The sequence below is a fragment of the Aptenodytes patagonicus genome, chromosome 6, assembly GCF_965638725.1.
Source record: "Aptenodytes patagonicus chromosome 6, bAptPat1.pri.cur, whole genome shotgun sequence".
NCBI classification, from domain to species: domain Eukaryota; kingdom Metazoa; phylum Chordata; class Aves; order Sphenisciformes; family Spheniscidae; genus Aptenodytes; species Aptenodytes patagonicus.
In genome coordinates, this window is record NC_134954.1 from 13,368,658 (window position 1) to 13,632,934 (window position 264,277).

At 61.9% G+C, this 264,277-nt stretch overlaps 20 protein-coding genes and 2 non-coding genes across 50 annotated transcripts; 13 read left to right on the forward strand and 9 right to left on the reverse strand.

The window, feature by feature from the left end:
• Nucleotides 1-273: 273 nt before the first annotated feature.
• On the forward strand, nucleotides 274-33,804 carry DVL3 (dishevelled segment polarity protein 3). 8 transcript variants are annotated; one of them, XM_076341223.1, is made up of 17 exons: nucleotides 274-468; nucleotides 20,904-20,973; nucleotides 24,839-24,960; nucleotides 25,368-25,474; nucleotides 26,059-26,194; nucleotides 26,480-26,573; nucleotides 26,983-27,052; nucleotides 27,348-27,487; nucleotides 27,685-27,761; nucleotides 28,192-28,259; nucleotides 28,620-28,670; nucleotides 28,792-28,941; nucleotides 29,751-29,882; nucleotides 30,135-30,302; nucleotides 30,882-31,094; nucleotides 31,383-31,781; nucleotides 32,841-33,804. In XM_076341223.1, the coding sequence occupies exons 1-17, from the start codon at nucleotides 302-304 to the stop codon at nucleotides 32,918-32,920; spliced, it is 2,244 nt and encodes a 747-aa protein (XP_076197338.1). In that variant the 5' UTR covers nucleotides 274-301; the 3' UTR covers nucleotides 32,921-33,804. The 8 variants fall into 8 exon arrangements, with proteins under 8 accessions (XP_076197338.1, XP_076197341.1, XP_076197339.1 ...); XM_076341226.1 differs by having other exon boundaries at nucleotides 28,792-28,869; XM_076341224.1 differs by having other exon boundaries at nucleotides 32,256-32,910.
• A 799-nt stretch (nucleotides 33,805-34,603) lies between these two features.
• Nucleotides 34,604-64,515, forward strand: AP2M1 (adaptor related protein complex 2 subunit mu 1). Of its 2 annotated transcripts, XM_076341232.1 has the most exons (12): nucleotides 34,604-34,663; nucleotides 35,627-35,695; nucleotides 46,825-46,937; nucleotides 52,436-52,701; nucleotides 54,134-54,216; nucleotides 58,405-58,540; nucleotides 58,638-58,779; nucleotides 61,175-61,294; nucleotides 61,816-61,951; nucleotides 62,694-62,791; nucleotides 62,938-63,049; nucleotides 63,392-64,515. In XM_076341232.1, exons 3-12 carry the CDS (start codon nucleotides 46,864-46,866, stop codon nucleotides 63,524-63,526), a joined length of 1,302 nt encoding a protein of 433 aa, XP_076197347.1. In that variant the 5' UTR covers nucleotides 34,604-34,663; nucleotides 35,627-35,695; nucleotides 46,825-46,863; the 3' UTR covers nucleotides 63,527-64,515. The 2 variants fall into 2 exon arrangements, with proteins under 2 accessions (XP_076197347.1, XP_076197346.1); XM_076341231.1 differs by lacking the exon at nucleotides 35,627-35,695.
• A 1,129-nt stretch (nucleotides 64,516-65,644) lies between these two features.
• On the forward strand, nucleotides 65,645-77,015 carry ABCF3 (ATP binding cassette subfamily F member 3). Its single transcript, XM_076341263.1, has 22 exons — nucleotides 65,645-65,740; nucleotides 65,960-66,107; nucleotides 66,187-66,266; nucleotides 66,663-66,718; nucleotides 68,508-68,605; nucleotides 68,722-68,844; nucleotides 69,120-69,386; nucleotides 69,593-69,673; nucleotides 70,227-70,286; nucleotides 70,624-70,680; nucleotides 70,905-70,927; nucleotides 71,591-71,646; nucleotides 71,795-71,995; nucleotides 72,166-72,242; nucleotides 72,473-72,517; nucleotides 72,851-72,983; nucleotides 73,623-73,711; nucleotides 73,915-74,006; nucleotides 74,619-74,751; nucleotides 75,128-75,215; nucleotides 76,054-76,218; nucleotides 76,295-77,015. Exons 1-21 carry the CDS (start codon nucleotides 65,668-65,670, stop codon nucleotides 76,210-76,212), a joined length of 2,139 nt encoding a protein of 712 aa, XP_076197378.1. The 5' UTR covers nucleotides 65,645-65,667; the 3' UTR covers nucleotides 76,213-76,218; nucleotides 76,295-77,015.
• A 733-nt stretch (nucleotides 77,016-77,748) lies between these two features.
• LOC143161853 (PHD finger protein 13-like) lies at nucleotides 77,749-81,298 on the forward strand. Its single transcript, XM_076341233.1, has 5 exons — nucleotides 77,749-77,880; nucleotides 79,501-79,593; nucleotides 79,757-80,372; nucleotides 80,715-80,753; nucleotides 80,863-81,298. Exons 1-5 carry the CDS (start codon nucleotides 77,749-77,751, stop codon nucleotides 81,087-81,089), a joined length of 1,107 nt encoding a protein of 368 aa, XP_076197348.1. The 3' UTR covers nucleotides 81,090-81,298.
• A 1,703-nt stretch (nucleotides 81,299-83,001) lies between these two features.
• On the reverse strand, nucleotides 83,002-86,292 carry LOC143161854 (uncharacterized). Of its 2 annotated transcripts, none has more exons than XM_076341234.1 (2): nucleotides 86,067-86,292; nucleotides 83,002-84,881 (listed from the first exon to the last, which is right to left on the reverse strand). In XM_076341234.1, exon 2 carries the CDS (start codon nucleotides 84,854-84,856, stop codon nucleotides 83,723-83,725), a length of 1,134 nt encoding a protein of 377 aa, XP_076197349.1. In that variant the 5' UTR covers nucleotides 84,857-84,881; nucleotides 86,067-86,292; the 3' UTR covers nucleotides 83,002-83,722. The 2 variants fall into 2 exon arrangements, with proteins under 2 accessions (XP_076197349.1, XP_076197350.1); XM_076341235.1 differs by lacking the exon at nucleotides 86,067-86,292 and adding an exon at nucleotides 85,440-85,508.
• A 2,958-nt stretch (nucleotides 86,293-89,250) lies between these two features.
• Nucleotides 89,251-101,551, forward strand: VWA5B2 (von Willebrand factor A domain containing 5B2). 3 transcript variants are annotated; one of them, XM_076341238.1, is made up of 22 exons: nucleotides 89,251-89,378; nucleotides 92,902-93,057; nucleotides 93,472-93,633; nucleotides 93,903-94,128; nucleotides 94,233-94,387; nucleotides 94,827-94,958; nucleotides 95,082-95,206; nucleotides 95,353-95,529; nucleotides 95,622-95,732; nucleotides 95,855-96,057; nucleotides 96,364-96,478; nucleotides 96,561-96,746; nucleotides 96,849-96,999; nucleotides 97,075-97,364; nucleotides 98,512-98,737; nucleotides 98,827-99,171; nucleotides 99,251-99,388; nucleotides 99,466-99,585; nucleotides 99,846-99,923; nucleotides 100,148-100,217; nucleotides 100,461-100,569; nucleotides 100,906-101,551. In XM_076341238.1, exons 2-22 carry the CDS (start codon nucleotides 92,919-92,921, stop codon nucleotides 101,512-101,514), a joined length of 3,867 nt encoding a protein of 1,288 aa, XP_076197353.1. In that variant the 5' UTR covers nucleotides 89,251-89,378; nucleotides 92,902-92,918; the 3' UTR covers nucleotides 101,515-101,551. The 3 variants fall into 3 exon arrangements, with proteins under 3 accessions (XP_076197353.1, XP_076197351.1, XP_076197352.1); XM_076341236.1 differs by having other exon boundaries at nucleotides 93,903-94,116; nucleotides 95,855-96,014; nucleotides 96,108-96,478; XM_076341237.1 differs by lacking the exon at nucleotides 99,466-99,585 and having other exon boundaries at nucleotides 93,903-94,116; nucleotides 95,855-96,014; nucleotides 96,108-96,478.
• Nucleotides 101,552-101,934: 383 nt separating this feature from the next.
• ALG3 (ALG3 alpha-1,3- mannosyltransferase) lies at nucleotides 101,935-105,170 on the reverse strand. The gene is made up of 9 exons (XM_076340652.1): nucleotides 105,020-105,170; nucleotides 104,484-104,583; nucleotides 104,237-104,384; nucleotides 103,890-104,050; nucleotides 103,619-103,739; nucleotides 103,092-103,297; nucleotides 102,778-102,855; nucleotides 102,429-102,572; nucleotides 101,935-102,322 (listed from the first exon to the last, which is right to left on the reverse strand). The coding sequence occupies exons 1-9, from the start codon at nucleotides 105,168-105,170 to the stop codon at nucleotides 102,133-102,135; spliced, it is 1,299 nt and encodes a 432-aa protein (XP_076196767.1). The 3' UTR covers nucleotides 101,935-102,132.
• Nucleotides 105,171-105,328: 158 nt separating this feature from the next.
• On the forward strand, nucleotides 105,329-109,731 carry EEF1AKMT4 (EEF1A lysine methyltransferase 4). Its single transcript, XM_076341239.1, has 3 exons — nucleotides 105,329-105,500; nucleotides 106,534-106,817; nucleotides 109,345-109,731. The coding sequence occupies exons 1-3, from the start codon at nucleotides 105,329-105,331 to the stop codon at nucleotides 109,645-109,647; spliced, it is 759 nt and encodes a 252-aa protein (XP_076197354.1). The 3' UTR covers nucleotides 109,648-109,731.
• Nucleotides 109,732-110,750: 1,019 nt separating this feature from the next.
• CAMK2N2 (calcium/calmodulin dependent protein kinase II inhibitor 2) lies at nucleotides 110,751-114,370 on the reverse strand. The gene is made up of 2 exons (XM_076341240.1): nucleotides 114,157-114,370; nucleotides 110,751-112,036 (listed from the first exon to the last, which is right to left on the reverse strand). The coding sequence occupies exons 1-2, from the start codon at nucleotides 114,323-114,325 to the stop codon at nucleotides 111,471-111,473; spliced, it is 735 nt and encodes a 244-aa protein (XP_076197355.1). The 5' UTR covers nucleotides 114,326-114,370; the 3' UTR covers nucleotides 110,751-111,470.
• A 5,591-nt stretch (nucleotides 114,371-119,961) lies between these two features.
• Nucleotides 119,962-122,849, reverse strand: LOC143161861 (mitochondrial ubiquitin ligase activator of nfkb 1-A-like). The gene is given in 6 exon segments (XM_076341247.1): nucleotides 119,962-121,197; nucleotides 121,200-121,516; nucleotides 121,703-121,823; nucleotides 121,904-121,991; nucleotides 122,249-122,388; nucleotides 122,823-122,849. Coding segments are annotated over 5 exon segments (1,020 nt in total). The 5' UTR covers nucleotides 122,366-122,388; nucleotides 122,823-122,849; the 3' UTR covers nucleotides 119,962-120,820.
• Nucleotides 122,850-123,702: 853 nt separating this feature from the next.
• ECE2 (endothelin converting enzyme 2) lies at nucleotides 123,703-132,445 on the reverse strand. 4 transcript variants are annotated; one of them, XM_076341243.1, is made up of 19 exons: nucleotides 132,371-132,445; nucleotides 130,501-130,587; nucleotides 129,962-130,106; nucleotides 129,535-129,750; nucleotides 129,313-129,437; nucleotides 129,022-129,168; nucleotides 128,869-128,934; nucleotides 128,468-128,656; nucleotides 127,897-128,039; nucleotides 127,643-127,757; nucleotides 127,280-127,390; nucleotides 126,969-127,067; nucleotides 126,801-126,878; nucleotides 126,492-126,595; nucleotides 126,059-126,169; nucleotides 125,639-125,706; nucleotides 124,782-124,972; nucleotides 124,606-124,701; nucleotides 123,703-124,483 (listed from the first exon to the last, which is right to left on the reverse strand). In XM_076341243.1, exons 1-19 carry the CDS (start codon nucleotides 132,410-132,412, stop codon nucleotides 124,307-124,309), a joined length of 2,310 nt encoding a protein of 769 aa, XP_076197358.1. In that variant the 5' UTR covers nucleotides 132,413-132,445; the 3' UTR covers nucleotides 123,703-124,306. The 4 variants fall into 4 exon arrangements, with proteins under 4 accessions (XP_076197358.1, XP_076197357.1, XP_076197359.1 ...); XM_076341242.1 differs by having other exon boundaries at nucleotides 129,022-129,171; XM_076341244.1 differs by lacking the exon at nucleotides 132,371-132,445 and adding an exon at nucleotides 130,666-130,732 and having other exon boundaries at nucleotides 129,022-129,171.
• Nucleotides 132,446-134,102: 1,657 nt separating this feature from the next.
• PSMD2 (proteasome 26S subunit ubiquitin receptor, non-ATPase 2) lies at nucleotides 134,103-141,656 on the forward strand. Its single transcript, XM_076341241.1, has 21 exons — nucleotides 134,103-134,252; nucleotides 135,103-135,159; nucleotides 135,464-135,628; nucleotides 135,876-135,997; nucleotides 136,378-136,602; nucleotides 136,706-136,864; nucleotides 137,151-137,295; nucleotides 137,499-137,559; nucleotides 137,849-137,995; nucleotides 138,179-138,285; nucleotides 138,693-138,820; nucleotides 138,902-138,989; nucleotides 139,380-139,542; nucleotides 139,638-139,739; nucleotides 139,826-139,971; nucleotides 140,191-140,274; nucleotides 140,407-140,575; nucleotides 140,675-140,769; nucleotides 140,940-141,066; nucleotides 141,159-141,277; nucleotides 141,359-141,656. The coding sequence occupies exons 1-21, from the start codon at nucleotides 134,118-134,120 to the stop codon at nucleotides 141,539-141,541; spliced, it is 2,727 nt and encodes a 908-aa protein (XP_076197356.1). The 5' UTR covers nucleotides 134,103-134,117; the 3' UTR covers nucleotides 141,542-141,656.
• Nucleotides 141,657-142,992: 1,336 nt separating this feature from the next.
• EIF4G1 (eukaryotic translation initiation factor 4 gamma 1) lies at nucleotides 142,993-162,064 on the forward strand. Of its 13 annotated transcripts, none has more exons than XM_076341248.1 (35): nucleotides 142,993-143,051; nucleotides 144,190-144,250; nucleotides 145,586-145,694; nucleotides 145,793-145,879; nucleotides 146,181-146,213; nucleotides 146,836-146,856; nucleotides 147,423-147,596; nucleotides 147,955-148,054; nucleotides 149,855-149,967; nucleotides 151,052-151,144; nucleotides 151,232-151,298; nucleotides 151,664-152,548; nucleotides 153,776-153,864; nucleotides 154,066-154,252; nucleotides 154,619-154,752; nucleotides 155,005-155,142; nucleotides 155,334-155,507; nucleotides 155,583-155,780; nucleotides 156,046-156,192; nucleotides 156,287-156,523; nucleotides 156,605-156,709; nucleotides 157,121-157,274; nucleotides 157,382-157,482; nucleotides 157,583-157,685; nucleotides 157,805-157,907; nucleotides 158,567-158,823; nucleotides 158,918-159,033; nucleotides 159,197-159,369; nucleotides 159,526-159,651; nucleotides 159,742-159,823; nucleotides 160,063-160,161; nucleotides 160,287-160,421; nucleotides 160,515-160,596; nucleotides 160,673-160,813; nucleotides 160,927-162,064. In XM_076341248.1, the coding sequence occupies exons 3-35, from the start codon at nucleotides 145,620-145,622 to the stop codon at nucleotides 161,106-161,108; spliced, it is 4,911 nt and encodes a 1,636-aa protein (XP_076197363.1). In that variant the 5' UTR covers nucleotides 142,993-143,051; nucleotides 144,190-144,250; nucleotides 145,586-145,619; the 3' UTR covers nucleotides 161,109-162,064. The 13 variants fall into 13 exon arrangements, with proteins under 13 accessions (XP_076197363.1, XP_076197368.1, XP_076197369.1 ...); XM_076341253.1 differs by having other exon boundaries at nucleotides 157,817-157,907; XM_076341254.1 differs by having other exon boundaries at nucleotides 155,023-155,142.
• On the forward strand, nucleotides 153,909-153,985 carry LOC143162650 (small nucleolar RNA SNORD66). Its single transcript, XR_012995741.1, has one exon. It is a non-coding gene; the product is annotated as a small nucleolar RNA SNORD66 (small nucleolar RNA).
• LOC143162651 (small nucleolar RNA SNORD66) lies at nucleotides 155,187-155,259 on the forward strand. Its single transcript, XR_012995742.1, has one exon. It is a non-coding gene; the product is annotated as a small nucleolar RNA SNORD66 (small nucleolar RNA).
• Nucleotides 162,065-163,857: 1,793 nt separating the features above from the next.
• On the forward strand, nucleotides 163,858-168,812 carry FAM131A (family with sequence similarity 131 member A). Its single transcript, XM_076340653.1, is given in 7 exon segments — nucleotides 163,858-163,913; nucleotides 163,915-163,958; nucleotides 165,470-165,594; nucleotides 166,657-166,750; nucleotides 167,038-167,220; nucleotides 167,443-167,571; nucleotides 167,992-168,812. Coding segments are annotated over 7 exon segments (1,077 nt in total). The 3' UTR covers nucleotides 168,438-168,812.
• Nucleotides 168,813-170,281: 1,469 nt separating this feature from the next.
• On the forward strand, nucleotides 170,282-172,189 carry HSPB7 (heat shock protein family B (small) member 7). Its single transcript, XM_076340654.1, has 3 exons — nucleotides 170,282-170,423; nucleotides 171,255-171,406; nucleotides 172,001-172,189. Exons 1-3 carry the CDS (start codon nucleotides 170,282-170,284, stop codon nucleotides 172,187-172,189), a joined length of 483 nt encoding a protein of 160 aa, XP_076196769.1.
• A 123-nt stretch (nucleotides 172,190-172,312) lies between these two features.
• Nucleotides 172,313-185,034, reverse strand: CLCN2 (chloride voltage-gated channel 2). The gene is given in 25 exon segments (XM_076341264.1): nucleotides 172,313-173,012; nucleotides 173,096-173,182; nucleotides 173,254-173,358; nucleotides 173,558-173,596; nucleotides 174,199-174,249; nucleotides 174,772-174,845; nucleotides 174,918-175,017; nucleotides 175,099-175,250; nucleotides 175,377-175,510; nucleotides 175,608-175,747; nucleotides 175,750-175,826; nucleotides 176,044-176,154; nucleotides 176,342-176,411; nucleotides 176,834-176,989; nucleotides 177,067-177,151; nucleotides 177,237-177,338; nucleotides 177,458-177,542; nucleotides 177,628-177,753; nucleotides 178,358-178,436; nucleotides 178,553-178,630; nucleotides 178,706-178,839; nucleotides 179,305-179,433; nucleotides 179,541-179,672; nucleotides 180,181-180,337; nucleotides 184,950-185,034. Coding segments are annotated over 25 exon segments (2,655 nt in total). The 5' UTR covers nucleotides 185,001-185,034; the 3' UTR covers nucleotides 172,313-172,811.
• Nucleotides 185,035-187,308: 2,274 nt separating this feature from the next.
• Nucleotides 187,309-195,369, reverse strand: CHRD (chordin). Its single transcript, XM_076340655.1, has 23 exons — nucleotides 195,252-195,369; nucleotides 194,772-194,875; nucleotides 194,122-194,248; nucleotides 193,554-193,700; nucleotides 193,355-193,472; nucleotides 192,351-192,447; nucleotides 192,108-192,249; nucleotides 191,893-192,033; nucleotides 191,262-191,344; nucleotides 191,016-191,163; nucleotides 190,811-190,917; nucleotides 190,610-190,726; nucleotides 190,366-190,522; nucleotides 190,038-190,279; nucleotides 189,838-189,951; nucleotides 189,373-189,573; nucleotides 189,191-189,284; nucleotides 189,009-189,065; nucleotides 188,798-188,901; nucleotides 188,510-188,612; nucleotides 188,218-188,372; nucleotides 187,944-188,037; nucleotides 187,309-187,795 (listed from the first exon to the last, which is right to left on the reverse strand). The coding sequence occupies exons 1-23, from the start codon at nucleotides 195,367-195,369 to the stop codon at nucleotides 187,728-187,730; spliced, it is 2,838 nt and encodes a 945-aa protein (XP_076196770.1). The 3' UTR covers nucleotides 187,309-187,727.
• Nucleotides 195,370-203,014: 7,645 nt separating this feature from the next.
• On the forward strand, nucleotides 203,015-205,239 carry THPO (thrombopoietin). Its single transcript, XM_076340656.1, has 5 exons — nucleotides 203,015-203,148; nucleotides 204,040-204,167; nucleotides 204,248-204,334; nucleotides 204,551-204,715; nucleotides 204,816-205,239. Exons 1-5 carry the CDS (start codon nucleotides 203,109-203,111, stop codon nucleotides 204,996-204,998), a joined length of 603 nt encoding a protein of 200 aa, XP_076196771.1. The 5' UTR covers nucleotides 203,015-203,108; the 3' UTR covers nucleotides 204,999-205,239.
• Nucleotides 205,240-205,639: 400 nt separating this feature from the next.
• Nucleotides 205,640-208,152, reverse strand: POLR2H (RNA polymerase II, I and III subunit H). Of its 2 annotated transcripts, XM_076340657.1 has the most exons (5): nucleotides 208,020-208,152; nucleotides 207,386-207,469; nucleotides 206,538-206,631; nucleotides 206,313-206,396; nucleotides 205,640-206,185 (listed from the first exon to the last, which is right to left on the reverse strand). In XM_076340657.1, the coding sequence occupies exons 1-5, from the start codon at nucleotides 208,090-208,092 to the stop codon at nucleotides 206,068-206,070; spliced, it is 453 nt and encodes a 150-aa protein (XP_076196772.1). In that variant the 5' UTR covers nucleotides 208,093-208,152; the 3' UTR covers nucleotides 205,640-206,067. The 2 variants fall into 2 exon arrangements, with proteins under 2 accessions (XP_076196772.1, XP_076196773.1); XM_076340658.1 differs by lacking the exons at nucleotides 206,313-206,396; nucleotides 206,538-206,631.
• A 23,076-nt stretch (nucleotides 208,153-231,228) lies between these two features.
• EPHB3 (EPH receptor B3) lies at nucleotides 231,229-259,605 on the reverse strand. 2 transcript variants are annotated; one of them, XM_076341266.1, is made up of 16 exons: nucleotides 259,539-259,605; nucleotides 245,854-245,918; nucleotides 244,808-245,480; nucleotides 237,211-237,366; nucleotides 236,722-237,057; nucleotides 235,792-235,916; nucleotides 235,460-235,628; nucleotides 235,257-235,362; nucleotides 234,787-234,884; nucleotides 234,479-234,601; nucleotides 234,132-234,379; nucleotides 233,671-233,886; nucleotides 233,429-233,578; nucleotides 233,148-233,341; nucleotides 232,827-232,982; nucleotides 231,229-232,513 (listed from the first exon to the last, which is right to left on the reverse strand). In XM_076341266.1, exons 2-16 carry the CDS (start codon nucleotides 245,908-245,910, stop codon nucleotides 232,405-232,407), a joined length of 2,916 nt encoding a protein of 971 aa, XP_076197381.1. In that variant the 5' UTR covers nucleotides 245,911-245,918; nucleotides 259,539-259,605; the 3' UTR covers nucleotides 231,229-232,404. The 2 variants fall into 2 exon arrangements, with proteins under 2 accessions (XP_076197381.1, XP_076197380.1); XM_076341265.1 differs by having other exon boundaries at nucleotides 234,787-234,839; nucleotides 259,539-259,597.
• Nucleotides 259,606-264,277: the final 4,672 nt, after the last annotated feature.

A 264,277-nucleotide genomic window follows, 5' to 3' on the forward strand; every position in this document is an offset into this window, starting at 1 on the left:
CGGCCCCCGCGGGGCGCCGGTTCCGGTTCCGGCGGAGCCGGGGCGGCGGGCGGGCGGGCGGGGGAGGAGCCGCCGGAGCCCGAGCTTGCGCTCTGGAGCCGGGCGGCGGTGGGACCCGGAGAACAAGGGGCGCGGGGGGACCGGGCGCGCGGAGGCCGCAGCCGGGCCGGGGCGCGGGCGGGGGCCGGGCGGGGGCCGAGGCCGAGGCGGCGGCCGGGGGTCGCGGGCCGCGCCGGGCCGGGGGCGGAGGAGGAGAGGAGAGGAGGAGGAGGCGGAGGCCTGGCGGCCGGGCAGGGGCGCCATGGCGGCGGCCGAGACGAAGATCATTTACCACCTGGACGAGCAGGAGACGCCGTACCTGGTGAAGCTGCCGATCCCGGCCGAGCGCGTCACCCTCGGCGACTTCAAGGGCCTCCTCAACCGCCCCAACTACAAGTTCTACTTCAAGTCCATGGACGACGACTTCGGGTGAGCGCGGGCCCGGCCCGCCGACCGCCGTGGGGGGGGGGGTGGGGAGGGAGCGAGGCCCCCGTGTCCCCGCATGGGGGGCGGGCTCCCGTGGGCCTCCCAGGGGAGCTGTGGGGGGCGGGCTGCGTGGGCCTGGCTGGGGACATCCGCCCCGCACGCTGCTGGGGGCTGGGGCTGGCTCCCCCCTCCGCCCGGCGAGGGTCCCCCCGGAGCAGCGGGGCTGGGACCGCCGGGGGTGGGCTGGTGACCTTCGGGACTGGTGGCCCCTCTCGTGCCCGATCTGGGGAGGGGGACCCACGTCCATCCTGCAGCCCCATTGCCTTGCCTTGGAGGGGGGCGGGGACGATGCCCCCCTTGTGCCCTGTCTGGGGGGGGTACCCTCGCGTGCACCCTGTCCAGGGAGGCGTGCACCCCCAGTTACCTCACCTGGGGGGGGCTGGTGGCGATACCACCCATGCACCTTCTCTGGGGCTGGTGGCCCCTGTGTGCTGCCACTGGGGACAGCCCCCCATCCTCCCCTTCCCCCATTAGGTGGGGGAAGGTGTCCCCTGCTCACTCCTCTGTGGGGGAGCTGGCGGTGTCCTCCGTGCACCTTCTCTAGAGTGGCACCCCTATGTCTGCCAGAGGCACCTTGGAGGAGATCACCGTCCCATCTGACGATCACCCCCTCCCCGTGCTCACGATGTTTGGGCAGCACCGTGCCTGAGAGGGTATCTGCCAGTGCAGCCCACCTTGGGGGTGTACAGGGGTGGCATCCCCCCCATGTATCCTACTCGGGATTGTCATTCCCCATCTAAAGGGCCTGGGCATTTCCCACTCTGCCTGCCTGGGGAGGGTGCCCCTTGTTCCCTCCGCCAAGAGGGTGTGAGGGTAGTGCCCCTTCCATCAGCCCTTCCCAGGGAATGGATTTGGGGATAGTTTCGTTCTCCTACCATCCATTTTGGGGAGGGCCATCCATTTTGGCAGCTTTGTCCTCCGCATCTCATCTTTGGGAAGAATGGGTAAAGGGGACCAGCCTTCTCCTCCCCTGCCTCCATGGCGAAGGAGTGAGAGCTCTCCACGTGCTGCCCATCTCTGAGCAAGGGGTGTGTACAAGACCTACTCTACCCACGTACATGTCCCATCCTCAGTGTAAGATGTCCCGTGCTTGATCTCTGGGATGGGTCTGTATAGAAGAGGGGTGCAGTCCTGCCTCGCATCCCATCTCCTGCGGGGCAGCTCTCTTCCAATACCGGTATTTTCATCACTTCTTTTGTGATACCCTTTGGTTCCTTCCATCATGCGTGGCTGTTTGGAGGCGAGGAGATATATTGTGTCCCTTGTTTGGATGGTTGTACTGACTAACCTTCTGGGGAGCCCCTGCTGTCTCCTACCTTCGTAAAGTTGGTGACTCTTCTGGGGAGCAAGTACCACATGAAGCCAACTCTCTATAAGACCCTTTGTCGCCACTGTTTTGTCCAGAGTCTTCCTATATTTGACTCTCCTCTAGCCTTTTTGATGACCTCCGTTTCCATCCTGGGAACGTAGCTTCTCTTGGCTTCCACAACGTGTGACCCTTTACCATTCCTAGCACTTTGGTATTTGAAAGAGTTGTATGATCCTCCTTCCTCTGGATTTTTTCCCCCCTCTGAAGATTTAGTATTTACAGTAGGTCTTGTGTACGGAGGCTGAGGCTGCAAAAAGCTTTCAGTTTTATAGTCTTCCTAGTGTCTTCTTATTGCGCCAAATACCTCCCTAGGCTGTGATCTTGGCTCGTACCCTACGTTGAACAGGGCTGGGCCTGTTCAGGGCTTGGATGGAGATCAGTGTGGCTGCCTCGGCAGGGGGTGCTCTCCCCTCTGCAGCCAAATTATCCCAGTGCCCAGGTTCCCGTTAGCCTGGGAGGTGCCAGCTTTCAGATGAGGCTTGAAATTTGGAGTCACTCCTTTGACCACAGTCTGGGACGCTTTGCCTCCCTAAATTCCTCCTGACCCAGTGGAGAGCTTGAGTGCTCAGAAGCTTCCCCATTCTCTCCAGGCAAATAGAAGTCTCCAGCCCTCATTTTCCATAAATTTCCTCAGCAATATCAGTTGTCTGCAGATCGTTTCCTGTCCCTCAGCTGTTGAGTAGTGTTGGGTGCTATGAAACAGCTGCCTCTCCCCGTCTCGGAGGGGACTGTGTTCATTGGTGGGGGAAGCGAATTCTCTGTGCGTGCTGTTTGTAAACAAATGCTTTGGGTTCCTTTGAAATGTTGTTCTTGAAGTGAATTCAAACTTGTCTTGAATGAAACATTGCCATGTGGGTGGGAGAGTGTCTGCGTAACTATAAACAAAGTTTAGTAATAAATAGCAGCGTCTTGTGTTGGGAAGAGGGGTCTGGTGGCAGCAAAGTTCTGTGCTGTGCCTTTTCATCCTCTTCTGTTTCTTTAAGGCTCCACAAGAGGAGGCAGATGGTAGATTAATGAAACTCAACGATAAAGCAGCATAGGGAGTTGTGGATGCTAGCAGAGAGAGGGGAAAATCACTCAGGAAGATGCAGTGAGTTTAGTTGCGTCAGAAATGCATGGGATGAGATTTTTGTTGGGACCAATTCAGCTAATTCTTCTGGGAAGAGTGAACCTCTCTGGAAGGGAAGGTGCAGCTGAGAGGGGTCGGAGGCTGCGTGTGGGCAGCCTGTTCCTTGGTGAAGTCCTGCATGATGAGTTGCGCAGTTGGAGCAGCACGTGGCAAGGCCTTGTGTGGAACAGAGGGGAGAAAGCCTCTCGTGGTGCCACCATGGATGCTCCATCAGGAAAGCTGTCTTTGCTCCTTTCCAGAGAGCTGAAGAACGTGCTGGTAGTTGGCTGGAGCACAGTGGGGAACAGCCAGAGCAGTCCAGCTGTAGCCTTGTCTCTGAGAAGCCCTGGAGCCCCAGGCACCGCTCAAAATAGAATCATAGAATTGTAGAATCATTTAGGTTGGAAAAGACCTTTAAGATCATTGAGTCCAACCAAAATATTTTGTGATCCCTGGTGATTGGTGTCCAGGAGAGAGCAAGCCATTGGTCTGCAGGGAGAGACAGGGACGGAAGGGCAGGAGGCACCTCAGCTGCTTGACTGTAAATGCATGGGCAATTAGTGAAAACCAGGAGGAGATTAACGATGGCTGTATTCAGAAGCTGTGTGCCAAGGAAGGGCGTTGCACTCTCACACGTGTATCCCTCTCGGCCCCTTCCCTCAAGACGCCCTCTGCCCAGCATGGGGATGGCCTGGCTTGTGCTGACAGTTTCTGAGCTAGGCTGGTTTTTGTCAGTTGGGCAGTGTCCAGAAGTAGTACCCAGGGTAAAGCCCCTTTGTGAACGAGATGAGCTATTAACAGTGGATGGCCTTATGGCAGCTGATCAATGAGGAGGAGACCTGCAGATCTGATGGCTCGTGCTTTTTGTCAGCGATTGGACCTTTTGCAGGATCCCTGTGGCATAAGACTAAGTTCTCCTCTCATCTCTTGTTGGGAATGGAGGCATCTCACCTTCTAGGGTCAGCTGGAGCAAGACGTGGTCCAACGTTTCCTCTCACCTCTGTTGCCCAGACTGAATCTGTTTCTCCCTCTTCCTCCTCTTTCCAAGCTGTGGATCTCCAGCCTGGCATTCCCTTCAGCTCGCCCCATCCCCAAGGCAGTATTACAGCCGCAGTCTTGGTGTGTGGGATTTTTCATTCTTTTGTTTATCTTGTTAATATTTGTTTGCTCTGAGAATCAGGGCGGCGATGGAGCAGCTTCAGTGTTTACATCTGCTTGGAAATGTGAACTGAGGCTCCCCAGGGCGGCTGTGGAGTTGTCGGGCTATGCCAGGAGCTTATCCTAGTCAAAGCGCTCGTCCCCAAATTAAGAAGACCCCAGAATGGTGTCACCTCTAGGTGGGAAGGAGGAGAAATGAGAAGATTTCATGCACCCGATCCTGGGGAGAGGAGCTGTGAGCAGCAGGAAGGCTGCAGGGTTTCATTGCGTGGTCTACCAAGCATGTAGTGGGCTACAGCCACAAATAGAGAATCCAGCCTGAGCCCAGTGGCGCGGAGCAGTGACGCAGGGTGCAGATATTTGTGCCCTTGTTGGCTTTGTGTATTGCTAATCCCAGAACTGGAGACATGTGGAGGAGCTAAGCAGACTGGTGGTGGAAGTATGGCAGTACATAGATGTGGTACCCTCTTCTTGGACCTGAGATACTTTGTGTGGATGTGCCTCTCTGTGAAGTGTGGAACTACCCTTAGCCTGCCAACCTTGCCCTCGTTAGAGAAGGAAGGGTTTTTTTCTTCTACAGCTTGAGTCTTTTTATTCAACATTTTACAGGTGAGATCTGTGTGCTGGTCAGCAGGAGAGAGCCTTAGATCAGTGCAGTGCTATGACTGCTTGTGAGATCCATGTTCTCCATTAAGCCACCCGCAGGCTTTTCATGGGGTTTTGAACAGACTTTTTAATTTCTTTCTTTTTTTGTTCCTAATCTGTAAAATGGAAATTCTAACAGTGCTCCTGTGCTTTGTCTTGTCCACTTGACACTGTGAGCTTCTTGGGCGAACATTCGTGTGGATCTTAGCATGACAGAGCTCTCAATTCCATAGAGGTGCTGCAAGAACAGTACTGTAAATTCTCCTGGGGACCTGTGCAGTTGGGAAGGGAACATCTATGCTGATGGTCTGTGGTAGTTTGTAGTTTGCTGGGATGTGGGCTTCAGTGATGTGTAAAGTGTTGCCTCCTGCCCAAGTCCATTGTGAGAAACTTATATGTCTTCTCACCAGCCGGGTTGTGTGCATGTTTGCCCCAGCTGAACTACAGGTTTGACTTTTCATCTGGCCAGGTGACTGGTACAACTCTGAGGATATTCTTATATCAATTGAAATGTGGTTTCTTTTGACTCATTTTTTGCTTGTAGTTGATGCTGCTCATTTTCTGTCAATCGAAAGGTGTTCCACAGGGGCATGCTAAAGTTTAATTTAAACTTTTCAAAGCAGTTTCAGTTAAATGAGTGCAATTTGTGCATCCAGGTAAGTCCTCAGCACCTGGCCTGAAGTTCTATCTCGTTTTCCCATAAATTCTGGAGTGCCTGAAAATTTTAGTTTCTTCTGTGTGTGGAGAAAGCACTTGGGTGATCATTTTGCTTATCTCCACTTCACTCAGCCACCTCTCCTATTCCAGGCTGGAGAGCAGAAGGGCCTGCTTCTCCTGCAAGGGGACCATCCCTCCCTCCCTCCCTCCCCATCTCACCTACTTGCTCTGCATTGCCGGGAGGACACCAGTGATTAGAGGTACAGTGGTGGGATGGTGCTGCTCCTCCCACCACTGCTGGTTTCTCCCTCTTGCAGGTCTTGATTCCAATTTTAACTTCAGAGCTGTGGTGAGTGATTCCTAGGTCTTAACCGTCAAGTGAAAATTGGTATCCAACTAATCACTAGCCCGGTATCTAATCCAGACCTGCTTAATTATCACCTGCTCTCCGAAGCCGGGTACGACACAGTGATTAGGGCAACGCTCTGGATGCAGAACAAAGCGGGTGCTGCTGGAATTCCCAGGGCAGGGGTCAGATGCCATTGGTATTTGGCGACCTCATCTCCTGCACATGTGCATGGGGAAACGTGTTGACGCTCACTGAAAGGCTGAGTGATTTATTTTTATTGCAGGGTCTTTTTGAAATTGATGCCAGCAGTGACTGTCCTTCTGGCTGGAAGTGTTTGGAGCTGGGGAAGGGATCCTAAACTTAATAAGCAGTGTCAGTCCCTAAGCAGTGGTGAGCCGCTGGCATGGTGCCCCTGCCTTTCCTGCCAGCTCTTTGTAGCATTAGTTGGGGGAGTTGTTTTATTTTGATTTTTGGAACTTTATTTTTTAAATTTTGAATTGGAAACCACTGTGTGCAGAAGACCTTTGCCTGTCCCATGCCCCTGGTGGAGAGTGCTTCCATGTTAGCGTGGATTTCATGCAGGGAGAGGTTGGCAAGAGGTCTGTGAGCAAAAGGGCCTCCAAAACTGCATGCGACTCCCTTGCATCCTTACGTCCTTTGTGGTGCTTCTGTCTGAGTGACAGCATTGGCCTGGCTGTGAGGTGGCCGTCACTTTTCTTCATCTTCTGGTCGGTCCCTGTCCTTTCTGTGTGGAGGGTAGCACTTAGCTATGTGAGAGGCCACAGCACCCCATCCCTTGCGCTCCCCGTTCCGGAGGATGCGTGGTTCCCTGCCTGCTCACGTGAGATGTGCTGCCCCGGTTAGCTAGGGTCCACCGGAGATTATTTTTTGGACATTTTTGCATGTATGTTACTGCAGCCTGTGCCTCTGTCTCCCGGGCTGCTGAGGATTTGGCAGAGAGCTGCTAACCACTGTCTGCACTTGTGGTGGGAAGTTCCTGTAATGCTGCCTGTGCTGGGGGGTGGCCCATCGATATTGGAGCTGATCCTGGCTGTAGCTGCTGCTGGAGGCTGTTTCCACGTGTCGTGGCGGTGGTGGTGGTGGGCCACAGCAGTGCCAGGGCTGGGGTGCAGATGGAGAGGGTTAGTTAATGGTATTCGCTCCTTCCCTGGGTTGTATTGTCTGCGCCTGGCAGTGTGTGTCCTGCTGTTCAGACCCAGCTATTACTGACTCCGTAGGTGTCCAGCTTTGTCTGTTGTGGTTGGAGCTGTGCTCTGAAGGCCACATTGGATGGCAGTCGTAGCCTGGTTTCTTTGCCCAGGGGTGGCGTTCGGAAAGCCAAGTTAGCCAAATTGGGCTGCAGACCAATTTCCCTAAGGCCTTGTCTGTACTATGCAAACAATGAAGCTTTACAACAGCTATTGAACTTGTTTGCAGCTAGAGCTGGTCAGAATTTTTTTTTTTTTGACTGAATGTATTTTCTCCCAAAATATGGTGTTATGTTGAAGCCAGCATTTTTCTTGGAGAGGTATTGTTTTCAATTATGTTTTTGATGGGAATGTTTCTTAATTTTGAGCCTCTCTTGTCATCTCTGAAAAAAAGAGAAAGGTCAAGAAACCTTTGCCTATCCATGAGAACGCAGCTGTTTTGATGCAGTTCTGTGTTTTGAAATCATCTGGAGGACTTTGCTCCTCCAAATTCCTGCACAGAGCAAAAACCTACCTTGACGTCTCAGAAATTGCCATGAAGTAAATCTGTGTGCCCTGACTGTCTGTGGTGCAGCTCTGCTCCAACATGGTTAGGTCTCTGAGGTCAAGGCCAAATACCATTAAAAATGGCTCATCAACCACCATAATCTGGGTCGTGACCTGAGCATTGTTCGTTGCTATGGGATGATAGTGGTGGCTCCACTGCTCAGTCTTCTGGTTCCTGCTGCAATACAGCTTTTGAGAGTTTCGTCGAGAACTTGGCCATTCCCAAATCCCAGACCGTGGCTCACCTGCAGAGTGGGTACTGGATCTTCTGGGTGGTGGCGCAAGGAGTGATGTTCCTTCCTGTGCGGCTACGGTGGGAGCAGGAGAGGCAGCGTTTCGTAATGGACTCTGAGAAGGAAGTGCTGGCTTGCAGGGATGGAGGCAGACGGCCTGTGTGCTCGGAGCACTGAGCCTTCAGTAAGTCCCCCTTCTCCAGCATGCTTCTGGCCTCCTTCACCTGTGATTTTCCCACCTGGTCTCCCAGCAGGCAGAGACATCTGGGTCCGCAGCCTTGGGGCCTGAACTCTTGAAGGTGGAGGTAGTTACCCACCACCACGTGTTTGGGAATGCTCAGGGAAGAAGGGCGCTGTGAGTATAAGCAAAGAAAATCTGGTTTCTCCTGCAGCTTTTGTGCTGCACAGATGTGTTTGGCTTCAGTCCTCTCTCAGGGTGGGCATCAGGCCCTCCCTCTAGACTTGAAGGCTGTATATGTAGAGGTGTAGGGAGCATAGTTGAAATTCCTCAAGTCCTTTTTGAGCTCATGGTACTTAAAGTGGTGGGAAGCCTCTTGCATGTCTGCACGGCAGTTGCTGAACTGTTCTGAGCTGAGGGTATCTGGTGTAATGAAGTGCTACTCCTCCTTGACTGCATCCAAATAGATATAACAATGTTGTGGTTTAGGATATTTGATCTGTGTAAAAGCCCATGAAGGAGAGCTGGGTTTGCAGAACACAGTGGAGACTGCGCCTGCAGGAAATTGCCTTCATGTTGTCACACCAGCTTTGCATCGTGCTGCACATCTGATGAGACAGCAGTCAGGGCTGTGTGTTTTTGGTGTTTCCTATTGATTTCCTCCTCTCTCCATCCCTTGTTTGTTATTCGGAGCCTGCCCTTCTGACCTGTGCTGGATGGATGGTGGTTTTGCAGAAGGGGGATGTGGCACCACATGGCTGTGTTACTGTTTGTCCCGGCAGTGCTCGCTTGTTAGGCAGTAGCTAGCAAGTTAAGTAAAACTTAATCCTGCCAGTGGCTGCTGTTGGAAATTTTTGGACCAAATCCTTTTGTGAAGGCTTTTTGGAAGGCGTTGAAGTAAGGTACAAATCTGGGAATTAGTCTAATCTCTGTGACTTTGTTTTGTCCATGTGCTTATCTGTGTAATGCCATGGTGGCCTTAGGAGAGTATGTGAGCTCTTGGGCCGTGAATATCACTGTCTCCAAGGACTGCGTTAGCTTGCAGAGCTGTAGTATCTCCCTGAGCCCCTGATCTGAAGCTCTTGGTTTCACTTATTTCCTTCGCTGTGTTGTTATTGCTGTGGCACTAATATTGAGCCCGTCCAGGAATGGGCTGAAATTCTCTGGAGGCTTTGGCAGGCAGAGATGCCTGGTGCTGACCTTCCTGTGCTGTATCGCAGTGGAAGGTTGGGACTGTTGTGGTTGTTGTATCAGTTATTTATTAAAGGAGACGTGCCAGAGGCATTATTTTTCCAGTCACAGCTAGCTATTGAAGGCAGCAGAAGCAGCATTTGGGTACCGTGCTCCACTAAGTCCTCTGTGTTGGTTATCCCCTCACTGGGGCATCTGTCCATGTGTCTTGTTGGCTAAAATTTGCTATTTTGTGAGAACTGGAGGAAAAGAGATACAGTGAGTGGTGACTGAATCGCTGCAGTGGGAGTCCGTCCTTCTGGTCCTGGCTGAAAACATGAGCTGAAGGGGGAAAGGCTTTCTCGCATGACTGGGAGCAGAGATCCGTTTCTGGGAGAGCTGGCACTGGCTGCTGTGTGGGAAGGTCTTTCCTCTGCTGTTTTTTGACCTGCCCCTAGGGTTTGGAGAGGAATTTATTTGCTACGTGGCCCCTCTGATAGCTGGCAGCTGTCTCTGTGATAGGCTGGGAATTCAGGGTCTGGGTAACAGAGGCTGTGGGCTTTTCCTTGTTTTCTGATAGCTGGCAGCTCCTGCCATGATGGACTGGTTCTGAGGACACTGAGGGTCTGCCGGAGGGGTCTGTGTTTTGGGAGCTCTGGCTCTGTATGGATTATCATAGCGGGGAAGCTGATGTGAGTGCGTTAGCCTGCCCACTTGCTGGGCTTCAGCATTTTCCCTCAGCATTGCTCTGACCTACTCTGACCTGCTTGAGATTCATGGTCCTTTTGTGTCTCACCATCTGTGAGCAAATAGGTTGTCCCCTGCACACTGCACTGTGCCACGCTGCCGTTGTTGACAACCAGAGCAGTGTCAGAAGTGCGGTTGACAAACCTGGCTTTGTGGCCTGATGTGATCAGCAGGGCAGGGGCAAGGAGAAGGCTGCTGCTGTGCTGATGGCTGTTAGCTGGGTTGGCCCCAGGGCGCAGCAGCTTCTCACATTGAAGCTTTTTTCAGAAGCTGTGATGGATATGCAAACTCCATACTTCTGTTTGCATACGGCTAACGAGCTGTCCCAGTTCATTCAGCTCTGCCTAGCTCAACCAGTATTTTAGTGCCATTCACAAGAGAGATTTGTCTGTGGGCCCAGCTGAGGCTGTGCTATACTGCAAGCCCATATAGGGGCTTAATGCAGGAATTCTTGCCATTGCACTGTGTTCATTTGAATTTTTTCTTACTGGCTTTTGTAGCTCTGAGAGGGATGGATTTTCATGGATCTAGCTGCACAGTTGAGTCCCTTATGGCAGACCTCTCAGTTGTCTTACACCCGGAGCTGGTAAATGCACACCTTTAGGCCCTGAAGGGGCTCCTGTGAGATGGATTTTCCTTTCAGATTTCAGCTGGGGCCAAAAGGTGGGTTAGTTAAAGGTGGGTTAGTTTGGGAAAACTCTTAAGATTATGCCCTGCCAGGCATCCTGGAAGCAGCAGAACAGTTTTGGGGTGGCAACATCTGCTTCAGCTTAGGGTACACTCTGTCTGGGTTTCCTTGGTGCAGCTCTGACTTACCGCAGAGGTATGTAACATCTATACAGGATGTGCACGTTGAGTCTGATGTGTCTGAGCTGGGTCAGACTTGCGCAGCATGTGTCTGTGCTTCTGAATCCCCCACACAGAAACACGGGAGCCTGCTACAGCAGTCTTTTTTTTTTTTTTTTTTTTTTTTTTTTTTAATATATTGCCAGTGTGGGACACTTTAAAAATCTTTTGGTGCCTTCATACAGTGTTACCTTTGGTGCAGTTGGTACCTGTGCTCTGGTAATAGGAAGCTGCATGGCACACATGCTCTCCCGTGTAGTGAGATGTGTAGACTGGAGGTGGAGACTGTCTGGCCATGTTATCTGCAGGGATCAGGTGAGCTCCTGGTCGGTCAACACATGGTGCTGGCACAAAGTATTTGTGATGACTTTACATGTGACTAAGGGAGAGATGCTTCATGGGAAATTGATGTCAGTATCACAGATAATCAGGAAGCTCAGAATCAGGGTCTTGTAACTCGACTGTCATCAGCAGATCCACAGACATGGGAAATGGCGCTATTGCAGTAATAACGTGTGATGAGTCTTTCTGGGCTGCTGTTGGGAGTAGTTAATGTGTAGAGCAACCAGTTCAACACAGTTTACCAAGCTCAGTGGGATGCATTACAGACTGCAGACAGGTTGTGCTGCCTTCCACTGCACTTCTCCATCCTTGAAGGACCTGGGAGTTGGCAGCTGTGGTTTTGAGATCCTCCGCAAGAGGAACATTTCATGTCACATGTGATGGTGTCTTCTGGAGGTCACTGACTGTTATCCAGCCTTTGGTGCAGTTGTTAGAGGTGGCAGGTGGGAAGGTTTTGAATGGTATGTGGCAGGGTCAGGCCCGGGAGTTCACAGTGTCAAAGAAAAGCAGCAGCTCTGAGTTGGACTTGGTCCTGCAGAGGTGGGGTATGTTGCTGTAGTAATCCAAAGCACCGTCCTCTTCTAAATTGTGAGGAAACTTACCCTCTTGGTGAAAAGGCTGCTGATCCCTGGTGTAGAGGTGAGTCCTGGCAGGATCTGGATTGAGTTCTGTACATGGCATCTCACACAGACTACGGACTAATGCCAGTCATCGCTTATAGCTGGGCTGATGAGACAGAGAAGTCTGGCTGCTTGCAGAAAATACCTTCCTTCCAGATCGAGACTGAGACAGATGGCCTGCAGCCTGTTTCAATAAATCTCTGACACTTCTTTGGAGGAGTCCTAGGCAGGTGATGGTCTCCTGACTACCTAGATACTGCTTTGTCCAATGGAACATCCATCAGGTGTCAGGAGGAGTCCTGTGGGCCAGGGCTTTCAGAAAGGAAGGAAAAAGAAGCGAGTATTTTTGTTGCTGAGAGTAAACCAGCAGCACAGTGGAGACAGCTCACATTTTCCCTGCTTCTTGGCTAATCAGGTTCCTTTTAATTTACGGTAATTGATTGGCTCCTGCTTTATGGCTCTCATCCGCTTTCTGGACCTCTAGTTGAGTGAGTTGTGTACCAGCACATGCTTGGTTTGGTCAGGACTGGAGCATCTTTCTTGTCTCTTTCTTCCAGCAGTTGAACAGTATTTGCTTGTTTGCTGGATGATGGCTGGAGGGCAAGCTTGACTGGCCTGGTAAAGGGTGCTTGGTAGGAGATTGCTCGTTGTATTGTTCAAGGCCTTGGCCCTGTGTCTTGAAAGGAGTTTGGTGAAGATGACTGGTATTAGCTGAAATAAATGAAGTATATAAAAGGCTACTAAAATACGCTCTATTTGCTGTCTCTCTGTACAGGGAATTTCTTGTACCATCCCCTGCACTGACACCATCAAAGGCAGGAGACCAGGTGAAACAGCTAGCCTTCCTCTACCTTTGATTGGTTTTGTCTACTAGTAGACCTATGTAGGAGCTGATCGTTTAAACCGTTGGTTTTCTTCAAGTTCTTCCTGGCTTGCTGACAATTTCCTGAGAGTGAAGTGAATAGTTCAGGTTGTGCTAAAAATTATCCAGGGCCCAAAGGTGAGGAAGAAAAAGAACACATGTCCCTGTCCTAGTGATGGTCAGAAATGGTTCTTATGAGCGTTTAGACCCCTCATGCTGTCTGCTGCCTCCTGCATTTTAGGACCAGAGGGACGTAGTATCACTGTTTGCCCTTTTTTCAGAGTGCTGCAACAGCCTGGGATCGGGGACAAAGTTCTTCCTTTGCCACCACGCAGCTGTTGTGGCTCTGAAAGGCTCTTCTTTGCGTGAGTCCTTCTCATTGTCTTCGGCAAATGTTTTGTGGTGGAACTTAGTTTTGAGCTTTATTAACTCCCTGTTGGTTTTATAGTGGTTCTCTGTATGCCTTATAGACCCAGTTAGCAGAGATGTTGCTGATGGTAGACCAGCTGGATGTGAAGAGTAGGTGCAGTCATCTAGAGCCTGTTATCCTTCAAGGCCCCTTCACACGAGGTAGGAGGTTGGGCTGGTTTCCTTGGGAGACTCTTGCAAAGTTGTTTGTGCCAGGGGAGAGTAATGTGAGCTGGTCAGTGTCTTGAGGGCAGGACATGTGCGAAGGCTGTTTTGTCATCTCCTACTGGAGATCTGTCATTGAATACAAATTAATTGTTAATGTGATGGGGAAAGCAAACCTCACTCCTCCTCTCCACAGACATCTGCCTTGGTCTGTGCCTTCCCAGACCTGCTCTGGAGGTGGCTGGCTAGCAGAAAGGTGCTCTAAGAGCAGAGGGCTGGTGCTGGGTAGGGCTGCTGTGCTGGCAGCCCTGGACAAGGGGGTGCTGGCAAGCAGACTGCTCTGTGGCAGCTCCCTGCTTCCCCAGGTGTGGAAGTCCAAGCTTTCAGACTGTTTCCCACCCTCCCCCTCTTCCCATTTTCCCCTTCTCCTCTCCTTGCTCTCCCGCTGAGTTGATGCTTTTCCAGGAATGAGCTGTACTGCTGGCCCAGCACATTCCACAGCAGTAGCGCTTTCTTGGCAGGAGCCTTGCCTGCTGTTAAGAAAAAGCAGGACTGACTTGGCGTCCCTCAGCTGAGGGCCAGGAAAGGAAGGCCTGGTCCTACCTTCCTCACGGTGCGTGCAGAGCCTTCCCGGACATCGTGCCCCTCTCCCTTGCCTATTGCGTATGTGCTAATGTTTTCCCAGCAGTCCTTGGAGCCCTTCACAGCTCCTCACTGTTGTCTTAACTGGCGTGAAGTCCCTGGGCATTGCAAGGGAGCCTGTTGCTTTTCTAGCCAGCCTAGAGAGGGGTGGGTGACTTCTGTGAATTGCAAGGAATTCCCTGTGGGGCCCAGACACCTCTTCCATGAACTTCTTGATAAGATGTTGTTGCACCCTTTGTGTTTTGCTACCTGCAGTAGCTGGGTAAACCCTTGTTCCACCTCTCTGCACAGTCCCTTTCTCTTTGTTGGCAGGAGCTGCTGTGTTGCAGCTCTGCGTTATGGGCTCTTCCCATCATCTGTACCCAGACAGAGCTAAGTGTCACAGCAGACCAAGCCTCCTCCGGTTTGCTTGCCATCTCACAACATGTATATGAACCATAGCAACTGCATCAGGATTTTACCCTGTCTCATACACGTCTCCATTCAGCTGAGGCCTCTTTGGGCCTGTTTCCTATCCCGCCTTGAATACACGGCCAGCTTTTGGTCACTGCTGTGTCTGTGGATGTCTTGGTTCCATGAAGGTCATTTCTGCAGACATTTAACCTCAAATCTTTCTTTCTCACGATGGTATCCTTGTGTTGGGCCATCCAAGCTCTTAGAGTTGTTGAGGAGCTGAAACTGAGCTATCAGGGTGAAGATCCTGTCTGGGCTTCTGCTGGGAGTTCCCGTTTGTCCTGATTTCCAATTCAAAGAGACTGAAAGTGTCACTGAACCTTCTGGGGCTTGGAGAATGTTTCCTTTGATGATGTCTCTAAATGTCCTTCTGGGGGTTGGAAGCATCGCTTGGGCAGGGCGGGATTAATTAGTGTGGAGGTGCCTCCTGCAGTCCCCATGCAGCTTCCTCCTCCCGGTCCGAGGACAGGCCTGTTGGGCTTGTTTGTAGAGCAGTGCTGCAGCCAGATGGTCCCTCCGGAGATCAAGGCGGGAGGGGCCGCCAGGGCTCTTGGGCTCACTTCGAAATCAAAGTCTGTAGCTTTGCTTTGATAAGTGCTGCTCCTGGGCAGGCCTGTGAGATCGGGTGGCTCGTTCCTAAATGCCATTCCTTTTCCAGTCTTTGCACTAGATGAACAGGAGGTCTGTCCTCTGTCATCTCCCGCCCAGTGATGCCTGTAGGACTGAGCACAGGTCCAGCTGGAGCCAAGCATCTCCTGGACAGGGGGGCTGTGGTTGTCCTGGTGTATGTCCAGTAGAGTGATTGCAAATGTCTTGATGAGGGGTTCTTGGGGAAAACAGTTGCCATCTTAGATGTGTGTTCAGCCCCTGCCTGAGTGACTGTGGGGGGAAAGCACAGCAAGCTGTGGGGTGCATGGGGAGGCTGTGGGGCAGCAGTGGTGAGCGCGGTTGAGGGATGCTGTAGAGATTACAGCCTGAAAACAAAAGAGGCTATTCCTGTGCTTTCGCTCATGGGCACGATGTCCCTGCTCCTGAGGAGAGCGGGCAGTAGCTTGAAATGGGGTGACCAGCTCCCCGAGGAATCCTTGTAAAGCTCCCTTGATTTGTTAGGAGAGCAGAGGTGGTCTCTCCTGCTTGAATGCAGAGCTGTGTTATTGTTGTGTTAGCAGGACAGCTGGTTTGTGCTTCATGATTCTTAAAAAAGACCCCAGGTAAAGACAGTGCTGCAAGGGAGCTCACATTCACACAGGGTGCCGGGACAGACGGGAGGACAGCAGCTCCTCTGGGGAGGAGGGTCTGACAGAGCTAAACCACCCATGAATCTGTGTTTCCCTTTTTATCCTGTGCTACAGCATAGAGGAGCAGTGGAGAATACCCTGTCTGGGGGCTCGGAAGGGAAATTAAATGGGAGAGCGATCGTCTCTGTTTACACTCGGAGAGCCCTTCTCACCCCAGTGCACTGTGCAATTTGTACCCTGTGTACTCCTCCTCCTTGCACAGGAGGTAAAAATACAGTGAGGAAGACCTGAAGAATGCCCTGGCTTATGGAGACAGACAACTCAAATCCTCTAATCCTGTTTGATGTGTGCTGTTTGCCTGCGAAGCCCAAGGTCTCGCCGACACACGTGTGTACTCTTTGGTTGGGCCTGTAGCCCTTGGGGGGATTGTATCCCCATGGGAGGCACACGTGTCGTGTCTGGGCTTAGTCTAGCAGGCAAGTATTTCCCATCCAGAATCCCAGCTCTGTCGGAGAATTGCCCTGCCCAATTTTCCTTTCTGGTGAAATGGCTGCAGAGCTTGTCCCTGTGGCCCCAGCATTTGATCTTGCAGAAGGGAGGAGGATTTTGCTCTAGAGCTAGGAGATGCTCACATTTGGGTAGTAGCACATGAAGGTGCTTCCTTTTGCTGTGCAGCATTATTAATCTATACAATCATTTGGAGATAAGACATCCCTGCCCTAAGGGGGGTGTGTGTACTAAAGGTCTTGAAAATGAGATCACATTTCTGGTGTGTAAATCCCTGAAGCTTGTGCTGTTGGGTAGAAACGTCTCCTGATGGGTTTTGTGGTGTGTGTTTTGTTGTGGGTTTTTTCCTGTGGTTCTGTGGGCTGTAGGAGGTAGGGGCTGTTAAGGTCAGAGGAGTGACCTACCTGATCTGTGCACTTTTGGGGGTTGTAATAGGCGATTAAGTTTAACGTTGACTTTCTGGGCTTTGCAATGTTGGAAAAAATGTTGCTGTTCTGTGAAGGTCTTTCCTCTCAATAATTTAACTAAATGAAGGAAAATATCTTACTTTTTTTCATCTGCTCTACTAGCTTTTCATCTTTTTAGTGTGAAATTGTCACTGCTCAATTGTCTTCTCAATCTTTGCACCTCCCCTAATAAGACTCCTTTTCATCCTGGCCATCAAGATGTCTAATATGCTTGAGGGGTCCCCTTCCCTCACCTCCCTGCTTGGTACTGATCCCCCCCAACTCCAGATTCAGCTTTTCTGATCACCGCCGTGTCCTGTGATTGCTTCTCTCTGAGTATCCTCCCCATTGCGAGCCCTTAGATAGACAAGTTGGGGGATGGGACCGCTGCTGAGCTCCAGCCTGCATCCACATCTGAGGTTCAAATCCTCCTGCCGGAGCCTTTGTTAGTGCCTCTTGGATTTCTTCTTTCCCTGGGCTCGCGTTACTCCATCCGAGTTCTTCGCTGGGACCCCACTGTGGTTAGCGGGTCCCGCTCAGGAGAGACCAGAGCTGGCTGAAGCTAGAAACTCCCTTGTATCCGCAGCCTCGCCCGGGCTGGAGGCCACCGAGGGGAAACGGGGAGGCTGGGAGCGCAGCAGCTGCGCTGGTAACGGCTGCGCAGCCTGGGGTCTCTGACACGGCGCAGCCGTCTCCGAGGCTTGGGTTTTACGGCCTCCTTTCTCTTCTGTGCACGCTCTCTTGTTCCCCACCTTCCCTTCATTCCTAGGACATGACTCTGTGATATAAAATACCCTCTAATTTCCTGAGCCGGGCTGGGGCTCCCTGGAGAAGGCAGCGTCTGCTGGCCTGTCCCTCGCCCGCCTCTGTATCCTTGTTCCAGGCTGCCAGCTGTTCCCGCCGGCAGGGACTGGGAGGGAGGCTGGGAGCGCGGCATCTTCCCAGGCCGTGGGGAGAGGGTCTGCCGGCTCTTCCGGAGAAGCCGGTGGGAGGGTAGGGATGGAGCCAGGGTTGGAGCTGGGTTTCCTCCACTTCCCTCCCTGCTGCTGGGGGCTGCCCCTTCCCCTCCCCCAGCTGCATGGGAGCAGATGTGCTGCTTGTGTCAGCCCTGGCAGCCCCCTCTGCACACCCCAGCTGGGCTCCTGCGGCAGCCAGAGCCTCGTCCCCTCCTCCTCCCCCCCTGGCTTGGCCCCGTGTCGCTGGGGATGGCAGTTGAATCATCCGCCCACTCGGCCTGCCTCCCCTGTAACCCTCCCTCCCTCCTTCTTCCCTCCTTCCTCCCTCCTGCAGGTCTCTTTGTTGGAAAATTCAAGGCAGATGAGTGCCGGGGAGTGCTGGGCCTGCGGGCCAGGCGCTGAGCCTGCAGCTTGGCTGCAGCACGTCGGCCAGCCCCGGGGACAGGACGGGGGCTGGCGAGCGCCCGTTCTGCTGGGTGATTCTCCGTGCAGAGCAGCAGCACCGAGGGGGCTGGACCCACGCTCACCTGGGCAGGCTCGGGCTGCCTCTCCATAGAAGGGGTTTTTCCTGGCCACTGTTCTCAGCCATGTTGTGCCCAGCCCCCAGCAGGACCTTAAACATGGGAAAACCTGAAACCAGGCTGCCCTGATGGACGGTAAACTAAAAGCAGTCCCTTTGAAATCAGCCTTGGGCAGATGTTTTCCCTGGGCTGTGGTGGCTCCTGCCAAAAGGAAAGTCTTTTAGAGAAGCAAGAGAGCCTGAGCTCCTTCTGGGTCTGCTCTTTTGGGATTCCCAGGTTCAGCCCCCATCAGCTGGGGGCTCTTCCCATCACATTCACAGGATGGTTTTCCCTCCTAGCACATCCACGGGACAGTTTCATCTCATGGCTGCCTTCCCATGCAACCGCAGAGGAGAAACGTGGCACCGCACACAGCTCCCCCAGAGGCTGCTCGGTTGGTGGCTTCTGATGTGAACCTGTGGTCTTGTTCGTGTGAGAAGTGTGACTTGAAGAGAGTGGTGAGAGGTGGGGGGAGGAAGGCTGGAGGAAGGCCCCTCCAGCTCAGGGCCGAGGCTGGAGAGGAATGCAGGGCACGAATAGCCGGGACGGTGCAAGGGGTGACAGACATTAGCAAGGCTGCGGAGATATTCCTGCTCAGCATGTGCCTGACTCCAGCACTATCAGTTTTTGCTCTGTAGAGTCTAAATATATAATCCACTGTGCTCTGGCATCTGGGTGATAAATAGTGATAAATAATGTAGTGGCTGGGGAAGAAGGGAGAAAACTGCTCTAGGGTGGAGCTGACCCCTGGGATGTCTGGGGCAGCAGCGGGGTAATAGGAGTGACGAGGAACCAGCTCTCGGGACAGAAGGAGCTTGTTTTCCATCGGGCATTGCAGTTGAGGGTGGGCGGGGGGTCTTGGGGGTTGGTTTCCTCTGTCCCCACTGAAAGTGGAATAGTTCATTTGTGCTTAGCGGTTGGTCACCTTGACCCTGCAAATATATCACCCTGTCCCTTCACCCACAGGCAGGGCTCTGTGTCCCTGAGCAGGCAGCATGGAGCACTGAAAATTGGCTCTGCCTGAAGTTCTCTCTAGGAATTGGATGAAGTCCAGGCTGCTGGCGACAGTATGAATGGATGCTAGTGCAGCCAGGCCAGGGTGCGTGTGTGTGTGCGCGTGCTTGGAAGTGAGGAGACAACAACTTGCCTGCATTGGAAACGGCTGGCGTGGGCACAGAAGAGGACGGGTCCTGGGAAAGACTGCCCGTGTTTGATACTCATCCTGGGCTGTAGGGGCTTTGGGCAGAGGCTGGCACAGGGCATGCTGAAGAAGCACTAAGCCAGCAGTGTTTTAATCCATCCTCACTGCTCCTTTCCTGCTTTTTCCTGCTTCTCCATCTGTGCAAGAGGAATTAACGCACATCCTGGTAGTGGCTTAGGCTGCTCAAACCATGACCTCCTCATCTGTGCCTTCTGGGGATGGGTAGCATTTGTCCAGTCCCTTTGCCTGGCTCTCCATTTTGGGCAAGGATCGGGAGTGCCAGCTGCCAGCAAAGACGTGGCAACGTGCTGCCTTTCACCCCGTGGGACAGCCCTTTGCTGAGCGTGCATGACACTGGAGCAACCAGCGTGGCTGGCAGGGTGGAGCAAGCTTGCTCCCCGGGTTTTGATCTTCCAGCACTGTTCATTTGCCTTTTGCTGATGCCTTGCGAGTGTTGGCGAGCCTTGTCGTCCTGTTTTCAGTGACGGCTTGGGCAGCTGTCGGCACACCAGCAAGTGCAGCCAGGACCCTAGAGTACCTGTTTCTCTGGGCCCCAGCATGCTGCCTCTTAATGGCAGTGCCTGGACTGCATGACAGTCTGGGGCAATGGGTCACAGCTCTGCACCCCATGCTTGCATCCTCTTCGACCCTCCGTGAGCTGGGGACTGGCTTGGGGACCCTTCAGAGCTGTTGGTGGGATCCCACCTCTCTGTACTCTGTTAGTTATTTATAAGCTACTTCTTTTTAATACATAATTTCCCTTGGTTTCACATTTGTTCTTTTTCTGTTGGATTCTTTTTCCCCCAACATAATTTATTCACTGTTTAGTTACTGCATTATTTTTTTTTAGCACAATGTGTCAAGCTGCCTTAGATACAGCTTGGAAGGGGAAATTAGTATCACGTACTACTTGTAAGATGTCTTTGTATTAATGAGTGCTTAAAATGTTGTCATTGAGTAGAAAAGAAAATGAGCTTATTAAAGCCTATTTTGCCATTAAATTTGATTTATCAAAGATGGTATTAATTGAATCTGGTGAATTTACAAGTTGTTTTGATTGCAGACTCACTGTGGAAAAAGTATTTAGGTGCCCGGTGATATTTAAAATAGAAAGAATAAATTTTCTTCCCAAAGAAAACTGATGTTTTTACTGTTGGGGAAAAAAATTTATCAGTGCTCCCTCTACTATGAAGACTGATAATAATGTAGCTGTTTGTGTAATGTGGGAACATGACATTGTGGCACAACTATAAAGCTTGAAGTGATGTTGAAATATTATGTACGTAATTAAAAATCAACAGTAACATTTGGGAGGCAGCATGTTTAATGTATTTCACTTTCATCTATTAGAAATCTCTGGCATAGGTTGTGATTCTTTCAGATTATTATAAAGAGGTTTAAATTATGTATTTCTTTAGAAATAAGTGAACTGGTGGATTTCTTTAGAAATAAGCAAACTGGTGGAAATACGAATCTGATTTTTGTTTGTTTGTTTGTTTGACTGATTAAAATGTGAATCTGGGGGCAAAACAGCACACAGGAGAGCCTGTTCTGCCCTTGTCTTCTCCCCTCCAGCCTGCCGGTCATGGCTGTGGGCATAGGAAGCTGTAGCCTGGCAGCAGGAGGGAGCTGCCAGTCCTCTCCCTGCCCCATCCTCAAGCCTGGGCTGCCTGTTGCATAGGGTGTGCAAACACCTGCTGGGGAAAGTCTCCTGCCTCGGAAATCTTGGACCCAGCTCTGACTGCCTCCTTCTCCCCTCTGCAGGGTGGTGAAAGAAGAGATCTCGGATGACAATGCCAAGCTTCCCTGCTTCAATGGCCGGGTGGTGTCATGGGTAAGCAAGCCCCTTGCTTCGGTATCTCGCTGGCTGTTTCTGCTCTCCCTGAAAACCACTGTTTGGTTGCATAGTGCCAAGTAAGGCCACAGGAACTGCTCCGTACTGTCAAAGTGCTGACTGCTAATGAAGCTGCTGAGCTGGATTACCACGCTCCAGTCCTTCAGCTGGAGAAGGGGCTGCATGGTGCTGGGTCCCCCATGCTGGGGAAGATGTGGGATGCTTCTGTGGAGAGCTCGCGGTAACTGATGCCTGGCAGAGGTGATGGTCCTGGCCTGTCTGCAGCGTAACCCGTGTGCCCCTATGGCAGGGCCAGCTTTCCAAGGAAAGTCCTGCTCCGGTGACTGGCGCAAAGGGCTTAAGTGACTTTAGTGCTGGTGAAGCGGACTGGATTTGACTGCCCTGAAGACTAAAGGTACTGCCTGGGCAGCTGCAGGACAAGCTTCTCCCTCCGTGCCGTGCCATGCATATGCTCTGTCCCCTGCCCGCATGCCTCCCTCTGCCCCCAAGGGGACCCTCTGTTTGCGGGGGGAGAGGATATTCAGTCTCCATAGCCCGTCATCCCTTTTTCCCCTCTGCTGAGCTGCAGTTTGTGCTGATGGGGGTGCGTGGATCTACACCAGGAGCAAAACCAAGACCCAAGTGCCTTTTTCAGAGGCCACCAAATAGCCCCTAAACAGTGAAAATCCTTAGCAAATCAGGCTAGGTTGGACCTAATGCTGCTGCTATCCCTGCACCAGACAGCTAGGCCATGGCTGGGGGGCCATGAAGCGACTGCATTTTGGGAGGGAGGGCGGGGGTGACAGGACCGGGTGGGCGGGCACCCTGCTGTGCCAGACTGGCATCCCGCTGGGATGCTGGCCAGGGGAGCAGCACACAGGGTGGGGTCCTGCCCGCACCGGGAGGAGAGGGTGCGCTGGGCTCCCACACAAAGAGCCGGCAGGCCCAGCGGCCGGATGCCTGCCGTCCTCCCTCTAGCGGTTAGCTGGGCCCTTTGGAAAACAGCCTGTCCGGCTCTTGGCCACCGTCCCCGCTGCTGCTGCATCTGCCCTGAGACATCTCCCCGCACCACCCTTTCCAGCTGCCTTTTGTTTTCATCTGCTGCATGGGGAGTCCCAGAGTCTCTGAACCCTTTCCATTGCTCTTTTTTTACCTGGCGTGCTTTTCCTTGTGGTCCACGCATCCATGCAGCCGCTGGCTTTCCTTGTAGGGGCTCTCTGGTTGCTCAGTGTGAGTGGCATGGATCCGGTGCAGCTCCATCTGATCCGATCAGCGCATCGTGCTTCTGCTCTGGTGTGCTGGCTCCTTGCAGGGCAGCTGTGCCTGGAGTTAGCACCGCTACCAGCTCTTGTGCATGAAGGGTGATGGCAGTCTCAGAGACCTTTATGCACAGCTGATGATCCCTTTTTCTATCTCTGCTGAGAGTCTCCTTGTCCATGGGTGGTTTGGGGGCTGAGGGGGAGCACTTGCTTTGCTGCTTCTGCCAGACAGGCTGGGATGAGGCTATTTTAGGAACTTGGTACTAATTTTAGCTAGAGGGAAAGACGGGGGCTTGGATCCAAGTGAATATTTCCTAACAGTGCAAGAGGCAGGAAAAGTGCAGGGTGGTTATCAAAACCTTCCCTGGGGGAAATCTAAGCCCCGGGAGTGTTAGAGGAAGTCAGCATCAGTCCCCCTGCTCGGGAACACCCACTCTCCTCTTCTCCTCACTGCTGTTTGACAGCTGCCTGTGGCTAGTTCCCTCTGTCCAGATCTATTTGCCTGGTCTTGCCTTGAGATCTTCAAGCTTAGAGTGTTATATGACTTCTCCCTAGGCAATGCTGGCCACTTCCAGCATTTCTTCTCCCCTGTGCTCCCAGGCAGTGGCTGCCAGAGCGGGGATGTGGCCCTCAGGGAGTGGGATGTGTCCTGGGAAGACAAGTCACCAGGAAGGTGCGGGGAGCAAGGCCGGGCATGTGCCTGGGGCTTGCTGGAGGGAGGGAAGCTGAGCCGAGTGCGAGACAAGAGCTGGTGAGGCAGTTGCGAGAGCAGGAGCCATTGGGCTTGTCCTGGGGCTTGTGGGACGGGCTCTGCAGCTTTTGGCACCCCAGGGTGCTCTCTGCCCTGTCTGCTGCCTTGGCTGCGGCTTTTTCAGGGCTGCTCTGTCTTCCTTGCCCTGGCTGCATCCCTGTCTCTGTTCCCAGTGCCTCCCTGGCAACAGACCTCTCCCCCTGCCCTAATGATGATCTGTGGGGTCCATCCCCCCCTTTATCATGGTTTCCCCAGTTCTCGAAGGTGGGCAGGGCACAGCTCTGTGTTTCATCAGTGATGCTGGGAAGTGCTCAAGACCTGTGATAAACGGCCTGTGCCTCCAGCACCTGGGTTGGCATCTGCTCCTGCCTCCACGCAGATGTGGTCCCCTCACCAGCAAGCGGCAGAGCTGCCTCTGCATTTGCACTGGGCATTATGGTTTGGGCAGCGGCTATCAGCTCCTTTCCAGCCCATGTTTCATGATCCTTCTGTCCAGACCCACAGTGGGTCATCCCTCACCTCTGTTAGATCAGACCTCTCCTGTGATGGCTGATGGCTTGGCAGTTGATTCAATTACACAGGCTGAGGCCTGACCCCTGCCCTGGTCTCCTCACCTCCCTGGATTGGCTCCAGGCTGACCCACAGCCTGTTTTGTCTGGGGCAGATCAAGGAGCTGGGCGCTGCGGTCCCTCCCTGACACTGGGAGAGAGCCAGCCCCGCTGCTTGCCCATGCCATGCAGGGGACAGATGTGGTGCAGACGTGAAAAGCAAATTTGAAAGTCCTTAGAGATGGAAATTGATCTTCCCTTGCTCGAGAGCTCTAGCCTTTCCTGGGGGACTCGCTCCCTAGCCAAGGGGGTGGCTCTTTTCTGGGCCCTGTCACCTCTGCTTTGGGGGTCCCTGAATGTCTCTTGCAAGGAAGAGGCTTTCTCTTGCTTTCCTGCGTGGCGCTATTGGAATTAGCCCTGCTCAATGCAGCTTGAAAGTGGGGAGAGCGCAAAGCTGGACAGGGCGTGATGTTGGGGAAACCACTTTCCATTCAGTTCATTTGAGCTATCCTCTGTTTCATCCCACTGGTGAGCCCGTTCCCCCGGGAGAGGCTCCACCTCATTCCCTGAGCCTGAAATTGGTGGTTTATCTTAGAGCCAGAGGCACAGATGTAGGTGTGCCTGGGCTGCCCCAAAGCATGGCTAGTATAAATAGTTCTCAGGGTTTGACCCTTATTGAATTTATGCTCTGGGGAAACTGCTGAGCTATGTCCAGGTCACTTAGCTGGGCACAAGCTGAAAGTTTGCAAAGTACTTGTGGAAACTAGGAAAAAAAAAATGTTTTGGAGTCTATTTCAAAGCCAGCCTCAGCCCTGAGCTCTGTTACCCCCAGCTCCCATCATGGGCTGGGAAGGTAAAAGTCCTGCTGGGTCCCACAGTTGAAAGGCAGAGGTGTAGAGGCTAGTAAAATCAAGAAAAGGAATGACTGTTGTCATTGTGATGTAAGAAGAACTAGGGGAATCCACTCCTTGCCACAGGACATGTGCTAAAGGTTACCTGAGTGTAAAAATTGTGAGTGTGGTTGTGCAGATGATGTCAGAGTCTCCGAGCAGGGCTGTCAGCCACCCAGACTTCGCTGCTGGGTCAGGAATTCCTGAGCCACAAATAGCCAGCGTCTGGGAAGGCATTGAGAGGGAATGTTGCTACATGCTTGGCCTGTTCCATGCCCGCTCCTGGGCATCTGCTGTCGTCCACTGTCAGAGATGAGATCCTGGGCCAGGCAGGCTTTTGGCCAGCTTATTTGGCCAATCTTTTAAATGTTTTCCTAGTGCCTTGGCCATTTCATTCTCTGTCTCTTGTCCCTCCAGCTGGTGTCTGCAGAGGGTTCCCATTCAGATGCTGGCTCGGTCTGTGCCGATAACCAAACAGAGCTGCCACCCTCCATGGAGCGCACGGGAGGAATTGGAGACTCCAGGCCCCCCTCTTTCCAGTAAGTTACCTGGACACCTATCCTGGTTTTTGAGGGACCCACAATGATTTTGCTGTAAATCCAGACCAGGGGCTGGGGCACTCCTACCCAAATTGGCAGGGATCACAGCCAGTCAGGGGGGAGGAGGATGGGGCTGGGAACAGATTCGAAGTGGAGCTGCATTATTCAACAAGCAAGGGCATGCTGAAAGTAGTGCAGGGAAGTTGGCAAAGAGCTGGCACAGCTTCCCCCAGTCCCTTGCGCTGCCCTCATAGATGTGCTGTGGTTGTTCCCCACCACCTCTGCTCCTGTCCCTCAAGAAGGAGACAGCTGATGGCTGGAGGCTCGTGCTGGCCAGCACAGAGGTAGAGGGAGCCTGCTTAAGTTGTTCCCTGTTGGACATATTTGTTCCTTTTATCTCATCGCAGCCCTAACACTGGGGGCAGTCGCGAAAACTTGGACAATGAGACAGAGACAGACTCGGTGGTGTCGTCGCAAAGGGAACGACCTCGTCGGAAAGATGGGCCTGAGCATGGTGAGTGTTGGTAACATGGCAAGAGCTCTGCAGGGCATGGCTGTGGCACGGTGGGGGCACCAGCTCCAGACATGGAGCAGCGCGCTCTGTTCTGCAGAACCTTCCCAGCTTCAAAGGGCTGTTCAGTGATCTGAGGCCATAGCCTCACACTGGAGGCAGGAGCTAACACCTGTGTTGCATCAGAGCTTGATGTTGAAATCTTTGGGGGCAAAGGAGATGTCTCCTGTAGAAGCCTCAAGAGCAGGAGACAGCAGTGCCTCAGTCCTTCTTAGTTGAAAAGCAGAGTGTGCTGTAGCCTTGCCACTCCGGGCCATTCCTTGCTCTGCGAAGGAACCAGCTGCAAGTCTTCCACAACTTCAGTCGTGGAAGTGGCCCATCAGCCTCTTCTCCATTCTGTAGTGATAGAAGAGGTATCGCACAGAAGATAGATCTGATCCCAGGGTGGACTCAGAGCTGGCTGGAACTAGATGGGATTGTCTGATGGCCAGTTTCATTCTGGGAAGGTTGCTGTGAGCCCTGCGGGAAGGAGAGGGGTTGTTTCCCTGTGGCCTGTCTCAAGCACACTGAGTCTTGTCTTTTCATAGCACCCAGGGTGAATGGGACAGTGAAGGGAGAGCGGCGCCGAGACCTGGGCGGGTACGAGAGCTCCTCCACGCTCATGAGCAGTGAGCTGGAGACCACCAGCTTCTTCGATTCAGATGAAGATGACTCCACCAGCAGGTAGGAGAGCTTAGGTCCTGGAGGAACACTAGCTTCCCCCTGCCTCCGAGCACAGAGAGATGCCTTTGCAAGGCAGAGTTATCCTGGGCTCCAGAGTCCTTGCTCAGACCTGCCTCTGTCTCAAGTCTCACCCAGCAGCCCTCTCTGCTATTGTCTGTCCCCCACATACATGTTCTGCCTCTCTGCCCCTGCAATCCTCTATTCCCTGTGCCATTTCTGTGGCTCTCTTGCTGCCAGAGCCACCACCCTCGCAGCAGAAGAGCCGACTCTCGCTTTTGCCTCTAGGTTTAGCAGTTCGACAGAGCAAAGCAGTGCTTCCCGTCTAATGAGGAGGCATAAGCGACGCCGGCGGAAACAGAAGGCTCCACGCATTGAGCGGGTACTCAGGGGCTGGGTATTCTGGGGAGGGCAGTGCAGGGCAAGGTGGGCTGCCTGGTGGATCTCTCCACTCAGCGCTCCAGGGCTGATCAGGGATTCGGCTGTGTTTGCTGTGGGCATAGCTGGGGACAGGTGGTGTCCAAGTGCTGAGACTTCATAAAGTGCTGTAAACCTTTCCCAAGCCAATGTAGCCTCAAGAGCTGGGACCACAGACCTTGTCCTGGCTGTGGAGAGGTCATAAGGACTGTGGCTGATGCCCTCTGGCCCTGCAAAGCTCCCAGCATAAGGCTGGAGTTGTGGGTGGTGGCTGTGGTGCCACAGGGAGTGGCAGGGAGCACAAGTGGAGGGAGCTGGGGCTGGGAATGTTGCTGAGGCACGGGAGGACATCTCATGTTTCACTTACGTTGCAGTCATCGTCCTTCAGCAGCATCACAGACTCCACCATGTCCCTGAACATCATCACGGTCACGCTGAACATGGGTGAGTGGGAGGTGTGCATGGAGCCTGCAGTCCTTCCAGAGTGAGATTGGGTGGCGGAGAGGGAACTGGGGAGGGGGCAAAGAGAACACATGCGGGGAGGAGTGAGGAGATGGATTCTGTAGGAAAGTGGCTTGTCTTGAAGCACTGGTCTCTCAAGAGTTTCTCTGCGTCCCAGGACATCTCTCTGGGACAGGGGTGCAAGCAACCATCATTAGCACATGGTTTGTCTGAGGTTAGGGCTGCTTGTGCCTGCTGCTTTATGGTGTCTTACTTCTCTCTCTTTCCACCCCTGCAGAGAAATACAACTTCCTAGGCATTTCTATTGTTGGACAGAGCAATGAGCGTGGGGATGGAGGCATTTACATTGGCTCTATCATGAAGGGTGGCGCTGTGGCAGCTGATGGCAGGATTGAGCCAGGAGACATGCTCTTGCAGGTACTACACGCCCACATACCTCCATGTTTGGGCCTGGGAAGGCAGTAAGAAAAGACCCAGAAGCCTCCCTGCACACTTTGGCAGGCTAAACCCAGGAAGCTGCACTTGGAAGAGGGAAGCTGAGTCACTGCTGTGCTGAGTGGGGAGCTCAGCCTCTGGTCGCATCTCTGGGACTCACCTCTTTGTGTTGTTTGCAGGTAAATGACATCAACTTTGAGAACATGAGCAACGATGATGCTGTGCGGGTGCTGAGGGAGATTGTGCACAAGCCAGGGTAAGTACTCAGGTTGTTCCTTACCTCCGTGGGCAGCTGTACAGTGTGTGCTTGGGGTGTGTAAGTCGTGTCTTCCAGCCACCTCTGCCAGTGGTTGTGCCAGTGGCTCTGCAGAAGCTCAGAACTTAGGTTTTTGGTGTTGCTTTGATTCATGGGTTTTCATGCCCAAAGCAAGAATTGCAACCAACAGAATGGTGGCTGTGTGCCTTTTTTGTGGGGATGCCGTGTCATTAGGGTCATCAGCAACACTCAACGGGGTCACATCATTTTGTCCATGCCACTAAGGAAATCCATAGCTGGAGGGGGACAAGGGCATTTTACTGGCAGCTTCTCCCTGTCTCACAGGAGAGAGCCAGCATACAGTATCCGCCCACCACGCAGGGGTTTGTGCCACTGGGCTCTTGTTCTAACTCTTGCCTTTTTGTTGCAGGCCCATTACCCTGACGGTGGCCAAGTGCTGGGACCCCAGCCCCCGGGGCTGCTTCTCGTTACCCAGGAGTAAGTGGATAGCTGACCCACCCTTAACGCTGGTGCCCAGCTCATGTGAGAGCCCTGCCTTAAGCACTTACTTGGTTGTTGTCTTGTTCCTCCCCTGTGTGTGTGACTCCATGTGGCACTGAATTGGGGTTTGATGGGGTTTCAGCTCTCCTGTTAGGAGGCTGCTATGTCCTATTCCCAGGCCAAAATGCCCATAAGCCCAGCCCTCCTTCCCACATCACGCTGGGGACGCGTTTCACTGGGGCAGGGGGGTCACTTGCTCGGGGCGCCAGAGGAAAGAGAAACCCCCCCTTGAGCCATAGGGGGATCTCTCCCTCTGCACCTCTCCTGCTGACCCTTCCTCTCTTCTTTCTCTCCCAGTTGCTCCCCAGCGGATCTGGGCTGGGCCAGACTCTCCATGCTCCGATCCGGGTGAGTCCCGGCAGATGCTTGGGATGGAATGGGCTGCTTTGAGTCCCTGTCCCTCCCCAGAGGTTGATTTGATGAGGGGATAATTTCTTATAGCTACTGACTGACTCTTTCTTCACTGCAGGTGAGCCCATCCGGCCCATCGACCCGGCAGCCTGGGTGTCTCACACGGCAGCGATGACTGGCACCTACCCAGCGTACGGTATGAGTCCATCCATGAGCACAATCACTTCCACCAGCTCCTCCATCACCAGCTCCATCCCAGAGACCGAACGTAAGTCCTTGTGCCTCCGTGCTCCACCCGCTGCACGGCTTCCTCACCTTCACTGTGCTGCAGAGGGAGCAATACATCTGCTTGGGGACAGCTGGGATGGGCAAGGTCTGCCCTGCCAGGGGACTAAGAGGGAGGCAGCTCTCACCAGGCAGGTGCTTGGATCAGTGGGAGTTATGGCTGGGTGAATTAATACGTAAGCAGAGTAGAAGAGCCTGGGTGCAATCCAGGAGCTGTGGCAGGCGCAGAGGAAAGGCTCAGAGCAGTCAGGGGTTACTGGCTGAGAGTGCCAGACCAGAGGGAGTCAGCTTGTCCCCGGAGCAATTGCCCTGCCAGACAGCAGATAGGGTGGGGTGGAGGCAGCTGGGAGCAAAGAGCCTTGCAGTGGGGCAGGGTCCTGCTTGAGCACAGGGCTCTTTTGGTTGCCTTCTGAAGGTTTTGGGTGATTCTAGTATACAGAGCCCTGAAGCGAGGGTCTAGAGAGTTGGGGCAAAAAGCCAGGAGTTTGTTGTAGGTTTGTGAGGAGCAGAGAATTCCCTTGCTGGGCTGTGTGGGCTCAGTTGGCAGCTTTTGGATCTCAGCTGCTTGGGACTGGTTGGAAGGAAGGACGCTCTAGCCTAGGTTTTGCACAAGGTGAAATGGCTGACATGGAAAGGAAGGCTGGAAGGGGGGTTACGCAGCATGCGCCCCAAGACTGTCTGCGATGTATTGTTCCCTGGCCCATTCCTCCTGTGTGTGATGCTTCCATGTAGCCCTGTTGTCTTTTCTGTCCCCTCTCATCTCTGTCTCCCTTCCCTTCGTCCACACCACAGGCCTCGATGACTTTCACCTGTCCATCCACAGTGACATGGCCACCATTGTCAAAGCCATGGCCTCACCAGAGTCAGGCCTGGAGGTGCGTGACCGCATGTGGCTGAAGATCACCATCCCCAATGCCTTCATTGGTAAGAGACTGTGCTGCCTGCAGCAGAGGCAGGGAGTGGGGAGTGGGTGGCCTGTTTTACAAGCAGACGTCCAAGGGAGCATCTCTGTCACCGTAAGCTGTTGACCAGGCCAAGTTCACAAATTGAACCTTTGGCTGTGCAGTCCCTTTTCACCTTTTGGCCCACTTTGTCTTGGCTCCAGTGTGGCCCACTGCCTCAAGGGCCACTGTCTTCCCCTCTGTTGCTGTATTTAACTCTGATGTTTGGTGGCAGGTTCGGATGTGGTGGATTGGCTCTATCACCATGTGGAGGGCTTTACAGACCGTCGTGAATCCCGCAAATATGCCAGCAATCTGCTGAAGGCTGGCTACATCCGACACACTGTGAACAAGATCACCTTCTCGGAGCAATGCTATTACATCTTTGGGGACCTCTGTGGAAGTATGGCGCTTGGCGTGGGTGGGAGGGAGAGGATGGAGGGGGGTTGAGGTCCCGCAGAGCCCTGCTAACACCATAGGGACATAGCTACCGCCATTGCCATCAGGCTGGGCCCCTTGTTCTAAAGACGCTGTTAGAGAGTGAGGAAGAATATCCCAGCTCCCTTGTCATGCTGCTGGGGTGGTGAAGTTGGAAGATGACGCTGTCACCTACTATGTGATCTTTTCTCCTGGGCAGCCATAGCAGAGTCTTAGTCTTTACTGACTTTGTCTCCAGGCTCTGAACTGGGTTCTATTCAAATAAGAGGGATGGGGGAAGTAATTGGCAGGGTGAGCTGTAGCTCTGATGTGGTCCTTTCCCACCAAGCCGGTCTCTGTATTAGAGTGACAGCTTGGATTTGCACAGCCTGGCTGTTGTCCAGCTAGGAAGCACAAATGGTTGCATTGACTAGCAGGGAGAGTGCCAACTTCTTGCATCTCCTGTGTACCCCATCCTTGTCCATCAGCAAGAGTGGACAGGGATCTTCATCACACGTGGTTGTCTTTCCACTTGGATTAACCCCTCTTCTCTGCTTTCTTGCAGACATGGCTAATCTTTCTCTTCATGATCACGATGGCTCCAGTGGTGCCTCCGATCAGGACACTTTGGCTCCGCTCCCCCACCCAGGAGCCGCACCCTGGCCTATGGCTTTTCCGTATCAGTATCCACCACCTCATCCATACAACCCCCACCCCGGCTTCCCTGACCCAGGCTACAGCTACGGAGGGGGCAGTGCAGGCAGCCAGCACAGTGAAGGTGAGTGAAAAGGACTAAAATATGCCTGCAGGTGGGCAGATGCCCTGTTCAGTACAGGGAAGCAGCAGGAAAAGGCTGCTTAGGCAAGGCCCTATGTGTGGGGGGAGCCAGGGCAAAAGCCATCTCAGAAGTGTTGTGGGACTCAGAGTCGAAAGGAGACTGAGAGCACGGACTGTGCTGGCGGATGGCTGTGCTGCAGCGTGCTGTAGTCCTCTCTTGGCTAGAGGAGCGTCCTTTCTTCCTGGCTTGTCTGAGCTGTCACCTAACCTTGCCTCGTGCGCTTCGCAGGGAGCCGGAGCAGCGGTTCCAATCGCAGCGGCAGCGAGAGGAGGAAGGAGAGAGAGAAAACCGGGGAGTCCAAGTCGGGTGGCAGCGGGAGCGAGTCGGACCACACCACAAGGAGCAGCATGCGGCGTGAGCGCGCGGCCAGTGAGCGCTCGGTGCCGGCCAGCCAGCACAGCCAGCGTAGCCAGCACTCTCTGGCTCACAGCATCCGCAGCCACCACAGCCAGCAGTCGTATGGGCCGCCCGGCCTCCCCCCTCTCTTCAGCCCCCCCATGTTGCTGATGCCTCCACCGCCTTCAGCCATGGGGCCCCCCGGGGCGCCGCCGGGCCGTGACCTGGCCTCTGTGCCCCCTGAACTGACAGCCAGTAGACAGTCCTTCCGAATGGCCATGGGCAACCCCAGTGAGTTCTTTGTGGATGTAATGTGAAGCGCCCGTCCCCTGTCTGTCTGCTGCCCCTCCTTTCCCCCCTCCATCCCCGTCGTTTGTCTCCTAGGACCAGCCCTGGCTTCACCCCTTGTTTTTTGGGTTTTGTTTTTTGGGGTTTTTTTTGTTTGTTTTGGTTGGTTTTTTTTTGTCTTGATAACGAAAAGAAAAAAGGGAAAAAAAATAATAAATGGAACTAAACCTTGATTCTAATCCCTCCTCGAGCGGGGTGGACGGGCCTGGCAGGCCTGCTGGGTGCTGCCAGCCCATCCCGCCACCAGACTTGTGTATTGCCGATGGTAATTCCCTCCTGCCATCCTCTCTAACCCCATTAATCCGCATCCGTCCCAGCACCCTGTGCTGCTTGCCCGTGTGTCGCTGCTGCCTCGGTCCTTCCACCCTAAACATCTCTTCTTTCTTTTCACCCTTTTGTGTTTCTTCTGTCAAGCAGCAAAGAATTACGGGGTGTTTGACTTTCTCTGAGCCTGCCGCCCATGGGGGGGAGAGCTGGAGCATGGCGTGGCCCGACAGGAGGACACGGAGCTCCAAGGGCGCTGGGCACACGTGGCGCTGAAGATGGCTTCTTTCCTCCCCCTTGCGGAAGACGCCCTGCCCTTCCTGCAGCCCTGAGAGGGGAGCAGGGACCAGCCTTATATATGCGTTTTAAATCCCGTTGTAGTTGCCTTTTGGCTAATGCATGAATGTTCCAGGGCTTCAGTGCCTCCGGGGAGTGGAGAAATGCTGCCACTTCCCTCTTGCCTCCCTCCTCTTGCCCACATACTGGGCCAGGTCTGAGCCTGGCACTGCCCCATGGTAGGACCCTCCTTCACCTTGCCTGGGCTGCGAGTCTTGGGGCTGGGGCTGTACCTCTGCATTCAGCCCGAAGCAGCGGTGGGTCCTGCGCAGAGTCTTGGGCGACTCAGGGCCCTGCACTGCCTTTGGGTACTTGGGGGGGATTTAAGGGCAAAGTTCTGTTCCCTCTGTCCTGCTTTTTGCCCTCCTGCCTGCGACACACTGCTGCCTGTCCCATTTGTAGGGGATGTCCCATGCCTGGGGCTGGCGGTGGCAGCTGTGGCCTTCTCCCTCCTGCTGTTGTGCTGCTGCTCAGCAACGTGACATCTTCAAGGGCCTGGACGGAGTTAGAAGGCGAGGGAGGGGCACAACTGGTTCGCTTTCACGCTTTAGGGAAACATGGAGGTCCCCTGTGTTTGCCCTATGAAGGGCCCAAGTCTGCCTTCCCCTCTGCCCAGCGCCACAAGTGCTACTGGCCTGGCTGCCGGGAGGGATGAGGCTCTGGGACGGAGCTGGGACGGCCCCGCTCCCTCTGGGCTGTGAACGGTGCCTGGCGGCAACACGAACTCTCCGGGAAGGGAGGCTGCAACCTGAACCGTGGCCTCTGGGCTCAGTGCTGCAGATGTGTCAGGACAGTTGAGTGTTTGCTCCGGCGCTCCCTGCCCTTTTTCCTTCCTCTTCTGGGTACTGAGAGATGTGCCTCGGGCTGGGGGCGGCCCCCTTCCCCATGCCCAGGGCCAAGCACGGTACAGTACAGACACGCTCGACCCTGCTCCTGTTGGTGCTGGTGCCCGGCACCCTTTCCTACTGCCGCGCCGTGGCTTTCTCTGCAAGCGTTGCCTCCTTTTGTCTTTCTTGTTTGCAGTGTTTATACCCTGGAGATGAAATGTATTTTGCTCCCCGGGGGTCTGCGTTGCCCCTGCAACCCCTCTGCCAGCTCTCATGTGCCATCAGTTCATCTCCCCGTGACTCCCTAAAGCCTCCCCTTTCCCTCTGCCTGCCGGAGTCAGCCTGCCCGGTGCCCGCTCTGCCATCCTCCGGTCCCCCGATCTCGGCACCAGCAAGCTGCCGCCTGTTCCCCCCCCTCTCCTGATGCCACCCAGCAGCCTCCCTGGCCACTGCTCACGCCCTTGCCCTACCCTGCCCGCTGGGTTTTATAAAAACAAAACCAATCTTCTGTTTTTATTTATAAACATAGTTTTATTGGACTCCTGCCTTGTGTTGGGTTTTTTTTTCCAGCCTCCTTTTCTGTCCTCCTGCCTTTTGCTCTGCAGAGAGATCCCAGCGGGACGAGGGCACCCCCTGCCTGAGCCTGTTTTCCAGCTGAGTCCTCCCGGGGTGCCGAGGGCTGCTGCGGCCTGAACCTGCGCTGGGCCCGGCCTCCCGCTGCCGCTGCTCTCCCGTGCGGAGCCTGGCCGCGGGCACTCGGTGCTCCCTGGGTCTCCCGTTTTCAGCGGGTGCACTGGGGGGAGAGTCGGGGGCAGGTCTGACAGCGGGCACTTAGTGCAGCCCCCCTCGGCAGCGGTGCGAGGAGGGGGAGCGGGCGAGCCCCGTGGGTGCCTGTGCGTGGGGCCGGCGCCCTGGGCGGTGCTGGGGCAGTGGGAGCCGGCAGCCCCGTGGAAGGGCACGGCGGCTTCAGGCCTCTGCGGGGGGAAGAGCAGCCTCCCTGCCCGGGCGCACCTCTGTGCCCCACAGGCGCTCCCCACGCGGACCGGGGAGGAGGGGGAGGCCCCCACGCCCGGAGCCCCGGCGCTGCCGCCCGCCCCTCGCGTGGGCACGGCGGCCACGCCGTCTCCCCACCGCGGACCACAGTTCCCAGCGCGCACCGCGCCGCAGGACTACAGCTCCCGGCAGGCTCCGCGCGGGACCGTCCTTCCCGCCCCCTCCGAGCGGCGCCTCCGGACGCCGAGCCCCGCCTCCCCGCGGTGGCGCATGCGCGGCGGCGGCGGGACGCGGGCGGGGCATGCGCGGCGGCGGCTCTGCAGTGATAGGGGGGGCGCGGAGGGAAGGGGGGGCGGCAGCCGCCATCTTGGGCGCTGGGCAGCGAGCGGCGGCGGGCAGCAGCAGGTGAGGTACCCAGGGCTGTCTTCCCGCTCTCCGGTAGGGCGTGCGGCCCGCTTCCCTTCTCTGGGCGGCTTCCTGCGGCGGTGCTCGCTCCGCGACCGCGCCCGGGCGGTGGCCGAGCCGCCGCGGGTGGCGGCTCCCTCTGCGCTCGCCGGGGGTGGGGGTCCGTGGGCCTACCCCGCGGGGCGCGGCGCGGCCCTGACAGGCTCGGGGGGGCCCTCCTGCAGGGCGAGGTCTCCCGCTGGCTGCCCTTGAGGAGCGGCGTGGGAGTGCCCCCCGGAGCTGGGCTGCCTCTTGCGGAGCCGTGTGGGAGGGAAACGGGGCTCCCCCGGGAGGGCTTTTCCTCGGCCCCCTGTGAGGGGGTGCTGGGCGACCCCGGCCCCACCGAGGCTGGCTCATCCGCTCGCACGTTGCTGAGGGTTGAGGGGGTTTATTAATTGTTTCTGTTAATTAGGTATCTGTTTGGAATACCTGGGGTGGCAGCCCTGCGGTGGTGAACTGGGTGAGGGTGGGGACAGAGTCAAGCTCTGTGCGGCACAGGACGTCTGGGGAAGGCCTGCACCGATGTGCTAGGTCAGCCCGAGCAAAGGTCTTGGAGTCGGATCGGGCAGGAACTTCCCCTAAAATTATTTGCCTGTACTAACGTGAATTAGCTAGGTCATGGCTTGCACCCTCTAGCTTCCTCCCTGGAAAACCTGCTGAGGCAGAACATAGTGCTGCTGATGCTAAACTGTGCTTGTTCTGAGGCTTAAAATGGGCTTTTATCCAACAGCTCTTCTAGATGCATTTCCACTTCCATTCTTCCCTGGGTTAGGTTTTTGGATTCAGTAAAGCTGCAGGAAATGCAGCCTCTGCTTATCGTCCAGTGTAGTTGACTTCTCTCCCCACTAGGAAATGACTCGCTTTTGATCTAGTCTTCTCCCCATAAGCTGTATGATTCCATGATCTGTTTTCTGCTTGCTTTAGTATGACAAAGCTGCTATCAAGTTTTAGCCTCAGGCTGCCAAAATCCGAGCCTGGAACTTTCCCAGATAGGTGAGTCTAGATAACTTCTGCGGCTCGGAAGTCTAGGTATTACAGGTTTCTAACTGCATACGGGCTCACGTGTCTTGTTGGGCAACGTTTGCTTGAATGCTATCAGAGCTGTAGCTACTGTTTTTTCCTATAGTAAAAGCTGTGCTTGTCTCTGAGTTTTGCTTGGAGGGACAATCTCTAATCTAAAGAGATGTTGCCATACTGCCTACTTCCATATTTTCCCTGTCAGAAGGGAGGCATCACTTCTCTTCTGTAGGAAGTGCCATGTTACTGACATCTAGTGACAAAGATACCTGGTGTTCTTTGGGCTGCAAACTGGCAGTGTTCCAGGGAGAGCATTTGAGATATCTTTGAAGGGGGTATTATGGCCGGCTGCATCCTCCTCCTGAGAGAACACAATTCTGGCCTTTGAAGAATTGAGTCTTGAGGCTGTGAAGGGTTACATCTTCAGTTCTTTGAAGCACAGATGACTGGAAATGCACTCTGGTTTGACAGTACCTCATTTTTTTTTTGATGGAATGGGAACAATCACTAAACAAAATGGGCTTTGTAAAGAAACTTCCTGTGACCCTAGTTAAACTTTTCTTGCCTCATCCCTGCATCAAGAAATGATAAAACCAAGACTGTCTTTTGCAGCACAACATCTTGCACTGGTTTTCTAAGCTTATACTACTAAAGACCATTAGAGTATTTAAAGTCAGTTCTTAGGGTTAACTGGAGGATGGACAGAAGTACAGCCTGGGGTGCCAAATTGTAATTGGTCGGTATGGCAGAGTCAGCTTCGATCCTTTAGTGAATGACCTACAGAGTCAAAAGTTACTAGCAAGCCATATATTATTTTGATCTCAGCAGGAGGTTGGCAGCTCAGCTAAAAGCTTGCAGGCTGAGGCACAGAATGTGAAATGCAGTTACCTGCTCTACAGTAATAGTAGAGAAACACTGGCAAGTCAGCGCACCTAGACCATTACTGATCTGCAGAATATAAGCCCTTACTCAAACTGCAGTCCATGTCTCTAACCTCTTCTGTTAGAAGATGAAAAGAACGCAAGTCACTGTTCAGGTTTCTAGCTCAAGAGTGAAAAGTGAGTAGAAGTTGCTTCAGACTGTCTTTAAAACTCTTGCCTTGCAAGAACTGGTAGAAATGGAAGAAGGCATTGGGGCTGTTCAGATAAGGTTGGACTCAAAATAAGGTGGAGAGGTGTGTTAAACGCTGTTCTGTGATGTTTTACCCCAGTAAGGGAGCTTCTTGTGTTTCCCTGTGTCAGTATTTATCTCTCGTTACTCTTTAGACTGGCTGTGTGCAGCATGGCATGCAGAAGTAGACTGTAGGAGGAGAGCCTGGTAAGAGTTGAATGTGTGCCTCCTCCTGCCCACTGGTTATGGGGATTTATGGGATTGGGCTTAAAATAGGAATGGTTTCTCTGAAACTGATGGGTTTATCTCAGTAGCTCTTTAGCTCACGGTATGCCTCTTAATTAAATTATGCAGCCTGTCTTCCCCAGGATGAAGTGATTGCAGCTACTCTTGTTTAAAACCAAGTGCAGCCCATGGCCTCCTGGAAAGTGACTAATGTAGCCCTCTAAGCAAAGCTTAGATGCTCAGATTAGCTGGTGGGGTGATGACATTACCTGTCTTGGCAGGTCAGGTCTGAGCCTTTTTGTTTGATAATGGCTAGCGCTAGCCTGAAAGGACTGGTTTTCTGAATAACTCCAGTTTGCCAGAGCAGCCTGACTAATCCCCCTCCTGCTTCAACTGTTGTCACTTGTCCAAGATCATACCGATTTCTGGAATGCAGAAATTGTTGCAGTTGGTGATTTACCCTTAGCCCTCTGGGTGAGACCTGCAATACCTCTCCTGGCTTCTTCCTGGATGAGAACTCTAGCAGCTAATGTACCTTGAACTGCTTAGTTAGATAAGCTCATTAATGCACAGAAGTCTTACTGTTAAGTCAGAACCCAAACTTTCTTTTAATAGACTACTAAATGGGTTGGTTGCTTTACACCAGCTTATTAACTAACTTGTGATTGCCGTTTCCTAAACGTGCTGTGTAGATTAGGGAAATAAGCATTCCTGTTTTCATTCAAACTAAGTGATGTCTGTGCTGTGGGAAACTTCTAGCCCCTTAATGGGAGTGATAAAGCCGAGAGTAGTTGGGTCTTGGGCTCACTACTGATCATCTTGTGTTTATTCGTACCCTGTACTTGATGGCACAGGAAACTCGATGAAGCTAACAGCTTATCTCACAGTGGAGCTGTGGCCAAAATGGCTTTGCAGATGAACAGGAGTCCCCTCAGCTCTGCTGATCAAGCCTCAGTGGCTTGCTCTGTCAGTGGCTGAGTTGAAGGTAACTGTCAGACCATGTGGCATGCTTATTTTCACCACCTGTAGTGCTAGACTCTTTTCTGGAGAGGTATCTGTAGTGAGAATAGCACCCGCACAGCTGGCTTAGTAAAATACAGCTGATCCCAAAGGTGCATTCTAAAATGAACGGACAAATGCACTCAGCGCTATCACGATGCTACCAGTGCTCACCAAATCCTGAGGCTGTTGGTGCTTGGGTGGTAATGTGAAACTGTAGGTTATATTGTTAGGGGCAGCATAAGAACTTCTGTCCCTGCTGTCAGGCTGCTCCTGAGTATTTATTCTTGAGCTGCCGTGTTACTACTGCACCTCTGAAGAGAGAACATAGAGGATTTGCTGAGCAGACCTGCCATGATAGCAGTCAGGCCTGGCTCAAGAGTTCAGCAGCTTCTGCCTGCACTGAACTTGGAGAAACTGGCGTGGGAGGATACAGACAACTGCATTTGCTCTTTCCTGAGGCAAAAATGCCAATATACGTCCAAAGTTTACAGTGGCTCCAGTACCGTTAGGCTGTAGGCACATTGCTAAGGGCATGTTTCCTCCAGACAGTACCTCATTCTTTAGAGCCAGAACAAGCATCTCTTGCCTGGGTGTGAAGGTGCAGTTACTGCAGTCATGTTGCCTCGTACCACTGCAGAAAACTGACTAACAATTCACTATTTTTCCTAAGCAATAAATTTGAGCAGATCAGCTTTTTCTATTTTTTTGTTTTCATTTGTGCAAATACAGTTACAAAAGGCAGACAACTGTGTTCCGAAGTTTGTGGTGTAGGTTCCTGCTGGTGCGGGGAAGGATTAATGGTCTATGTGGTGTCACCTGAAAGACTTCAGGTTATGGGACAAATGTACTGGAGAAAATCACTTGTTTGAATGTCTGCGTATCTGGGATTTAGGCTAGAATTCAGCTTTGTCTTTTATACCCTAATGAACAGATGACTGTGGTGCTACAGTGGTGTCTTGTTACTGGTGTGATGCAATGGCTTCTCAAGTAGAGAGACCATGGGAGGCTAATGCAGTGGACAAAGACTGGAGAATTGGTGCTGTTTGCTATGGTGTTTCTGGAAGAGTTGCTGCAGATACAAACAAACGGTCGCAGAGGGAACAAACTATGCTTGTTAGTCCATTCCTTACATCTGCCTTGTTTAGTCTAAGAAAGCTCTGTGCTGTATGTTGTTCATTTTTTCTACAGCTATTCTAGGTCAGAATCCACAAAGAGGCAATGGAAGTGGAAGGCTGGGCTCCTGCAACAGCTCCCTCCTGCAGCATGTATCTCCACTTGGTAAATGCAGATTTAGTGCACCATCTCACTAGGTAGCTCCCGGTTCAGCCACTTGTTGCATCCCAGAGTATCTGAAGCTACTGACAGCCCAGCAACAGAATCCTGCTGCCCGAGCCTGTGCTCCTGACTGCACCTATGCATTCCAAGTGTGTGGCACAGCGTAGGTCTGAAAGGGCAAAGTCTGATGGCTTTTGGAGAACCACCCGTCTTTAGGTCAGACCTAATAAATAGAGCATTTTCCATCTATGATAGAATCAGTGGACAAAAGCAGGTTTTGAGATACTATGCTTTACTGCATCTTTATCTTTCTCTGGACTCCCTTGGTTATGGTCTGCAGCTAACCTGCTGCAGACTGGCTTCTGGGGCTTCGTCTAATGTGTCATGATGATTTGAGAGGGATACTCCCTAATGCACATCCCCTGCGCAGCATGAGCAGTGACATGATTTGAAATGAGTATGCTTGATTCTTTTAAGAAGGTGTGTGTTACCATGTCAGCCACTGTAGGTCTGGCTAATCCTGCTGCTTTTCGGTTATGTAACTACTGAAATGCATTCCAATCTGTACCCCAGCATTTTGTTTTTGTACATGTTCCTTTTTTGTAGCTGTCTGTCTTAATGTAACTTTGCCACAGTTGCTGCAAAGGTGTGTCTTAATGCTCTCATTTTCACTTGAGTGAAAAGGCATTTTGGAAAGGCATTTCCATGTAGCCTTAACTCCTGGTGGGTTTATAAGCGTGTATAAATATGTGGTCTGTCTATGATACGCTACATGATCCTTTTTCTATTTATGGGTTGAAATAGAAGTATATGGGAATGTGAGTACTTGGCAGCAGAGTAGGAAGCGTACTGGCCTTAGGTATTTGTAGGAGCAGTATTCAGATGTTAGATCTCACTCCTACCCCAGCAGCTAGCTGCTTGAAGAATGCCGAGAGGCCTGTTGTTCCTAAATTAAGGTGATTAGTCACCAACTGGTGTGAATTCAACATACATGTGGATCTTCTCTGTACCTTAACTAGAATAAATCCATCCATACTATAACTAGAAAACAGGGCTGTAGCTAGCAGTGTGGAGCGGGTCGCCATATGTTCAAGCTAGTGAAACAGAAGGAGCGGAGCTGCAAAGCTCTGAAAATGCAGTTGATGGACCATTGACCCAAAGGCTTTGGCTAGAGTCATCTTGGTTTCCAGGCACTTAATGATAAACAGTTGAAGAAGTGATGGGCTTTGCTCTTAAACTGAGTCTTGCAATGAGCTATTAGCCTGAGGAAACTCAAAAACGGTGTAGGGCAAGCTCCCTAGAAAAGGCTGACTGTGGAGAGGAGCAGAATGAGTCATTGCAAGCTGATTGAGCAATGCTGTTCCTGGGAAGCTTTCTGAGTCATGTCGCTTATGCACAGTGAGCAGATGAACCCATCTCCTGTGGTGGATTTCTTATTCTAGGGCCTTCTGATTCCAACAGCCATGAGTCACTGAATGTCAGTCTCAAATTAATTTAAGCCCTGTTCCCTGCAGTTCTTAACCATTGCAAGCACTAGGCTCTTTCGTTTTCAAAGCTGATCTGAAAAGAAAACTATTCATTACTTAAAAATGTGTGGAAGATCATACCAAGTCTGAACTGCACCACTAAAAACCTCATTCTAGTTGCAGTGTAACGTTGAAGTAGTTGAAACGAGTATCTGTGAAACTTGTACCGAAACACAAACGAGGATCAAAACAAAGTAGGCTTATTTTTACTGCAGCTACTTCAAGGAAAGCCATTGTCATCTTAAAGAGCCATTCTTCTTGCTAAGCTTTAAGCAACTTTCTCTTGCATGCTGCCCTTTGTATAGCTTTCCTCTCAATCTGTTCATATATCTTTGGGCTAGTCATTCCACCTCTTGAGTTTCCAGCTGTGTGGACATGCTCCCATTAGCTGATGGAAGTAACTCTGTAGTGGGGAGGGAGTGTGGTCACTCCAATCTTGTGTCTGGGAGGGATGTAATGCAAGGCTCAAGCAGAAGGCTGGAATGTTGTCAGTGTTCCCTGAACTTCCATCGTGGGCAAACTTGGTGAAGGCTGGCTGAGAGAATGGCGCTGCACCAAACCAAACTTGCTGTAACTTGTGTTGATGCCGTTGTGCTGTCTATGCTTGTGATGCTTGGAATGCTTCAAGATGCTGGACTGCAGAGGTCGAGCAGAGCAAGGAAGATTTGCTTATAATTGTGTTGAATACCTTGTGCACTTGAGACCTCTTTGGTCCCTGATGTCATTAGATGGGAGCGCAGCGAGAGGTTTATACTGTGTGTGTCCTTCAACTACTGCAGAGACCTGACGGATAGCTGGTACAGTTGGGTTAGTCATCTAAAACTGTCCCCTTGTATTCACTGTCCTTAGCCCATGTGACTTTGCTTCGTACCTGGAAACACTTTGCCAGTTGTCTGACACAAATCAAGTTAGGTAAATTGCACTTAAATGTAAATTCAGGTTTAATCCATAGAGCTGTCAAATTGTGGGTTTTTTTCAGGCTTGAGGCTAGTTCTTAATTGCTTCTTCCTGCACTTGAACTGGAGGCCATTAGACAAAACTGGGGGAAGGAAGAAAAAGCGGGCTTAAAACAAAAAGGAGGGTGCTTTATACAGTGGTTATAAGACTGCAGACTTTTTTTTTGCCATGGGATGCTGCTGATGCAAAGATTCGAGAGGAAACTGGGCAAATCCTTCAGAGATCCATTGAGAGTTCTAAAATAAACAGCCTTTGCAGGGGGATCTCCTGGGGAGTGTTTTCTTGACCTGTCCCTACTGTTATCTGACTGCCCTTCATTGCCGACATCGGGGACAAGACACTGAGCTAACAGATCCGCAGCATGAACCAGTATGGCTGTTAAATGTGCAAATGAAACTGGTTAGGTTAGGAGCTAACTGTGTGTGGAAAGTTTGAAGCCTGAACTCAGCTCCCAGTATATTTGTATAGGGAAGAAGCCTAGCATTTCTTTGCATTGACAAAGAATTTTTTAGAGATTAAAAGCACTTGAATTGTGCTGTATCTACTCTCCATCTAACATGTTTTTACTAACATATAAGATGAGCAAGCAGTTGACTCTGCCTAGTACCGTGATGCAATTAAAAATGCTGATATTTTTGCCTGTAACTTAAGTGAAGCTATTACAGAATTTGTTCTAACCTAACATATGAGAAAGCATAGCCTCATTATCTCAATCAACATTTAAAGTTTGTAGATCTTCCTAAGAGAATACTTTTAATTTCCAACACGAAGCTTGATCAGCAGTCTTCTACATGTTTTATAGTAATGTAGTAAATATTCAAATCAAGGCTTTTTCAGAAAGCAATTGGCTTGTCGTGCTAGCAAGAGGCTTTGTCTTGTGTATGCTGTGTGTCTGATCCTGTTGCTCGTCAAAGCAGAAGTTTCCTTTACGCTAAAAATAGAGAAATAACTTAAGTGGCATTAAAACCCAAGAGGGAGATTTTTTTTTAAGATTAGGATGTGCTTTCTAGGAATCTTCTGGAAAGGGTTTGTAGGATTCATATGATCCAGCTTTGACCAGTTGCATAAGCTTCCAGGAAACTATTCTATACAATGTAAGTCTTAAAGAGGATGCAGGAACTCTTTTTCATCTTTGGTAGTAATAGTCCCTATCCGAATGTGGAAGCCGGCACTGTAGCAGTCTGAAAAGACATCCTTGTCTCTTATCTGGAATGAAAAAATACTAAATTAGGAAAGAATTTCCTAGAGTGGGCAACAAGTTGCTTTCATGGTTGTAATGGTCCCCCCCCTCCCCCCATCATTTGGCCTGTGTGAATGACCTTTCAAACGTTTGCTGAATTACAGCTTCAGCATCTGCCAGGCTTGTTGGGCAACTGTATTCAAACAGATGTTCTCCATGTTTTGGGTTCTAGCCCTGCATGTGACCTTTTAGTGGCCTCCTGCATGCCTGTTAGGGCCGTATGTGTTTCGTGTAAGTAGTCATGAGTCTGTGGTATAGCCACTTCCTTAAATTTGAGAACCTGGTTTTGTTCTGTTGACCGACGGCATTGTCTCTGTCTTCTCGTGTGGGGATGCTGGCCTTGCTGCCAGCTACGCTGTGTAGCCTTTGTCCCCTTAAGTGGGACAGTGAGCAGCTACGGAAGGCTTTTCCCACTCTGTAACTACATGGGGAATGTCAGACTGCGTGCTGCCTCTGTCTTAATAGGTTGGTTACAGAGACTTATCCTGGAAGTAAATTAAATACTTGTATCCTGAAGTTATAAAGTGTCACTAATGGGAATGGAAGAAAAACATATTTGAAAACCTTTTCTGTGCTGGATGGAGTCTCAGACATCAAAAAATGTTGATGACAGTGCCACATGAAGCCATTGACAAGTGGCAGGAGGCAGCCTGTTAATAGCCAGAGACACTCAACCAGCAGAATGTGGGAGTAAAAGTCGGGCAGCTCATTGTTGAGCTTTGGGAAAACTGCTCATCTGTCTGTTTCTCGCCATTTTGGCTTAACAACTGAATTTTTGATTCTTTTTTCTTTTTAATGAGCAGAAGCAGCCATCTGGTAGCTGAAGACCCATAGCAGAGAAGTGTGTTATTCTCTGAGGACTCATTAGGTGTAGCTAAAAATGTTGGTGTAAAGGCTTATGAAATTTAAAGTTTCTTTCTTGTCTTTCTGAAGTTAAAAGTAGTGGCAGCACTATAAATCTTGTTTGAGCACAGAACTCACATCTGCAGTAGTTCCTTCAAATAGGCAGCTGCTTTAGTTTCTTGAACATAACTTTTTAGAGGATACATTACTCTTAATACTCCAGGCTTTTAGCCTGGAAGTCCTTTTGTCCCTCTGATGTGTGTATTGCTTTTGTATTCTTTTTTTCCTGACCTTTGAGATGATCTGAGGCCAGGTCATTTTAACTTAATTTTTGCTGTGTTCCTGAACAAACAACATAATCGGTTCACTGTCAGCGCCTGTCTCTAGGCTAGCCTCTCCCTATCCTTTCCACCCACCCCAGACAAGTGAGTGTAGGCTAACACACCCTAACAGCAGTGTGGAGATGGTTGGTTATCTAATGCTCTGCAGTGCCAGAGCTGAGAAATACCTATGCGATCATCCCAAGACCTTCATGACCACATGAGGCTTGCCCTATCGTATTTGTAGTGCTCTTCTCTGGGCTAAGCCAACCAAGCAGTTGCTAGAGTGGGTATTATGACTTAAACCTAAGTGAATAGGAATGCATATGACTACAGGAATGGGATCTGGTAAAGTAGCCATGTATTTAAAAAAATAAAATTGAACTGTCTTCTGCCTCAGTAATGTCTACCAGCTTTGTAGTTCTCTTCAAAACAATTTTCCTTTGAAGAAAGAGAAGATTAGCTGTTTAAGAGGGTAACTTCTGAGGCACTAGCCGCCAATCAAAGTGGCTCCTGGTTGAGATCTCCACTCCAATGGCACCTCGTGGCCAGGCTGCTCTCAGTTCAGACTCTGAAGTGTTAATACTGCTGCTAGGGATCAGCAAAGGCTGTAACGTTGCTGTATAAAAATTATTTTTGAACAAGCACTCCAGATGCCTAAGATCAAGTAGCTTAGCTTAAGTAACTAGGATGACCCCATTCCTTTGATCATCTTTTATGCTGTATCCATACATCTTGAATGCAAGATGCTAGAAATTAGGTCTGAGGACTCTTGCTGAAGACATTAATTCCAAGCTGTGAAAGCAGTTTAAACATAACAATATATAGACTCCACATGTACTGTAGCAGTTCCCCATCCCACTTTGCTTTATTAAACCAGTGAGCTGCTTTTGGTCTCACAGCTGGCACTGTTGCTGGTATGTGGATAAGAAATACTCTGAATAAGCTGTTGTCTAAAGAGCTTACCTGACTAATGGCAACTGCTAGCTCTCTGTATCTAGTTATTAATGCAGCCTGTACTATTAGGCAGCTATGATCCCAAGCAGATCTGCGTTGAATTTTATCAAGATGCTGCTTAAATAATCCTTATCTGCAAACATAACGGTTAGAAAGGCTGAATTTCTGGACCAACTAGATGAATGGTTGCTACTGTGTAATCATTGTCTAAGTTCAGCAGTCTTCCTAGGCTTTTGTAAAAGTGGTAATAAACCAGGGTGTACTTGCTGCTAAGAACCCCCTGCTGTACAGTGATAGGCTTGGTGACATCTCAAACACTTGTGTGAACTGTGTGCAAAAAGCCTAAGAATTTAATCTGATTTGCATCTTGGTCATTGGGGAGATAGACACTTTATAGTAGAAATAAAGGGTCTTTGATTTGCTTGTAGTTCCAGGCCTGTGTTTTTTCTCACATTCAGGGGATAGGCCAGATACTACTAATACTTGAGGCTTGATCCATCCATGCTGATGAATGGAATGAGAAGTAAGCCTGCATCTATTTCAGTGCTAATTTTAATCTTCAGTCCTGGCTACAAATTGTAGTCACATTCAGAACCTCATGTGTTATAGGATGCATGGTAGCTGTATGTACTGACCTAGACCTAAGCTCTTGAGTTGCTTCAGACTTGAGGCTTGATCCATCCATGCTGATGAATGGAATGAGAAGTAAGCCTGCATCTATTTCAGTGCTAATTTTAATCTTCAGTCCTGGCTACAAATTGTAGTCACATTCAGAACCTCATGTGTTATAGGATGCATGGTAGCTGTATGTACTGACCTAGACCTAAGCTCTTGAGTTGCTTCAGACAAGCTCAGGCAGTCACTCAGCTAGGCCTCTGTCAGGATTCCTGTGGTGGCTCCTTAGGTCTGGAACAAGGCTGTTTGGTTCCCGGTGGGCTTCCTCGTTGAGTCTTTGTTATCATGTGCCCCAGAGGGGCAGTTCTGCAGCAAACACAAGGGAATGCTGATCTGGAGAGACTGGCATGTAGTTAGGGGGTGTAGGTCTGTCATGGTACATACAGTCTGTACTGTGCATTGGGAACACACACTTTTCCATATAAAATCCCAGCAGATCAAAAAGTATAATCTGTAACTGCAGCAGTAAGGCTACTTCCCTCCCCTCCAGAGTAGAACACTGTTTCTAATAGTCTTTTAGAAGTAAGGAGCTCTGTACTCTCCTCTCCAGGATGTAAGCATGAGGCAGGCAGTCACTTCCAGCATCCAAGCTGCTCCCGAGTCACTAGCTGCCCTACTGGGCCTCAGCCATGTGCTAGCCTGGCCAGATGTAATGATAAATTAGGTGAAGTAGCCCACACCATTAGACTTTCAGGAATATCTCTGAGCATGCCTTCCACTTGTCCCTCCCTGCAGTCTGCTGGAGTTCATTACTCCAGTAATGAACTCTGCTGCCAGTTCATTACATTATGGCATCAAGATGTGTGCTATTAGGTCCTCACCACCACAGGTATTGTAATAATTGTCTTCTGGTTGAGGATGTATGTGACAAAAGGTGTCTGTGCCCTGGCTAGTAGCCAGCAGGTGTCAAAGTCTGTGCCTGCTGTACTGCTTGTTGCCACGCAGCCTACTGATATATGCCCTCTCTTGCTTCAGGTCTTAAGCAACATGGGAAGAGAAGACTGAAGTTCCATCATGATCGGAGGCTTATTCATCTATAATCACAAAGGAGAGGTTTTAATCTCTCGAGTCTACCGGGATGACATTGGGTAAGTGCTTCTGTTGCATCCCTGGTCTTTGCATTTCTGTCTCATTTTGGTGCGGACAACAACCCAGAGCTGCTTTGTTCTGCATTAGCTGTGCATGCATGTAAGACTGCAACTTAACTTGCTGCTCTAGGCTTAGTTCAGAAAAAGAGTTTGTTAAGCCCTGGTCACCTACAGATGGTAGTAAAGGATGGCCTGCAGGCAAACCTGGGACTTTCTTTTGAATGGTAGAGATCTGGCTGCTACTCTAAATGCTTCAGCAACATGGACTGCCACTGTGGGAGTCTACCAGCCTCACTGTAATCGTTAAAACTTTACAGGAGCAGTACTGTGGGAACTGTCTGCCATGCACTATAACCAGGGCTCTGAATTAGTTTCAAACACAGATGTCTAGCATCAAATGCAGGCATGCAGAAGACTGTCTATGGTCTTGGAAAGTTATGTCTGCAAGCAGTCTCATAGTAACCATGGCTGTACACTTAAAGTTGGCATTCTGTTCCCCAACTTTGTATGGCAGCCTTGTATGTGAAAAGCTTACATTATTGGGTAATTAAAGTTGTGGGAAGCACTGAAAGCCTTCAGTAGATTGTAGGTGTCTTGTTGCACTTCAAACAAGTGTTATGATGCTGACTTAGACTGCATCTGTACAATCCTTAGGCTGCTAGTTCCCAGAAGGGACCTTACTAAAAATTTGGTGTCTTATAGGCAATAGATAGTGTTACAAGGAACCCGATGTCAAGTGATGATGCTGCTTGGACTGAAAACCTTAAGTGGCTTTCTTGCACAACTATTCTTTCTAGTGTGTCTTCATTAGTGTTAGGCATTAGGTGGAAGTTAGTAATTGAAGTTAACAGTGTCAAAACATAGCTAATGGAAGTAGGGCTGTGGTAGGTGTTAATTCAAAGTCCAGTGAGAGAGATTCTTCTGGCCAGTTTAGGAAAAAATAGTTTGTACCAGGTCTCCACAATCAATAGTGGTAGGATATGCTGTGAAATAACTTGTTGCCGTGAATTACGAAAAAACTGTCAAGCCAGTCTGCCTTCAGACTGCTGTAGCCTGAAGAGCATGTCCTTTCTGGTTATGGATTGCCTAGTGGAGGTTAAAAGTTGAGGTAGAACTAGTAGCTAGTCAAGGCTTGCACTGTTTCATTGATGGAGTAGCAGTCAACAGTGTCTGTAATAAGGCCTCACCTAATGAGCTTTAAATCTCTTGGCTTGTTCTAAATCAACTAAGGCAGAGTAAAGTAGCTGTCCTAAGGTTGACTAAGTTATTCCAGGACTTCCACACAGAGCTGAGCCAAGGAAGCATTGTATTTCTGAAGCAGAAAACTGCTGGCTACAAAGTTTTGCCTCTCCTCTGCTGTACTAACTCGTTTCAGTTTTGAATACTTGTTAGCTGAAGCTCTTCAGAGCAATTCATATGCCAGATCTGACTTCGTAAAGTTTCCCTTATGAATGGGTATCACAGTGACTGAGCCAAGCCAGTCTGGATTACAGATAAATTTTGAGAATATGTTGGGGGGGGGGGGGGGGGCGGGCTAAGGACACTGTTACTGCAGTTTCTGGCAATTCTTTTTTTTTTTGTGGCTTGCAAACTTAAAGCACTTAAAGTGCTTTAAGCATAAAGGATTATGCTTGAACTGATGTTTATTCAAGAAGGCCTTTTAATTTAAATGGCATTCTGGCTGTGGAGATGTAAACTGGGGAGTGAAGTAGTTATTTTTAATGTAGTGATCTTATACAGCTTTTTGTCTTGGCTCAATCCTCTTGTGAAGTGAGTGACTTGTCTTCAGTACATGCTAAAGTACTTCCTGCCGGCTGGCCAGGCAAAACTAGAAAATGGGATTTCCTGCCTGATCCTATCTTAACTTTTTCATTTGGCAAAAGGTGCCAGAAAGATTCAAGTGTTTTCTCTAGGACTTCAGGAGTCAGTGCTCCCTTGAGTGAAATCCTCCATTCAGTTCTTGTGAAAGTGTCAGTCTTGTGACTTAGGTGGAGCTGGTGCTGGCTCTTAACCAAGCTTGTTCCCCAAGGTGTTGGATTCCTTCTGAAACAGGCCTTCAACTGGTTTGGAATTTTTTAGATGTGTAACCTTATAAGTTGTCTTAAAATGGTTATGTCTCATCTTGTGGTGTAATCAAGTAACTGAGAATCTTCAGCTCTATAGCAGGCAAGTGGAGTTGTATATCTGCCATTTCCTATTCTGAACACTAGCATCAATACTAGGTCTGCTTAAAAGCTTTTAGTATCCTAACCTTCAGAGGGAGGTAGAGAAAGGAATAGCCATGATACTGTAGCTTGTACTCAACTCTGTAGGAGTTATGTCTCCAACCAACCAGGTGATAGATTTCTAGAACACAGTACAGGTTTTAATTCCTAAATGATACATCTGAAGTGCTGAGGGCTGAGCCCATCCAGCTTGTTGGGAGGTAGGCTGATTGGGAAATCAGCATAGCTGCTGCCTGTCTTCATGTGGGCTCTGGGCAATGATGCTTAAGACTCCTTGGTCTTGGCACTTGCCTTTGGCATTCTGAAGCCTCAACCTATGTGTTGGGAGAGATTAAAGGTTATCTGTGGTTATGAGAACCCCTCCCCTTGCACAATTTAAGGGTCTAAATAAGCACATACTAGCTCAAATGTTAATGAGCAAAATGATGGTCAATGAAGAAACCCTTCCCTTGAGTTCGTTAAAGGCAGAAGTACCACAAAACTTGGACTTTGTTTGCTTGCAACTTAGAATGGCTTTAGTGCATGTAGTGCATCTGTCCATACAGCAGCTAGCTGCATGCATAAGCAGCCTCTTAAAAAAAAAAAAAGCAAACCACTCTGCATCTAATTCAGGATACCATGGAGGGCTCCACTCTGATCTTGAAGTGCCTTGTTCCTCAGTGACATAGTCATTGGGAGAACCTACCTGCATTTAAGAATGTAGCTATTTAATAAAAATAAGCTATTTGAAACTGAGCAGCTTACGTGACAAACTGCATGCACTTTAAGTGTAATAGGCATTTGGTTTCTGAGCTTCTAATACATCACTTTGGCTTCATGGCTCTTGATCCTTAAGGAAAAAGTGCAAGCTGGATAGAGCAGTGTCTGAATCTGCAGGATGTGCCATATCTCTCCAGATGAACTCCAGCTCTATCGAACTTGCTGTATTTCCTGTTGGCTGGACCAAACCAGAAAGCATCAACCCTAACAGCTTCAAATGAGAGTACTGTCACAGAAATACCCGCTCCGACTTGCAGCACTCTTCTGAGGCAGACTGGGAAGAAGATACCTGATACTCTGTGGTCCTCAGGCAATGCCTCAGATTGAGGCTTTGGGGCTTTTCCCCTCCAAGGCCTGCTACATGTATTAGCAGAGCAGACTGGGTATCACTGATGTGATACGGATGCAGCTCATCTGGACTAAATGCCCAGTTAGCCCTAAAATTCAGTCAAACACAAGTCTGTCCACGCTGGCAGCCTGACCACGGCATGTCAGCATTGTGCCTTGCGAGGGCTTCATTGCTGCCATAGCTTGTTACTGTCCATCCAATACCACCTTGACCTTTTGTGCCCAGGAGCAGGGGGAGGGGGTGCTGTTTGGTCTCTCCTTATCTCTTTGGATTCATTGTGCCTTGTGTGTGTGTTTCTAACCCTTTCTCTTGTTGCTGTCACTCCTCCTTTCTCCGCTGGCGCCATTTCTGTCCATCCCATCTCATTGGCTGCTGTAGCAATAGGTAAGAGACGCGTGGTAGGCCATGACTGGCACTGCACAGTGGGCAATAGGTGGGCTAGAAAAGCTTCACTGACCTGAGGCTTCTCCTCTAGCATGCACCAGTCTGGTTGCTGGTTCTGGTACTAGTTCTAGCGGGTTAGAACTTGAGGCTGGGAGGGCTAACGCTCCAGAACAAGCTGAACTTTCCTTGCAAGGCTTACTGGAGGGGAGGAATGGGGCTTTTAGATATTGTTATTTTATAGTAGATTAAATTACTTTCTTATGGAAAAACTAAGGTAGAAATGAAATATTAATTTAACTCAAACTTGCAAACCTTCTGGGGCAATAAAACCTGAGAAGTATTTGAAGGCCAGAATTTTGCTTATGGGGGAGCGTGTTTACTGATGAAGCTTCTACATATGTACCCAGACCTTCAAGGAGCAAACACCTGCTGGGGTAGCATATGTTCCTCTGAATATCCTTTGTTTTCAAACTTGGAAGTGTCTGCTGGGTTGTTGACAACCCTCAATGCTTACGAGCATTTGTATTCCTGTATCCTTGCTTGTGAGGATATTATTACTGTCTGCTCTCAAACATGGTTCTGCATAATCAGTACCATGGCCTTGATGCTGCAGTCAGAAGACCCCCTGTTCTACATAGTATCTAAGAATATGAGTAATAAAGCACAACTAGATGAGTCTTGGCTTGGTGTGTAGACTATTAAGTCTTGGTCTTGTCATATAAAGCACTCAGGCTTCCTTCCTGTGTTCTTAGGATTGGTGGATTTTAACTTAATTTGGGGAGTTTATCCTGACTTGTAGCTATGGGATAAGGAAACTCTAGTGTGGAAGAGCTGGCATCCAGAAAGCCACTTGGACATCCCTGTTCACCCAGGAGGGATTTGTTCCCTGTCGCTAGTGTACAGACAGTTTGGATTAAAGATGGCAGCAGCTAGGGGAAGCTTGCACAGCACCTTTTTGGCACTGTGCAGAACATCTTTGCCATAAATGGTACTGGATCATCCAGTGCATGTAATGCAGTGCTAGTAGCACGTTGCACTGTGGGGACCCTAGGTCCATGTGCAGGAGACTTGGTCTGAAGCCTAGCAGGCTTGAGAGGATGTGTGTAACTGGAAAGCCAAAAATGTTCCTAATCCTGCTTGCTGTTTTGAGCCTGCCCTCCATGGTGCCTGGGGTATGGAGGTAAGGTGGATTTGAGAACTAAAGCTCCTTTTCGTGGTATACCTGGGCACTGACTTCTGTCAGATGACCTGAGTAGGTTTTGCTGGTGTTTCCTCAGTGGTATGTCTGGGAGGAACTGCAGTCGACAAATATCTTGGGAGACTACAGCTTGATTTGGGGCAACAGTATGAAGGCCTGGGCATGCAGAGTAGACAGTAACTAGGTGTTTGGTCAAAACTGGGCTCTTCTTTGAGCCATAAGCTGCTAGTGTGTTCCCAGCTATGGCAATCAATCGGGAGTGCTAGCAAAATTAATTGAAGGGAAAGTTCCTTTGCCGTCTGACTCCAGATGGAGGTTAGCTTCTCCTTCTGACTACAGTTGCACTGTAGTCCAAAGCTCCTTAGAGACCAGTAGCACTCTGTCTCTCCTTTCGTTTGTGCAGAATTCAACGTCTAACTCTGCTCAGAGCCTTCACTTCTCCCTCTTGGAGACATCCCCAGGCACCCTTCCTAAGTGAGCTTGGTGTACGTAGTTCAGTGTCTGTAATTGCATAAGCAAAACTGTGCAGCCAGCTTGTTTTCTCGTATGCTGTGCTAACTTATCTCTGGTGATGATCTCACAGGCGGAATGCCGTCGACGCCTTCCGTGTCAATGTCATCCACGCACGGCAGCAGGTACGCTCGCCTGTCACCAACATCGCCCGCACGAGTTTCTTCCATGTCAAACGTTCCAACATCTGGCTGGCTGCTGTCACCAAGCAGAATGTCAACGCTGCCATGGTATTCGAGTTTCTTTACAAGATGTGTGACGTGATGACTGCCTACTTTGGGAAGATCAGTGAGGAGAACATAAAGAACAACTTTGTGCTGATCTATGAGCTACTGGATGGTGAGATGTTTCCCTTATCTGTTATGTGATACTGCACTTGGTCATTCTAAAACCCTTAGCTTAGTTTGATGTAGTATAATCCTTGAAGTATTTTTAATATGTGTGACTGAGTTCAAAATTACTTGTTCTGCTTTCTAATGCCACCTGTGCTGTAAGTGTAGATAACATCTCAAGCCCATAGCCTTGTGTGGAACGTGGCTCACTTTGCTGAAGTGCTGGGAGCTGTGTACTTGTATAAATGAGGCAGCTGGTACTGGACCCCAGCTTCTGAGTGGATCCTGTGTAGATGTAGGACTATCATTATACTGAGGTATATAAAGAGGGCTGTCATTAGCACCCCTAAGGCCAGCCATCCCAGCTAGCGTCCAGGTGGCTCTAACACTGTATGGTAGCAGTCACCCCCGGCTGCAGTTGGTTGCCACTCTTGGGTTGCCTCCTGGGGGCAGTTCTGAGACAGAAGGAAATCGATAAAACCCAACCTGCTCTGTTCCAGCCCTACCTCCTCCAGTGATACAGTGCCAAATTTCGCTATAGAATAATAATACAGAGTCCCTTCAGCTGCTCGTGATATCAGCCTGCCTGTGGAGATTGCCCTTGAGCTGTCCCTGTTTCACATAACATGAGCACTTTGTATTAGTTATGCTTCAGTTTGTTTCCAGACAAGGCACCATGTGTGTGTGTCCTGGGATTCTTAGCCAAGGGTTGTAGTGACTGATGGGTTCTCTGTTCCCTCTGGGCAGATCAAGAGACTGCTGTTTCTCTGCTTTGGTCAGTCGCTGCTGTCTTCTAGTATGCACAGTGCGATCAAAACCTGCCAGTGTGGTGTTACTCAGCATTCATGTTAGTGGTCTTCTCTCCCTTCTAGATCTCTTGTGGGTTGTTCCCCTCCTCTTTGAGGGGAGTGGGTGTTAAGTACAGTAGCTGTCTGTAGTTAACATCTGTTTCTCCCCCACACTGATTATCCTGCAGTGCCACTACTCTGCTGTTACTTTTTTAGGTTTTGACTTTTATTACATCTTCATACGAAAATCAAAACCTAAAGAAAATGCTGCAAAGATAGATTGTTCTGCTGTTGAATAAACCCTCTTTATTGTCCCTTGGATGTTTTTGGAAAAACTCCTCGGTGTGCCCTGTGCACATGGCTAGTCTAGTTGATACTTAGTCCTGAAGTGCAATTATATTTAAAAACCAGCAGATTCATCAGTTGGACAGCTTTCCATCACCCCTCCTCTCCAAAATATTGCACAGGGAAGTCAATTTAGCAAAGCTGTTTCTTTTTTCTTGGTAAGGAACACTCCAGCAACTTATCCAGAAATTTAACATGTAAGCAGTGTCTGTGTACTAATTGTCTCTCTCCTTATAGGAATGGTTAGCATGGTTGGCATGTTTATACCTTGTAGCTCTGAACTAACCTTCTTTTACCCTTCTGTAGAAATCCTGGACTTTGGCTATCCTCAGAACTCTGAAACAGGGGCCCTGAAGACCTTCATCACTCAGCAAGGCATCAAGAGTCAGGTAACCAGAGGAATTTGGGGTTCAGCACTGATCTGCTGATCAATTTTCTGTAAGCCTGTTCAAGAAAGTACAGTCTTAATTACTGACTAACCATTTGACCTGTGCTGAGTGGAGGTGCCTGAGTAGACTGAGAACACCTGGCAGGGATGTAGCTCAGTGGCATCTTGTTCTTGGTGTCTCTGCACTCGTGTGACCTCATGTTCCCTGGCGCATGGTAAGATGCAAGAGGAAGGGCCCTGAGCTAGGATAATGCCAGTCCCTTGCATGTAAATAATTGCTGGCTTCAGGCTCTGCTCTGTGTCAGCTTCTGACAGAGGATAAACAAATCTACCTGCTGAACCAGAAATTCTGTGTGTGTATCTCGCTGAGCAGGTCTGTTCTCCACCAGCCTTTAGAGCTTTGAGCTGTCAGGATTTCATGCCTGCCTTGTAATGAAGTATTCTTCAGCCTTGTGGATCTTGCTGTCAGGAAGCTGATGTTATTCTGTCACTGCCTGTCACGTCTTTTCAGACTATCATCAGTACAGTCTGAGCTTTCTCATGTTAGAGATGAGAATCTCTACTGTACATTTGGCGCAGTATTAGCCCTTGCAACAAAACTTACATGGAGGTAGAAGATAAAGGGCACCTGGGGAAAAAGCCACTTAATTGGACTGCTCTTGGGAATGTGTGTTAAACTAGCTCTAATCCTACTCCAGGCTACAGTCTTCAAAACTAGGCTTCCCATCTTGGACAGCTCATGCTCAACCTCTGAAACCAAAGGGCTGTTATAGTCACTGTTTCTCATGTCCCCAAGGAATATTGCTCACCTTGTCCATCTGACACAGCTATGCAGCTCATAATGAGGATTTAGCCTAAAACTCAGTCCTCTCCCCTGTGTAGCAGGTGAGTCAGGAGAAAAGCTGGGAGTCAGTTTGTACTGAAGCTGTCTGCAGCAGAGATCTGGGTGAAACTTCAGCCCCAAGGTACAAACAGAAGCAAAGTGCTAAACAAGAGCCTGCCTGGTGACTTTTTGTTAAGGATAAGCAGAGGTCAAAGTCTCTGGAGGCTCCGTTTCAACTCTTCATCAGCACTGACTTCCTAAGAACTCCTTTTTAAACTTTTAATCTAGTAGCAAGACTAGCTGCATCTCTCAAGAAGGAGGTGAGAGAGAAGCTGCCCTGAGCAACCTATTTCCTGCTAGAACAGCAAACAGCGTTTTGCAAGAGGGCACGCATATATCAGAGGCCAGATGTGAGTGCATCCGGTCTCAGTCCCCCACCCCAAGCCCTAGTGTAAATCACTCCGGCCTTCTGCAATCTGACATTTTGGGCAGTCAGCACTCAAGATAGCTGAGTCAGCTCTTGTTCCTAGGAAAACTCAAAACTAACCACCACCCTCACTTCCTTCCCTAGCTCTTTTTTTTTGCTTTTGTCTGTTAAAACAAACTTTTATGCTGTTTGTGTGCAAACCACTGTCACAGCATCTTGCTTCATTCAACAGCAGGTTTAGTCTTTCCCTTACAAAGAGGAGTTGGACTTCAGCTTTACATAAGTAAGCAGTTATTCTGCTCTGTGTTGGAAGTTTGTGCAGCCCAGTTCAAAAAGCAGAAATATCCTTTCCAGGCACAGCGTGGCAGGGGCAACAATTGAAACAGTACTTGCCATATTTCCTTGTCTGCTCTCTACTCTGGTACATCTAGCCTTCTCCTTTGCTTACAGCCAGTACATTGGGCCAAAATCTGGGACGGGGTGGTCTGTCATCCATGTTCCCTTATCCCTGCTTAGTTTGTGATGGTGCTTTCCTTGGGCTTGTGTCCTCCTGAATTTAAGGAGCAAAATCCACAGTTATGGCAGACTTTCCAAGCTCAACTTTTTGACTTTGTTCTCAATGAAAGACTTGAGGCATACTGAGCTGCTGCCCTCTGAATGCCCACCCTGTATGGCTACAGTGGTCTTTCCAGGGCTGGTGATCTTGGAATACAAGATCTGCTTTATTTTTTTGAAAGTGGGTCCGATATTGCTGCATTGCTTGCCAAGGGAAGTGCCCCTGTGCTCTGGGAATGGGGTGGTGTAGCACACAGGTTTTAGAAGGTGCTGGTGTGAAGCATGGTTTCACTTCTAGTCCCTACCCATGAAGTAGCCCACTACTCAAATAGCCGGACTGCAGGGCATGCTGATGTCCTGTATCAGAACTGATGCAGGCATTGGCTCAGATATCTTCCTCCAGCAGAGGCTAAACCTGCTCTTACACCTCGAGGTGGAGCTGTGCTCCATGTGCTCAGTTCTCGCTCTTCAGATCCTGTCTGCATCTGTACAGACTTCATTAACTAGCTGAATCTTGTAATTTTCTTCCCCTCCAAGTGCTTTCTGGGAGTATGAGTTGGTCAACTCTTAGTTACAGCGTTGCCCCAAACCTTAGGCGTACTATAGTGCTAAAATTCTAGTAGTACTTTTTAAAAGTGAGGAGAGGACTGCCACCAGCTGCCAGAGCCCAGGAAGCCTGCTGGTAGCTGTGCCTTTAACCTAGTCAACATGCTGGCAACTGAGTACAACAAGTTGGATATTCTTGTCCCATTGTAGCTGACTTGTCCAGCTCAGGGAAGCTCCCAGTCCTGAGAAATTTTAGACCCAGGTGTCTTCAGTCCCTCCCTTAGGGAACGCTCATGCTGCTGGGTGATCTCAGCTTCAGCACTCCCCAGGCAGCTGCTTCCAGATCCATCCAGTCATTTTCTGTAGCGACCAGTAGAGGTTCATGGCACTGATGCTGTTGCAGGAGATGGGAACATCAGCACATGATCAGTGTCCCTTTGAAAGCCTGAGAACTGGGTATTTTATCTACTTGTGCCTCTCCTTCCTCTTAAGCCTGAAGAAGGCAGATAAGGAGGCTTTTTTGTGGGACAGACAAGGGAGGTACTTTGTACTGCATTGAGCACTTACCTAGGCAGTTCCCAGGGGAGTGTAAAACTCTGCCTCTTAGATGTTACAATAATGGCTCTGCTTGCTCAAGGAGTGACCATGTCTGTGGCAAGAGCATGTGTGAAACCAAGCCACTGCTGATTCAAAGCTGAGATCATGTACTGCCACCCTGTGGGCCCAATGCGAGGCTGCTGGGGCAGGACCCACTTCTGTGTTCTGCAGTTGTTCTGGTGGAAGAGGCAGAATTAACAAGGATATAATTTTATATGGGACCCAGACTTAAGATGCCGGCAGTCCTGGGTGCCTCACACTTCTCATGGTCTGGGCGTGTGTGCCATGGTAAACATCCAGGGCTGCTTTAGGAATGGCAACATGAGGAGTCTGCTCTGCGTAGGAACGTTACTGGGAGTGGTATTTGGCCTGTCACTCCCTCTGCTCTACCTTGTATTTGGGTGGTGCATAATGGGCCAAGTCTGAAAAGCCATTTCATTGCTAGGAGTGCTGGGTTTCCTGAGGGGAGCTAAAGGTCAAAGACCCTCATCTTGTTTGTGCTAATTAACTACCTAATTAATGATGAGCTGGCCTGCTTTGTTCCTGTCCTGAGGTAGCCTTAAGACTAACCTGCCTCTTTCTCCCTTCCTCCCTTTTCTTGCTATTGATGTGCTTGCCTGTTAACCCTGTGTGCACCACACTTGCTGCTATACATCTACTTCTTGACTTTCTGCGTGTGACTGGACCCCGCCTGTAGCATCAGGTAGGAAATCTCCCTGCGCCTCTCAACACAATCCTTAGTGCTCTTAGGAGGCTTAGAGCCTGGGCGCTGTTAGATGCATGTTAGGTTAGTGTTGGTGTGTAACTCTAATGACTGCAGTCATTAAGAAGCAGTCCTTGGGGACCAGCTGTCTCATGGCCCTAGGGTTTCATGTTGGATAAGAGTGTGAACTGGCCTGTAAGCTGCTTCTCTGCTTAACATGGATTGATGTGGCAGTCTGAGACATGATTTGAACATCCTTGGTGGACCCCATGCCTCCCTGTGCCTAGATGTAGCCTAATGGACTAGCTAACAAAATGGAAGAACCTTTCCTGCTGTGTTGTTATGACCAATTTTTAGTTAGGCATAGGATTTGCTGTATTGAGGAGAGAATGACCAAATCATGGGGTGTGTGACGGCACCCATATCTTAAGTGTCAAAAGCAGTTGTGTGTAATAAATGGCAAGCACTTGCTCTTAAATTTAGAGGAAGCTTTCTTAGTCTTTATCTAGAGGTCTAAGATGTCATTTCTTCCCTTCAGACTAAGGAAGAGCAGTCCCAGATCACCAGCCAGGTGACTGGACAGATTGGATGGAGACGTGAAGGGATCAAATATCGTCGCAACGAACTCTTTCTTGATGTGCTGGAGAGTGTGAATCTCTTGATGTCCCCGCAGGGTAAGTAGGAGGTGTAGAGTTGGCATCCTTCTCCCCTTCAAGGTTTGTGAGTGGGGACTTGTGTAAGTGTTCTGAACTGCGCTCTTCTCTACATCAGGTCAGGTTTTGAGTGCCCACGTCTCTGGCAGAGTGGTGATGAAGAGTTATCTGAGTGGAATGCCAGAGTGCAAGTTTGGCATGAATGACAAGATTGTCATTGAAAAACAGGGCAAAGGGACTGCGGATGAAACGGGGAAAAGGTAAGAGGCATTGGGGTAAAAGCCACTTGCCATCAGGGAGTCTTATAAAAGGGTAGCACTTAGTAGCTTTTCTGATCTAATAGACAAAGCTCATCTCTTCCCTTCAGCTATTACTGCTAATTTTTCCCTGGGTAGGTCAGTTGTCATGCAGGCTACCAGCCTGAGGGCATCAATACAGAGGGCTTCTCTGCAGCAGGGCTAATGTGAGCAGGGGGAATGTCATCTTTGGTGTCTGACTTCACAGCTATACATGGGCAAGCGCCAGGAGCTCTTCAAGTATTAAGATTCAAACATAGTGTTAAGTGTGGAGTTCGTGCAGCTGGAAACACTTCCCCCAGATGAATCCTCCCAGAGCTTGTGTCTTTAGCAGCTCTAGTCGGTGCAGAGACTTAATCGTAGGATGCAGTAGTAGTGGTCCCAAGGAACAGTAAAGGAACTCCTCTGACCGTAGCCTGCTCTACCCAGACTGTTCCCACAAACTAGAACAGCTGACAGACTAATATGGGGAAAGCCCCTCCTGCTGACATACAGGTGGTCAGTGGCCATGTGGATTGGAGGCTTATCCCTTCCAGGAGCCCAGCTACCTTCCTTCCCAGCTGCACCTCAGTCAGTACCCACATTGAAGCTGAAAACAGGTCTTATGCATTTTCCAGCCTTCCTGCTTGGGGTGAAGAGATAAAAGCAATGGGACTGCCACTTTTCTCTCACTAACTGTTTGTGACTCAACTGTGTTTCTCTTGGTTGTTTTGTTGGTTTTTTTTTTTTTGCTGACCCCCAGTGAATTGGGAAGGTAGATAATATGCTTCAGCTGTGTGTGCACTCTGCTCTCCCCATGTCTCTTGCTTTGTGTGACTTGTGCATGTAACTTGGATCTCAGACACTTTCCATGATGGTTCCTGTAAATGGAGCTGAGCTGCTATTTGCCTTTTCTCTCAGAGCCAAGCCAAGAGTTATCACTTCACTGTCACCTTTAAGCCATCTTTCCTGTACCTGAATCTAGCTAGTAAAATGGATGAGCCTCAGGTGGCTGCCCAGTGGGGATATACTTTAGTGAAAATGTCATCTGTGTAGGCCTCTGAAGAGTCAGTAACACTGTCCAAAAGCTTCTGTGCCATGAGTGCCTTTGCCTGTAAACGTACTATTTTCTTGAGTTACAGAAGCAAGATGGACAGGGTTTCTTGCTGGGTGGTTCTCTGGTGGGCAAGAGCTTGGAGGTGTCACTATCCAGAAGCACTTAGTTATGAGGTGACCAAATGGGACAGCTGCTGCCATTGCTTTTCAGCATCTAGCATGTGACAACACCAAACCCTGAGTAATGCGGCCTGAGACCTGGAGCAGTGCTAGGCAGCAGGGCTTTCCCAGCAGTGTTCCAAAGGAACAGGAACTAGTCAGCTAATGTTGGCTGTCTTCTGGGCAACAGATTAGGAAAGACTAACTCCCACTTATGAAGCACAAACTACACCACTGGGTTGTGTAACTAAACAGCCAGTCAGCCTGGGGGCAGTCTGCTTCCCATTTGTGCAGGTAATGGTGGTTCCTAGGACAGCTGAACCTGCCTGTAGCGCTTATACTATCTCAGCACACTTGCATGGTTGTCCTGTTGTTCCTGGAGGTTGAGGCAGTCTAGATACCACAATGCTGCGTTGCTGCCTCTTCTGTTGCTACCGCCTTCTCATTTTCTGGTCCCTCTCGGTAGCTGGGAGTTCTTGGCTGACCTCAGGACCTGTAGCAAGGAAGGTATGCTCAGAGACTAGAACCCAGCACAAGTTCAGTGCTGGCAGGTTAGGCTAGTGCACCTAGATGGACAGATGGTAGCTATGTAGATCTTTTAGAAGTGAGATGCACTTTTATGGCATAATATTGTGGTCTTTGGCAAATCGGTTCAGAATCAAACCACCTGCTAGTAGTGTGAAGATCAACAGCTGTGAAGAAACTTCTGAACAGGAAGACCCCGAACCTGGCATCTCCTGGCTGTGTGGCAGTGGGATAGCTTTGCGGACAGGAAAGTGTTTTCTCTCCTTTGAACTGTGCTGCGAGAAGACTTGGGCTAGCGGAGTTGCCTTTGCAGTACTGAGGTGCTGCTGGCAGGCAGACCCAAGCATTGTGTTGCTGGCTATGACAGAAGGGTGCTCCTCTAATCTCTCTCCTCTTTGGGGAGACGAGGGAGAGAATTCTTTCAAACAAGCTTCCTGAAATGTGATTTTTGTGGTGGTGAAACAAGGAAAGTCTGAGCCAAGAGGCTGCTGTCCCCTAAATCTCTCCCTGCCTCCCCATTTCCTGGACACCTGCGATGGCAACATGCTCTGTAGAGTAGTTTCTGCCTGCGCAGACTTTGATTGCACCAAGATACCAGGGCTGCAGCTTGCATTTGTTTAACTGTGTCTTGTGTTTTTAGCGGCAAACAGTCAATCGCCATCGATGACTGCACTTTCCACCAGTGCGTGAGGCTCAGCAAGTTTGATTCTGAGAGGAGCATCAGCTTCATTCCGCCAGATGGAGAGTTTGAGCTCATGAGGTACGGTGGTGAGGGATGAACAGGCTGGTGTTGACATCTGCTTGCTGCTACAGTAGTGTTGCTGCTCTCAGGCAGACTTGCAGCCCTTGAGCACCTAACAAATATGCACTTGCCTTCTTTCTTTTCAGAGTGGAATCTGTAGGGTGTCCCACAAATCCTTCTGTTACAAATGTGGTAGAAGCTTAGCTGCATGGTTTTCTTTGCCACAACCGTGGTGTTGGATATGGGTTTCCTTACCCTTTAGCTTGCTGTATCTGGGTTTTTTTAGTGCTTAAAACTGGTGTCCTCGAACAGGGTCATTGGCAGGAACCAGGTATGAAACTTGGGACTCAATAAACCATCACTGCCCTAGGGCAGCACAGATCTTACTGCTGCTTCCTTCTGGGATGGCTCCGTTTCTGGCTGATGTTTCTAAGCTGTTCCCTGTATGCAGAGGCTGTCTCTTTAGGAAGGTGGTACAATCTGAGACCCTAAGGGAGTTAACGCCTTCTCGGAGTTCACTGTTGCTTCCATCCCTGCAGATACCGAACCACTAAGGACATCATCCTTCCCTTCCGTGTGATTCCCCTGGTGCGGGAGGTGGGTCGGACTAAGCTGGAAGTGAAGGTGGTCATCAAATCAAATTTCAAACCTTCCTTGCTGGCCCAGAAGATAGAGGTAAGAGAATAAAAACCTGTGGTCTCTTGTGCCTGGGAATTGTGCCTCTACTTTATGTCCCCTGCTATGGAGTCCTCACAGATGAGTCCTCAGGCTTGTACAGGACTAAAAGAGTGAACTGAATGCCCCACAGATGCGTGGTGCTGCTGTGCTGTGGAAGGGAACTGCCATACAGTAGGGAGATGGAAGTTGTTTTCACTTGCACAGCCACCTTGGTAGAGGCCTCATTCCCTGCAGCAACTGTTCACTTAATGTCTTGGCCACTGTGAAAAGTTCATGTTCTTCTGTCTGCATGATCTGATGGTATGTCAGACAGGCAGCAGGCTATGGGCTGTGTAAGACAGGCTAAGGGTGGCTTTGCAGCTTAGGTCACCTTCTGGGAAAGACTTACTGCTGCAAAGCTAGGCTGTCCAGAGCCTGGTGCAACTAGACCTCCCCGGCCAGCCTGGCGTCCTTCCTGAGCTCATCTGCCTGACACTAGCCAGGTTTCCTGCAGCCTGAACTGAAGAGCTCTGCCCTGTTCCTCGCTGACTGTGGATTCTGAAAGTGTGTTCGAACCTTGACTTCAAAGCAAGAAACCAGAGAGCTAGCCTAGGATGCCTTGTGGTAGCTGATGTTCTCTGGGCCCTGAGATGGGAGGGAGAAGGCCAAGGGGTCCAGGACAGGCGGTCTTCCCCTGAGACTGCACAGAGTGCCCGGGCTACAGTCTCCTTGCTCCTGCTCACCAGATTCTGCTTTCTAGGTCCGGATCCCAACGCCTCTGAATACCAGTGGAGTGCAAGTTATCTGTATGAAAGGGAAGGCAAAGTACAAGGCCAGTGAGAATGCCATTGTCTGGAAGTAAGTGTGTGTGTTGGGTCTGGGGTGCTGCAGGGGCAGGGCTTGGGGAAGCAGAGTCTGTTTAGTGCTCCTGTCTGCCCTGAGCACATGGAGTGAAGGGGAGAATAAACTCAGGCACCTCCTCACTTCTGGGCTTTCTCTGGTAGGATAAAACGTATGGCTGGCATGAAGGAATCCCAGATCAGTGCGGAGATTGAACTGCTGCCCACCAATGACAAGAAGAAGTGGGCTCGGCCCCCAATCTCCATGAACTTTGAGGTGAGTCCTGTCTGCCTTCCAGGATGCAGCTAACCTTAGAGAAGCCTCGTCAGTCCAGTCCCTTCTACCCTTGCAGGAATTACACAGGTTTGAGTGCTCCCTGTCCCAAGCTGCCATGTGACCCTCTGTAACACGAGGCCAGCCGGGTGGCAAAGCTAATGGAAGAAAACTGCCCTTAAAGCCACTGGAGTCTGTCACTGCATGCAGGGAGTAGGGAAGAGAACAGTGGCTCTTGGTGTCCATTTATAGATGCATAGCCAAGGGCTCCTCTGGCTTTTGTGTATGGAGAGCATCTTACCCCTCTGTTCCAATGCTCTCCGTTGCCTTTCCCTTTCTCAATAGGTCCCGTTTGCGCCCTCTGGGCTGAAGGTGCGTTACCTGAAAGTCTTTGAGCCAAAGCTGAACTACAGTGACCATGATGTGATAAAATGGGTGAGGTACATCGGCAGGAGCGGGATCTACGAGACCAGATGCTAGCCCCAGCAGGCTGGCGGGCTCCCTCTTCTCCAAGCCATCCTCCGCCTCTCCTCGGTCTTCAAGTACATTCGGAAAAAACATCTGCCTGGCCCCTCTACGCAGATTGAAAGCCCCCGTGGCTCACCTTGGGAGTGGACTCGCCTGCCTGTGCTCGGTTACCACCCACGCTGCAGATGAAGTTCAGAACCCAGTCGCACGCAGGGGTGCAGTCAGCCTCCTGCTCCCTGTCCCAGGGTGGGGAAGGGCTAGTCTAACTCCCATCCTCTCGTGATCTTTCTAGGGAACGTCCACCATTAAACTCCTCTTCTGTTGGTGTCTCACTACTTGCATCATATCCTAGTATTTTTGAAGTTCTTGTGCATATGTACTCGTAGAATAGACCTAAACATAGACTGGACAAATCTGAGTTGAAGTTACCCTGGCTTCTGTACTAGCTATTGCTGTTGTGGTAGATGTTGCTGGCCAGTCTGAGATGCCTGGGGTGGCGAGTTTGTCGGGCTTCCACCAGGGGAGATGGTGGGCTCACCGGATCTCACCACCACCTTATATTTCTTGCAAAGTCGTCAGTATAGAGTCCTGCCGTGGGAAGGTTCGTGACCAAAAAGGATGAGGGTTTAGACTCTTGCTGGTGTGTATGTGGGTGGCACAGCATTTCGGGTCCTTAGAGCACTTACCCCCACCCACTGCTGGCTCGAGCCAGTCTGTCCTTTCCAAATAAATTGGAAACGTGGCCCCTCTGTCCCAGGGAGTGCGGGTCAGCTGAGCTCTGTCAGGATGTGAACAGGGTCTGTCCTCGGGAATCTAAAATGCAGTTGGCAGAAAGCCCCCTGCCCTAGCCTGCCCTCTCCACACTTCTACCAAACGCTTCTGGGCCATAGGAATGCTGCTGCTACCCACAATCCTGCTTCTGGTAGTGTGGTCTCCATTTTGTACACTTTGTGATTTGTCCAGCTCTGAATCTAATAAAGTATGTAGAATGGAGAAGGCTACCTGCGCTGCTGTTTAGGGCTTGTGGTGCAAGAGCCTGGGCCGGTGCCAGTGTGTCTCGGAGCTTGCTTTTGTCGCTTCCCCAGCCCTGGGCTGCCTGGGGGTTAGTAGGTGAAAAGAACGAGTGATGCTTTTGCTTCCAGCACTGCCAGTGCTCAATTCCAGCTGCTGCCACCACTGCTGCAGCTCCCTGGGGAAAGGAGGGTGCTCTGGGCTTCCCTGCAGTGCTGGCTTACTAAACCCTGCAGCTGGGCTGCTGTCTTGGGTGAGGCATGTCCAGCCCGCTGCAGGCCTGGCTTCTCTGCCTGAGCCTGGCCTAAGTGAACCCTGGTGGCTTTTCCTTGTGAGCAGCTGAAAAAAATCAAAGGAGTTCTTTCCCTTTTGACTGGGCTTTTGGAGGCTGGGGCCAAGGAGGGCGCCGTGCCTGGTAGGTGAAGGTGCGAGCGGCTGCTGCAGCAGCTCATGACCCCCTGCCTTTAACCCGTGTCTGGGTGGGCCTGGGCACGGGCGCAGCCCCAGCCCCGGGGCCCTGCCCCCGTCTGCTTATTCTGAGTGCCTTAAAAAAACCCAAACCACAGCGCAGTGGCCGCGTGTGTTGAGGAACAAGTTTGGGAGCCGAAGCTCTTATTTTGCTTTTCCAAAAGAGGGGGCAAAAACCCCAAAACGCTGGTAAAACCTCCTTCACCGTCGCACGGGGCCAGCGGGGTGCGAGCAGCGCTCTGCCCGCCCCGCCGCCGGCCGTTCTGAGCGCAAACCCGCGCCGCCCACGCTGCAGGCAAGGCCGCGCTGGGGCTGTGCTTGGCCGCCGCCGCCCCCGGGGGCTCTCCGCGCCCGCTGGGTGCCCGGGGGCTGCTCGCCCCGCCCGCGGAGGCACCGGCACCGGCACCGGCACCGGCCCTCCGCGGGGCGGCCGCACGTGGCAGTGAGCCCTCGCCACCCCCGCTCCGACCCGCACTGCGCACGCGCGCCCCGCCCCGGACTCCACTTCCCAGCGGCCCCCGCGCGCATGGCGGCCGCCCGCCTCCTTCCCGGCGGCCCCCGCGCCCGCGCCGTCCCTTCCGCCTCTGCCGCGGTGCCGGGCTCCGCGCGGCGGCGGCGGCGGCACCGGCACCGGGCCGCACCGCACCGCGGCGGGGCTCCGCTCCGGCTCCGCCATGGCGTCGTGCGCCGACATCCTCCGCAGCGAGTTCCCCGACCTGGACGGCGAGGTCTTCGCTTACGTGACGGGTGAGCGGTGCCCGCCTCCCCGCGGCTCGGCCTCCCGCCCCGCCGCATGTCGCGACACCTCCCCGCCGTCGCGACAGGCGGCCGGGGAGGGGAGGGGAGGGGGCGCGGGAGCGGGCGGGTGCCACCTGCCGGCCGCATCGCGACACGCGGCCGTCCGTCGCGACAGCACGCGCGCGCGCGAGCGGAGGGGTGTGCAGCGCCGGCGCCGTGTGCCCGCAGGGATCCTGCACGGCAGCGGGGCGGACTTCGAGTCGGTGGACGAGCTGGTGGAGGCGGTGGGGGAGCTGCTGCGGGAGGTGTCGCAGGACGCCAAGGACGACGGCGCCATCCGGGAGATCTGCCAGCGCCTCTTCAACACCCTGCAGCTGTAAGGGTCGCCCCCGCCCCGGCCCCCGCCCGCCCTCACACCCTCCTCACCTCCTCCTCCTCCTCTTCCTCTCTCGCAGGGACGAGGGCCGGGCCCAGCGCTGCAGCCAGGTGCTGCTGGACGCCCCCATCCAGCTCTCCCAGATCACCGATGGATATGGTGAGTGGCACCCACCGGAGTGGCACCATGCATCGTGTCACCCCCCCCCCCCCCCCCGACAGCTCCCATCCCGCTGTCGGGCTGCCGGCAGCGAGGACGGGCTCAGGGCGTTGAGCGTGCGCTCGCCTGACCTTGGGGGAGCGGTTCCCCCCGCCCTGCGCGTCTTGGGCTCCCCCTTGCAGGTGCACCCCTCTTTCTCTTCCTGCTGCTGCGCTGTTGTCAGCAGCACCTGGCTGCCCGCAGGGCAAGCTGGGGTGGAAGGAGAGGAGCCACCCTTTGGTCCCCTCGTCCCGTTGGAGAGGGGGCAGTCCTGCCTGGTTGCAGGCAGCCGCTAAGGCAGTGCTTGGTGGAGCCTCCCTGGAGCACGTGCTCACCAACCCAACTGTCTTGTTGCAGCGGATGCCAGCGTGGACCTGCTGCCGGGGCTGTTGCTGAAGAGAGGCCAGACCTCGGTAAGTGGGGGGCTGTGTCCTCGTTCGTAAGCCAGCAGACCCCGTGGGAGCAACTGACACGCGGGGCTGCAGGTGCCCTGCCCTGCTCCAGTCACCTCGCCCTCGGAGAGCAGCCGGGACAGGCAGTCGTCCCGGTTAGGGGCACAGCTGTGGGGGGTATGGCTCCTCGTCAGGTTTACTGTCATTTGTGAAACTCTTGATCTTAGTCTGGTAAAAAGGCTCAACAGAAGTTAACAGCTTGTTAATTTGACAAGATCTATTTTGCCAAAACTTCCTAATGAGCTTCAAAGCGTGGGTGATGCAGTGGTGGTGCTCAGAGTGCAGCTTCTCTGACTTTCATGAGGGCCTTTGGCTTCTGCAGCAAGGCCTTTGATTGAGAAAATAGGATGTACCGGGATGACATCTTGCTATACTCAATGAGAGATAAAATCCTGGGTAGTGGTTAGATGTTGGACGTTACAGATGAGGAGCTGGCAGGGAGCAGCTGTTTTCCAGAGAGCTGCTGCAGGGAGGTTGTAAGCCCAGCTTTAGAAATGGCTGTGGGTTGTCACGGTTTGAGAAATAAGATCAGGAGTTATCAGTTACGCTCCCTGACTTGGAGGAAATCGGAACATCTTTGCCGATGAAATGTGTGGCTGCTCAGGAGTGACCCGGCTTGCCCTCTTTGTTGGATGAGCCGAAGTTTGAGTACAGGTGAGTTGTGATTGTGCATCTGCAAAGCAAAGACGGCGGTAGCTGTACAGGGTGGGCAGTCTCTCTACCAGGCTGGTCTCTTGTGGAGCTGTCCCTTCCTGGGGTAACGTGGTGAGGACGAGAACCCCTCGCTTGGAGGCTGAGAGCTAACGTGATCCCTGCGTGTCTGAATGGGAGTCTTAAGTGAAAGCTGGCAGCTGTTGCTGGTTTTGGCACTGGAGTTGTTGCTGCTGGGTTCGCTCTCTGGCTCTCACGTCCGCAACTCAAAAAAGATCTTCAGAAAAATTTGAGACAATTCAGAGAAGGTCTCAGGAGGCCTCTCAAGTTCTGGAGGACACGTCTTACTGGGAGATTCAGGGAGCTCGGTACAGCTTACAGAGTGACTCAGTCTGTCTGTAGGTACGGGGTCACAGCTCCAGTAACAAGATGCTCTTCAGTCTAGCATGCAGGTCTGTAACATGCTCCGGTGGCTGCAGAGTTGCCTAGAAATATCTAGGAGTGTTCTTGGTCAGCCACAAATATTTGACTTGATGCAGGAATAAGCTGGAGTGGGCTGAGAGCCTGGCCAAGGCCAGAGGCCAGGTTAAAATGCTTGGCTCCTTCTTGCCTTCAGTTTTAATTAAATGCTTTTTGTCTCTGCCTTGATTGATCCACCATGTAAGCTGAGTTTGTTCCAAACTGGCTAAAGTTTAACGTGCCTTGTGGTCTAGGACAAGGGTGGGTGTAGTGAGTAGCGGAGGAGGGACTGGGATAGCAGGTTGCTGCTGTTGAAGTGACTTGGCTGACCCAGGTCCCCGGAACTAGAGAAACTGGCCGTACGTTAGGGTCAGCCAAACCCTTTGCCTTGCTGAGGCAGAACTGTTGTGTATGAGCAGTTGATTTAGGACTTCATTCCTGAAGTGACTTCCTGGTCTGATTAGCTTCCTCAAAATGCGCTTGAATCTGTCCCAGTTCCCCTGTCCTACCTCCCTCCTGCCCTCCTTTCCTTCCTTCCAGGCGTGAGGGGTTGATTGATCTCTTTTGTCATGGAGTTGGGCTTTTGGGGCTTTTGCTGAAGATGCTCCCTCTTCTTCAAACTCTCTGCTTTGTGCCCCAGATGGTGAATGCGAAGAAACTGGAGAAGGCGGAAGCCAGGCTGAAAGCCAAGCAGGACAAGAGGATGGAGCGGGATTCCCTGAAGTCATCTGGTCCTCTGTGAGTATGGAGGGCGCCTCGAACATCATCATCCTGCTCTGCTGAGTGTGGCTGGGATCTGGCTGTACCAGAGCTTTCCCGTTGAGCCCCCTTCTCTGCCTTCTGCCTGCCCGCAGGGTCCTTGAGGAGGCGTCTGCCAGCCAAGCTGCCAGCAAGAAGGAGACTCGCATGGAGTCATCAGGCAAGAACAAGTCGTATGATGTGCGCATTGAGAACTTCGACGTGTCCTTCGGTGAGCGGTGAGTGCAGATGGGGAGGTGGGACAGATCCTGGCTGGGGTTTTGGACCATGCGTCATTGAGACCGGATTGGAGAGTGGTTGGGAAACGACAGAGGGTATGGGAAGGATCAGAAGGCAAGGTGGGCACCTGGCCCTGTTGGCTTTGGGCAGGAGAAGTCTGCGATGGTTGCTTGGCCCCAGCACAGCCTGAAATATGCTGGGGGCAGGTGGCTGCCAGTTATCTCCCTCTCCGTGGGGCAGTCTGACCAGGTGCCTGCCTGTTCTCTTGCTTTAGTGTCCTACTGGCGGGAGCAGACCTGAACCTGGCATTTGGACGGCGCTACGGGCTGGTGGGCCGGAACGGGCTGGGGAAGACCACGCTGCTGAAGATGATCGCTAGCCGGAGCCTGCGCATCCCCTCGCACATCAGCATCCTCCATGTGGAGCAGGAGGTGGCGGGGGATGAGACGCCGGCGCTGCAGAGTGTGCTGGAGTGTGACACCACTCGTGAGAGTCTACTACGGGAGGAGAGGGATCTGACGGCTAAGATTAATGCTGGCAGGTGAGATGTTGCCGCTGGGTTTCCAGCCCTTCCATGGCTTCTTGACCGCTAGGTCTCGTTCTGAGGTCTCTCACTTCAGACGGAGGGCTCCAGCAGGGCTGGGCTGCGTCTTGCCCACCTTATTCCTGCTTGGGAAGATCAGCCTCCCCCAGCACTCAAACCCTGACCCCCATCAGTCCCACACACTCCTCTTTGTCCTGTCCCAGGGGAGAAGGGACAGAAGGTGCCAGGCTATCGGAGATCTACGCGAAGCTGGAGGAGATTGAGGCAGACAAGGCCCCAGCGAGGTGAGACAGCCCTGTGGACACTGCTGTCTGTTGGCATGGGCAGTGATTTGGGGAATGGGGTATGGAAGGGTGATGCTGTGGCCCTGGGATTCAGCATGTGGGGACAGGGGGCTCTCCCTACTGCTCTTCTTGTCTCTTCTTCTGTCACAGCTCTGCTGGATTAGGAGTAGTCGAGCTTCCCCCCCCTGAAGCTAGAGGGATTCCCCCCCCCAAAAAAAATGGCTTGCATTGTTGCTGCTGCTCCTCTCAGACCTCCCCAAGTTCCTGGTGTCTGGGGAGCGTTTCTGGGATGTTGGTGGTAGTGACTCTCTTCCTGGCCAAAGAGCTGAAAGCTTCTTGTGAATCTCCTGGGACTTCATGTGGATGCTGTGCCCTGCTGGGCTGCATTTCCCAGCCAAGCACTGCTCTTGGGCATGCAATGAAGTTTTCCTGTGCCAGAATGGCCTTAAACCATGCAGCAGAGTCCCCACAGCGACTGTGGGTCTGAGACATCAGACTCTGCTCTGCTGTTGGATGCTGTAGCTGGGTTCCAGTTCTCTCCCCTTTTCCCCAGGGCATCCGTCATTCTCGCTGGGCTGGGCTTTAATGCAAAGATGCAACAACAGACAACCAAGTAAGTCTCCAGGTTCTGGGCATCGAGACAGAAATGGGTCTGGGGAGACGCTGCTGCTAGCGAGCCCGCAGGCACTGCTGCGGCTGTAAGGGAGGGGAGCCCTGTGGGAGAGTGAGGGTCTATTCCTGCCCGTCCAATGTGGTCTCCTGCCCTGGGGGTGCCAAGCCACCTGCCTGCTGGACCATGGATCTTGTGCTGCGCCCGAGATCTCTGCAGGGACATGCTGTCTCTGGGTGACAGCAGAGCCAAAAGGGCCACGGGAGCCTGGCAGGCAGGCAAACACAGAGTTGTTCTGCGTTAAACAGTAACCCCTCTCTGAAACCTCTTCTTTCCTCAGAGAGTTTTCTGGAGGCTGGAGAATGAGACTGGCCTTAGCCAGAGCCCTGTTTGCCAGGTTGGTGTCCGAGCCTTCATGCTATGGGGTTAACCCTCCTTGCTGTCCATGCTGTGAGGTGCAGGGGTGCTGCCTGGGGGTCCTCTCGACTCAGGCTCTCAGGGTGGGGAGCGTTGGAGGCATTGCAGCTCTGTGTGTGTGGTGAAACGCGCTCTGCACTGATCCTGTGCTCTTTTTGCTTCTGATATGTCTTGTATGAAAAACCCATGTCTTGTTTTTCCTAGGCCAGATCTCCTTCTGCTGGATGGTAAGTCGATACTGTGAGTTCCCTCCGACACTGCCGCTGGGCCCGCCTGTGCCCTTGCTGGGTTTGGGAGCACACCGTGGCCTTTAGCTGCCTGCTCAAAATAGCCCTGCGTGACAGGGCCGGTGCTGGCAGGGCTGTCGGTGCTCCCCTGGCATGGCGGGCAGAGCTGGCAGTGGTGCGGGGAAGTCTGTTTCGGCAGCCACTTTCACTGCACTCAGCAGAGCTCTGCCCCGTGTCCCAGCCGGGTGGTCTGCATGTCATCATGCCCCAAGCAGTCCCTTTCCCTCACCTGTCCCTGTGATGGGTCCTGGCTGCCAGCCCGCTCTGGGGGGAGTCCCTTCACCGCAGGGGTGACCCCGGCATTGGGCTGGCTCCCTGGGGAGGTGCCCACCTTGGGTGGGGTGTCTGGGTGAGACGCTGCTGCCAGGCACCAGGGTCCAGGTACCGATATGGAGTGGGGGGAGCATCCCTGGCTGAGCCTTGGCCCCTGTGTGCACCCCTCTCAGCACACCCCACACGTGTGAGTCCCCTGAGCTGTGGGAGCAGGTCCCCACGCAGGGTCTCTTCCTCCGCTATGCTGATCGCTAGCCTTTCCTGTGTAAAAAAGCATAATCCAGCCATCCTCATCCCTCCTGACCTCAGTGCCTCTTTCCCTTTCCTCAGAGCCAACGAACATGCTGGACGTGAGGGCCATTTTGTGGCTTGAGACCTACTTGCAGGTAGGGGGTGGTGGGAAGCCCCGGGACAGAGCAAGGGTGAGGGATAGAGATGTCCTTCAGGCTGGTGTCTCGCCTCGCTGGGTGGTGGGACCGAGCCCTGCACTCTGGCTTGATGATGCTTGGGCCTCCCTCTTGCTGTCTCCTCCAGACCTGGCAGTCGACCATCCTCGTGGTGTCCCACGACAGGAACTTCCTGAATGCAGTGGCCACGGACATCATCCACCTGCACTCGCAGCGGCTGGACACGTACCGCGGGGACTTTGAGAACTTCATGAAGATCAAGGAGGAGCGGCTGAAGAACCAGCAGAGAGAGTACGAAGCCCAGCAGCAGTACCGTGAGCACATCCAGGTACGGAGAGAAGCCAGTAGTGCTGGGACACTCTTCTCCCAGCTTTATCTCTTTCTCCATGCTTCTAGACCCGTGGATGTGGCTCTGTTGTTGCAGGAGGTTTGGCAGCAGAGTGGGGTGGCTAGGGCTGAAGGGGACCTGGGGCTCTCTGATGTTTTTCTCTCTTGTAGGTTTTCATTGACCGCTTTCGCTACAACGCCAACAGGGCATCACAAGTGCAGAGCAAGCTCAAGCTGTTGGAGAAGCTGTGAGTGCCTGTCCTGCTCCTCTCTGGAGGTGGGGAGGGGGCAGTGCTCATGGGAAGAAACAGAGGTTCCCAGGGCGCCTGGGAGATACGGGGATGGTTTGGGGTTTGGGTGCTCTGTCTCTGGTCCACAGGCTTTGGCTAGGATGAGGCGTCACAGAGCTGATGCCTTCTGGAGTGAGAACAGACCCCCAGTGCAAGGCACCTTGGTTACGCATCTCTTCTTCTTGCAGGCCAGAGCTGAAACCTGTGGACAAGGAGTCTGAGGTGATCATGAAGTAAGTGTCCCCTGAGCCCTTGCTCGGAGGGCACCTGGCTCTGTTTCTGACGTGAGCTACTCCTGGGTCCTGTCCCAGCTGGAGCAACCACCCCTTCCTGCGGGCCAGCCTTAGTCTGACAGGGAGCCCAGACAGGCCCCTGCGTTCAGGCTGGGTTCCCTCCTGGGGCCAAGGCTGCAGATCCGTGTCCCCTTCTTGTGACCGTCCTTCCCAGAGACCCTACATGGTAGGGAGCCCCTCTGCCACCTGGGGGGTTGCAGCAGTTGTCCCGGGAGGCTGGGAGCAGGGTCTCTGAAGTTCCTGGCCATGTCTCACCTCTTCCTGCCTTCCCAGGTTCCCCGATGGCTTTGAGAAGTTCTCCCCCCCAGTCCTGCAGCTAGATGAAGTAGACTTCTATTACGACCCAAGTCACTACATCTTTTGTTCCCTGTCCGTCTCTGCTGACCTGGAGTCCCGCATCTGTGTGGTATGTGGGATTGCAGAATAACAGTGGCCACGAGGAACTTTGGGAGGTCCCTGCTCAAAGCAGGGCCAGCTTTGATGTTAGGTCAGGTTGCTCAGGTCCTTGTCCAGTTGAATTCTGGCTATCTCCAGGGAGGACTATTTCTCCCATTCCTCTAGGTCCCATTGCAGCATTTGATCATCCTCATTTTGAGGAACATTAGAATATTTTTCCTAATACCAGTTAGAATTTGTGACTTGCGCCTGTTGCCCTTCATCCTTTCACTGGGTGCCTCTGAGAAGAGACTGGGTCCATCTTCTCTGTAACTCCCTGTTAGCTGACAACAGCAGCATGTGGTGGGGGCTCCTGCTACATTGGATGGGGCAGCAGAGAGATGCTATGTGCTTGCAAATGAGGCTGGGACCAGGTAATCCTTAGGCTCGAGGGTTGGGGAGGGAACATCTTCTAGCACTGCTGCCTGTGCTGCTCCTCAGTGATAGAAATGCAGCTTCTAGGTAGCTGGAGTCATTGGTTAGACTCTCGTCCTGCCCCCCTCTGCTGCGTGATCATCCAAGAGACCTGAAATTCCCTGATAACTGTGGCCCCCCCCCCAGAGTACCTTCATGGGTTTCACGTTCTCCAATGCTGCTGCTGCTTCTCTAGGTTGGGGAAAACGGAGCTGGCAAGTCGACCATGCTAAAGATCTTAATGGGGGAGCTGGCACCAGTCAGAGGGATCAGACATGCTCACAGGTACCTGGTAGGAAGGGCTGGGGGACTGGGAGGAATGGTGCAGTTGGAGGGCTTCTGGGCTGTGCCTTGGAGTGATGGGTGCCCAAGTGACGGGGATGGGTCCTGCACACCCACGCATATGCCCCCCTTCCTGTAGCTGCAGCTGCGAGCGCTGTGGTTGCAGGGCCTGGTACCAGCTCGCAATCTCTCTTCCCATTCTGCAGAAACCTGAAGATCGGTTATTTCAGCCAGCACCATGTGGATCAACTGGACTTGAACATCAGTGCTGTAGAGTTGCTGGCAAGAAAGTTCCCAGGTGAGTTTTGGAGATTCCAGAAGATCTGGGCCATTGAGGTCTCCTTTGCCACGCATGGAGCAGCATTGACTTGTTCTGTGGCCCTGGGCAGAAGACTTTGTCACATCAGTGTTTGAGGGATACTGCCTGCTCTGGGTTAACTCCCCACATCCAGCACAGGTTCAGGACGCCAGCCTTGAGAAGCTGAGCTGGTTGTGCAGGAGTAGCTGGCAGTCTGCAGACCTCAGGCTGGTGCCGTGGCTGGGTTTTGGGGGCAGATGACCCGCTTTCCTGCTGGGCGCAGAACGAGCACCGGCTCCCCCATTCCCAGCTGCCAAAACCTCCCGCTCTCTTCTCCACTTAACATTACGTAACGTGGTGACAGGGAATTGGGGGCGGCGTCACTTGGAGTCAGTCACCAGCCCTGCAGCCCCTGTCCTGATTGTGTCAGTCAGGTTTTCCCCACAAACCCCCTGCTTGGGAGGGAATTGCCTGGAAGCGGCTGCTGAATTCCTCCCCCGCCATGCTGGTCTGGCATAGGCTGCCCGGCCATGGCACCCACCGAGCTCACGGCGCCGAGGGCCCTGTGTCACTCTGGGTGTGCCATAGCTGTGTTGTGACATGCTCCTGCAGGGAAGACGGAGGAGGAGTACCGGCATCAGCTGGGGAGCTACGGTGTCTCGGGGGAGCTGGCCGTGCGTCCCGTGGCCAGCCTGTCTGGAGGTCAGAAGAGTCGCGTGGCCTTTGCCCAGATGACTATGTCCTGGTAATTTTCTCCCAGATGCTGTTAATTTTTGCATGGCTCCATCCCTGGAGTCTGCTTCACCGGGAGGAAAGCAGGCATCCAGGGACTTTCCGCTGCCCCGCAGAAGCCTCGTCCTTGGGACTTTTGTGGGGAGGGAGGTTGTCACCCTGGGGGGACTGTGTGGAAGGAGACAGGTGGCTTTCTGCCGCTTTGGGCTCACAGGGATAAGAGGTGTCCCTGGAGCTGGGCAACGCCGATCTTGGGGCCATGCAAATGCTGGTGGCTGTGGCTTTTCATGGCTAACGCAGCAGCCTGGTGGAGGTCCCTGCAGCGCAAACGGGTGCAGACCCAGCCCAGGCCTGTTCCAGTGCATCCTCAGAGCCGTCTTCTCTTCCAGTCCAAACTTCTACATCCTGGATGAGCCGACAAATCACCTGGACATGGAGACCATTGAGGCGCTGGCAAAGGCACTGAATAAGTTCCGGGTAAGGCTCCCTCAGTGAGATCCTGTTTTTCTAACGCTCTCTGCAGCCTCCAGCTTGGGTTACTTGGTATCTCAGCCAGAGGTGGACAGTCAAATACCAGTGATGGCTTCAAGTCCAGGACAGAAGTTGGGATGGGTCAGTCACATTTCTGCCTTAGCCGTCCATCCTGGTGGTTTGTTTGACTTGCTGGCTTTGGCTAGGGGTGGCTGAGAGAGGCAACAGCAGACCAGAGAGAACCTTGTCCCCCATCTTGGCCGGTCACCTACACTCTGTGACTTCTGGTGTGCCGCTGTGTGCTGCATGCAGCCCTCGGCCCTGCTTTGGGGCCTCTCAGCTCTTCCTTAGGCACAATTTATGGCTGATCTCCAAAGCCTCAGCCTCCAGATACCACTGTGATCAACCTGGTTCTCACTGTTTTATAGTTGCTCAGGTTGGGGCAGTTTTCCTGTGAAAGAAAAGCTTAACTGAGGTTGCTCAGGGCCTGGCCCAGCCGCCTTTTGACTGTCATTGACTCCACCTGGAACCTCTGTCCTTGCAGTTGTCAGAGACTTGGAGAGCCGGTAACAAACCCTGCACTTGCCTTCCAAGAGCGGGGGTTAAATACGTTACTGCTGCACATGCCTCCTCCATACGTCATCTGTCTGTCCCCCTGAATGAAGGAAAGGCTGGGATTAGGTCCCTGCCAGTGAAGTACCCTTGAGTTTTCCCTGCAGCGGATGGAAACCTGAAGTCCTGGGCACAGGCTGGACAGGGGCGCAGGATCTCTGTGCCGCCAGCGCTGGGCCCTGGGTTGTGCTCCACTGAATTCCCTTTTTTATCCCCCCTTGTGTGTTGGCAGGGTGGTGTAATTCTGGTGTCCCACGACGAGCGCTTCATCCGCCTGGTGTGCCAGGAGCTGTGGGTGTGCGAGAATGCCACCGTGACCCGCATCGAGGGCGGCTTCGACCAGTACAGAGACATCTTGAAGGAGCAGTTCCGGAAGGAGGGTTTCCTATAAGGGGAGGTAGGAGCCGGATTGCGCCGGGGGCTGGAGTGCAAAGCCTGGCCACCTCGGCATCCATCCCAACTGTGCCTGGCAGAGCGCCGAGGACGCTGCTGCCCGCATGGACCGTCAGCCGTGCCATCAAACTGCCACCTGAACTGCTCTCCCCTCCTGGGGCCGGGCGGAAGGACAGCGAGGGAGCAGGAGCCCGGTGCTGCGCGTGGCCTGGGGCACGCCGGGGGCTCTGCCGTCGGCCGGGGCTACGCCTGGCACTGGGTGCACTGGAAAGGCTGTGCCTGGAGCTGCTGTTCTGCCAAGAGGAGGGAAGGAGGTGTCGCGTCCCACCCCCCCCGGTTTAACTCCGTGCTCTGGAGGGCAGGAGAGGAGCTGTTCTCCATGTTTCTTCACTTCCCCCTCTGCCTTTTTCTTTCTCTTTTTTTTTTTTTTTTTTTGTGTTTAACTGGCCAGACACTGGTCAGGCTCTATTATATGCCACCATCCCCTCAGCCACCCTGGAGGGAAACGAGGCCTTTGCTGCTAAAAGTGACCCTTGCCTCTTCCCCCAGCCCCTGGAAGCCAGGCCTCGGTCTGTCCTCCCCAGGGGCTTGTGTTTGTAGTGCTGAGGGAGCCAGAGCCCGGTTTGGCCGGGCCCTGCTCCCTGCTCCTTTCCCTGTGCTGCCGGTACCACCTCGCCTCGCTGCCTGCCTTTCCTTTCAAACCGGCCCTGGGGTGGGCTGCCTGGGGGTGGGCTGCTCGGCAGCCCTCCCTGCCCGCCTGCACAGAGGTTGCAGTGTAAATAAACCCAGGATGCAGTGGGTGCAGTGCTCTCCTTTCCTTGGGGGGCTGTGGGGCTTGAATGGGGGGGGGGGGGGGGGGGGGTCCTTCTGCTTCCCTGAGCAGAAGGCTGCTCAGGGGAGATGCTTTCCGGATGGGTCTCACCTAATCAAACGGCTCCTCTGCGGTGCTGGGAAGGCTGGCGCCCCGGGTGGGTTGTGTGGGGCTGTGCCTGTGTCCCACTGGGCTCCTGAGGGCCGTGGGCCACCTCGGGGGGACACGGAGCAGGGGCGAGGCCGGGGTTGGGTGTCAGCTCCGGCAGGAGCCCGGATCCGGTTGTGGTTTGGGGGCTGCGAGAAACCGGGGCTGAGGGTGGGTGGGAGGAGGGGGCAGAGCAGGGGGGGCCCTGGTAACCCGGGGGGGGGGCGTGGGGACCCTGCAAGACCCGGGTGGGGTGCTGGGGCACTGGTGCCCGGCGGCGGGGGGGTGTCCCGGTGCCAGCCGGTGCCCCAGGGCCGTGCGGGGCAGGACGCGGGCCGGTGCCGCCGGTGGACAGGCCGGCCCTGTCCGCGCCCCCCTTCACCCCCCGCCGGTAGAGGCGGACCCCCCTACCCCTCCCACCGGGGCGGCCGGCGCGAGGCCCCGCCCCCGCCTTCCCCGCCACCAGGTGGTCCCGCCCCTGCGGCCGGGGCGGCGCTTGAGCCTCGCTCCGACCGGCGGCGGGCACCCACCGCACCGGGCAGGGCAGGGCAGGGCAGGGCGGGCCCGGCGGGCGGCATGAGCGCCGGCGGGGAGGCGGCAGGTGAGGGGCGCGGGGCCGCCGCCCCCGGAGGACCGTTCCCCCGCGGCGGGCCGCGCTCGGCGGGGAGTAGCCCCGTGCCCAGTCCCGGATCCCCCGTGCCCGAAGAGGTGAGCGGGGCGGTGGGAGAGGAGGGGGGGGCTCCCCGGGTGGCGGCGTGCGGGTGCCCGGAGCCACCGCGGGATGCGGGGGTGCCCGCGGGGGAGCGGTGGGGGGTCGTGTGTGTGTGTCTCTGTGTGTGTGTGTGCGCGCGCGCGGGGGGGGGGGGGGGGGGGGGCTCGGGCTCCTCTGTGTGTGTCTCTGTGCGCGCGGCGGGGGGGGTCGCGTGTTTGTGTGTGTGTGTGTGTGTGCGCGCGTGTGTGAATGCACGGGGGGGGGGGTCGCATGATTTTACGCCGGGGAAGTCGTGTGTGTGTGTGCGCTGGGGGGGGGGGTGTCGTGCGTGTGTGTGTGTGTGGGCGGGGGGGGTCGTGTGTCGAGGAGGGCTTTGCGGGAGGGCGCTCTGCGCGTGGGGGGGGGGTTGTGCCTGAGGGAGGCTTGGGAGGGCTGGGGGGGAGGGGGGGGGGCGCTGTGTGCGGTGTGTGTGTGCGCGGGGGGGGCTGTGTCTGTGTGTGTGCGAGCAGCCCCCGGGGGGCGGCTGTGGGCGCGGGCGGGGGATGGTGCCCCGGGCGCGGGTGGGGGTGCGGCGGCACGGCCGGGGACCTGCGTGGCCGGGTTGTGCCGCGCCGTGCTGCCCGCGGCGTGTGCGTGCCGGGGCGGGCCCGGGGCTGGGGGCTGCGGGGGTGCTGGGGTGCATGTGTGTGTGTGCGAACGGGGGGGCTGTTGTGTGCCGGTTCCGGGGGTGGGGGGTCCCGTGGTGGTGCCGGGGCGGGTGCTGCTTGTGCAGGGGGTGTCCGTGCCCATGTGCGGGGGTGGGGTCGCCCCCCCCCGGCGGCCGGTCGGGGCAGGACCGGGAGCGCGGCGCCATCTTGGGAGCCATCAGGTGCCCGGCGCGGGGACGGGCGGCGGCGGGGGGGCCGCCCCCTCCCCTGCTCTCCCCTCCCCGGCGGGCCGCGGCCGCCTTCCCGCGGGGACAGCTGTGCAGCCCGGCCCCGGGGTCTTTCTTCGATCCCCGGAGCCGGCGGGAGGTTGGGGGTGGGGGGGGGTGTCTGCTCCTCCGCTCCTGGCTCGGGGGGCGCCGGCGCGGGGCTGGCTCTGGCGCGGGCTCCCGGCCCTTCCCGGCGCTCCCGCACCACCGGGCCGTGGGTCCCCGGCGCTCCGTCCTCGGGACCTCGTCCCGAGCGGCGCCGGGCTCTTCCGGCTGACCCGGGAGCAGCCGGGGAAGCCCAAATCGCCGGGTGCCCTCCCAGCCCCGGCGCCTTCTCCCTCTGGCCTTGAGTTAGCTGGCAGGCGGGGGGGTGGACGGATGGACAGACGGACGTCCCCGGCACCGGAGCTCCCGAGCCTCTGACTCACGCTCTGCCGGGCAGCTGCTGTGCTTTCTGGGTGTCCCATCGTGTCATCATTGTGTGTCCCCCCCACCTGTAATCAGGGTTTTAAAGGGAAGGGCTGCATCTGTCGAGCCAGATGATGCAGATGGGTTGCAGGAAGGATGGATGTTCGGGTGACCTGAATATTATGTGCCTGTATAATTGCCTGGTGGTCCAGGGCTGGCTGCCAGGGTCGGCTGTGATACTTGGCTCAGGTGGGGGTATCCGGGGAGTTTAATCGAGACGTGGCGTTTGTTGCAGCCGTTGCAGAAACGACAGAGAACTGTGGAGGACTTCAACCAGTTCTGCACCTTCGTTTTGGCCTATGCAGGCTACATCCCCTACCCTGAAGAGGTAAGCAGGCTTGCGGGGTTTTCCTCTGCAAAAAGACTGGTTGCAGACCTAGCTCCTAATTCTTCTCCTGGAGGGTCGTTCTCCATCCCCAGCCCCTTCCTCCTTACCCTGAATGTCTGCGCTGCGGTCTCCCGTGCTAGTCCTGCATCTTCCCCTCTTGCAGAATGAGCCCTGGACCCACGGAGGCAGCATGAGTCCCCAGAACAGCACGGGCAGCACTCAGGACAGCGATAGCTGGGCCTCGTCCCACTCCGCCGACTGCCACGTCCTGACGGATGACGGGAGGAGCAGGAACGCTGTGGCCCGGGGGGCTGTGGACAACAGCCTGCTCGTGAGCTGCCCTGCCTTCCCCACCAGCTTCTACGATGTCCGGCCCCAGCAAACCAAACGGAAGAAACCACCAGCAAAGAAACTCATTTTGGAGCAGGAGGTGGAGAAGAAGGTGCCACTGAGCACTGGGAAGGGCTTTGGGGCAGAGCAGGACGGGGTGAAGGAGCTGGCTGCACTGGAGGGACAGGTGCCTCCCGTGAAAGAGCAGCTCTTGGAGCCTTCTCTCAACCCGGCTGGGGACCCCCAGCCCAACTCCCTCCTGGAGGAGCTGATGAAGGAGGAGAAGGACTGGATGCACGGAGCGCAGGGGACCGAGAAGCCAGCAGCAGATGATCCTCAGCTAAAGGAGCACGACCCCTGCTCTGGAGGGAGGAAAAGCCCCAGTTCTTGTAGTACCTTGGACCAAAGCGAAGGGGAAGATGCGAGCAGAGGGAGCTCCCAGCTTAGTGGTGAGTGTCCGAGGGAGCACAGAGGGCCCTGTTGTGTTCCAGCCAGTACCAAATATTTGCCCTCCCTCAGCTGCAGCCAGCCGTGCTGGCTGCAGGGAGGGCTTGTCCATGGCCCGAGCCTCCCCTAGCAAGAGGAGTGCCTTCGGGACTTGGGAGGACTGAAGAGCAGAGGGCAGGGAGCTGGGAGCTGGCCTGCCCTTTGGCAGCTCTGTTCTGCAGAGTGAGCAGTACAGACCTGAAACACGTCTGAAGTGGGGTGTAGAGGCGCCTTGCTCATCTCGTCTTTCCCCCCCCCCCCTCTTTTTTCCCCCCCTCTTTTTTCCCCCCCTTTTGCAACTTTAGCAGTCGAATTTGCAGCAGCTCCCAACACCAAAGCAGAAGGTGAGTGGGGGGCTGTCCCATTTAACACCGGTGGAACTGGCTAGTGTGGCCACAGCTGGACCTGCAGCTGGTAAGGTGGTTTCTGACCGGTGTCTCTCTCCCTGACCAGATGACGATGCCTGGGATCTGATCACCTGCTTCTGCCTGAAGCCCTTTGCAGGGAGGCCCATGATCGAATGTAACGAATGTGCTACCTGGATCCACCTCTCTTGTGCCAAGATCCGTAAATCCAACGTGCCTGAGGTTTTCATCTGCCAGCGATGCCGTGATGCCAAGCAGGAGATTCGCCGCTCGAACCGAGCTCGGACGGTGCCCCGCAAGCGCTTCTGTGACTGAAGCTCCTCTAGAGCAGGGAGGCTGGGGGTCCCCTTTTTAAACTGAAGACTGTAGCCCGGTTTGGCTAGACAATCAATGCACAGTAATGGCAGGGGAGGGGCTGGGCCGTGGGGCTGGACTGTCCCCCTTGCACTTCTGACTCCTGGAAGCTGCCACACACGTCCTCCCTGGGGATCGTGTTGACCACGGAGCTCGGTTACCCCAGAGGTGGGGGGGGGGGGAGGGGAGAGGAGGGTGGTCCAGCCACGCACTAGGTCACTCGGAAACATCTCTGTTCTCGCACAAAGCTGGCTCAGTGCCTTTCCCCAGGGCAGCCGAGGAGAACCTAGTCCAAGTAGTTTTTCTGTGGTGTGGTGGAAGCTTACACTTATCCCAAGATGTGATTCCCCTTCCTCCTTTTTCCTCACTGTTTTCCTTTCCTTGCCTTGGACCTTCAGGTGGGCTGCGATGGCAAAGCCCCGGGGAACCAAGTTCTCCTCCAGCAAGTAGCTGCAGCGCAGGCGAGCTCCTCCACGTTAGTGTACTGCCCTCAGGGCGGGAGGGGAAGGGACATCGGTCCTGCTGACGCCTGAAGCAGACTGGGGCTCTGCGTCTTTGGGGGTATTGGTGGAACCGTCCATCTTTGGTTCATCAGCCTTGTAGGCTGCACAGGGGAGGTCCTTCCCCTGGCCCGTGGTGCTCCTGGTTTCGTTTGCTGTGCCCGCGGCCCCAGGATAGTCCTGTTGGGTCAGGAACAGCAAAGGCATCCTCTGGTAGATGATTACAAAGGCTGTTCTTGCTGAGCAGCCCTCCTTGGTTCACCTTCTCCAGTTGCACTGAAGTCTCCTGTGTGAAAGGGGGGTGGGATTCCTGGTAGGAGACTGAGCAGTTGTCCTTGGAGCTGGCCGTGGCAGGGCTGGGAGCCCTCTGGAAGGGGAGCAGGAGGGTGCTCTGGTTAGCTTTCTATGTTTTCCACTTCCAGTTTAAAACAACTGAAGCTTGTACCCTGTGGCCATCTCCTGCCTGCAGGGCTGTCTGGTGGAGCATCTGCTTCAACACCAGCTGGATGCTGAGACCTGAGCTCCGATGGAGCCTGGAGCTGGGAGGGCCTTCCTTCCCAGCGCTCCTTCCATCGCAGGAGTTGTTGTTTTTTCCTGGATGTATAGAGTGAAACCTAATGACTTGTCAAGAGTGGGCCTTGAGCCCCTTCTGCTATGCAACTGCTGCTCCGGAGACATGCCCTCTCCAGGCCCCTGGTTAAGTTTAGTGGAAGGCTTTCCCCTGCTCCATGTCCCCTGTGCGCGGTGTGTGTGTGTGATCTCCCGGGGCGCCACATGCACTAACCGTTGGATCCCACCTCCTCCTCACAGCCCCTCCAAAGAGCCTGGCCCATGTGCCTTCTGCACTTTCCCTGGGGGATGCAGACCCCACTCCTGTCCTGGTGACACTCGGCTTGACCCCCAGTGTGCCGTGGGACAGCCCCCACTTGCTAGTCCCCATGACTATACTTCTTAACTGGGTTCTTTCCTACTTGCACATCTGGTTACTGTGGGACCACAGCTGGGGGAGGGTGTGGGGCAGCCCCCTGTCACTCAGCAGCCCCCAGGCTCATCCCTGTGCCTCTCTCCTCCTGTGGAAAGCCTGGGCCCCAAAAGTGCTTTATGTTTTTATAGTTACTTTGTATTGATATGTAAAATAGCAAATTCTGGTCCTTGCCCTGTGGAGTGTGGCTGGAGTCTTATGTATATAATAAAGTACTTTTGCCATAACGGTGGTGGCTTTGGCATAGTTTGGTGGCCTTGGGTCTTGCATCCCTCTGGGACCTGAGTGCTCCCCTTCTGCTGTGGCTGGGAGGGGACTTGGTGTGGGGATCCCACCCAGCCCTGCCCCCCCCCCCCAGGTAAACAACGAGCTGCACAAACAACAGGGAACGAGCGGGCCAGTGCATGTTGTATTTAATAGAGTGATGCCCACCTCCCCGCCCTGCTGCGGCGCATGGGGCTGCTCCACAGGAACATCCTCTGGAGCTGTGTGGGCTGGAGACCTCTTCAATGGGCACCGTCTTCCTGAGGCTGCCGCTAATTCATGATGAGCATCATGGGTTACTCCAAAGAAACAGCAGGTCTGACAGCTCGGGGTGTCCACATGCCCTTGCTGCAACTCTTAAGGCACATCACTACCTCAAAAGCTGTGTTTTGCTCTTGGGCTCTGACAAACCTTCCCTGGCTCTGTCCCCACTCCAGAATGGAGTTACGATTTAGTCCTGACAGCAGCTGAGGTGCCAAAGGATCTAGTTTTCTCCACAAAATAAGTGTTATTCCAGTAAAGAGGCATCACTGGCTTCCCCTGCAGATCCAAAGGTGTGCCAGCTCCCATCGGGCAGTGCTGTCGGGTCAAATGGGGGATGCAGTGAGAGGGACAGGACAAGAAGGCACTGGGGGCTGAGCGCTGGCCTGGCTGGGGCAGGAAGAAGTCACTGTTTGAGGGGACCCTTACCTGCTGGTGCATCATTTCAGTCCCAAGGCAGTTGCGTTGGGGCAGAGGCAGCGAACAGTCCAAGAACAACAGCAAAACCAGGCATAATTTCTATGCTAGGGGCCAAAGCTGGGTTTGCGCAGCCAAGCGAGCATCCTGGTGAGCGAGGCTGGGGGGGTCTACTCCTCCTTGGCCCAGACGGAGCCGTCTGCCTTCCCCTCCAGGTGGGGAATCACCGCCTCGGTGTAAAACTTCTCCAGCTTGGGCACCGTTTGCCGCCAGAACTCGGCATCGAACTTCACGGGGACCACGGCTGTCTCCTTGGTGGTGTGCACCACAAAGTCAGCCTGCTGGACGCCGGCGGCTGCCAGCTGGCACTGGACCTGGGTGAAATAGGCATGATCCTTCTTCAGGGCATAGGAGTCCCCATCCACCTCCAGGCAGAAGTCCTTGTCCTTGCAGGCCTCACGCACCGTCCTGTTCCTGTGCTTGTAGGGACACTTCACCTCCAGCAGCCCCAGGGCCTTCCCCGTGGCCGCCTCCTTGACAATGCCGTCCGGGCTCGCAGCGATCCAGCTCTTCTCTGGGTGAATGAAGAGGCCGCAGTCTTCCACCTGCACCGGCTTGCCCACGGCCTGCGACTTCAGCTGCTCGTAGGCCCGCACAGCCACCTTCTCATTGCGGACCCCCCAGGACATGGCCGGCGTCTGCACACTGGGGCTGGAGCTCACCACCGCTTTCAAGTAGGACTGGGGCACCTTAGCCGTCTTGCCGTTGGCAAACTTGCTGTTGGCGATCTTGGGGGCCACGGAGGCGGTGATGCGGTTCTCCCGCCACTCGTACCACTTGGGGTTGCTCCACTGGCCCCGCGTCTCCTTCTCCACCCACGGGATGTCTTGGTTCTCCAGGGGGGGCAGGAACTGGCTCCAGGCCCTGTTCAGGTCAGCCCCAGGCTTGTTCTTCTGCAGACGTGGGTCAGGTCTGGCCGGACCAGCAGCTCCTTTGGCATCAGGCGGCTTCTTCTGGGTTGCAGAGTAACTCCTGGCAGATGCCCTGTGCTGGTCCCTGGCATCTCCTAGGGCTCCACGGGATGCTGCAGGTCTCGGCTGAGAGGTGTCTGGCTTTGCCCCCCGCCCCTGGCTGGGGCCTGTGGCCCCAGCAGCCGGAGCACTCCTGGATCGGCTGCCTGCAGCCGTGGCCTTGGCCCGGGTGGCTGAGGCGGAAGGTGGCGGCGCGGCGGGGGCGGTTTTGGAGGCGGCTGTGGCCGGACGAGGGGATGACGTGCCGGTGGGCTCCTTCCTGGGTCTCCCCATCACTGCGTGTCAAGAGGGTCTCACACTGTGGGAATGGAATAAAATTGAACGCACTTCCCCAAAACAAATTTCCCTTTCTTTGGTCCTCCCTGCGCAGGCTGCCAGGGCGGCTCTGTCCCCACGCCTTTTCTCCGGTGACACCAGTTGGTGCACCATGGTGGCACGCCGGCTCGTTCAACGGTGCTGGGGTGCGCAACCTGCGTCCCCCCTGCCATTAAACCAGCCCTGTGTGGGGCCGGGTCTGCCCGCAGCAGCCTGTGCTCCTGCCCCGTGGCGGCCCAGCCGGCCCAGAGAAGGACGGGGGGGGAGGAGACACGGGACGGGACAGCGGGGTCACCCCGGGGCCACCTCGGCAGGGACAAGGGAGCAGTGCCCGTGGGTGCCGCGGCTGCACGGGGACCAGGCGGGCTCCCCCAGGGCCCGTCACCCGGCCAGCGTGGGACACCGCGTGGGGGTCAGACACGCGAGTAGGGGGACGCCGCCGCCCAGCACCGCTCCGCGGGAACCCCACGCGTGCTGTGGAGCCGGGGCGCGGGGCCCTGAGCCCCCCCAGGGGCCGCTCCCCGGTGCCGCCCGCTCTCACCGCTCCGCCGCCGCCGCTCCGGAAGCGCGTCCCGCCCGCACCACGTGTCCGCGGGGGCGGCGGCGGCCCCGGGACGCGGGGGGGCGGCGGGGAGCGGGGCAGGGGCCGTGGCCGTGGCCGGGGTGTGGGGCTGGGAGCAGCCGGCCCGGCCGAGCCCCCCGGCCTGCCCGCCGCTCCCCGCTAGAGGGAAGCAGCCGCTCGGCCATCCCCGCCCGCGGGGGATCTGCCCGGACCTGCCCGCTCCCTTCCGCTTTTCCTTCTGTTTTCTTCCCAGGTCTTCCTCCACCCGCGCCCCCCCCCCCCCCCCCCCGCTGCCCCCAGCCCCGCGGTGCAGCGAACATTTTGCTCTGGGCTGGGGACAAGCCCCTGCAGCTCTCTCCGTGCCCTGCCCGCCCCCCCGCCCCCGGCCTTTCGGGGTGGTTTCTCTTCCACATCCTCTTCTCCCGGCCCCATCTCTCCTGCCTGACTCCTCAGCCGCCGCTCCTGGGAGGGGTCCCCAGCCCCGTGTACCCCATCCCTGCCTGCGGGCAGGGGTCCGAGCCTGGCAGAGAAGCAGGCCAGCACGGCCCTGCCCGGCACCCAGCACCCCAGCTTTGCCCTCGGGCTCCCGTGCGAAGGGACAGGCACCTGACGGGACCCCGCTGCGCCGCTGAGCCCCGATCGCTGCTGGCACCGCGCTGGCCCAAGCCGATCCGAAACGCCACTGTCCGCCAACAGATCTTGCGCAGCAAGGCAGGCGTCAGGGGCGTGGGAGTTTCGGGTTCCCGAAACCCACAGAGTTTCGTTTCCAGCAGCGAGCCTGGCCCCGCCGTGAGCCAGCTGCCGAGCAAGCCCGGCAGCCCCAGGGTGGTGGCTGCGAGGTCCCCACGGCTGCAAGCCCCCGCTATTTTCGGCTGCGGAAAGGAAACCCAGCAGCCCCCAGCGCGTGGCCTGGGCCTGCCCGCACCAGCATCCTGGGAGGGTTTACAGCTAAGTTTGGGCAGGACAAGGGCTGGCAGCTTTCCCAGCTTGCTTCCCTAGGGGTCCCTGATGCCTCCATGAGCCATCTCTATCTCTGCTGATGTTTCATTTCCCGCTGCTTGCTCCCTCCAGCCCCTCTGTAACTCCCTGCAGCTGGGCAGGCCAGTATTGCACAGGTGTGTAACTGAGGTGTGCCTAATTTTGACCAGGCGTTCCCCTCCTCCTCCTCCTCCTCCTCCTCCTCCTCCTCCATGGCTACCCATCCTCAGGATCTCCTCTAATTTGGGCTGATTAATGAGCAGCAGACAGCTGAACAGGACACCCCTGCCCCTCTGCCCGCAGGCAGAGCCTTTGCCTGTGCAGCTCTCAGCTGGGTCCGAGGAGCCGCAGCTGCATCGAGCGCAGTCACTCCCAGCCTGACACCGGCTGGCATCTCCTCGGGCTTTGGGTTATTTCCTCCCACAGCACTCAATTTGCAGGGCTTATCAGTGACTTAGGAACTGAGAGCATCTGTGAGAGCTTTGTGCTCCGTGCTCTCTCCAGCCAGCTCTATCTCTGCGTAACAATTCAGCTCAATAAACCCAGGACAAGGTACAGATGATTTGGGGATAAATACCCAGATCGTGACCGGTCCCTTGGGTATTATGGCAGCCTCTGTTGAGGGCTGCATGGGGTTGTTGGGGTGCAAGGGCACTTAATGGAGCCGTTGGGCTGAGCCGGGCCTGTGTTTGCAAGGGTTTAATGCATGCCTTAGCTCGGCGCTCTGCCGAAGAGCAATGCCGAGCTCTCTGTGGGTTTATTTGTGGCTGCAACGAGCTGCTGTAGTGCAGCTGTGACAGTGCAGAGCAGGGACACGCATGCCTGTTGTCTGATGCTGGTGTGAGCGCTGTACGGAGCGGGACGGAGCCCATCTGTGTCTCACCAGGGCTGCTGCGCATCGAGGCTCAGCTGCATCCCTGGCGCTGCGCACGCTGTGGTTATTCGCCTGCTGTAACACCGGGGCTGCAGACAGCGTCTGACGCCGTGGGCTGGCCGAGCCCCATCGCCCTGGCTCGTGGCACCGACCCAGCGATTGCATTTGGACGCTTTTCTTTGCCTCAGCTTGGCCTAGAAACAATATCTCAGAGAAAAATCAAAGCTTGCAGGTTTTTTTCCTGGGGCTGGAGCAGCCGCGGCGCTTGCCATGATGATGGGAGCAGGAGCCCCGTGTGCGCTGCAGGCTGGGTGGATGTGCTGAGGTGCATGCTGTGCCTCCAGCAGCTCGCAGAGCTGGCATCTGTCATGTAGGGGGGGTAATATATGGATTAGCATCCTTCTCCTGTGGTCATAAATGACAAGGAAGGAGAGCAGCTGCATGCTTTAGCTCTCCTCTCTCCCCGTGCAGCGCAAGGAGGACAAGCGGCATGCCATGGGGCATCTTGCACGGGGAGAGGGAATGGCTCAGCATGCTCTTGCAAGCAGCCCGGGGACATGCAGAGTGCCTCTCTGCCAGATAATTTGTGTTGGCTGAAGCTCAGGGTAAAGGGTCTGGAGGAGGGAGCGTGCCTGGTGCTACCGCGTGCGGCAAAGGGCATCTTCTGCTGAGATTTTCCTCCTTTGCTCCTGCTGTCACCTGTGAAACCCGTGCCAAGGAGCCAAAGCTGTAGTGGTGTGTGGGTCAGCTTAGAGGTGAGATCCGGTGGGGAGATGCTGCTCTGCCAGGCCTCCTCGCTCTGCTGCTGCTCCGAAATCACCTGCTGAGGACCGGGGACCGCTCTCCCTACTGGCACCGCCTGCTTTTTCTGCCCCAGTTTGTGCCTGTGTGGCTGGGCTGGCTCCAGGTTCGGTGTGGCTGTGATGGTGGGTTTTGCGGTGCATGGGAGGGTGGGGGCTCCTCTCTGCGTGCTCTATAAAAAGAGCCGTGGCAGCACAGCCCTATCTATAGCTCAGCGAGGGAGCTGCCTGCACAAGGTAGGGCAGGGATTAGCCCCAAATCTGACTGTTTTCTCCGGTCCTGCTCGGGAATGTGAGACTGGCAGTGGCGGCTGAGGGATTCCCAGTGCACCCTGAGCTGGGCTCACCAGTGAGATCTCCCTGCCAGCAGACGTGTCCTGGCTTTGCCGGGGTTTCCTGACTGTCTGCACCCTCCCCATGGGGGCTTGTTGTCATGCTCATCACCCAAAGGCTGGGCTTTCCCCAGATTCCCCCTCTTTCCTGCTCTTTGGGGCTGAGATTTCCCTGCAGCACATGGAGGCTGACAGGGATGGTCCTGGTGGGACCCCAGCGTGTCTGGGTTTGGGGTGGATGCTCGGCATCCACCTGTGCCCAGTTCCCTTGTGGCAGTCTCAGGGCGGTTGACACTTCTCCTAGCAAAGCTGGTTGTGACAATTGTGGCCCACGGTATTTGCACTGGAGAGTTCAGCCGGCTGATGGGGGATTGCGTTTTGCCCTATGCTTTGTTGGGGGGGGGGGGGGGCACAGGGGGCAGCTGCTTGTCCTGGGCAGCCAAACCCCATGTTTGTGGGTGCCGCAGCATCACCCTGAGGTCTTACCAGCACCAGAGTTTGGCTGGACATCTCCATGCTGTGCGTGCAGAGCAGCCCATGGCAGTGGGCCCTGCTCTTGGCCGGTGCCTGTCACCCTCTGGGGGTGCTGGCCGTCCCCTGAGACCCCCAGCACCACCCATGAGAGCATCCCCCATCCCTCCCCGGGGCGGCGGTACCAGGGCGTGTGTCTCTTTAATGAGGCTGGGCTTGGAGCAGCTCTGCTGCTGGCACAGGGAGCGAGGGATGGAGCGAGGGCGGTGAAGGAGCCAGTGCCAGAGAGGGAGCCTGCAGCAGGGAGAGGCGGGGAAGGACCGCTCATCCCCCCTGGGTACTGCAGCCCCCAGAGCCGGAGGGGCAGGGAAACCCACCTCCAGGGCAGAGGGCTCTGTGGAGGGCAGGGAGCCAGTGGGTGCTGAGCCGAGCCTGCAGCCCCTGTGTCATCCTCCTCCTCCAGGTAAGGGCCAGGGTGGGGGGGAGTCTGGGACCACGGTCGCCTGGGACCCTGTGGGTATCCTGCGATTCTTGGGTGCCCCAGGGTCGCACACCTGCTTTTGGGGCAGCCCTGGATCGCAGGAGGCACGAGAGGTTCAAGATGAGGCAGCAGGGCCACAAAAGTGCTGAAATCACCGTCCGGCACAGACCCAACAGGACTGGCTTTAATAACTGCTGGGAACATGCCCGAGGGTATCAGCAACTGGTCCCTGGCCCATGCCACAAATGTCCCGTGGCTGGAGGAGCAGCAGGACCCTTTTGCAGGGCTGCCCTGCCAGGACGTGCCTGTGTTGGGGGGGATCCGGGGAGGGGGGCTGGACATTTTTTGGGGGTGTGCCTATGTTACAGTGCATTGAGGGCAAGTAACTCCTGTTCCCTGGCATGGGGCTAGGGTTTTCCAGGGGTTTTTGTGGCTCTAGGGAGGCGAGAGCAGCAGCACAGGTCCTGGATGTGGTGGTTCTGGATGCGGTGCATGTGCCGGGGCATGTGTGCATGTATGCACGTGCGTGTGTGTGTGTGTGTGTGTGTTCAGCGGGCTCTGCTCTCTGTTTCGACTTCCCAGCAGACCAAGCAGCAGTGCCAGCCAGGGGACATCACCGCAGGCTGGAGGCTCGGGCTGGGGACAGCCCACCCGAGTGTGGTGCCAGGCAGCCCTTCGCCCCGTCCCCTTCACCTGCAGCCACCAGGGAAATCCCTTTCCCCTCCACTCCTCTTTGGGCTCTCTGCAAAGTGGTGTGCCCTGCGAGCCCTGGGCAGCAGGGCCATAACCTCCTGCCTCTGTGGCCTCCTCCCTGCTCCAGGAGTCGGGACAGATCCTGCTCTCCTGCCCTTGTGCCCCATCCCAGTGGAGCAATGCAGGAACATTCCGCAGGGAGGGGAGGCGAGGGAAGCAGCGGGCAACACGGGCGAGCAGGAGGGGCAGCGATGCCTTGCCTCGGGTGCTGCCACAGAAGCTTGGGCTCCTCTCCTTCCATCCCTCTCATACCGGCCTGTGCCTCTGTCACTAGTGGAAATTTCCACTGGGTTTGCCTGTGCCAGGGCTGGCCTCAGCCTTCCCCGGGACCACGCTGCACCCCGGCGCGGGCGGCTGTCGCTGCAGCAGGTGAAACTCTGACAACTTCGCAGGCAGCTAAGGAGGGTCTGCTGGGCTCAGGCGCCTGGCTTGTGGCAGCTGCCTCGCTGGAAAAACTCAACCTGCCCACAGGCGAGAAGAGAAATGTTAAGTTTTGCTGACCTAGAGAAGAGTTGGCTCCTTCTTGCCTTCGCCGAGGGTTTTCTGCTGCCGGCACGGCGAGCCGCCCCCAGCCTCGCTCCTGCTGCAGCCCCCTCCGTATCAGGGATGCTGCTGGTTAAACCAGCTTCTGTGGGCAGCAGGTGGAGGGGGGAAAGCAGGGGGCTGCGAAGGCACTGGCAACCATGCTGGGGATGGGGGGGGGGGGGGCAGGGACCTGTTGGTGATACCGCGCTGGTACGCAGGGACAGTTTGCTGTCCCAGGGGAAGAGGACGAAGAGGCCGGGGCGAAGACCGTCCAGTCTGGTTTTATTCATTAGCACGGGGCTTAGAGCAGCCAGCACAAAGCGTGGCAGGGCCAGATGGGCCCTGTTTACTCTCTGAGAGTAAATGTAAAGAGAAGTGATAAAAAGCAGCCAGGACAGCTTCTCTGGTAAGTCCCTGGTAAACAAGCCGGCGGTGCCCTGGCCAATGGGTGGCACGGCAAATAGCAGGCGCGTTGCTGAGCATTAAGCTGGGTGCCTTGGGAACAAATGGAAGGGCTTTGGGGTGAAATCTGTCTTTAATGGTTTGATGCGGCTGGGCTGGGGGAGTCCCAGTCCCTGGAGCCCAGCTGGGCGCTGCGGTCAGGGCAGGACCCGGCTGATGATGTTCCCGATGGTGGCACGGCCAGCGTGGAAGAAAACCGGGCTGTGCATTGCCCCTGTGCTGCCTTGTGTGCTGGGATAGCAATTTGGGGGGGCTCAGCAGGGCATGCAGCATCCTGCATGTGGGGTGAAGGACTGGAGATGGTGGGGGGTGGTGGGGTGGCCAGGACCTGCCAGCATAACACTGCGATGCCAATTGAGCAGATAAACAGCTCCCCTCCAGTGTAATGGACTTATTTTCCTGGGATGCAGCCACGTTGCTAATGCACTTCTCTGCTTCTCAGGGGCTCCCTGCCTTGTGCCAGCCATGGGCTCAGCCCTGGTGCTGCCTCCGAGGATGTAGCCCTGCTCCGCTTTCAAGGATGCTCTGAGAGGCACCCTGTGACCGTGTGCTGAGGGCACCCCGAGCCTCCTGTTACTGATGCTCATATGAGCCGTTCCTGGGACGAAGGCCACCGGAGTGGAGGGACCAGATGGTTCACTTCTACCTGGCCTTGTCCTCGCCCCGGGCACGTTGCACGGTGAAGCGCCAGCACACAGCGTGACGCGGGGACCTCACTGCCGTTGGGTAGCAGGCGCTTGGGGCAGGCAGGAGATACAGTGTGAAGGTGCAGACCCATGCCTGGAGCGGGACCCATGCACAGTATCCGCGGAGAGGCGGGGCTAAGGCTGACCCAAATATTTTATGTGAATATGCGATGGCATGGGGTAAGGCAATGTTAGAGAGATGCCTTGGCTCCGGGCAATCATTTGGGATGCTGCTCCCAGGTGGTTTTCCCAAGGGGAAGAGAGGTGTGGAGCGGGTTGGTGCCCTGGCTGGAAGGCATCCTCAGCCACCTCTCCTCCCACGACCGCTGCTGAAGGGTGGGATGCTGCACGTGTCCATCTCTGGGCAGAGCATCACTCGCCCAGAGGCAGAGAGCTTTGTCCCCCGAGCTGGGCTCCCCTCTGCAGTGCCTTCCCCTCTGTGCTGCTCTTCAGTGCAGCGCTGACCTTGTTGTTAATTATTAAACCCCCAGCAAACACTGCTCGCTGTTTTGTCCTAGTTACGCTGTGGGCTTCTCGCCTTTTTTTCTTTTTTTTTTTTAAACAAATTACCCTGGTAACCTCTGTGGGTGGATGGAGATGGGAGCAGCAGATGCTCCTCTCCCAGCCAGTGCGGGAGATGGTCTGGGGAGGCTCTGGAGCCACCGAGCTGCTGTGGGGTGGCCGAGAGATAGGCTGCGTGTGGCTGGCTGTTATCCATCGTGTCTAGGAGTCCCTGCTTGTCTGCTGGGACTCAGGGCTTGCGTGTAACTGCTGCTGCCCACAGGAAGTCGTTTTCCTGCCCAGCAGCTGGGTTTATTTACCCATGGGGTGGAAGAGCTCTCTGTGGGCTTCTGTGGCTCCAGGCCTGGTTTGCAGGTGGGCTGGGGTCCAAGCAGAGACCTGGGTCCAGGTCCATGTGTTTTGTGGATGCTGCAGAGCAGCATCCCCGGGCTGGGGAGGGCTGGGGACCTGCTCCACCCTTGCAGGCTGGGCACATGGAAGCAGCTTGCGTGCACAAACCCCTTTCCGGCAGACCCTGTCCCCCGAGCACCCAGCACCTGCCTCCCTTCTGCCCACAGCTGCCTGCCAAGGGACCATGCCGGGCCTGTACGCCCTCTCCTCCTGGGAGGCTCTGCCCCTGAAGAGCTCCAGGGTGAAGGCTTGTGCCAACGGGTACTCCCTGAGCATCACCGCTCACCTCGTGTACACCAACCCCCGTGAGGAGCCTGTGGAAGGTAAGGGGGAGCTATCAGGGCTGGCAGTGACCCGGGCTGCCTGCGTGGCCCCCTAAAAACACCCATGCTGGAGAGCATCCCATCTCCAGCCCACCTGTGTCCTGGCCCCCAAACCTTGCTTGGTTTGGGGAGCGAAGGCGAGGTCAGCAGTGGTGGGGGCACCGCCGACACCCAGCATCGCCCTGCGGGCAAGAGAAGAGTGGGGCCAGGCAAAAATATTCCCAATGCTGAGGAAGAGGGGGATTTCATCCTCCCTGCCCTCCTCCGGGCTAGTGAGGCTCTGGGTCCTTCCTGTGTGTTGCCCAGCTCCCGTGCATTTAAATTACCCTGCTCTTAGTGGTGCTGCCATGGGCCGGCCAGCACCGCGGCGGTGTCCGTGCCGAGATCTGCCTCGGGGCTCTCTCCTGCCCGCAGGTGTCTTTATCTACCCGCTGGAGGAGTCGGAGGTGGTGGCTGGCTTCGAGGCGGTAGTGGGCAGCCGGCGGGTGACATTCCAGGTCCAGAACCGGCACCGGGCGCAGGACTGCTGCCTCCAGTGTGGCCCCAGCCCCGGCCGGCTGCGCCGCTGTGCCGGCGGTAAGTACCGTGGCACGGGCGATCCTGTTGGGTCCTCCTGGCCAGGAGGCTCAGAGCCCAGGGAGGGCTCCTCATCCTCACTACTGCTTTTCCATGAGGACTGCTGCTGCTCCCTGTGCCAGGGCAGCCCCGTCCCCTTTCCCCTCCGTCTGCCTCTCCTGGGTCTTTACCCTTTGCATGGCCTCTGTTGTCCCCTTTGAGAGTATTAGTGCAATTAACACCCGCCTTCCCCAACCTCGCTGACCCTCCTGTGTCCCTCCCCTGCCCAGGCCACCTTGTCCTGGACGAAGACACAGAGCGCTCCACCTTCGTCATCGTCACGGGCACGCTGTGCCCGGCGGAGAGCCTGGCCGTCACCCTGAGCACGGCGCAGGAGCTGGCCACGCTGCCGGACGGGGCCCTGCGCCTCCTCCTCCCCCCCATCCTCACGCCCCACGTCCCCACCGTCCCCGAGAGCGAGCCGGCAAGCTTGTGTGACGACAGGTTGGCCCTATGGTGATTTTCATGGCTTCCTCAGTCTCCGCCATCCCAGGGGGGGGATGCCAACACTGGGCGAGCAGGGAGGGGGGTGGGAGCCATCACTGCCTCTCCCCTTGCAGCCCCACCAGCTGTTTCGGGGGGCCTGGTGCCCGGGGCCAGCCATCCCCCACAGCGCCTGCGGAGAGCGTGGATGTCTTTCGGGGACGACCCTGCAACCCCTTTCCTTACGAGTTTGCCTTTGAGCTGCTGGTGAAGGGCCCCTGCTTGCTGGCAGGTAGGGGGGTGGCTCAAGCGGTGTCGGTTGGTTGGGTAAAACCTCCCGAAATATGGGTGACAATCCCTGGGATGGCGTCCCCTGGTCCCTCCGTGCTTCTAGGGGGACAAAAGCCCCCTTCCCGGGCAGCCTGTTGCACTCCCTACCCACAAAGAAGCCATCCCACTCCTGGGGCTGGAACGCCCCAAAGTCACCCCGTGCATGGCTTTGGGCAGCCCTGGGTCAGCAGCTTCCTTCCCCGGGGAGACGCGATGGACAGGGGACAGGACGGGTGAGGAGGGGATGCAGGGCGGTGGGGACACGCTCCTGGCCGCCGGCCCAGTTAATCCTGTTAGAGCCGGCAGGGAGCAGCCACTGCCGCGGCGTCAGGTCCGGCACAGGCATGGGGGCCGAGGCAGGGGGCACGAGGGGCTGCCCCACCACCTCCTTCCCCTTGTAGGGCTGGAGAGCCCGTCCCACACCCTGCGAGCTGACGCCTACCCCTGGGCCAGCTCTGCTGCCACCACCTGCGTCACGCTGGCTGAGCCCCATCGCTACGACAGGGACCTGGAGATCATCCTCTACCCCTGCGGTGAGGGGGGATGGTGCCCTTGGCGCGTTTGGGGGAGATGGGGCACCACCCCAAAAGCATCCGGAGCATCCCCCACCCCCCCTGTGGTGCAGGGTGGCTCTGAACCCCCCCTGTGGCCCCCAGAGCCCCACCACCCCCACCTGGTGATGGAGGACGGCACCATGACGTACCCCGAGTACGAGGCCCACGTCCGGAGCCGCCGGGATTACGTGCGGATTGCCAGGAAGGATGGCAGTGGCGAGAGACAGGTGACAGGGCATGGCTGCCACCAGCCCAGCAGGGCCTGGCAGGGAGGAGGAGGAGGAGGAAGGAGGGAGGCTGTGGGAGGGGGGCAAGGAAGACCTCTGTGTGGGCCGGGGGGTGTGAGAAAGCCCTCGGCCCGCCTGGCTCGCAGGTGGTTTTCGTGCAGAAGCGTTTCCACAAGGACATCTTCCCCAACCCTGTGCTGATGCTGAACTTCTGCCCGGTGGCGGAGGGTGTCCCTGGGGACCTGCAGAGCGTCACCCGTGAGGTCCTCTTCCTCGTCGACTGCAGCGGCACCATGAGCGGCCCCGACCTCAACAAGGTCAAGGTGAAGCACAGCCACGGGGTGCCGCGGGGCTGGGGATGCTCTGCAAGTGGCCAGTCCTTAGCAGCCCTCCCCGGTCCCTGCTGTCACCCCAGGAGGCTTTGCTGGTGGCCCTGAAGAGCCTCCCGTCGGGGACGCTGCTCAACATTGCCAGCTTCGGCGCCGAAGTCAAGCCACTCTTCCTGTCCAGCCGCCTCTGCAGCAACGTGAGTGTCACCGGGCAAAGCCCCACACCAGCCCCTCTCAGTCCCCCCTCCCGGCTCCCTGTCACGGGGTTGGGGCTGGCGAGCTGGGGGACTGCTGCGAGGCTGGCTCTCCGTGCGGGCAGGAGACGCTGCGGCGCGCCTACGAGCATCTCGGTGGGCTGCGGGCAGACATGGGCAGCACCAACCTGCTGGCAGCCCTGGGCTGGGCGCTGGCACAGCCCCTCCACCACGGCTACCCCCGCCAGCTCTTCCTCTTCACCAACGCGGCGGTGGGCAACATAGGTAGGATCCTCCGGCTGGTGCGCAGGCAGGCCAGCACCGTCAGGTACGGCACCGGCACCGTGGCGAGGTCACGGTGCTTTCCATGTCCCCTAGGCTGTTCCCACCGATTTCTCCTTCTGCAGCCCCAAATCTCACCTCCGCCAGCCCCGAGGGTGTCCTTCGCCCATCACATCCCCCAACCCCACCGGCTCGGCTTCCCCTGGGATGTCCCAACCTGGCATGCAGCCGGGGCGGCATCTCTGGCTATCAAACACCCCTTCCCATCCCTGCTGCAGGGCTTGCCGCCGGGCTGCCCAGCCCCTGGCACTGGCCCGGCCATGGCTCTTCATCACCTAGCTCTCTCCTGCAGGTGCTTCAGCTTCGGCATGGGCCCACGGGCGTGCCGGCAGCTGCTGAAGGGCATGGCCAAGGTGAGCCGGGGCTGTGCTGAGTTCCTGAGCCCGGCCGAGAGGCTGCAGCCCAAGGTAACGCCCGGGCAGGGATGGGGGGTGCTGGGGGCGCGGGGGCTACCGCAGTGCCTGACACTGGCTCCTCTCCCCACCCCAGCTGATCAAGTCCCTGAAGAAGGCAATCGAGCCAGCCGTCAGCGACATCACCATCGACTGGTATGTCCCCGACAGCATGGAGGCTCTGCTCTCGCCCACCGAGCTCCCGGCCCTCTACCCCGGTGACTGCCTTGTCAGCTACTGCGTCCTCTACAGCATCGCCCGCTTCCGCAACAGGCGCCCGCCAGTACGACCGGCACCGCCCTGGCATGGGGAGGATGGCACGCTCCCCGTGCCGCTGGCTTCTCCCGGTGCCGGGGGGGTGACGGCGGTGCCCTCTCTCTGCCAGGACCGGGAAAGGGCTCGCCGGGGCTCAGCCTTCCCCTCCCAGGAGGAGGTGCCCAGTCCTAGAGAGAGCCGCCAGCCGCCCCAGAGCACCCCGGGATCCGGGGATGCCTCCCTGGAGCTCTCCGCTGGGGGCACAGAGGTGTCAGAGCAGAGTGAGTGGGGCCGGGGCCGGGGCAGGGGGCAGGTGTGGGAGCCGTGGTCTGACGGGGTGTGCGCTTGCTGGGCAGGTGCGGATCCCGTTTCGGGGGGAGACATCTGGAAGCGGATTTACCAGCCCTCCTACATCCAGGAGCAGTACGTCCTGACGCACTGCTCCATCAGCACCGACCGCAGCCGGGGGCTGCTCTCCCGCAGCTCCACCAGCAGCGAGTCCACTGGCTCCCGCGACGTGGCCCCCGAGGGCGGCTCCTCGGCCCCCGGTGCCGATGCCGCCTCCCAGCAGGGCCAGAAGAGCCTGTCCCTCTGTGAGTCCTCCACCAAATCCGCCCCGCTGCCCTCTGCCCCGGCTGGCACCAAGGTAAGGATGCCAAAGGGGTACAAGGGCTCACGCATGGGGGGGTTGCTCCTGGCTCAGCTGGGGTCTGGCTGTCCCATTGTGCCCGGACATGTGGCCGCCGGGCTGGAAACCAGAGCGTTGTAGCCTGGATTTTAAGGAAGGATCAGCTGTGGGTGCCACGAGGAGGCTCCTCGGGTGGTTTTGTCCTACTGGAATGGGATAGCTGGGGACCAGGAAGCTGGTCTCCCAGCTCCCCGGGCCAGTAGTCAACTGGGTGGCTAGCAAACCACCCTAGCCAGCTCAGATCCTTGTTGATGCTACAGAAATTAAGTGAAACTAGCTGGGCTGGCATCAGGTAATGAATCTGCCAAGCTGGAGAGGAGGGGGTGGGATGGCTGACCTCCTGCCCGGCTCCTTCAGCCCTCAGCCAACACTGCCCGACATTTCATTAGCGGTGGGCAACATCCCTGCTGCTTCATACCTGGGTTTAAAACCCAGCCAGGTCGCTGGGATGGGGAGAAGCAGCTCCCCCGGTGACGATGGCCCCAAGGCCGGGTGAGGCCAGCTGTCACCCAGCTCCGGGACATGCTCCTTCCCCGTGGCACGGGTTAGATAACCGGCTCCCGCCGCACAACAGCACAGCTGGTGGCCTTTGCTGCCGAAATGTCAAGCGTAAGTGATTTCCCTGCAGTGTAAACGATCCTCCCCAGGCTCCCTGCTGCCGGGGGGAGAGGTGGCATGGGCGCCGCTGCCCTGCCGTAGCTTTTAGGTGAAGCATCTCAGTGCGGGGACATCACTCTGTGCCAGGGACTGCATTCCACTGTAGCATCATCCAGCCTGAGCAACTGAGCTAAGCGCCCCACACACATGAAAATCCCCGCCAAATCCTCCTGCCTCGGCGTCAGCCTGAGTCAGCCCCCAGGGATGTTTGCAAACTCCTGTCTCGGTGCTGTCAGTCCTTCCCATGTGTACGAGGAGCCTGGCGAGCATCACCCGCTGCCCTGCGAGGCTGCCGGGTGCCAGCCTGCAGAGCAGCGGGGCTGGGCGTCAGCCAGCAGCTCCGGCCAACAGCCGGCCGGGGACGCAGGTGCCCCATCATGGCTTGGCTTAGTCTGGGTTCTGTGCCGGTGCCTTTGCCAGGCTCGCCGTCAGCCTCCCCCCTCCGCAGGTGACGGTGGCCCTGAGCACGGAGGAGCTGGTGCGGCAGAAGAAGGCGCTGGCACGTGCCGCCCTGGCCAGCCGCAGCTTTTCCTCGCCGCATGGGGAGCTGGACGCCCACCGGCTGTGCCAGGCACTGGAGAAGGTGTCACAGAAGAGGAACCAGTCCCTGGAGGGGCGGCTGGACAAGCTGGGACCCCAGTCACGGTGCCTGCAGCCCAGCACAGTGGAGTCAAGTGCGTGCTGGCTCCCAGGGGACGAGGGCGGCGGGGACAGCGCCAGGTGCCCCCCCGCCTCGCTGAGGCCACATCTTGCCGTTGCCCAGATAACCTCCTCTCGCCCACCCACCTGGACTGGGACATGCTGGTGGAGCCCTCCTACCTCTTCAGCGCCTCGCCAGTGCCCGAGCCGGGGAAGCCCAGCCTGGGCGATGCCGGCCTGCCCCTGCGCTGCCAGGTGGTGATCCACGCGCTGCGGGCTGGCAAGCCGGTGTCCTGGGAAGTGACGGCCTCGCTGGAGTCGCTGCTGCAGCCCCGGGAGGGGCCGGGCAGGGAGGACCCCCTGCGGCGGGCGGGCAAGGCCTGGGACAAGCCGCTGCACCACTTGGCAGCACGCTCCGTCATCCGGGACAATGAGAACGCAGCGCAGCGGGAAGCCGAGCTGGAGCAGGGTGGGTGCCAGTGCGTGTCCCCCCCCACCCCAGCACAGCCCCGGCATCCCCCCACCTCTAACCGCCTCGCTCCGGGCAGGTTTCGCCCGCCGGTTTCGCCTGAAAGCTGCGCAAACCAGCAAAGCCTGCAACGTGCCTTCTCTCTACACCCGCCTGGTGCCTGTGGACAGTGCCACACAGGCAGCCCTGCCCATAGTCCCCGAGGTGTGGGGCACAGGTATGGCTGGGGGGCCCGGCGTGCTGGGGAGGGAGCAGTGAGGTGACGGAGGGCTGAGGTGGCACCGTCCCTTGCAGCTGGCTCGGCCAGCCGGCCACGAGCTGCTGCGGCAGGGAACTGGCACCACAGGAGCTCCTCAGCAGGACTGGGCCAGCAGTGGGATGCGGAGGAGCAGGATGAGGCCCCCATCGCTGCAGGTACCGATCCGAGCCCTTACATTGGCTTATGCTGACCTGCATAAGGACCTGCCTGAGCGCCGGGGTCCCTGGGGACCCTCAGCTTGCGGCTGTGTGGGGCTGGTCCCAGCTGCAGCGCTGTGGATGCCTGGGAAGAGGCATTGGTCTCTGCCCCACACTGCGGGGGGACACGGGGGGACAGCGTAGCAGCCCCTGGCAGCAGCTCCGGGCCGTGAGAGTCCCGGGAGCCCAGGGGCCCTCAGGTCTTCGCTCTCTTGCAGAGCGAGATGAGACCCCCGGGTCTCCAGCCAGCGTCTCCTCCCCTACCTATGGCTGGGAAAAGCAGAACTGCTCGAACGGTGCGTCCAGGGTGGAGGGGGCCAAGGGCTGGATGGTGGGGGACGGGGGGTGGCCCCAGCACGCTGTTGCTGGCAGCTGAGAGCTGGAGCATCTGCTGTGCCCACGCTTGCCCTTGCTGTCCAGGGCACGTGGGCTGAACTGCCCTCACAGGTGCTGGGGGGGGAGCGGGACACACCTCTGGGTGCATCATGGCCCCCCCATGCTCAGCCGTCCCCCCTTGCAGGGCCTCCAACCAGCCCTTCCACCACCTCCATGGGCTCCCAGAAATCCACGGAGAGCATCGCTGGCTCCAGGTGAGCCTGGGGGGGGTGGGGGGATGCGAGGGCCCAAAAAATGGCACATTGCAGGGAGAGGAGGACAGTGCCACTTCTTGGGTGCTGCAGGTCCAACATCCCCTGCCAGCTCCTGCGGCGTAAGGCGGGGGGGGGAGGGGGGTTGGTGCTCCAGCCCCTTCCCTGCAGCAGGCTGTGGTCCAGCTGCCCTTCAGGAATTGCCCCCCCCCCTCCCCCCTGTTAACTCACCCGTTTGCCCCACAGGTTTAGCCTGAGTAGGCGCAGGGGGCCCAGCCTGGTGCTGCGCCCGCAGTGCCTCAGCCCGGAAAGCGAGCGCTCCAGCAACCATGCCAGCCACGACTACCTCCCGCTGGTAAGGACCCTGTCTCCATCACACCCGGGGCGGGGGGGCCGAGCAGGCACCTTCCCTGCTGGGTCGCAGCCGAGCCGCCCAGGTGATGCCTGGCAGCACCAGCAGCGGCACCCAGCTGAGGATGCAAACCTGGTGGGTGCCTGCTCAGCTCCGCTGCATCCTTGAACAGCCCTGGGGGCCTTTGCTGGCTTTTTTGGGGGGAAGGGGGGGGGAGGAGGCATTGGACAGTCCCTGTGCCCCAGGGACACTCCTGCAGCCCCCACCACTGAGTGCTGGGGGCCGTGGTGGGTCTGCGTCCCTCCCTGGCCCCCCCGGTTGCCTGCCCCTCCATTGCAGGTGCAGCTGCAGCAAGCTCGGGGGCCGTTCCAGCTCACAGAGAGTTTCTCCGAAGTGGTACAGATCCCCCTGGACCGCCTGCGCCGGGCCTCCCCCTACGCCTCCCACCGAGCCAGCCTCAGCCCTGCGTCCCCGGGGGCCAGGAGCAGCCCCGAGGCAGGGCCCGGCGGCGAGGAGGGTGAGGAGCCCGCCGCAGCCCCACAGCCCGGCTCGCCCCCATCCCAGAGCACTTGCTCTGAGGTGCCCAGTGTAGCCGTGTGGGCGCAGGCGGACAGCGGGCACGGCTCAGAGTCCGACACCGGCCCCCACTCAGCCGCCCCCTCCGAGGCCGGCGTGAGCTGGCAGGACACGGGGTCAGAGGACCTGGAGAATGCCAGCTGGGCCACGGCAGTGGCCTTGGCATGGCTGGAGCATCGCTGCGCCGGCTTCTTCGAGGAGTGGGAGCTGGTGGCGGCCAAGGCGGACGCGTGGCTGCAGGCGCAGCGGCTGCCCGAGGGGGTGGACGTGGGCTGCCTCAAAGGGGCAGCCAGGCACTTGTTCCTGCTGCTGCGTCACTGGGACGAGAACATCAAGCTGAATATGCTGTGCTACAACCCCAACAACGTCTGACGGCCACCGGAGGGGCCAATAAAGACGCCTGGCTCTGTGCTGCCTGCACAGGCATCTCTGTTACGGGCAGGGAGACGTCGGCCCTGTTCAGGCCACGCTGGGGTTCACCAGAGTCCTGGGCGGGTGGGCGTCAGCCCCTTCCCAACCATCTCCCGTGGGAGGAAGCAGACAGGGGATTAGGAAAAGCTGTGCTGGAGGGATCCCTGGCCTGCATCAAGGCGATTCAAACCTTGAGGCAAAGCGGTTTTGCAGATCCTCTGTCTTAACCTCACCCCAAGAGGCTGCTCCCCTGCCCCGGGCAGCATTCTCCCAGGGCTGGGAAGGGAGCTCCCACAGCCCCGGCGGCTGCTCTGCCTCCCCGCAGATGGGGCAGGCCAAGGCACGGCCGTACCAACACCGTCACGGCACGAGGACGCTGCGGCCGGGGAAGGGCACACAAAGCCCCCTTTATTGGGGAAGTCCTGCCTGTCGGGGGTCCCCATGCTGCCCCTTTTGCACAGTTCCAGGGCTTGCGGCCCTCCTGGGATGGCTGGGGGCAGCCTGGGAGCCAGGTGGGGAAAGAGCGGGCAGAAGGGGCAGTCCCAGAGGCCGGTTCCCATCGTCTGGCCAGCCACGCTCTCACTGGGCCTTCTTGGAGATGGCTGCGGGCCTCCTGCTCGGCAAGGGGGTGTGCGGCGCTGGCGGGGGGGCCGTGCCATACCAGAGCTGGAGCAGGACGAGTCCATGGCAGATGTGGAGGGAGAGGGAGCTGCAGACCGTGGAGGGGTAGGTGTTCCAGCAGAGCTCAATCACACCCAGCAGCAGCACCCTGCAGGGGGGGAAAGCTGGGGGTCAGCATGGGGGGGACACACCAGCCCCCCCTCGCTCCCAGACCTCCCAGCAGACGGGTGGTCCCCCCCCCCGGCAGCACGTACTTGGGCATGTGGGCGAGCTTGGTGGTAGGGGTGCACCAGAGTAAGTAGGGCAGCGTGTGGAAATACCAGACGTAGAACTGGTAGTGCAGGGAGCGGCTGCAGCAGACGCCCAGGAAGTTGGAGGAGAAGAGGACGAAGACGATCTGTGGGCTGCCGTTAAGGGGACAAACGCAGGAGTCTGGAGGTGCGATCCCGCAACAGCTCCCCCAGCCGTGCAGCACAGCTCCTTCCCCCAGGACAGGCTGGTTCTGACAGCACCGCAGGACCGGGAGCCTGCGACTGCTGAGCCCAAGGTCTGCCCTGCCCTGCCTTCTCCCCACCTCCTTGCTGCCCACCCTGCCAAAGGATATTGTTGACGGTCAAGGGAGGGGATGCGTGTTTCCTTTCGGCAGGATCCTTCAGCAGAGCCAGGATGCTCTCTTTGGACCTGAGGGGGAAGCACAAACATTGATCTCAGCTGCTGAAAGTCTTTCCCACCCCGACTTTCCCCTGTGAGCCACAATCCCTGGGCAGCGTGCTCCCCGAAACAGAACAGTAACTCTCCCCTACTCCTGCCTGCAACCTCAGAACTGCAGCATTGTGGGGGCAGGGGAGCCGCAGACCCGTATCCTGCACCATGGGGGCTGACGGGGACCAGCACCCGTGGGGAACCCCAGGTCTCACCTGTGCCACCGGTGCAGTGCAAAGAGCCCCAGGCCAGCCAGGTGAGCCAGGAGCAGAATGGCGTGGAAAGCCCGATTCTGGAAAACCTCTTCTGGGAGGAAGCGCCAGTTCACCGTCCATTTGAACTGGAACTGGCGGCCCAGGTCGAAGGAGCGAGTCAGGTACCCCACGGGGTTCACCAGCAGGAAGGGCAGCCCCAGAACCACCTGTCGGAGACACACCAGCACCCTCGCAGCAGCTGTAAGCCAGGTCTCCGTCACCCTTGCCACCTCCCGAGAACCCCAGCACCGCATGGGGTGACAGGGACAGTCAGCCAAAGATGGGAGCCCCGTGAATTAGATCATTTATCAACCTCCAGCTTTCTGTGTGGGGCCAACTCAGATGCCGGTGCCACTGTATGTCCATCCAGAGGTCTCCAGCCCCCAGGACAGCCAGGCAGGATGCTGCGATGCAGGCAGGGCAGCCCACTACCCCCTGCTGATGGGGCTGCCAGCCTGCCCCCGTGGCTGATGCGAGCAGGGACCCACCTGGAGCAGGGCACAGATGCAGAGCTTGGGGATACAGCCCAGGAGACCGAACCGTTGGAGGAGGAGGAAGAGAAGTCCAGGCCCAAAGAGCAGGATGTTCATCTTCACGGACACAGCCAGGCTGAGTGGGAAGCTGCGTTACCGCTGCGGCCCCCCACACGGGTGCCCAGGCAGCCCCCGGGCCGAGTGCAGCCCCCTCCCTGGGGCCGAGTTCACTCACGCATGCAGCACGCCATGGAGAGCTGCCCCCACCCTGCCCCCAGACCCTCACCTGAAGAGGAGGCAGCCCCAGGACCAGTGCTCCTCCAGGAAGAGGTTGATGGCGAGGAAGAGGATGGCCATGGCGACGGGGTCATTAAAGAGCCGCAGGACAAAGATGGAGTGGATGCGGTAGGAGGCGCAGCACATGAAGAAAAAAACATACGGGGGGACCTTGCAGGGAACAGAGAGACACGAGGGCAATCAGCAGCCTGTCCTGGACCCCCCGCTGCCACTGAGCCCCTCCAAACCTCAGACCCCAACCCTGACCTCCTGCCCAGCCCGTTTTGCCCGGGTGAGGACTCAGCAGAGCAGGAGAGGCCCCGAGGCGGCCAGCGAGGCCCCCTGGCTCCAGGCTACCTTGTTGGTTCGGCAGTAGATGCGGAAGACGAGGAGGAGGTTGAGGAGGTAGAGGCCGGCAAAGAGGTACTGCGCCAGGCGGATGTCAGTGCCGCGGTCCGTGGCGTAGTACAGGCCCAGGAAGATGTAGACGAAGCCGGCGGGGTAGCTGTGGAGAGACAGGAGTGAGGGACCAGGCCCTGCCTGGTCCTCTAGGACCCCTGGGGAGCCCCCAGCTGCGGGGAGCTTGGCCGCCCCCGTCACTCACACCAGCGGCCCGGTGTCGCCCTTCAGCTGGGTGTAGTCGAGGGTCCCATTGGCAAACCCCTCCACCTCCTCCATGTAGGCCTTCCAGTCGATCTCAGTGTCTGTGGGGACGGCCGGGGATCAGGCGGGGCGAGGGGGGCTGGGGGGCACCGCGGGGAGGGCTCCCCCATCTCCAGACCCCACGGCCCTGCCCTGCGCCCCCCCTGCCTCCCTGTCAGCCGAGGCTCCGGCCCCCCGCGGCCCCATCCAGGGCCCCCAGCCCACCCCTGTCCCCCCCGCGCCGCCCTGGCCGGGGGATGCTGTCACCCACACGGGCCGGGGGCAGCCCTGTCACCCTGCCAGCGGGATCACACACACACACACCCCCCCCGCCGCTGCAGGGGGAGCACCCCAGAGCTGCCCAGCCCGGGGACGAGCTGTCACTGCCCGGAGGACACACACCACCACCCCACCCCCCCCCGCGCTGTCCCGGGCCGGCTCCGCCACCCCCGGGCAGGGCCCCCCCCACGCCGGGCCAGGCCGGGCCCCGGCACTCACAGGGGACCCTGCGGATGACCCAGAGGTTGACGCCGCCCTCGGCCAGGCAGAGGCAGGCGGCCACCAGCGGGGTGTAGCTGGGCTCCAGCAGCGCCGCCCGCCGCTCCCGCCAGGCCCGCCGCAGCGCCGCCGCCCCCCGCCCCGCCGCCATGGCCGTCCCGCCGTGCCGCTCCGTTCCGCCCCGTTCCTCCCCGTTCCGCGTTTCCGGCCGGAACGCTTAGGGCGGTGCAACCGCCGAGGCCGGAAGCCGCACGTGGGGGTGCGGGCGGCACGTGGCGCCCGGTGCTCCCCCGCCCCGCCCCGCCCGGCATGGAGCGGCGGCGCGCGCCCGCCGCCAACCGCCGCTACCGGCAGCGCCGCTTCTGGGACGCGCTGTACCGGCAGGAGGGCGCCGAGCCCCGGGAGTGGCTGGGGGGGCTGTCCCGGTTCCTCCCTCAGCTGGAGGCCGAGCTGCGCCCCGGTGACCGGATCCTCGTCCTCGGTACGTGCCCGGTGCCCGGCGGAGGGCGGGCGGGGCTCGGGTCCCGCCGGTGGATGCGCTGGCTCCGGCCGCGAGGGGGCGGTGCGGCACCGGGCCGGTACCGGGGGCAGCGCCCGGCCCGGCGGGGCGGCCCCGCTCCCGGGGGTGCGGGCCGGCGGGGGCCGGTGTAACCGCCCCGTAGTCCCACCTGCCGGCTGGTCCGCCGCCGGCCCGGCAGGTTCGCCCGCGCCGCCCCCCGCCCGCGCCGCCCCCCGCCCGCGCCGGGCAGGCGGGATTAGGCGGGTGTAATCACCGATCCTATTAGCGGATCAGCCGCCGCCAGCTGCGCTTGATAGCCCCCAAATCCACCCCCCACCCCCCCCCCCGGGATCCCCCCGGTTCCCCCAGGGAGCGGCTGAGCGGCTCCCCCGGTGAGGGGAGGGAGGGGGCCTCTCCCCGTGCCCGCCGCAGCGGGGGGCCCGTGTCCTGCTGGGGCCGGCCTGGCACCGGCCGGGCAGGGTGCCGGTCCCCTGAGACAGCTGTCCCTCTGTCTGTCCATCTGTCCATCCCTCTGTCCGTCCACCCCGGTTAAGCCCCCCCAGATGCTGCACGCTGCTCTAATTTACCGCGGGCCCCTGCCCCGCAGCAGGCTCTTGGGGGGCACGGCCGGCTCCCTCCCCACGGCACTGCCGGGGGGAGGACTGGGGGGCCCCCTTCTGCCCCCCTGCCCCTTCCCTGCCTCCGGCATCCCCACGGCTGCTCCTGCATCCCGCCCCGGGGCGGGGGGATCCGGTGTGCGGGGGCTGCCCCGGGGCAGGGGCTGCTCTCACCCCACAGTCCTGCAGGGCCGGGAGCCCAAAGCACCCACCTTGCAGGAAGGGGGTAATTAAGAACTAGCCCAGCACTCACTAATTAGCGGCAAGGCGATGACCTGCTCCCTCTCTAGCTGCCCCAGCCCATCCGCACCCTTCCCTGGGTCGGAGGGAGCGGGGTTGGGGTGCAGGCGGCCCCCCCATGGGCAGCCCGAGCCCCGGCTGAGCCGTGCCCCGCGCAGGCTGTGGCAACAGCGCCCTGAGCCACGACCTGCACGAGCTGGGCTACACCGACGTCACCAGCATCGACTTCTCCCCCGCCTGCATCGCGGCCATGCGCGCCCGCTACGCCCGCTGCCCCGGCCTGCGCTGGGCCGTCATGGACATCCGCGCCCTCGCCTTCCCCGACGCCACCTTCGACGTGGTGCTGGAGAAGGGCACCCTCGACGTGCTGATGGTGGAGGAGACCGACCCGTGGGATGTCTCGCCCCAGGCGGCCGCCGCGATGCACCGGGTGCTGGCGGAGGTACAGGGTGGGGGGAGCTGGGCGGGGCAGAGGGTGGACCCCATCCCCATTTGGGGTGGGTGAAAGTGCAGAATGTCCCCCCGCCGCCCTGCTTCCCTGGGAATGCCCCGGCCGGTGCCTCTGCCCCCCCCCCCCCCCCCCCCCCCCCCCCCCCGGCTGGTGCCTCTGCCCCCTCTGCTACCCTGCAAAGGGACACCCGGGGGGGGGCCCGGCACCCTTGGGGGTGGGAGATTCCCCCCCTTTCCCCCCCCATCGCCTTCTCCCCAGGGAGGTGGACGGAGCAGGGTGTGTCCCTTGGGACCCTGGGTCCTGCTGGGGGGCTGGGTGACTCCACTCTTTATTTGCACCCTACATACGAGGGTGGCAGTAGAAATGGGCCCCATCCTGGCATGGGTGGCTGCAGGGGCACCCGAGGGTGCCTGGAGGGGGGACACACCAAGGTGGCCGTGCCCGCCCAGGGCAAGGTGACGACCACGGGGCTGTGATAGGCTCTTGCCCCCCCTCCCCAGTTTTGATCTCATTAGCTGGGGTCCCCGTCGGCCGGTCCGGGGTTGCCATGGCAACCCCCGTCAGCATCGACAGGGCCCTGGCGTTGCCACGGGGACGGGCGATGCCTCCGGGCCCTGATTAATTGGTGGCGGAGGCAGGGACCGGATTGAACCTGCCCCGGCGCAGGGGTGCGGGGTCCTGGCAGCCTCCCCCGCCCCGGGGGAATAACTGCAAGGGTAATTAATTGCTGCACCTGTCCCGCACCCTTGGGTGCGGGCATGGGGTGCTGGGAGGGTGCTCGTGGCTACTGCCCCCCCATCCTTTCTTGCCCCCCTGAGCCCAGGAGGGAGTGGGACCCCAGGCGCTGTGGGCAGCAGGGCTCTCCTCGCCCTCCAGGCCCTGCCCTGCCCTGCCAGCACTGCTGCCTGTCCTTGTCATTTGGCCAAACAGCAAGGATTTAGCTCTTTTTTATTTTTTTCCCCTTTTTTTTCCTGCTTTTTAATCCCCCGCTCAATCCCTGCCCTCCCCCAGCATTGCTGGGCGCCGGCCTCCGCCTGTGGCCGGTCCCCGCTGTCCTCGTCCCCGGGGGGATTCGTGAGGCGTTCCCACCCACTTGCTGCTTTGCCAGTCCCTCCGTGCGGGTCCGGCCGTGGCTGGCACCCCCCCTTTTCACCCCTACCCTCCTTCTCACAGGGGGGCTGGGGTTTTCACAGCCTCTGTCCTGCTCTCCCTGGGGGGGACGTAAGGACCCGAAAATCCGCCCTGCCTGTGGGGATGCCCCGGGGACAGCCCTGTCCCGGTGATCCGGGGGCGACGGGTCAGCGCCAGAGCAGGGAGCAGCCGCCCTCGCCCCCCCCCCGCGCCAGCCGGCGGATGGGAAGGTTTCCTGTGGCCGTCTCTAAGCAACGGCCGTTAGTGCTCTGTTAACGAGGGATGGGATGCGGGATGCCTCTTGCTCGGCTCTAGCCGGAGATCCCTGCCTGCCCCCAGCCCCGGGGACCCCCCCCATGCCCGTCGATTGGGAAGCCGTGGGGTCTTTCCAGGACGGATGCATCCAGCGCTTTGTGGGAGGGGTGCTGAGCTGGGTGCCTGGGGAGGGGGGGGATGCAGGGACCTGCCTCCCCCTTTTTCTGGCCAAAAATGCTAAGGTTTGGTTCAAAAGCCCACACCGCAGCGGGGGGACGACACACAGGCTGCCTGCTCCCCTCTCCATCCCTGGCCCCAGCCAGCACTGAGCCGTGGAGCTTCCCAGCAGGATTAAACCAGAGCTTGGGAAACCCCCGCCTTGGCCCCCAGCCCTCTCCCCTGCTGCGGTGGCTCTCTGCCCTTGCCGGGGGGCGGGGGGTGTCTGGGGGTGTCCCCGCCTGGAGCAGGGGGCCGGCGGGGGGGGGGGGGCTGGCTGCCTGCCCGCCTGCCCGCCCCGGGCGCTGCCTTTGCATGCCGAGCACGCGAGTGCTGGCCATAAAAGCCTTTTGACATTGGATAAAGCCAGGCAAGAAAATTGATGTTCTTTTCCATCCTGTTAGCGGGGGCTTAGTTCCAGTGGGGAGAAAATGGTGATTAAAAGGGTCGAGTCCTTTCCCATCCAACCCCCACCCCCCTCCCCTCGGACGCTGGGTGTTGGCGGCGGGGGTGGTGCTGCGTGCCCCGAGGAGGGGTGGGTGGGATGGGGGTCCCACGCCGCTCTGGGGGGGCCCTGTACCCGGGAGGGGGAAGCTTTTCCCTGCGCCAGGGTTGGGTCTCTGTGACGTCTGCTGTGGATGGGGACGAAGAGTTTTGGGGTGCAGGGAGAAGTTGCGCGTGGGGACCCCCGTTCCCCATTGCCACCGGGCTGCGCGTGGTCTGGTGACATGTCAGAACCGGGAGGGGCGGGGGCAGGGTTAGGACAGGAGATTTGGGGATGCAATGGGAGAGGCTGGGGGGAATCTTTGGCAGATGGTGATGGGGGTCCCTGGGGATGGGGGCCATCCCTGCCGGAGGGGCTGAACCTCACTGTGTGTCCCCCCCCCTCCTTGTCCTGGGGGTTCTCCTGCCGCAGGTGAGCCGGGTGCTGCGCCCAGGGGGCTGCTTCATCTCCATCACCTTTGCCCAGCCCCACTTCCGCAAGCCCCACTACGCCCAGGAGGCCTTCGGCTGGTCCCTGCGCCACGCCGCCTGCGGGGACGGGGACGCCGGCGCCTTCCACTACTTCCTCTACGTCATGCGCAAGGGGCAGCCCCTGGACGCCCCCGACCTGGCCCTGGGGCGCCGGCTGCACCAGCCCCCCCCACCCCCTGCCCCCCCACCGCCACCCGCCCCCCCGGACAACGACGAGGACTATCTCCTTGCCATCCAGCTGTGACCCGGGGCGGGGGCTTCCCTGGCCTCCCCCCCCTGCCCAATAAAGCCTTAAGCTGCTCCACCCTCACGGGTGGGGGACGGGGAACCAGTGCGTCCCTCCCCAAGCTGCCCGGTGATGTGAGTAATAGGAGAAAAGGGGGGGGGCTTGGCCTTCTCCCTGGGGACAGGGGGACGCTCCGGGGAGCAGGAGATGCTGTGCAACCCCCCCCACCCTGCCCCGGCCCTTCCTTCACCCGGCTGGAGAGCAGCCAGGGCTCGGGGCTTTGTGGCCGGTAATGAAACCAAATCGGGTTTAATTCCACCCATCCATCTTGCGGGGAACGGCTCCCTGCCTCGCCCCCCCGGCACAGGCAGCGGGCAGCTGGGCTGGGGGCAGGATGGGGGGGTGCTGGCACTGGGTGCAGGGGGTAGGATGGGGGGTGCCCACTGCCCCTGCCCCCGTCCTGCCATGGGACACCCAGACCAGCCTCCTCGGCCATGGGGGTGCGCAAGGGCACCGTGTCCTTGTCACCCCTCAGCCCCAGCTAGGCAGCAGGGGGGGGTCCAGGCTGGGACGTGCCGACACGGGGCTGGGGGGGACCACAGGGCACATCTGCCCCTGTCCCCCTCCATCCCCACTCCTGGCCACGGTGACGACCCCGGTGTGCCGCACACGCCTGGCCCGTGTCTGCCCGTGCCTGGGGCCGGCAGCGTGGTGACAGGCGTGTGTCGGGGCTGGTGACAGGCCTGCCACCGTGTGCCGGCAGGGCTGGCTGCGCGTGGGTGCCGGTGCGTGGGTGCTGGCATGGTGGCTGCAGTGGCTGCACAGGTGCTACCGGGGGTGTCCCCAGGGGCTGTTTGGGCATCAAACCCCCCCGGGGTGGGTGACGCCGGGGGAGGGGGCACGGAGAGGACCCGGTAACGCACCGAAGAGGCGCGAGCTGCTGGGCTGCTATTTCTGGTGAAAGGCGTGAGTGGGTCAGCCGGTGGCTCCCCCCACGCTGGGAGCCGGCAAAGGACTCCAGGGTCAGCCCCCCCTGCCCCGCCATGCCACCCCATCCCGCAGGCACCCCGAAAACCAGCCGGCGCCTGGGAGGGACAGAAAGGAGCAGGCAGCTGCCGGCCTCGCCTCGGTACATGAATGTATTTTATTCATTGCATTTTGTTCACCAGTACAGTGAAAAATGGCATTTAAATTTACAATGGATCATTCGTAGAACATCATGACACAAGTATCTTTTTTTTTCTTCTTTTTTTTTTGTGTTTTTTTTCTCGGTTTTGTTTTTTGTTTGGTTTTTTTTGTTGTGTTTTTTTTGCGTCGTCGTCTCCATAAATGCCACTCGTAGGTTACTGAAAAAGATGATGAGTTTCTCATGCACATCAGACCCCCCCGAGAAGCTTCTTAAAAAATAAAATTAAATTAAAGTACAAAATTAAAAACAACAACTCAGGCCGGTCCCTGCCCTCCCCACTCCCCCCCCCGGCCCCACTACCCTCAAGCGAGGGGCAGCGCCGGGACCGCCCGGCACCCACAGCTGGCCCGAAGGGCTCTGGCCCCGGCGCTGCCGGGAGGGGACTGCGGCGGCCGATGGTGCTGCCAAACCCTCTGGCCGGTCCCGCTGCCGGTGGTGGGGGTCAGGCCGGGGTTCCCCGCTCCCCTCCCCACATCTTCGGCTTTCCTCGCCCTCCCTCCATCTTTCTCGCCCCCCCTTTATTTTTCCCCCTCGGTTTTTTCTTCTTTTTTTGTCTTTTTTTTTCTTATGGAAAAAAATATGAACCATTTGTTTGTTTGTTTTTGTTTTTCCGATGCGGTTACTTCAACATCTCAACGTCAGCAGATCGTTTTTAACAAAGATTCGGATATAAAAATACAAATATGAGGAGTTTCTGTTTAAAAAGAAGCGTGCCGGAGTGGTGGGGCTGACCCTCGGCCCCAGGACCGGGCGCCCGGGCCACCAAGCTCATGCAAAAAACGATGGAGCAAAAAATGTCTCTGGACAGCAGCGCTCCCCCCACTCGTGGGGCCGGATACGCCCCGGGATTCGGGGACCCCCCACCAAGGAGGATGAGGGGGATGCGCCGCGGAGCGGGGGGCTGGACCCCCCCCCGGGGAGGGGGGGTCTTTGCCCAGGGTGGGGGGCTCGGCAGGCGTCCTCCCCCCCCGGGGAAGGCGGAGGGGTAAAGTGCATGGCTCGGGGGGGGTGGTGGCTGCAGAGCCCCCCCCCCGGGCCGGGGGGGGAGGGCACAGGCATGGCCTCCCCCTCCTCGTCGGTGGTCCAGCCAGCATGCAGGGCCGGGAGCAGGGCACGGCCTGCGGGGTCCTGGCGGCGGGTCCCGGCTTACACCCCCCGGCGGCGACTTCTCCGTCATGCCCTTGAGCACCTCGTCTATCCGGTCATCCTCGATCACCACTGCGGGGACAGGCGGGGGGTGCGTGGGCGAGGGGACGCGCACCCAGCCTCTGCCCCCCCACCCCGGCTCTCGCCCCACTCACCACCCCAGGAGGGCTCCAGATGTGCCCCCCCGGATGCTGGGGAGCAGGGCGAAGGGGCGCAGATGTGTGCAACGGGGATGGGGGGGGGATCGCCCCCCCACCCCCCTAACCAGCTTGGGTAGGGGCAGCATTCCCCTCTGCAGCCAGCCGGCCGCTTCTGGATGGGTGGTTTGGGAAGGGGGGGCAGGAAAGACCAGGAAGGACCCCCCCTCCTCTCTGCGGCAGGCGCTGATGAGAGCAACAGGACTGGAATGGGTAATGACCTAGCGGGGGGGGGGGGGGGGGGTATCGCCAGCTCGGTGGGGGTGGCAGCCAGACCCCCGTCAGCATCACCCGCTGCGCAGGACACCTCCCCCCCCATCGGCATCACCGTCCGGGGAGCCGGACAGCCCCCCCCCGTCACCATAGCAGACTGCACGGACCCCCACCATCAGCATCACCATGGGGGGGCCGGACAGCCCCCCGTCAGCATCACCCGCTGGGCAGCCCCCCCATCAGCATCACCACTGGGGGGCTACACAGACACCCCCCCCACATCAACATCACCGGCTGGGCAGATATTCCCCCCCCGCCATCACCACCACCCTCAGGGGTGGTGGACAGACACCCCCCCTCCCGCAACATCACTGCTGGGGTGCTCAGCAACCCCCCCATCACCACCCCGGGGGCGAATTGGCCAGACCCTCCCCCCATCAGCAGCATCACCGGGGAGCAGCCAGACCCCCCCCCCATCACCACCGAGGGGGAGCTGGCCCCCCCATCACCCCCGGGGGGGTCTGCTAGACCCAGCCACCACCACTGCAAAGGGGGGCGGGTGGAGCAGGCAGCAGCTCATCCCCCCTCGGGGCTGGGGTGTATTTGTGCTGGGGGGGGGCTCTGTTCCCCCCCTTTTACCCCTGCAGCTCAGGGAGGGGTGTTTGTCTATGGGGGTCCCCCAAGCAGGCGGGGTGGAGGCTGCAGAGAAGACAGGGGCTATTCTCGGGGGTCCCCAAGGCATCGGGAGGATCGATGGTGGCAGATCGGGGGGTGGGGGGGATTTATTTGGGTCCTGATGGAAGCAGGGGAGCTGCTGATGGGGGTCTCTGCGGCAGGCAGTAAAGCAGGGAGGGGGGAGCACACAGGTTCATGGAGTCCTGGAGGGACAGTAACCCAGGGTGGGAGGGGGGGGTGACTGTTGATCAGCATCGCCGGTGGCTGCTGATGGGGGTCTCTGCGGCAGGCAGAAATGTGGAGGGAGAGAGGTTTATGGGGCTGGGGGGGCTGTTCCTGGTGATGCTGGGGGTTGTTTATAGGGATGAAGGTAGGCAGTCCAAGGGGATGTGGGGGCAATCCCAGGGGTGCTGAGGAGCAGTTCCGGGGGGGTCCCGGGGGCATTCGCGGATGTGCCAGGGGGCAGCCCCGGGGATGCTTGAGGATAGTCCCGGGGGCAGCCCCAGGGATGCTGCAGGGTAGTCCCGGGGGCAGCCACAGGCTGCGGGGCGTGTGGGGCAGCGCCGGGGGGAGAGTGCTGGTGTCTGGAGCCGGGGGGGGGGGGGCCTGGGGTTCTAGGGCAGTGCCGGGTGCCAGTCGCAGAGCTGGGGGTCACAGGGATGCCGGAGACAGTGCGGGGGATGCTGAGGATACTGGGGGGCAGAGCCGGGGGTGCCAGGGGACAGTGCTGGGGATGCAAGGCAGAGCCGGGAGTCCCAGGGGTGCTGTGGGGCGATGCCGATGGTGCCGGGGGGCAGTGCCAGGGGTGCACTGGCCAGTGCCGGGGATGCCGGGGATGCAAGGGCAGAATCGAGGGTCCCGAGGATGCTGTGGGGCAGCGCTGGGGATGCAAGGGCCAGCGCCGGGGATGCTGCAGGGCAGATCCGGGGGTCTCGGGGCAGAGCCGGGGATGGAAGGGCAGATCCGGGGGTCCCGGGGATGCCGTGGGGCAGCGCTGGGGATGCAAGAGCCAGTGCCGGGGATGCCGCAGGGCAGATGCGGGGGTCCCGGGGATGCCGTGGGGCTGAGGCGGGGGTCGGGGGGCAGAGGCGGGGGGTCGGGCGGTACCTCTCTTGGCGCGGCCGATCTGTCCCAGCTTGGGGGGCCGCTTGCCCTGGTTGCCCCCGAAGAAGGCGTTGGTGTCCTGCAGGCGGCAGCTGAAGGGCAGCTCCCCCGCCTCGGGCTCGGCGCCGTAGCGGCCCACCTTGTCCTCGCCGTAGGGCAGCACCTGCGACATGGCGGGGCCGAGCGGGCCGAGCCGCGCCGCGCCGAGCCGGGAGCCGGTCTGCGGCGGCGGCGGCGGCGGCGGGGAGGAAACCCGGGCGGAAGGATGAAGTCATGCATCCGGGGGGAGCGGGGACCCCCCCGGCGGGGGGCGGCTCCGGAGCGCCGCGGCCCGGCCCGGCACGGCCGGGACGGGGACAGGGACCCCCGCGGCCGGTGCCCGGTGCCCGCTCGGTTGGGATGGGGGGACCCCCGCCCCAGCCCCCGCTCCGTCCCCAGCGCAGGCTGGTGTTGCCGGTACAGCCTTGCCGGGGTGGTCGCCCCAACTCGGGGGTGCCCCTAAACACGGGGTGCCCCTGTGGAGCGGGGAGCCCTTGGCACAGCCGGGTACCCCCGTGTCAGACAGCCGAGGACCACCAGGCACAGCCGGGCCCTCCCCAAGTGCACCGAGGTGATGCCAAACAGACCCCCCCAACACCCCGCTCCGGTCCCCTGGACCACCCCGAGCACCCCCAGCCCAGCTCCCAGCCTCTTGCAGCCCGGCAGGCTCAAGCCCCCCAGACCTTGTGCCTCCTGCCCAGCACCCACCCAGGCACCCCTTCCCACAGCCCCCCCCAGTGTTGGGGTCCCCCCCTTGGAACCACACTGGTCCTGCCCAGCCCCTGCCAGTCCCCTTGGCCCCCCATGTGTGGGTCCCTGCACATGTGCGTGCATGTGTATGTACACATGTGCCCATTGAGTGTATTTGTGGGGCTGTGGGGGGCATGCAGGTGTGATTCTGCAGGTGCCCATGAGCATGGCCAGGTGGGGGCTGTGCCCTGGGATACCCCTTGCCCCATGGTTTGGCACTTCCCTGGGGGCTGTCTGCAGACAAGGGGAAGGGGAGCCACCCCCTGTGGGGACCTGCCATGGGTCAGCAAGGGAAGACCTACATGAGTGGCCCCAGTGCCCCCCCAGAGCCCCGTTTGTGTCCCCTCTGCACACCCCTGCCCCAGACCCACCCTGGCCCTTTCCTCCTGCATTTTCCACCGCCAGAGCAGCGATTGCACTAATTGGCATCGGTGGCCCTGAGCAGCCTCACCTGGGACCACCCATCCCAGTCACCAGGGGCTGGGGGGGCTATTTAAGCTCAGGCTGGGGCTGCTGCTCCTTGCTTGAGCTGTGGGTACAGCCTTGGCCCCTGGACCTGGCTGGGCCCTGGACAGCATCATCATGATACAGGTTGGTTGGAGAGGGACACCCTGTCATGGGGCAGCCCTGTTCCTGCTGCTCCCTTGCATCCAGGCCCTGCTGCTCCTGTGGGCGTGCTGGGTTGCAGCAAAGCCAGAGCCCTGCACGGCAGCAGCACTTGCCAGCCCCATACCAGCCCCATGAGAATCTCCCTCTGGGTGTCTCGAGGGAGCAAGAGTGGGGTTTTACAGACAGCCCTGTGGTCCATCTCTCCATGCTAGCATCTCCACGGCCTGAGATCCTGTTGAAAGGTGCTGCAGAAGAGCATCAGCCCGGCTGGCCTATGTGAGAGGGCAGGTACGTCTATTTTGGGAAGGCTCAGCCATGCCTTTCCCTTTGTGCCAGGCTCTGCAGAGCACCGGTCCCTGCTGTCCCCTCTCAGAGCAGAGATGGGGAGGGATGGGGCAGCAGTGCCCGCTCTCCGCTGGCAAGGCAGTGCCGTTATTCCTGCCTTTGCCAGGGAACCACCTTGAACTTTTTCATGTGACGGCTTCTGCTCCTGCAAAAAGCGCCTGGGAAAATAGGCGAGAGGCCCACGCTGAGATGTGGCCTGCTTTTCCCATCACTGAGCCCACGTGCCGCTGCCCGTGGGCAGACACAGGCAGGCCGTGGCACGCGTGGGGCCGGGGGTGAGCGAGAAGATGAGCAGATGGGCTGTGTGGGATGTGAGCAGGGCCGGTGCTGTGCTCCAGGAGGGTTTCCAGACTGGTGGGCTCCTGGGGAGAGGCTTGAGAGGGGTCAGCCTGGGAATGGCCGCATTTATCCTGCACCTGTATCTATACAGTGCCTTGCACCCAGGGGAGCTGCTTGGCTTGGCTATGGGGTGCGGGGGGAGCTCTGTGGGGCTGGCTGGGGTTTGGGGGTGTGGGAGGGACCCTCCATCCAGCCCAGGCAGGAGGAGGGCCAGATCCAGGCTGGCACAGCTGGGCTGTAGGCGGGACAGGGCAGCGCTGTGGCTCTGGGCGCCGCATCTCCTTGGGACATCTCTAGTCTCTGGCTCCCCAAGGGTGCTGCTGGTCATCTATCCTTGGGGTGGGGGGGAGGTACCAGGGATGTGGGTGGGTGGGCAGGGGGGGTGCAGGAGGGACCCCATCCCCTGCCAGTGCAGGTTGCATCCCCCCATGGTGAGCCAGACCGCGTGCCATCCTTCCCCTGGCTCTCATCCCACCTTCGTTATCCGCCTTTTAGCAGCCACGTAATCTCCTTTCTCGCTTCCTTTGCAGCCTTTTGTCCGACACAAAGCCGGCTCCAGCGGGAAGAAGGGGCCGTGGGAGTGGGAAGCAGGTGGCTCTTCCTGCCCTGGCTCCTTAAACCTGGGCCACAGCCTCCAAGCTGGGACACCTTGCAGGTGATGCAAGGGCTGGGGGCAAACCATGACACACACACACCCCCCACCCACCCCCCTGGGATGGATATAGGGCTGGGCACACAGCCGGGCTCCCGGCCACAGTGGGGCTGGCAATGGAGTTCACGCTGCATTGCCTGGCCTCGGGCGATGCTCCGGGAGCCCACCAGCACCTGCCTTGACCCATCCCCACAGCTGGATGCTGCCCCTGAGCCCTGCACCCTTGGTGGGGATTTGGGTGACAGCTCCGGGTGCTTTGATGGAGGTGAGGGGCTTCCCTGCAGTCACTGGTGCTTCAAGTAGTTTTACGGTGGAGAAACGCCCCGTGCATGCACAAGTGGCTCGTGGTGGGGCATGTCCTGCTCAGGCTCTGCAGGCACCCCCGGGCAGCGGGAGTTGGACTGGATGGGAGCACCTGGTGGTCCCCAAGGCCTGGCAGGGATGGGGCGGGTGGCCTGGCAGGCACCGGCTGGATGACAGGGGGCTCAGAGGAGGCAGGAGACATCAGCCACCAGACCCGGGGCTTTCTCTGGTGCGGGTCTGGGAGCCTGTCGGTGCTGTCACCCAGTGCTGGGAGTGCCAGGGCTGGCCCCACAGGGCTGGGGGCTGCAGAGGCGTGCCTGGAGGCCGGCTCTGGTGCCTCCATCTGTGCTGCTTCCAGCCCTGCCAAGAAATGTGAAATGGCACTTCTGCTCCGCAGCGGTGGCAGCCGCAGCCCGGGGGGCCTCACCGAGCGCCAGCTCCCTGCTGCCGGCACCGCTGCTTTCTCTGAACAACTGGCCCTGGCCCTGCATGGGGGACCAGCGAAGGTCACCAACAAGGTTGGGGATGTCCCTCCCCTCTGCTATTGCTGCCAGCTCTCGGTAGCCAAGCAGCTCCTGGGAGGCAGAGCCCAGGTGGGGATGCCGCTGTGCGCGCTGCCTGTGCTGTGGTCGGGCAGCTCCTTTGCACGGGTGTTTGGGGGGAGCGGAGACACGCACCCAGGCTGGGTGCAGGCGGTAGGGATGGCCATGCATGCTGATGGCTGTGGTGGCCCTTGTCACCATAGTGAGGAGATGCTGGGGGACAGGGGACGGGCGTCCTGCTCGGCAGCTGTGCTGTGGGTGAGCCCAGAGCAAGCATGGGACAGCGGCGTGCTCCTTGCCCTGTGCTGTCCCTGCAGCCAGTGATGTGGGAAGCACCTTTCCCAGGGAGGAAGGGCTCAAGCCTTCGCAGGAGAGCTGGGGCCGGCCAGCAGGTTGTCACTAGTGAGACGTGTTTGTCTGTCTCAGCGCACGGCCTGGCTTCAGGAAGAGGGTGCTCCCGAGGGGGCTCTGATTGCGAGTCGGGGCAGGTGGAAGGGAGATGGCACTGTCCCCATCCCTCACACGAGCTGCCTGGGGCATGGCCGCGGTCCCAGCGATGCCATGGCTGCATCCGAGCAGATGGGGCACCCCCAGCACGCTGCCTGGGGCAGGGGCTTCACGGAGGGTCCCCTGCCCAGACCCGGGGGCGGGGGAGGCTGACCCCAGGGGGGGTGGGGTGAACAGCCCTGCTGGGGTGTGAGGCTCCATACTCGTCCATCACCACATCTCTGGTTACCATGACAACAGACGGGGAGGCAGGCAGGAGCAGGCTGGCAGCCCTGGGGGTGCGGGTGGGGGCCACGGGCACAGGCTGGCACCCACAGAGACCCTGGGGTGGGGGGGGGTGGCAGCTGGCAGGACGCCTGGGTCCCTCTTGAGCCCTGTGTGGCAGCGGAAAGGGGCTGGGCACAGCTCAGCCTGGGCACTGTGAGCTCCCCGCTGTCCTGCTCTGGACCAAAAATCTCAGGGAGGGACGGCGGGTTCGGCCGGGGGCGCAGGCGCTGCGGCACGGCCAGGCAGCCCTTGTGCCGGGTGGTTTGGCACAGCGAGGCTTTGGCTGGCGCTGAGCTGAGCAGTTGAGTCACACTGCTGCCCGGAGCGGTGCCAGGCAGGGCTGCTCAGCGGGGTCTGTGTGTCCAGGCCACCGTGGGGCTGGTGGCCTCCCAGGGGTGGCAGAGACCCAAGGTGGGGGATATAGGGTAGGTCTGTGCCCCAGCACGGGGTGGCACCCCCCCTATGTTCCTCCAGCATGTGTCCCCTGTGGGGACAGAGGGGAGCGGGCGGCTGCGGGTCCCTATCTAGCTGTCCCTGTCCCCAGCTGGCTGCCGGGCCCCGGGGGAACGAGGCGAGCAGTCTTTGGGAGCACAGGCACCCCCCCGCCCTCCCCGGCCCACGCACCCACTCGCGCCAGCAGCTCTTGGCATGCAGGGAGTGTGTTCCTGGCAGCCCGGCCCTCTCCCATCTGGTATTTATCTCCTTCCCGAAATCCCTCCTGCTGCGGGGGGGATGCCCGGCTCCGGGGGGGACCCAGGCCCCACTGCTCACTCTGCAGCATGGCAGCCACCGTGCTGATGCGGGGAAGAGGCTGGGCTGAAAGATGGAGGGGGGGAAGAGGAGGGGAAACCCCACCCCCACCCCAAAAACGCACATGGGTCCCAGGAGGTTTCGCTGGGTGCTCTGGGGCATCATGGTTGGTTGTGGGCCCTGGGGGCAACACCACAGGGACACCTTTGCCCCAAGCAAGCTCCCAGCCCCAAACTGGTAGCAAGGGGGACTGCTGCCCTGGGGAGGGGCAGATCATCCCCCCCACCCCCCAAACGCTGTTGTCTGGCTGCCAGAGGCCTGCCAGCGCTGCCCCCGTCCCAAATCCTGGGTCCCCCAAAGCCGCAGGAGCCAGGAGAGCCTGTGGGTTGCCTGGGCAACTGCAGCCAGGCACTGATGGGGAGCGGTCCAGGGGAGCAGTTGCCATGGAGACCAGAGGAGCACAATCGCCTTGGCAACAGTCCTGTTCCCCCCTTTTCGGGGGCTGTATCCTGAGGAGGTGCACCCCAGCCGGGGGTCCCCTGCCCACCACCGGTGAGTGTGCACCTGGGCTGGGTTGCTGGGTGGGGAGGGAGTCGGTGGCACCTGCCCCCCCCACCCCCCCCACCCCCCCGGGGGAGAGCCTTGGCTCTCAGTGCACCCCCCCAGCGCCCCCCCCCCCAGCTCAACGGCACAAGAAGAGACGCCTTCCAAGAGAGGTGAGGCCGAGCTCGGCTCCTTGGCTTTATCACTCCACACACCACCGCAAGCCGCTCCCGCACCCGCTCCTGGCCGGGAGGTGGGCAGGAAAGCTGGGTGCGGCGGGGGCCGGTGGCACGGGCACCGGGACGCCCCAGGGCTGTCCTCTCGCTCCAGGAGGAGAGCGGGGACCCTGCAGAGAGGGACGGAGGGACGCTGTCCCCCTCCCCGGGTGGCAGAGCAGCTAGCGAAGGGGCATACTTCATCCCCACCAGCCCCCAGGGGCCCCCGCACGGTCTGGGCAGTGGCTGTAGGCACACAGATTTGGTGGGGGGGGGGGAGGAGGACAATGATGGCACCAAGGTGTGCCACTGCAGTGGCTCAGGGGTCTCTGTCACCCCACTGTGCCCTCTGTGTCCCACCAGCCCTGGTCTTGCCCCTGCCGTCCTCCCCACGGACAAAGCCACGTGCTGGAAAAGCCAAACAAGGGAAAAGTCCCACGTGGCTTTGGGGGGGTCAGGGCTGGGAAAGGGGCACGGGTCAAACAGCCAGCAGCCAGAGGAACGCCCCGGCGTGGGGCACGGGACTCGGCCCCTCGCCTCAGGCACTGAGTACGGTTCCCCCAAGCCTTCATGTTCGGGGGGGGTGTGTGTGTGTCCCTCTGGCAGACAAAGGGAGGATGAGGAGTCTATAACTCCACCCTGCCCCCCCCCCCCAAAAAAAAAACAGATGAGGGGGCACACCAGGGCCCTTCCCTCCCAACAGGAATCGCTCAGCTGCACACGAGGGGACAGCTGAGATTTCTGCAGGCTCCAGGCTTGGCTTGGTTCACGCTGCCTCTCCCTGGGACCCCCCCTGCCAGGTGCTCTCAGGCCTGGTAGAGGGGCACCACACGGTCAATGGGCCCCCGGCAGATGGGGCAGAGGCGGGAAGGCAAGGCCTGGAAGCAGCGGAAGCAGCAGCAGATGTGGCCGCAGCCCAAGAGGACGCACTCGCGGGGCCGCGTCAGGCAAATCACGCAGGAGTCCTCGAGCCCCCCGTCCCCGGCTTCCTCGTCGTCCGGCTCCTTGTCCTCACGCTGCCGCTTGAGGCGGGCGCGGCGGTAGGCACGGCACAGGGCGTGCAGGAGGACGGCTAGGCCTGCCGCGGCGCACAGCACGGCCGCCCCCTTCCAGAGCCCGCTGGCCGACTCCAGCTCCGCCAGCACCGTCTGCCAGTCCCCCAGGCACAGGAAATACTCGCCCCCCGGGCCGGCGGCTGGAGGTGCAGGGAGCCGTCGGGGTGCAGGGCCAGCTCCCCGATGCCTGTCAGCCCGGCCCCCACCCGCAGCATCTCCTCCGTCTCCAGGATGCCCTTGGGCTTCTCCCCGCTCAAGTACTGGCCCAGCAGGTCACGGAAGCCATGGGCTGGTTGCTGGAACCGCTCGTACACCGTCTCCAGTGGCAAGCAGATGGCTTGGAGCGGGCTCTCCACGCTCACTTGTGTCACCGCCTCGGTGTCCGGCGAGGCCAGCAAGAAGGGGACAGTGTAGACCTGCTCCGAGAGCACCTGCTCGCTCTCGCTCCTGCAAGTGGAGAGTGCAGCGCTGGGATGTGGCCAGCACGGAGGAACTCTGAGCTCCTGGGCTGAGCTGAGAGTAGGGACTAGAACCTTTAACCGAACCACTTTCTGCCTCTCAAGTGGCCCTGGAGGATGGGGGTCCGGACTCACCGGTGCAAGCCCACCCCTGCTGTCCCCTCCCATCGCTCACCAGCTCCGGGCCAAGCTGTTCCAGATCAGCCGATGCTCTTTCAGAAGCAGTTTCTGGATCACGCCCTGCAGCCCCTCATGGTAATGGCTGGTCAGCGCAGCCTTGGCTGGCAGCACTATGCCTAAGGACCAAGGGATGCATCATGGCTGAAGGAGAAGAGCCCGGCCCTGTCCCTGGTGTGGGGCCACAGGGTCTCCTTACCTTCTAGTGCAACGTAAGGCAGGCACCTCCCATCAGCCGCAGACACCAGTGCTGGTAAATTGTCGTCAACCTGGAGCTTTGGGGCCTCCTGGAAGAGCAGGGAGTGAGCGTGAACACGGGCAGGGGCAGATGGGCTGGCAGGCAGAGGGGGGGTCATGCATGGCTTTGTGGGGAGCTTTGGCAGGATGTGACGTGCTTGGTCCTGCGCATCATGACATTGGTAGAGGATGCAGCAGGCTGCAGTCATCAGTGAGGTGCACCCAAATCAAAGGCTCTGGGCCGGGCAGTGCAGGGCAGCGGGGAAGGCACAGTGGGCAGGAGAGAGCATCTGAGGGACAGGGCTACCTGTATGCGTGCCACGACTCTGGCTTTCTTCCTGTACAGGTAGTAGAAGAGGCCGGAGAAGGCGAGGCTGGAGCCCAGACACAGCAGCTCCCCAGGTGTGATGGGCGGTGCGTCCATGGTGCCAGGCTCAGGCGGCACGCCTGCAAGGTGAGCGAGTTGGCTGGGGGACAGGACCGTGTCGGCCCAGGGGCAGGGATGTCCCAGCGCCCCTGTCCCCAGGGCAGGGACGTCCCACTGCCCCCATCCCCAGGGTGCTGCTGCCCTAGGGCCAAGCCTGCCCGTGGCCCCGGCTGGGGGCAGTTCAGCTCCAGCACCCACAGGTGCCCGGCAGCCCTGGCCTGACCCAGCACCCCTTGCCCAGCCTGGGTCCAGAGGCGCCCGTCTTGCCCTGCACCCAGGATCGGGCCGAGGCCCAGCACCCGTGACCCAGCCCGGGCCCTGCACCCAGGGTTCCACCTAGGCCCCGCACCCCCAGTCCGCGCCCGGCACCCCCAGTTCGGGCCCAGCACCCCCGATCTGGCCCGAACCCAGCCCCCCAGGCCCGGCCCGGCCCGGCCCCGCCGCTGCCGCTCACGCCGGCCCGGCCCCGCTGCCCCCCGTGCCCCCCGAGGCCGGAGGCTCCCAGGCCCGGACCCTGGCCCCGCCGCGCTGCCTGCTGGGAAATGGAGTGCGGCTCCCGCGGCGCGGCGGCGGAGCGAGCCGTGCCCGGAACTACAGCCCCCGGCGTCCCTCGCGCCGAACTACAGCTCCCGTCGGGCCTTGCGCCTGCCACCGACACAACTACAACTCCCGGCGGCCTTTGCGAGCCCCCCCCCCGTGGCCTCCGGCCCCCGCGGGCTGGCGGGGTCCCACTGCAGAGGCGGGGGTGTAAGGGGGGACCCCAGTATGGGGCTGGGGGCGCGGTGCGGGGCAAGGTGCCGGCCAGGGCAGGCCCCAGGCGCTCTGCCGAGGCGGCTCGGCCACGGCCTGGTTCCAGGGCAGGATGGGGTCACCCGTGGTGTCACCCCCACCTGGGAGGCAACGGGACCCCTCGGCTGGCCTTTCCAGCGGGGGGACCGCACCCCGCTGGGGCTGGGACGGGGCCGTGGGGCTGTCCCAGCCCGGCTTCTGCCTTCCCCTCGCCCCAGCCTCGCCCAGAGCCGCCCTCAGTGTCCCCCAGCCACCCCGCTTGGTGCCAGCCGGCAGCGCGGCCCCCCCATGCCTGTGGCTGAGGGGTGACCCGTCCCCTCTGGCCCTGCCTGGGGTGCCAGGGCTGAGGGTCAGCCCTGCGGCCGCCGTTCTCCTTCCCTGCACGTCTGCTCCCCTCCCTCCGCCCCTCAAGACTTCTCATCTCCGGCTCCCGTCCCTCGGGATGTCTCATCTCCCACACGTACCCCGGCTTTTGAGTCACCCCCCACTCCAGATCCCACCTCTCCCCCTGCCCCGACACCGCGAAGGACCCGGAGGCGCCGGAGTAAGTGGAAACTGCTTTTAATCATTAAATAAATTCAGCGACAGCCACCCACAGCTGAAGGCACCAGAGTCCCCGCTGCCGCCCGCTGGTCCCAGCAGAGGTGGATGGGGAAGCCAAGCCGGATCGGGAGGGGGCAAGGGAAGAGCGGACCCGGGTGGCCCCCAGCCTCCATCTCCGGCAGGTTGGGGGGCAGGAGCAGGGGGGGCTCTGCTCTTGTGCTCTCCCTGGGACCCCTCTGACCTGCCCGCCCGGGGGGGACACGGCGCTGGGAGCGCTGAGCTGTGTCCTTCTCTAGCATGTCAGGGTTGGGGGGCAGAGCTGTGTTTCTGGGGGTGCTACGGCTTCTCTGCTGGCTGTGTCCGGCCCCAGGCTGTGGATGGGGGCTGCGGCAGGTGCCCAGTGTGGGGCTGTGTGTGCTGGGGAGGGGGGCAGAGGTGGGGCGAGGCGGCGTGTGGTGTGTGCACAGGGGGGGGGGGACTGCAACGGAGGGTGACCCGGGGGGTGGCCCCGCTCTCTGCCCATGGGCCAGCTCCGGCAGCCGGTGAGGGCTGGGGGGAGGGCACAGCAGAGCATCGTCCCCTCTGTCCCCAGCACCCTCCCCGTCCCTACCACACCTCACAGTGCTTGCCGGGGTTCATGGGGGAGCCCAGGGGGCAGCGGAAATGTTCGACAAAGTCCCGGGAGTTGCTGAGCGTGCCGATGACGCGGTACTTGTCAGGGCTGTGGGGGTCGGTCACCAGCCCTTCGTGGGAGCTCTCGGGCGTCCGGACGGAGCACCACACCTGCCAGAGTGGGAGCAGCCTCAGGGACAGGGGACAGAGCCCCCCAGGCAGGGTCGGGGGCTGTGGAGTGGCTCCGAGGGGCTGGGGAGGGATGGGGGACCCACCATCCCGCTCTACCCTACCTGTGCGAAGCCCACGAAGAAGAGCTGGTGGTTGGTGAGCCCCAGGGCTGGCAGGTGCTTCTCCTCCCCGTTCTTCTGCAGCCAGGACTTGTACGCCTGTGGGAGAGGCACCCTGAAGCCCCAGGGATGGACAGACAGCCATGGGGTCCGCGTCCCCTCGGGATGGCGGCACTCACGTTGTAGGCTGCCTTGAGCCCGCCGTTATCGGCGATGTTCTCGCCCAGCGTCTGCCGGCCATTGACCTTCTCGCGGTGGACGGTGTAGCGGCCGTACTGCTCCATCATGCACGCTGTCCGGTTCTTGAAAGCCTCCAGGGAGGAGTTCTGCCACCATGGCCGCAGGTTGCCCTCCTTGTCATACTCCCGCCCTGCGAGACGAAGCCGTGGGGTGGGGTGGGACCGGGGGATGCCGGCCCCCTGCAGAGCCCCCGCTGCAGGGGGTCCCGAAACAGGGCAGGGTGAGGTGCAGTGGGGACAGCCCCAGGGGACACCGGGGGACCTGGTGCCTTGGGTCCATGCCCAGGGGAGATGGTGCCCCCCAGCCCCTGCTCCAGGCAGGCTCCGGCTGGGGCTCAGCCGTGCGCTTGGGTCCCCAGCCATCCCCCAGTGCATCCCTGCTGTCCCAAGCCGGATTTGTCACACCAAATTCCCCCATTGACCCCATCTCAGCTCCAGGGCTGCGGTGAAGGCGCAAAGCAGAGTGGATGTGAGAGGGACCCATCCCGCGCCCCGCGGGGAGGAGGATGAGGAGGGGGCCAGGGCTGCAGACACCGTGTCCTCACCAAGCGGATGGAGCGAAAGCTGCACAGAGAAGCCGGGGGGAGGTATCGGCGGGTGCCACCTGGGGAGACAGGATGATAGAAGGGGGGGCGGCCGGGGGGCACGAGCACGCATGATGCAATGGATGGCAAAGCGGGACCCCCGCGCACCCACGGCACCACCTTCCCACGCCGAGGGCAGGGGGCGGGAGGGGGGCCGGGGGGGGCGCAGGAAGGTGATGGGGGTCGAGGCCGGCACTGCTTGTGGGCGCTCACCTTGGTCGTCAAATGCGTGGGTCAGCTCGTGCCCCATCACCACGCCGATGCCACCGAAATTGAGGGCTCTGCGGGGCCGCGGGAGACAGACAGGTAAGTGCCGGGGGGACGATGCCGTCACAGCCTGCCCCCAGCCTGGGCACCCCCTCCACAGCCCAGGCACCCTGTCTGTGTCCGGGGCACCCAGCGAGACTCTGCTCCGGTTGGCACCCAGCTGGGAATGAGTCCTGTTCGGGACACCGGTGGCCCCACGGGGACTTTGCAGGCTGTCTTGGCTGCGGGATGTAAAGCCTTGAGGGACCTTCACCCCCCAGGGCTTTGCTTTGTGGCTGCTGGGGCCTCTGTGGGGTGCTGGCCCTGATCCAGCCTGTGCCTCCCCCCCAACCCAGGAGATGCCCCCCATCCCCGTGCCAGGCTCACTTGGGGTGGTTGCGGGCGTAGAAGGGAGCCTGCAGGATGCCGGCGGGGAAGACGATCCCGTTCTTGGTGGGCAGGTAGTAGGCGTTGACGGTCTGCGGGGTCATGCTCCACCTGGGGCAGGGAGGTGGCACAGGGGACAGGCAGGGATGTGTCCCCTCTCCCCCCTGCCCCGGCACCCTCCTGTGCCATCTCCCACCGTGGGTCCCCTGTGCTGCCCTGCTCGGGGCTGGCACCGCCGCCCCCCGCCCCGTGACCAAGGGACCCTGTCCCAGGGACAAGCCAGAGCCACCATGGGTGACCTACAATGCTGTGCCACCCCATGGGGGGAACCTTCCCCCCAGTGAACCAGTGCCACCCAGGCTGTGCCGGCGACAGTGCTGTGACACCGTGCTGGTGTCACATCCTCCACCCCCCCACAGGCCCTCCCCCTTACTGGTCACGGTTGGGGGGTTTCCGGAGCTGGTCAGCCATCACTTTGGCGGAGAAGTTGTAGAAGTTGAGCATGTTCTGGAAGAAGGAGTCCTCCGAGACCTCGTACTGGTGAGGAAGAGGAGAGATGAGGAGGGGTCCACCGGGGGCTGTTCCCCCCACCCTGTCTGGGATGCACTCGGTACCGGGGTGGCTCCGCGTAATGCCCCATCCTAAATGGGTCCCCCAAATAGGGACATCGCCCCACCATGGGGCCAGGGCTTGGCGTGAGCAGGGACCAGACCCCCTCCCCGCAAGCTGGGTGCCCCCCTACCCCATCATAGACGTCGTCCAGCTCCTTGTTGTCCAGGATGAAGTCAGGGAAGCCGATCATGTCATAGATGGCGTCCGCCTGCGTGGGGAGAGGCCCCAGCGGTAAGATGGGGTGGGGGGGCTTCCCGGGAGGGAGATGTCTCCCACCCACTGCCCTCCCCGAGGTCACCTTCTCCTTTGCAGCCTGCCTGGTCTTCTCGTCCATCCAGTCCAGCTGGTCCAGGGACACCTCGAAGGCCGCCCGGATCTCACTGATCATCTCCTCAGCCTGGGGAGGGGAGGGAATGAAGCCCCCCTGCCCCCGCAGCCCCCCTGCCCCCTGCAGCCCTTCGGGCAGGGACAGGATGGGCAGGATGCGACCTCCCTGGGGCTGGGGGTCCCGTTTCCCTCCTCCCTGCCTTCCAGCCCTGGGGTTTGGTGGGGAAATGGGGGGGTCCCGCAGACGGTGATGGGGAGGGGCGGGGGCAGAAGCATCCTCACGATGGCCTTGCTGTCCCGGTCGAAGGTGGCTTTGACGAAGAGGGAGCCCAGGGCGAAGCCCAGCGTGTCGTCCGTGTTGGAGATGCAGGTTTGCCAGCGGGGCGTGCAGGACTGTGGGAGCAAGACAGGGGCCCGTGAGACCCCAGCCCCCTCCCCTGCTCCCCTCCCTGCCCCTAGCCCGGCTCTGCCCCCTCCCCAGGGGGGAGATGCTCAGCAGCTAAACCCCCATCCCAAAAGATGGTCCCTGGCTTCCCTCTGCAGCATCCGGGGCTCAGCATTCCAAGGGCATCCCAAGGGCAGGGGTTGTCCTGGCTACTTCCAGGCTGGGGGCAGAGGGGGCTGGTCCCGGGTCCCCCCTGTTACCTTCCTGGTGCCGTAGAGTGTCTCCAGCAGCCTCTCCTGGGCTGTCTCAAACCGCTGGTCCAGGCTGGAGGCCGTCTTCTGCACCAGGTTCCAGATCAGGTAGTTGTTCAGGATGCTGCAGGGGCAGAGAGATGCCATGGCTCGGCACGGGCACGGTCCACAGGGGATGCCCCAGCCACCGGCGAGCCCAAAATGTTACCCCACCATGGGGGAAACCCCAAATGGGGCATGGCGGCGGTTCACGGGTGCCTCACCTCCTGTCGGTGCTGTTGATGAGGTCGGAGACCTGCTGGAGGTAGGTGTCCCCATACACCACCACGGGCTCCGTGTCGGCCAGCTCCAGCGGGGCCAGGGCGTAGGACAGGTAATCCAGCCAGTCGATGGCGGGGGCCAGGGCCTGGGGGGGAACATGGGGACGGGGCACCTGGGTGCTTGGCACGGCTCTGCCCCATCCTGCCCGTCATGGGAGGATCCCCTGGGGCAGGGGCTGTGCTCCCTGGGAAGGTCAAGTCCCAATGTCCCTCAACACCCCAAATCCCTTCTCTGCCCCAAACCCTTCCCGTGGCTCCCTGCTGCTCTCAATGCTGCAGGACAAGGAGGGGACACCAGGACTGCCCATGCGGGATGGCAGCTTGCCCCAAATCCTAATGACCGGGGGGATGAGCACCTCACTCCAGCACCCAGTGCATGTCCCGCAACGGATGGGGCTGCCCAGGGTGTCCTGGGAGGGGGGCAGCAGCGGGCATGGACCCCTTGGTGCCCCATTGGACAACCCCGCCTTGCATGCCCAGAGGGTTTCCCCAGGCTGTGCCATGCCGTGCCCACCTGCAGCTCGGCAATGCTCATCTTGTGGTAGATCTTCTCGTCGTCCCGCCGCTCAGCCTGGGGCACTGTGATGTTGGCCAGCTGGGTTTCGAAGTCCAGCACTTGCTGCATCTGGAGGCGGGTGGGCTCTGGGCCCCCCCCCAGCAGCGTGCCCAGCTCCACCATGTAGTCCAGGTACGCTGCCAGGACCTGGTGGGACCCCGAGCCCCAGCTCAGCCCCGGCTGCAGCTCGTCCCACCTCCCCGGGGGGTTCAGACCCACTGCCTGGGCACCGTGCCTGGGCACTGTGCCACCTCGATGGGCAGGGTGCGGGTGCCTGGTGCGCCCCAGCAGTGCTCGCACCCCATTGCTGCGGGTTTCCCCTGATTGCTGCCGTCAGGGTGCCCGGCGCCCAGCCTCACCCTCTCGTTGGCGGTCTTGTTCAGGTAGTAATCCCGGGATGGGAGGAAAAGCCCCGACTGGTCTACCTGGGAGGAGAGAGGGGCAGCATGCGCAACCCGGTGCCTGCCGGTGCCCCCCCGGTGCCCGCCACCCCTCGGTGCCAAGGTGCCAACCTGGATGATGTTGCTGTTGGAGCTCTTCGAGTCTGCACCCACGTACACCGTGAAGAAGGGGGTAGCCCGGTACGTGCCTGACACCATCTTGAGGACCTCCATGAAGCTTGTCTGGTTCCAGGAGCCGGTGACGTTCCATCCCCCGATCTGCTGGCAGACGGACCCAGCGCCTCAAGGAGGGATAGGGTCTGTCCCTGAGGGCTGCCCCCTCCTTGGTTACACAAAGAGCTGAGCGGGAGATGCGCTGGGCTGAGCCTCGACAGCTCAGTTCACGTGTGGATGGCCGCCCACCTTGTCAATGAGCTCCATGAGGGGCTGGGAGCCCAGCTCCTCTATCCTCTGCTCCTTGAGGCAGGACAGGTAGTACCGCTGCGTCTTCCGCTCCGCCTCGCTGCTGGAGTTGAAGGTGGCATTCTCTGCGGGAGGCTGCGGGTCAGCCCCAGGGACGCTGGGGCTCTGCCTGCCTGTGCCCAGAGGTCACCCCCCGGTGGCTGTGACTCCCCCGGTGCCCACCTAGGAGATGCTTCATGATGGCCTGGTTCTGGTCCCAGATGCTGTTGAAGGTGCTCCACTTGGAGCGCCCGTTGGGCAGCGGGTTCCTCTTGATCCAGCCCCCGCACGAGTACTGGTAGAAGTCCTGGCACGGGTCCGTCTCCACATCCAGGGCCTCCAGGATCTTGCTGGCCACCCGGACGCAGGCGTCCGTCAGGCACATGCTGTGAGAGGGATCTGGCAGGGAAGGCATGCCCGGAGCTGTGCGCATGTGCCGGGGGAAACTGAAGCACGGAGCGGGGCCAAGCCCTGCCTGCACCCCGGGGCGGGCAGAGCACCCGGAGCAGGAGCCCCAGGCTGACCCGTCCCTCCCCGTCCTGCTGTGTCCCCTCCCCTGGGTGGGGGGATGCCACTGCCACCCCGGCGGGGCCGTGGGGACCCTCCCTACCTCTGCGGTACTGGATGGCCAGGGCGACGACAGCAACGCCGAGCAGCAGGGCCAGGGAGACGGCGACGGCACAGAGCACCAGCTCCAGCTGGCTGCGCGAGGCCAGGCGGCTCAGCAGCGGCCCCGGCCCCTTCTGGAACCCCACCTGGGCAGGAGCAGGACCTGCCATTGCACCGCGGGGGGACCGAACCTCGTTGGTCCCCTTTCCCTCCCCTACCGCTCCCTGGTGCCTGGCTCAGCTGCATGACAAGGTGGGGATCGGGGCATCCCTCCAGGGGTGCCCAGGGCACCAGCCCCAGCAAGCCAGCAGTGGGTGCTGGTTTGCCCTCCCGAGCCGCAAGGAAGGACGATGGCCTGGGCACACTCTCTGCCGCATTTTGGCTGCCTCCCAGCACATCCCTGGGCACAGCCAGGGCTGGCTTGGCTGCCGGCCCTCCTCCTGCTGCCCACCCGGCTGCGGGCAGGCTCCAGCGGAGGGCGAGGAGGGGGGCCAGGGAGGATGGAGAGGGGAAGGATGGAGGGGCCGGGGCAGACCTCACCTCCACGCTGTCAGGAGAGGCGCTGCCGTCCCCTGCTGGCTCCGGCCCCTCGTCGTCCTGCAGCGTGGCACGCTTGTAGTCAGGCATCTGCCGAGGGAGGGAGCGGGCTGGGATGGGGGCGTGGGGGTGGCTGCCCCCCGCCCCGCCATCCCCTCCGGCTCTTACGGCGAGGGCCGGTGCCTGCTCAGTGGGTGCACGGGGGGGACGGGGCAGCCCCTGACGCCCCTCGGTGCGCCTGGACCTCCCCCAGAGGCTGTCCCCAGCCCCAGGTAGCCCCAGGGAGCACGGGGAGAGCTGCTGATGGGGGGCTCGGGGGCTCGTGCTGGAGCATCCCTCCGCGTCGCCATGGCAGCCGTGGCATCAGCCCTGCCGACAGGTGCCACATCGCTACGGAGACATGGTCCCCATTGCCAGGCAACCGTTGCTTAGTGCTGCTGCCTCGCCCCTCCTCCCCCGCCTGGAACTTTCCATGCAGATGTGCACCAGTCCGAAACATCTGGAAGCACCTCTCGCCCCATCCTGGCCCTGGGGGTGCCCGGGGTGCAGGGCCAAGCCCGTGCAGGCAGAGCATGCGGGGGGAGAGCGGGCACTACGGGAGGTGTCAGCCGGCAGGGCAGGACCCCCTCACTCCCGGCCATGTGGGAGCCCGGCAAGGGGCTGCTTGCACCAACCCAGCCCTGAGGGCTGCCGAGGACTCAGCCAACAGGGAGGTGGTGGAGCAGAGCCAGCAGCTTTGGAGGGGAGGATGAGCTGGAAGAAAAAGCTGGAGGCTTTGGTGGAAGAGAATCAGCAATGCTGCTGGTCGTGAGCCATCCTTAGGCTTCAGAGTTAACGCCCGGGTGGGTTGCGGTTCGCCCTCCCATCTGTGCTGCAGACTAAGGTGGATGCCCTGGGGCTGCCTGCAGGGCTGGTGTCGGGGGCCAGGAAGGAGCCGGGGCGGGAAGGATGATGGGCAGGGGGTGAAGCAGAGCAAGTGCCCCGTGCCCAGCTGTGCCCACTGCCACACTGCCGGGACAGGGAGGGGGCTTCGCCAAGAGCTGCCGCAGCGGGAGGGCGCGAGGCTGGGATTGACAGTTGGCAGGAGCCCCCCGCCGGGGCGGGTTCCTGGGAGCTGCTGGTGTTAGGAGGGACGGCTCAGCATCTTGTGGGAGCTCGGCCAGCTGGGCACCCCCACCATCCCAGCTCCCCCAACATGCTCCTCTCCCCTCCCGGGTGGTCCTCATCCTCCTGGGCACCAGCCGGCAGCACCCCCTCCCCGGCACCTCCTGGCACCCTCGAGGCAGGAGCAGGACCTGGTTCTGGGGCTCCTCCTGCCCCCTCCGTGGGACCGAGACCTGTGGGGACAAGGCCCCCTGCTCCCTCCAGGGGTGCTGTCTTGGGGGGCACCCTACCAGCAGCATCACTGTACCCCAGGTGGGCTTCATGCCTTGGCGGAGCAGGGTCTGTGGGGCCATCTTCAAACAGCCCCAGTTCCTTCTGTCCGACCCCAGGCAGGGGTTTGGGGGGGGCCTTTCCTCCCCTTTTCCCCCCTGCCATGGGGGACGGGGACCCTTCAGCCACACAGTTCCCCCAGCCCCGGCCCCACGCAGCCCCCTGCATCCCCCAGGCTCTCGCCCCCGGGCTCCCCCAGCCCCTCCATCCCTTCCTCCAGCAGGGTCCCGCAGCCCCCCCAGCCCTTCCAGCTCTTTGAGCCCTCCAGCCCCCGGGCTCTCCTCTGCCCCGGCCCCCTCCTGTCCCCCTCGCCGTCCCCTCTGCCCCCCTCGCCGGTGCCCCCTGTCCTCCCTCCTCCTGCCCCACTCCCCGCCCTTTGCCCCCGCCCTGCCCCGCCGCCATCCCCGGCCCGGCCCGCGCCGCTGCCCCGGGCACTCACGGCGTGTCCGAGCTCCTGGAGGGCCACGTTCATCCTGGCCATCCCGGGCCGCCTCCCGCCTAGCTCCGCTCCCCGCCCGGGCCGCGCCGGGCCCCCGCCGCCGCCGCAGCGCCGCCTGCCTCCGCCGCCATGGCCCGCACCGGGCGCCGCGCCGCCGCCGGGACCGGGACCGGGGCTGGGCAGGGATGTGGCCGCGCCGGAGGGATGGAGCCGCGGGGGCTGGTACCGGCTGGGCGCGGCCCGCAGGCACGGGGCGGGGGCGGCTGGGGCCGGCGCCTCGGGGGGTGGCTGGAGCGGGGGCACCGGTGCCCAGCCCGGTCGCACCGCTTCGCTCCGCTCCGCTCCACCCGGCCCGGCCCCGCCGCCAAGGTGACCCCCGTGCGCGCGGGAGGAGCCCCGCACCGGCACCCGCACGGGAGCTGCACCCGCACCTGCACCGGCACCGGCACCCGCACGGCCACCGGCACCCACAAGGGGAGCCGCACCGGCACCTGCACCCTCGCCAGTGAGGGAGGCGCACCGGCACCGGCACCGGCACCGGCACGGGGAGCAGCACCCGGGCTCGCACCCGGGCACACTGACACACGTACCGGCACTGGGCTTCAGCACCCGGGGAGGCACACTGGCACCACACAGCACCGGGTACCGGCACCGGCAGCGGGGTGGTAACAGTGCACAGCCGCAGCAGCACACCCTGCTCCGGTACCCGGGCACACACCCCAACGCACCAGCGCACGCCCAGGTGGATGCACACACACGCTGACCGACGCTCCCACCCCGGTACCCCGAGGCACCCCAAGGTCACCCACAGGCCCATGCTGCCGCGCGCGGCATGGCACAGTCGCACGCACACAGGCGTGCACAGCCGCGGTCACCGCCGCGGTGGGGAGCGAGGGGGAGGCCCTGGCTGCGCGCACAGCCTCACACCCCACCCCGACACCTCCCAACCCTGTGCGACCACCTGTCCGGGACAGGGTGTCACTGCAGGTCACCTGCCCGGTGCCCGGGGTGCTGCCAGGGGGGCAGCGGTGTGCGGGGGTGTACGGGTGCAGGTACCCGGGTAGGGTCCCCCCTACCCTCTGGGGTGCAGGGCACACAGCAGCCGTGTGGGTGCCCGGGTGTGCGTGGCAGTGGCGCCTCGAAAAACGTCGGTGGGGAGACGCTTGGCACCGCACCCGCTGCCCGGGGGTTCCCCAGCGAGCGCAGCCCGGGGGGCTGCCCCGGAGCGGGGGAAGGTGCCCCCCGGTGTGCTCGGTGTGGCTGGGCGAGGCAGTGCCACCTGCCTGAACTGCGGGGCCGGGGGCACAGAGTGGCACGTGTGCGCAGGAGGCGTGTGCCAGCACGGGTGGAGGGGCACAGGGGTGCCCACGGCTCTCCGTGGCGTCTCGGGGCCCCGTCGAGCCTGCCAGCCCCGGACAACGACGCCTCACTTGCCCGGCTCGGATGGCACCGGTGCCCCGTGCCCGGGCGGCGTTGCTCCGGGTCCCCAACCCCGTCCCCGGCTGCCAGCGCTCCCCGGCAGTGCCGGGGCCCCGGGACGGGCCGTTCCCCCCCGTCCCCCCCCCCCGCTCCCGTCGCTGCCGGTGCCGGTGCTCGGCGCTGCGTAGCGCCGCGACACGTGGGGCCGCCCCGCCCCTCGCCCCGCCCCCGGCGCGCGGCGGCGTCGTCACGGCGCCGCCGGGCGGCGATTGGCAGCGGGCACGTGCGGCGCGCAGGCGCAGAGCGGCGGGAGCGCGGCGGAGCGGCGATGGATGCGGGCGGCGGCGGCGGGCAGAGCCGGGTGCAGGGCGGCCCCGGGTCGGGCGGCGACGAGAAGCCCACGCCGCTCTGGGGCCGGGACCGCCGGGAGCCGCCCGTGGGGCCCGAGAAGGAGCAGGAGCTGGTGAGCGCCGCCGCGCCGCGGGCCGCAGCTGAGTCACGGCCAGGCAGGGCCCGCGTCACCGGCGGGGCGGGACGTCATCTCACGTCACGCGGGCGGCCGGCATCCCTGCGGGGGCGCCTGTGGCGTCGCCGGGGCTCCCTCCGGCGGGGGCGCGTGACGTCACTGGCGCGAGGGGGTTGCCTCCGAGGGGGGCCGTGACGTCACTGAGGCGAGAGCTCCCTCCGGAGGGGGACCGTGACGTCACTGAGGCGAGAGCTCCCTCCGGAGGGGGACCGTGACGTCTTGGGGGTGCCCGCGTGACGCAGCTGAAGGCTCCCTGCCCTGGGGGGTGTGTGTGCGCGGTGGGGCAGGGGGCTCTGGGGTCTGATGGCGCTGGAGTGGGGTGAGGGGAGCCGTGATGTAATCGGGCACGTGTGACAGCGGGGACTGTGGAGGGGTCCCCTCTTTGCCCGGCACGGGGGTGGCCTTGGCTCTGGGGGTCCCCACGGGCTGTGGGGGGCTGCCTCTGGGTAGAGGGGCTGCTCTCACTGGGGGTGCCCCCCCGTGGGGCCGTGCCCTGCCGTGCCCCTCTCCATGGGGGTGTTTCCATACAGCACAGGGTAACGGGGGAGGCGCTCCTCACCCCCTGGGAAGGGGTGGTCTCTTCGGGGGAGTATCCACAGTTATGGGAGCATTGACACCCCCCCACCCCCCACCCCCCCAGCAGCACTGGGGCAGGATGGTGCCCTGGAGGGGGGTGTCACTGCGTCCTCATCCCCTTGCGGCTTGGGGTGACACCCCCACCCCTGTCACACCGGGGGTGTCTGTGCTGGGCACCCTTAACTCTGCTTTCTCCTGTGCATTTCGGCAGTCTGAGGAGGACAAGCAGCTGCAGGATGAGCTGGAGATGCTGGTGGAGCGCCTGGGGGTAAGTCTGTGCCATCCCCCTCAGCAAGGAGCTGCGGAGCCAGGAGCCCTGGCCAGGACTTGAGTCCCTCTGTCCCTCGCTTCCGGTTGTTCCTTGTGCAGTGGAGGTGGGGGGGTTTCACCTTGAGCAGGCCCCCTTCTTGTCCGCTGCGGTCTGTCCCCCAGCCTTGCCGCCTGTCTGACCTGTGCCCAAGGGACCTCTGCCTCCCTCTGCTCAGAGCCACGGCTGTGTTTGGGGAGGGCTGGCGGGGTGGTGGTGCAGGAACCAGCCCCCCTGCTCCCTGACAGGCAGCTTCCCTCTGCAGGAAAAAGATACGTCCCTCTACCGCCCGGCCCTGGAGGAGCTGCGGAGGCAGATCCGCTCTTCCACCACCTCCATGACCTCTGTTCCCAAACCCCTCAAGTTCCTACGGCCGCATTACGGCAAGCTGAAGGAGATCTATGAGAACATGGCTCCAGGAGAGAACAAGGTAAAGGCTCTTGGCCTCACTGTCCCACGTGGCTGGGGGGATGGTGCTGGGGTGAGTGATCGCAGAGCCCTCTGGACCCCGTGGTCTAACGTCAGCCTCTGTGACTTGCTTTGGTGGATTATAACTTGCCAGGGCCGCGCCTTTGCCGCCTGTGATGGCTTGTGGGCGCAGGGAGGGTGTTGTGTCCCTGGCTGCCGCCGCTTCCCTGTGCCCGGCATGCATCTGGACCTCCGCGCTCTTTCCCCAGCGTTTTGCGGCAGACATCATTTCTGTGCTGGCCATGACCATGAGCGGGGAGCGCGAGTGTCTGAAGTACCGGCTGGTGGGCTCCCAGGAGGAGCTGGCGTCTTGGGGGCATGAATACGTCAGGTAAGCCTGGGTGGGAGCAGGGCTTGGGGAAGGACAAGGGCTCAGGGGGATTTCCCTGAGCCCTTCGACTCTTGCCTGCCTGGGAGGTATCCCGACTTTTGCTGAGCTTGTGCTCAGCTGCCCCTGTCATGTCTGCACATGTGTCACCTCGTCCTCTCTCCACAGTGATTTGCTAGCTGCAGAGATCTTGCTGCTGTGGCCTCTATAATCTCTGCTCTTAACCCTATTTCTCCTCTGGGCTTGTCCCCCAAAAGCTCTCGCAGGAATGTGGAGCCCCTGTAAACAATACACAGCCCCGGCTAACTGGTAGCAGCTGCTCCCTGTCCTTGGGGCTGGGTGAAGCTGGTTTCTGTGGCAGTAATGTCCCTTTGTCCCGGCAGGCACCTGGCAGGGGAGGTGGCCAAGGAGTGGCAGGAGATCGATGAGGCTGACAAGGCTCAGAGGGACACGCTCCTCACCCTGGTCAAGGAGATCGTCCCCTACAACATGGCCCACAACGCAGAGCACGAGGCCTGTGACCTGCTCATGGAGATCGAGCAGATGGACATGCTGGAGAAGTACATCGATGACAACGCCTACTCCAAAGTGTGCCTCTACCTGACCAGGTGAGGGACCTCAGCAGTCTCAGGCACTGGAGGGGGCCTGGTCCCTGGTGGGCTGAGGTTGCCCGACGTGGTTGTTACCCTCATGCCTGTCTCCTCCTCAAAGCTGCGTAAGCTACGTCCCAGAGCCCGAGAACTCAGCTCTTCTGCGCTGCGCCCTGGGCATCTTCCGCAAGTTCAGCCGCTACCCTGAAGCCCTGCGCCTGGCTCTGATGCTCAATGACGTGGAGCTGGTGGAGGACATCTTCACTTCCTGCAAAGATGTGTAAGCAGAGACTCGTTCCCCACCCTCTGGGGCCTTCGCCCATCGTGGTGGGGCATGGCTCCCCATCTGGGCAGAGTTGGGTTGGATCCTGCCACCACCGGACGTGTCGGGGGGTTTGGACTGAGACACCTGTCCCTGAAATCAAGGTGGGCAAGAGCGGACCATCTCTGGGCTGCTCTTTTGTGCTTCTATAGCAGGGCGGGCTGGCTCACCGTTTGGTGAGCGTGTGTTTGTTCTGGGGCTGGCTGGGGTCTGGGCACTTGTGAAACCTCTTCCCTCTGCACAGGGTTGTCCAGAAGCAGATGGCCTTTATGCTGGGCCGCCACGGGGTCTTCCTGGAGCTGAACGAGGATGTGGAAGAGTATGAGGACCTGACTGAGATCATGTCCAACGTCCAGCTCAACAGCAACTTTCTGGCCTTGGCCAGAGAGGTGAGTGTCCCGGCTGGGAAAAGAGCCCTGGGCTGCCTCCAGCTGTGGCTGCCCTGGCTGCCGGGCTCTGTGGCAAGACCTGGGAAGAGATCCTTCATCCCTGTGAGCTTGGCCAGGGACCTCCTGGAGAGGTTGCCCTTGTAGGGCAGCTGCCCTGGGGTGTGCTGCCTGGGAGGTAACCCCCTTCTCCCTTGTCTCTGCAGCTGGACATCATGGAGCCCAAAGTGCCGGACGATATTTACAAAACCCACCTGGAAAATAACCGTAAGGGCTCTTGTTGTGGCCTCTGTCGTTTCTCCTTTGGGGAGCTCCTGGGGCTGCAAGGCATCTCTGGGCTGGTGCAGTCGGCTGTGTATCCCGAGGTAGGCAGACGGCCTGCCTGCGGTCTCTGACATGGCGTGGAGCAGACCCAGCTGCCTGCCATGGATTTGGGCTCCTCCTTCCTGCTGGTGGTGGGACAGGTCCTCGTCCCCCCGTGGCGTGGGACAGCTGTGCGGTGGAGGGCTGGCAGGGCTTCTCTTGCTGCCCGGCTGACCCCAACGTCATTTCCCAGGGTTCGGGGGTAGTGGTTCCCAAGTGGACTCAGCCCGGATGAATTTGGCCTCCTCCTTCGTGAACGGCTTTGTGAATGCTGCGTTCGGACAGGACAAGCTGCTGACGGACGATGGCAATAAATGGTTGTACAAGAACAAGGACCACGGTGAGGGAGCCAGCTGGGCAGGGGCTGGAGGTGCCCCTAGGCTTGGGGTCACTACCCTGTCCCTTTTGGGGGCCTGCAGGGCACAGCTGCCGCTGGGCTGCCCCATGTCCCTGGCCACCACCTGCCCCAGGCCGGGCACATCAATTCAGGGCTGACGTGGGCTCTTTTCCCCTGGAACTGCAGGGATGCTGAGTGCTGCAGCCTCACTGGGCACGATACTGCTGTGGGATGTGGACGGGGGGCTCACGCAGATTGACAAGTACCTGTACTCCTCGGAGGATTATATCAAGGTCCGTGGCACCGATCCCAGCACGGGCTCTACGGCTGCATGGGGCAGCCCTGCTGCGGGCTGGGTGTGCGGCCGGCTCGGGGAATGGTTAACCTTGCCTTGATCCACTGTGCAGCTCAGCTCCTGCCCAGAGAGGGATCAGACACCCTGTGTCCCAGGTTTTTGACCTGTGCTGGCTCACAGCAAGGTGGGGAGCTCCTGGGGAGTGCCTGAGGCACCTTTGGGGTCCCCTTGTCACAGAGCTATGAGCTTTGGACTGCTCATCTGGATCCAGAGTGGCGTTGCTCACTTGATACCAACTTGCCCATCCCGGGGAGTGGGTGTAATGTGTGGGGTGACATTAGTCACTGGCTGGCAAGGAGCTTTGTGTGTTGGTGGCTGGTGCGTGATGGTGCTTCTACCTTGCAGTCGGGAGCCCTCCTGGCCTGTGGCATCGTCAACTCAGGGGTGAGGAACGAGTGTGACCCTGCCCTGGCCCTCCTGTCCGACTACGTCCTCCACAACAGCAACACCATGAGGATTGGAGCCATTTTTGGGTAAGGACCTAGCCCCAGCCTCCCCATGCTGCGCAGGGTGGTTGCAGCTCCCCCCTCACGCTCCCCTGGACTCTTCCCCAGGCTGGGATTGGCATATGCGGGCTCCAACCGCGAGGACGTCCTGACTTTGCTGCTACCTGTGATGGGAGACTCCAAGTCCAGCATGGAGGTAGGGAGCGAGGCAGGGTTTGCCTGGGGTTCCTGCTTCCCCACCTGGGTCCCCAGCAGCTCCTGGGAATACAGGGGCTGTCCTGCAGCCGGTTTGGGCTCCAAGAGCAAGGCTACATGTCCCTGCTTGGTGCTGTGCTGTGCCAGAAGAGCACAACCCTATTTTCCCCATCTGAGCTGCTCCCACGGTGGGATTGCAGCAGATGTGGGAGAGTAGGAAGCCATCAGGTCTCCCAATAGCCCAAATTTTCACACAAAGTGGGGACCAAGGGTACCCAGTGCTTTTTCAGGCTGGGCAGCCGTCAGACTGTGCAGACCTGGCCCCGAGCTGTGGGCCAGCTCACTCTGCGCTGTCCCCATGTACAACATGTCTCCTTCCCTCCTTCACCAGGTGGCTGGCGTGACCGCCCTGGCCTGCGGGATGATATCGGTGGGCTCCTGCAACGGGGATGTCACCTCAACCATCCTCCAGACCATCATGGAGAAATCGGAGACGGAGCTGAAGGACACATATGCCCGGTGGCTGCCGCTCGGCCTGGGCTTGAACCACTTGGGTAAGCCTGGGCAGTGCCAGTGGCTCCTGGGTTGGGGGACGGGGTGGGAACATCTCTCCACCGCTGTCCTCTAACCACTGCGCCTTCCTCGGCAGGGAAGGGAGAGGCGATCGAGGCCATCTTGGCAGCGCTGGAGGTGGTGTCGGAGCCGTTCCGCAGCTTCGCCAACACACTGGTGGACATCTGCGCCTATGCGGGTGAGTTGGGCTGATCAAGGTGGGAGAGGCAGGAGCGGGTCCTGGGCCCTCTGCCTGCTGATCCTGGCCCTCTGCTCTCCCCCCAGGCTCGGGGAATGTCCTGAAGGTGCAACAGCTCCTGCACATCTGCAGTGAGCACTTCGACTCCAAGGAGAAAGAGGATGACAAGGACAAAAAGGACAAGAAAGAGAAGGAGAAGAAAGAGAGCTCAGCTGACATGGGGGCTCACCAGGTGGGGAAATGTGGGTTGGGACCTGTGTCCCTGGGGCAGGAGCCGGCTTTGGGAGGGTCCCTAAGGCCCTTGTGGGAACAGAGCTGGAGCAAAACAGCCCCCAGCAGCATCCCCTGCTCTCACTGTCCCCCTGGGCTCAGGGTGGGCGCAGGGGCTGTGAGAACTTGGGTTTTGGGCTGGGTGCTCCCCGCCTGACGCTCAGTGCCTGTGTCCCTGCAGGGCGTAGCGGTGTTGGGGATCGCGCTCATTGCCATGGGCGAGGAGATTGGCGCTGAGATGGCCCTGCGCACGTTTGGCCACCTGGTGAGTGACACCAGGGGGACAGCACAGAGCCGGGAAGGAACCTGGGAATAGAGACTGGGTCTTGCCTCACATCTCTGTAGACCTCGCTGCCCTTGGTAAGCTGGGTCTAACACCCACCTCCCCTCCGTGCAGCTGCGGTACGGGGAGCCCACCCTCCGCCGTGCTGTGCCCCTGGCCCTGGCCCTTATCTCGGTCTCCAACCCCCGGCTCAACATCCTCGACACCCTCAGCAAGTTCTCCCATGACGCTGACCCCGAGGTCTCCTACAACTCCATCTTTGCCATGGGCATGGTGGGCAGTGGTAAGCCTGGGGGACAGCCCGGTTTGGGACTCGTGCAGGGGGAAGGTGGGAGACCCGAGCCGTGTACCCTACTCTCTGCCTGCACCCCCTCTTCCCCAGGTACCAACAACGCCCGGCTGGCAGCAATGCTGCGGCAGCTCGCCCAGTACCACGCCAAGGACCCCAACAACCTCTTCATGGTGCGGTTAGCCCAGGTGATGATCCTGCGCTTGCCGCTCGTGGTGGGGAGGGGGCAGGTTGGGGTCCCTGCCCTGGGTGTGGGAAGGGGAGTGGTGTCCCGGGGGTGTCACCCTCCTGCCAGCCAGGGCTGGGGGTCCCAGATATTACCCCACCGTTCTCTCACATGCTTTCTCTGCCACACCAGGGCCTGACCCACCTGGGCAAGGGGACGCTCACCCTGTGCCCATACCACAGCGATCGCCAGCTCATGAGCCAGGTGGCCGTGGCCGGGCTGCTGACGGTCCTCGTGTCCTTCCTGGATGTGCGCAACAGTGAGTACTGTGGGCTCGCCCCCCACCCCCAGCACTCCTCTGCCCCACGGGGTGGGCGTTGCTCAGCCCCTTTACTTCTATCTCCCCTCCAGTTATCCTGGGCAAGTCCCACTACGTTCTCTACGGCCTCGTTGCTGCCATGCAGCCCCGCATGCTGGTCACCTTCGACGAGGAGCTGCGACCTCTGCCCGTGTCGGTTCGGGTAGGACAGGTAAGGGGCAGCCAGAGCCGGGGATGGGGTGCTCCGGCATCCCTGCGTGTCCCCAGCATTTACCTCGCTCTTCTCTCGCAGGCTGTGGATGTGGTGGGCCAGGCGGGCAAACCCAAAACCATCACCGGCTTCCAGACTCACACGACGCCGGTGCTGCTGGCGCATGGAGAGCGGGCAGAGCTGGCCACGGAGGAGCACGTGCCTGTGACACCCATCCTGGAGGGTTTTGTTATCCTACGCAAGAACCCCAACTACGACGTTTGAGCCGAGGCGGGGCTGGGGGGGTGGGTAGGTGGTTTGGGAGGGGAGGAAAAAAACCTTGTTTGTTTGTTTGTTTTTGTTACTGAGAGTCGAGGAAATAAACTATGCAGAGACTCCAGTGCTGCTGTACCCTCCTTGTGCTGGGGCTGTGGGCTGGGCTCCGATCCCCTCGAGGGCACCTGCTGTCCGTGGGGGCCGGGCACAGTGCAGACCCCGAGAAGCAGGGGGTGAACACAGAGCCGTGGGGTGCCACGTGTGCTCCTGCTCCCCCACGGGTCTGGCTCCCGCTCCTCCCCACCCTGCACCTGGCCGTGCTCCTGTGGCACCCCGGGGGTGTGTGCCTGGCACGGCGGGGTGTGCCGGCAGTGTGCAGCTCCCCTCCCCGCCTCGGCGCAGCACTGCCTATCCCCGGCTGGGACTGCTCTCCTGGGGGGGGGGGGGGGGGGTGGTCTTGGGTGGTGACTCCCTGGCTTCAGCTGCCCCCCGGGGTGTGGTGGGCTCTGCCGGCATTCCGTGCTGCGCCGGAGCCGGGATCAGAGTTAAAATCGGTCTTGGGACAGGGTGGAGGCCACGGGGGAAGTATTTTTAGGAAAGAGGAGAACCCTGTCCTGTTTCCAAAACCGGTGGAGTCTGTGCCCTGCCCTGCCCCAGCTGGGTGGCCGTGGGAGGCTGTGTCTGGATGGGTGCGGGGTGCCATGGCTGGGTGGGTGCAGGCGCTGTGCCCAGGCGCAGGGTGCTGGGTGGAGGCTGGTTCCTGGGGGGGTTGGGATGGGCGTGGGGTACTGGGTCCCAAGGGGAGCGGGATGGGTGCTGGATAGGGGCAAGGTGCCGTGTCCCGTGGGGTGCAGGGTGGGGGCCACGTCCCCCGCGGGTGCGAGGTGCTGAGTGGGTCCCGCGTAGGTGCAGCTGCTGGGCGCTGGAGGGGTGCGGGTCCCGGGTGAATGCAGATACCAACGGGTGCAGGTCCCGGGGGGGTGCTGGTCTCGGGACGTGCCGGTGCAGGCGGGTGCGGGTCCCGGGCGGCGCTGCGTGGGTGCCGACGCCGGATGGATCCTGGGCGGGTGCAGGTCGGAGCGGTGCCGGCCCCGGATGGTCGCCGGTCCCGGGCGGGTGGCGGTGCCGAGGGGTGCCGGTGCGGGTGCCGGGGGGTGCCGGGCGCGGCGGCGCGCCGCGTGCTCCCGCACGGGGTGTGCGGGGGGAGGGCCGGAGCGGTGGGCGTGGCCAGCCGGGAGGCGTGGCGTGGGAGGGGCGTTCCCCGCCCCACCCCTCCGCCGGGGCGAGCGGAGACCCCTCCCCGCCACGTGACAGCGGCGGCAGGGGCGCGGGGCCGGCATCACGTGCCGCGGGCGGCGCCCGGAGCGGCTTCGGGCGCGGCGGCCGGCGCCCCGCCCCCGCGCGCCCCTCCCCCGCGGCGGCGCCCGGCCCCGCCCCTGCGCGCGGCGCGGCTCCGGAAATGGTCGTGCTGCGCTGCGCTGCGGCTGCGTCGGGCCGCGCGCGCTGAAGGAGACTGAAGGTAACGGGCGGGGGCGGGGCGGGCGCGCGCCGCGGGGGGGGGGAGGGGGGTACCGGTACCGGGCCGCGCGCCGCTGCCCCGGGTCTCGCGCCGCCGGGCCCCGCCGCGCCGCCGCCGCCACCACCACCACCACGTGGGCGCCGCCCCGCCGCCGCCGGCCCCCTCCCCTCCCCTGCCCTGCCCCGTCCCGCTCCGCTCCCCGCCGGCCCCGGCCCGGCCCGGCCCCGCCGGCCCGGCGGTCCCGCGCGGCGCCGCTCCGCGCCCACGTGCCGGCCGGTGCGCCCCGCCGCCGCGCACGTGCTCCCGCCGCCGCGCCCGCCTAGGCCCGCCGCCGCACGTGGCGCGTGCCCCGCCGCCCCCGCCCCGCCGCGCCGGTGCCGGTGCCGGTGGGGCCGCGGGCCATGGCGGCGGCCGGCAGTGACACGTGTCCTTGGCAGAGGCCGCCGCCGCCGCGGGGGGGAGCGGGGCCGCCGGATGCCGCACCGGGCCCCGCGCCGCGCCCCGCCGCCCCGGCCCCCCCGCGGCCTCCGCCCGCGTATCCCTCCCGCCGCCAAGACGGTGCCGGCGCCTCGGGCCTACCCGCCGTCCCGGGACGGAGCCGGCAGCGCCAGCCGGCCGGGCCGCCGCCTCGGCCTGGGGGCGAGGCCGGGCTCGGGCCCGGCGGGGCCGGCTGCTCCCGGGCCGGCGCCGCGGCCTGGCCCGGCCCCGCCGCCGGGGACCCCCGCCTTGTTTTCCCCCCCGGGCGCCCGGCGACTCAGCCCCCGCCGCTGCGGAGCCCTGTCTTCCTCCCCCCCGGTCCCCCTCTCGGCCGTGGCCTGGCTGCCCCGGCGCCCCCCCCCCCCCCCCCCCCCCCCAGCCAGGGCCCGGCCTCGGGCAGGGACCCCCCGTCCCGGCTGCGGGCCCAGCGCAGGCCGCGGGCCCCGGCCTCTCCCGCCGCGGGGGAGGCGGTGGCCGCGGCGGCTCCTCCTGTTGCAAAACCCCCCGGCGGTTCCCCTTCCCCCCCCCCCCGGGATGGGACCTGCCTCTCCCCGGGCACCGCCGGGCCGGCCGGGGAGGGGGCAGTGCGGGACCCGGGCTGGGCTCCCCCCCGGCGGGGCCCGGGCTGATCTCTCTCTTCCCCCTCCCTCCTCTCTCCAAGTCAGTCGGATGAACGGTCTCTGCAGGCCCGCTCAGCCGGCCCAGGTTTTTCCCGCGGGGGGGTGAGTATCCCGCTCGCTCCCGGTTGTGCCGGTGGTTGGGGGCCGGGGAGGCCGGGTCTGCCCGCGCTGGGGCTGTCCCCAGGCGTCCCCTCCCCTGTGTGACACCCCCTCCCCCCCCCTCTGTTTTTGGAGTGACTGGTGCCAAGGCCGAGCTAAGACGGCGCAGGCCGCCGCATCCCAGGGCTGGGCAGGGCAGGCGTGCCGGGTGGTCGGTGCCCTGGTGAGTAGGGGGCCGGGGGGTTCAGCCCAGCCCCTGCCGCCTCCTGAAACCCTGGCAGGACCCATCTCCCCTGCGATTGTGACTGGGGGAGGGACCCCCGTGATGGGGTGGCACCCCCCCCCCCCCCCACGCCAGGGTACAGCCCTGGGGGAGTCAGGGCACCCTGTGGCCCGGGGGTGCCGGCGTGGCCTGGCGTCGATGGGACGTGCCTGGCAGTGCCCCGCAGCAGGGCTGGGGGCCGGCGGTGCTGACGCGGCCGGGCGTCAGGTTACAGGAGGCACCGCGGCTGCTCCCTTGGGTGCCCCGGCCGGCAGCGGGCTCGCCGGGTGCCACGGGGTGTGGGGGACCCCCGGCAGGGTGCGGGGTGGGGGCACCACCTCTCCTTCCTGCCCCGGCGGCCTTTGCACTGGGGCGGGGAGAGCGGCACCGGCTGCCAAGTCTCTCCTGGGACAGCCGGGAGGGTGCCCGGGCCGCCTGGATGGCGGGGGTTGCGGGCTCCCCCAGGCAGGGCAGCGGGCAGGAGCGTCGGTGGCGTGGGGGGACGCGGGAGCTGCTCCCTGCCCTCCCCGGTAGGCGTTTGCGGTGTACGCCAGGGACCCGGCGCCACCGGCAGGAACAGGTTTGGCCGGCCGGGGGAAGCGCTTAGTAGGTCAGCTGGGGTGGAGCCGGGCACGGCTGACGCCGGGGTGCCGCCGGCCCACCCAGCCCCCCGGAGTTGGCGGTGGCCTGGGTGCTGGTGGCAGGTCACGGGCATCGGTGTCTGCTTGTGTGGGGAGCCTGGCTGGGCTCTGCGGGGTCACCTCGGGGGGTGTCAGTCCTGATGGTGGGCATGGCTGAGTTTAGGGCAGGATGCGGGGCTTTGCTCCGCAGGGCATGGGGACCTGCCTGGGCTGGGCGGCCTGGCAGTGCTCGCCCTCTCCGTGTGCCCCAGTGGGGCAGGAGGGGGTGGCTGGTGGTCTGTGCCCTGGCGTGATGCTGTCCGTGGGGCACGGCTGGTGTCTGGCTTTACGCTGAGGGGCTGGAGATGCCTCGTTTTCGGGGCTGATGTGGACAGGAGACGGATGGCCGGGGTGCTGCCCGCCTCCGGCTTACGCCTGCTGTCCCTGTCCCCGCAGATAGCGAGGGGATCCTTATGCACAACCCCATGAAATGAACAAAGCTCCACAGCCCACAGGAGGAGCCCCGACAGCCCCGCACCCTGCCCCTTCTCCCGGACTGCCGCAGGTAACCAGCCCCTTCGGGGTGGGGGGGACCCAGCTTTGCCTCCCCGGTTTGTGCCGGGGGCGGCGGTACCATCTCCTTCCCTCCCTGCCTCCCTCCAGCCGACGTTCCCACCTGGTCAGACGGCACCTGTGGTTTTTAACCCGGCACCGACCTCACAAATGAATACGCCTTCTCAGCCGCGCCAGGTAAGGGCTTTGCCCCAGGTTGGAGGGAGCGATGTGGGGGGGATCCAGCAGCTTTCTGCCTCCTGGCTGGGTAGCCCCCACTGCCACAGTGCTCGGGGGTGCGAGGAGCCCTGTGGTTCCCCCCGGGGCCGGCGTGCGCCTGCGAGGGGAAGCGTGCCCGCGATCCGGACCACGACTGCTGCCTGGGGACCTCCCATCCCTGGGGTGGGGGGGCAGACTCCTCTGGCCAGGGGTGCCCACCGAGTGACTGCTCTTCTCTCCTTCCTCCCCTGCCCCAAACCTCCCTCTCCTCCTCTCTCAGTTTCCAGCAGGGCCTCGGGCTATTCACCAGCAGGTACTAACCCGCTTCCCCCACCCCGCATGCCGAGCACCCTGCCCTGACACTGCACAGAAACACCCACCCTGGGCATGAAGGGGCCGGGGAGCACCTGGGGACCCCAGAGTTGGGGGACGGGCTGGTCTGGGGAAAGTGGGGGACACCCGCTTGACTTCGGGGGGCTTTCCCTGCAGTGTCTCCCCAGTTTCCTCCTTGCATGAAGCCTGCAGCATGTGGCTGTGCCTGTGCTAACCCTGGCCCAGGCTGCTGCTTCTGCCTGCACCCTTCCTCATCCTCCTTTTCCTCTTCCTCCCCACTTTGTGGGGGTCTCCCAAGGCCCTGCGGTGCCGTGCAAGGCTCTGGGCCTCCATCAGCCCTCTTGTGTGGAGGAGCTGCTGGGGACAGATCTGGTGATGTCCTTGGCTGTGCCAGCTGGGAGCTCCACAAACCCTTCCCTGCCCCTTGGGGGGTCTCTACAGGGGACCCCAGTGGATTTGGGATGTAGGCACTAGGCAAAGGGCTCCCCAGCCTCCTCTCCCCTCCTCTGCCAGCCACCCTGCATCCAAGCCCTGTCCCAGTGCGGGTAACTCCGGTCTCTCTCTTTCTCCTTTTCCCTCTGTACGCGTGCGCTTGCTAACAGGGAGGATTCAGGTCTCTTCAGGTAATGCTTTCTCCTTGCCCCGGGGTGCGTACGCGGACCCTTCCTTGCCCACTTGCTGCTGGGCTTGAGCTGCTGCTCCTGGGGATGCTCTTGCCCAGCAAAGAAGCTGGGTCAGGATGAACAGCATGGGCCTGGCGGGGGAATAGCTGGCTCCACACGCCCTGGCTGTCCGGCTCTGGCGTGGCTTGGCACGGTGGGACTACAGGTCCCAGCATTCAATGCGAGCGCCGGGAACCGGTGCGAAGCACGCCGGGACCTGCCGCCGCTGAGCTGCGTGCGGCCGTGGCCGGCTCCGGGCGCTGGAGCTGCCGGCCCCCGTCGGGCTGGGAGGGGGCCGCACCGGGCATGAGCTGGGTTGGGTGGACCCAGGCGGCCGCCCCGCAGGTGTGTGGGGACAGGACGGTGCTGGGGTGGGGGGCAGCTCCGGGGAGCGCGGCGGGGGGCTGCATCCTGGTGGGGGGGGTGTGTGTGTGTGTGTGTGTGGGGTGTGTCTCCCCCCTGTGTCCGTCGGTGCCAGGTGGGGGTGCTGGTGCTCCACCTGATGCCGTGCCCCGTCTCTCCCCAAGCATTTCTACCAGAACAGGGCGCAGCCTCCCGCCAGCGCGTCCCGCGTGCAGAGTAACACGACGGCCCGGCCCGGCCCCCCTGCCCATGTGTATTCGGCCGCTTCCCAGGTGATGATGATACCCTCCCAGATATCCTACACACCTTCCCAAGGAGCCTATTACATTCCCGGACAGGTGAGGGCTGTGCCCTGGGCTCTGTGGGAGGGGGCTGGGGTGGGCACCGGTGGGGGTTGTTGCCCGGGGTTGGAGCCCAGGTCTGTTTTGGGAGGGTGGAAGAGGTCCCCCAGGCTCTCTGAGCACCCACTGATTTGAGCGGGGTGTTGCCTGGCTCTGTAGAGAGGCAGCAGGCAGCACTGGTCCCCCTCCCTGGCAGCCCCCCGAGGCGTCTGGTGCCCACTTTGCCTGCGCCCTGCTCCCTGCCCTGGCGCCCAGCTGGTTCACAGGCAGGTTTTGGGGGTATGTCAGTGGTTTGGGGGTACATCCGTGCCCTGCAGAGGAGGTAATTGACCTTTCTTCTTCTCCCCCACTGCAGGGTCGCTCCACGTACGTCGTCCCAACCCAACAGTACCCGGTCCAGCCTGGCGCCCCTAGTTTTTACCCTGGAGCCAGCCCCACAGAGTTCGGGACTTACGGTACAGATGGGGAGAGGGGTTGCTCTGCTCCCTGGTGCTCTTCCAGCCCCAGCACTCCCCCCTTTTTTTGCTCCCCTGCCTCTGGCCTCCCTGCAGCCCCCTGTGCTCAGGAGCTGAGACAGACCCCTCTGCCTTTGCCAGCTCGCTGGAGCCATCTCTGTGACTCCATTACAGGCTGTTTTCGGGGGCAGGAGGTGTTGCCCGTCTCCCAGCAGCACTGAGGGCTGCGCATCGTGTCCCACCGGTCCATCCACCCCCCGCCCTTTTCCAAATCGGGGCCGTTTAATGTTTAACTCTTCTGGCGGAGGGCCGGGGCAGACTTTATCCCCTGCTCCCCCTCGCTCACCATCAAGGTGGTGAGCAGTTTTGTGCTTGCTGACCCCCCCTCAGCTCCCCGTTCCCCAAGGAGCCGAGCCTGGGGTGCTAGGGCCGCTCCGTGTCTGCCCTCTCCCGGCGCTGGGGAGTGGTGGTGTCAGCAGCCCCCCCCTTCTTCCCCCCGCTCGCATGTGGCCACCCGGGCTGTGACTATATTTAGGCTTGGTTGGTCCCGGGAGGCCCGGCAGACACAGAAATGTGAGCCGAGGCCTCCGGCCCGGCACAACAGCAAAGCATAACCGGGGCAGAGATGGGCTTCTCCTGAGCCAGGTACGTGCCCGTCCTCCTTCCCTCTTGTCCCGGGGCCCAGCTGGCCCCTCGGAGGAGGGAGGTGGCCCCCGGCAGCGGCCGGCTCCCGCACTCAGGCCAGGGCATGCTGCTCCTTTGTGCCTGGTGCTGGGTCATCCCCTGGGTGTCTCTGCGGGGTCCCGGGATGGGTTTGCCCCCTGCCTCCCCTTTGGGGCTGTGGCTGTTCCCAGGGGAGCTGGCAGCAGCATGCCCCTTGCCCACAAGACTGGGTGGGTGGCCTGGCATGGCGTGCCCCTCGACAGGCAAGACGGGCTGGCCTTCCTGGTCCCCAGGCCTGGGCAGCTCAGGGTCTCCCTCCCTCCCCTCGCGCCTGGCCCATCCCGGGGTGTGAGGCCCCTCCGGTGCTGCTGTGTCCCCCCTGGGCAGAGGGAGGGGTCCCTGGCTCAGGGACGGGGCAGTCACCAGAGCACCTTGGGTGAGTTCCAGGCTCAGCACAGCCAGGAAGGTGCTGGAGCCAGAGGGGGCTGGGGCCCAGCTGTGCCTGTCCCTGTCCCCCCCCGCAGCCCACATCCCTGTGGCACCGCTCTGGGGGTGATGCCTGCGGATGCCCTGGGAGGAGCGGAGCACCTCTCAGGGGCTGTGCCAGCCCTGGATGGGGTCCAGCTCTGCCTCCGGCCCCCGGCACGGCTCCCTCCTCTGGGCTGGGCTTGCCGGGGCTCGGGCTGCGCAGGGAGCCTGAGCCCCTCAGCCTGCGTGTGAATGGAGGGTGCGGACCGGGCTGCCTGGTGCCGCCCTCGGGCTGGTGCTGGCCCCGGGGAGATAAGAGCGCTGGCAGGAAGGCGGCCGCCTGTGAAGCCAGGACACCTGTACCCGGCATGGCCGAGCGTCCCGGCAGGGCCGTCGGTGGCATGGAGCCGGTGGGCACGGCGGGCGCCCGCGGGGCCCGGCTGGGCGTGGGGGCGGTGCGGGGACGCTCTGCTTCACGGGGAAGGAATTTGGTCAGGCCTGTCAGGCGGGTTGGGACGATCCGGCCCGGATGCGATGGGGGTTCGCTGCAGAGTGGCACGGGCTCCCCAGGCTCCTGACAGACCCCTGTTGTTGGGGGATTGGGGGGGTCCCCAGGACGGGCTTGGAGGATCTGGGTTGGCCGGTCTGACGCTCTCTCCTCTCCTCCAGCGGGTGCTTATTACCCGGCACAGGGGGTGCAGCAGTTCCCGGCGGGGGTCCCCACCGCCCAGGTCATTGTGAGCCAGCAGCCGCCGATCCCCCCAAAACGAGAGCGCAAGACGGTAAGGAGCAATCCGCCTCCAGGCACGGAGGGGCTTGCATGCAGGAGGGGATGGTGCCAGCCCCACGTGCCTGCCGTGTGCAAGATGGGATGTGGTGCAGGACGCCGGGGAAGGGGGGTGGTGCACGGCCGTACCCCCCCAGGCTGGGGGGCTCAGTGAGGGGACCGGGGTGCGTGGCGGGTGCTGGCGACCTTGGCCGTCCCGGCGGGCAGTGTTGTGCTGAGTCACGGCTCCCGGGGGGGGGCGGGGGTGCCGCGGCTGCCAACTGCTGTCTGCTCCCGGAGATGCCGGCGCTCGGAGGCCTCACGCGGGGCCTATTTATAGCGGGGAGCCGGGCGGCTGCCGGCATGGCCCTGCGCTGGGGGGCAGGGGGTGCCGCTGGGCTGGGGAGGGGGGATGCTGGCGTTTCCTCAGCAGAGGGGCCTCATTGCCCCTTGCGCTCTGCTCTTGCTGCCCTGGGAGCACATCATGTTTGGGGGTGGGGAGAACAAGACACCTGGCTGCATTATGCCCCTCACCGGAGTCCCGGACCCACACGTCCCCGCCACTCAGCCCCCAGCAGGGTGCCTTGTGGCTCCTGCTGCACCCACAGCAGGCACGGGGCCAATGAGACTGCGGGCATATGGGCTGTGCCTGGGGTGGCACGGAGCCCGCTGTGACTTTTGCGTGCCGAAGCCGGTCCCCTGTACTGTCCCCAAGGCGGGGTGTGTGTGTGTGTGGGGGTGTGTCCCCGCAGCTCCTGTGCCAGCGTGGTGATGCCTTGGTATCCCCTGACCCCTGGAGATGGGCACTGGCCTGGGGACATGGTGCTGGCTCTGGCTGCCCCATGCTGTCCCTGCCTGCTGGGCATTGGGACAGGCTGGTGTCTGTGGGGCGCTGTGCCCCGTGGGGAGGGGAGGTGGCACCCACCAGTCCCCAAGCTGCACGTGACCAGGGCAGGCACGGCGCTGAATGGGCCTCTTGCCTCTCCCCTTGGACAAGGGGGTGTCCTAGGGGTGTTGGGCCCAGGGAAAGGGGGTGGCCTGTGTGCTGTGTCCCCCACCCCACTGACAGCTTCCCCCTCTCTACCCTGACCCGCGGACAGATCCGGATACGAGACCCCAACCAAGGCGGCAAAGACATCACTGAAGAGATCATGTCTGGAGCAAGGACCTCATCCACCCCCACCCCTCCACAGGTAAGGGGACTCCCTGACTCCCCCGCTGGGGCAGCGGGATGTGCATGGGGCCCTGCTGAACTCCCTCTTTGCCCCCCCCCCCCCCAGGCTGGAAGCAGTTTGGAGCCCCAGGCCAACGGAGAGACTCCCCATGTAGCAGTTATTGTCCGGCCAGGTAAGTGCCCGCGCCAGGGGGTGGGTGTGCCAGCCAGCATGGCTGTTGCCAGCCTCCCTGTTGTTGGCACTGAGGGGTGCGAGATGCCAGCCCTGCCGTTCCTCGGTTCACCTGGGGCTTGTGGGGTCAAACACGTTCCCTAGATACCTGGGGACTAGTGTCCCCATGTTGGGTCCAGGAGAGTTTATGGGGGCTGTCTGCTCACCCCAGCTGTCCCCTGGACGACCCCCGTTGTCCCTGTCACCCATTTGTGATGTGGGTTGGCACATCTGTCCCTACTGCTCTTGCAGATGGAGGGATTTGGGGGGGGATGCAGGGTCAGCTGGGGATTGGAGAGCCCCCCGTTAATGCCACCCATCTTGCAGATGACCGCCCAAAGCCCGCACTGGTGGTGAGCAAGCCCGTCTCCCTGGAGCCTAGCAAGTCGGCGTCCCCGTCGCCTCCCCCTCCCCTCATCCCCGAGGTGGAGCCCGTGGTGCTCTCGGCCGTGACGCTGGTGCCAATGGAGCCCCCCGTGGACGCGGACACTAAAGCGGAGCTGGGCGAGGCGCCGCCCGACCCGCACAAGACGTTTAGCGCCATCACTACAGTGCCAGGGACTGTGGAGCTGCCCCTCGTGCCCGCACCCGACATGGACACGGTGGCTGCGGAGGAGGAGGAGGAGGAGGAGGAGGTCGCCATTCCCCTCCCGGAGCCCGCCCCGCAGGCGCCTGTGCCCCCCGAGGTGCCGCCGGTGCCCGTTGTCCCCCCGATGCCAGCCGTGCCGCCGGTGTCGGCCACGCCGTCGCCGCCACCCGTCGTACCGCAGGCCCCCGAAGCGCCCGCCAAACCTGCCTCCCCCAGCCCCCCACCGCCCCGGGAAGAGCCCTGCCCCGAGCCTGCTGCTGAGGCCAACGGGGTCTTAGAGGAGGCGCCCGAGCTGGTCCCCGAGGCGCCTGTGTGCCAGCCGGTGCTGGTGCCCGCGCCAGTGCCCGTGCCCACCCTGGACTCCCCCATCACCCAGCCTGAAGAGCTGCCCCTGCCCAACGGGGTGGAGGGCACCAGCAAAGCGGAGCCAAGCGAGGAGCAGGCAGAGTCGGATGTCAGCCCCATCTCGGAGCCTGAGGAGCCGGCCCAGCCTGGCACCCCTGCCTCCCCCCCGGCAGAGGAGGAGGAGGAGGAGAGCGAAGGCCCCGGTGAGGCCCAGGAACGGAGCTCGAGCTCGAGCCCGGCCCCTGCCCCTTCGCAGACCTTGGAGGCGACCGCGCAAGGTTGGGAATGCTCGGCTGGGGCATACGGGGCCGTGGGGTGCCCCAGGGTGGGCGTTGGGTGACATGGAGGGGTCACCCGGGTGCAGTGCTAGGCATGGGGTACGGGGAGGGTATCGGAGAGGGGGATAGGGTTAGGTGACCCAGGACGCCTGGGTGTGTGGGGGGGGAACAAGGTGCCTGTGGATGGTGAGATGGGGGGAGATGTCTGGGGAGTGCATCCGTACGCAGGAGTATGGGGTGGGTATAGAGGGGTGTATGTGTAGGGTGCCCTGAGTCGTGGGGAATGGGGTGCCATGAAGGAGGTGTGTTTTATGTGATGCCTTATGCAGAGGTGTAGGGTTGGGTGTATTGGGGTTGTATCTGAGGGCTGTCCCCAGCCGTCCGGGGGCACAGGGAGGTGCAGTGGGTGGAGGGGTGGCAGGGGAGATGCGGGGCTGTAGCTGTGTGGGGCACCCAGTGTAGGGGTATGCAAGTACATAGGGGTGCTTGGGGAAAGTGGGGTGCCCTGGGGATGTGCTGGGGCAAAGATGTGTCATTTTGTTTTGGTTTGTTTTTTTAAGCACCTTGCACAGGAGTGTGGGGGTTACATAGGGGTACTGGGGGAGGATGGGGGAGATGGGTACACGGGACATGTTCATACGGAGCGCCCTGTGCAGGGATACAGGGGGGGCTGTAGGAGGGTGACCGGGGCCAGATGTGCTTCTGGGGAGCACCTCTGTATGGGGTGGTGTATAGGGGTGCCAGGGAGGGGAGCGTATATGGGGGCAGAGGTGTGTATGGGTGTATCCCCGTAAGGGCTGCCCTGCAGAGGGGTGTGGGTGTCTGCAGGGATCCCGAGGAGGATGGGGAGCGCTGCACTAGGAGAGAGATGTGGATGGGGTGCTTCGGAGAGGCACAGGGTAAATCGGGGTGCAGTGGCTGGATGGGGAGGGGTGTGAGGTGCGTCTGTACAGGGTGTATTCTGGGGTGCATGCTTAGGGAGCGGGGTGCCTTGGTGGGGGTTTGTGTAGGATCCACAGGGCTGCAGATGCCCAGGTGGGTACATGACGTGTTTGGGGACGGGTACTGTGCTGGGGTGGCAGGACCATGTCCCCGTGGCTCCCTGTGGCCCCATCGTGAAGCTTGCCTGGTGTTACTGGGGCCTCGCTGGTGACCCCGGAGCTGGTGTCAGGGTACGCGGGGGAATGGGAGGGTTCCTGTCCTTCACCTCCCTGCCTCTGCTCCCAGTCGCCGTGTCGGTGCCAAAGAAGAAGCGAAGGATGAAGGAGCTGAACAAGAAGGAGGCAGTAGGCGATTTGCTGGATGCCTTTAAAGAGGTGAGTGTCCCAGGGGTGTCTGGGGTCACCCTGTGTCCTGTCTCCTCCTGTGATGAACTCTGCTTTGTGCCATCGTGTCTGGGCCACTGATGCTCCGTGATGGTAATGAGGATCTGAGGGGGGGCGGATGCCTGGGTGTGTGGTGGAGGGGGCAGGACCAGGCTTGCGGGGTGACTGCTGTCCTTGTCCCTCCCGATGCAGTCTCAGATCAGTGACAGTGCCTCGGAGGCGGAGAACAAGCCCCCCGCATCTGCCCCTGCCCGCGAAGTGGAGGACGCAGCCCCCGCCCGTCCACAGGAAGAGTCGGAGGAGACGTGGGAGGAGAAGGAGGACAAGCTGGCCCCGGAGAAGGGCAAGGCTGCCGACCAGAAGTACCGCTACAAGGAAGGTGAGCTGTGCCTTGGCTCTGCTGGGAGCCACCACCTCTGGACCCAGCGGTGGGGAGGGTGGGGGTGACATGGTCCAGCTGTCCTAAACCTCATGCTTTCCTCCCATCTTGTCCCCGAGCCTGGCATGGGGTGGGGGACAGAGGCCCCAGCGCGAGGGTCCTGGCAGGAGGCAGGGAGCTGGTGGCATCAGGCTTTCTGTCTAAGCAAGCAGCGTCGTGCTCATGGCGTACCAGGCTGGGGCAGCTCTGTGGTTGTCTACATCCTACCTCGCTGGTCCCTGGGTGGGCCCAGACCTGCCGCAGCTTGGGATGGAGGATATGGGACAGGTCACATCAGGGTCTCCCTCTTGCCCCCCCCCACTGCAGAGCAATGGAAGCCTCTGAACCCTGAGGAGAAGAAGCGATATGACCGGGAGTTCCTGCTGGGCTTCCAGTTCATCTTTGCCAGCATGCAGAAACCCGAAGGGCTGCCCCAGATCACGGACGTGGTGCTGGACAAGGTCGGTGCGGCCCTGGAAATCGGTGGAGTGTGGGTGGTGCCCAGGTGGGGGTCTGGCTCCTCTTTGTGCCTCGTCAAGGCAGGGCAGGGACTTACCTGCTGTGCTCAGGGTCCTGTTGCAGCATCTGCAACGAGCCTTGAGCCTGGGGCCAGTGTGTGGGGGCACCTCTGGGGCTTTCTTTCCAGTTCCTTGTCCCGGCACTGAGGCTGGGGGATGGATCCGTCCCGCTCCTCTGCCCCCGGGCATCCTCAGCCCTGTGTACCTTCGCAGGCCAACAAGACCCCACTGCGGGCGCTCGACCCCATCCGCCTCAGCGGCATGAACTGCAGCCCTGACTTCACCCCCTCCTTTGCCAACCTTGGCCGGCCCGTCATGGGCAACCGGGGCCTGGTGAGTATCTCCTCACTTCACCCACGCCGTCCCCCTCTGCCTCTCTGTGATGATCAAGCCTTCGAGCCGCTGTGTCTGGGCCACTGATGTCCATGATGGAGCTGAGGATCTGAGCAGGCGGATGGGGACACCCTGGGAGCTGGCCCGGCTGGTCCCAGAGCAAAGAGCTGAGTTTCTTCTTCCTGTGTCAGCCCTCGGGGTTGGGTCCCCGCCGCTCCCAGCAGAGCCAGAGGAAGGAGCCCCGCAAAATCATTGCCACTGTGTCCCTCAACGAGGATGTCAAGCTGAACAAGGCCGAGAAGGCCTGGAAACCTAGCAGCAAGCGTGCCTCCGAGGAGGAGGATCCTGAGAACATCAAGACGCAGGTGGGAGCTGGGGCGGGCGGTGGGAGGGCAGGGAGGGGACGTGCCAGGCTCTCGCTGACCTTTCTGTCCTCGCAGGAACTGCTCCGCCGCGTCCGCAGCATCCTCAACAAGCTGACGCCCCAGATGTTCCAGCAGCTGATGAAGCAGGTGATGGAGTTGTCCATCGACACGGAGGAGCGGCTCAAGGGTGTCATCGACCTCGTCTTCGAGAAGGCCATCTCGGAGCCAAACTTCTCTGTTGCCTATGCTAACATGTGCCGTTGCCTTATGGGGGTGAGCAGGAGCTGGGGGATCTCCTGCCGAGCTGGCAGGGGTTTGTTCGGGGGCCTCGGCTGAGCTCAGCAGGGTGCAGGTCCTTCCGTGTGGGTTGGGGAAACTGGGGCGTGTGGATGGAGGAACAAGTCCAGATTTTTAGCAGGGCATCATGAGGGCGTAGGGTAGCTTTTCCCTGGTTTGAGCAGTGCCTGGGCCTTAGCTGGCCAGCTTTTGGGGGAGACGTGACTCATGCTCCTTGCCTGGGTTGTACTTTTCCCTGCAGCTCAAAGTGCCCACAACAGACAAGCCCACGGTGACTGTGAACTTCCGCAAGCTGCTGCTCAACCGCTGCCAGAAGGAGTTTGAGAAGGACAAGGATGACGATGAGATCTTTGAGAAGCGGCAGAAGGAGATGGACGATGCCAGTGCTGTGAGTTGGGGTGGGAGGCTGTGGCTGAGGGCTGGTGTGGGCATCCTCGGGGTGCCTCTGGGCTCTGAGCTGCTCTGCTGTGCCCTCCCTGCAGCCTGAGGAGAAGGCGCGCATGAAGGACGAGCTGGAGGAGGCGCGGGACAAGGCCCGCCGGCGATCCCTGGGCAACATCAAGTTCATCGGAGAGCTCTTCAAACTGAAGATGTTGACGGAGGCCATCATGCATGACTGTGTGGTGAAGCTGCTCAAAAACCACGATGAGGAGTCTCTTGAGTGCCTTTGCCGCCTGCTTACCACCATTGGCAAGGACTTGGACTTTGAGAAGGCCAAGGTACCCCTTGCCCTGCCCTGTCCTGCCCTGCCCTGCCCTTGCCTTTGGGAGGGATGTGACCGTGACTCTGTCCTTCTATAGCCCAGGATGGACCAGTACTTCAATCAGATGGAGAAGATCATCAAAGAGAAGAAGACATCATCCCGAATCCGTTTCATGCTGCAGGATGTGATTGACCTTAGACAGGTAAGGTGCATGGCCTGCTATTGCCCGGGGACTGTCCTCTGTCCCCTGTTTGGTCCCATGGGGCTGCTGGCCTGTGTCCTCTGAGTGCCAGCAGTCCCTGCATCCCCGGGAGGGGAGAGGTGGGTATGTAAGCTGTTGCCAGCCCCAGAGACACTATGCTAGCCCCCAGCCCTTGGTTAGCATGGTAGTGGTAGTGGGCACACAGTAACTGGCGGCTGTTTAATGCAGGGGGGCTCCGGAAACTGAGCCCTTTTGTGCCAAAAGCTGCCACAGCACACGGGGAGCTGTGATGGCCGAGGCAGGAGACCGGTCTGAGGCTTTGAGGGTGGCATGGCTGGGAAGGGGGAATGTCTCTGCCTCCGTCCTTCAGCCAGCTCAGTGCCCTCTTCCCTCCTTCCCTGCCCTCTGCAGAATAGCTGGGTGCCGCGGCGAGGAGACCAGGGCCCCAAAACCATCGACCAGATCCACAAGGAAGCAGAGATGGAGGAGCATCGGGAACACATCAAAGTGCAGCAGCTCATGTCAAAGGACAAGAGGAGAGGACCCCCCGGGCCATCCTCCAGCGGTGAGTGCCTGGGCTCGGAGGCACCTGAGGCTGCCAGGGGTGGGTTGCTCCTGCTGGGCACCGCTCAAGGCCGGGCTGCGCCTTATGTCTGTCCCCCTTGTGCCCAGGTGGGCGCGGGAGCCTGGTTGCAGATGATGGCTGGAACACGGTGCCCATTAGCAAGGGCAACCGGCCCATTGACACCAGCCGGCTAACGAAGATCACCAAGGTGAGGCTGGGGGTGCAGTGTGGGCAGCTTGAGTCTGCTGCCTGGCCCGGATCCTTCCTCGGTGTGGGGTTCAGAGCTGACTCTGTCTCTCCACCTGCAGCCTGGATCCATCGACTCCAACAACCAACTCTTTGCGCCGGGCGGGCGGCTGAGCTGGGGCAAAGGCAGCAGCGGAGGGTCTGGCGCGAAGCCTGCAGATTCAGGTAGGCAGCATGGGGCTGGCTGGGTGCCGTTGGACGGGATGGGAGAGGGGATCCTTCCCCCGGCGGTTCCTGTACCGGGGAGGTGCCGAACTCTGAGACTCCCCTCTTTTCACACCCAGCATCTGATTCAGGGCGACCAGCCACGAGCACCTTGAACCGCTTCTCAGCGCTCCAGCAGTCGACCCCTGCCGAGAGCCTGGAGTCCCGCCGTGTGGTGCAGAGGTGAGGGGCCAGCCCTGCCTTGGCGTGTGCGTGTGTTGGTCTGCAGCCCAGGGAGGAACCCCCCCGAATCGGGCAGTGGTCGGTCAATACGTAGGCAAACGTATGGCATCTGGGCTGGAATAATCCCCTGTGGCAGGATAGGGCCTTGGGAGGGCTCGGAGTCGGTGGTGAGTCCTTGCGGCAAAGAAGGCTGACCCCACCCTGGGCATCCTCCCCACTGTTCGGCACTTGGGGGACCACACCTGGGTGCTGGGTCCTGTCTAGGGGTCCTGGTACCAGATGGACATTGATGGGCTGGAGGGAGTCCTGTGGAGGCTGGAGCACGAGGTCCCCAAGGAGAGGGAGTTGGGTTTGTTCAGGAGAAGAGGAAAACAAAGGGGGATCTTGCCACAGTCTGCGGCAGGGGAAAGGTGTGGGCAGGATGGGGCCAGGCTCTGCGGAGCCATGCCAAGGGACAGAGCAGAAGGCAAAGGGCATGAGTTGGAACAGGGGAGAAACAAGGAAAAGTATTTTCCCCTGAGGGCGGTCAAGTGCTAGAAGAGGCCCTGGAAAGGGCTGGGATTGGAGTGGGTCAGCCTTGCCTCACAGAGCTCTGCAGTCTGGGGTCAGGGAGGGTGGCGATGGGCTCTTCATGCTGTGTTCATCCTTCTCCCACCCAGGAGCAGCTCCAGCCGCGACAGGTCAGAGAAGGCTGGGGACAGAGGGGACCGGGAGTCACGTTCGGAGAAGGGCAGCGACCGCCTGGAGCGTCCCGACCGGGGGGAGCGGTCAGACAGGAACAGGTCTGCACTCACCAAGAGGAGCTTCAGCAAAGAGACAGAGGACAGGAGCCGAGAACGGGAGAAGCAGGGCGGCCCCGAGGCCGTGCGCAAGGCTGCTAGCATGACGGAGGAACGGGACAGGAGCCGAGAGACCAGTGAGCTGGGGAGGAGCGGTGTCCTGGGGGTCTGGCTGCAGCCTGGGGCTCTACCTGTCCCAGGCGGTGCCTGATCCTTGCTCTCTCCTCGCAGTTAAGCAAGAACCAGCACCTCCCGCAGCATCCCCCAAGCCCGCGCTGTCGGAAGAAGAGCTGGAGAAGAAATCCAAGGCGATCATAGAGGAATACCTGCACATCAATGACATGAAGGTGAGAGGAGGGGGTGGCCAGGCACAGCACCATATGGCCCCCGTAACATGCCATCTGCTTCCCTGGGCGGTAGCACTTGAGCAGGGTGCCGGTGGTGCCTGGATGAGGAAGTGGGGAGCCAGGGCTGGCCGTGGGGCAGTACTGACCCCCCTTTTCCCCGCAGGAGGCCCTGCAGTGCGTGCAGGAGCTGGGCAGCCCCTCCTCGCTCTACATCTTCGTGCAGAATGGCATCGAGTCCACGCTGGAGAGGAGCACCATCTCCCGCGAGCACATGGGGGTCCTGTTGTGCCAGCTGGTGAAGGCAGGCACGCTCTCCAAGGAGCAGTACTACAAAGGGTGAGGGGCTGGGGCAGCCTGGCCCTGAGCTGGTATTTGCCCGGCTTTGAATTCGGCCCTGCCTTGAGCGTGGCTCATCACTGAGACCTCCCGAGGTCTCTCCCAGGCGAGGGCATGGGGGCTGCTGGGTCCCAATGGCCCCCCTCTGCCCTGCAGGCTACGGGAGATCCTGGAGATCGCAGAAGACATGGAGATCGACATCCCACACATCTGGCTGTACCTGGCTGAGCTCATCACCCCCATCCTGCAGGAGGAAGGCATTCCCATGGACGAGCTGTTCAGGTGAGGGCTGTGCCCCTCTGCAGGGCTGCCATGGGGTCCCGGGGGCCTCCTGGGGACAGGTACCTCAACTGGGTCTCTTGTGCCCTGCAGGGAGATAACAAAGCCCCTGGTGCCCATTGGGAAGGCCACCACGCTGCTGGTCGAGGTGCTGGGCTTGTTGTGCAAGGGCATGGTGAGTGCATGGGGCTCACGTAGCTGCCGGCTGCTGCCTCAGGGACTGGCAGCCTGCTCGGGGGGTGGGGGGGGCAGGCTGGCATGCGGGGATTGAACCCCTTTGCCACCAGAGGGGATGGCAGGGGGCATTCCTTGCTGTGTCTCGGTCATGGGGGTGGCATGGCCAAGCCGCAGTATCCCCCTCCCTGGAGATGGAGGGCATGGGGTGCTGATGCTGACTGTCTGTCTGTCCTGCAGAGCCAGAAGACTGCAGGCAAGTTGTGGCGGGACGGGGGCCTGAGCTGGAAGGAATTCCTGCCTGAGGACCAGGATGTCAACAAATTTGTCACAGAGCAGGTGGGAGCTCAGCGGTGGCGAGGGGCAGAGATGGGCCGTGGGGGGACCCTGGAGGGGTCTTGCTGCCACGAGCGTGGTGTTCCCCTGTGCTGCCTTCAGCAGCTCATCTCTGCCTGCTCCCCCAGAAATTGGAGTACACGATGGGGGACAGCTCGGACACGCCGAGCCGCAAAGAGCTGACCTCAGAGGAGCTGTGCAAGCAAATGGACAAACTGCTGAAGGAGAACCCGAACAACCAAAGAATATATGACTGGATTGAGGTGAGGGTGTGAGCGCAGCGCCCACGGGTCCAGGGGCTCCCTCCTGGCTCGCTCCCTCCCCATCTCACAGCCCCTCTACCCTCCCTCCTCCAGGCCAACCTGAGTGAGCAGCAGGTCTCGTCTAACACGTTTATCAGGGCCCTGATGACGTCTGTGTGCCACTCGGCCATTGTCTGTGAGTACCAGGGTGAAGCGGGGGCGGGGGGGTCTCCCTGCCCACGCCGCCCCCTCTCACACCCCATCTCCTGCAGTTGAGAATCCCTACCGCGTGGATGCCGTGGTCATCCGCAACCAAGCCAAGCTGCTGCAGAAGTACCTGCGGGATGAGCAGAAAGAGCTCCAGGCGCTCTATGCCCTGCAAGCCTTGGTGGTGAAGTTGGACCAGCCTCCTAGTGAGTGTCGCGGGACGGGTGGGCTGAGGAGCGGGATGGTAGGCACGTCCCCACCCCAGCAGGGTGGCTGGTGGCTGGGGAATGGCAGGGGCCCCCCTTTGTCCTCCCCCCAGACCTTCTGCGGATGTTCTTTGACGCCCTCTACGACGAGGATGTCATCAAGGAGGAGGCTTTCTACAAGTGGGAGTCCAGCAAGGACCCGGCTGAGCAGCAGGGCAAAGGGGTGGCTCTCAAATCGGTGACGGCCTTTTTCACCTGGCTCCGGGAAGCCGAGGACGAGTCGGACAACAACTGAGCAGCCGTGAGGAGGAGGAGGAGGAAGGGGGGAGAGAGAGCGGGGGACCCTGGGGAGCAACTCCATCCCCTCCCACCCCCGGCCCCCCTGGACTTGCTGATGCTGGGGCCGAGGGACCTGCTGTGCCCCCCGCAGCCCCCCTCTCTCTTTTCAGTTCTCCTCCTCTCCCTCCTTCCCCTGTCCCGGTTCTGTTTGTGAGGCTTGTACTAGTTTGTCACGATGATAATAAATGGATGCTGATGGAGGCAGCTGTCGCGGTGGGTCCCCTCGGGGCCCCTCCTCTCCACCCTCCCAGCGCAGGCACACCGGGTCTCCGAGAACGGGGCAGAGCACCCCCGGACTCGTGTCATGGGGAGGGGGGACGGGATGGGGACATATCTCTCCCCTCCTCTCCCCCCTTCTCTTCCTCCTCCCCACTTCTTGCTGAAATATAGAGAGATTATATATATATAAACTTATTAAATTTGGTTTGGGGACAGGAACGTGATTTCTCCCCCTCCCCTGTCCTCTCTCTATTCTTCCATCACTGCCTGGACACACCACCCCCCCACCCCCCCATGGTTTTTTATTTTAAATATAAATCATTCCCCCCCAGCTCCTGCTCTGACACCTGGGGAGGGTGCTGGGGAGGAGGGGGGGTGACCCCTTCTCTCTGGGCCAGGCTGAGTCCCCTCCTCCCCCCTCCCCTCCCCCCCCCAAGTTCCCATCCTCCTCCCAAACGTTTAAGGCCACAATTGGGCAAGCGACGGGGCGGCCCCCCATCCGCGTCCCCTGTATTTATAGAGCGCCGGATGTGACGAGCCGCACGTGTAATTATTAAAACAAGGATTCAATTACTGGTCACGTGAATTTGTAAATAATTTTTTTTGCTTTTTTTTCTTTATGGAGTATTTAATTGAAGATTTAAAGGCATCTTTTCACCTTAAAACTGGAAATAAAAGAACATTGCTAAATAATGCCCCGTGTGCCGCTGTTGCCGCCCCCCCCCCCATGTCCCTTGCGCCTGGGCTGGCACAGGGGTGCCAGCCTAAGAGCCCAGGCAGGGGCCAGCTTCCCCCGGCACCCCAAGGCAGAGACGGTAGGTACCCCCCACCCCGGGGCTGGGAGGGTGGCAAGGGGGTCAGATGTGCCTAGAGCCAGGCCCCCTGGGACCCCCCTCGCCAGCTCTGCCTGGCACAGGGTGTCCTGTGGTGGAGTGGGCAGCCCTGCCAGCACCCTGGCTGCGGAGCAGAGACCCAACATCCCCAAGCGTTCCTTTTCCTGCGGGCACGGAGGTGGCAGGGCCTGTGTCGTCTGCTTGGGCTCTGCCTCGGGGCAGGAGATGGGAGAGATGAGCTGGGCTCCCCTCACAACCTCTTTTGAGGGGAGCCGCCTTGTCTTGCAGGTGGGGTGTCCCTGCTGGGGATGGAGGTGAGGGTGGGCTGGCCCCCCTCGGGGCCGGGCTGGTCTTCGGTGTGTTGGGCTGCCTCTTGCTGAGTCACCCTGGCCATGGCCCAGAGGGTACAAAATAATTAACGGGAGGCTGTTCCCCAGATTAGAGGCTGGTCTGTCTGAGCTGCAACCCTGGCAGCACTAATGCTGGGAAGCAGTTGGCAGGGAAAGGCCAGCAGGGCCTGTGGGGGGGTACTGGCCAGGAGCTTCCCCCTGCCTGGGATGTAATGAGTAAAGAGGGAGGCCCTTAGGCTGCTCCTGTACGCTGCTTGCCCTGGCCCTGTGCCCCTCTGTGCCAGGGAAAAGGTACCGCAGCGTTAATTGCTATCAGTAGGTTTCAGAATGAACAGATATCTTTGGCTGCAGGTTAACCCCTCAGCCTGGCGTCAGCCCTGGCCTGGATCTCCTGCAGGGGAGGTCGCTGTGGTGCCGTCAGATGTGATGCCCTGAAGCCTGCACCCACCTGCCCTAAACGCAGCTCCAGGGAGGTGGGACCCCCAGCCCCCTGTCAGGGGCTGTGTGCTCCCTCCGGCACCACCAGCACCTCGGGGGGGGTGTGTGTGGGGGCAGGGCCAGAGCCCCCCTTTCGTGCGCAGGCCTGGGGCTGAGGGGTGCCGTGTTGCTGGAGGGTCCTTGTCCCCCCCCGGGGCTTGCGGGGGGCCGGGGGCTCTGGGGGCTCTGGGGGCGGTGGTGCCCCGGGGCCGGGCGGGGCGGCGCTGTCCGCGGTGCTGGCACGGCGCTCTCCGCGGTGCCCGGCCTTCCTCTCCTCCTCCTCCTCCTCAGCCCCCTTCTCTTCCTTCGTCCATCCTCCTCCTCCACCTCCCCCCCCAGCGTCCCCCCCCCTCTTCCTCCACCCCCCTCTTCCTCTTCCTTCAGCCCCCCTCTTCCTTCATCCTCCCTGGCTGCCTTCATCCCCCTTCTCCTCTCTCTCCTCATCTCCCCTTCCTCCTCCTCTTCCTCCCAGCCTCCCTCTCCCCCCATCCTCCCCTTCCTTCCTCTCCCTCATCCTTCATCCCCCTCTGCCTCCTCTTCCCCAGCCTTCCTCCCGCCCTTCCTCCTCCTCCTCCTCCTCTCCCTCCTCCCTCCGTCTCCCCATCCTCCTCCTCTTCCTCCCCATCTCCCTCCCCCCTCCCGCCTCCCCCTCTCCCTCCTCTTCCTCCCCCAGCAGTGACGTCTCTGGACGTGCTGCTCCCCGGCCCGGCGCAGGCACCGCTCGGGGCTCCGGCACCGCTCGGGGCTCCCGCACCGCGGCCCGGCCCGGCTCGGCCCGGCCCGGCAGCACCCTCCGGCGGGGCGCGGGCGCTGCCCGGGGCCGCCCATGCGGCCGGGGGGCGATGCGGGCGGCGCGGAGCCGGCGGTAGTGCCCGCACCGGGGCCCCCCCGGGAGCATGGGCTGCATCGGCTCCAAAACCACCATCGGTGGGTGAGCGGCACCGGGCTGGGACCGGGGGAGGTGTGTTTAGGGCCCATGGAGGGTCTTAGGGTATGGAGGGTATAGGGGTGCTTGGGGATGTGGAGTGCTGGGGGGTGCGGCGGCTGTGGGGAGGCTGCTGAGGGGCGGCTGGGGGGCGGGGGGTGATGCGGTGAGGGTGTTGGGGGCTACGGGGCTGGGGGGATATAGGAAGGTGGGAGGCGGGGGGGGGGCTGCTATGGGGGACCTGAGGGTCTAGGGGACGGGGTGGCGGTGTATGGGGTGGTTTATGGGGATTGGGAGGCTATGGGGGCTGGGGGATATAGGGAGGTATGGAAGCAGGGAGGGGGACACAGAGGATTGGGGTGCCCAAGGATGAGGGGGGGATACAGGGAGCTTGAGGGCTCTGGAGGACTCGGGTACATATAGGGGGGTGGGGGTTATGGAAAGACGGGGGGTTTGGGGCCTGGAGATGCTGCTCTGGGGCAGCTGGGTGGCCCAGGGGTTGTGGGGAGATATGGGGGGTGAGGATGTCTAGGTATTGGGGGGATTGGAGAGGCTGGAGTGCAGCTTTGGGGGGCTGGTGGGTGGTGTGGGGGGTGCAGGGTGCTGGGAAAGGGGTGTGGGACTGGGGTGCTGGTCAGAGGCCTGGGAGGGTATGGGGGTGCTATTGGGGGGGGGATAGGGGTGTTTGAGGGGCTATGGGGGCTGGCAGGGGTGTGCTGCAGGGTGTGGGGTGCCGCAGGGTGCTGTGGGGGTGCCGCAGATGTCCTGGGGGTGCTGCAGGAGGGATGGGGGCGATGGGCGCTGTGGCCGTGATCTGAGGGTGTTCTGGGGGCTGGGGCTGGGACTGTGCTGGGGGTGTTGCAGACATGCCGGGGGGCCCCTGGGGGTGCTGTTGCTAGGGGGGCAGGGGTATTGATGCTGGGGCACCACCACAGGGGCCGCAGTGACTGGGGACCCTCCCTGGCCCTGGTGCTTGGGAGTCAGTGCCTGAGGGGGTGGGGACCCATCCATTTGGGATACCGGTGCCAGGAGGTCGGGCTGTCGGAGTGGAGGACGCGTGCGGGTGTTTTTATCCCCCTCCACCCCTTTTTGCTCCTTTTCCTCCTGCCCCAGAGATGGGGAACTGGGGAGGGGTGTGTTGGAGATGGCGGAGGAGCGCCAGACCCCCGCAGCATGGCCCAGCGCCACCTCCCTCCATGCACCCACCACCTGGCCCAGTCCATCCCCCCCCCAGCCTAGTCCAGCTGCCCCCACCCCTCCTGAAACAGCTGCCAAGCCAGGATGGGCGCCTGGTCCCCAGTGCCAGGCTGGGGCCACGCGTTACCGCTGACACAGGCGGAAGAGTTGCCCGGGCGTGAGTCACCCGTGCCGCAGCACCCGGCTGCTCCAAAGTGGCCCTGAAATGAGTTGTGTCTGGTCTCAGACCAGGCGAGAAGCCTCTACCCTGGCGTGGGCGGCTAAGGGGGCTGCCAGGGGGATGGAGGTGCTGATACCTCCCCGGCTTTTCCCACAGTGGCTGTGGACACGACGCTGTGTGTGGAGTGGAAGGAGGTGAAAGCGCTGTCGCCGCTGAGCGCTGCCCGCCCGCTGCCCCGCCTGGCACGCCAGGCCTCCTTCGACAGCCAGGACTTCCTCCAGGTACCACTGAGCCCAGCCGTGCCCGGCCAGGGTGCCTGTGTGCCAGTACCCCACAGCAGGGCACCCGTCCTGGCCATGGCCGGGGGCAGGATGGGCTCTGCTGCCCGCCGCCCTGCTGCCCGCCTCTCTGTGCCAGCTCGCAACCGGCTCTGGGGCTGCTCTGACGTCAGCCGAGAGCCGGGCTGTATCCTGGGAGAAATCAGTCCACGGTGCCTCGTTGCCATGGCAATGCAATTTGTTGCGCGCCTCCAAATCCCGCATCGCTTCCCCCGTGGCCACGGGCTCGGGGCCTGGCGTGGCCGGGACGGGCAACGGGGACACGCGGCGGGGTACCCTGGCATGGCAGGTGCTGCCAGGGAGCCGGCGCTGGGGAGCCTGGCCATGGTGGCCTTGCACACGCGCGCGCGCACATGTGCAGGTGCATCTGTGTGTACAGGGAGTGCACGTCCGTGTGCAGTACATGCACACATGGAGTGTGCACAGTGAGCACGTGTGTGTGCGCGCGCAGTGAGTTCACGTGTGTGCATGGTAAGGAGGGCCCTATCTGCAGTGAGTGGATGTGTGTGTGTGCACGCGCGCATGTGCGTGCAGCGAGTGCACGTGTGTGTTTGCGGTCAGTGCATGTGCTGTATGAGTGTCTGTGTGCCTGTGTACACTTGGTTACGTGAGCGGGCACATGCAGGCGTGTGTGCACCGAGCATGTCCCTGTGTGCACATATGTGCATGCATGTATAAGAGTGCAGGTGTGAGTGTGCACAATGCGTGTGCATGCAGTAGCAGCGTACAGGTGTACTAACAGCCTGGGAGCGTGCACACAGGCACGGGTTTGCATGTACCCACCGCCCTGCGTGTAGTGACTGTGACCATCCCTCTGCAAACATGTGCGCCTGCGCCTGTAACACACGTGTGTGCACAGACACCCCAGGCCCCGCGGGGTGGGCGCTGAGTGGGACTGAGCCTTCTCCTGGGGCACAGGGCTCCCAGAGGGGGAGTGGTGGCAGGCAGCGGGCAGGGGGCGGGCAGGGTGGCCGGGGGCCGTGACACCCCTGCCTGCTCCGGCAGGTCAATGTTGAGGACACTGTCGAGATGCTGCCCAAGTCGCGGCGCGCGCTGACCATCCAGGAGATTGCCGCCCTGGCCCGCTCCTCGCTGCATGGTAACTGCTCGTCTGGCCCGGGGCACGGGGGTGCCCAGGGGGACAACCGAGGAAGGGGGGGGGGTGTCTCCTGTGGGAAAGGGGGCTGGGCCACTTGGGGAGGGCATTGGGGTCACCCCTCTGGGGTTTGGGGGGCTCAATGGGTCCCTGGTGGCACCTAAGAGGAGGGCATGGGGGTGCCAGGTCCGAAGGGCTGGAGGCGGGGGGTGCTGGGTCTCAGGGTCATGGGGTCCGTAGAGGGGACTCAGGGTGCCCAGGGGGTGCTGACGCAGGGGCACATCTCGCAGGCATCTCGCAGGTGGTGAAGGAGCACGTGACGAAGCCGACGGCCATGGCGCAGGGCCGCGTCGCCCACCTCATCGAGTGGAAGGGCTGGTGCAAGCCAGTAGAGCCGCCCGCTGCCCTGGAGAGCGCCTTTAGCTCCTACTGCCACCTGAGCGAGGGCGAGCAGGAGGCGCGCTTCGCTGCTGGTGGGCACTGCGTGGGGCACGGCCGGCAGGCACGCTCCCCCACCGTGGCCAAGGGCAGGGGTGTTGGGGCGGATTGTCCCCATCCATCCATCCATCCATCCATCCATCCATCCATCCATTCATCCATCGGTCCCACAGCACCATGGGCACAGAGGTGCCGGGGCAGGGGGATTTTGGGGGCACCTCCCGGTGCGCGCGTGACCCGTGCCTGTCCCATGCCAGGCGTGGCGGAGCAGTTTGCCATCGCTGAGGCCAAGCTGCGAGCCTGGTCCTCGGTGGACGGGGACGACTCCAACGACGAGTCCTACGAAGAGGACTTCGTGCCCTCCACAGAAAGCTCCCAGCCCACTGGTAAGCGCCATGGGGAGCGGGCACCTGCTGGATGGGCAAGGTGTCCTGGTGTCGGTGTCCCACTGCCAGTGCCAAAGGTTGAAGGAGTGGGGTGCCCGATGCCGAGCCACATTCCCCAGCCTGGCCAACCCCTTACAGGGCAGTGCCCCTGCCTGGCACCATGGCAAGCAGTGCCTCTGCTGGGGATGGGGAAGCCCTGCAACGCAACACCCTCCCCAGTGCCAGGGCGTATTTTGCTTTTCCTTTGGTGGTCACCAGTGCCACGTACACAGCGATTTGTGGGCAAAGCGGGCACGGTGCCTGGCACGGGGCTGCTCCCATCCCACTGCTCCCATCCTGCGGGGCACAGGGCAGGGGGCAGCTGGCAGCCCCTGGTACCATCCGCCCCAGACTGACCCTGGGCATCCTGGTTTTCCACAGAGCTGCCCGGCACAGTGCCCACCGGTGCGCTGCTGCGAGACCTGCTGCAGGGCCACCTGTGCCAGCTGGGCATGCGGCACGGCTCCTGTGAGCCCGAGAGTGACTCCTCGCACACCCTCTCCCCCGAGACCCTCTGCTCCAGCCTCTGCAGCCTGGAGATGGTGTCCCCCTCTGAACTCACTGCCAAACTGCTGGGCTCCCTGGGGGGTGAGGACCTGCTGCTGCCCAAGCTGCCCCCCCCAGCCAGCCAAAGTGCCTTGCGGGGCCTGGCACGGCTCCGGTGCCAGGACTCCCTCTACTCGGTGTCCTACGCCGAAGCCTGCCTCTCGCCTGCCGAGGATGAGGTCGTGTTGAGCAAGGACTTCCCGCTCCGCCGGAAAGTCTCCGACGTCGCCTCCTCTGGGGTGGCATCGCTGGAGGAGGAGGAGGAGGCCGAAGAGCCCTGATGCCCCCCTGGGGTGCCCTGCCTCTCCTGGCGGGGGTCCAGCCCCCCAGCCGCCGCCCCCCGGCCGGACCCTGCGCTGGGCGAGGGACAGGCCCTGCCGCCGCTCCCCCTCGCTAGCCGGGCACAGGGGGGGTTCAGGGGGCCGCCGCAGCCCCCCCCCGGCCAGCGTGCCCCCACCGTGCCCTGGCCCGGCTTGGCCACATCGTTGCCCTCCTGGATTTTTGCATGGGAGTGGGGAAGGGGTGCAAGGAAGGGCTTGGGGAGGTCCAACCCCTGCCCCGATGCCCACAGGTACCCCCCAAAACTGACGGGACTGAATCAGTGGGGCTAGTTGTTCGCATGTTCCCCCCCCTAAACCACCCTGGGGTCCCCTTTCGGGCACGCCCCCCCCCCCCCCCCCCCCCCCTTGGCATGGCTAAACCTCTCTGAGTATTCCGTGGTGCCCCCACCCCGTGCCTGGCACCCTCGGCTTGGGGTAGCGGGGGGGATTTGGGGAGTGGGGGGCTTTTCTCCTCTCTCCCCGGCCAGCTTTTATCGGACCGAGTTTTATACTGTGAACTGCTGCCTCGGGGCACAGGGCCTGTGGGGGGTGCCAGGGGGGCCACGGATGTGCCGTGGTGCCGGGACTTTCTATACTTTTGTATGTGCGTGGGGCTGGCACAGAGAGACTGCGGGGCCGGGTGGGGGCCGGGTGGGCATGGGCCCCCAGGCTGGGGGCTTTGGGCCACCAGCGACAGCATCCCCAAGCCAATCCCACAGTGGGGGATTCAGCCCAGCCAGGGCCCCCCAAGTCTGCCGTGGGGCAACGCGGGGTGGAGAGAGGGGGGAGGCGGCAGGTCCTGGGACCGACATCCCCGTCCCCGAGTCACTCACCCCTAGCAGGGAACCAAGTGCCTACACGAAGGGCGACCAGCCCCCCCGTCCTGGCCAGGGGTAGCACCCTGGCTCGGGGTCCCCCCAGGGCCACGCCAGGGGTCCGGGCACACTGTTTGGGGGAGGAATGCCAGTTTTTGCCAATGCTTGCGCCCCCCTTCCCGCATGGCACATGTTCTCGTGGGGCTGCTCGCCCGCTGCATGCTGCTCCTTGCCCAGCCCGGCCACAGCTCTCCCTGGCCCAGCACCCCGGGGTGCCCTGAGCACCTGCTGCGCCCCTGTTCCCACGCCCCCCCCAGCACCCCCCCATCAACCTCTGCCCAGCACAGCACCCGTTCCCCCTCCCCGCCATGGGGTGCCTGGCACAGGGCTGGGTCCCCTCTCCCTGCATGGCCAAGCTGTGAGAGGGTGCAGGGACCAGCAGGCCCGACGCCATGCCAATGGGCTCCCTGCCACCTACCACCATCCCTTTCCAGGGACAGTGGATGCTCCCCACGGCGCTGGGACATGCTGGGGGTACGGGGTGCCTGCAGTTGGGTGGGGGGCTTTGCTCTGCGTGTGTGCGTGTGCACACCTGGGAGTGTCTGTGCATGTGCACGCGTGTGCATACCCGCAGGAGCTGCCTGAGCCCCCCGCCCCGCTGTGGCGGTACCCGTGGGGTGCCCACAGCCCGGCACCCCCTCCTCCATCCCGCCAGGTCTCGAATAAAGTACATCGTGCGAGTGCTGCGCAGGGCGCCTCTTCTTGTGGGTGGGGGGCACCTCCTCCCCGGTGGTCCGGGGCGGGTGGCAGGTCGGCGGTGGCAGCGGCACTCCCCCCCCGCCAGGTCCCTGCAGGGTGACGGTGAGGCCTCGGCCCTTATCTCGCATTCCTGGGGCCGGGGTGCCTAATTATGGGCATCTGGCGGTGGTGGCAGGCGGCTGGCCCCCTCCCTGCGGCCGGGGCCTTGGGGGGGCGCGGATGGTAGGCGCCATGGCCTCGCTCGGCTCAGCCTCTGCGTACCGCGCCGAACGCATCGGCGCCTATGGCCAGGGGCATGGCGAGCCCCGCTTCCAGGGCGATCGGCGGCACGGCCCCTTTGGGGCACGGGCACATGAGGCCTTCGGGTACCCAGGTACCGGGGATGGGGGGGTGGGGGTGCCTGCTACCCCAGGGAGGGCTCCCCCAAGGGTTATCCAGCTGCCCTGTGCCTGGGCACAGTGTGGGACCTGCCCAGCGCAGACCAGGGGGGCTGGGGGGAGCCCCAACTGCCCCCCAAGTGCCCCATGGCTCTCTGGACTGTCCTCCAACCCTCTCCCCCCAGTCCCTTTGTGCCCCCCTCCAAGTCCCTGGTATCCCCAGTGTCCCTGCTATCCCCAGGCCCACCGTGCCCCCAGCTCCCTCCTCCCCAGACCCTTCTGAGCCTCCCAGTGCCCCCAGACCCCTCCATGTCCCTTCCCACCCCTCCCAGACCTTCCTGGCTGTCCTTATGTCCTCAGCCCCCCCTGTACCCCTGACCCCTCGGTGTCCCCTGTTACCCCCCCCCACTTTCCTGTACACCCCCAGAGCCCCCCAGTAACCCCAGCCCTCCCCCAACCCACTCCCCCCCAGACTTTCCTGGCTGTCCCCTATGTCCCCAGCCTCCTGCGCCGCTCCCCTGCTGTCCCCAGGTCGTCCAGTGCCCCCAGACACTCCTAGTGCCCACGGGTGCTCCCAGACCGCCCAGTGCCTCCTGCTACCCCCAGAACTCACCCCAGACCACCCAGTAACCCCCCATACCCCTGGGGCCCCCAGTTCCCCCTACAATCCCTCAGCACCCCCAATGTCCCCAAACCCCCAGTGCCACCTACTACCCCCAGCCCCCCCTGGGCACAGTGTCCCCAGCCTCTCCCGCACCCCCCAGTGCCCCAGCCCCAGGCACCGTGCCCCTATGCCCCCATGCCCAGCAGCCCCCCAATGCCCGCAGGGTCCCCAGGCGCCATGTGCCCCTGCAGCCTGGGCACCTGGGTGCGTGCCCAGGGTGACACCTACCAGGTGGTGGCTGACGTCAGCCAGTTCGAGCCCCCCGACATCGTGGTGACCACCTCCAACTGCCACGTCGCCATCCAGGCCGAGAAGGTGAGGCACCCTGGGGGGCACCATACCGCTTCGCCCCCTCCCCGCCATGGAGCAGTGGGGGTTCTGCCCCACGGCACCCCCTCCTACAGGGGGGGGGTAACTGGGAACGGCCCTTGCTGGCACTGGGGTAACTGGGAGCTGTCCTCACTGAGAATGGGGCAACTGGGAACTCCTGCCCCATTGCATTCTCTGCTGGTGGGGGGCAATTGGGAACAGTCCCTGCTGGCACTGGGGTAACTGGGAGCTGTCCTCACTGAGAATGGGGCAACTGGGAACTCCTGCCCCATTGCATTCTCTGCTGGTGGGGGGGCAATTGGGAACAGTCCCTGCTGGCACTGGGGTAACTGGAAATTACCCCACCCCCAGGTCTGAGACAACTAGGAGCTGCTCTCTGCTGGCAATGGGGTAACTGGGAATTGACCCTGAGGCGCTGGGTAACTGGGAACTGCCCTGTTGAGCTCCCTGCTGGAGCTGGGGCGACTGGGAGCTGCCCCATTACTAGCACTGGGGTAACTGGGACTGTGCCATGTGCTGCTGCGCCGTGCCGTGCTGTGCCATGCCGTGCCCCACCGTGCCGGCGCTGCCTCCCCGCAGGTGGCCGAGGATGGCACCGTCTGCGACACCTTCACCCACAAGTGTCGGCTGCCCGAGGACACGGACCCACTGTCAGTGAGCTGCACCCTCACCGAGGCTGGCACGCTGGTCATCACCGCCCGACGCCGTGCCGGCACCCGCCCTGGAGAGCCTCCGCAGCCGCTGTACCGCAGCGAGGCCACGCTGTGAACCGGCACTGGGTAAAGAAAGGCTTCTCGCCCCAAGCGATGATAGCCCTGGTGCTGTGATGAGGCTTGGCCAGTGCCCGCTGGCTGTGCCCCCTCCCCACCTCTGGCCCCTCCGCACTCTGGCTCTGTTTATAAAGTCCTTTTATTAAATTAATATAAAAATCTCTGTATTTACACAGGGGTGGGGCGCACAGTGGAGAGGCGGCAGGATCCCCCTTCCCAGTCATGATGCGCTGGGGACGGGGGCAGTGCCCACCCGTGTCCCCGTGGGTACCCTGACCTGACGCCCCTCTGCCCCACGTGCCACCCCGAGCAGGGACACTGGGTTGCCCGTGGGTGGGGGGGTGAGGGTGGTGGCTATGCCAGGGGGGCACCGGGGCTGTAGGGGACAGAGGTAGCAAAGTGGGAAGCCCCAAGAGCTGGCAGGGAGGTGGGGGGCACGGGCTGGCTGGGGTGCACCTGGCCAGCCCCTGGCACAGGGCGGGGGGGCAGCAGCACTGGATTGAGGGTGCCCACCCCTATGCCAAGCCCGGCCCAGGTGGGCACAGGGCGGGCATCCCCCAGCACCCGCCGGGGGCCCCTGCATCACCTGGGGACACAGGGGGGGAGGGGGGAGGCCCATCTCACTGGTCCTTGGGGGTGTCATCGTCGCCCCCGGGACCGGCCTCGCGGGGCATGGGGTGGTGCTGGTGGCGGTCCCAGAGCTGGTGCAGGGCGGTGGTGTCGGGCTCGCCGGCGCTGGTGGTGCTGTCACGGAAGCTGGCGAGTGGCGGGCGCACCTTCACCCCCTTGGCTGTCAGCGAGCCCTCGATGGCCTTACGCAGCTGCGGGCACCCCAAACATGTGGGCAGGCAGCTCTGGGTGCCCCCCACCCTGTGCCCCCCACCCCACCGTCCCCCCTGCTCACCTCCTTGAGGGACACCATGCCCACCAGGCGCCCGATGCTGGTGACATACGCGTGGTCCAGCCCCAGCAGAGAGAAGACGGTGTGGGTCTGCAGGGAGAGGGGGCTGAGTTGGGGGTCCGGGGGGGTCTGGGGTGGGGTCCAGGGGGGCGCGGGCACACCTTGTGCAGCGAGGTGTGCTCCACCAGCTGGAAGGGTGCGGGGTCGATCTTGGTGCTGCTGAAGTCCACCAGCTGGTCCAGCTGCTGCTCCTCCCACTCCAGGATCTTGGGGGGGAACACGCCGTGGGGCAGGGCGAGGGGGTACAGCCCCCCCCAGGGTGCCAGCGAAGGCCCCCCACCCTCCCTGCACCCAGAACTGTGGGGGCATTGCCCCACCCCACCCCGCCATGCCTTGGCACCCCGTTGGGATCTCCCGGGTCCCTGTGGGCAGGAGGGTCCTGCCTGCCCCTGCCCACCCCCTCACCTCTGCCGGGCTCATCTTGTCACCCAGATCCATCTCCTCCTGCAAAAGAGGCGAGCGTGAGCGGCCTGGCAGGGCAGCAGGCAGCACGCCAGCACGCTGGCTGCAGGCAGGGCGCGGGCAAGGCACGGGCAGGGAGTGAGCAGGGTACAGGCAGGGCGCAGTGAGGCTGCAGGCAGCACGGCGGCAGCGATTGGGTAGGGGGCAGGCAGCACACGCAGGCAGGGTGCAGGCAGCACATGGGCAGGGCGCGGGCAGGGCGTGGGCCAGGTAACGTGATCGGTTGAGAGGCCATCGGTCACACCGTGATTGGCCAAGGCGGACAAGCCAGGCGTGTGATTGGTGGAGAGAACGCAGGCTGTGCCATGATTGGCTGAGCAAAGTGGGGGAAATCCCATGGCCATGACTGGCCGAGAGGCTCCGGGTCACGCTACGATTCGCCAGGAAGGTTTGGGACGGGGAGGACGCACACCGTGATTGGCTGAGCAGAATCAGGACAATCGGAGATTGGCTGCACAGACACAGGCCAAACATGATTGGCCAAGCAGAATCTTGCCAGATCCCTGATTGGTTCAGAGAATCCATGCTGGGCTCCGATTGGCTGAGAGGAGCCGTGCCCAGCCTGCGATTGGGCTGCAGCTTACCGTGATGGAAATGCGGACGTGTTTGGCCTTGCGATAGGCCGTGCCCTGGGCCTGGCACCAGGCGGGGAGAGACAGCGGCGTTAGGGCACGGCGTGGTGGTGCCATGGGCAGGGACGGGCAGGGACGGGCAGGGAAGGGAAGGTACAGGCAGGGACGGGAAGGGATGGGCAGGGACGGGAAGGGATGGGAAAGGATGGGAAGGGATGGGAAGGGACAGGCAGGGATGGGCAGGGAAGGGAAAGGAAGGGAAGGTACAGGCAGGGATGTGTATGGATGAGCAGGGAAGGGACAGGCAGGGATGAGAAGGGATGGGCAGGGATGAGAAGGGATGGGAAAGGATGGAAAGGGGTGGGGAGGGACAGGCAGGGTTGAGCAGGAGTGGAAAGGGATGGGACAAGAATGGGCAGGGGTGGGCAGGACGGGGGAGGGATGGAAAGCGATGGGCAGAAATGGGCAGGACTGGGAAGGAGTGGGAAGGGATGGAAAGGGACGGCGGGAGTGATGGGAAAGGATGGCAGTGGGTAGAAAGAGCCAGGCAGGGCCAGGCAGGGATGGGCAGGGCCGGGCGCTCACCTCGGTGGGCTCTGCGGCAGTGTTGGCACAGAAGAGGCTCTTGAGGGCGATGCCGGTGTGGTCGGCAGTGCTGGCTGCGGGCGGGGAGGAGGCGTCAGCGGGGGACTGCAGGCAGGGGCTGGGGGGGGGGCCGGGCGCAGACTCACCTTGGGGGGTCTCGGCCAGGCCGCTGGGCACCCGCTTCAGTGCCGGCTTCAGGGGCTTGCGGGGGGCAGCGTGGGCGCCTGAGGAGGCCTCCGTGCTGATCTGCAGGGGAACAGCGTGGTGGGGGCACGTCGGCGGGGGGCACCCTGGCCGGGCATCCCCCGAGGCGGCCGCCCCCCTCACCTGGAAGCAGATGCTGGCGTCGGAGAGCCGGTGCCCATCCTCGGCCAGTGCCTTCTGCCGCAGGGCCTGGAGCCGGCGCTGGGGGCTGAGCTGGTGGCAGAGCAGGGCCCCCACCTGTGCCCGCTCAATGGAGCCCAGCAGGATCATGGACTCTGCCGGCAGCAGTGAGGGGCCACGTTGGCTCTCGATGCCCCCTTCGCCATCGTGCCCCCCTCCACCACCCCGGCACACCCCATGGCCGGGGCGGGTGCCAGCACAGCCCCCTGCCCGCGTCTCACCGGCCGACTCCACCAGCGGCAGGCTCTTCATCTTGGTGCTGTGCAGGACGTGCTGCAGGTCCCGGTACTTGCAGTTGAGGGTGACGTAGTGGATGTCCCGCACCATGATGTCCTCCACCCGCACGTCGTATTTCCTGCCCAGGGTGGGTAACGGTGGCCTCAGGGTGATGCCACGCCCTTCCCTTGTGCCTGGTGAAGGGCTTGGGGACAGGGCAGGGGACACACACTCACTCGTGGTGGCCCCAGCCCAGCTCGGGGAGGTAGGGCAGCTTCTTGATGCGGATGATGCTGTCGTAGAGGGAGGGCTGGAGGCTCTGGGCCACGGCGTTGGCCAGGATGACGGCGATCATGACGGGCAGGATGTGCGAGATGAGTGCTGCCCCGTCAGCTCGAAGACGATGACGGCCGTGGACACCGTGTGTGTGACGGCGCCCGACAGCGCGGCTGCCCCTGCACCCATCCCCGGGAGACACCGGGGTGGCCGTCAGGTGCTGCCCGCTGGGCTGGGTGCCCACCCCGGGATATCCACCACACCCTGAGCCCTCGGGACCTCTGGGTGACCCCCGGTCCCTGGGGACACCACCTTAGCCCTGGGGAACCCACTGGCTCTTCAGAGCATCTCCAAGCGGTGCCCACCGTGGTGCCCCCGTGCTGGCCCAGTGCTTACCCACCACGGCGTAGCCCCCCGGCACGATGCGGTAGGTGTTGCTGTCGGTGTGGATGCCGTCGGGGAACCAGGCTGCCATGCTCTCCCCCACCAGGCGCCCGAAGGCTGCCCCTGCCCGCAGAGAGGGGCTGGGAGCGGGCACAGGGGCTCTCCTGGCACCCGACCCAGCCTCATGCCCTCTTCTCTGCCCCAGCACTGCCAGGGAAGAGGACACCCGGGGACACCCACGGGTGCGCCAGCGTAGGCTGGCAGGCGGCTCCCTCCTCCCGCCATGCCCGCATGGGGTACAGACTCTCACCGATGACAAAGACTGGCATGAAGGCTCCACAGGGCACTGGGATGGTAGTGGCCAGGGCTGACATCCAGAACTGCACAGGGGACACAGGCACTCATTAGTTTCCCCCCCCCGAGCCCAGCCCTGCCTCCTGCCTCTGCTGTGCCCCACAGCCAGCTGCCGTGGAGCAGCACGTGGGCACAGCACCGTGCCATGGGGCAGCCCCACTCCTCCCAGGCGGCACCACGCCAGCACCTCCCCGGTGGCACCTGGGGGCACCTGGCCAGCACCTGCCTGGGGGCACCCTGCCAGCACCTCCTGCTGGCACCTTGGTGGCTCCTAGCCAAGTTCTCTTTGATGGCTTGTTGGCGGCACCCAACTCTGGGAGCAGCCATCCAGCGCCTCCCGGTGCCATCTTGCTGGCAACAATCTGGCACCTCTCTAGTGGCACCCAGGAGCCCCTCCCCAGAGCCTCTTGGTGGCACCCCAGGGCTGGCAGGGGCAGGAGGCACCCACCTTCATGAGGATGAAGACGACGAGGGTGACGAAGACGTTGGAGCGGGGGTGGCGCCAGGCCTCCAGGATGCCCAAGTACTCGAACTCATCGCTGAGCCCCTGCTTGGCCCACGTCTGGTTGTCGAAGAGTGTCACCAGGGTGTCCTTCTGGGTGAGCTGGCGAGGGGCAGGGGTCAGCCGGGACTGGCGGTGGCCCCGGGGTGGGGACCGGTGTGCCACCCCACGGCAGGTACCTGGCCGGCCATGAACTGTCCGAAGCCGGGTGGGAAGGTCAGCGTGGAGATGAGCAGTGTCACCAGGGCAGGGAAGAGCAGGCGCCTGGTGGGGTGGCACGGGGCGGGGGGTGACGTCCGTGCAGTCCCGGGCTCCACCACCCCGGTGCCGGGGACTGCTGGGCACCTACTTCTTCATGAGGAAGCGGTTGATGGTCTTCTGGCGGCGCATGAACTGCACAATCTTGCGGTTGAGGTAGACGAAGAGTGCGCCCCCGAAGCCGCTGGCGATCCTGGGCAGAGGCAAGGGGTAAGCACCCACATGTCCTGCTGGCACCACCGCCACTGCCACCACCATCACCGCCACTGCCACCCGGAGCCATGGGACGGGTGCCATGGCAGCCACACTCACCCAATGACGGCGAAGGCGGGCAGCTCCTGCAGGTCGAAGGGGAAGTCGAGGCGGAAGCGGGTCTTGAACAGCGCTGTGATCGTCTCTGGGGGTGCGGGGGGGTGGGGTGGGGGGAGTGTCAGCAGGGCCGGGTGGGGGGAGCCCCGTGCCCCCCACCCTGCCGGAGGTACCTTCGTCCTTGTTCCAGACGGCGAGGACGCGAAAGATGAAGGCGCTGAAGGTGGCAGCAAAGAAGCCGCGCCAGTAGTTGCGGACGGCGAAGAAGGTGGAGGTGACCTCGATGCTGAAGAGGACGCCTGGCACCGGGGGGAAGCGCACGAGGGAGGCGGCGAAACCCAGGCGGGCCCCCGGCGCCTGGCATGCTTCCCACCCCAAGCCCACGCTCGTGTACGGCCCGCAGGGGTCCAGCTGGCCCCATGGACACGCTATGGGGCGGTTCAAGGGCTTCCCTGGCAAAGCGGGCAGCCGGTCCCTGGCTGGTGGCAGCGGGCACGGCAGAGCAGTAGTTGGTGCGAGCAAGAAGGTAGCGCAGGGACGTGAGCAGAGACATGGTGGGCGGTGCTGGGGTGGGGGGGGCACACGCAGACGGACAGACAGACGGATGGGGCAGCGCAGCAGGCAGAGGGCAAGGAAAGAGTTAGACACATCACCAACCTACGGGCAGGGCTCAGCGGGGCCGGAGCGAGGAGCTCCCTGGAGCGCAGGGCGGCAGGGGAGAGGACAAGAGCAGACGTTACACTTCCAGGAGGACGGTGCCCACTCCTCCCTTCCTCCTCCCCGCTGAGCAGCACTGCCCTCTCCCATGCCAGCCATCCTGGGAGTTCTGCTCGCCTCGCCGGGTGGACCCTGGTGCCCGGGTGGGATGTGCGTGGGGGTTCAGGGGGCCCAGGGTGACCCTACCTCCGATGGGGGCGGCGAAGCAGCAGCCGACACCGACGGCGCAGGCGGCCGCCAGCATTTCGATGTTCCTTGCCTCATTCTGCGGGTGAACTGGGTGTGAGCGGGCACTGTCCCCCCCCAGCCCCGTGCTGGGTGTTGACAACCCTGCTGGGGGGCACAGGCAGAGCCTCCCTGGGGCCAGCCCGCCCCACTCACCTTGTAGATGCCCCCGAAGAGGGAGAGAAAGCGGCTGAGCAGGGCCGCGCACATGCTGGCAATGTGGACAAAAGGACCCTACGGGGACAGCGGCAGGGCTGAGGATGGTGCCCCCCGGCCCCCTGCCCGCCCTGCCCCGGGCACTGCCCTCACCTCCTTCCCCAAGGGCATGCCGCTGCCCAGGGCACACGTCAGCCCGATCACCTTGGCCACGAAGGTCTTGAGGGTGAGGTACTCCTTCAGCACGACACCCCGCAGGATGGTCTTCATCTCGGGGATCCCCGAGCCTGGCACCGTGGGGACAGCCCTGACCCATGGCCATGTGGGGGGACAACACTGGGGACCCCCTGCCCCATAGTTCTGGAGGGATCCCTGACGCTCTGCCGTCCCCCACTGCCATAGGGAGATCCCAGAGACACGTCTCCCCACAGTACAGTCTGCAGAACAGCCCCATGGCCATGCAGGGACACCCTAACCCATAGCCCTGTAGGGACCCCAGTGCCATAGCCCACAGGAGACCCTCTGAAGACCAGCCCATAGCCTTAGGAAGACCTCCAGAAACCTCAACCCCATAGCCCAGGAGGACATCCACCCCATAGCCCTCAGGAGACCCTCTGAAGACCATTCCATAGCTCTTGGAAGACCCTCAGGACCACCAACCGCATAGCCCAGGACACCCATGCAGCTCCCAACCCACAGCCCCAAGGAGGGGACACCCCGTTAGGGTGCAGGCAGCCACCCTGGCGCCCTACCCACGGCCTGGGGGGCGAGGATCTGGGTGAAGCCAGCTGAGAAGGTGATGAGCACGGTGGGGTAGGTGACCCAGGCCAGGTACTGCAGCAGCACGTTGGTGTCCAGGCCCCCGTACATCCACTTCTGGGCTGCGGGCACAGTCAGCGAGGCAAGTCATGGGTGGCAAGGGGCATGGCACGGCCCTGTGGTACGGCCACCCCCTGCCACCCTGGGGAGCCCACCAGTACCAGCTCACCTTGGAGGCAGGTGGCGATGGCGAAGTCCATGGCCCAGCTGACCAGTGCCATGACCAGCCCCAGGAGGATGAGGAAGACCCAGTCCTCGCCCACCTTGGAGATGAGGAACCTCTGGCACTGCAAGGCGCAGACTGCGGGCACAAGGGCAGGCTCAGGGCCGGGCGCCCCGGGGATGGGCACATCGGGGCGGCAGGGCCAGGCTGGCAGGGACACGAGCGCTCACAACCGGTGGCACTGACTCAGCACCGCCAGCACTGTCCAGTGCAGGAGCACCACCGTGCCCAGCCATCACAGATGTGCTACAACCACCGGCAGGCAGGAACGGTGGGCTCTGGCTGTGCACAGCCACACACGGTGCTGCCGGGTATGCACCTCCCATCAGCACGGCCCCGCTGGCACGGCCCCAGGCAGAGGGGCTGGGGGCCTCCAGTCCCTGTGGCGTGCCCGGTTATTTTGGGCCATTGTGTCCCCGCTGCCCGGCAGGCAGGTGGCATTGTCCTCGGCGCCGTCCCATGACAGCTGGAGAAACCCTACCAGCTGCTGCCGTGGCGGGGTGGGCAGCCGTGCCCAGACCACACACTGCCGTGGGGCTGTGCGCACTGGTGTCCCCCCCGTGTACCCATCCCTGGTGGCCCTTACCGCGGCAGGGGGCACAGCGGCCCTGGGTGTACTCCAGCAGCTCGGAGGGGCGGCGTGGCTGGGAGGTGCCCCCCTCCCCATTTCCCTGCTGCAGCCGCAGCCGGGCCGCCTCGTCCTTGGCAAAGGTGCCCAGGTCCTGTGTGTAGCGCCCGTACATCTGGGGGAGAAGGAGTGGGCGGGGGCGTCAGGGGTGGCTGGCACCCCGGCTCCCGTTCCCAAGTGGGGAAACTGAGGCAGGGGAGGGGCAGGCACGCTGGCATGGCCTCCCAGCACTGGGGGATGCCAGGCAAGCGGGCAGGCAGCTGTGGCACCCCCAGAGGAAGAGACAGCAGTGCCTCTGGGGGTCCCTAGCTGCCCGCTGGGGCGTGGGAAGGGGCTGGGCAGATAAGGCATGCGGGGATCAATGGCGAACGTTTCGCCCACGCGCCCAGCGCAGGCAGCTGGCACCGCCAGTACCAGTCCCCGGCCCTGCCCAGGTACCCCAGGCACTGGGCTGGGCTGGCAGAGGGTGGGGAAGGGCCTCCAGCAATGGGAGCACGGCCAGCCTGGCCAGGAGACTCCCTGAGGGCTGGTATTGGGGTTGTGCTGGCGCTCTGAGGGGAACCTCCCCTTGGCATCACTAAAAGCAGGGCTGGGTTCCCCCCTGTGAGGCAGGCAAGGCAGGCCACATGTGACACAAGCTGGCCGGTCTCAGCCAGCAGCAGGGAGGCAGGAGGGCGGGGGGGGGGGGGGGGGGCAGGGCATACACCCAGTCCCAGGGGAGAGGGGGGCGCAGCATCGGGCATGAGGTGGTCCCTGGGCCATGAGGAGGGGATTTTGGGAGCAAGGGGTTGCAAGGAGCTCCATGCCCATGTGGGGGACACCCCCTCTTCCTCAGGTGCCTCCTGCCTGGCCATGGCACGTGGCCTGGCCCTGGTGAGGGGGTGGCCCTGGCAGTGCCCCCTGTGCCGGTCAGGAGCTCTTTGTGCCCGTCCTCCCCGCCGAGCCGGGGGCATTTGTCCCGTGCTGGCGGGCACTGCCAAGGACTCGGTTGCTTGGTTTCCACCTCGCTCCCCCCCGGCATGACCTGAATGCCAAGCGCCAGAGGTTGGCCCGGCACAAAGGGAGGCTTCAAGGCCACGGGGGCCCCTGCCAGGCTCCCACGTCGGGGCGACGTGAGCCCCATGCCAATGGTGCACCCACCCACCGTGCCGTGCCGGTGCAGCGCGTGGCCGCCCAGCCGGGGTGCAGCCGCCCTCCTCCCCGGCATGGCACAGCCCGTGCCGACGCCTGGCAGAGGGGCAACGCCATGGGTGGGCACTGCGCTTGGCACGTGGGCAACCCAGTCCTGGCTGCCGGCGGCGGTGCCTGCCCTGGATGCCTGGATCCCGTTCACACCCCCCCCGGCTTGCTGGCACATGCCAGCTCCCCGTGGGGATGGCGCGAAGGTGCATTTCTCACGGGGCATCGCTCCTGCCCAGGTCCCTTTGGCAGAGAGCAGAAAGCAGCCAGAGCGGCGCCAGCTGGATTCTCCGCTGTCTAATACCTGGGTTGTGCTCAGCAGCGGGAGGGAGGGTGGGGAGGCAGGCGGGGAGGGGGGGGGCACATTCATTTCCATTGCTGACCCCCTCCTGGCACGGATTTCCCCCCAAACTCCTGCTCAGCACGGGCTCAGTGGCTCCTCGCCCTATGGAAATGTGCTGGGGGGGGAAGGCACGAGCCAGGCGGAGATGCTGGCACAGCCACTTCGGGGGCCGGATTCAGCATCAGCTGCCAGAGGAGGACCCTGGCCCCGCATGGGGCCCGGCGTTCAAAGGCTCTCTTTGCGTGAAGCTTGTTTCCTCTGGAAGATGAAACGGGCCAGCACCCTGAGGAGTGCTGTCCCCCTGCCAAGCCCCCGCCTCCTCCAGCCCCGCTGCTGCCCCAAGGCAAGCCCTGGCTGGGACCGGGGCACCCCCAGGCTGAGTGGCCCCCGAATCGGCTCTGTGCCCACCTCCTGGGGCTGTGCCAGAGGCTGGCACACTGCCCCCCGGGTATTGGGGTACCTGGAGGCATGCCCAGTCCCAGGGGGTCCAGCTTGGTTTGGGGGGGGGAATTTTGCTCCCCCTCTGCCCCCTGTTTGCAGCCAACCCCCTTGCAACAATGGGGATGCAAGTGAAGGGGCCGTGCCACCCCACTGCCCCTGTGCCACAGCCCCGCAGGCAGGGCATGGGACCCCCGGGTTACCCCGTGCCGGGCAGCCCCAGCCGCCGTGCCCGCAGCCCTGGCATGGCCGCAGGGCTGTGGTGAAGGCCAGTGGTGGGCTCTCTCCTTCCTTCTCCTCCTCCTCCTCCTCCTGCTCGGGTTATTTTTCCACAAAGGCCTTTTGAAACACAAACAGCCCCGGGACTCCGGCCTCCGCCGTGAAGCAGCTGAACAATCACAGTGCCGGGCGGGCAGGGAGCGGGCACGGGGGCGGGCCTGGTGGGGGGCACCCGGGGACACGGGCGCGGGCCAAGGCTGCTATGTCGGTCCCGGGCTCCTGCGCTGCGGGCACCAGCCGTGCCGCAGCCCCCCGGGCCGTGCCAGCCCATGGCGCCCGCTGCGCCCGGGTGATGCTGTGCCTGGGGCGGGCGCTGGCATCTGGTGCTGCTGTGTCCCCGTGCCACCCTGTCCCATAGCACTGAGCTTGCCTGGCAGCGGTGCCCACCTCCGCACGGCCGATGCCAGCCAACCTTCCCCCCAAAAACGTGATCCTGGGGGGTATATTTAAAGGTGGGGGGGTGGGGGGTCCCCCGGGCTGGCAGCGGGCAGGCGGAGGCCCGGGGGGTGTGTGTCACGCTGCCCGTCTTAGCTGGGCTCTAATCGCCCTGAGCGGCTCCGCAGTGAACAAGGGCAGTTTGTCAAGCTTAATCCGCGTCCCCCCCCACCGGGGGCTCTTTGCTCCCCACCACGGCAGCCTGGCATGCGGGGCACACCGGGGCTGGCGTGCACCCTGGCACCCTTGGCACGGCCAGGGGTTCTCACAGGCACCCGCCTAGCATGGGGTCTCCAGGGAGGGACGCCGTGGCCTGGGGAGACCTTTAGGGCTGGGGCTGTACCAGCCCCCAGTGGCACCATGGCCATGGCACCCCAGGGCTGGCGAAATCTGGCGAGGGTAAGGACGTGGGGTGGGGACAGGGCTCTTTGGGCACAGCTGGGCACAGCCCTGCAGCCAGGCTGTGATGCCCCTTTTACAGGCACGGGCAGCAAGAGCTGTCCCCAGGGCTGTCCCCAGGGCGGTCCGGCTCGGACCAGCCCGTGCCAGGCTCCAGCTGGATCCTGACCCTCCTGGCAGGTGCCAGAAGGAGCTGGTGGTGGCTCAGATGCACTGGGGAGGGCTGGGCACCCCTCCTGCCCAGCATGCACCCAGGGGGCTCCCAAAAGCCAGGCGTGAGGCTGTGGGACAGGAGCCGGCACCCAGCCTCACCCACGAGCCCCAGGCAGTTTCACGAGCCTCACCGCAACCCGGAGGCCATGGGAATGGGAACGCTGGGGCACCCAGGGCACGGGTGCTACCCCGCCCGGAGGAAAGGAGGGCAAAGTCTGCCGGCACTGTGCAAGGCTGCTCCGATGGCAGCCCAGCGTGCCTCTCCCCTCCCGTGCTGCCCGCAGGCTCCTCCGCCGTGCAGTGCCCGGCGGGGCTGGCCTCTCTGCCCACCCACCGCGGACACAGCACCGAGGGGGGCAGTCCAGTGCCATGGGGTGTGCCTCTTCCCCCCCCCCCTCCCCCCACTCGCATCGAACGGTGCCGCGCACCCCTGCTCGTGCCCCTGGCTGCTCCCTGGCTCAGCCCTGCTGGGGAGGCACCATGGGGCCGATAAGATCATGGAGATGCCGGCACAGCCAGGGTTCCCATGGCTGGCCGGTGCGCCGCAGCTACCCGACAGCGACAGGGAAGGGATGGCCTGGGGTGGGCACTGAGGGGGACCCCCAGACAAGGGCTTTGGGTGCTTGGAAAGACGATGTGGAGGGTGCCCAGCACAGCAGTGCCCTGACACTGCCCCATGCCCCCGTGCCGGGTGGGCCAGCCTCAGCAGGGCCAGCCCTGCTCGCAGCAACTGGCTCAGGCTCTCGGCAAATTCGGGCAGCCGTTGGCATGGATACCCTGCAGTGACTCAGCCCCCCCCTTCCCTGTCCACCTCCCCAGCCCTGCCTGTCTGAATGCCTTTGCCAGGGCAAAGTACCCATTTACTGAGCCGCCCCGGGCACCGTCCCAAGCAGAGGCCAGGGAGAAGCACCTTTGCCCGGGATGTCCGAGGCCCGTGGGCAGCAGAGGGACTGTGGGCACAGTGGGGAGGGAGGACACCCCCCCGGGACAGCTGGGCACCCAGGTGCCAGCTGGGAGGCCTTGGAGGGGAAGGAGTCGTAAACATGGGGCTAAGGTTGCAGGCGGGGGAGATACGCTATCTTGGGGGCAGAGGGCTGGGGACATGCAGCACAGGGGGTGAAGGGTGCCTGGGCGGTGCCTCTGGGAGCCCCCACAGGGCGGGCATCACCCCCCCCAGTGACGAGGGGTTTTTTGGGGGGATGAGGTGTGTGCAAAAGTCCTGCCCTGGGGGTGGGGGCTCAGTTGGGCTCCTCCACCGCCGGGGGGGCACCCCTGCCCCGGTGCCCTGCCCAGCCACAGCCCGGAGATGGCAACCCAAACCGGACACCGCGGAGCTCATCGGCACCCCCAAACCGCCCATCTCCCCCCAGGCGTGCCGCCGCGCCCCACCGCGCCCAATGCCCCCCCGGTGCCCCCGGTGCCCGGTGCCGGCCGCGCTCACCAGGGTCTGCTCATACTGCAGCGCCCGCTGCGCCTCGCTCTCGGAGGCCATGGTGCCGCCGCTGCCGCCGCTCCTGGCCGTGCCGGTGCCGGTGCCGGTGCCCGCGGCGGCGGCGGCTCCTCCCGGGCCGTGCGGGGCGGGCCCGGGGCACTGCCCGGGGGAGGGACCGGCCGCGCTCCGCCTCCGCCGGCAGCGCCCGGCACCGGCAGCCAGCGCCGAGCACCCAGAGCCGGGCAGGGGCAGGGAGCGCCCGGCCGGGGGGCTCTGCCCTGCAGCGGGGTCCCTTCCACCCGTGGTCTTTTCCCACAGGTTTCCCAGCTGAGGATGGCACCCGTGGGCAGCCGGTGGGTGCAGGTGGGGGGTGAGAGCTGGCGTGGGGTGACCGCGGGTACAGCTCCCTGTGGGACACATTGCTCCCTCTTCCCACGGGCACAAGGGGCTGGCGTGGGGCTGGCACTGCCACTGGTCCCTGCTTCCCCGTGGTTTTTCCCCCGTGGGATGTAGGTAGCAGGGCAGGAGCAGGGAGGACCGTGCTGGGGGCACCGTGGGCAGCCAGCCCCCAGGCTCACGGCCATGCCTGGCTGGGGGTCAGATTTGGGGGGGCAGAGTGCCTTAGGTCTTGGCATTGAGGGCACAAGGGGACCCGTGGATGGCCATAGGTGGCAGGGCACCTTGGCACTGTGGGGGCTCACCAGAGGTATCCCAAAGCTGGCGGGGAGCTCGTCCTTACCGTGCTGCCGCTCAGCGTCCTGAGACTGCCAGCCCCAGGGAAGGAAGGAGGGCTCCGCTCTTCGCTGCCGAACCCGCTGGGCAGCAGTGGCTCAGCTCTCTCCAGAGGAGCACACGGGCAGAGCTTAGCACCGGCAATCCTCGGGCAAGGCGCTCTGGCATGGCAGGCTGGCTGCCGGGACCTCCGTCTCACTGCCGCCACGGGCTCAGGGGCAGCTGGCAGGGCCAAGCTCGCTCTCCAGGGCACTGTATGGCACCTTTGTGGCAAGAACTGGGTGCAGGGAAAGATGGAGACATGGCACTGACGGGCTGGTGCTGCAGGACCAGGAACAGGCTAGTTCTCGCCGCCCAGGTGCCACCCTCCGGTTTGACGTTGGCACTCCCAAGGGTGGGTGATGATGGCTGGGCTGGGGGCTGGGATATGCCCTGTGCCAGCCTGGGAGGGTTCATCACCGGACACGAACCGGTTTGCGGCAGGGAGGCGATAAAATGGGCTGCCCACTCATTGTGTCCCCAGGCACGAAGCTCCCTCCTCACTCGTCAGCTCCTGGCACTGCCCTGTGGCAGCCAGGACGCTCATCCGGAGGGGCAGCCCTGTGCCAGGACACATGCTCTGCCCGCTGCCACCAGCGTGCCCGGCTGCACACTGCAAGGCCACCACGGGTGCTGCCACCCTGCTGGCACAGGCACCTGTGTGGCTGCGGGCATGCACGGGGCAGGACACCGGGCTCAGCACCCAGGGCCTGTGCCAGTCCGGTATGCCCCAGTGCCATCCTCCTATTGCCCTACCGCTACCCCATTCTAGCCCAGTGTTGCCTCTGGTGCAGTCCCAGTATAGGCTAACACTGTCCCACTATGGTGGTGGTGTTGTGCCAGTATGCCTCAGTGCTGTCCCAGTAGAGCCCAGTGTTACCTTCCCTACAGCTCTGGCACTGTTCCAGTATAGCCCAGTATAGCTCTGGTGCTGTCCCAGTGTATCTCAGCACAGCACAGTGATGTCCCCAGAGGTGCCCCAGTCCCCCACATTGGGGACCGAAGGGCAGGTGGCAGCACTGGGGCTCCCATGGGCCCCATGAGCCACATGAGGCCTTAGTCCAGTGCAGCTGTACTGGGGTGACTCGGGGAGTGCTGCCCCAGAGCATGTGCCGTGGTCTGCCCTGGCACCGGTATGGGTGGCTGTGTGGCACACCCAGCCCCAGGCACTCATCTTGCTGTGGGTGCTGCGGGCAGGTGCCTCCATGGGCATCAGCTGGCTTGGGGCCCCGGGCTGGGCTCTTTGTGCCACCGAGGAGGTGCGAGGGACAGAGCCCTGCTGTCCCTGTGCCAGAGGGCACCGTTGCCAGGTGCTGCGTCCACAGTCCCTGCCACGGGCACAGGCAGGGCTGGCAACGTGGCCCCGGCTGTGGGCACTGGACCCTGCTCTGGTCCTGTCCAGTGCCACCCTACAAGCACCACCAGCCTGGCACTGGCTCCCAGGCCCCATGCCCCCCAAATACCCGCCTCCCAGCATATGCACCCTGTAACGCAGCAAGGCCAGGGCTTGCAAATCCTACTGGAGCCCAGCGTGGGATGCAGGGGCACAGCCCTGCACCTGCTGCTGCTAGGAAGAGGCGGGGAGCCAGGTGGGCAATATCTCTGGTTTTAATAAATACATCAGGACCCCCGTCCACAGGCACCATAAATTATGTGATGAGCCTGGCCGAGCCAGGGCGGGCGCAGTGAGACGGGGGGCCAGAGGGATTTTACACTATGTACAAGGCGGGTGGGATGCCCGCTGCACCTGCCAGCCAGGGGGGCTCAGAGGGGGAGGGCAGCAGGTGCCCCGGCCTCCACCAGCCCAGCCGCTGCCCGCTGGCACGAGTGGGCAGGGCAGCCCCAGCATTGCAGCCGTGCTGAGACGGGGTACCCAGGCTGGGCGCCTGGCCGCGTCCGCCCAGCCATGCTCCTCTATGTCCCCCTGCCCTGCGTGGGGGGGATGGGCGGCGGGGACCCCCCCACGGCCGCCTGGCCTCACTGCACACTCGCCCCGCTCTGGGCAGCGGTCACTGCTCAGTGGCTCCACGCCTCCGCCCTGGCATCATGGACCTTCTCCTGCGCATCCGGGGGGGCATCTGGGGCTGCGGGGGGGGGAGAAACGGGGCTGAAAGATGGGCATGGTGGGTGCCAGGAGGGTGCTTGGGTTGGTCCCAGCCCTGGCTCAGCACCCAAGGGGGCCGGGGAGGTCCACGGGCCAGTGCGGGGTGCTTGGGGGAGCAGTGCACTCACTGCGGCACTTGGCGCAGCAGGGGTTGTCCCTCCTGGCAGGGCTGGCGCAGGTGGCCGGCGGGCACTCCTGGCGCTGGCAGTGCGTCTCCCCCGACTGTGGGATAGAAAGAGGGGCTGAGCGCGGGGGCCGGGGGGCTGGTGGCTCCCTGGGGCATGGTGGGTCCCCAGGGTGCCACCCCAGGCTGCTCTCCCCCCCCCCATCCCCGAAGCACTGAGGACCATCACGGGGGCACCTCTCCTTCCCCCGGTGCCGCCTGAGGCCTGGCACACTCACCACACACCAGCACAGGATACACTTCATTTCTCCGAAGGGCGGCACGGAGGGGTGCCAGCTCTCGTTGTTGAGGTACCAACGACGTCCAAAGCGGCACGCCCGTGGCCCATCCGCCTGCATGGTGTCGGCCAGCTCGGGGACGCTCTTCTCTGGGGCTGCAGGAAAGGGCACTGGGAGGGGGCATGCATGCGGCAGGGGCACCCCACGGCATCGCCAGCAGTGGCATGGGGAGGTGCAGGGGCCAGTGCCGGGGGTGCCAGGAGAGCTGAGGGCAGGAGGGGGGTGCAGGTACCTGGGCACTGCTTGCAGCAGTCGGAGGGGCTGGCGCGCACGGGGTTGGCACAGGTGAGCCGTGGGCACTGCACCTTCTCGCAGTGCACTTCACCCGTGGTGCCCTGTGGGGAGCGCAGGGGGCTCACGGGGGGCACGGGACAGCCGGTACAAGGCACACACCCCCCTCCTTGGTTTGAGCCCCTGCTACAGTGCCCGGCAGCTCAGGGCAGCCACCAAGGGTGCCAGGGTAGCTCTGCTGCCAAACCAGGGTGGGGGTCTGAGGCGGACGACTAGGACCCACACTCACCTTGCAGGTGCAAATGGCACATTTGATGAGGCCAAAGGGGGGCACAACGGGGTGCCAGCGCGTGCCAGAGCCTCGCCACGTCTTGTCCCCGTCAAAGTAGCAGCCTGGGAGAGGAGGAGGAGGTAGGCACAGCCCCCACGTGGGGAGTGGGGGTGCTGGGGAGGCCAGGGGAGCAGAGCTGCCCCCTCAGCCCATGCCTGCTGGGCCTCACCCTCACTACTGTCCCGTGCCCGCTCCAGCTTCAGCTCCTCCTGCCCCATCTTCTTCTCTGCAAGGAAGAGGGAGGCCATGAGGGGGTGCAGACCGTCAGAGAGGGACCCTCCACCTTGTACCCATGGGGAACCCCCCTGCTCCTCCAGCCCCCCACTCAGGACCCCCCCAGCCCCCAGGTACCTTCGCAGATGGGGCAGCACAGCTCCTCGGGGTGCACCTGGCGGGTACAGTTGAGGGGCTGGCACAGGATGGGGTCACAGATCACCGTACGCTTCTGGGGGCAGTAGGTACGGGGTTCATTACAGGGTGGGCACCGCTGATGGGTGCTGCCCCCCAGCTTCCCCCCCCCGCCCAGCCCGTACCTGGCAGCTGCAGATGGAGCACTTCTTGTCGTAGTCGGGTGCCCAGCGGGTGCCGTGCGCCCGGTGCTGCCCCTCAAAGAAGCAGGAGTTGGGGTCCTTCTTCAGCTGCTCCAGGTCCCTGGGCTTGGTGCCCTCGGAGAGCTCGGCCTCCCCTGGGGCCAGGCGAGTCCCTCCTGCATAGCACCGGTTGGGGATGTGCACCTGGATGGGGGCATGGAGCAGGAGGGGTTGGCACCGCCGGGGGACCCCGCTTCCCATGCGCATACCCAGCTGCCCTCCATGGTCAGGGCTGGTGGAGGAAGCACCCATGACCACAGTACACACCACGCCAGGCTGCCGGGACCGTCTCACAAAGTGCCCCCGATCCTGTCCCCTTCCCACCCTGCTCTGGGCAGTGTCACCTGGCTGGAGACCCCAGGCAGTGGTGGGGATGGGTAGGGGTGCCCTGCCCAGGTGGGGACCTACCCGTCCCCGCATCTCCCCATGGGGGTGGGCTTTGGTGCTGACTTGCAGGAAAGCAGTGCCCTGGGCCAGGTGCTGCAGCAGGTCGGCGTCCAGGTCCTTCACCACCCCCTGAGCCTGCCAGGGCGAGAGGGGCACCAGCGGGGGCATGAGGGCTGGCCTGGTCCCCAGTGTGGGGTGCCCCGACTGGGTGCCCGCCTCACCTCGGTGCTGTAGAAACCCTTGAGCAGGCGCTTGTGCTGGTGGGGACGGGTGCCCATCTCACCCAGCTCAGCCACCCCATGGAGGTGGGCGCTGACGGTGCTGTCGGCCGGGCGGCCCAGCCCTGCCACCGAGATCTCGTAGTGCAGGTGACAGTGCTCATCCAGCGAGAGCCAGGCATGCCCCCCGGCGCCGCTGCCCACCGGGGGGGACACCAGCTGCCCCGCCAGCGCCACGGGCATCTCTGAGCAGAGACAGGGGCCATGGGAGGTGGCAGGCGGGGGGGCTGCCCCACCACCTCCACCGCCATCCCTGGTGCCCCCCAGGTACCTGTGTAGCGGGCGAGCAGCCCGCTGTAGGGCAGGGAGATGACCTGGCCCCGCAGCTCGCCCTCCGTCCAGTCCTTGGTGGCCACATTGAGGAAGAGCTCGTTCTGCAGCAGCATGTGGGCATCACGGGCGCTGGGGCTCTGCCAGGTGCCCCGGGCCTGCCGTCGGCAGGAGACCACATGGGTTGGGATGGGGACTCGCCCAAGGTCCCTGTGCCATCCCCCCCAGTGCCACCCAGTGCTCACCAGCCCATTCTTGTAGCTGGGTGTCATGTCGAACAGGACATTCCTCTTGCTCTTCCGCCGGGGTTTGGTCTCCAGTGTGATGCCCACGACCTCGCTGGCAGTGCCCACCACCTGCACCTACGGGAAGGGTGCCAAGGGGCAGCGCTGGCAGGGGAGATACCCCTGGGACCCCCAGGAGGGAGACGGGTGCCCCCCGCTTACCTGGTACTCCAGGGTGCCATTCTCATGAAGGGCCAGCTTGGCTGAGCCCACGGCCCCTGTCTTGGTTGGTAGCAAGGCATCCGCTCCGCACAGCACACTTTGGATGGCTTCAGTCCAGGGAGAGAGGCACGGAGCGGGGTGTGAGGTTAGCATGGGGGAGCACGGCCACCCACCCTGCATCCCGGGGTGCCTGCCCCGTGCTCACTGTCACAGCTGCGGCGGGTGGTGATGGTGCCCGCCAGCTGGCGTGCATGCCGACCCTCCGTCTCAGCCACGATGCGGAGCTGCCCCTGCACCAGCCACTGCAGCTCGTGGGCAGACAGCTCGCTCAGCACCTCTGCGAAGTCGGGGTCCTGCCAGGGGAAGGGGGGGGGGGCACGGTGCCACGGCTCAGCCCTGGCATGGCGGGCACCGCAGCTGCTGGGGCATGTCAGGGAGCAGACGGCTTTACCTCCACGGTGATGTTGGCGCGGACTTCCCGCAGCGTCTGGCCCTGGTGCAGGATGCGGACCCGCAGCGGGACCCAGGGGGATTCTGGCCATGGCAGAGGGGATTGGACCCTCTCGACCGGGGACCTGCAACCACTCTTCCTCTGCCCCCCAAACCCACCCCTCGGTGCCCACCGCCCCCAAACCCCTGCACCCAATCCCCCACTGTCTTGCCAGCTGCCTGTCCTGCACGCCTGGACCCCTGCGGACACTGTGACCCCCACCGTTCCCCCCTGCACCCCCCAAATCCTTGCACAACCCACATCCCAAACCCATCCTTCTGCACACCGACTGCCATACCCCATACGCCCTCCAGTACCCCCTGGCCCCACCCCCCCCATAGATACACACCACACACCCCTCCACCCATGCACACCCCAAATCATGCAACAACCCCTACGCACACCTCAATCCCTCCCCACGCCATGCCCAGCCCCTATACCCACCCTGAGCCCTACACCGAGCCCATGCATCCACCCTGACCCCATAGATGCTGACCCATGCATCCCAAGCCACATACATGTCATGAACCCCCCCGCCCCAAGCCCTGCGCAGCCCCCTGGGGCAGTGCCAGGCCCTGCAGGGTGCCCTCACCCCCCACGCCGGGCTCCAGCAGCCCCCGGGCCATGAGGATAAAGTGCAGGTTGTTTTCGGTGTCACTCAGCGTCAGCATGGCCATGCCCCCAGTGCCCACGTGCGCGGGGTCCAACGAGGTCAGGATGGCACCAAACGTCTCTGTGCGGGGAGAGGGGGTGTGAGGGGCATCCCGGTGGGCAACCCCCAGGTGGGCATGCGGGAGCCGGACTTACCTGCGAAGAGCGCCCGGTGCTTGAGGATGTGCCCGTGGACCTCTCCGGAGGGCTGCGCCCGGGTGATGAGGGAGATGCGGAGCTGCTCCCCCCGCAGCAGCTGGACATTGGCCTTGGACACTGTCCTCCACATCCCGCAGAGCTGCGGGCGAGGGCAGGGCTGGGCAGGGGCCGGGGGGCACCGCATGCCTGGGCAGGGGGAGGAAGGGACGCCGTGCCCCCTGCCCTCTCAGCCCCTCTCACCATGCCATCCTCAGGGGCAGCGCTCTTCTGCACGGGGTGTTCGAACAGCACGTTGCCCTCGGGGTCACTGAAACGCACCCGGCTCGGCCGCCCCAGCCTGTGGGCACCCGGGGGGTGAGCAATGACCCCCCGCCCTGTCCCCCCTCCCCTGGCACCACCCTTGCTCAGCACCAGGCACAGGGGTGCGTTGGGGAGGGCACACAGGGGTCACCCAGTGATTTGGGGTGGGCAAGGGAAGGATGACGTCCCCCTGGGGTGCCAAGCACCACACTCTGCCTGCCCACACCCGGGCTGGCCCAACGCTGCCGTCCCGCCGGGTGCCAGCTTGGCACGGGTCCCCTGGGCTCCCCTGCCCCAGAGCGGTGCCAAACTGGCACCGAGCAGGAGGGGGTCCCCGCCGGGAAAGGCGGCAGGGCAGGACCTGCCAGGAGCGCTCGGGCCCGGCTGTAAATTAGGAGCATTTTCGGCTCTGTTTGGCTCCCCCGGTCGGAGCTGGAAATTAGTCACCACTTTACTATGCAAAGGGGCCTGGAAGCGAGGAAGAGCTCAAGAAACTGGAGCGGGAAGGAGGGAGGGAGAGGAGAGGCTCCGCCACTGGCGGGCATCCGGGAAGGGCACAGGGAGGATGGGGGACTCCGGTGGCAGTGCCCTGGTGGTGCCCACTGGCAGAATCCGCAGGGCAGGACGGTGCCTCTGCCCCGCTGCGCCCGTATCCTCCGCGGAGCCCTGGAGCCACTCCCGTTTGTTCCTGCTCCAGACCTGGAGGGGAAGGGGTGAGGCCGGGCCAGCGCCATGGGCGTGCCGAAATCCCGGCTGCTCGCCCAGGCTGGACCCCTAGAACATCGCCCCCCTCCCCAAATCTCTTGCCCTGCCAATGCAAGGCTGTGGCACCTCAGGGAGATGTCCGAAGGGAAACTGAGGCACAAGCACTGTTGCATCCCCCCTTTTTTCCAGGGAGGTGCCCACTGTGCCAGCCTGGGCAGAGGGCAGGGGGTAGGACTCACCGCTCGTAGCTGATGGAGAAGAGCAGGTAGGAGCGCAACAGGGTGAAGCGAGCCTTGGCCACTGCGCTGGATGTGGGGTGCCACGGCTCCGGGCCGCTCGTCAGCAAGGCCACGAACTCTGGGGAGGGGATGCCGATGACGGTGAGGAGTGCGGGGGGGTGCCCCGCACCACTGCTGCCCGCCCGGGCGGGCGGCTCACCTGTGCGGGCATCGTCGCGGGCCAGCCCCTCAGAGCTGAGGTAGGAGCGGTCGTTGTAGGGCTTGTCCAGGTCGTCCTCCTTGTCCTGGAAGTACTCGAAGGTGTCGAAGGGGGGCACGGGGGTCTTCTCCAGGGGGGCTGGCAAGGCTGGCATGGGGTGGGCGCAGGGAGAGACCATTACACCAGGCTGCTTGTGCCCAAGAGCTCGGGGTGGGGGGCAATAATAAATCCCCCCTCCTGAGACAGACCGAGATGTACCCTGCGAATCACTGTGAGGCTCTGTGCTGGGGTGCGGGGGGGCATGCTGGGCGCAGGCAGATGGACGGGCAGGGTGTTTAGCCCTGCGCACCCGCTCTGCAACCCTCCCAGGGTGGTTCAGGGATGGCTGTGCCCGTCAGGGCTTCCCCCTGCCCAGCACCTCATGGGCACCCCGAGGGCACTGGCAACCTCCATAACAAAGAGAGCAGCCCTTTTTGGGGGTGTGTGCGCAGTGCCCCCTTTCTCATGCCCATGGGGGACCCTGTGGGTGCAGGGGGGCTCCCCACAGGGAGGCGCCCGCTGGTCTCACCTTTGGGGCAGGTGTGGCAGCAGTGCCCCGGCAGCAGCGTGGCCCGGGGACAGGCGGGCACGGGGCAGTCCTGCTTCATGTTCTTGCAGTTCACTTTCCCTGCTGGCTTCCCCCGGCGGTTCCTCTGCTGCGGGGAGGGGAAGAGCCCGGGAGAGCCGTGCCAAGGTGCGCCAAGCCGTGCCCCCCCGGCACAGCCTGGCTCCCCCCGTCCCGGCCCATCTGGAGCCCCCGCGGGAAGCCCGGACACCTTGCGCAGCCCCCAGCTGCCTGTACGGCAGCCAAGCCCGGGCCCCCTCCCCACGGCCCCCAGCCCCCTGCCCAGCTGTGTGCGGCCCCGCCAGCCCCGGCCTCGGGGGGCTGCTCGGAGGGAGGGGGCCGGGGGCCATCCCCGAGGAGGAGGAGGAGGAATGAAGCCTGATCCTTTAAACCCCCCTTCTCCTCCCCACTGCCGCGGCGGGGGGGCGACATCCAGGTGTCCGGCTGGCTGGAGGGATCCTCTCTCCCCTTTTCCATAGCGGGGTGTGTATTGAATGAAGGCGTCGACCTCCCCCCCTGCCAGCCCCCTCCCCAGCAGGGCCGGATCCTGGGGGATCTCCCGGGGAAAGGGGAGTCCCGGGGCTGGGGGGGGGGGGGGGTGCGGGGTCACTCACCGGCTCGCAGTGGCAGATAACGCAGCGCATGACCCCGAAGGGCTCCCCCAGGTCCGGGTGCCACGTCTCCTCCAGGGCATAGAAGTGCCCCCCGAAGGCACAGCCTGCGGAGACCCCCCACCCGCCCACCACCACCGCCGCCCCCGGTCACCTCCGGGCCGCGGGCACCCCCCTGCCGCAGCCCCGGACAGCGGCCGGCACCGCCCCGCCGCCCGCTGGGCACGGGGGCCGGTCCCGCTCCCAGTGCGGGTCCCGGTGCCGGTCGCGGCCGGCCGGGGGGCCCGGAGCGGGATGCGGGGTGCAAGAAAAGGGGGGGGACGTGCAGGCATGCGGTGGACGGACGGGGGTGCGGGTGGCAGGGAGGGGGGGGTGCACGAAGCGGGATGCACGAAGGGGGGGTGCGGCAGCGGCTTGTATGGGACGGGGGGTGCCCGGAGCGGGGGGGGGGTGCGGGGGAGGGAAGGGGGGGGGAGCTCCTACCTGCCGCCCCCCCGGGGGGCAGCGGGTCCGTGTCGGGCCGGATGGGCAGGGCGAGCTTGGGGCGGGCGGCGCGGCCGGGCAGGAGCAGGGCGAGCAGCAGCAGCAGGGCGGCGCGCATGGTGCCGGCCGGCCGGGGCAGGCAGGCGGCCGGGGGCGGGGAGGGGGGGCCGGGCGCTGCCTGTCGCTGCCGCCGCCTCTGCCCGGCCGCCGGCTCCGGCTCCGCTTTATAGGCGGCGGCATGGGCAAGCGGGAGCTGCGAGCCCTGTGCAAACAAAGGCCCCGCTAATGAGGCGCAGGCAGCGGCCGGTCGGGGGGGGACGCGCCCCCGCCGCGCTCCGACCCCCCCCCCGGGCCCCGTCCCGGGCGCCCCCGCCGGGCACGGGCCGTCCTGCGGCACCCGGGGGCACGCAGCTGCCCCGCCGGGCATGGGGTGCCCACGGACTCGGGGTGTCCTTGGGACCCCCCATCCATTGCCCCCCCCTCCCCCGGGCATGGGGTACCCCCGGGTGTAGACCATCCCCACTCACATGCCAGCCCCAGAGCATGGGGTACCTGAGGGATGCCTTCATCCACATACCCTCCCTCAGGGCACGGGGCACCCCCAGGGGCTGAGCATCTTGTGGACACCCCCCCCCCCAGTCCACACAACACCCGCCGGGACATAGGGCCCTGTGGAGACACCACCACCACCATCCACACCCCTTCCACAGAGCTCGGGGTGTTTCTGGGCACTGGACATCCTGGGTATGCCCCCATCCACATGTCCCCCCCACCAGGACATAAGCCCCCTGGGAGTCCCCCATCCACATAAGCCCCCTCAGGAATAAGGCATTTGCGGGGCACCCCCATTCAAATGCCCCCCCTCCCCAATCCATATACTCTCCCCTGGCATGGGGCATCTCCTGGGCACAGGGCATCCTGGGAGCTCCCCATCCACACAGCCCACCTTCAGGCATGAGCCCTCCCAGGGCTCATTGGGCCCCCCCAGGCATGGGACATCCTGGGGACTCCTCCATGCACTCAGCCCCCCTCCCCCAGGCCGCTTGGCACCCCAGGACACGGGCACTGCAGGGCACCGTCTATCCACACAGTCCCCTGTGGCGCATGGACCCCCTGCAGACCTCTCCCCCGCAGCCAGCCCCTCCCCAGGACATACGGATCCTCCATCCACTCAGCATTCCTGAGCACGGGCCCACAAAGCATGCCCCCCCCCCCCGCCAAATCCACACTGCACTCTGCAAAGTCACACGCACCCCACAACTTGTGTCCTCAACATCCCCAAATCCCTCTGTCTGCTGCCCACCCCGGGCAGAGGAAGGCTCCAGAGCGGGACGCCGGGCTCCTGCCCACCAGTGACAGCGGCTGTGGGGGGACAGGAGCCCGGATGCCTGGGTTCCCTTGCCCGGGTAGGGGAGGGGGCAGCCGTGGAGGAGGCTGAGAGAGCAGCACCCAGCACCGGTCCCGCTCTTCGCCACATGTGCCCAGGCTGGCGAGGGTGGCGGCGGTGGGCAGTGAGCAGACACCATGGAAAAGCCTGGGGAGAGCATCATCCAGATGGGGAAACTGAGGCACACACTGTGGGGAGGGGTGGACGGTGGGGAGGGGTCCAACGTGTGCCACCCGTGTCCCTGCCTTGCCACCCCCGCCGAGGGTGGCAGGAACGGGTGGCGGGTGGCGGGTGCGTGGCGGGCGGGCGCCCGCGGAGGGGAAGGCGGGTGGGGAGAGGAGGAGGGGGAAGCGCAGGGCTGCCAAAATCAACTCCGGGCGGTACAAACACCCAGCCAGCTGCGCGGTGTAGCTAGGAAACACGGCACAGCTGGAGCACAACAGGGCCCTGCCTCCCCAGAATGCTCCTCCTGGGCCTCCCCACAGCCCGTTGAGCAGCTGGCGGGGCTGCAGCCCACCGCCCTGTGCCCCCGATGCCAGCCCACACGGGGTTGCCCATCCCTGGCTCGCCCGCAACCACCCCATCTCACTCCCTGCCCCGGTTTGACACGTGTCCCCGTGCAGCGGGCACCTCTCCCAGGGAGGGCAGTGGGGCGCAGGGCCTTGGCCGTGCCAGGGATCTGCCCTGTGGCAGGAGCTGGCGCTGGCACGAGGCAGTGAGGAGCAGCCGGGCTTCCCCTGGCGGGACCGCCTGCTGGCATTGCCAGGGCTGGGACACTGCCAGGGCCCCGGGGAACCCCTGGGCACAGCCGTGCCCAACGCCCTGCTGCTTGCAAGCGCTTTCTGCAAGCGGGGACCATGCCTGGCAGCATGGCACCCCCTGGCCCTGTGCCCTCCCCGCTGTCCCCAGTGGTGCCACTGACCTGTCCCCTCTCCTGTCTCCCGGCGTACCCGCTGGCCCAGGATCCAGCAGCGTGGCGGGCAGGGGAGGGCTGGGGTCTGCGTGGCTGTGCCAGTGTCGCCGCGCGGTGCCCACTGCGGCTCGGCAGTGGCCCTGGGGAACGGCGGGACGCGAGTGGGGCCGAGCAGAGAGGAGGCGGGCGATGGCTCCCGGCCACCCTGCCGGTGCCAGGAATCCGGCGCTGGGCTCTGTGCACCCAGAGCTCGTCACAGTCTCCTGGCTCGGCCGTGGGATGCGGGGAAGTGGCGGGGGAAGCTCTCTCCCCTTTCCCGGGGAAAGGAAGGAGAGCGGGGAACCTGCCTGGCCATGGCCCTCAGCATTGGGGAAACTGAGGCATGGGGTGGCAGTGTGAGGGAGAGGGGGGCTGCCAGGCTGGGACCAGGGTGGTAGGCCGCACGGGGCTGGCAGGGCAGGAGGATGCCGGGCATCCGTGCCTGGGGAGGGGGCATCGCCACTGCACTGGGGGCATGTGGGCAAGGAGGAAACAGATGCTCCAGCCGTGCCTGGGCATCCCTCAACCACAGAGCCCTGGCTGTGCCCTGGAAATGCCAAGGGGTGCCCCCAGGCGAGGGGCAGAAGGCGGCTTGCCAGAGCCTCGGGGGTCCCTGTGCTGGTGGGGAGGGTGTGGCGCCAGCCGGGGCCAGCGCTGGGAAAGGGTCCCGGTTCCACCAGCTGCTTCCCAGCGCCCGCACATGTGTGCCGGCAGCGCCCTGCACAAAGGCGGCTCTGAGGCGCCCCGGAGCTGGGCCTGGCGCCGGCACAGACCCAACGGGGCCGCCGGCTGTGGGCAGCTGGAGCTGCACGGGGACGGGAGCCGGCCGGCTGCGGGCAGCCCCAGTCACCCTGCCTGGCACCCGCACCCCTCCGGCACTGCTACCTAGAGCGGGCACCCGGCTCGCCCCCAGGTGGGGAGGCGGTGGCCCTGTGGGGTGCCGTCCCGGCACAGCGTGGGTAGGACGCCCCAATGGCGCCCTCCAAAACAGCCCACAGCGCCACCGGGGCTTCGTAGGCATGTGCCCTGCCCAGTGGCGAGGGTCCCGCAGGGGGTCCCGGTGGGCTGCGGTGCTGGGGCCGTGCCATGCCTGGCATGGGGGTGTCACAGCAGGCCCTCGCCAGCGCTCCTGCCCCACGCAGCTCCCTATTGTCTGGCCTCATTAGCCGCTGCCTGCTCGCGGCTTTGAACATGAGCTGGGCTCGGGGCGGCAGGAAGGAGCCTCTGCTCCCCAGGGATGGGGTCGAGGCAAAACCACATGCCCCGGCCCCGCCTTCCCACAGCCTCCCACCGCCTCCCGGGCACCCCGACACCCCCTCTTCGCCCCCGTGTCAGGCATGAGCCTGGAGCCGGGAAAGCTCAGGGGGCACCCCCCCTCTCCAAAAAGAGACGCCCTCAACCAACCCGCCCTGGCGCGGGGTGCGGAGAGCCGTCGGCCTCCACAAGGCTTTGTGCTGAGTGCGGCTTGCCCCGTGACTAATTCCCCCGGCCTCGCACACACGCGGCGGGGTGGGGGGGGGGCTGTCGTAATGGGTGGAAATATCTCATAATTCACGTTGGACACGGGGATTACAGCCGTTCCGGCAATATTTGCACAACTGTTAGGTGGCTTGCAGGGCTGGGCCGCCCCAGACGAAGGCCAGGGGGGTCTGGGGATGGAGGGGGTTTTGGGGGTGGCAGGTACGGGGAGGGGGATGCAGCCTGGGGGGGTGATGGAGAGGGGGGGAAAGTGGCTGTTTTCCATCTGCGAACACATGGAGTTTATTACAGAGGGCGTGTTGCTGGCATGGTGGGGATGGCTGGGGCTCTCTCCTTCGTCCCAGCCCGCTACGGTGGGCATGGCTTGGGGAGCGGGATGGAGACCCCAAAGCAGCCTCCTCCGCCAGGCCAGGCGGATCCCGGCTGTGCCCTGGGGCACTGCGCCCGCTCCCAGTGCCGTCAACTCCATAGAGCTCCCTGCTTATAGGAGCACCCAAAGGTGCTGGTGTCCCCCTGGCCCCAAATGTCCCCTCCCCAAAGGCATTGCGGGGCGACCCCGGCAGGAGGAAAGTGGGGGGCGTGCGGGGCACAGGGGGGCCGTGTTTGGCATGGGGATTAGCAAGCTCCCAGAGCGATGGTGGTCTCCCCCCTCCCCACCGGACATGCAGGCAAATATTTGTGCCCAGACTTCGCAGGACGGCGAGAAGGAATTTCATTCTTGCGCCCACCTGCGGCTCAGCCGCCTGGCATTAACCCCTTCGCCGCCCTGTGGGATGGAAGGAGAGGGGCAAGGTGCCCTCCCGGCACCCCCGTACCCCCCATCGGGGTGGGGAGCTCGGCCGAGGAGCAGGGGAAGGGGGCACGGCAGGATCGCCCTAGATGCCAGCGGGGCCACTGGCACAAGGTGCCCTGGCGCAAGGCAGTGGCTGGAGGGTTTGCCCATGGGCATCCTCCGGCCAGCACTGGGGGCTTCATGCCAGGGTGCCGGGCAGTGTGCGGCCTGCCGGGAATTGGGAAAGGCAGGGGAAACCCTGCCAGCCTTCACCCCCGAGCTGTGGCACCCCGGCCAAGGTACCCCTTCGCCCAGCAGCGCCGTGGTGCCTTGCTGTGACGGGCTGCCAGGGAGCGGTGCAGGGTGCGGAGGGTGTGGGGAGCGGGATTTGCCCACGGATGTTTATTGACAATTTGCAAATGTAAAAAAAGGCCGGTTGGGGGCAGGGGGCACCCAGCTCCCGGGGGCTGCCTGCATTTGGGGAGAAGGCCAGCCTGGGTAAAGGGTCCCCTGCTGCCTGGCACCCCCAGAGCCCTGCTGTGCTCCTTTCCCTGGCCCCGGGGCCAGCTGGGCCCTAAGCAAATGGGGCTGTTTGCTCACGCCAGGATTAGCCGCTCTCTTTGTTCCTTTGACTTTCTCCTCCCTTTATGCCGGACCCTTTTATGGGGGCTTCAAAGGGGGCTTGGACCCCCCCTCCCCATCCCTGGAAGCCCAGGTTTGCTTCCCATGCCCCCCCTGCCTTGTGCCGACATCCCAGGGGTGACCACCGGGCACATCTGGGTGGCCTGCAGGGACAGCAGCTGTGCCACCCGCCCGTGGTCACCCCCTGTCCCCCGTCCCCCCTGCCGCCTGGCACCTCCGGCTGCCCTCAGCACCTTGGCGAAGTGGGTGCGAACGGCTGCCCCCCCGCAGTGGGATTCCCGACACTTTGCACCCTGTAAGGAGAGGTGGGAAACTTGGCACTGGGATCCGGCCAGCTGCGCAGCCCCACGGCCCCCGCCCGGCTTCCTGCCCCCTGCCAGAGCCCTGCCTGCCTTGGCTGCAGCCCCCATGCCCCTCTGGGCTCCCTGAGCCCCACTCGCTGCCCCACTCCCCCTCCCTCCAGGGCACGCGACATCCCTGGATTTGGGCTGGGGGAAACGTGGTGGGCCAGCAGCAGGGGCTCCCCCCCCCCCCCCTCCCCCTCTGCCCCTCTGGCATGGGCAGCGAATGCTGGCATTACCCTTTCCAGCAGAAGAATACCAGGCTGCCCACGGGCACCGGCTCCCACTGCCCACCAGCTTCTGGCACGGCTGAAAAGGAGCATTTTGCAGTGAAGGGACTATTTTAGGCAACTTGGGGTGCTCTGGTGCCCACTGGGGTCCAACAGGCATCTTCCCAAGTACCAGCCACCCTCAAGTTTCCCCTGATGGGTTCATTTGCCTAATTATGAGGGCAAGCAGGGAGCGTGGGGCACCGCAGCTCTCCAGCCTGGCATTGTGAAGGGTTTTGCACCCAGGGAGGGACGGGGGACCCGGGCACAGCAGGTACTGGCGCAGCGCCGGCGGCAGGAGCGGGGCCAGCGCTGGCCGAGGGGCTGAGGGTGCCAGCGGGGCGCGTTTGCAACTTGTCACGTCCGCAGAGACGGGGCACGGCCGTGCGGGGGAAGCCTGGAGGTGTTTGACCCCAGTGCTCGCGGCTCCTGCCGCCACCAGTCGTGCCACAGGCGAGTGGGCTGCCAGCCTTGTCGCCGGAGCCACGGAACCCACCGGACCCCCTGTCCAGGCACCCCGTGACCCGCAAGGTGGGCTGCTGGGGGCTGAACAGGGCGCGAGGCAGGCAGAGCAGGGCTGAGGTGTTTACTCTGCCTGTTGTCACCCGGCCAGGCGCTGCCGGGAACCGCCGGCCGCAGGAACAGGGGTGGGAGCGTGCGAGAGCAGGGGTGTGAGAAGGAAACACGCGGGCTGTGGGGAGACTGGGGACAAGAGGATGTGGGTTGGGGGGGAGTCCCCCCCAAAGGGAAGCGTGTGGGGGGCTACCCTGCCCCGGGGGTTATCTGAGCGTCCACCCCGACACATGCCGTGGGAAGCGTGCATGTGCACACGTAGGTCTAAGGGAGCACGTGGGGGGTGTGTACATGTCTGCCATACAAACACACACATGTATACATGGGTATGGGTGTGTGCACACCTGCCCCCCACCCCGCGGGCCAGAGTGCCCCAGAGGGGGCTGGGTCATGGCTGTGCCAGGGTCTGGCACTGAGCAGACCCCCAGTGCTTCTCCCACCCAGGGAGGGGGTGTCCATGGGTGCTTCACGTGCTCCCCCAACCAATCCCCCTGGTGAAACAGCCCAGGGGGCCGCATGCCAGCCAGGCCCCCGTGCTCCATCACCCTCCCCAGCTCAGAAGGGTTCCCATGCACTGCAGCCCCACCGGGGATCTCCAACTCTGAGTCACCTCTGGGTGATGGATGCAGGGGTCAGAGCCCACCTCTGGACGAGGGTCACTGGGGTTGGGGTCCACCTCTGGGTGAGGATCACCAGGGATGGGGTCCACCTCTGGGCAGGGGTCACCAGGGTTGTGGTCCACCTCTGGGCGAGGATCACCAGGGATGGGGTCCACCTCTGGGAAAGGGTCACCAGGGTTGTGGTCCACCTCTGGGAGAGGGTAACTGTGCTGGGGTTCCACCTCTGGGTGAAGGTGACCAGGGATGAGGTCCACCTCTGGATGAGGGTCACCAGTGTTGGAGCCCGCCTCTGGGTGAGTGTTTTTGGTGGCCTTCATGCCTGGCTGCCACAGCCAGGAGCAGGACCCCATCAGGGCTGATGCTCCCGGGGCCACCCAGCGCAGGGTCACTGATGCCACCTCTTCTGCAGATTCCAGGGCCACCTTCACCCCCCGGACAGGCACAGCCGAGGCGCTGACCACCGAGGTCCCAGCAGCCGAGCGCTCAGGCCAGGGGGCAGGTGAGCAATCCCCGGAGGGCGCCCGGGGACGCCCTTCCCGCGCCCTGAGCCAAGGGAGGAAGCGGCCGGAGGCAGGAAGCCGTCCCCCGGGCCCGGGGCCCCCGCTGCGATTTTGCTCGAAGGTCAGCGGCGACACAACAGGAAATCGCGCTGCCTCGGCTGGGCGGCCGGGCCGGAGCCGGAGCGCCGCGCCGCCCCGGGGGCGCTCCTGGCCCCCGGCCCTCCGTCCCGGCTGGGCGGCTCGCGGGGAGCCCCGCGCCACCGCCGCCCTCCATGGAAGGGGGACGGGAGTCGGGGAGCAGCCGCTGGCCGCAGGGTGGAAGATGCAGGGCCGAAGCCCCCAGCTGAGCATGGAGCTGAACAGTGAGTGTGTGGCTAAAAGGGGGGACGGGAGTGAGCAGGAAGGGGCATTGCATTGGCAGTGGACACCACAGCCGCACAGCCAGAGCGTCCCCCACATGGGCACCCCGAGAGATGAGCCCCACATGTGGGCAGAAAACCCCAAGGGTGGCTCTGGTTTTGTTGGACCTGGCCGCTACTGGCACGTGAGGGCAGCCAAGCATCTTTCCATGCCTGGCCTCAGGAAACAGGCTGCGCCAAGGGCTTTTGGGGACAGGTGTAGTGCCAAGGCAGGCAGCGAGGCAGGTGGATGCACAGAGGGCCTTTGGAGAGGAGATGCCTGTCGCCAGGATGAGCAGTCGTTGGGCACAGCAGCCGCCCAGCCAAGAGATGTCCGGGGCAGCAGTGTGCCAGAGGCGCTGGGGAAGGCAGCGCTGGCCGGCAAGCCTTCGGCCAGAGCAGCGGTGAGGAGCAGATGTACGCTGCAGGATGCTGCAGGATGCTGCAGGCAGGGATTCCCTGAAGCGCACGTGATGCCTGGAGCTGCTCCTGGCACAGATCAGGAGGGCTGGCCCCGGTCTGCGCAGGGAGCACGGCTTTGCTCCCCACCTGCAGCCCAGCCTAGAGTGGAGCTGAAAAAGCTGGCACAGAGGCGGCTGTGCAGCCCCTTGGCACACACCACCTGCCTTTCAGCACAGCAGGGAAACCTCAGCTCTCCTCAGCGAGCTCTGGGCCCCTGCACCGACTGACCACAGGGCAGCACCAGGCTCTCCTCAGCCCCCCTAGACCTCCCCCTGCACCCCCACCACGGGCACCATCAGGCTGGGGCAAGGGATTGCTGCTGCAGGTGTGGCCCTGGGCTGGAGCTGCCCAGGGAGGGCAGCACAGTGCCCAAGGGAACCCCGTCTCCCCCAGGACTGCTCCTCCTCACATCCTTCCTCCTGCACGTGGAAGAGGGCCGTGCCAGCCCAACACGGCTGGTCTGCGACAACAGACTCATCCAGAAGTACATGGGGGAGGCCAAGGACATGGAGAAGAGAGCGGTGAGGATACAGTCCCCCCCAAAACCCAGGGACAGGCACAGCTCCTGGTGCCTCACCTCAGCATCTCCTCTCCCCCTTAGGGCCAGTGCCAGGCACTGCCCGCACTCAGCTGCCCCACGGTGCTGCCCTTGGTGGACTTCAGCCTCCAGCAGTGGAAATCCAAATCGGTGAGAGGGGCTGGGAGGATGGTGCTGGCACCGGGGCACCCACAGGGCTGGAGAAGGAGCCCCCGGGTTGGCACAGGCACCAGAGGTGCTGAACAAGATGCCTGTGGGCATGCCTGGCGGCACGGGGGGGGGGAGGAGGACCCCCATCCAGACATAGTGTGGGCAGAGGAATAAATCAGGCCCGGGGGCCAGCCCGCTCACTGCCTGCTCCCCCAGAACGAGATCAAGCGGCGGGAGATCCTCTGCGACCTGGCACTGCTGGTGGGCGCCGTGGCAGGGGCCCAGGGCCAGGTGACCCAGGAGTGCGGGGCCAGGCAGCTGAGCCAGCTTTACCGACACGCCAACTCCTTCATCCTGCTCCTGCAGACCTTCAGCTGGGAGGTGAGACCTCCTCCGCACGAGCCAGGCCACCCTGGCACAGGTGCCAGCTGTGCTGGGCACGATGGCCTTGTCACTCCCTTGTCTCACTCTCGCCCCTCAGGCAGGACCCTGGGAGCCGGGCTGCTCCCCACGCTCCATGGAGCAGACTCACATCACCGGCATCTTCCTCACCTACCGGCAGCTGGTGCAGGGCAAGCTACGCTTCTTCTTCCATGACCTGGCCAAGGACTTGTGCAAGCAAGGCCAGGCGGGCGGGAGAGACCCTCAGTGCGGGGCCCGGTGAAGCTGTGCACGGGGTTCGCCCCCAATCCCAGGTCAGAGCAATCCTGCTGGACACTGAGCTGTGCCCTGGGTGCCCAGGAAGGTGCTTGCAGGGAAAGGGTTGGCTCCTGTTCCTCAAGCCTTCGACAACCGCGCGGCGCACAGAGGCAGGCAGCAGCAACACCCGTGCGCCAGCCGGCACAGGCCCTGCTCCCACCCGGGCAGGCACCTCTACTGTGAATGCTTTACAATTAAAGAGCTATTTTTCTAAAGGGTTGTTTGTGTCCTCCTTTTCCCCTGCCGCTGTGGCCCTGACGGGGGGGACTGCACACCCCCAGGGGCCTCAGTAAGAGGCAGCCCCTCGGGGACGTGCTCCGGGTCTCTCCCCAGTGCCCGGCTCCCTCCTGCGGCAGCCGCCAGCTCTGCAGGGCAGACAGGCTCCGTCGGGCACCAGGTCCCCACTCGGAGATGTGAGCTACCACTCCTCCCCCCCTGCACCCACCTGCCTCTCCCTAGCCCCAGCGTGCACCATGCCCAGAGGGGTGGCAGAGAAGAGCCCGGGGCAGGTTTGGACTGCCCATCCTTCGGGAAAGTGGTAGTTTGCCCCCACGCAGGCATACCTGCTCCCCGCCAGCCTCATATCTCAGCCGACAGAGCCAGATCTACAAAACACATCCCAGTTTAATCAAGAGCAAGGCCAGCCTGCCTCAGGACGGCTCCTTAGGAAGCAGTCCCCAGCCCCGAGGCAGACAGGCGACTGTCCCAGTCCCGCTGCCCCTGGCCAGAGCCGGGGCTGAGCCTGCTTTTGAAGCACAGGAAGGCAGAGGTGGGAAGAGATGCCCAGCAGGCAGGACTGTGGAGCACCCAGCACAGTCTCCACTCGGCTGTCAGGCACCTCTCTCCATGCAGGAGGCGGCTGCGGATCCCAGCAGGAGTCAGAAGAGGCCAGGATGAGGAGGGGGACTGCTCCCTCCTCCCCAGCTCCAGAGGGGCCAGGCAGCACGGATGCTGGGCAGGATTTGGGGTCACAGGGCTCCTGTTTGCTCGCCAGCAGAACGTCTCTGGAGCAGCCCATGGAGGCAGGAGGTCCCCTAGAAGGCCAGCTTCTTCATCAGCAGGTAAACTCGAGAGTCCACTTCAAACCCATGCAGGTTGTTTGCGTCTCCCTGCAGCCGCATGAGCAGCCCCCCGTAGGACACATAGGCAGAGCTGGGGCGGGAGAAGAGGAACAGTGAGCGTGGGGAATCCCACGGGAGACCCGGGCTGGGATCCCGGTGCCTCCCCCACACCACCCCAGGGCACCGTGTCCCCCCCACTCCTGCCGACGGGCACTCACAGGCGTGTGGCTGCCTCCGTGGAGGTCTCGTCCCCTTCGATCCTGTACACCTTGCCATACATCACATACTCGAACTGGTCCGCCCTGCGACAGGATGGCAGGAGCTCAGAGAAGAGTCAAACCTGGGTATTCCCCCAGCTGAGCATCCTTTGGGAGAAGGTACCTCTCAGCACTTCACCTTTTCCCTCATCCACCCCCACGTGGGTCCCGGCTGGACCCCCGTACCTGGATGGCCTGTCGTCCGTGGGGTTATACTCGCCGTCATCCAGGGTGCCGTCTTCGTACAAGGTGCTGGCGATGACCAGGCGGAATTTGTCCCCTGGAGGAGCAGAGGGCAGAGGAGCGGTGAGAAGGCGGGGGGCGCAGCCAAGAGCGGCAGCAGCCACAGCAGATCTCGGGGTGGTGGCAAGGAGCTGCCCTGGCAGGTTTAGCACAAATCCCGTCCCTGCGTTCAGTCCTCCAACACGATTGTGGGGAACGAGGAAAAGATCACACTGGATCCTCTGTCTCCCTGTTCCTCACAGACATTGGTCACCACCACGGAGGAGACCAGAGCCACCAGGACACCACTGCTGGTGTTTTCATGGGACCCAGCAAGAAATTTGCAGGGAGAGTCCCAGAGGGCTTAGCTGGACCCTGGTCAGGTATGCGAGACCCTGCAGCACCAGTTCCAGCCCTTTGCGCTTCATTTAGGGTAAGACTCTTTTCCACCCGTTTAGTACATTTAGCCACAGAAGCTCATTTCAGAATGTCTCCCTCAAAGCTTGGCTGCCACCAGCTGAGGCAGTTTCACTAGACAGCATCTCTGGGGAACGGGCCAGAGATGAGCCCAAACAAATACAGAGAGGTGAACCAGAATCCAGCTCAGCCCCAGCACACTGAGAGTGCCCAGTACCTCCTGTGAGCTGGGGACAGCACAGTGACCCAAGGAAGTCTGAAAGAGGTCATTCCTTGTTCACAGCAAGTTCAGCCTCCCTCCTCCAAGCACCAGCACGCGCCTCTCTAACCTCGCCCACCCAAGCTGGCACCGGCTCAGGCCTGGCACACTCTGCACTAGCAGCCCGATGGCTTACCAAGGTCCACAGGGTAGATCTGGATGTTCACGTCCAGGATGAGGTCCATCTTGAAGGACTCGCTCTCACAGTGCAGGCGGGACACTGGGGAGAGCAGCAGAGTCAGGGATAAGGACAAAGAAGACCCCTAGGGGCTGGGTGGGAGCAGGGTCCCAGTGCCAGGCCATTCTTGTCCCCACCCCACCCCAGGCTGGCACCCGAGCTATCTGGGGGGGAAGGGGTGCACAGGGTTCGGGGATGGATGCCAGAGCCTGGGAGCAGACTGAAGTGCGCACGGACAGGGAGAAGAACGCGGTGGGGTGGGGAATGGAGCGCACCGAGGGCCGTGGGGGCGTGGAGGGGCACAGAAGCCGGGCTGGGGAAGCAGGGCGCACCTGGGTGCGGCAACACACGGCGGGGTCGGTGCCAGACGATGGCGAGGGGACGGGGCACTGGGGCCACCGCCGGCGCGAGGAGCAGAGGGGGGACCGGGACGTGCGGGGTGGGGGGGGGGTGGGGGGGGCAGGCCGGGCTGAGGGAGGGCACAGGACCCCGCGGGAGGGCAGCGCCGAGCAGCTCCGGCCTGAGGCGGCGGAGGCCCGGGAGCAGGGGGGGGGCCGGGCCGGGCGGGGAGGCGGCGCGGGGCCCCGCTCACCACGGTCGAACTTCTTGCCCTCGGGGTCGATGTCCTTCACGTCGAAGATGTCCTCGAAGAGGATCCCGGCCATGGCGGCGGCCCCGCTCCCGCCCGGCGCCCGCCGATGACGCGCCCTCCCTTCCGCCACGCGCCGCCAGGCAGGCGCCCTTCCGCCGCGGGGCGGAAGTAGCCTCAGGATGGGCGGGGCGATCTCCGCGCCTGCGCACTGCTGCCGGCCGGCGGCGGGTGTCCGCGCGGCCCTAGTGCCCGACGGCCCCCCCCCCCCCCCCCCCGGTCCCCCCCCGTCCACCCCCCGTCCCGTCCCGTCCCCCGCCTTGGGCTGCACCGCCGGCCGCCCCGCGGGCGGGGGACGCTGCGCCGCGCTGTGCAGCGCCGAGCACCCGGGCCGCGGCAGATTCCCGGCTGGGTCAATGGGCTGGCACCCCCGGAGGCGGGGCTGGCGGGGGCACTGCGGCTGGGGGGCGCCGCGATTCCGGGGGGGGACGACACACACACATTGCAAAGAGGGGCGCTGAGATGGGGGGGTACTGCAGTGGGGGTGCATCGCAATGAGGGCGTATTGCAATGGGGGGGCATTGCAATGGGGATGCAATGGGGGAGCGTTGCAATGGGGGGGCGTTGCAGTGGGGGGTGCACAGCAGTGGGGGTGCATTTCGGGAGGGGGGGTGCGCTGCAATGGGGGTCTGCCAGGCCCCTGGCGTGGCCGCACCGCTGTGGGCTGGCCCCGGAGGGTCCCGCAGAGCCTGTCGCCGTGGGGGCTCATGCGCTTGGACCCTTTTGGGGGTGCCTGTGCCGCGGGGGGTGGGGAGGGGGGCCTGGCCCGCCCGGCCGGGTGCCGGCAGGGGGAGCTGCGAGGCCGCGGATGGCACCGCGCGGAGCCGCGCACGCCACGGCGTCGCCCACGGCCACGGGCGGGCCCCCGCCCGGAGCCGCCCCAGCCAGCGGCCCCTGCGTGGGGGGGTCCGAGCTGCCCCACGGGGGCCTCGCAGCCCCCGTCCCCCCCTCGAGGCGTCGGACAGAGGGGCTTCACCCGGACCCCCCGGCCGCAGCTGGGCATCAGTGTCATGAGCTGCGCAGACTCAGCCAGCGATGGGGCCGGGGAGCTGCAGCCCCCGCCGGCTCCTTCCCCCTCCCACGCCGGCCACGTGGGGGAGGGATGGGCGACGGCCGTCACCCGTGGCCTGCCGATGAACCGTGAGGGGAGCGGGGGGGGGTGTGTGTGTGTGTCTGGCAGGGCTGGGGGCGGCTCACACGTTGGGGCACCGTGGGGTGCTCGCACGCCTGGCATCTGGTCGGGAGCCGCCGGCGCGGGGTCGAGAGTTCAGCCCTGGCCCCCCCCGGCCCCCGAATGCCGCTGCTGGCCTGCCTTAACCGATTTTTCCCTGGCTCGGGCGAGACGTGGCAGCGGGGACCCTGCGCCCCGTTTGGGCAGGGGGTGCCCGCCCAGACGTGGCACCGAGGGGGCTGGCACGGAGGGGGGCGGCGGGGGCAGGTGCCCCGGTGTGACGGGGACCGGGGAAAGCGGGTGGCACGGCGCCGTGTGCGTGGCACATGCCAGCAGCGTGGGGACCATGAGGCCGTGAGCGGGGACATCTATGGGACGCGGATCCCCGTGCATGGCCCTGGTGCCTGCAGTGAGGTGGCTGCGTGGGGACATAACCCGCACTGTCCCCGGGAGCTGGACATCTCTGGGACGTGGCTCGGGGCAGTACTCGGAGCCGAGGTGCCCCCAGCATCCGTGCCGGGATGCCGTCACAAGATGTCTGTGGTACCCAGACCCACCTCGCTGTGACCTCTCCACCGCATGTCCCCCCCTGCGACACGGTGCCAGCGCATCCCCGCGCGTGCCTGCGGGGCAGGCAGCGGGACGAGGCAGCGTGGTGACACGCAGCAGGGACGCTGGTGTGACAGGGGGGTGCTGACGCGAGGGGGCTGGAGGCCCGTCGGGGGGGGGGGGGCGCGTGGGCAGTTCATGGCGGGGTCACCCCGCGGCCGTGGCACTCAGCGGGGACAGCCTTAATGCGCTGGGATGTAACCTCGGCTCCTTCTAATCATCGTCTGGGTGGGCGACCGCCCCCCAGCCCTGTGCCCCCTCCCCGCTCTGCCCACCCAGGTTTGGGGGGGGAGCACAAACCTCCCTGCCTGAGTGTGGGGGCCATGCCCAGCCCCCCCCCCCCCCCAAGGCGTGGGGCGTGGACGACCCCACGAGCTCCCTGTGCTTTCCCTGGCATCCTGCACCCCAGGGTGCCCCTGCCCACTGTGGGGGGTGCATGGCTGGGCTGCAGTGGGCCTGGGCACCCCTGCATGGAGGGCTGTGGGGGGCACCCGGGGCTGTGCACGTTGCCAGGGGGTGGCAGCAACACACCGAGCATGGCAGAGCACCCCCAGGGTGTGCTGGAGGGGGACCCCCAAACCCCAGCCAGGCTCACCAGTCTAACCAGTCACCCCCTCCAGCATCCCCGGGGTGCCATACTGGAGGGATGTGACCCCCCAGGCAGGGGCCAGCCGGCCGGGGCAGGGTGGCATGGGGCCCAGGGCTGGTTTTCGGATGCCAGTCCCCGCCGTGCTCAGGGGTACCTGCTGGGAGCCCGGTGTGATTGAGGCTGGGGGGGGCCCTGGCATGGCTGTGCCCCCTGCTTGGGCGCTCTCAGGGCCACTGCAGGGTGACACAAAGGCTTCACTCTGGGCTTATCCCACCTGGCTGGCCCTGCCTGCCCCTGCTGAGACCGGGCACGTTCGGTGCAGGCGGCAGGCAGCCGGGGCTGTGCTCGCCAGCCGGTGAGGTAGCCCCCAAGAGATGCTGCTGCCCACGGCCCCTGCCAGCCGGCAGCACCATCTGTCTCCCTGCCCTTGTGGGACCGGGGCACAGCTGAGCCCCGACCCCGGGCGCAGACGGGCACGGCCCTGCATGGGGGTCACGGGCACGCAGCCACCCATGGGGCCAGCTGGTGGAGGGCGGGGGGGGGCAGGTTTCCAGATGCCCCCCAGATGCCATGGGGCCGGGGTGGCAACAGGAGCCTGGCACGGCCCTGAGCCCCCGGGAGCTGGCTGTGCGGCACGGCCACGGTGCCAAGCCCCCTCCTTGGCCCTGCGCCCAGGCAGCCTGTGGGGCAGGATTGGCCGGGGGGGGGGCTGGCCCTGGTGTAAATCCAGCCACGATTGGCACAGGACAGGGCACCCCGCTTTTCCCTGCACCACATCCCCATCTGCCCTGGCTCTGCCCCTGTGCCCGCTGCCTCGCCAACCCTGTGCCATGCCGTGCCATGCCATGATGTGCCGTGCCGTGATGTGCCACAGGAGCGTGGGTGGCCAGAGGGACCCATGTGCCTGGCTAATGCCAGCCCCGTGCTGCCGGGGTGTGAGCAGACGGTGCCAGGGTGGGTGCCAGCAGGCGCTGGGGGGTCAGCACTGCCTTCGGTGCCGTTGCCCGGGGAGCGCCTGCTTGCCAGCCAGGTGCCTGGTGTTGCCTCCTTATCTGGGATTAAATAAACCCTCCCCAGATCCGGCGCCAGGCGCTGCCCCTGTGCCCATGGGACCAGCCCTCCCCTACTGCGGGGCTCCCCCATGCCCGCTGCCCCCCTCCATGCTGGGCTGCAGGGGGGACCCAGGTCATGAGTCCCTGGAGGTGAAGAGCCCCCCCAAAGCGGAGCCCAGGCTCCCATCGCTGTGGTTGTGCCATAGCCCCTGGGGTCTCTGTGCACCAGGGTAGCTGGGGCAGGCGTACCTGCGGGGGGGGAGCACCTAGCCGGTGCCCCCAAAGCAGGGCACAGTGTAGCACCAGCTCTGCTCCCACCTTGGGGCACCCCCAAAACATCCCAGTGCAAAATGGGACCCACTGGGGGGTCCCCCTGTCCTGCCGTGGCTGGGGAGGTGCCCGTGCCCCCAGCGTGGCGAATCCCGGCAGCCCCGGTGCCCGTGGTGCCAGGCTCCCCGGAGCGGGGTGCAGCCCCCCCCATTAGCCGCTTGGCTGTTATCTCCTGCTGATAAATTATACAACACAAGCGTGCCTTTGAAACGCAGCCAGGCCTCCATCCGGTGGGGCAGCCTTTGGGGGCCCAACATCAGCCATTTGTGGGCTGCCTCCGGCTGCCTTTGCCAGGGAGGGGGATGGGGGACGTGATTTCGGGCACTGCCCGGGTGAGGGGGTGTTGGGGACGGGCTCCTGGGCTGTGATATGGACCAGAGGGCAGAAGCAGAGGAACAGTGGGGCTGGGAAACCTGCCTGCACCCCTGCCTGCACTTCGTGCCCATACCCACTGCTTGCAATGCTGCCTGTACCGCCGCGCATCCCTGCCTGCATTCCTACCCATAACCCTTGCCTGCACCCACGCCTCTGCCTGCCTCCTTGCCTGCACCCCTTGCTCACACCCCCCACTTGCACCCCTGCCAACACCCCTGCCTGCTGCCCGGTTCGGGGTGCAGGGTGGCAGCGGTGCCCGGGCTGCCGGTCGGTGCTTCAGAGACGGTGGCGGCCCCTGTTATCTTCCAGCACAAAGGAGCCGAAACGCCGCCACCGTTACAGGAGCAAACAAGGGTATGGCGAGGCCGGGAGGGTGGGCAGCCGCCGGCACCTGCGGGCACCCGCCCTGCTGGCAGCGCTGCGGGTGGCCGGGCAAAGGGCAGGGTGGCACTGACCCCATGCCCAGGGATGGGGGTCCCCACCATGCACCCCAGCGCTGGGGAGCCGAGGCCGCGTGGGGCTGCCCAGGGCAGTGCTGCCCGCCGGTGTGTATTGCACACGCGTGTGCACACGTGTGCTCTCCCGCCTGCTCTGCGGGTGCCCCCATGGGGTGCAGCAATGGGGCGCGGTGGCCTCGGGGTGCCCATCCCTGCACCCTGCTGGGTTGGTCCCCACCTGGGCTGGGGGTCGGGCAGGAAGAGATGAAGCCGAAATTAAGCTGTTAATGAGCCCGTCTGTCACCAGGCCACCAATTACCCAGGCTGGGAACGAGGAGATGATGGAGGGGGGGGGGGAGCAGGATGCCAGGGTCCCCAGCATGGGGGCGGCTGGGGAGGGGTGTCACCATGTCTCCACAGCTTCCCCATCACCACCCATCACTGCCCCCCCCCCCCCCCCGGGGACTGCCAGCCGTGTCCTGGGGGGTGGGGGACGGAGGGGACCAAGAGGTGGCAGGGCCACAGCCATGCCAGGAGCCCCGGGGGTCCCTGGGAAGGGATTAGCCCCTTCCGCCCCCTGCTGAGGCCCTGGAGGAAAAAATGAGCTTCTGGGAAAATAAACCCCAACCACTCTCCCTGGCTGGCACAGGGGGTGTCATCAGTGTCACGAGCTGGCTGTTCTCTGCACTCAGGGCATGGAGGGGCATGTGCCTACAGGGAGCAGAGGCAATGGCTGTACCCCGGGGATGTTCCCAGACCCTCTGGGTGCTCCTGGCCCCGGCGAGGGGTACAGCAAGGAAGGGGGCTTATAGTCCCACCCCCTTGCCAGGCTCAAGACTGCTGTGGTGCATGGCAGAGGCCCCTGTCCCCGTCCCCGTCCCCGTCCCCGTCCCTGTCCCCAGCCAGGATAGGCCAGGGTGGCCAAATTCCTCCGGGCTGATGCTGACGTCGTTTTTTCCGCGACACCTCTCAGGAGCAGGGCCGGGTGCCCGGCCAGGCTGGCGGAGGGACAGGCCATCTCCCCCAGCTGTCATCACGCCCGCCTGTCCCCACGATGGCCCTTAGCAGCACCCGGCCCCGGGAGGGACCTGGGGGCTGCTGGAGCCAGGTCTGAGAGCCTGCAGGAGCGGGTCCCTGCTCCTCCGTGGTGGTGAGGGGCTCCGCGCCGGGCACCGGCAGTGTCCGGCAGCTGCCTGCCATGCCCGGGTCAGACCCACTGAGCCAAACCCGTCCAAGCCGGAGGGTGGGCTGGGATTAGAGCCGTGGGATTTTGCTGGGCTCCGAATTAATTTAACGGCTTTGGAAGACAAACAGATTAGGGAGCTGCGGGGATCGGGGCAAGGATCAGCTAAATTGGAAGCAGAGCTGGGCGGCAGCGTCCTGCCCAAACCCCACTCCCCCCTGCCCAAAACTCCACCCCAGCCCTGTCCCTGCAGCACCCCAGCCCGTCCCCACCCTGCCAGCCCAGGGTGCCTCCATGGGGTCCTTGCAGTCCCCTCCTGTGACCAAGCCAGTGGCAGGGCTGGTAGGGGCAGGCTCTTCCCTCCAGCCTGGGTCTTGGCTGTGGGTCAGCAGCCTCCGGGTGTTGCTGCCTTCCCCTTCCCTTTCCCTGCCCGTCCCTTTCCCGCTCTCCGTGCCCCCTCTCCCTGCCCTCCCCTTCCCCAGTGCCCCACATCCCCACCTGCATCCCGGCTGCGTCCCCTCACACCTCTCCTCAAGTGCCACAAAGCCGCTGCCAAAATAAGCAGTCCCTCAATAGGCTGCCTCCCAGGGCCCCATAAATTTCAGCAAAGCACTGAGTTGGGAGGACAATCCTGCAGCCCCTTTTGCTGGCAGGGTGCTGTGCCCGGTCCCCGCATCCCCCCTGGCTGGCACCCTGGGAGGGTTTGGGGTTGCATTGCCACCCCAATAGCATTGGGTCCCTGGGGCAGCCCCACTCACTGGAGATCGGATTGCTAGTAATGAACAACATCTGGGCATGGGGGCTGGGGACGGAGGGGATGGAGGGGACAGAGGGGACAGCGGGGACAGCTCTGTCCCCCTCCAGCAGCCAGGCACGTCTTTGGGGATGCCAGGCAGTGCCAGACCAGTGAAAGCGCTGGGAGCTTTGCTGCCCATTTCGGGGTGACATCCCCATGGCAGGACCCCCAGCACCATTTGTGACCTGAGCCCGGCAGGTCTCAGCCAGGCTTCGGCGGTGCAGTGGGGAGAGGGTGCTGGGCCGGGGTGGCCTGGGGGTCCCCGAGGAGGAGGGGGCCGTGGCGAGGAAGGCCGGGTGTTGGGGACAGCCTCCTGCTGCCACGGTTCCCCCGGCGCCCCCGGCCCCCTCCCACCGCCGCTTCCTGCGCAGGCGGCCCGGGGAGGTGATGAAAGCAGCCCCAGCAGATGTTTCTGGCTTGTTTTCATCTCATTAACTGTTTCCTCTTTTATTATGGGATAAATTATTAATTGTTCGGTGCGAGGAAGAAAGGAAAGAGAAATCCTGATGGAGACCCCGCAGGCCCCGGGGAGGGTGGCGGGCAGGGGCTGGCACAGCCCCAGGCAAGGGGAGGGCAGGGGGGATGTGGGGTCCCTGGGGTGGAGGCAGCCCGTTGCAGTGCCACCAACCCCCAGGTCCCCTCCCCCAAAAAAGGGGGGCGATGCGGGGTGCAGGAGGCACTCAGGGAGCGGGGCTGGGGTGGGCTGCGCGGGGGCTGCCCGGCACCTGGCCTCTGTCACCAGCCGGTGGAAGTAACCCGGGCAGACAGGGCGACGGCGGGGCTGGGTGTGAGACCCAGACCGCTGGGCACCCATCTGCAAGCCCCCCACCCAGAGACCCCCCCAGCCCCTTCTCCCTGCCCCCTCCGGCCCCTGCAGGCTGAGAACGGAGGCGCTCGCTGCACCTCCTGGCCAAAGGACAGGGCTCAGCCCCAGCCCTGCCACCCCCCCTTGCAGCTCCCCGAGCCCCTGCCCCCCTGAAATATTCATGGCCTGCAATGACGAGTTAATTTAATTGCCCTGACGAGGAGCTGAATAATTTACACTCTTTGCGAGCAGGTCGGCAGGCATCATTAGCGGCTGATCTCGGAGCAGGGAGGGGAAGTGGCCGAGCCCCCACCCCGCTGCTCGGGGACACCAGGTGGGTGACAGGGACCTGAAAGCATCCCCGTCCTGGTGTCCCCGTGGCCGGGTGGTGTGTGGTGAGGGCCAGGTCACCAAGCCCCCCCATCCATCCTATGACACCCGGCACTGTGGGGTGGGAAGGTGGCCCCAGCCCGGCGTGCCGTGGCTCCCCTGGTCCCAGGGTCCCGGAGAGCTCCGAGGCACAGCCTCCCTCCATCCCCATCATCGCTGCTTTGGTCCGCAGCCAGCGGCGATGGCTGGGATGAAATACGGCTGGGAGAAGGGGCCGGCGCGTTCTGGATTCCTGAGATAACAGGGACAGGCGGGACAGGGACCTTTATTTACATTCTTTCCTTGAAATTTCGGCCTCTCTAGTGAGACCCCATCCGGCTGCTGCGAAGATAAGAGGGGCTGGCAAGGGGGCTGTTGGGGGTCAGCATGTGTTTCAGGGGGCTTATTCCCCCCCCCGAGCCCTGACGCTCACCCTGATGCTTGCCCTGGTCCATGAACCCCCCAAGAGCAGGGGGCATGGCTGAGCGGCAAGGGGGGGCTCGGGGACGGCTCCTTCCCCATCAAAATCCACATTTCTTCCTCTCCACTGGTGCGACAGGGACCTGGGGGACCTGGGGGGCCTGATCCACCTCCTCCCCTCTCCCCCACAGGTCAGGGGGAAGCCGTGTCTCCTGCCGGCTCGGCCCCCCTCCTTGGTGGAGAAGGCAAAGCCCAGGGTAACGCTGTCGTGGTGGCCACACCAGGAAATTTCGGGCCAGAGGCCGCGGGCCGAGGCAGCGGCTGCAGCCAGCCGCCCGATAACGCCTGGATTTCCTCCAGGCACTGCCCGGCGTCCGGCTGGTGGGGAGGGCTGGGGCGTGGGGGCTGCCCGGCTGTGGCACCCTGGCCCCTGGCAGGAACAGACCCGGCTGCCCCATGGCCCTGGGGGGCACAGCTGAGCCCCATGGGGGTCCGGTGCTCTGGCAGTGCCAGGGGTCCCAGGCTGTGCTCCTCTCGCAGTGCTGGGAGCATCGCTGTCCCAGGGAGGGATGGGGGAGAGGGGCTGCTGCGACCTGCAGGTGCCTCCTGCACCTGAAGCCCTGGGGGGTCCTGTCCCTGCTGCCACCCCCCACGCAGGGCTGGCCCCCACGGGGTCACCTGGGGGAGGATCCCTGGGAGGTCCGGCATGGCTGGGGTGGAGGGGCAGAGCCAGGACCCACCGTGGCCACCCCAGGTGCCAGAGCCGGCTGGGTGGGTGCACAGGGGCATCCCCACACCCCACTCAGGTGTGCAGCCACACATGCACATTTGGACGTGCAGACACTCACATATACACACCCCTACACGCAGCACTGACATCCCACACATACTCACAGACAGAAACACACACTCCACGTGCTCAGACACACACAGACAGGCTCACATGCATGCATATACCTCTATGTTTGCACACGTGTGCACATACGCATACATGCGTACACCTATACATGTATGCAAACACATGCAGATGTACACATCAGCAGACATGTAAGTGTGCACACACAGGCACTCATGCACTTGCACACATGCACGCAGCCCCCTGTGAGGGCGCACACATAAATCCACAGGCATGCACATACATGTACATGCTGCACACTCACCTGCGTGCATGCATACCCATGCACACACTCGTGCACATGCATACACACGTGCGGTCCCCTGTGCACACACACACACCCCTATAAGTGCACACGCACAAATGCATGCGAACTCACACACATACACACGTCTATACAGACACATACGCCCACTCCTGCCCGCGCATATGTGCTGCCTGCCTGGGGTGCCAACGAGTGCTCCCCACGCAGCCGCTGCCCCCCCCGGCCGCTCTCTGGAGTTTAAGAGCCAAGGAGGAATTTTAAATGCATTGACCCCTGACCCTGCCCTGCCTGTGAGGGGAAGCCAGACCCCGGGCTGCCCCCAGCCGGATGGGGCCAGGGGGGCTGCAGGGGATGGCGAGCCCTTGAAGCCCGTGGCGGGCAAGGGGGAGCACTCTGCCTCACCCCCCCCCTTTTCCTGCACCCTGTGTGCCTGCTGCCTTGGGGAGCACCGACAAGGATCACCCCAAAACCTCGCTGCCTGCAGCACCCACAGCTTGGGGATGCCACAGCTGGGTGCCCCACACCGGGGGGGGGCTCTGTGGGGGCGGGATGCCCCTGCCATGCCCTCTGCAAGGGGTCCTAGGCCCCCTAGCTCGCTCCTGCCTGGCTCCTGGCATCCCCACCTCCTGTGTGGAGGGGCTGCGGTGATGGCAGTGTAATTAAAAACGCAATTAAGCGCTGCCACTTAGCAGAAAAGTCATACAGTTTGGGGATAATTATCTGACAATATAACAAGTTGCCCAACATTAATCAGGTGCTGATCTGCTCCAGCAGCTGCGCTCCCCGCTCTGGCCGCTCCCTTAATGGCATCTCTCAGGAGACAGCAATAAATCAGGCCCTTACGGGGGCCCTGGGGGCAGCATGCTGTCCCCTGCCTGCTCCCTGCTTGCATTTGGGGGTTTTTGGGGTGCCAAAGTAGCACCCACCCAGCCCCGGGGTGTTTCTTTCCTGCCTGTGGATGCCGAGAACTGCCCGGGGCCGTGGGGCTGGTCCCAGGTGATGAGCCATCACCCCAAGTAGGGGGCCTGGTGGGACACCCCTGAAAGGAGACCTCCTGGGCGGGATGGCCGTGCCTGGGGGAGATGCCCCAGGCTGGGGTTGCCCACTGTTCTCCATCGAAGGACACCCAGCATCCCCCTGCCCTCCCTGAGGATGAGGCTGGCGAAGGGTCCCGGCGTGGCTGGGGGTGCGGTGGGGGTGCACCAGCTCCCAAGGCCATCAGTGATGCAGGGAATTAATGAGTATTTATGGCTTGTATTTGCCAGTGTTAATGAAGTCCTCACACTGGAACAACATTAGCTCTGGAGCAGAGGTGGGTCCTCTCACTGCATCCCCCCGGCATCGCCCGGGGACCATCCCCGTGCTGGGGCAGCCCCAGCCGTTGCCCCATCCTAGTTGCCCTCCCAGTGCCGTGCCTCAGCTCAGATGCCGAGGGGTCCTGTGCCAGGGGAACCCCTCGGTGCCACATCTCCCTGGCCTGGAGATGGGCCCTTTTGCCCCCCCCTTCCACAAATTTGCTGCCACAGCCAACATGGTAGCACAACCCGCTTGCAGCTGGATCCTCCCACGCTCCTTTCCCGCAGCCCCAGGCTCTGCCTGTCCCTGTCCCCATCCCTGTCCCAGCCTGCCCATTTCTGGGGGGGGACGCAGCCCTATACAGCTCTGACTTCTAAGGGCCAGAGATGAAAGCAGAGCTCGTCGCCTTTGTTTGGGCTCCGGCCAGCGTGGGCTGGGGAGGGGGAGCCTGCCAGAAAGAAACCAGCAGCTTAATACATTCGCTTCACCCCTAATTTGCTGGTTCTGCCACAAAATCCCATTACAAAGGGCTTAGTGGCTGCGCCCAGGAAGAGGTCACCGCCAGGGGCCCCCGACGAGATTTACCGGCCACAAAAAGTACGAGAAAAGAGCAACCCCGGCTCCCTCGGGCGCTCCCTGGCACGGCGAGGGATGGGCACCGTGTCCCGGGGTCCCGCTGTCGCCTGGCCATCCCCTCCACCCTGCACCTGGCAACAGGGGAGAGCGGTTGCAAAAGCGCAGCTGGGTTAATTCACCTTTATAACTCCAAAAGCAAATAAAACGGGGCTTGGCATTGATCTGTGGGCGTTGAGCAGGGCCATAAACCACCGGTACTAGACGACGGGCGCTGCCTGAGATCCGGCCGCGCCGCACCAGGCTGGGTCCCTGCAGTTTGATGGGGGATGTGGCTGTGGTGGCCCCCCCAAATGCATCAGAGGGGATGGGGTGACCCCACAGCTGGCTACACAGGGAGGGTGCTGGGAGCCGTGGGGAGCCCAGCACCACTCATGGCATCCCTGTGCCGTGGGGACTGGCTGTGCCAGGCTGGGCAGAGCTGCCTGCCAGCCCAGGGCACCTCACTCAGCTGGTGTGGGGAGATTTGGGGGAGCCTGAAGGCAGGGCAGGGAGCGTGCACGGCTGGAGTTGGTGTGGGTGGGTGTGCAAGGGAAGAGGAAGCCAGGGTGGGTGTGCACAAGTGAGTGCATCCATGCAGCTGTGCGTGCAGGAGGTGCGTGCTCGGCCGCACACACCTCTGAGCATGGCAGCCCATGCATGAGTGTGCACACGTGCCTGTGCAAGCATGCACAGACACAGGGACCCTCAGTGGGCTTTGGAGGGACCAGGACAGACCACCTCAGCAACCACCCCATGGGGCAGCGGCACACACAATGGCACGGCATGCCGGTGATGCAGGCGTGAGCCCCCAGGATGGAAATGGTGCTGGGCTGGGGCACAGCTGTGTGCCTGGCACCGCTTCTGCAGGGCTCCGGCACGCCGGCAGAGCAGGGAGCAAGGCCTGGTGGTGCTGAAAGGAGCGGGGCGAGCGCCCGAGCGGGATGGAAATGAGTCCCCAGGGGTCCGCACGGCACAAAGGCGTCCGCTGGGGTGGGCTGAGACCTTCCCAGCCCCTCGCCACAATGTTTGCAAATACCAGAGGCCACTTACGGCGGGGCTGCTGGCGGGGAGGGCGAGGGGGGGCTCCCGGCATCCCCCTCCGGCCAGGGGCTCATCAAGCACCGCGCTGTGCTGGGGTGGCAGAGCTGGGCACGGAGCCCAGCCCCGAGCCTGGCACTGCCCCATAGATGCCCCATGGCACCCCAGATGGTGGGGCCGAGGTGGGCAGGGGCTGCCCATCGCCTTTGTCAGCGGCCCCGGCGCGGGAGCCAGGGGAGCGGGGAGCGGCAGGGAGGAATGTCCCTGCTCAATGCCCACCATGCCGGGGCTGACAGCCCTGAAATCGGGCTGTCACATCCCGTCTGGGCAGCCCTTCACCTCCATTTGTGGGGGCCTTGTTCGGCTCCCGCTGCATTCAGCCAACACAAACACAGCACTTAACCCTCCGGCTCCCGCCGTCCCGGGGTGCAGGGCTGGCCGGCTCCAGGCAACGCATCAGGCACCAGGATGTGCCACCGCCATCCCGCTGCAGCATCCATAGGGATGAGATGGGATGCCTCATGGTGCCAGGCTCTCTGGAAGGGGTGTTTTAGGGTCCCCAGGACCGCCCACAGCCCCTGATGGATGCCCTGAGCCAGGACCTGCTGCCTGCCCCAGAATGGGGAGGCTCACACTAACCCCTGCGACACCCCACACCCTTCCACCGCCGCCTCCCTCCAGACCCCATGACCACCCCAAGACCCCTTCCCACCCCCCCGCAGGGACACCCACCCTGCAGCAGCCCCGGCCGCCGATGAAAGCGGGAGCAGGGAGCCTTTCCTTTGACACAATTAAGCAGCCCAGGGTCCCAGCGCCTCGGCTCGCCGCAGTGTGTTAAATTAATGTAGCAGAAAAAATCATTATGCGGGGACACAGATGGAAGTGACCAAGCAGAAAATGCGATGTGCAGCGGCGGAGGACCCCTCTTACCCGTGTAAACACCACAGGGAAGGACAGGTTTCCCAGCTCCCAGGCGAGGAGGTGACCGCAGCCTGCCGGGGGGCTTCCCCCCCACATTGCCGCCGGGGCAGACCCTGGATGGAGCCGGATGCGGGGGTCCCCCGGGCGGGTGAGGGGAGCGGACAGTGGGACCCCCCGGGCAGCGGCTAACCCGAGTGCAGCCAGGGCTGGCCGGCGAGCCGGGCAGTGCGTGTGGCCGGGCCTCCGCTCGCAATTACCATGTCATTATGTGCCAGCACAGCCGTGGCTAACGGAGCAGAAAAGCGGCCCCTGCTCAGCACCGGCGGGGAATGGGGTGAGGGGGCCCTGGGGGGAGCCCACGGGAGCACCCAGCTACACATGTGCACGCACCCATACAGGCAGCCAACACGTCCCCCCAGGTGGGCACTCATTCCCTGAGCGCCACCAACACTGGGGACCTCTTCCTGGGTGCACACCCCAGTCTCTCCTGCCTTTGTGGCCCCAAGGGACCCGCACCCACCCTGGGGACCCCCTCAGCCCCCGAGGGAGCTGCCCTGGAGAGGGTTTCTGCTCCCTGGGGAGATAAGCCCAGGGCAGACAAGGCCCTGGGGCTCAGCTCTAAGCCGCTCAGCAAACACCGAGGGCTGCGGGGCTGCTCACCGAGACCTTGCACACTGGTAACCCCAAATGTCGGGCAAAGGCAGGCTGGAGGGTCCCCATGCCGGGACCCAGCATGGGGCACAGCAGGATGCAGAGGGGATGGAGAGGTGCTGAGCACATGGGAAATGTGGGATCTGATGCCACCAAGGCAAACCCTCCTCCTCTCCCGCCGGGTCCTACCTGCTGCTTGGACAGAAGCTGGAGCCTCCCAGTATTGAACCCACAGGAGTTTCAGGGGGCTGGGGCTGCCCCTGTGCAGGAGCGGTGGGGGAGGCTCCCACAGCCCATGGGGGGGGTCCCCAGGCAACCCAGCTCCCCTCCTGGCCAGGCTGACCTTACACCCCACGGCCTCCTTCAGCCTGGATTTCACCCCAGCTGGCCACCCCATGGCAAACAAAGACTAATTACACACTTGCCCTTGTTTACCAGGAGCTCCCAGGTGTCAGCGTTCGGGTGCTGCCTGTGCCACCTCCCGCCGGGGCTCTGGGTAGTGGGACATGGGGACGGACGGGGGGGTCGAGGGCGTGGCGAGGGGCTGCCGTCCGCCCCAGCGCTGGCAGGGGTTATCGCACTGGGGCGGCACGGGATGATAACCAGAGCTCCCTCCTGTCAGCACCGTGGGGTGTGAGAGCGGGACGGGGACAGGGACGGTCCCCAAACCCCTGTCCCTCGCCTCGGGGACGCCCTGGGACAGCGGGTGCCCGCTCCCTGCTGCCTCCCCGTCCAGCTTTGTTTCTGCAGGGCTGCGTTCCCACCCGCCCAATATTCATGTGGGCCTCTTCCCTCCCCAGGGGGCTGCTAATCCCCCCCGAAACTCGCTGGGGGATTGTTGACCGAGCTGCCATATCCCTTGAACAAGCAAGCCTGGGCCCCGCAGCTGCCGCCGGATTAAGAGACACCCTTTCACTGCCATAGCCCCAGCGCCAAAGCACCCGGCCCCCCCAAGCATGCCCGGCCCCCCATGCATGATGCTCGGGGAGAGGGCAGCTGGCGGGAGGCCAAGGGGATGGTCACTTGGGGCACTCCCGCTGTAAAAGCTGACAGGTTTAGTGCGGCTCTCCCGGCACCCGAAGTGCCTGATCCGCCGGGTCTGGTTTGTGTCGGCGGTGCCCGGGGAGGGGAGGCCAGGAGCGTGCCACCGCACAGGGCAGAGCCCGGGGAGGGCACGTCTGCAGGGTGGCACTGGCACTGGCATCAATGGCTCCCCGGTCCGTCCCATCCCTGCTGCCACCAGCCATGGCATGGGCAGAGCCGTGCACGGTGACGGCAGAGGGCGAGGAGCAGTTCTCACGCTCTGGAATTGTGGGTCATCAGAATTAGAATAATTAGCGTGTGCTAATGGCAGCTAATTAGCACCCGGCTGCGCTGATGCAGAGCTTGCTAAGCCGGGCACCTGCCCCCTGCCCTGCTGCCTCAGTTTACCCACCTGCAGCATGGGTAAACCTGTCACCTGGCTCTCTGTGATGCCAAGGGACATCAACAGGGAAATATCGTCGCAGGGAGAGGGGACCAGCTGCCGGCTTGTTATCAGGGCCGGCCCCGCCAAGTGCCCCTGGCCAGGGCAGCCTCCGGCTATCTTGTTATCTCAAGAGCTCGTTCTGGGTCGGGGTGGACATGTCTGCACGCAGAAGTGGGTGTTGCTGGATGCCCAAGCCACCCTGCCCTGGGCACCGAGGGATATCTCAGGGGAGTGAATAAGTAAGGGTGGGAAGGGCAGAGCACCATGGCTCTGCGCTGATCTTGCTGTAGGGAGGGACAATGGGGCAGCCCTTCATAGGGGGAGGCAGGCACCCATGGGTGCTATTCGTACCCAGAGAGATTATAAAATACCTTTTGGCTCCACTGACAAGCCCCCAGTGCCCCGCAGCAGCATTCATCCTGGTTAAGTGCACAGGGCAGATAAAGGGTCCTCAAGAGTCTCCAGGGAGCTGGCTGAGAGGCTCACTGTCTCCAGAGTGCGTTTTGGGGGGGCAAACACCCCGTCCCTCCCTCACAGGGACCCCCCAAGCCCTGCAGCAGCCCCAGCAGTGGTGGTGCGCGCCTGCTGGGCTGCCTGGAGGGTTGTGGGGTGCTAAGGGGAAAAGCCCTTTCCCGGCGCTGTGCCCTTCCCAGCCGCCCCTGGAGAGCCTCTGCCTCCAGGTGACATGTGGCCTTTGCTGGGGACACCAGCTGGAGGGCAAGCCCTCCTCCCAAAGCAGCCGATGCAATGGGTGCCATCCCCCGGCGGGTGGGCTTGACCCCCCCAGTGCTGCGGGGATGTCCTGGGGGCTGTGGCTGGCAGCTCGTCGCAGCTCCACGGGACATGGAGGGTTCCCCAGCGCCGGCATTTTGGAGCATTTTGGGGCCAACCTCATCTGGGCAAGGGGGTGGCGCATGAGGAAAGGCTACTTCAGAAATTGCAAAGCCGGCACAAGCTGTCCTGCCTTCAATGCAAGCGGCGAGTGTGAAGTTAAGAGATAAAGAGGGAATTAGGAGATAAAGTCTGCGTAATCCCAGTTGCTCTATGCAATTAAAATGAGCTTCACCCCGCTGTAATTGGATGGAAGCTGCCTGCCAGCGTCAGCGCGACCGGGAGCATCGGGCGAGCAGGCGCGGAGGATTCGCCGCACCGAGCACGGAGACTTATCTCCCTGCCAGAAAAACCGAGAGGGCAGCGGCACAGAGAGCGGGAGTTAATGAGATGAAAGTGGAAAGCCTGGCACAAAGGATTAGCTCCCGGCCGGCTCCGCTGCCGAAATCCCAAGGTTCCCTGGGAAGGCTTTCCTTGCACCGCAGCCACATCCTGCCTGGGCCTGCTCGGCAGAGGAGGGATGTGCTTGGAGCAGCAAAATTTGGCTCTTCTTCACCAGTGTGTCCCCTCGATGGGGACCAGGCTGTCCCAGCCACTAGCTCCTCCTGCTCCATCGCATCCCTGCCCCAGTGCCTGGTCCCCCTCCGGAGGGTCCCTGCACAAGACTGTCTCTACCAGCATTTACAGCTGCTGGTATTAAGCAGAAATAAAAAACCCGAAGTGCAGATTAAAAGGACACTGATGAAATGCCAGGAGAAGAATTACAGCCCTAATAAACCACCGCCTTCTGCTGGGGGTGGGCGATGGGGGGGTTTACGAGGCCATTTAAACTTCACTGTCAGAAAGGTGTATTAAAGCCATAAAGGCCCCGTTGCCTCTCCTGTCCCCTGGATGCCAAAGCATGGCTGTGGTCATAAATCCACCTGCTCACAGCCTGGGGCGAGGGGCCCGAAGCCCCTTGTCCCTGGGAAAAGGCAGGAGGAGAAGCGAGGCCTCCTTGGCTGGGGTCTTGGAGGGTGACGTCAGCCCTGGCGCGAGATAAATGCCGGCCGCGGGCCGGCAGTGCTGGCAGGGACAGGATTATCTCAGTGCGGAGGCTGGGACGTGCCTTGTCCATCACCCACCGCCTGCCCACTGGGAGCGTGTGAACAGGAGCCTGCGCCCCCGGTGCCGGTGCACCCCATCCCCTGCCTGCCGCCTGGGCCCAAGAGGACAAGGGGACATGGGCTGGGACCGCAGCCTGGCCGCTGTCACGCTGTCAGGGACAGCGCCTGCTCCATACCAGCCCCCAGATGTGCTGTGCTGTGGGTCCATCATCCGGGTCCTTGACCCCATGAGCCCCAGAGATGGGCCTGGCGCGGGACGGGCTCTCGCCACCCCTCTGCCCGGCTCTCCCCCATCCCTGCACGGTCCCGCAGGTTTGTTTGCACAAAGCTGATGGTGCCAGCTCAAACACCTCGGCGCTCCCTGCCCCGGGCTTGGCTCATCCTCCGGCTCCCCTTCCTGCAAGGCTTGGCTGCAGATGGAAACACCCGCCACCTCCCCGGAGCTTTTCGTCTCCGTCCTCTCCATCAGTGGCTCCCGTGGGGTCCTTCTGTGCCGTGGCATTGCAGGATGGGGACGGGGACAGGGCCAGGGAGGGGGCCAGGGCCAGGGATGGGAACGGTGTTGGAAGGTGCTTTCCGGCACAAGCTGCCTGGCACAGCCTGACTCACCGCCCATGGGATGGGTCATGGTTTCAGCTTCATCCTCCCAGGGCGCAGTCCCGGCTCCCCGCCTGGGTGACGATGGGGACAGCAGGATGGGGGAAACATGCGCTGAGGGAGGTGGCAGAGGTTGAGCCACCCCAGGGGGTAGTGGCACGGGGCACCCTTCCCTCGGGGCACCAGCACGGGGCTGCTGGGGTGGCGGGGACGTGCTGGGTGTCAGTGGGGCCGGCCGGGGAGTCCCAAGAGCAGGCGGAACCCAATGGGGGACTAGGCTGGGTGGCGGGTGCCTCTCCCCCCCCATATGCTGTGCTAGGAGGAGCTGCTCGCCCCCTCCACTGCCCCAGTTTGGGGGCCCTCGGCCCCTGCCGCTTCCCACGCTGGCTCATTAGCAAGTTCAGAGCGAGGAAGCCCGTTAATGGCACGAAATGACTGCAGGCTGCGGGCGGCGGGGAGCCGAGCCCAAACCCTCATGCAGAGCAGGGACTGCTGCTTTTTCCCTTCCCTTTGAACTTCCCCAGCTGCCCCGAGCTGCGGTTCCCCTGAGCATGGACTGGCGCAGCTGGGGTGGCGGGGCACAGTGGGGTGCAGCACACGTACCCCCACCCACTCCCGCGCCGACCCCCTCCCCGGGCTCAGCCCATCCACCCCAGCTTCAGGACAGCGCCTGGGTTCAGGGCATCACTCTGGAGCGTCTGGCTCTTGCACCAGGATGGGTCATCGGAGTTTTGGTTTTGCCAGGCTCCTGGTCACGCCACCCCCAGGGGAAGGGGTGGGGAGGGGGTGCTGCCAGGGCCCGGCAAGCACCGGGCCGGCGGGCAAAGCGAGTGTGCCGGGAGGTGGCCCGCACGCCCCCGTGACTCAGCCCGCCCTGGCGGAGGCAGAGGTGGGGTAGCGATACCGGAGCTAAAAAAAACCCAGCCGAGCGCCGGGGAGAGGAAATTTCTCATTAGCCAGAAATGTGTGGCTGAACCTGTCTGACACCCGGGGCGGCCCCCGGCCCCCGGCGGTGATACTGTCCCCGGCTTCGAGTGAGATCAAAGCGGGAGCGGGGGCAATAAGGGGGCTCAGCAGCCGGTTGGGCTGCGGCCATGGAGGGAAGTGGGGTGGGGAGGGGAAGGAGTCTCCCCATTTCCCCAGAACGCTGCTTTGGGAGAAGCCAGATTTGGGTGGCGGGAGGGGCTGGGCGGGCAGCGGCTCGGGGCGCGGGCGATGCCGCTGTGCGGGGCGTGGGCAGCAATACCCGCTGCAGGGGTGGTCTGCACCGACCAGCCACCCAGGGATGGGCAGGGGTGACGGCCGGCAAAACCCAGGTGAGGCAACCTGGCAGGGACCAGGGCATCTTCACATGTTGCTCCTGGCCACGTAGCAGCCCCTTTGCTCCCCTCCTTTCCAAAGGAGCCAACGTTTCCAGCCGGGGTGGCCCGTGGGGGGAGCGATGCAGTCTCAGCACCAGCCCCAGCCCTACCAGCAAGGCCAGTACGGCTTTCCCTCTAAATTTCCCCCTCTGAACCCAGCCTTTCCCCAACAGCAGACCACCACATTGGGTCGAGGCATTGCCCTGGTCTTGTTTAATAGCCCAAAGCTGCTTTTTGCTTCCTGGTCCAGTGTTGGGTCAGATTCTGCTCCTCAAACAAGGCAGGCAGGCGCAGGGTGATTAATGCGGGCGCGTTCGCTCACTGGCTGCGCGCTGCCAAAGACGATGTCAGCTCCCAGGCATCCAGGGGAGAGCCGCCTCCTGTTCCCCAAGGCAGCCCCCCAGTCCCTGGCCCTCGGATCCCCTTTTCGGGAGCATCCCGGGCTGGCTGGCAGCTCCTGGCGCAGAGATGCTGGGCACCGCTCGGGGGGGGGTCTTGTACCCCATGGTCCCCCTGTGGGGACACTCAGCCCTTCTTGAGGGGGCAAGGACACAGCCCTGGCAGCAGTGGGCAGGGAGGATGGGCTGTGGCGGCAGTCGAGGACAGGCACTGCACCACGTGCAAGCCCCCCGCTAGCTACCAAAGGAGACTGGAAGGAAGGAGTGGGAAGAAATTGATTAAAACAGTTTCTTTTTTTTTTTTTTAATAAAAAAAAAAGCCCTGGGAAAAAGCCGCGTAGGGTCCTGGCACGTGAACAGAGTCTGTAAGTGGTCTTAAAAATTACCAATAAATAATCTTAACGGGAAACAGAAGGAGCAGAGCCGGGACGTTCGTGGGTGTCTCGCGGCTCCCTGCAAGCATGGGAAAACTTGCCGGGTCCTGTCCCTCACACCACGGGGACAGTCCCTTCCCGGGCTGTGGCGTGTCCCCGGCTCCAGCCACGAGGCAACGACCCGCCTGGCCGGTGTCCATCCCGCCCCTGGCTGAGCATGGGTGCAGGATGCAGCCCCCGGCATGACCACGCTGGCGATTCCCGTGGGCACAGGGTGGCAATAGGGACGAGGCACGGTGGGGGGTGTGGGGGGATGCCCATGCCCCCGTTGCCCTGTGCCCTGGGCTGGCCTGCTGGGTCGTGGCCGTGCTGTGCCGAGCCATGCTGAGCCATGCCGAGCTGTGATCCCTTCCAGCTGTGCCGGCCCCAGGCGGCTGACGGGGCTGCGGGATCCTCTCCCTGCCAAGTCGCTGAGATGTCAGCCAAGAGTTAGCAGGGAAAACGCCAAACAGCCAGCGAGCCGGCCAACCCATCATCCCCAGCCTTCCTCCTCCTCCTCTGCCGGGGAGAGCCTCCCACCCTCCTGCTGGAGCCCTGAGCCCCTGGCCCACCCCAGCGGGGTCCCCCCTTAGCACCCGGTGTGCCATCACCCCAGCCGTGCTTCCGGGACCCCCCACTGCCGCTCCCAGGGTGTCCCCCCCGTCCCGGCCCCTCCACCTGGGTCATGCGTCCCCCTCCTCTGGGCCTGTCTGGAAAGGGATGGTCCCCCTCCCCGAACTTTCCAGCTCTCTGCAGAGCGGGAACAATCGTAGCCTTTGTCTTCCCTTAATCTCCTGGTTAGGAATTAAAAGGGGGAAAAAAAACCCAGCAGCACAAAAGGCTCTTTTGCACTGGGCTGGGAGGGGGGAAGCACAGGGCACAGGCAGAGCGCAGGCAGGGTGCAGGCAGGGCTTGCCTTCCCCCCCACCCCAGCCTGGCCACCACGCTCCCCAAGGGCCACCCCACACTGTCCCCATGCCCAGTGCCCCAGGATGTCCCCGCAGCAGCACCTGAGGGCTGGCGGCTCGGGGAGCATCACCTGCTCCCCCTCCCCAACACCCAAAGGTCCTCGCCCACCGTCTGCCCTGGGAGGTGGTGGGGAGCATCTTTGGGGAGGCTTGGGCTGGGCTTGCACCCGCGTGGGGCCAAGTGCCTCCTGCTTGCTGCCATGGACCCACTTTTACACGCACAAGTGCCCAAACACACCCGCGCCCAACCAGCGCAGGGCTCCCCACCACCCAGAGCCCCCCAAGAACCACGCAGGCACCGCAGACCTCCATAAAATTCCTTAAATAATTTAATTGAAAAAAAGTCTTTCCGTTAAAAAATATTTTTACAAACGCACGCTCGCATTAATTTCCCTTGCTGCTGTTTTTTGCTGTTGCATTTGCTTTTTCACCATCGAACACAGTTTTCCCCCTATACATATTCGTATAAAAAGGGAGGTGGCAGGTACAGCATGTGAAGAGCCGCTGGGTGCAGCCCTGGGTGCAAACCGGGCAGCATGGGGGGCCAAAGCTGGGGGGACACCCGGGGCTGGCTGCAGGGATGCTGTGTCCTGCCCCACAGGACAGGGAGCATGGAGAAGGCTGGGAGAAGGGGTTTGTTGCAGGTTTGCTGTTTAAAATGAGTAGAACCCCCCCAAAGCAAAGCCAGGCCAGAATGGAGGGTTGAGCTGGGGATGCCTGGGATGCACTGGGGCCGGTGGGACCCCAAACCTTGCAGCAGCAGGACCCTCGCAGCACCGAGGCTGGGGGAGGAAGAGGGGCAGGGGCAGCCCCTGAGCCCCACAGCGCTTCCAGCCAGGGGGGCTGAGAGGGTTTAGCAAGCCCAAAATGGTCTCTGACATCTATTTGGCCACCTGCTCTTAAAAGCCTCCCGATGCTGGGTTGCTTTGCCTGACTTGGGGGAGGGAGGAGGTCGGCCCAGCGCTGCCATTTGGGGTCCCACCATGGTGGGGGCCGGGGAGCAGCCAGGGTGGGGAGCAAGCCGGGGCGGGCAGGGCTGGGAAACCCTAGTGAAACGGGGCTGCGGTGTCCCCGGCAGCCAGCATCCCTGATACATCCCGTAGAGGAGGGACAGTGGGACGCGGGGAGGCCGTTCCCCGGCGCAGGACCTGCTGCCAGCTGCCCTCCCGGCCTTGTTTACTGTTCCCTGGGGAGCAGGACAGGGTTAATGAGAAACCCAAGGGCAGGCAAGTTTCAAGGAAAGGGGAAAAATAGCACCTGCTCGGCCAGCCCGGGGAGGAGGGGAGCGGGGCCGAGTGCAGGGGGAGCATGGGGGTGCACCCCCTAATTTCGGGGAGCACCCGCTTGCCCCTCTGCACTGCCAGCAAAGCATCCCTGTAAGCGAGCCAGCGAGGTGTACTGCAGCCGAGGGGGCGTTAGGGCCTGAAAACCCCCAGCACGAGCAACCGGGGGTCCCACTCGGCTACTAGGGAGCAATCCCCCCTGGGCTGAGGGCATGGGGACCCCCTGGCCCCGCTCTCCCAGGGAGAGCAGCCCCCAGGGGGGTTACCTTGTTGCCTGCACTGGCATGCTCCCACCTGGCTCAGCAGCTGCCATTTTGCGGCGAGGAGGAGCGGGGCCGGTGATTCAGGGATGCCGGTGGCTGCTGCAACACTCCTGCCCGGGGCTGGACTCTGCCTGGGGAGAGCAGAGGAGGACCGGCGGTCTGTGGAGAAGCCCTGGGGCTGCAGGGACCTGCTGGTGGTGGGATGAGCAGTGAGCCCGGCTGCTCCCTGCTCGGTTTTCACACACCGGGGTTTGGTTCCCACAGTTCCAGCTTGACTTGAGGGAGGGATGGGGGAAAATAAATGATGAGCATCTCTGAGTGCATTAGACGGAGTTTCACGGCTGGCTCTGCCCTAGGACTCGTAACCTCCACCCTACGCACCCCACAGGGGAGCACACCGGGTCCCCAGGCACTGCAGGGTGGGTACAGCATCACTGCCTGCCCCAACCCTGCGGCAGCACCGGTGCCGAGGGGGACCCTGCGGGACCATCCGAATACATGACAGCAAGACAAGGGGGGAGCAGAGAGGGGCACAGAGCAGCCTGGGGCTGGCTGGGAGGAGGAGGAGGAGGATCCTGGCAGGCAGCAAAGCTGCAGGCAGCCGGGCCCACTGCAGGGAGAGCGCGATCGAGCAAAGGAAACTCCAGTAAAATTCTTATTGCCTTTATTCTGCCCATTGCCTCACACAGTCCTGCCGGCCAGCACACACCCACGCACGCATGCACACACTCACGCACACTCAGGCACGCTGGGAGTCTCTCCCTCGGCTTGGAGGAACCGGGCTGCAGTGAATCCTCAGGGAAAGGTGAGTCTTTTGGCAGCAATCACAGCGTGTGTCAGGAGCGGGGCGGCCACACCGGCGGCACCCGCTCCTTCTGCATAAAAGAGGAGGCTGGGGGAGGCCGGGCCTCGGCCCCCGGTGCAGCCCCCGCCCCAGCCCTGCTCTCCGGCCCCTCGGGGGGGGGAGCGTGGCTGCCGTCGGTCCGGGGGCGGAGGGTCCCTGTGCAAACGTGCTGACGGCCTCGCTCTGCAGTCCAGAGCCGGCCAGGAGAACCAAGAGGGTAAGGGATGCGGAGCCGGGCACCTGGTCTCCCTCCCTCCCCTTTCTGCTCCCTCTTATTTTTTTTAATATATCTCTTTTTTTTTTCTTTTTTTTTTTTTTTTCCTAACTCCCTGCATAGTAAATCTCACGGGGTTTGGGTTCTGGCGTGCAAAGCCAAGAAAGGGAGCGAAGCCTTCCCTTCGGACACGTTCCAGTGCAGACCCTCAGGTGGAGGGGCCACCAGGGCTGGAGGAGAGGAGTGATTGTCTGGGGCTGATGGCCCCGGCCCTGTCACCGGTTCGGCCTCCCCCGACTGCTTCCACGCGGGGACCAGAGTTAGGGAAGGCTTTGGACGTGTCTGACGGACTCAGCGGACGGGTCAACAGTCTGTGGCCTCGAGGAGGGATGGGAAGTGAGGACTTGGGGAGAAAACAGGGTGAAAAGAAATCCAAGAAGCAGAACAACTCTTCAAACCGATGAGCACCGAGACAGGGCGGGAAGTGGGATGTGCCATCTCTGTCCCATAATCCATCTTCAATATGAAGATGTGTTGCTGCCTCGCCGCTCCAGGACACGGGACGAAAAGCTGGGCTCCCTCTCGGCACGAGTGCCTCTGATCCAGGGAAGGGCGGCCCATCTCGTCCCGTCCCGTCCCGTCCCAGGCGACCGTCCGAGGCAGAGGAGCGCCGTGTGAAGGGGGAAACGGGAAGCCGGGCTGCACCACAAACTGAACCTGGTTGGCAGGTTCCCTCGGTCCGTTCCAATGCAGAGTCCACTGCGGTCAAACCTGCACCGGGAGCGTCTGGTTCATCTGCAGCCTCATGTCCTGAATGCTGCTCAGGATCTTCTTTTGGTGCCCTGCTAGCGTCACCCCTATCCTCAGCAGGTCTCTGCAAGGAGAAGATGAAGACTCGGTCCCCTGCCAGCAGCAATACCAGCACATGGCCCTGCCCCATCTAGCTGCTGCCAAGGGACCCATCCATCTTCATTATAGCCCTCTCCCAAGCTCCAGTGTCCTTCTACCACCACAGGGGACTGGATGCTGAATCCCAGACCTTAACTCACTTGGGAAAACCCCGTGCACAACTCAGCCCTCCACATGCTCAGGCGGGAGGAGCTGGCTGTCAGAGAGGCGAGGGACAAGGGACAATGTGCAGCAGCCCCAGTCCCAGCCTTCTCCCTCCTCCACAAGCAGGGACTTACTCCGCAGTCATCTGCGCCACCAGGTCGAAGGAGGCAAAGCCGGCATTGACAAAATTCTCCTTGTATCGTCCCATTTTGATGGCATCCAGCCAGTCTCCCACGGTGGTGAAGGTGGTATAATCCGGGACGGTGCGGTCCAGGAGCGGCTGGGAGATGCTAAAGGGCAAGAGAGCCACAGGTCACAGGTCACAGGGGACAGAGAGGTGTAACTGGAAGTGGGGGAGATTTCTTATCCCTGCCCTCCCACATCTCTAGTCCCAACCACCCCAGTGTTCCCTGGGCCTGGGGAAAGTCCTGGCTGGAGGTGGGGATGCCACTGACCCAGACTGGACACTGGCGATGACTTTCAGGCTGGCAGCATTGCGGATGAGCTTGTCCAGCGTGTTGACGATCTGTGCAAACTTGGGCCGCAGGTTGCGGTCCCGCACCCAGCAGTCCAGCATCAGCTGGTGCAGTGCCGTGGGGCAATCCATGGGGGGTGGCAGGCGGTAATCCTGCTCCACTGCGTTGATCACCTGCGGAGAGACATGCAGAGGCAGGCTGTGAGCCACCTGGGCTCCCACGGGCAGCCCATAGCTCCCCACTCCCCAGGGAGCACTTACATCCTGGTTGGACATGTCCCAGTAGGGTCGCTCCCCGTAGGACATCACTTCCCACATGACGATGCCGTAGCTCCACACGTCGCTGGCTGAAGTGAATTTGCGGTAGGCAATAGCCTCAGGAGCCGTCCATCTGATCGGGATCTTGCCCCCCTGCACGGATACACAAGCTCCATTATTTAGCACATACCTGAGGTGTCTCCCCCCAACCCCAGATAGGTGGGTCCCCCACAAGTGTCCCATACCAGGGAGCTGGTGTAGGTGGGGTCGGCCGGGTCGTCCTCCAGAAAGCGAGAGAGCCCAAAGTCGGACACTTTGCAGACTAAGTTGCTGTTGACCAGAATGTTGCGGGCAGCCAGATCCCGGTGCACGTAGTTCATCTCCGAAAGGTACTTCATGCCGGCGGCGATGCCTCGCAGCATCCCTACCAGCTGGATGACCGTGAACTGCCCATCGTTCAGCTGCCAGAGGAGAGATCAGAGGCGTTTGCAACACCCCAAATGGATTGGGGAAGGATCCCAGTGTGCTACCACCACCTTCCTCTACCCTAGAGCCACCCCTCTTCCCCACCCCACGATGTCTATGCACAGCTTAGCCCTGGGGGTGCCAGCACGACAACGCAGAGGGATGGAGAAGGAGGGCTCGGAGCTGCTGTCCCTCATGCGCTGCAGCCCCCAGCCCAGGGCAGGAGGGGATGGATGCTCACCCGGAGGAAGGAGTCGAGCGCGCAGTTCTCCATGAACTCCGTGATGATCATGACGGGGCGGCTCTTGGTCACCACACCCTCCAGGTGGATGATGTTGGGGTGGTCAAACTGGCCCATGATGCTGGCCTCGCTCAAGAAGTCCCGCCGCTGCCGCTCCGTGTAGCCTACCTTCAGTGTCTTGATGGCCACAAAGATCTCGCGGCGGCCGGGCAGCTTCAGGCGCCCACGGCACACCTCGCCGAACTCCCCTGTGGTGGGGAAGGGGAGAAGGGGGTGGCACGGTGAGCCACGTGGCTGGGTGAGAGGCGGTGGTCTCAGCAGCTGCTGTGCCCAGCCCCAGGACTTGCCTGCTCCAATGACCTCCTCGATTTTGACACAGGAGATGTCAATCTCTTTGGCGAATTCCCGAACGGCTTCATTGGGGTCCTCGTAGGTGAACGGGTCAATGTAGACCTTCATCCCAGGGGTGACTGCAAGGGCAGAGGAGTCATCACCAGGAGGGACGCAACACAGGTGACAGATGCCGAGCCAGCTTGGCCGGCTGTCAGCCCATCCCTCCTGGTCCCTGGCTAGCGAAGGCTGCCCCTTCACTTGCGCACGGGGCAGGAATTGGGAGAGGGCAGGCAGAGCCCATTTGCTGGGCTCTCACACTCACCGTATTGCTGCAGCTTCTCCGTGTACTCGGGGTCCGTGCTGTTGCGTTGCTTCCTGCCCAAAGGAGACGAGAGGAGGTGTTCAGTAACCATCCCTTTCCTGATGAGGCAAAGACATTCACTGCCAGCTTCCAAATCCCAGCACAGACTGCCTATGCCAGAGAGCTTCCCCTCCGGCAGCCTGCGAGCAGAGCCATCCCTCCGCCCGAGGTGCAATGGGAGAAGATGGCCTAGTTGTGCTGAGAGAGGATGGCAGGAGCCTGGGCAGAGCCCCAGCTGGTGCTGGGGAAGCAGAGATGCACGGTCCTCCCACAGGACCCGCGCTCTGGTACCCACGTGTGGCACGTCCAGTCTTTCACTCTCAGACTGGAGCTACCAGAGCTCTACCCACAGGCAAGGGGGAAAGCTCTGGGGCAGACATGAGCAACCCCCAAACCCAGCTCTGAACCCCCCCTCCCTGCGAAGCCAGTACCTGAAGCAGACGATAGCGATGATCACCACAACGATGACGAATAGCAGCCCTGCAGTGGCCGAACCCACGATCAGAGGCAGCTCCTGGAAAGTCTTGCTTGTGGAGCCTGATGGAGGGAGAGGCAGGAATCAAAGTCAAGCTGGGGAAGGAGGATCACGCATAGGAGGGCTAGGGGACGGAGGCAGCCCAGTCTTGGTACCTACCATCCTCTGCAGTTGTCTGAAATTCTGTGGGGAGGCTGTAGCGGCCGTATCCAGCCACCGTGCGTGCCCGGACCTGCACCATGTACCGAGCATTGGCTTTCAGCCCATCCAGCCGCACTGAGTTCTTCTGGCTGGTGACTGTGTTGGCGATGCCATCGCTCTGGCCTTGCTGTAGGGGAGACATGTGGGTGTCACCTCTGTGAAGCAATCCCCCCTTCGCTGGCTCCCACATCCCCCAGGCACTATCTCTGCAGGGACCCCCTTTGCCTTGGTGCTGATGGCCAGCCAGAAGGGCTGAAGGAGGGAAAAGGCTGCTCTGCCTCCTGCTTTACCTTCTCCGAGTACTTGATCTCATAGTCAAGAATGATGCCGTTGGGTCTCTCCGGGGGAGTCCATGACAGCGTCATGCTGTTCCCGGTGCTGCTGTGCAGGTGCATCGTAGGCACGGCAGATGGGGCTAGGAAAGAGGGCAGGGGAGGAATGAGCCATCTGTGCCAGGCTCCCCCCTCCACCATCCTGCATCGGCGTAGCGGACTCTCTGCCTGGGACCTGTTCGGATAACCTCGGTGGACAGGCATGGAAAAGCTTTGAGACTGGCCTCTCATAAGTCTCCATCGGGAGGTGTGATCTCAACATCTTGCAGCTAAGGTGATAAGGCACCAAGGGGAGCCTCGGAAATAGCACCGAGGTAACGCTTCACCCCATGCCTAGCTGCAAACTCATCTGGGGAAGGGCCCTGCCAGTCCAAACTGGGGCTCCTTCCCCTCCTCCACTTGCCAGGAGCTCCGCACTCCACCCCACTGACGAGACCCGTGAAATCAGATCAAAGTGTGGCGGCTGGAGATTACCAGCATGTTGGAGCCGGGCCAGAGCAGGAGGAAGGAGGGAACGGCAGAGCACTCGGCTGGCTGCAAAGGTTTGGGCTGGTGCTGAACCTTCCCAGGCCCACAGGGGAGAAATCTCATTTCCTTCCTCCTCCCGTCGCAGCAGGCACAACATCTCTGGGGTAGGTCTAGGAGATCCAGAGCTCTCCGGAGCATCTGCCAACCCTGCCCTTCTCCACTTGCACACGTTCTGATCTCATCTCCTCCAGTGACACGCGTTAAACGGAGAGGAGAATTTACCCAGGGGATTAGATGCAGGCGCGGAGAGCCAGTAACGTGGCAGCATACAGGACTGCAGCCTCCAAGGCTGTCAGCAAGAAATCCCCGCTCTGCTCTGCGGCGGAGAGCCAGCCCCTGCTCTCCGGCAGCTCCACTGACCTGCCTGGTTGGTGGTGATGTTGACAGAGGCGAAATGGGGAGGGTAAGGGCTCTTGTTGGAGACACCATTCACAGCCTGGATCTCGAAGGTGTACTGGGTGTGGGCCATCAGGTTGCTGATGTAGATGCGACGCTCCGTGAGGCCGAGCTGGCGCGGCACGAACTCCACATTGTCGTCGCAGCGGGTGCACAGGCGCCGCTCCACGCTGCACTTCTTGCAGATGACGTTGTAGAGCAGGTCGTCCCGCCCGCCTGTGTCCTGTGGCTCACTCCACTCCAGCACCAGCGATGTCTCGTTCACGTTGGAGATGACACTGCGGGGGGCGGAGGGGACGCCTGCGGGGGGAATGCGAGAATCAGGGATGGTGTGCCCCCATGCCCGGCTCACCTCCGGCGTGGGCACAGCACGCTCGCCCCCACCACGGGCGCGGACCCCTGCTGCCTCCACACCTCCCCTCGTCTCCCCTCCTGGCCCAGGGCAGGACTCACTGGTGCAGGCACTGTCTGCGGGGTCCATGTCCGCCCGGAAAAAGCTGTTTCGACACGTGCAGACCGTTGCTGCTCCGGAGGTGGTCCGGCTGTTGGGAGGGCAGGGAGAGCAGGGACCTTCCCCCTGCTTAGATTTGAAGGTTCCCGGGCCACATGCTGGAGGAAGGGAAAACAGACCTGAGTTATAAAGTGCACCCGGAAAACATCCACTGTTCCCCCCAAGGCTGGGCAGACCCTTCCTTGCTCCCTGCCAAATCTCCGATCAGTGGCTTGAGGACCACAGGCCACCTACAAGCCTTCCCACCGCCATCAGTCGTGTCAGGGACACAGTGTCCCTGGCCAGGCAGGGCAGGCAAGAGTGGGCTGCTGGCACAGGGCAGGGGCACCCGCCAGCACAGGCACAGCTCTGCCCAGGAGACGCTGTGCTCCGGCAGCAGACCCGGGGCAGCCGGAGATGGGACGAGCCGGTCACCAGCAGCTGTACGGGGATCAGGGCAGGCCCAGCGAGCAGAGCATGTCCCCAGTTTTGTTTCTTCACTGCACTTCCCAAGAGTTTTGCATGCATTGGCTCCCCCTTCCCCAGCTGGTTTCCATGCCCAGCACCCTCCATAGGGTGAGCGATCCATCCTCTGGGAAAATAAGGCTGGGAAGGAAAGGACCCCTCAGCCCTGCCTGCAGCAGCCCCCGTGAGAGGCCTCTGCAGCCCCAAACGTAGCCACTCAGACCCAAACCCTCTGCCTCGGGCTCTTCAGCCACTTCTCAGCCCCGGGGCGGTGGCACCTCCTGAGGCCGGCTCAAGTGGAGCGCCGAGTGAGATTAAAACATTCCTGCAGGTCCTTGGCTAAAGAGCTGCTTCGGCATCGCTGCCACCTCCTACCCCCGCTTCCGATCAGGGTCCTTCAAGGAGCCACAAGTCCTGGGATCCGGACCGGTTGGCACCGCGGGGCATTTAGTCGTAATGAGGGGCACGTGAAAGGATTAACGGCACTTGAGCCAAGGGGCAGAGTGGCCTCTGGAACCCGACCCACACCTCAAAATAGCCTGATTTATCACAGTGCTGCCCCAAGAAAGCGGGTCCCATGCTCTGCGTTCGCAGCTGGCCAAAGTGGCGAGAGATCCACCGGCACCGGCTCTGCTTTAGCATCACCCCGTTTGCCACAGCCGGGGCGGCATCAGCACTGACAGCCCCAGAGGAGGGCACATCCTCCTCGCTCCACTGGGGTTAGGGCAGCTGCCGAGGGCGCGTAACCCTCCCAGCAGCCCTGTCCCACCTCCCACGCCTGTCGCACATCACCCCGTAAACAGGAGAAGGCTTCCTGGTGCTTCACCAGGCTGCAGCAAGTGGAAGTTTCCTGCTATGAGGCATCTCCCGACACCCTCCGTGGAAGTTTTCTGGCTGGTTGCAGCCCCACGCGTTGGGCGTGGAGCGCTGCTGAGTCACACACTGCCAGGCCGGCCCCATGGGGACCCACATACAGCGCCGGGGTGCCGTCCTGGCCCCCCCACTTTGCCCAGGCACCGAGTGGCAGCAGCCCCAGGGGAGAAGCCCCGCTCCACCACGGTGCTGCCGGGCAGGGGGACACGTGAGGAGCCCCATCACGGGGGGAGGCACCCCACTGCCGAGGAGGGGACCTGCGGACTACACGTTCTCCAGCCCCCGTGCCTGGATGGGTGGCAGGAGCTGCTTCCTGCTCCCAGGGCGCGAGCCTTCGGGCAAGGAGACTCCTCTTCAGTCAGAACAGGACTGACCACATGGCTCGACTTGCTCCAGCTCCTTGACCTGAGTTCATCCAGCCTCTGGGCCTTCCCTTTGGAAATGAAAGCTTAGCCCATCCCAACTGCGCAGGCTGGAGGGCAAAGGAGTGCACTGACCTGCTCCTCTGCGAGCGATGGAAGCCCCCGGCCAGCAGGTCCAGGGATCCCGTCCCCCCAGCCCAGGCCACTCTCACCACCACGAAATGCAAAGACGTGGACAGCAAATGCCCAGACGTAGCGAAGCAGCCTCGGCACAGGCAGGCCCACCCCAGCCGGAGTCCCGGGCGGTTCAGACTGGGTGGATGCAGATTCACACATAAGGAACCAGATTGCTGAGGAATGAGAGATGACTGAAACCTCTTGGACAGCAACACTCTGGGCTCAGAAAGCTGCCAAACATGCTTCGGTTATGGACAGGAGCCCAGATCCATCAGGGACAAAACCCCCTGAAATAACAGGCTTGTTGCGGGGAGCGTGAAGCTGGAGCAACCAGAGCTCCTGTGAAGCTGACAGCCCAAGTGCGGCATGGCAGCCAGGGACAGTGAGGTGCTCTGCAAAGGATGCAGGAGGGATGATGGCGCTTGGCCTCCTGCACGCTCAGCGCCAGCTGGTGCCTGGTGGGTTATGAGCACGGAGGGGACAGTGACCTCCCGCGCTCCTGGACATGGGAGAAAGGGACAGGCAGAGCCATCCTTGGGCAGCTGCCTGCCATCCCACAGGAGTGCCCAGCGCAGGCACAAGGGATGAAGGTCATTTCTTCGCACCCTCATGCCACCCCAGCAGGAGGGGGACGAGCCACGTCCCAGCCCTGTTAAGCAGGGGAAGAGCAGGAGAAGGACCGAGGTCCAGATGCACTCCAGCGTTTAAGTTTCCAGCTCCGCTTAATAAATCAGAGCATAAAGACCTTGGTGGCAGTGTGACAGCTCTCAGCCGCCACATTTGAAGGCTGTAACGGAGCTGAAAGCTGATCCCAGGTCCCTGGTGGATAAGCCGCTGTGTCATCTCTTCTCTGCAAGAAACTGCCTGTACAACAACCACTGTCTTGGCCAGCACGCCGGGGAACAAGCCCGGGAGCCCCGGAGTGGGAACGTGACTCCATCCAGCCGGAGCTGGGGAGCCGGGCTCCCCTCTCCCTACCGAGAGGTTTGCATAAGCACTTTTCCTGCTGAAGTGTCCTCAAATAAAATAACAACCCTGAACCCCTGCACACAGATCACACCCCCCGGTGCCAGGCTGCGGTGACCTCCGGGGAGAACATGACAATCACTGACAGCCACAGGATAACAGGTCAGGGAACCGAAGCGGAGCTCCCCAGCCTGAAGAGGAGCCGCTGGTTTGATGGGAGGGAGACGCAGCCTGGCCTGACAGCGGGGATCGGCTGCAGAGGGGATTTATGTGGGGTGTGGGAGGGAGGGGGGCAGTAACGCAGCCCTGGGACTGCTGCAAAACTGCCCCTGCACCCTCTACAGGGCATCACACACCCGGCACGGCATGGTACGGCACCCACCGCTGGCCATCCGGCTGCTCCTGGCAGCCCCTCCGGGATTTTCATCAGTCGCCCACCTCCAGGGCCTGATCCTGCCTTGCAGAACTGCAGCGCAGGGCTGGGGGAAGAGGAGGGCACTATTCCCAAATACAATCCCCACCCTGGTGAATAAAGTCCAAGGGAGGGAGCTGAAAAACACCAAAATAAAACCCTCCTGGCAGCAGCAGAGAGCAGTGACTCATCCCACAGGCAGCCTCCATTACTGCATGGGATGCGGGCAAGCAGCAACAAACCCCGCGTGCATCCCCAAAACTTCAGGGTCCCCTCCCTTGGAAAAGGGAGGGAGGGAGGGTAGCCCATGGCACATCGGGAAATACCAGCCCCAAACTACCCTGTTTCAGGTCTCGACTACTTTCCCATCCACACGACGCTATTCCAGCCTGGGCAGCATCCTTCCAGCTATTTCTCTCCCTGGAGGACTGAAGCAGAACGCCTCGCTTGAGCCTAGATAAATTAAACCGATCACATCCCTTTGTCCAGCAACCCTGTAATTTCTTTAAAGGCAGCAATCGAGTTTGCCTGGGACGATCTGTGCTTTATGAACCTGCACGGCTCGCTCCCTTCCTGCTTTCGTAAGTGGCTGCAGATGGATTAGAGCCGTGGAAGCAACAGCCTAGCTACAGCCGAGGTGGTAACTCTCTTTTTAAGTCTCTCTTAAAAGGCACTTGATTTTTTTTTTTTTTAAAATCACCCTTTGGGTGGAAATATTTCACGCTAGCACTGTCCAAAAGTGAATGGAGAAAATTTGAAGGGGAGAGAAGGGAAAGAGCCCTCGGGGGTTTGAACAGTAGCATCCAAAGAACAGGCGGGAAACCAATTTTTTTTTTTTTTTTAAAAAGAAAAAAAAATTTTCAATAAGCAAAGCTGCTTCTCGAGCCACAGCGGGTCACAGGCAGGACAGCAGGGGCAGATTTCCTCGACCGTGTTACAAGTAACCCATTGTGGAGCTGCCTGGCTGTAAACTGGCAGCTCTCCCCTGCCTGCGCTGCTGAGCTGCCTTTGATCTGGAAGCCCGGGCAATTAATAGCAGGCAGTTTCACTTCCTGGGTTTCATGCAGCAAGCCCGTGTTGCAATGCAAAGCTGCAAACAGTTGGCAAGTGCAATGCTTGCTTGGCATTTTTTTTTTTTTTTAATTCGGGATGATGTTTCCATTAGTCACTGATTGCAAGGGAAATTTATTTTTGCAAAAATTCAGATTTTGGCCCCGGCCTGATCTGCTATCACCTACTGATTGTGCCCAAACATACAGCGCCTGGTGCCATCAGAAAAGGGACATCACAAAGGCTGAGAAATGGGTCCGAGGAGAGCGCGGCGTCACGCTGCACGCTGTCTCCCCAGATACTTTTATGGTTTGGGTGTCCATCGACCGCACCACACAGCCTCAGTCCCCCTCCGAAGTGGGGCGTAGGCTCTGGGGGCACTGTGGCCCCTCTCCAGGACCCCCCCATCGGCATCGAAGGCCATGCGAGGAAGGGGCTCACTGCTAGCCCTGGCACAGAGGCTAGCCAGACCCCAAACCTGTCCGTCTTTGGGTGAAGCCAGCAACACAAGGGGTGCAAACCCTGGCAAATTCGGCACGGAGAGCACATGCCCAGGAGCATTTTTGGGGAGGTGCCGCACAGTGAGCTGCTCTGCGCCGGGAGCCCTGCACTGCTCGAAGGAAACTCCCACTGCCTGCCTGTGCAACGCGGGGAGTGCCTTGACACCAAACCCCCTGAACGGTTTGGGTGCTTGCAAACCAAAAGGAGCAGGGACGGGCGCTGCAGGACTTGAGGTGCGAGGGAGTGAAGGCAGCATACCCCTCCCTGCGGAGGCACGTGGGAGCCTTCGTCCCCCTCCCCGGCCAGCCGCTCCTCTTCCTCCAGGGAGAGCTGCCTCTGCAGCTCTGCATGGCGGGGAGCGTGTGGGAAGCGGCACAACCCCCACAAGGGCCGTGTGCTAATTAAATAAAGATAATGAGGCTGAGAATGAGATGCCAAATCAATGCTGTGGCAACTAAGGACTAGAGCACCAGATACCAGTCTGGCGTATCGCATTACAAAGCATGCCAAGGAAACTGCCTTCAGCCGGCGGGATGAGCCCTCAGCTCCCGAGGGACCGGGATACAAGCTGCATTGTAACAGGTCTGAATGAGAGGTCTAATCCTGGCTCTGGATGGAGATAAAGAGGAGGAGGAGGAGATCTTCAAAGGCCACTGAAAGTCTGGGGAAAGGGGGAGATTTACAACAGGGCTTATCCCATCTAAGCAGTAACTGGGTATTGTTATTTATTAAAATGCCATCTGGCACTCCGGAGCGCTCCTTGCCTGTGCGGTGAAGCCTCAGCGGCTCCCCGGGGCGGGAGTGCCGAAACCCCAGCTCCACAGGGCCACATCTGCACCTCTCCCCACATCGTGGGGACAGAGAACCTTCTCAGCGGTGCCGGGCTGCCGAAACAGGGTAAGGGAACATCCAGCCGAGAGCAGAAAAGGGAGCTGCGGCTCCGGCTTCTCCCAGCCCTTCTTCAGCTGTTTCCACTTAAAACATACGATCATATGGCGGAAAATCTGATCCTACAAGCGCAGCGCAACTTTCCCAGAGAAACGTGAGGACACCGCCACTTCTGCCCAGCAAGAGGGCAGGCTGCCGGATGGAGACATGCCCGTGGCTCAGTGTGGCTTCCCCGTGCGCTGGGGAAGAAGCCGGCGCTTGCTGGGGGGAAATTAAAGGCGCTGGGAGAGCCGCCGCACGGGTGTCTGCCTGGCTGGGGGGATGCGGAGAGGGGACCTCGTCCCGGGCTGCAGCAATGCCCTGAGGAGCCCCTGGTTCTGCCTCAGGATGCCCCAGTTTGGCACAGCCCAGATGCTGCCTAGAAATGGGGTCACCTTGTGCCCAAACCCCGCTGGGAAAGAGCAAACACCCCATACAATCTAAGATCTCCCAGCCCAAGCGAGAAGGAAACCAGCTCCCCAGGAGCATGGACCCCAGCGTGTATTTTTAAGCGTGGGCTCCTTGCCCAGTGATGGATGCCTGGTACCGGTGTCCGTCTGCCCCTGGAGGAGCCAGACTTGCTGCCCACAAGACTGACGCAGGGGGCCGGGGCCACAAGCAACCTGCCCCCAAAGTTGGGGCTGTGCTGGCACCAACGGTGCTGGAGGCTCCGGTCCCCCAGCAGAGCCGCAGCCCCATGGAAGCTGAGCTCTTCCCAACCAGCCGCAGCGGCACGGCCAACAGCTACACTGCTCCCAAAGCGAGCGGAGAGGCCGGCCTGGCCCGAGCCCCACGTCATGGGCCATCCCAAATCACATCGCCCCTGCCAAGACCAAAGGGCTGGCGCCAAGCGTCCCGTCATCGGCGAGTACGAGGCATGCAGCGCTGGGGGCCCAGCCGGCATCCCACTCCCTGTGCAACGCCTCCAGCCAAGGGGAGCGGCAACCCTTCTGCCCTAAACCCCAGCCACCCCAGGGAAGGGTCCTGAGTGCCAGAGACGGCTCCCAAGGACAAAATCACCCCAAGGGAGAACAATCCAGTCAGATTTTTCCGTATCAACATACCCAACCTGGAGTGAAACAGCAACACCAAAGCTGTTGTGGGAGAGCACGGCAACTGCAGGACCCGTGCAGGGCTAGCCTGCTGCCCAGTGTGGCTCTCCATCCCCAGTATCTCCGTGTGGAGGATGCTCTTCCCTCCCCTCCGAGCAAGGACAGGGAGCTTCGGCTCCCCTGCCTTTGTGCTGCTCCCCACCCTCCCCGCTGCAAGCCCTCGGCGCTGGTAGGGGGAGCGTGCATCCACATGCATCCGCATGGCTTCTCCTGCAGCCAGCGCAGCGGCGCCCCGCTCATCACCGGGGTTTTTGAGTGCCTCCGCACAAGCAGCATGAAATCATGCTTGCCAGGAACAACCACTCACCCCAGCCACAAGCACCGCAGGAGGGAGAGAGGGGAGACGCTGGACACGGCAGCAGGGGCGAGAGGGAGGTTTTGGTAATGCTCAGGGGCTTAAACGTGCTGGATCCCTGCTGAGGACCATGCCTTGAGCCATGGCTCCTGGTGAGGAGATGCATCCCGCAGAGGATAGCACCAGCGGATGCTAACCAGCGTGTCACAGCAGGCACCGCGCCAGTCCGGACCACGAAGGCTTTAAGGCTTCCAGATGCTGAGTCAAACCAGTCCTCTGAGATACCACCCTGCTCCCTCCTCAGGGAGCCTTCCCAGCTCCCAAGCCTCCAAAAACAGACCGAGCCCAACGCAAAACCGCCTCCTCCGCACCAATGCGTCCGCGGGGACAAGAGCCATGGTCACTCCACCACGCGCGTACCTTGGCACTGGGTATCCTTCATGGTCGGCTCATATCCGGCAGCACATGTACACGCTCCCACGGGTACCATCCACTCGCCGTCACCATTGCAGTACAGCTTCAGGGGTACAGACACCTCCACTGCGTTGGGGATGCAGGTGCCTGGTGCGATGACCAGAGAGGTGGGCTCGGCCCCCGTCAAAGTCTCCGGGAAGATAGCAAAGCCAGCAATGGTGTTGGAGCATTTCTTGTAGAAAGCCCGGACGGAGATGAGGGACATGCAGGCTCCCAGGTCTTGGAAGGCCAGGTAAAAGCCATTCTTGGAGAGAGGGCCAAAGCTGCGCACCTTGGTGTTCACGCGGCCAGACTCCAGCTTGGAGAAGCTCTCATCCGGGGCAATTGTATCCACTTTGATATAGGGGTTCTCCATCCAGAAAGGGCTGTTTGCAGAGGCAGAATCCGTATCCGACTCGTAATAGAAGAGGTTGAAGGTCTCTTTGCAGGAGCCGGGGATGTTGGGGATGCTGTTGCAGTCCCGCACGGTAAACTTCAGCTCCACGTAGACGCGCTGGACGTCCTGGCGCTGGATGAACTTGGTGCGAAGCCAGTTGTTCTGGTTGGCCTCCCGCACGTTGCACACCTGGTACGTGCGGATGGGGTTCATGGCCTCGTCGTAACCACTGACTTCTTCCCACTGTGAGCAAGAGGGGAGCAGGTTAGACCCCCAGCTGGGGAGATCAGTGCCACGGACACATCGCGAGCGGCACGGGGTAGGGGGGACCGGGCAACAGTCAACAGGGAAGAGAAGCAGCTGCACCTCCACGTGTCCCAACCCTCCTGGTCACCAAGGTGACTAAGAGCAACCTGGGCCAGGGACCACGGCGCTCCCGCTCCACCGGCATGGAGTCAGGAGGAGATGGTTTCATGAGGCGAGAAGATAAACATGGGAGGGAAAGGGGAAGATGCAGCCAGTTCTGTGAAGGCACTGGTGAGCAGCCCCGATTCCCGTGGGGCCGGGGCCAGCTGTGCCCTTTTGAGGTTGGGAACAGGGCTGGCTCCAGACTTACCCCCGTCTCCGGATGAGTTGTCCATGCCAACTCAGAGGTCACCCACTTCGTGTCCATCAGGGTCTCTGGAGGGAGAGGGAGGAGAGAAAGAAGTAATTGGAGACGAAGGCCAAGATTAGAGGGAAAAAAAAACCAGGAGGAGTGGGGGAGAGGAGAGCCGAGGCTGACATTTCTGCGGAAAACAGCAACTTGGGGGGTGAGACATGGTGGGAGGAGGGGGGAGCGGCGCAGACAGACTCCAGATTTCTCTTCTCCTGTCAGGAGAACAGGAAGAGCGAGGCATCCCCGGAGAGTTGCGCTGGAGCAGGGAAGCGGCAGGACAAGGAGCCGGCCAGGTGGCGAGGGGGGGACAGGGACGGGCTGCCACCCCCAGCCACCGGTGCGGCCAGCCGTGCCTCCCGGCCAGCGCGGGGGGGTGCCAGAGGAGGGAGACCGTGCGCCCCCATCCACGCCCTCCCTCTCTGCTTTGGCAGGGCGCGTATTTATTGTGGCTGGGGTTGAAAGGGCCCGTTCCCATGACAGGGCGATGCGGGCCAGGCAGGTTTATCCAGAGGAGGAGGGACTGGCAGGCTGCTCTCCCAGAGACGCCCCACATCACTCATTTTACAAGAGGGGAGAAGAATTTGACCGTCTGGCCAACATTCCTGGAGCAGACTACAAGACAAACCACCCCGGCAGCATTCCCCAAACAGCCCCAGCCCCAGCCTTGGGGGAGCTAGACGCTTGTCTGGGAAGAGCTGCAATTGCAGGCAGCTGTCGCTAATCCCGGGCAGAGCCGTGCGGCTCCGCGCAAGCACCAGCGCAAAAACCGACAACATGCTCTGGGGCCAGTGCCAATGGCCCCTCTGTGGGCTGCTGGCTCTGTGACCCCCACTCTAGGGATGGCCCTGTAGGCTGTTTGGAGGGGAACAGGCATCCCTGGGGTCCTCCGGCCCCTCTCCTGCCACAGGGGCTTTTGGGGCAAGGGGGGTGCAAATGCCAGAGCTGGGCAACAGCCCCCTGCAGACCCTGGTGTGCTCAGAGGGGCTCCGGTGGCTGCCCCGGGCAGGGCCCACAATGAGCTCCAAAACGCCTCCCTGCTGAGGGCATCCCCCTCCCCAGCTGCAGGCATGGCCCCATCCCAGACCCCACACAGCTCCCCAAGGGCTGTCCATCAGTCTGTCCCTCAGCCGACCCAGCCCCGAGACGCAGGGCAGGGAGCCGTTGATCTCCAGCCCCCAGAGCTGGCAGCGGGCTGGGAGCCGCTTGCTCTCGACGGCTGGGGCACAGGACATGCTGGGACAGTTTGGCTATGCCAGGCACCACGGCTTAGCCCCAGAAGTGAGAGGCAAGTTTCAGCTTCTTCCCTTCCACGCCAGGAAAACCACAGGCTGACCCAGACAGGGAGGAAGCACGGAGGAGGAAGGAAATGTTCACGCATCGCAGGGTTTTGGATGAAGCCCCACTGGAGGTAAACACCTTCCTCCTATGTCCCACCCCGGGGAGACCTGCCAGCAGCTCCCGAGCCAGCACCCATGGATGGGCCAGGAGCACGGGCTGCAATTGCCACTGCAGCACAGATAAACAAACACATCTGGGGACACGTGGGCTCTCCGACTCGCCTCGCTGTTTGCCAGGATCCCAGCCCAGCCAGTGAGCCTGCCTCTTGCCCAGGCTGTATGCGTGGAGCAAACATAAATGCAGTCCCATCGTGGGCTGGTGGCACTGGCAGCAGACATGGCACTGGGGACAGAGTGAGGGAAACCCCTCATGGTGCCAGGTCCCCAGCCGGGAGAGGGTCAGGGGGGCAGCATCTACAACAGGAAGGACAAACTGACACTGGCTCTTGTTTGCAAACAGGAGTCCGGGCAGTGGTTACCTGCTGTTTCTCAAACCCACAAACTAGGGGCATCTGGCAAAAACAAAGGGAGAGACAGAGGGAGCCCTCTGCTAAGCGGGTAACGCAGGGGGACTTGTGATGAGGACACCAGAAGGGCCAGGGCACAGGATGCGCAGGACAGAGCTGGGCACCCATGGGGCACCCTCTGCCTGGTCCCAAGGCACTGCCTGCCCAGGGGATACAGCAAACCGCCATCCCTCTCCCCTCCCTTTCCCCACAGCACCAGCTACTGACCGCTGGCAGGGGCCCGAGCGTGGCTCCACAGGGCCACGAGACCTCCCCGAGATGCTGCCACGCTCCCCAGACCCCTGCACCGGGGTTGCTCCCAGGAAAGGCAGCCAGTGCCGGACCATGGGGGAGCAGGTTGCAGAGTGGGGCCGCCCGCACCTCTCTGAGGGACGGGCCCTGCGCCGGCTGCCCTAATAAGGGCACAGCGGTGCCGTGCGAGGGCCCAGGCACACCACACTGGTGGCGGAGCAGAGCCAAGCGCGTGCTCGGCGCTGACAGTGCGCCGGGCTGCCAAGTCCCGGTACAGAAACCCTATGTGGGTCTGGCCAGCGAAGGGCCCCATTCCTGGGGCAGGCAGCTGAGTGGGTGTTTCTGCAGGAGGGCTGGACCCGGCAGGAGGAGCAGGGAAGGGGTGCCCTGCATGCTCAGAGACGGGGCCGGTGTGGATGAGCGGCCACGGTGGTGAGTCAGGCTGGGGAGATGGGGATCTGGGTGGCAGGGTGTGCCTGCGAGTGGGGCGGCGCGAGGATCCCGTGGCCAGCCGCATCAGAGTCAGGCTGGACCTGACCCTGTGGGCATCCCAGCTCCTGGGGCGGGAGGGGAGCTTTGCTCTCCTAACCTGCCCAGGGTGTGCGGGAGCTCCCCTGCACACCAGCAGCCCCCACGCAGGCAGCCCTTGCCATGCTGGCCCGGCCCCAGGACAGGGCACGTGGGCAGCCATCCCCTCCGGCAGTGCCCTTCCCCCTGAGTGCCGGCCTGGGGCAGAGATGCCGCTCGGACAGGAGGCTCACTGCCTGCATCCTAATTTGGCAGCATCTGCCATCTGACCAGCAGAGGAGGGGAAAAAACCTGACAGAGCCAAGGCAGCCGCTGGCGCAAGAGCCACGTAAACCTCACAGAGAGAGCAGGGAGGGGAAATAATAAAATCACTGAGCAACTTAGCTAAAGGAAACAGGGCGAGTGCGGAGGGCAGCAGGGGTTTCCTGCAGCTGCGGGAGCGAGCGGGGCCGCGTGGGATCAGGGGAGCTCCTCAGCCCCTCGCAGCCCATCACCCGTGAAGGTCACGGGCAGATGGCCCCGCAGGCTGCTGCGCTGCGTGGTCCCGGGACCAGCGACAGCATGCTGAGCCGAGCCGGCCACAGCCGAGCTGCAGAAACTAATCCTTGCCCTTAAAGCTGCCACAGAGATCTTGCGGCAGCCTGGCACCGAATCTGTGTCCCTTCTCCAGCAAACACCAGGGCACGCCAAGCACTGGCCCCCCATGAAAGGGACATGTGCGACCATCCAGGGCTGGGGAGATGGGCAAGCACTGGATTTCAGTGGTTCGGGAGTAGCCAGCTGCTCTCTCCGTTTGGCACGTGGTGCCAGAGGTGGGCTCAGAGGCAGCACTGGCAGTTTCCCGGCTCAGTTCAGGTTTGCAGGTGCTTCGGAGGGACATGAACAGCGTCAGGGCTGGCCGAGCAGTGAGTCAAAGCCACCTCAATCCCGCACACCACAGTGAGAGCCTGGTCCCATTAGTCAATGGGAAATTGACTCCCAATTTCGCCAGCTTGGGGAAGTCACCCTAAGGCTTACTTTATCACTGTCTGCAGCGCTGGGGAGTAGTCCTCTCCTTACCTTCAGCCAGGCAAAGGCAAGGGATGCTGCAGGAGCCTCACTACACTTCAGCAAGTGCAGCAGGCCATGGTCAACCCCACATAAAAGCAGGATTTCCACTGCAGAGTGGGATCCCAGGGCAGGGAAAGAGCCTCACTCCTCGGATGGGGCTGTGAGCATTGCTCCAGCTGCCTCCTCCCTGCCCTGCAAAAATCTCCTCCCAGGTGCACCCCAAGCTGCAAAGACCAGGGGTCTCCTGCCAGCAGCCCTCCCATCACCTTTGCAGAGTTTCCAGCGGTTCGCTGGGTATTTGAAGCCCTGGCGAGAACCCATCTGGAGCTGGGGACCTCTTCCTCCCAGCGCAGGGGCTCAGGAATGCGGTGTGCACGGTCTGAGGCCAGTGAAAACGTTTGAACTCCCCCCCTTAAGAGGCCCAGAGAGCCCGTCTCGCGCTGCTGAGCGGCAGACGCGCGCGGCAGCGACGGCTGAGCCAGAGGGGGGGGGGGGGGGGGAGATCAAAATTCTTTCAAGATGAAGCTGCTGGGGAAGACTCAATCGTCTCCACCAACCGGCTCCAATTTGAAAGCTCTCGCCTTTGAACATGGGGACTGCCGGCTTTTATCAGGATGCGCTGGCAAGGTAGGACGCCAGCTCCTTGCCCCAACGAGGAGAATGCAACTCGCGCAAGCCCAGAGCACCCTGAAAGAAAGCAAGGGAGGAAAGTTAGTAAAGACGCCCACGCAGCCTCGCCGCAAACAGAGGAACCTGTTCTGCAACGTGCCCATGCTTTCTGGGAGCTATGCACACCATGGCACCATGTCTGCAGGAGCTCAGCCGGGCTCCTGTAGGCAGCATTGATGGCTGGGCCATTTGCCCCAGGACATGGCTTGGCTTCCACCGTGGTGGCTGCTCACAGTGGTGCCGGATGCCTCTCCCCCTTGCCGCCGTGCTGTGCTCCTCTGGAAGGAAAGGCAGCTTGTTTAGGGATGCACTTTCAGTCTTGGTGACTGCCTGCTAGTCAAAAAGCCACCAAAAGGGGCATCTCCCCGCAGATTTTTAATTTCCTCCTCAGTTTTGGAGATAATTATGGCAGGAGTGAGCGGCCTTGCACACTCCCCATTCAAGCACCTATCGGTACAATTAATCCCGTCACCGTTCTGAGCAGTGGCACAAAGGGCCTTTGGTGTAAGGTCCTTTATCTGGGAACAAAGAGCTGCCTGTGGGAGAGAACCTGAGGTTGCACTTTTCCCGCTGATGAGCGTTTCACATACACAAAAGCCGAGCCACACAGAGCGCCCTGCGTGCACGTCAGGTCTGTGAGACCCCGCGACACGTTGTCCCGGAGCGTGTCGCCCACCTGGATCCCTCCTCTGGAAGGGTCCTTCCCCCTCTGACCCCAGCTAAACCCTGTGGCTGTCCTCCTCCTCCTGGGCAGGGGATGGCCCCGCTCCGAGGCCAGGGGACTCATACACACTGCCTGCAAGGGGAAAGCACTCCCATCCCGCTCAGCCCAAGCATGTGCTCCATGGATGGGGCACCCCGCTGATGGCAGCTTTGGAGCCATCGTGCTGGAAGGTTTCAGCACTCGGCAGCCCCTCCTGCCGGAGCTGCACTGCGTGGAGGGGAGGCTTTAGCTGATGCAGCCGAGAGCCAGGAGAGCAGCGAGAAAGTCTGCAGCCAGGGAGGCAGGCAGCAGGCAGGGCACCTGCGGGGCTGGCAGCACCCAGGGTGGGCCGGGGGTACCCATGGCAGAGGTGCCAGGCACCGGGTTTGGGAGCCTGGCGAAGGTGCCAGCAGACGCTGTCTGTCAGCTCCCTCTGCAGGGACGGAGCTGGCAGCACTGTCGGCATGCTGCACAGCCCACGCGCCCTCGTCCTCCCCGGGGAATACATCTCTCCTGGGGACCCCTCACGCCAGCACGTGAGCGTGGGCACGCTCAGCCACCCAAGCGTCCGGTGCAAGGCTGGGGGGCTGTGCAGGCTCCCACCCTCCCCGGCTGTCAGGCCGGGCAGGCCAGGGGCGGTGCGGTTCAGCCCAAGGGAAGGGCTGGAGCGCTCCCTATCGCCACCCACACTGGGAACCTGTCCTTATGCAGAGCAGGGCGCCTGCTGCTCCCCAGTGCCGAGGGAGGAGATGTGGAGCTGCTGCGGGAGCCGGTCCCCCACCCTGTCACTCTCTGGGGGAACATGGGGGCTTGGACCGCCCCCCATGCCCACCAACGTACGCTTGCCCCAGGTCTGGGGCAAGCTGACAACTTGCCAATGAACTGGGAACAAAGAGAAGAGAGGAGGGGGGGGGGGGGGGAAAAGGGGGCCTGTATCACAGCTGTGGCCCTTTGTGCCAAGGGCGTTTGGCCCATCATCAAAGGGGATCGGATTTGCTGAGGCAAATGATGACACATCCACTTCAAGCGGGGCAGGTTCTGCCTGCTGCTGGAGGCGAGCCACCGGAGTGAAGAAGTACTGTGGGCACTTAATAATAGACTCATTATTTCTGCATTATGGCAGGGCCCAGAGGCCCCAACTGAGATTAAGGCCCCTTTGTACACACCACACAAGCATGCTCCGGAGAGCCTGGCCGAGGATGGGCAGCACTGCCGGTCCTGGCCCTGCTGGCATCATTGCTGGTCCTGGCCCTGCTGGCACCACGGTAAGCTCACAGCAGAGCCCGAGATGCCCATTCCAAGGATGCTCCAAGGATGCATCCGCCATTTCCCCATCTCGCACCTGCACCGGGGTATAATAACCTCATGCGGGGAAACAGCCCCATGGCTCCAAGCCATCGGCCGGCTGCATCTCCTTCACAGTCCCTGCATCCAACCCCAATGCCCTGCACCTTCTGGATGGACCAGATCCAGCTCCCAGATGACAGGAGCTGCATGGCACACGGGACAGAGGGGGACGGGAGCGCTCCCTCCTTTCAGCTCTGCCCCGACGCCCACCCGCTGGCCGTTAACTGGCTGAAGAGGGTTTTCCGTCCGCGTGCTCCTCGCCAGGAGCTGTTTCCTGATGGCCGCGAGACAGACTGAAGCATGTGAGAGAGGACAGGTGCCAGCTCTGCAAAAAGCAGATCAAGTGGCAGCGCCCGGGATGCGGGGAGGGACGGGTGCTCGTTTCCTCCCAGTCGCGCACCGGCTTTAGCCAGGGAGTGCAGATTTCTGCCATTTTGTGAGCAGGGCCACGGCAAGCCAGGCTCTAGTGCCTGCCGGCACCCACGCTGCGTGCACCCCCCTCCAAAGCACTGTACTTGAAGCCCGGGGCTTTTGCAGGACGGCAGGCTCCTGCCCTGCAATCGCATGCCAAGGACACGTGCAGCCTGCTGCCCGAGCCCTGCCAGGTCCCGCTGCTAGGCCCTGGTCCTGCAGAAAGGCCGTACTGACGCCGGGAAAGGACGCGAGCCAGCTGCCTGAGTCCAGCCCTGCACTGCAATTACTGTTCTATTAATACCGCGGGGATTTCGGATGTCAGAGCCCGGTGTGCCACGCCGGGGTCAGCTCAGCCAGGGAAGAGCTGCCATCCCTGCCCACATGGTGGATGCGCCCTGGTGCTCGCTGCTTCGGCTCGCCCAGGGGGAAGAGCCGCTTTCGTTCTGCCAGGCTGCGGGCAAGGGGAACGGAGAGACACCACGGACAGCCTCTCAGCCCTGCCTGCTGCCAGGCACCCTGCCGGCCTTAAAACGACTGCTGCCTGCTCGGGATGGGCATGTCCCTGCCTGGCCCAGGGGAAGGGGCTGCCCGCTGCAGCTCCCCACCATGGGGACAGTGTGACCAGCTGCCCCGGGTGGGTAGGAGCTCTACGGCCAGCAGGCAGGAGAGATTTATAGGTTGCCGTCCCCAGCAGGAATGGCCATGAAGCCACCCTCCACTGCCACAGAAATAACTCATCCGATAGGGAGGTGGCAGACCTGTTCGAGCCGTGAATGCCATCGACCAGGACGTAGGCAGCAAATCAGCCCGCAAAGCTGCCCTCCTTTCCAGGCCCTGCTATGATGGGGACGCTCCCGCCACCTCCCTCCACGGCCCCATCACCCTGCGGCCGTGGTTTCATGGGACAGATGTCCCCATGGGGCCACCAGGCTGAGCCGGGCTGGCGTGGGTGGATGGAGAGCCCCGAAGTCCCTGGAGGAAGAAGGAAGGGAACATGGTTGGTGCTGTAGGCCTGCCTCCGCAGGGCAACCGTTTGCGGCAGGCTGAGATCCAAAAGGCCCCTCTCCCCCCTCCAGCTCCATTTTTTTTCCAGGTTATACTTTTGGAAAGAGCCCAGGGAAGGAGTAATGATATTAAAAAACAAAAAAACCACCCCCTCCCCAAAAAAGGTTACTCACTGCACATCCAAGGGTTCGCCCCACAGACGGGGCGGCTCGGCTGCCAAGCTCCATCCCATCCCAGCAGCGCGGAGCAGGAGTTTCTGCCAAGATCTCCCTCCTCTCTCCTGCCTGGGGCAGTTACCCAAATCTCTGCGCTGCTCTCCGCTCGCTTCCTCGGCTCTCCTCGAGCACCAAACCCATCTGGAACTGCTTAAACCCAAACACCCCCCCCCCTTCCCTACCTCCCCCACCCCCAAAGTCAGATTCTTCCAGAGTTAAAACAAGCACAGAGTCAGGAGGGGGTGCCGGGCCGGGCTGACTCGCTCCTTCATTTCAGTTTAATTTCTGGGGAACTAGAATAAATCTGTTCCTGGCGATCGTTCAAGCCCTGCACATTTTTCTCATTAATAAAAAAAGGCCTTGGATCGCACGCCGCGTGTGCGTGCGCGCCCGCTGAGCACCCCCCCTTCCCCGCTCGCCCCGCGGGGTCCCTCCCGTGCCCCAGTCCTCGCCGGGCAGGCGGCTGAGCACCCAAGGGACAAGCAGGACCGGCCGGGGCGGGGGGGGGGCGGTGTCCCCTCCCCGGGACAGGGATGGGTTTTGGCAGCCCTGCACTGTGGCCACACCTTGGAGAGGAACAGGGAGGCCCAAATCCCCCCCGCAGCTGCCGCCGGGCAGGAAAGCCCTGGGGGAGGGCTCCCCTGGGAGGGGCGAGGGACCCGGGGAAGGGGCGTCCCCGCTGTCCCCCCCCTCCGGCATCCTAGCCCCCGTGGGGCCCCCGGGGCATTCCTGGGGAGGGGGCTGGGAAACAGGTGTTTGTCAACAGCTCCTGCCACATGCGTGAGAAACGCCAGGCCCCGGCAGCGTGGAGCTTAGCGACGGCCAAAATAAAATAAAAAGACCCCCACAGCAATCCCTCCCCCAGCCCAGGACCCCCATCCGGCACACGCTGGCACGCGCAGAGAGAGCGGCCATGGGGCCAGTGCTTGGCCCTGCTGCCGTGCTCCTGCCTCTTCCCAAGATGGCTCCCTTTCCTCCTCAGAGGGGTGGCCATGCGAAGCCAGCTCTGGGCTCGCTCCCTCCTGCCTCAGGGAGCACAGGCCGGCGGGCTCAGCTGTGCTGAAGGGAAAGCGGGTGCCAGGGCAGCTTCTCTAGAAATGGCAGCCCTGTGGGAAGGGGACGCAGCCCCGCCCCTGAGCTCAGCCCCACAAGGCCTCGATGGCCACGCTGAGGGCAGGCGATGCTGAAGCCCAAGTGCGGGAGGATGAGGTCTCACCAAGAGTGCCAAGCCTGGTCCTCCGCAGGCAGGCTGCCCACCCACCCTACAAAATGACTCCACCGTGCCCCGGGCTCCCCACGGGGTCTGTACGGGGCTTGGCTCCATGAGGGGACAGCCCATACCCCACCCCAGCCTAAGCACAGGACTGATTTTTGAGCAACAACAGCAAAAAAAAAAAAAACAACCCAAAAAACAACCCACAATAAAAAAACCAACACACAAATTCAAATGGGACTGTCCCAGCCAGGTCAGAGTGCCACTGCAAAAGGCTGCCTGGCCTCCAAGATGGCAGCTTGTCCCCAGGGGCGCAGGGGCGTGCCTGGCTCCCTGCAAGGGGCTTCACGGCCATGGAGGGGCACCCCCATTCCCACCACCCCCCAAATGCTTTGCTTGGGAACGCGCCTGCTCCAGAAGCGACACCAACTTGTTATGGCTTCAACCCTGGGGAAGCACGTGGTGATGCTCCACCGCAGCCCATGGGGACAGTCCCCCTTTCCCACGGGGCTCCTCAGGGGGAGGCTGGCACCCACCCTGCTGCCTCTGCCAGCCGGGAACGGGGATCCCGACCCCGGGGCCGCCTCGGCACCCTTCCCCCAGCGCAGCTCCCAGGCGGAGACGCTTAATCCCGACAAACCAGTTTGACTCAGCACAACAGGAACAGCTACAATTTTAAAAACATGCAAGTCTGTGATTCAGATTGCTCGGGCTGTTTTAATTAAACACCAAGCTCCCCTGCTCCAGTGGCAGCAGCAAACGGCTCACGGAGAGAAAATGCAACAAACTGGTTTCCCCAAATATCTCTTGCAGTAAGTCATCACAACAAAACAAGGAGTTTCGGTTCATTCCTTAAAAACCAGAGGCCGCTATTCCCAATCGCGAAGCCTGGCCGGGCACGGCCCTGCAGCCGCAGCCTCACCGGCTGAGCCGTATGCTGGGGAGAAACGCAGGGCTGCAAATGGACCCCGGTACTGCAAGTTTTCCCTCTCCCTGGCTCTCCACATGCTCCGCTTGATACAAAGGAAAGCCCTTCTTCTCCCCGCCTCAGGAGCATGGACGGGGCGGGCTTCCTCAAGCAGAGCTTTTAGCGAGGAACAGGAGATTTAATGAATCCAGCAAACACTGCGGAGCCCCACAACCTGCTTTCCCTCACAGCCCTACCCCGAGCATCAATAAAACAGCAGGGCTAACTTCCCCCCATCGCCCCGTCGAGAAACATGCCATTTCAGTGAAAAGTAATTAAACGGAAAGCAAATCTCCCTGCCAAGAAAATACCTGGCAGTTCCAGTACAGGGGTCAATTAAACAGGGTTTGCTGGTGCAGAGAGGAGTGTGGTCAGCCTGCAGAACACCCAGCGGGGGTCTGGGAGCCATGAACGGGCAGAGCCCAGATGAGGAAAATCCCCCCTAGAAACCCTCCTGCTTCGGGGGAATTTGGGTATTTCACTAGATTCCCAGTCGGCTTGGGACTACGCGCCGCAATACGATGCGTCTGCACAGGGATTCGTGGGGGAGCATGTCAGAAACCCCAACTTTAAACAGAGTCCCATGCCTAGAGAGGCAGCTCCAGGCAGGAGCTGCCCGGCAGAGCGGCTCCTCAGAGAGCAGGTCCCGGTCCCAGCCCACCCACACCCCCGCGGCGACGGGCAGAGTGAACCTGCGGCCATCCACGCTCCCTCGGGCCAGGGTGTTTTGAAGCCTGGGGTTTTATCCCTGGATGGTTGGCAAGGGCATTGAACACAGCACTCTCCCCGCACCATTTCACCGCATCTGCTCCCCGCAGGGCCTCTGCTCCCACAGCCCTGCTGGGACAAACTCCTCGGCTCCAACCCCTGTGCCGGAGAAAGGATCCGCTGTAGCCCCCGGATAGAGCATTCCTTCTGCAGCCGGCCTGGGGACTGCTGAACCAGAGAAGAAAAACACATTGTGACTTCAAACAGACCCAGCGCACTTACAGGATCTGGAGAGAAACCATTTTCTCCTCGGCAGCACAAAGCCCTCACTGAGCTGCTGCCGAGCACGGCTTTTCCCCTCCACCCCCGTGGGGCCTTGTAAAGAAACCCAACTCCCTGCCATCCCCCTGGGAATGAGCAGCACCGTCCAGCCCCAGAGGCCCCTGCCCTCCCAGCCGGGCACTGGCCGCAAGCCCAGCCCGTCGTCCCCTCGGAGGGGACGGCAAGGTGGCCAGGTCCGGGGACCACTCGCTGCCGTTGTCGTCTGCAGGACGTGCACGCAGATTTATGGCCACGCCAGATTTATGATCAGCACTAAAATATCTGAACGAACGTGCATGCTAGATTTACAGTAACCGCCCGAACGTGCCGGTCCCCATCAGGAAGCAGCGTCGCAAGCGGCCAGAAATGCCCAGCGCAGCAGAAGCGCGGGAGCTTGCTGACCCCGACGCGAGCAACGGCTTCCTAACACTGGGCAAGGCAGAAACCTCTCCTGGCCCAGCTGCAACTTTCCCTCCAGCTCGGACAAGAGCGAAGGGGAAAAGGAAAAAAAAAAAAAAAAAAAAAAATCCCAGGGGAATCAGGGCCAGCCCCAAAAATGCTGGGCGGCTGCCAGCCAGCCCCAAAGCAGTCCCATGGGGCTGGCACCCAGCTGGGCCCTGACCTCCTCAGGCAGCGCGTTCGGCCCCTGACCCCTCCACACGCTCGGGAAGCCGAGAAAACCTGGCGACTCCTCAGCAGGAGCTGTTTATTTGCTCTCCATCCGGCTCTTCACACCACTCCATCCCCGGGCGGTGGCAGGGGAGAGGCCGGAGCTCCCTGCCTCCCCGGGGACTGACGGGACAGTCCTGGGGCGATACAGTCCGGTGCTGCCGGCCCCCATGCCGGCTTACCTTCCCCGGTTCCCAAAGTGCTGATGGGAAGCGGGTTGCGAGGGGCTGCCCGCAGGTGTGGGGCCCCGCCAGGCTCCCTGCCCACAACTTCATCCTCCTGCACCTCTCCAGCAGGCCGGGCTCCCCAGGGCTCTGCCCGGCACGGCGGTTCCCAGGCGGGTGCTCGGGAGCCTCCATCCCAAGAGGGCTGGGTGCCGGCAAGCTTCTCCCTTCCCCTCCTGCCGCGGGGCTCCCGCTCAGCCCTGAGCTCACGGACCGAGCAGGCCCACAGCTTCGTTTCCTACGGCGTACAAAGCAGGATGATTTTTTTTTACTTTTTCCCCTTTAAAGGAAAAAAAACCAAACCGTCGCAGGGAGGGAGGGAGAGCGAAAAGCAACACGGGCAACAAGCACCCCCCCAAACTTTCTACAAAGCCCCAAACCGGAGGAAACGTGTCCCCCCAACAAACCGCAGCGGGGAAGGGCTGCTGCCCACGGTCACCCCCCGGTGCCGCAGCCCAAACCCCGCACCGCGGGGCGACGGCAACGGAAGCCCGAGCACACAAAAGCCCCTGCCGCCCGCCGCCCGGGCGGAGGCACCGACAGCTCCTCTCCGCCCGGGGTTTCTCCCTTCCCTCCCTCCCCAGCCCCCTCCCGCCGCTCCGGCAGCGAGTTCGGTTACCGGACGCCGGAGCGTCGCCGCCCCCGGCGCTCCCGGCCGGAGCCGCGCACACTTTGTGCCGAGACAAAAACCCGCCCGGGGTCCCTCCTCCTCCTCCCCGGTGCGACCCGCCTCGCCCGCCCCGGGTCCCCCCGGTCCCCCAGCGGGGCCAGGAGCCGCTTTTCTCGCTCAAAGCCGGGGGGGAGACGGCGCTGCGCCGCGGACCGGGATTCACCCTCCGAGGGGGAGACAATTAACCCTCCTTTTATCCCCAACTCCACCGGAGCGCGGGGGGGGGTTGCCCTCCTCCCCGCTTTCTCTCCCCCGCCCGCGGGGGCGGGCGAGCCGCGGAGCGCAGCCCCGCTCGGGGATGGATGCGGCACGCGTGGCCGCTCGCCCCGGCGGTCCCACCGCCGGAGCCTCGGGGGTTAAGGCGGCGGGCGCGGCGAGCCCTGCCGGGGAAGGGATGGAGCCGGACACAGCACACGGACACTCCTCCGGCGGCCCCACCAGTTCTGGCACGCCGCGAGCTTCCACTGAAAGAAATATTAATTTTCCAGCCCTCTCGGTCGTGGCGAAAAGCCTCGGAACGCAAACCGAGTCTCCAACGAGGCGCCGCTCCCTGCCAGCAGCCGCCGGCCGCGGCCGCCGCGCCTCGGCCGCGCCGGGCTCGGTTCCACGGGGCGTTGACTCTGAAACCTACTGAAGGCGGCTAAGCGCTGGGAGCGGGGCTGGGGCGCGCTGCGGCGGCGAGCTCCCCGCGGGGCCATCCGGGCGTCCGCGGCGCGACGAGCCGAGCCGAGCCGAGCCGGCGGCCGCCGCCGCCGAGGCCCGGGGACACCCTGGAGGGTGCGTGCGTGTGTGCGCGGTCGCACGGGCCCCGGTGCGGTGGGCGGGCACGCCCGCCCGGTACTCACCCTCCAAAGCGCGGCGGCCGCCGGGAAGCAGAAGGAAGAGCAGGAGGGGGAGCAGTGGCGGCGGCGGCGGGGGGGCCCCCGGGCGGGCCGCGGCCATGGCGGGGGGGCGGTGCGGGCGGCCCCGCCGGGCAGTCCCGAGCTCGGCGCCACGCGCGGCTCCTCTCGCCGCCGCGCCACGCTCGCGCTCTGGCGCCGCCGCCGCCGCTGCGGCCGCTGAGCCGCGCGGGGCGGGGCCGGCCCGCCAATCGGCCCGCCCCTGGCAACCCGGCGCCCCTGGCGACGGCGAGCGCGGCACCCATTGGGAGGCGGTGGGACGGGAGGCGGAGCCTTCGCGGAAAGATGAATTGGAGGGGGCGGGCACTGCCCGGCGCGCCCCCGGTGGCCCCGCCCCCCCGGCGCGGGAGGCGCAGGGCGGGGAGCGCGCCCCACCCAGCGGCCGCCCGCGGAACTGGGCTCTTAAAGGGGCCGCGCTCCCGGCCCGCCCCGCAGCCCCAGGCCCGCCCTGCCCTGCCCCCACCGGGTGCGGGTGAGTGCGTGGGCCTGTTAGCGTGTGTGTTGACGGGCCCACGGGCCCCTCTGTGCCCCACCACTGGCAGCCTGGTTTACCTGTGCCACCCATTGCCGTACCATCCTCTACGGTCCCATCCCATCCCATCCCACCCCATCCCATCCCATCATCTCATGCATCCCACCCTGTGCCATCCCATCTCACCCCATCCTGTCCCAGTCTGTCCCATCACATCACATCCCACCCCACCCCACCCCGTCCCCACCGCACCATGATTCCCACCCTGGTGACAGGGCTGAGTGCTGGGATCCCGGCCAGGGTGACACCATACAGAGAGCACCCTGCAGTGACCCCCCCCAGCACCCCCTTCTCCCACCCCCAGTGTGCCTTCCCCACCACACTCCTCGTGGGAGACGGTGCCGGCTAACATGCACGCAGCCACGGCCTCCAAGTCTGTGGGTGCCTCAGTCCTCTCCCCGTTCTCTCCCCCCATTCCCATGGGAAGGTTTTGGGACCCTGTGTGGGACAGACTCTGCTCCCTCGGCATGGTGCACACACACTGTCCCTGTGGCTGGAGCAGGCACTGCCACATCCTTCAGGACAGACACATCCCCGCTGGGCCGGGCGTGGGACATGGGCTGCGACCTGTCCTGGCCCTCTGCACCACACCACAAATCTCCTTGGATGCCTGGGGAGGGTTGGCCTTGGCTGAGGGCTGAGCAAAATCCCCCGAATCCCTGATTTTGGGGCATTTTGATGCCCCTGGTCCCCAGGGTGGTCGGGAGCTCTGGCAGGTCTGGGGTAGAGGGATGCATGGCTGGGCGCATTGCCCCTGGGCAGCCTTGCCTCCGCAGCGCAGCCATCTGGGCTGCCCCCGCCGCAGCCGCCTGCCATCTGCAAGCAGTGCCTCGCCACAGCGCTCCCCGCCCCAGAAATCTGTCCCAGAAACTCCCTCTCCGTGCAGCCGTGGCCCCATCCCCGCACTGGCGCAGCGGGGCAGCTGCGGGCCTACGCTCCTGGCCACCTTCCCCACGGCTCCCGGCAGGAGAGGGAATTCGGGAGGTTATCGGGACTGGCCGTGGTCGGCCTCTCTGCTGTGCGGATGGATGCAGAGCGTGTCCGTATCGCCTCCTCCTTCTGCTGCACAAACCCACCAGGGCTGTGGACAGGCATTTTCCTTCCTTGTCCCAGTAGGATTTGGCTTCCCAAGCCCTGGCCAGAAAGATTGGCACAGGCCTGGGCTCTGTTTGGGCTGCCGAAAATTTGGAGATGATCGATTCCTGTTGCAGGAATGCTGGCATCCCCTGGGAGCTGTGGGGAGCCTCGCCAGGATGCCATGCCCCGAGGGCTGCCGCAGCACCCCAGCACTGCCAGGCGTGGTTCCCAAAAGGAAAAGCCATGCTCAAGAGAGACAGCATGCTAACTTGTCACATATGACTGTGAGAAATCTCTGCAAGGGACAGGAGAAGCAGCAAGTGGGGCATTGCACTCTCCAGGTAAAAGAATGCAGTTGGGGAGCAAAGCAGCAGAAAGGGGGTCACCCCAGTGGAAAATATCAAAGTTTGAGCAAAAAGAAGCAAAAGTTGTTGGTTTGGGCATGCTGTCACTCAGGAGATGAGCAACGAAGAAGCAAGTGGCAAAGCCGGCACCATTAACACATGTGCTGGGGTACGATGCTGTGCCAGCAGGGAAGGAGAGCGGTGGGGGGTAATGGAGACGCCAAGAAACTTAACCACGGGCCAGACTCAGGGTGGGAAGATTTGCTGTCTCCCTGTGAAGTCACTCCCAGGAAATCCTCCCCGCTGGAGATGCTGTACCAACCCCTGCAGCCAGAGCCTGACGCTTAGCGAGATGCAGAAACCTCATTTATTCTGCGATTCCAGAGGTCTGAGTTACCCAAGCACAAAATTTCTGAACGGAGCACATGGGGAAATTGCTTATTCACACCTGAATAACTTAAAAATGGCTGAACCAATTTTACTTAAACTTTCCCCAAGAATTCCCCTTGGAGCCAAGCCATGCCTGGCAAACTTCAGCCTGAAAGGAATTTATTTCAGAAAAAGGACAAGAAACTGGAGCAGGGAGCGGGGGGGCATGGGCGGGGGGAGGATGCGCCATATAATCCCCTCTCTCCCCACACGATGTAATTAATGAGCCCCTGCTTGCTCCCACCGGGCCGGTGCTGCCAGTCGGCCTCTCCCCGGGGGTTCACACTCCCCCAGTGCAGGCAGATGCTGCGCTGCGGTCCCGGCTGGGGGCTGAGGATTTCAGGGCCCGGCCAGCAGCGGTGCAGGTAGCTGGCCAGGGAGCCCCGGGTTGCTGCCTGGGTGTTGAAGCTGGTGGGCGGCCTGGGGAGCAGCAGTGGCAGGGCTCCGGTGCCTGCACAATAGGAAATAACTGTGGTAACTGCATGGTATTTGCTGGCAGGGGCTAGCTCTGTAACGCCAACCCGCCTGCTTGTGCAAGGACTCAGTGCTGAGGACGGTGCTGCTGCGGTCCCCGGGAGACGGGGTGATGTCGCGGCCGGGGAACATGCACGCCCGTAGGAACCCGGGCATCTCCCAGCCCTGCAATGTCCCTGCACGCACGCACCCAGCCCTGGTCCCCTCCACCAACACCTCCCTGGCACCTCGGGAAATGGCTGGAGCTGGACAGGGCTGCAACAGGGACCGTGTCAGCACAATGTGGGCAGGGATGGGCTGAGAGGTGAAACGCGGGGCCGTGGGGCACGCAGGGGAGCGTGTCTGCAGCACTGACCTGAGTTAGTGATGCTCTGCCTAGAACAGCTTAGAACAGCTCTCCAGCCTGCACGGCAAAGCTGCGGTGCCCGTGGTGTCCCTGGGAGGCATTTCCACACAGATGGGGAGTGGCAGGACGGCAGGATCTGCTAAAAAGAGATGAAAGGAAAGACCTGAAAAGCAGCAATGGCCATGGATGTTCAGAGAACAAACCTCCCAGTCCATCCCTCTCTCCATGAGAAATTTCCCACCCAGAGACCCCATCCTGCTGGACCAAGCCTGACTTTCACACCCCATTTCCAAACACAGCCCCGACGTCCTCCGGTGATGGCTCCACATCACACCGGCACATGCACGGTGTGTGTCAGACCATGGCCACGCACAGGGGTGTACCCACGCACCCTGCCCGCTGCACCCAGCCACCACCCCTCACCTCGTTTGCATGCGGCAACCTCAGCTGCAACGTAATAAGGAGAAGGCGATTAGGGAACAATTATTCCTATTTTCTCAGAAGATCTAAGGGGCATCAAATGAAATTACCCAGCAGGAGTTGTAAAACAAACAGAAAGGAGTGCATTCCTTGCCAGGCAACCAGCCCCGGGAGTGCATGGCCACAAGATAGATATGGGGACGTGTGTTTGAAGCGTGGCACGAGTGGATGGGAGAAAAAACCCTGCAAGAGGCCTCTGTTGCCTGCTCACCAGGAGTGCAGCTGCGCCAGGGATGTGGGAAGCTAGGGTGGGGGGATCCCCCCTGTTTCTGGGCTGGGTACCACTGCAGCGGGGCCACCGTGGCATCAGGTGGCATCTCCATGTCCCCCGTCTGAAGGGCAGTACCCGGAAGGGCATCACCTGAGCAGGCACCTGGGGCAGCCATGTGCCATCCCCAGCGCAAGGGGGTCCCCGGGGGTCCCCGTCACCCCGTTCCCAGGGCAGGGAGTGCTGCCGTGTGCCAGCTCGCCCAGCCGGCGCGTCTCCCGCCGGGTCAGCGCTGGCTCCAGCCTGTCTCCTTCCCAGGCTCCCTGGGCGCTCGCCCCTCCAGGCGCTCCTCCCCGTGCTGCTGGGTGCTTGGCGCTGCCAGCGGGATCGGGGTGGCCGGCAGTGCCCGTGCCAGCCCGGCTGGGCCCCAGCGAGGCGGCCACCTCCCGCCGCTTCTGGTCCCCACTTCAAAACCCTCTCCCATCCCACCCACATCCACCACCCCTCACCTCTGGCAGCTTCAGGATGCAGTTAAACACTTCAGCACTTAAAATTTCAGGTGCTAATTGCTTAGTAATGAAAACTTTAATCACAGGGCAATTAAAACCTTAAGTAGCTGTGGGAGATCCATTCCATGTCAACAAAAAAAGAGTGCCGTCACTGCTCCGGCACCGCCCCGGCACAGCATGGCATAGCCAGGAAAGCCCATCCCGCAGCCCCCGCTGCCCCCCACTCTGGGGATCTGGGGACCCCCCCTTCCCGCGCCAAGAGGGAGGTGGCCGAGGAATGATCAGC

Excerpts from the sequence above, each read along its gene's own strand:
- EPHB3 (XM_076341266.1), bottom strand. The coding sequence starts at position 245,910 with ATGGACACGAAGTGGGTGACCTCTGAGTTGGCATGGACAACTCATCCG. Across the intron at positions 234,602-234,786 it reads GGAGAAGCTGCAGCAATACG|TCACCCCTGGGATGAAGGTC; the intron begins GTGAGTGTGAGA and ends CTGCCCTTGCAG. Across the intron at positions 232,983-233,147 it reads ATCGCCAGTGTCCAGTCTGG|CATCTCCCAGCCGCTCCTGG; the intron begins GTCAGTGGCATC and ends CTTGCCCTTTAG.
- ECE2 (XM_076341242.1), bottom strand. The coding sequence starts at position 132,412 with ATGGCCAGGATGAACGTGGCCCTCCAGGAGCTCGGACACGCC. Across the intron at positions 129,438-129,534 it reads CATCATGAAGCATCTCCTAG|AGAATGCCACCTTCAACTCC; the intron begins GTGGGCACCGGG and ends AGCCTCCCGCAG. Across the intron at positions 129,172-129,312 it reads TCATGGAGCTCATTGACAAG|CAGATCGGGGGATGGAACGT; the intron begins GTGGGCGGCCAT and ends TCCGTCTGCCAG.
- POLR2H (XM_076340657.1), bottom strand. The coding sequence starts at position 208,092 with ATGGCCGGGATCCTCTTCGAGGACATCTTCGACGTGAAGGACATCGAC. Across the intron at positions 207,470-208,019 it reads GGGCAAGAAGTTCGACCGTG|TGTCCCGCCTGCACTGTGAG; the intron begins GTGAGCGGGGCC and ends TGCTCTCCCCAG. Across the intron at positions 206,632-207,385 it reads GATCTACCCTGTGGACCTTG|GGGACAAATTCCGCCTGGTC; the intron begins GTAAGCCATCGG and ends CTGCTCCTCCAG.
- THPO (XM_076340656.1), top strand. The coding sequence starts at position 203,109 with ATGCAGGGCCGAAGCCCCCAGCTGAGCATGGAGCTGAACA. Across the intron at positions 204,335-204,550 it reads AGCAGTGGAAATCCAAATCG|AACGAGATCAAGCGGCGGGA; the intron begins GTGAGAGGGGCT and ends CTGCTCCCCCAG. Across the intron at positions 204,716-204,815 it reads TGCAGACCTTCAGCTGGGAG|GCAGGACCCTGGGAGCCGGG; the intron begins GTGAGACCTCCT and ends CTCGCCCCTCAG.
- ALG3 (XM_076340652.1), bottom strand. The coding sequence starts at position 105,170 with ATGGCGGCGGGGCGGGGGGCGGCGGCGCTGCGGCGGGCCTGGCGGGAG. Across the intron at positions 104,385-104,483 it reads GGCGACACCGGGCCGCTGGT|CTACCCCGCCGGCTTCGTCT; the intron begins GTGAGTGACGGG and ends GTCTCTCCACAG. Across the intron at positions 102,856-103,091 it reads GCACTGCACCGGTGGCACAG|GTCCAAAGAGAGCATCCTGG; the intron begins GTGAGACCTGGG and ends CTTCCCCCTCAG.
- LOC143161854 (XM_076341234.1), bottom strand. The coding sequence starts at position 84,856 with ATGGGGAGACCCAGGAAGGAGCCCACCGGCACGTCATCCCCTCGTCCG.
- CAMK2N2 (XM_076341240.1), bottom strand. The coding sequence starts at position 114,325 with ATGTCGCAGGTGCTGCCCTACGGCGAGGACAAGGTGGGCCGCTACGGC. Across the intron at positions 112,037-114,156 it reads GATCGGCCGCGCCAAGAGAG|TGGTGATCGAGGATGACCGG; the intron begins GTACCGCCCGAC and ends CTGTCCCCGCAG.
- HSPB7 (XM_076340654.1), top strand. The coding sequence starts at position 170,282 with ATGGCCTCGCTCGGCTCAGCCTCTGCGTACCGCGCCGAACGCATCGGC. Across the intron at positions 170,424-171,254 it reads TGAGGCCTTCGGGTACCCAG|GGTCCCCAGGCGCCATGTGC; the intron begins GTACCGGGGATG and ends CAATGCCCGCAG. Across the intron at positions 171,407-172,000 it reads TCGCCATCCAGGCCGAGAAG|GTGGCCGAGGATGGCACCGT; the intron begins GTGAGGCACCCT and ends GCCTCCCCGCAG.
- EEF1AKMT4 (XM_076341239.1), top strand. The coding sequence starts at position 105,329 with ATGGAGCGGCGGCGCGCGCCCGCCGCCAACCGCCGCTACCGGCAGCGC. Across the intron at positions 105,501-106,533 it reads TGACCGGATCCTCGTCCTCG|GCTGTGGCAACAGCGCCCTG; the intron begins GTACGTGCCCGG and ends TGCCCCGCGCAG. Across the intron at positions 106,818-109,344 it reads TGCACCGGGTGCTGGCGGAG|GTGAGCCGGGTGCTGCGCCC; the intron begins GTACAGGGTGGG and ends CTCCTGCCGCAG.
- PSMD2 (XM_076341241.1), top strand. The coding sequence starts at position 134,118 with ATGGATGCGGGCGGCGGCGGCGGGCAGAGCCGGGTGCAGGGCGGCCCC. Across the intron at positions 135,160-135,463 it reads TGCTGGTGGAGCGCCTGGGG|GAAAAAGATACGTCCCTCTA; the intron begins GTAAGTCTGTGC and ends TTCCCTCTGCAG. Across the intron at positions 141,067-141,158 it reads CTTCCTGGATGTGCGCAACA|TTATCCTGGGCAAGTCCCAC; the intron begins GTGAGTACTGTG and ends TCTCCCCTCCAG.
- LOC143161853 (XM_076341233.1), top strand. The coding sequence starts at position 77,749 with ATGAGCGCCGGCGGGGAGGCGGCAGGTGAGGGGCGCGGGGCCGCCGCC. Across the intron at positions 77,881-79,500 it reads GATCCCCCGTGCCCGAAGAG|CCGTTGCAGAAACGACAGAG; the intron begins GTGAGCGGGGCG and ends CGTTTGTTGCAG. Across the intron at positions 80,373-80,714 it reads AGGGAGCTCCCAGCTTAGTG|CAGTCGAATTTGCAGCAGCT; the intron begins GTGAGTGTCCGA and ends TTGCAACTTTAG.
- VWA5B2 (XM_076341236.1), top strand. The coding sequence starts at position 92,919 with ATGCCGGGCCTGTACGCCCTCTCCTCCTGGGAGGCTCTGCCCCTGAAG. Across the intron at positions 98,738-98,826 it reads GCCCAGCACAGTGGAGTCAA|ATAACCTCCTCTCGCCCACC; the intron begins GTGCGTGCTGGC and ends GCCGTTGCCCAG. Across the intron at positions 99,924-100,147 it reads AAAGCAGAACTGCTCGAACG|GGCCTCCAACCAGCCCTTCC; the intron begins GTGCGTCCAGGG and ends CCCCCCTTGCAG.
- DVL3 (XM_076341223.1), top strand. The coding sequence starts at position 302 with ATGGCGGCGGCCGAGACGAAGATCATTTACCACCTGGACGAGCAGGAG. Across the intron at positions 26,574-26,982 it reads AGGCTCCACGCATTGAGCGG|TCATCGTCCTTCAGCAGCAT; the intron begins GTACTCAGGGGC and ends CTTACGTTGCAG. Across the intron at positions 31,782-32,840 it reads AATGGCCATGGGCAACCCCA|GGGATGTCCCATGCCTGGGG; the intron begins GTGAGTTCTTTG and ends TCCCATTTGTAG.
- EIF4G1 (XM_076341248.1), top strand. The coding sequence starts at position 145,620 with ATGAACAAAGCTCCACAGCCCACAGGAGGAGCCCCGACAGCCCCGCAC. Across the intron at positions 157,483-157,582 it reads GGCTAACGAAGATCACCAAG|CCTGGATCCATCGACTCCAA; the intron begins GTGAGGCTGGGG and ends CTCCACCTGCAG. Across the intron at positions 157,686-157,804 it reads CGCGAAGCCTGCAGATTCAG|CATCTGATTCAGGGCGACCA; the intron begins GTAGGCAGCATG and ends TTTCACACCCAG.
- AP2M1 (XM_076341232.1), top strand. The coding sequence starts at position 46,864 with ATGATCGGAGGCTTATTCATCTATAATCACAAAGGAGAGGTTTTAATC. Across the intron at positions 58,541-58,637 it reads TCTCTTGATGTCCCCGCAGG|GTCAGGTTTTGAGTGCCCAC; the intron begins GTAAGTAGGAGG and ends TCTCTACATCAG. Across the intron at positions 63,050-63,391 it reads CAATCTCCATGAACTTTGAG|GTCCCGTTTGCGCCCTCTGG; the intron begins GTGAGTCCTGTC and ends CTTTCTCAATAG.
- ABCF3 (XM_076341263.1), top strand. The coding sequence starts at position 65,668 with ATGGCGTCGTGCGCCGACATCCTCCGCAGCGAGTTCCCCGACCTGGAC. Across the intron at positions 71,996-72,165 it reads AGTACCGTGAGCACATCCAG|GTTTTCATTGACCGCTTTCG; the intron begins GTACGGAGAGAA and ends TCTCTCTTGTAG. Across the intron at positions 72,243-72,472 it reads CTCAAGCTGTTGGAGAAGCT|GCCAGAGCTGAAACCTGTGG; the intron begins GTGAGTGCCTGT and ends TTCTTCTTGCAG.
- CHRD (XM_076340655.1), bottom strand. The coding sequence starts at position 195,369 with ATGCGCGCCGCCCTGCTGCTGCTGCTCGCCCTGCTCCTGCCCGGCCGC. Across the intron at positions 189,952-190,037 it reads AGGGTTTCTACAGCACCGAG|GCTCAGGGGGTGGTGAAGGA; the intron begins GTGAGGCGGGCA and ends TCGCCCTGGCAG. Across the intron at positions 189,574-189,837 it reads ATGGGGAGATGCGGGGACGG|GTGCACATCCCCAACCGGTG; the intron begins GTAGGTCCCCAC and ends GCCCCCATCCAG.